Raw genomic sequence first — 249,386 nt, 5'->3', positions numbered from 1 at the left:
TACAAAACTTAGGGAAACGCATCAAATATATGAGGAGAAAAACGACACAAAACGTTGTATATGGCAAATATTTAGGAATTTGGTTCTCAATGCTTTTCAACATTGTACATTATAGTGAATTTCGAGCGTCACTGATTAGTCTTTTCTAGACGAAACGCGCGTAAATGCAAAATTTAATCTTTGTATTATGAAGGGGTTTTTGAGTCGAATAAAGGAAACAGAAGTATACCGGTGTTCAAAAGTCATAGGTCATAAATCTATTGAGAGAAAACATATCCAGAGTACAAATTAAAACATATGGAACACATTAACTACATGAGGAAAACAAAGGAATAACAGTAACACTGAAGTCCAACCACATCAAACGCCAACATAAATAAAAACTAAATATTTGATAACAACTGCCATATTTTTTACTTGGTACAGGACATTTAAAAAAAATGGTTTGTTGGACCTAACTGAATAGCTAGTTCAACCGTTTGAGTAAATATTGCATGCACTTCTATCGCAATTTGGTTTTATTTGTTTTCACGCAAAATCATAATAACGTATCCTACAATGCTGTTGTTACATGACTTTCTATTTTGTCTCTATTAAATTTATAACGATGTTATGTTAAATCAATATATTGACGTAGGGAATTCGAGTAAAAGTTCAAAAAGCGAGGCACGGCGTTTAAAACTTTTTTTTCGAAAAAGTAAGGATTTTCTTATCCAAGAATAGATTACCTTAGCCGGATTTGGCACAGTTTTTTTAGAATTTTATTTCCTCAATGCTCTTCAGCTTTGTACTTGTTTGGCTAAATAACTTTTTTGATCTGAGCGGTTTGATGAGTCTTATGTAGACGAAACGAGGCGTCTGACGTATTAAATTATAATCCTGGTACCTTTGATAACTATTGAAGTATGCGTTTTGAATTCTAGATTAAATAGGGAAACAGAAAATATAAAACAATCAAAAGGGATAAATGTTTAAGAAGCTATAGTCTGAAATGGGTCTGAACCCGCTAACATCTTTAACCCCGCCACATTATTCATGTGTGTGTCTGTCCCAAGTCAGGAGCCTGTAATTCAGTGGTTGTCGTTTGTTTATGTGTTACATATTTGTTTTTCGTTAATTTTTTACATAAATAAGGCCGTTACTTTTCTCGTATGAATTGTTTTACATGGTATTATCGGGGACCTTTATAGCTGACTATGAAGTATGGACTATGCTCATTGTTGAAGGCCGTACAGTGATCTATTATTGTTAATTTTTGTGTCGTTTTGGTCTGTTGTGGATAGTTGTATCATTGGCAATCATACCACATCTTCTTTTTTATATATTCTAAACTAAATGATCCGCAGTTTACTTTTGACAATAGATACATTGAGCTGAAGTTTATGTAAAGTATTATTTAAGCATTAAAGTATTATGTACCTTATTGTCATAATAACAGTGTTGCAGAATTTTCTTATATTCCTTAAAAAGTAACGGGAGATATCATAGGAATTTTCAAACACAAGATTAAATTATCTCTTGGTATCTTATGCCTATATTTACCTACTTAGATACCCATTTAAGTATCATGTATAATTTGATGTTTCACAAGCGGTTTCATTTGAGCCTTATCTCTGGGGACAAAACAATGTTTGTCATTCGGGTATGACAGACACTAGCAACTTTTGTGCCCTTGCAGATCGATAGATAGAGACCCATTCAGTTTTTAAAATACTATAAGCATTTGCATCAAAAACCTTTTTCAACGTGAACAGCCGCTTTATACATGTATATGAATAGGGAACTAGCACAGATTAGTATTTGAAGTCATATGTATTGAACTCTTACTACACGTCACTGTAATAAATTTTGTTGCAATTCGATTCAAATTGATATAAGATATTTTAAGTACAGACTGATCATTTTTTAAAGTAGGCAGATACTTTCGATTGAACCGATATACGATGAAGGATAGTGATGGCATTGAGACTGTTATTCTCATACGAAAGTTTTATTAAGGATAGGTTTAATTTTTATCCTTTCTAATGCCAACGGTCTGAAAGGACAATATCCGAGTTAATTACAGTTAGTTTGTATTAGTTTGAATGAGGATTTGTAACTATGGTTTCCAAACATTAGTTGTACAGACAATGAAGTGTTTACAAGAGTAGAACATAGAACTTTGCGCTGTTTTGATGAATACCATAACAGATTCTATACGAAAAGTAGAAGCTAGATCACCAATAAAGACACCGAAAATCTAACGAACTTTATGTATAATAAACATGAATGCGGCTACGTCTAGGGACAAATGAAATACCTTTATCATCAACATTACAATGTGGTGTTGTTGTTTCTTTTATTGAATATATCCTATAGCCTTCCTTTTGTTTTCGGCAAGTTGTTGTATGCTGAATGTTATAAGTTCAGTGATTTATATGTTGTTTTTCATATCATGAACTTGCATAGTACGGTTAAAGGATGTTCGCTTCTCTTTTTTTTTTTAATTTAGTAAATGCTAGATGTATGATAATTGTGGAGAGAAAAACAAAAGTTTCAATGGCTTATATCTTGAAAACAAGGACACGAACCCTTCATTTTTTCTGCTACTTTAGTTTCACTATTGAAAACCATCAGTTTAAAACAATCTTCTAAACAGCTTAATATTTTGAAAAAGAGTTGCGAACTTCCGATGGATTCTAACGTTAACGTCATTAACATTATCTATTATCCGATTTACAAAAGATGATTTTTGCATGGTGTCACAAATAATGACGGCGATTAGATTTCTGAAGGAAGTATAAACCACACACTCTATGTTTCCGCTCGATAATTTGTATTCTATAGATGTTTGCACGTACCGTGAGAACGCAGCATTATCATTAAAAGCAATACTGCAAATTATAACACTTGTAGGATCAACCAAATATCATCAATCACTATTAAAGATGATAGCATGCGTACTGATGATTAATTAGGAATTATGCGTTCAAATTTAGATGGTCAAGACCGATTTGTTTTAATGAAAATATAAACGCCTTTTCACACCTAGAAACACGATTGAAATGCTAAATGCATTTTTCGTTATGTGCTGAATTATGTGTACCTATCTATTTTGCCAGGTTTTATGAACTGCAACAGGGTTAGCTATATTTGACAAAACAACCCTTATAGCTCGTTAACTTTTTACCTTATTTGACCTTTTTTTCATAATTTATTCGGGCGTCACTGATGAATCTTGTGAAAACGAAAAGTGCGACTGGTTTACATGTTTTAAGGCTGATATCAAAAACCATAATCGACAGAAAAAGAACTCCAAATACCAAAATGACCATAAAAATAAATATCCACAAACTTGTCGGCATTGGCCAAATTTTAATCCTTCAAGAGAACCTTTGAAAACCAAGAAATGTTCAACAGGAATAGATTTATAAATTTTTGAACATTGCCAAAACTATTTGTAGGTCGACTCTTCCATTGTTAAATATCAGTCTGGCGTACTAAATTATAATCCTGGTACCTTTGATAACTATTTTCACCACTGGGTCGATTCCACTGCTGGTGGATGTTTCGTCCCCAAGGGTATCACCAGCCCAGTTGTCAACACTTCGGTGTTGACATGAATATCAATAATGTGGTTCTATTTTATAAATTTCTCGTTAACAAAAGTTCAAATTTTTCGAAAAACAGGATTTTCTTATTCCAGGCTTAGATTTCCTTACCCGTATTTGGCACAACTTTTTGGAATTTTGGATCCTCAATGCTCTTCAACTTTGTTTTTTTTTTGGCTTTATAAATATTTTGATATGAGAGTCACTGATGAGTCTTATGTAGACGAAACGCGCGTCTGGCGTACTAAATTATAATCCTGGTACCTTTGATAAGTATTATTTCCCCATAATGACGTTTTATAAACTTAATAAGTTTTATCTATTTGATTTTGGAAAAAAACCTTATGAAACTATATTAGATACTGTAATTAGTAAAAATAATCAACGATACAAGATTTGGAAATCCATTTACATGTTCAAAATTGTCAGTCGGCCCATCGTAAGAGGTGTTGTCCTTGAATTATGATTTTAAACGGTGTTTTTTTTCTCAAGAAGGCATAACACCATGCCGTGTAAACATAGAATGATCAGTTAGACCGGATAAAGAAAAAGGTAAGCAAATCCAAAAATTTGAGTCGACTCCTTACAGAAGTTATCGCCCAGAAATGGTTAATTTTCCAATTTTTTGGTTTTTGATTTTTTGACGAAAAGTATTATAGATAAAGAAAACAGTAACTTAGGTGCCTGATTATATCTTTAAACAGTGCCTGATAAGATCCCTACACAGGTCACATTGTGTTTACCAATTTTTTATGTGTTGTGCATCAAACTATTGAAGCTATACAACTTAATAAGAATATAAAGGCAAATACAATCGACAAGACAAGATATATAAATAGGCCATCAAATCCGATTTGTTCTTTAAGGGCGATTTGTAACCAATAAATAATTTCCCCAAAAGTATTTGTACATATATCAACGATAGACGTTTACACTAGCCCAAGTAAGGATATATAGTTAAAGAGGAACGAAAGATACCAAAGGGACAGTCAAACTCATAAATCTAAAACAAACTGACAACGCCATGGCTAAAAATGAAAAAGTCAAACAGAAAAACAATAGTACACATGACACAACATAGAAAACTAAAGAATAAACCACACGAACCCCACCAAAAACTAGAGGTGATCTCAGGTGGTCCGAAAGGGTAAGCAGATACTGCTCCACATGCGGCACCCGTCGTGTTGCTTATGTGATTACAAATCCGGTAAATAGTCTAATTCGGTAGGTCAAATTCATGAAAGGGAAGGGGATTGTAGTTACGACGGAAGGAACATATCCGATATCATTTGTGAAACGGTTATTCCATAACGGTCAACCACTCGCGATGGCGTCCGTAAAATTTTCGAAGGGATGATTTCAACTTCACCATTTGGAACTCTTGGTTTAATAGTTTCCTTGTGAACAGTAACCCTCTATCAAGAAAATCATGAAAGGAAATGCAAGCACGGGAATATCGTATCAATTGGGAGATATATACCCCGTATGCAGGTGTGCATAAAATTTATGAGTATATATATAAATGTGCTTGGAATTAGTCAAGCAATATGACAGTTGTTTCGGTTTCATGTCGTGAATTGATATAGTGCCGCTTTTAAATCATAATTCAAGTCAGGAATATGACAGTTCTTGTCCATTCGTTTTTGATGCGAATTGTTATAAGATTTTGCCATGTGATAATGGGCTTTCCCAATTGATTTTCCTCTGAGTTCAGTATTTTTTTTATTTTACTTTTTTTCTTTTGTCAGGTTTTATGGATTGTCCCCTTTTTTGAGATAACCATGAAGTACGTTTTTTGTGTTACTTGGCTTTTTTCTTGACAAAACTATAAAAACCGAAACAAACCAAAAGAAAAGGAATATTTTGTTCATACTCGCACTGGTGTTCACAGACACCCACGTCGTTTCAATTGTATATTGACAAATATCTTGGAATTCCATTTTTGTGCATCACTTTATGATTTTTATATTTATTGCGCCTTTTTTTAACTGATGTTTTACAGCTAAATTACAAAAATTAAAGAAGCAGAAAAGTAAAAAAATAGAAGTATTAAAAGTTTGGAACTTTTTTCCTCTCAAAACTATTTCTGGTATCTTTCCATGTAATTACTGTCGCGTTGAATTTGTTCTATCTTAGTCTTTTAGGTGTTGACGTTATATATCTCATTTTATTATCGTTGTCTGTTGAACTGTTTTTGTAATTTGTGGTTTCTTTTAATTTCGGAAGTTCGTATCAAGTTTAACCTTTCGATTACATTCATTAAAAGTGAAAGATGAAACGTTTTCTTACAGGTGTACGTGATTGTAGTCAAATGTTCAATGAAATGAGTACAAAATCATAATCCAGAAATTATATCAAAGCTGCAACTTTTCACTAGCGCATCTGTAGCTTTTGATATTTCTTTCCATTTTTACCTATCAATATATATTCTCGATTGATTGATACCATTATGCAATTAATATGGGCGTTTATGCTGTAATAAAATTTATTTACAAACAGAAAGCCAGCAAAATGGAATCTGTGCCACCTCAAACACTCTGATAAATGACAGTTAGAAACATTAATAACAAGTAAAGTTACGAGCTACAAACATTAATTACAAGTGAAGTAACTAACTAACTAACTATAATTTCATTTTGCTTCTGTGTATCAACAGGTTATTCTGTCGATTTTCCCCAATTCTTTTTTAACATAATTTAATGTACAACAAAAACTTGGAACAATAAAAATAATCTACAAGTAATGCACAATGGAATTTATATTCGTGATTAATTAATTAAAATATAAAAATATAATCCAATTTGACGGCTTAGGATGTTATCATATAGGTAACACCAGTACCAAGTCAAGAATTAGACTTTTTACCGGATTTGTAATCACATAAGCAACACGACGGGTGCCGCATGTGGAGCAGGATCTGCTTACCCTTCCGGAGCACCTGAGATCACCCCTAGTTTTTGGTGGGGTTCGAGTTGTTTATTCTTTTTTTTTCTATGTTGTGTCATGTGTACTATTGTTTTTCTGTTTGTCTTTTTCATTTTTAGCCATGGCGTTGTCAGTTTGTTTTAGATTTACGAGTTTGACTGTCCCTTTGGTATCTTTCGTCCCTCTTTCAAGACTATGACAGTCGTTTTCCCATTCGTTTGATTAGTTAGACCACTACTTTACCTTATAATACATGTTCTCCAAAACGTTTATGACAGTTGTTATTCATTCGTTTGATGTTCTTGAGCTTTTGATTTTGTCATTTCCTTAGGGACTTTCCCTTTTTGAATTTTTCCTCAGAGTTCAGTATGTTTGTGATTTAACTTTTTAAGCGTGATCCCCTCCTTTTGTTTGCCTTCTAATGTGTGCATCGGGTATATGTATAGAACGATTAAGTGAATTGGAAAGGTACATTATAAAAAACTGTCTTTTTAGTGTCTTGAAATGAAAACATAAGCACTCACGCCTACTTACTTTTAAATGATGTTCAATGATAAAGTGCATTATTTACACACAAAAAAAACATTTTGTATAAAGGACTATTAATAACGTGTGCCATTTGACATGCTGTGAAATATTTACCAATTCAATTTCATTTATCCATGTGCATATGTTTTCATCTTTTTTTAAGAATCGTTGCATATTTGAATGTACATATTGCCTCCGTAAAATTTTAAATAATTCTTCTGTGATATGGTAGCACCTTCTCTTGTATCGTTTCTAGCGCCCTATACCTCTCATACTAGTAGGCTATAACCAATATCTATCGCAACCAAATGCATTTTTTTCATGCTCTTGTTTGGAAAGCTATATACTGTTGTTTATTCATTCATCAGACAGACAGACATACAACAACACGATTACATAAGTCATTATAAGATATAGATCTGTGCGAAGTAATGAAAAAGTAGGTTGACTTTTAATTAATGACGAATAACCATTATCGCAAACAGGTGATGTAGGTTGTGAAGATTAGATAGAAATTGGACAATAAATGCTTTTTGATATTTCAATTTATTATATTAAATTTTGACAATTTGGTTTTGATAATAATCATGTAATTTTTTTCCTGCTCAAATGCATTTACTTCCCAATAATATCCAGTACCATCGGGGTTTCTTTAGTCTTAGTATTTAACAACTTGAATTACTTCCATAATTTTATTAAACATTAAAGCAAAAAAAACTCCGAGTCATCTGCTCTTCAAAAGGTTAAATGGATTTCAGTTGGAAGAAACTGTAACATAAGTTAAAAAAGTCATTTTATACAACAAATTACTGCAATAAAATGTTTAGAGATACAAACAGTACAGTACCTTTTAAAGGATCTCATGGAAACTATGGAACTTTATGGACATAGTTTTGTTGATATGGTCCTTATTATAAATTAACTGTTTACCAGACTCGTTCTGCATCATGCATAGATGTATTTGACTAAACCTTTTGAAATCGTTTATCCTGAATGCTCTGCAAATCCGTACTTAATTTTGCCATTTTAATACTTTTTTTATTCGAGCGCCACTTATGAGTCTTTTGTATACGAAGCGAGCTTCTGGCGTACACAATTTTATGCCTGGTATCTAGGATGAGTATATCTGAGGCTATTTGAATTATATTCAAATTCACATTAAATTCTAAAACACACAATGAGATGACCAACTTAAAACACATATTAAGCAATAGAAAATGAAGAATGGGAAAAAGACTTGAATTTATACGATGAAATTCAGTTTTTCATGCCCAAACCTAGAGTGTATACGTACATATTTTTGACATTCGAGTTTTAAAATGAACATGATAGTCTTTATTTAATCTTAACTTCTCATTTCGCATTTGGTATTATTCATGCAAGCTCACGAAACGCTTATTGTGGACGTTTTCCTAATACTTTTCAAAACATATATGTTCATCTGTATCATTGTTCATATTGTGAAGATACTCGATGCATTTATTCCTTTATTTTTTAAAGTATATATCATACCATCAAATCAATCAATCAATCACAGAGCCTTAAAGTTGACTTCCTTTGACTGAGTAAAGTACACAAAATGAAATACTACGCCTGGTATCTTAGATGAACCTTTTTCACTTTCTACTAACAGGGAAATCGGTTAATAAAACACTGCATGGATCTACCAAAGAGCACAACACTGAGTAGTTTTTCGTTAAAACATTAAATACGTACCACAAAAAGGAGTTTGACTGTTAGTTTTTAAGTAGAACGTTCCACGTTGTTGTGTTTTATCAGAGTCGAATCCCATCACTGGACATGGTCCATCTCCGCACGAAGAGCATTGACCTGCAGCATAGGCTGTATCTGACGTGCATGGGACTGCAGTAAATTTACATGTATCCAAGATCGATTCAGTGAAATAGTAGTAAGCTCGCTGATGGCTACATGCTAATTCATTAAAAGCCACTGAAAAGAAAATTCAAGGATTATTAGATTACCTTAGCTGCATTTGTTAAACTTTTAGGAATTTTTGGTCCTCAATGCTCCTCCATGCTCCTCCACTTCGTAGTTTATTTGGCCTTATCAATTTTGTTTTAATCGGGCGTCACTGAGGAGTCTTTGGTAGACTACTCACGTGTCTGGTGCATATCTCGGTATTTATGATGACTTTATTTTCAACCATTAGTTTTGATTTAATGAATATATTAAAAAATATCTAGAAAGAAAACAAACCAGAAAAGTGTAGTGTAAGAAGTTCCTCTGCTGTAGCCTTGTATGGTGGTGGACATCCAGGTTGGTGGTGACCACTGTTTGGGAAAAAATCGATGTGACCACATGGCTTGCTTGTACCAAACCCTGTAAAAGAAACACGAAAGTATTCTCATCCTCCAGCAACGCAAATAATAAATATATAAATATTTAAATATATTAAAACTCAGTTTCGTATATCAGAATATGTATTGAATAGAGGATTTAAAAATTATGGTACTATTAATATCTTAAAATATGTTATAAACCTAACGCTAGTTATGAAATGAATAGACCCAACTCCAAAAAGATATATATAACAGTTATTGCTATAAGTATTCCATTAAATAAATTGCTGTTTCGCAACGCCAATTCTTCATATTTGCAGAACAACTAAAATATTATAAGGGTAATTTTAACTATATGTAAAATCTGCTCTATTTCAAAATTATTATTAAAAACTGATTTCAGTGAATTACCAGTTTGTGTTAGTGGTACAGCATCAGAATGTATGACGTCTACGAATTTGGCATCAGAAGGATCCAACTTGACATCTTCACTGTAATTCTCAAACAATGGTCCAGCAGGGTCCATTCCTGATGTGATGAAAAAGTAAAATGTGATATTAGAATGATACATGCTCTCGATAGCCCCATCTTCACTAGGGAAAGTTTACGATTCTGATTTGGAGAAGAGGGACTGGCTCGTAACCCTTGGCTAGCGTGGAAAAGAGGGGTCTGAATCGTAACCCTTGGCTAGCAAAGACCAAGATTATACAACAGCTAACATACTGTTACGACATAGTCATTGCCTCATGGCAAAGATTATAGAACAAAACGAAAAACGGCAGAAGCACCAACGATGAAGCTGTTATAGAGTTAAATTGTAAAACTTTTTTATTAATATTATATGGTATTAATAATCAATTATTTTCGTTAAAATTAATCTCAGATTTCGTCATTAGATAATTTAAGAAATCTGTTTAGAAAGAGTCTTTATCTATTTGTCTATTTTTAAGATTGAAAGGTAATTACTTCTTTTCAGAGAATAACACGAATTTAACAAAAACTACGTATCTTATATGTGTCAGCTTTTCAGCGTTTCGTTAAATTACAAAAGTTATGTCTTCCATTATATATAATACAAAGCAAATATTCTTGAAAACCCAAGCATTGGATACACAAACCTGATATACGCCCTAGACCTGGTACCCTTTGACCTATATATCCTGCAGTCTGTGCGCCCAGGCTGTGACCAATGAGATGTATTGTGTTTGTATCACACCCGAAGTCATCCTTTAGAACATTAAGCATACGAGCTATCACTGCACCAACTAATCTGGTATTTGCCGTTGCTTGGTTATATATTTTGCGTGCTCCTATTCGCCAATCTACAGTCATTACATTAAAGTCACCCTAGATTAAAAAAAGGGGGGTCTTTTTAATATTCGTTTACATATAGTGTATTGTGACGTGCATTGGTACTTTTTTAAATTGTTCTGCACATTTTTAAAGAATTTTAAACAGTAACTAAATGACAATATAGTAACAAAGAAACTAATAACTATATCGTGCAAGTTATCTTCAACCATGTTTTATACCGTCTGGCGTATTAAATTATAATCCTGGTACCTTTGATAACTATTATACATTGTTTTCGTCTCATCTTCTTTTGTTGTTGCTATGGTGTTCTTTTTCGAATGATTAATGCTCATTAATATCGATCATCCATTTGTAAAGTCTTTTGTTTCTTGAGGTTTCTAACTTTGAATGAATCAATTTTTATTATTATCAAACAGAAATGTTTCAAAATAATAATAAAAAAAAAATGGTATTCTATGTACGTTTTGTAAATCTCTTAATCGTCGTACATTTATCTTCTTTGATTCGTATTACCGAGTAAAAGATACAGCTTAAGGTGGTACCTAACACTACAGGGAGATAACTTTGTAAAATCAGCTTAACGTTTTAATTACGTTGTGTTGTAAAGGGAATATTAAGCTTCTCAATGATAAAAATTGGTGTTTGTCAAACTGCTATATAACCAGTGTAATTTTTCTGACAAAACGGTTGGTTCAAAATTTTTGAAATTTTCATATTTTTGTTAAAGGATCAAAGTAAATACTTTGAGAAAATTTTATGAAAATTGAACGAGACAAATTAATTTTAGTGAAAGTGTTGGTACGGGGCGCCGAATGGGACTCTTGTGGTTTTGTACTCAAAATTCAATTTTGTACGGACAAAAGTGACTTTTGTTCAACAAAAATGAGTTCAGTTTAACAAAATTTGTATCATACTACAAATTTGAAATTTTGTCATACAAAATTATCTATCAGCGGACAAAAGTCACTTTTGTCATGACAAAATTCATTTTTGTTACACAGACTTGACTTTTGTTACCTAATTTGAAAATTGAGCGACAAAAGTCAATTTTGTATTTAAATTAGTTTAGTTTGGTTTCTGTGAACTAATTTGCATACAAAATCGACTTTTGTTACACAAAATTGACTTTTTTACACAAAAATTACTTTTGTTACACAAAATTGACTTTTGTAACACAAAAATTACTTTTGTTACACAAAATTGACTTTTGTTACACAAAATTGACTTTTGTTACACAAAATTGACTTTTGTTACACAAAATTGACTTTTGTTACACAAAATTGACTTTTGTCTCAACAAAATTGACAAAATTGACTTTTGTCTCAACAAAATTGACAAAATTGAATTTTGTCTCAACAAAATTGACAAAATTGAATTTTGTCTCAACAAAATTAACAAAATTGAATTTTGTCTCAACAAAATTGACAAAATTGAATTTTGTCTCAACAAAATTAACAAAATTGAATTTTGTCTCAACAAAATTGATTTTTGTCTCACGAAAGTTGTTACAAAATTGAATTTTGTCATCACAAAAATGAATTTTGTCGTCACAAAATTGACTTTTGTCTCAACAAAATTGACAAAATTGACTTTTGTCTCAACAAAATTGACTTTTGTCTCAACAAAATTAACAAAATTGACTTTTGTCTCAACAAATTTACAAAATTGACTTTTGTCTCAACAAAATTAACAAAATTGACTTTTGTCTCAACAAAAATGACAAAATTGAATTTTGTCTCAACAAAAATGACAAAATTGAATTTTGTCTCAACAAAAATGACAAAATTGAATTTTGTCTCACAAAAGTCAATTTTGTCTCACAAAAGTCAATTTTGTCTCACAAAATTCAATTTTGTCTCACAAAATTCAATTTTGTCTCACAAAAGTCAATTTTGTCTCACAAAAGTCAATTTTGTCTCACAAAAGTCAATTTAGTCTCACAAAAGTTAATTTTGTTTCACAAAAGTCAATTTTGTCTCACAAAATTGAATCTTACCGTACACAATTGACTTTTGTGATTTAATTTCCATATCAGGTAACAAAAGTCAATTTTGTATGCAAATATGTTTATATTTGCATACCTTTAAGACAAAATTGACTTTTGTCATGACAAAAATGAATTTTGTCTACACAAATAAATTTTGTCATCACAAAATTGAAGTTCTCACAAAACAAGTCTGTAGCACATAGTTTTGTAAGACAAAAATGATTTTGTTATGACAGAATTGAATTTTGTACAAAACCACAAGAGTCCCATTCGGCGCCCCGTAGTTGGGTACCACCTTAAATGTTTATCTGCTGGGCTTAATATTTGATATACACCTTTTGTAACAAAGCATCTTTCATATGTATAACCCAATCTGCATCTCCTTGACTCATATATCCATGTATGAGTACTTTGAGAGGTTTGGTGGAATCATATCCAGATTGCTGTACAGACTGTGGATCGTTGTACACTACAGCTCGACCATCTAGCTTGTTATTCCTTGTGAACACTAAAAGCTTGATCTGAAGTTCATCCGGTGATTCTGGTAGAGTTCCAAATGAATTGGTAAATGGTTCATCCTTGGTGAAACAGTCAAGATCCTTGTAGCATACTTTGGATTTTCCGAGGAAAAATGCTAAAATTTTATTACAAATGGTGAGTTAGTGAGTTTAGTTTCTATATGTTTGGGAATAGTGGTATATTGGGAAACTTTAATGTATAGCATACTCCATGATGTTTTGTTGCTCGACCTTACCCAATGTTTGCCTGAATAAAGTCAAGCTTCGTGGACCATGTGTAAGATAATTGTTTGGTGTTGTTTGTTTGTGTGTGTACGTATATTTTCCGAAGGAATCGGACGGTATGTCGCCAAATTTTTAATTATAACCCATTTGATATATTTCATCTTAAAAACTAAATTGGAGATTCCGTATCAAAATGGAATCATAGTCCCTTTACGTTTGTAGTTAAACTAAAGAGTTGAGGTACACCAATTTGTTGTTTTTCCTCGCCTGTACTTTTAAGTTAAAAAGAACTTGATGGAGTTGATAATGTACGTACGTGTCTTTACCCTAATACACTTTAAACCTATCCTTATGCATAATACAACAACCTACGAGTATTGCCATTTACATATATGAAGTCATGCAATACTATTGGATGCATTTCCTGTTAGTCTCAAATGATAAACATATATATAGGTTTCACTTCGGAAATAATTTGTCGCGACTCAATTGAAATAACAATGGTTACATCAAATGAAATATTACACTTAATTAAGTACTTGCATTGGACCTATTTATCGACTGAACATAAGCAGGTCCACATATCTTATATTACAAGGGATCGTGAAGTCAGAAACTAAAAGTATCTTAATGTGACCGAGAATGTTTTGAATAAAACTAGAATGCACACTCTGAAATGTTTCGCCCGTCTTACTTATCACGATTAAACTTAACATTGATCAGTGAAACATGAAAATAAGGTCAAGGATTAGATGAAACCTGTCAGGTGGACATGTATATCTTTCAATCATTTCATACTCAAATTAAAAGTTGCCTGACGGAAAAATGTTATGAATAACTGATATAAATTGTAAAATCTGGAATGAAGAGGAGGGACTTGGCAGATGGATTGTAGGGTTTTTTTTTGTTTGTTTGTTTGTTTTTTTGTTTTTTTTTTTTGGGGGGGGGGGTCAACGCAGGCTTCTGTTCTCGAGCACCTATGGTTATTTTGACTGACTTTCATCATTCAAACTGATCTAATTTGAAAACGAGTGCATGGACCACTATTTTTTAAAACGACATTTTGTTCCATTTTGCAGGGAGATTATGTGCACCAAATTTTATAAAACTGTAAAAAGTAAAATTGAGAATGGTAAAGTGCATTTTTTTTTAAATTTGGATAAATATACAGCAAGAAATGACGTTTTTTCTCAATTCATCACCATTTGATAAATATGAGTTATTTCTGAATAAAAAATGCATAAATTTTTAGGATACTGATGAAATACAGAAATTACAAATTATTTAACAAGAAACAATTTGTGTTTATCTTTTAAAACAAAAAATGTTATGTCTTTATTTCGAAAAGAAAAATACGGCCACAAATCATAATTTTCAGCAAATATACAAAATTTCGACCTCATTTAACTCAAAAAGTAGCACATAAGGGTATATTTTTTATTACATATTTGATTTAATCAGGCAAAAAATAGCCTATATGGAAATTTTCATCAAGCTGTAAATACGGAATCAAAACTGTATTGTATGCCCTTAACGTGTAGTGGCAAATTCAGTGCAAAAGCACAAATATTAGCTCAATTTAGCAGGTTCTGTAATGAGTCGACATGAATAAAGGGCAAATAAAAAGAGGAAATGTAGATAAAATGAAACAAATCTTATATGTGCAATATGTCACCTACGGTTCCTCTAAGATCTTAGTCCACATTAGGCTTTGAGGTATATAACAAAAATCCGATCAGAAGAGTGATGCAAATTCGTACAACACGCAACATAGAATGGCTTAATCACCAGCAAGACGTATTGAAGTCCAGGCAACCATTTTTGTTAGCTTTGACGACCAATGGCGTTTGAATAGGGACACATTGTTGGATTAAACCCTGGAACCACCCCCTCCCCAATTATCCAGGGTTGGGACCCTCATTTTTTTTTAATTTGCAATATCCGTCCAAGAATGGTGTGTTTTGATTTTCATCTCTAGTAAAATTTGTGATTTTATAATCAATGCTTTTCCAGGTTTGATTTTTAAATTCTAACTATCATAAGAGATGTCACTAATACTAAATTTTGCAGCGATTATCAAAAACAAACAAGCTCCTACAATGATGACTAGAGTCACCTATTTGTTGAATGTAGTATGACGTGACAAGAGAGACAATTCAAAAATACAATTTCCAATAATGTAACAACTAAGACATAAGCTTACTAAATTTTGTGGATAACTTTTGATTTTTCTGGGACAAAAATCAAACTCCTGAACTGTAAAGGTGAAAATCGTCAATAACGAAGTTAACCTCCGTTTTTTTTTATTAGTATCAACATACAAATTTGTTTAAGGCATAGGTTGAACAGTTCATAAGTCATTGCAGAGAAATTGTTTACAGCCTTCTGCCTGTGCCTGCAAATAGCCCTCCACCCGCCGTACTTTATCTTTTGGTAAATCCAGTAAAAACTGTAAATCAATTCCTTGAAGTAATTCATATTAAAAAACAAAATCGTTTTCAAATGACTAAATGATTTTTTCTTTTATTTGTCCTGTTTGATACATTCTAAAAATCTAATCTGTGGTTATGTATGGATATAATGTCGAAATTTCTCTATAAATCACACGAACCAAATATTTGTTTATAAATATGTTATTATTTACACAAACCTTCTAAAGCTACTGTTAAAAGTAGAACTGTTAAACCAGGTGCCAGTAATAGTGACGCCATGATCACAAATAATGACTTGAGAGATAAGATCAATAGATAACTATCATATGATTTGGTTCATCCAGTCAAGTACATTTAACCATGATCAGAGCATGATATTAACAAACTACACCTTACTTGAAAGAGAAACAAGTGGCCAAAGAGACAACTGGCCGTGTTGGATACAATTGATCTGTGTAAAAACAAAATTCATGGTCATAAGCTACATGTGTTTGAATAATCGTTTATTTTAGCAAATGCTGATCAGAACTAGCTATTAAATAAGACCTGTTAATTTCAATGCCCCTATGAGCATTATGTTTTTCGGTCTGTGCGTCCGTTCGTCCGTCTTTCTGTCCCGCTTCAGGTTAAAGTTTTTGGTCAAAGTAGTTTTTGATGCAGTCCAATCATCTTGAAACTCAGTACACATGTTCCCTATGATATGATCTTTCTAATATGAATGAATTAGAGTTTTGACCTCAATTTCACGGTCCTCTATACATAGAAAATGATAGTGCTAGTCTATTTTTATTCCAATTGGACGATTTAAGAAAGTTGGAAATCTAAATTAAATACTTTGTAGCAAAGCTTTGAAAACCATGCTGCTGTGCTAAATTCGTTTTTACGTAATCTATGCATGTGGTTTGAAAAACTTATTGCCCCAAATCATATCATTATTAAGGCATAGTGTGCATACTGTTAAGCAGCGGTTCAAAACTCATTGCTTAGTATAAGAAGTGTTGTGTTTCTTTGAGAAAAATATAGTTCAATTTAACTTAGTTAAACCAGAAAGGTTGTGCATCCATGTTTTAACCAAAGACGAAACAACTATCAGATAAAGATAGAATTCCATGATCTAAACAACGGAAACTTGTGAATGGACAATAGGGCATTTTATAGCTTGCTGTTCATTTTGAGCTAAGGCTTCGTGTTTAAGGCCCTACTATGACCTATTATTTTTCACTTTTTATAATTTCGAATTAGATGGAGAATTGTCTCATTGGCACCCATATACGGGGCGCCGAATGGGACTCTTGTGGTTTTGTACTCAAAATTCAATTTTGTACGGACAAAAGTGACTTTTGATCAACAAAAATGAGTTCAGTTTAACAAAATTTGTATCATACTACAAATTTGAAATTTTGTCATACACAATTATCTATCAGCGGACAAAAGTCACTTTTGTCATGACAAAATTCATTTTTGTTACACAGACTTGACTTTTGTAACCTAATTTGAAAATTGAGCGACAAAAATCAATTTTGTATTTAAATTAGTTTAGTTTGGTTTCTGTGAACTAATTTGCATACAAACACGACTTTTGTTACACAAAATTGACTTTTGTTACACAAAATTGACTTTTGTTACACAAAATTGACTTTTGTTACACAAAATTGACTTTTGTTACACAAAAATTACTTTTGTCTAAACAAAATTGACTTTTGTTACACAAAATTGACTTTTGTTACACAAAATTGACTTTTGTCTAAACAAAATTGACAAAATTGACTTTTGTCTCAACAAAATTGACAAAATTGACTTTTGTCTCAACAAAATTGACAAAATTGACTTTTGTCTCAACAAAATTGACAAAATTGACTTTTGTCTCAACAAAATTGACAAAATTGACTTTTGTCTCAACAAAATTGACAAAATTGACTTTTGTCTCAACAAAATTGACAAAATTGAATTTTGTCTCAACAAAATTAACAAAATTGAATTTTGTCTCAACAAAATTGACAAAATAGAATATTGTCTCAACAAAATTGACAAAATTGAATTTTGTCTCAACAAAATTAACAAAATTGAATTTTGTCTCAACAAAATTGACAAAATTGAATTTTGTCTCAACAAAATTGACAAAATTGAATTTTGTCTGAACAAAATTGACAAAATTGAATTTTGTCTCAACAAAATTAACAAAATTGAATTTTGTCTCAACAAAATTAACAAAATTGAATTTTGTCTCAACAAAATTGATTTTTGTCTCACGAAAGTCAATTTTGTCTCACGAAAGTCAATTTTGTCTCATAAAAGTCAATTTTGTTGTTACAAAATTGAATTTTGTCATCACAAAAATGAATTTTGTCGTCACAAAATTGACTTTTGTCTCAACAAAATTGACAAAATTGACTTTTGTCTCAACAAAATTGACAAAATTGACTTTTGTCTCAACAAAATTTACAAAATTTACTTTTGTCTCAACAAAATTAACAAAATTGACTTTTGTCTCAACAAAATTTACAAAATTGACTTTTGTCTCAACAAAATTAACAAAATTGACTTTTGTCTCAACAAAAATGACAAAATTGAATTTTGTCTCAACAAAAATGACAAAATTGAATTTTGTCTCAACAAAAATGACAAAATTGAATTTTGTCTCACAAAAGTCAATTTTGTCTCACAAAAGTCAATTTTGTCTCACAAAAGTCAATTTTATCTCACAAGAGTTAATTTTGTTTCACAAAGTCAATTTTGTCTCACAAAATTGAATCTTACCGTACATAATTGACTTTTGTGATTTAATTTCCATATCAGGTAACAAAAGTCAATTTTGTATGCAAATATGTTTATATTTGCATACCTTTAAGACAAAATTGACTTTTGTCATGACAAATATGAATTTTGTCTACAAAAAAGAATTTTGTCATGACAAAAATGAATTTTGTCTACACAAATGAATTTTGTCATCACAAAATTGAAGTTCTCACAAAACAAGTCTGTAGCACATAGTTTTGTAAGACAAATATGATTTTGTTATGACAGAATTGAATTTTGTACAAAACCACAAGAGTCCCATTCGGCGCCCCGTACCCATACCACATCTTTTTATTTATAACAATACAGAAACTACAGCTTTCAATATAATAACTATTTTAAAGTTGCTGGAAGTCATATATCAAATGTGTGCGTAATGAATTCAAATGATCCAATAGGACAATATACGATCGACGGATAGGCAGATAGAATTCAACGATCTGAAAAACGGAAACTTGTGAATGAACAATAGGAATTTTATAGCTTGCTCATTTTTTTTTAAATTGCTGGAACTCTTATATCAAATGTCTCCGAAGAGCTTCCATCATACTAACATCATGATTGGCATAGGCCTGTAATAAGAAAGGGGAATGTACACCAACAGATCAACAGATGGTCTGGGGTGGTGTTCTCGAAAGTATCCTAAGATTCGTCCTAAGACACATCTTAGACCAATTTTACGATGGACTAAGGATCAACTTAGGACACTCTTAAGTTGTGTCTCGAAGCTCTCTCAGACGAATCTTATGTTAGGACGTCCTAAACATATCCTAAGTCGAAATTTTAAATCGTTCAAGTAATTTTTTGATAAAACATTTATCAATGACGAAATTATTTAATAAAATTGTTTACGAATTTTATAGTAACAAGTACAGAATTAAATGCATAATTACCAATGTAGTTATATCAATAAGGATTGTTATTTAAACTGGTTGTTTTAAAATGAGAATTAAATTTGTAGAGTAATCGTATCGTGAATCACGAAGTTCAAAGTTTAAAATCATGCACAATTTCTTTATATACGAGTTAATAACCGATAGTGCGTTTCATTTCATGTTCATTTTCACGTAAAATAATGAGCAAAAAACGAAATCCAAACTTTATTACACTAGGATGAAGATATGATGCTCTTAAGACACCTTAATGGGTGTCCTAAAGTTAGGACGAAAAATGAGATATATCATAAGTTAAGAGGGCTTTGAGAACACGACTTAGGACAAAGACTTGTCATAAGATAGACTAAGGACACGTCCTAATCCTAAGATAGCTTCGAGAACACCACCCCTGGTTTCTATGTTTATCACTACTATAAATAGAAATTTGTAATTTGGAAATTAGATGCAAATACATTTGTCGTTAACATTTTTATTGAACCCTCATCAATCGTGAAACGATTTGCAAAGTAAAGGTACAAAGCAAAATATTTTAAGTTCTTATACTCTTTTTTATAATTTGGGGTAGATACCGGTACTAAGTTGATACCATATTAACGAACAATTATTTATATCGAATATATTGTTGTTTGATTTATACGTTCAGCAGCGAATGTTTCAGGTATATTCAGGACTATACAGTTAAGATATATATTATGTGTTTACATATATTTATAGTAAATATTTTTAACTGGTTATACCTTAAAAAAAAGCCTGATGAATGTAACCTTGCGGCGACAGAATGTTTAGGTAAATACATAGTATCTAGGTTTAATGAAAATGTAGTAAGAATTTGTCAGGAATTTCCTTGCAGATGATATATCTCGTTTCACAAATATTTCACAAATAAGGATATAAATAATAATGCAGATAATGGAGATGTGTTAAAATACATTCCATTGTAAAACACTTTTTTTCATAATAATCATGTAAACTGACACAAGATTATCATGTAGAGACGTCAAGTATGTTAAAATGTCTGTAGTTGTTATTTCGCCGAATCCGGAAGAAGCCATTGACTAAACTCTACTTAGCAAACAAAATTCCCTCGTCAATTCACAATCTCATCAACAACTGGTAGAAGACGAGGCAAATATGTTTCACCAGTTAATTCTCTTTGGATTGCTAGGACTAGTGTCAGCAAGTATGTAAATTTAAATGAAATATAAATTGAAGAAATGTAAATAATTAAATAAATGATAAAAGTTTAAGCAATTATGATTGATTAAATTAATATGATGAAAGCAAATTAATAGATTTATATATATATATATTGAAACATGATAGAAATATATGTTAATTGTATCAGTTTAGGCCCAAAAAATAATACATGTGTTTCCGCTAACGTGCTGAAAAAATGGGGAAGAAAGGAAGGTAGGCAATATCTTTTATTTTACAAATATTTGATAGCTGGTTACCACTAGGGAGTCAGTCTTGCTTTAACAGCGCTTTTCCAAAATGGCATAAAAATTGATAGGGTAGGCACTTAAAATTAGGGTAGGTGTGGTTAGCAGAAACACATGTATTATTTTTTGGCCTGGCATAGATATTCTTCAAGTTTTCTATTTGCATGTCTTTCGATAACTATCTAAATGTGTGTGGTTGTTTATTTATACTTACATTTGTGTTTACAGTTTTCAGAAGAAGTAATTTTCTTGTGAACAGATTTAAATAAACAACAGCAGTTGCGTATCAAATTCAAATCTCTGATACTTTATACCTGCTGGAAAAAAATACATCTTCGAACATATTTTTTTCGTCCTAAACTCTGTATTAAGATAAGCTTGTACTATACTACTTACTACTTTGATAGTTAAGTATTCTATTTTTTTTTACTCAACACGATTAATAAAAGAAAGAAAATAATCATATTTTTTAATGCATTCGTTGAGTAAAAAATCGGAATTTAACCATAATTTGTAACGTTGTCAGAGTAATTCTCTTTTCAATATGACCTCTATTATACTTTTCAAATTTGATAATTAAAAAACTACTTTAAACACTTTTCTCAACCGAAAAGTAAAAAGCACTCGACCTCGCTCTTTTTGGAATACTGTGACTCTTCCCGATTTTTGTTTTTTTTTTGCAGCATCGAATTTTATTTTTAATCAATTAATGAGATTTGAACATCACCAATATAGTTTTGACTATACTTGTAGAACAATGCTACTATATAAATTACAACATTATCATACATAAAAATCGAACCAATACTTCATGCAAGCAGGTCGCTATTAGCTCTTGTTTTTTTTTTTTACTTTTTTGCTTACCAAAAATGTTCAAAGAACATTCAAATCGAAACTATTCAATATTTCTCAATTTGTATCACTGTTGATAACTAACCTCAAGACTGGTTCGATCTTTTTTTAATCAAGATATTTGTACCCTTAATAAGAAAATCATTGGTATTCACTTTTTTCTCCATTGAAACATTGCAATTATTTGTATAAGCCAATTTGGCAAAACGTTTAGGAATTTTTGGTCCTCAATGCTCTTCAATTTCTTACTTTATCTGGCCATTATACTTTTTCTTTCTTCGAACTTAACTGATGAATCTTTTGCAGACGAAACGTGGTGCAAAAACAAAATTTCGATCCTAGTATCTCTGATGAATTATTTAACACGAATAAGGTTCATTCAGTGAGTTATTTCGTACATAAATAGTATCTTTCCGAACAATTTAAGGTGGTACCCAACACATTGACTAAAATTATTTGGCTCGTTTAATTTTAATAAATTTTTGACAAAATATTTACTTTGACCCTTTGAAAAAAAATATAAGAATTTCAGAAAACTTGAACCAAAAACTTTTATCGGATAAAAATGGTTGAATAGATAGCAGTTTGACAAACACTTATTTTGATCATCGAGAAGCTTAATATTTCCTTTAAAACAACACTCTGATGAGTTCAGTCTTTTTCAACTGATTTTTATAGTTTGTTCTTATGTTGTACTGTTATACTACTGTCACAGGTTAGGGGGAGGGTTGGGATCCCGCTAACATTTTCAACCCCGCCACATTATTTATGTATGTGCCTGTCCCAAGTCAGGAGCCTGTAATTCAGCGGTTGTCGTTTGTATATGTGTTACATATTTGTTTTTCTTTCATTTTTTTTATACATAAATAAGGCCGTGAGTTTTCTCGTTTGAATTGTTTTACATTGTCTTATCGGGGCCTTTTACAGCTGACTATGCGGTATGGGCTTTGCTCATTGTTGAAGGCCGTACGGTGACCTATATTTGTTAATGTTTGTGTCATTTTGGTCTTTTGTGGATAGTTGTCTCATTGGCAATCATACCACATCTTCTTTTTTATAACACAGCGTGATTAAAACTTTTAGCTGATTTTACAGAGCGATCTCCCTGTAGTGTTAGGTACTACATCGATACAGTCACAGAGTTATTAATGAAGAAATCATTCATATGAATGATGGTTGACTAAAGAGTTCGTGAAGAAGATGCTAATTATTTACAATTTGTATTAAAGTTGTTTTTACATGAAACAAGATGGAAACTAAATTGTTGTTTGCATATAGTCCAGTTGCAAATGGTGGTATATATTTATACTTTTTTAAGAAGCTATTACAGAACATAACAGGTTTTTTTTAAAAGAACAATATTTGTAGAGAACGTTTGAAATTTACATTACAGGTGGATGGTTCAACGAATACTTTTGGTGGTTAGGTGAGCGACAGGTGTGCTATGACGACTATGGGTGTTTTTCCACAGATCATCCGTTCTCAAACACAGAAGGACATTTACCCGAGTCCCCGGAATATTTAGATGTTAAGATACTGCTTTACACCAGACAAAACAGACGTCAAGCCATCGATGTTACCACTAATGTCGGGGAAACTTTCAATCCACATAAAGATACTAAGATAATCATACATGGGTATTTCAATACAATTGAAGAAAGATGGCTACCGGAAATGAAAGATGCATTCCTGGAAAAGGTAATATAATAGCAACAATCGTAACTACTCGGCCATTTTCGCTATGCAGTACAAAGTGCAACCAGAAAGGCCGAGTAGTTCCGAATGATAATAGTAAATTACTAGTAGATAAAAATCATGTTTGTTGTTACCAGAAGAGAGGATTTTAGAATGGGGTCCGGGTGAACATATTCTTATATATCTACCCCCATTAGGAAAATTTATAAACTTCATTTAACTGTATAGACACGTGTTTATGATTCGTGTCTATTGTTATAGGCTGTAGCGTGTTCTGTACATAACAAACCTTTTTTTAATGTGTCTCGTTATAGACGTTTTGCTTGAAAGACAATTAATCGAATCATTATAAATTACTGTAAACCAACTTATTTTCGCGGATACTTTATTTCGCGTTTAGCCCTATCTTGTCCATTTCGCGGCTATTTAATTTCGCGATTTTCTAATTTACTAGAGGTGTTTAAATAAGGTACGATCCAAGGTATGCAGATTCGCGACGATTTAAATTCGCGAAAGTCGCGAAAAATAAATCTCTCGCGAAATTAAGTTGGTTTACAGTATATATTTTGTCAGAAATTGAAATGTAGCTGAACAGATCCTTATTTTTTTAGTTCTGTATATGATATGATTCATGGATATTCATTGAATATCACTAGCATACTTGGCATTTGGTTTCCCGAGAAAAATGTCTTCGTGTTAATTAACTTAGACGAAAAGTAGTGCTCTTGGTACTTGGACTTTGTACCTTCCTGAAGATGTTACTTCTTTAATTGTCGATAGCAATCAAGTGTATACGTATCGAATATCACGAAGTGTTTCGGAGAAGGAAGTCAAGGATAAAGTTTTGTCCAACTCATATAAAACTAGTAAATAGCAAAAAAATGTTGTTTTTTTTAAATTCTAGTATGTATTTACAAATTTATAACGACTTTAAAGCTAACATTGTTTTTATTTTCCATATTCCGCAGACTCGGGTAAATGTTCTTCATTGTTCACCGGGAGACTCTATTCAAATCAAATTGAAAAATCTGATTAAATCCATTAAACAAATTTGGAAATTTTCCATATTCTCATTATAGGAATATTCTTCGCTACATAATGTAGTAGTATCCATTAATAGAATTACTAAAATAATTGTGTTGAATACTTAGGACTTTGAACTCCATAGTTGATACCAATTAGGACTTTGAGCTTTATTATGTATGTCTGTTATGACGTCTATAGTCCTTGAGATTTGTTCCATATAAAATATGTCAAATCAGGTAGTTTATTACGTACGAACAAACTATACATTTATACTTTCATAGTAACGAGATGCAATTTGTTAGACCGTGTTTTCATTCGTCTGATCCGATGCCTCGTGTAAAGAGAGTGCCACGCTCTTTGCACGTAAAGAACCCTTGCAACAACTCTTTGAGGGTCCGTAGGTGGCCTGTTGCAAGGCAAAATTTCTGTCCCTATCCAAATTACCCTCATTTTCCAGTGGCAGTCAAAATTTCCCCGACCATCATCCCAGATGGCCTCTATTATATCAACCTACCTATTGTATTTATTGTGAACTTGTTCTCGTCCTGAATATGCATGAAATATTTGCCACTGGACGTTAAGCAACCAACAATCAATCAATCAATCATTCGTCTGAACTCGGCATATTCCGTACCCTCGAGAGTAGCGGATTCTACCGAGGATTGCCGAATGCCCGTGTTTTATGACAAAACAACTTTATAAATAAGTCATACAGGACAATGGCGTTGATTGAAAATTGCAACTATTCCTTGGCCCTTATATTTTCTGCATAACTAATATTTAAACTAATAATTAACAAATTCAGGATCGAATCTGATACCGATTTCAATATCATATGTCACATGTAGTTTCCACGAGTACAGTAAAATTCACTCTCCTGACCTAGGCATACCCCTCTCATAACAAACTTAACAATTAAACTAATATAGCATCTTTATGTTGTTTAGAAAAAGTATATGGTGAATTGCATGCCCTTACATTATACAGATGTTCTATTTCAGGGCGACTTCAATGTTTTTATACTAAACTGGGAACGTGCAGCAGGCAGTTTAGTTTATCTTCAATCAGTAGCGAACTCAAGATTAGTTGCTGCAATAACTGCTAAGTTTATCAAAGACTTGCAGAACATTCACAATATTGATGCATCTACTATACATATTATTGGGTTTAGTCTAGGAGCCCACCTAGCTGGTTATATAGGAAATGCTGTTGACGGACTTGGCAGAATCACAGGTATTTTATACTACCAAGACGATGCTTTCAAACCATTTTTTATAGAAATTTTCTTGCAATTCTTCGAAAAGTTTTTTTTATTCATTTTATATAGTGTCCTTAGCTTTTTGCTGGACTGTAAGAAAGGTCGTCATACCCTAATGGAAACCCAGGTTACTATTTTTAAGGAAACTTGATGTACCAAACATCTTTTTTCCTTTATAAATGCTATTCGTTGACAATGGTTTTACATATGGAACAGCTTCTGGATCTCTATTTTATTTGAAACCTCTGTTCATGTATTAACATTGAAATTTAATTTCTTTGTTCACACTTTATTCAGAATACAATATATTTATTTGTTTTAGGATTAGATCCTGCCGGTCCACAGTTTGAAGGACTAAATATAGCAGTTAGACTTGATCCCTCAGATGCTTTACTTGTAGACGTCATTCATACTGACGCTGACAAATTGTTCAATGCTGGTATGTTCTAAATTCTATTCAGTATGAATGTGTTACCTTTTTCATATAAACATTAAAGCAGGGGTTTCTTGAGAAAAAAAATACGTTTCGCTGTAAAAATGTTAAACGGGATTGTCAAACCAAGAATTTTTAATTAGGAGACAAAAAAGTTATCACGGATTTGGCTATACTTTTTGGACCTTTTGGATTATAGCTCTTCATCTTTTATATAAGCTTTGGATTTCATTTGGTACCGGTAATTTGATTATCAAAGGTACCAGGATTATAATTTAGTACGCCAGACGCGCGCGTTTCGTCTACATAAGACTCATCTGCCATCAGTGACGCTCATATCAAAATATTATAAAGCCAAACAAGTACAAAGACGGAAGAGCATTGGGGTCCAAAATTCCCAAAAGTTGTGCCAAATACGGCTAAGGTAATAGCTGCCTGGGATAAGAAAATCCTTAGTGTTTTGAAAAATTCAAAGTTTTGTAAACGGGAAATTTATAAAAATGACCACTTAATTGATATTGAAATTGAAATACATTCTTTCTTTCTGACACTTCTTCAACCAGACAGAGTCTCTTGGCATGGGGGGGGGGGGGGATGATTCAAATTTCTCGCAGGGTGTAACATGGCACGTAGACAAAACGTAGCTCAATTGCGGTATGTTGAATTTCGAGTCGTCCATAAACAGTAAATAGTACCAGCGCACACACCAGGATTTCTGGATAAACTTTCTTCAGCGTTTAATCCTGCTTTTTTTTTTTTTATTGCAACCTTAATTTTAGTGTTTTATATATAGTCCTATAGTATTTAAATACATTTTTTTCTGTATAAACTTTGTGTATTTATTAGAGATGTCACCTGGATTTGGTACTAAACAGGCTATGGGACACGTAGACTTTTATGTGAACGGAGGATCTGACCAACCAGGATGTGCTAACAATATGAACCAACATCTTTTGCAAATACTTAAAGGAAATTTTAGTAAGATCATATCTTTACATTTACGTATCTACGTATTGATTATGCCGATCCCCTGTGAAGGTTTGGCTTTGTTTTGATTCTTTTTTAGTTGTATGCAGCTTTGTAACGTTTTTATTAGTTTTATATTTTCAAATATTTCGACGTCGAACTTCATTGAAGAGACAGCATAATATGCAATCAAGACAACACTTACCTATATAAACAGATACAATGCTAGAGTGTTTCTATATGCTCTTTGTATTTTTATATTCTGTTAAATCAAAATTGTTGCAAAAGTTGTTTTGTTACTCCAAAAAGCAGTGGTAAATTGCGTTGGTACCTGAACAAAGTATTAAAGATAATATAATATCTTTCTATGTTTTAAAATAAGAGATTGGGTTAAAAAAAAACAATTTGCTTTTCAAGTAAAAAAAACGGGTGCATCAAAAGTGAACTGATCTCCTGCTATGAATGCATCAATTTTCATTCGTATTCAGTCATAACGCTACAGTCGACAGAGTGACAGATCCTACGACTATACCACGTTATCTTCAAGACAGCGCACACATGACGCCAGTGATCTACGACTCCGGTACAGCGTATTAGTCAACCAATTCGTTATTGACCGTAGTCTCGATGTTAGTCGTTCGATCTCATAAATCTCTTGGAGTATATGGCCTAAGCCTATAGGCAATTTCTAACATTGCAGATGGAGTTACGTTTTTTCAATAGCACACCCACAACAGCTAAGTTCTTCGAGTAGTATACTAAACTTCATATTACCTAATTACGATCAATAAGTTATCCATGTACGCATGTGTGTTTCCTGGGTTGCCATCTTGGAAGTTTCTCGTTTGATTTAGGATATAATCCGATTGAAGTGGTCGAACAAATAAAGAATGGCGCCTAAAGACCGATGTATGCTGCCTTTTCTCTCAAAAAATCTTCTTTTAAAGCCAAGAACAGGGCTATCACTCTTCAATGTAGATACTCTTGTCTTCTGTTTTCAAAATATGTTAACTTGCATAGTTTTGTTTCAGAAAACGATAATTTTCTTTTTTTTTAAAAGAAATATGTTTATGACATGTTTTATGTATATTTCAAATAAACTTTTTATAATCACAGCTTTTACTTATAAAAATGTTTATCATATATAATTATTCTGCCTATTGTAGATTACAGACAAAACTTTGGCTGCAGTCACATGCGATCTTTGTACATATTTACAGAGTCTATAAATAGTAACTGTACGTTCCGGTCTTACCCATGTGCATTAGAGAATTTACAACCTGAGAAATGTTCAACGTGTGGAGAATCTGGTTGTAATAATATGGGATATAATGCAATACACACCGGAAACGGAACTTACCTCACGATGACAAGGGCTGCCCGTCCATTTTGCATTTCTTAAAAAGTTTAAATCAATGAAACTTCTCAACGTGAACACACAAGAATTTAGAAGCTGTATATTGTCCAATCAGGAGAACAATTTGAAGGAATTCATGTTGTAATAGATTAAAATGTGTGTTGTTTTTTTATAGATACATGTTGTACAATTTATAAGGGACGAGGTGAGAGGAATATATCAAAGTAAAAACGACAACAAGCGTCATACCTTGAACGCCAGAAACACTGATTTAAGATTAACATTTAAAAAAAATATTATCAGATATATATTATGTTCCACTCTTTGATTGGAAAAAACAGATCATACTTTCGCATAAAATCGACATAAAAATGATTTTAGTCTCGCTATACTCGGTTTACCGAAAGCCTGATATCTTTGTAATTTGGATAAGTTTGCATGCTGTCTACACGTTAAAGAATCCTTAGAACAACTTCTTCTTTTGACATTATGTTACTTATTTTGAGGCAAATGCCTGCCTATGCATCATAGTCTCTTTTTGCAGTGACAGTTCCCGTCCTGCTTGCAGGTCAACCCACTTAGCTGAGCTTACCTTCTTGATGTCATGTTAACTTTGTTTTCGTGTGAATTTGCCTGAGACCAATAATATGATATATTCTTCTGTGGTAAAAAAATGAAAATAACAAAAGTACCGAACTCAAAGAAAAATGTCAAAATGAAAAGACCCTTAACAGATGGGTATATCAAAAGCTCACACACATCAAACGAATGGTAAACAAATGTCACATTCCTGACATGGTACAGGCATTTACATATTTAGAAAAATGGGGACAGTTATGTTGGTCAAAAGGTTTACGCAGTTGATCAAATTGATATTCGCAAATCAATTCAAACGAAGATCAATTCAATCGAGACAGGAAAGAGTTCTCGGCCTTTCCTTTTGTGTGATTGAGTTTGAAGATTGAAATGTATACTTTTAAACAAAAATTGACCTCTCTTTAAAAACAAGGTGTTAATATTAACGTTTGCCATTTTTTATCAAACAAAATTGGACTTATTCTTACAGTCCTCAAAATGGTGTTCATATTTTACTTCACATCATGGATGTACACTATATCTATCACAAACCCCATCCCGACTATTTTCTTATCGCTAATATGCATATAGTTGTTATCAAAGGTACCAGGATTATAATTTAGTACGCCAGACGCGCGTTTCGTCTACACAAGACTCAACAGTGACGCTCATATCAAAATATTTATAAAGCAAAACAAGTACAAAGTTGAAGAGCATTGAGGATCCAAAGTCCCAAAAGTTGTGCCAAATACGGCTAAGGTAATCTATGGCTGGGATAAGAAAATCCTTAGTTTTTCGAAAAATTCCAAGTTTAGTAAACAGGAAATTTATAAAAATGACCACATTATTGATATTCATGTGAACACCGAAATGTTGACTACTGGACTGGTGATACCCTCGGGGACCACCTTTAATAACCTTTTTAGTAATGATAATGTTGCTGTCATTCCGCTATTTTTAGTTAATTAACTATTAATCATAATATCGGGTATCGGGGACCACCTTTAATAACCTTTTTAGTAATGATAATGTTTCTGTCATTCCGCTATTTTTAGTTAATTAACTATTAATCATAATATCGTCTTGTAAACAAATACATTGTTCAAACCAACGCACAAACTTTACATATATATAATGTTTTTATTGACAAAATGGTCCAGCTGCATTAGTTGAGAAATAATACTTTCCATGGCCTTTTTGGTGACCATTAAATCCCATGTCGGCACAACCAAGTCCACATCTATTACAATGACCGGCGTCGAAGTCCTTTTTCGTATGGCAAGGTTTTCCACTGAAGGCACATTGTGAATTGATAAGACTCTGTGAACAAGTCTAAAACTCTCATATGACTGCAGGCTATGGTTGACGTAAACTCTAAAAGCAATAATATTATTTTTTAAAACTAATTGTTCGGAAACGAATAGTCAATACAGTCAGTTCAAATATTTATATCTAGCTAGTTTTAATGAATATTTTCTATTTGACAGTCAGTATTTTTCTTCTCCATACCGGTATAGGTCCAGAAATTACTGCAATTAAAAATAAGGAGATGTGGTATGAGTGCCAATGAGACAAACCTCCATCCATGGCACAATGTGTAAAAAGTAAACTAGTATAAGTGCGGTTTTCAACAGGTAGCATTGGCTCATACCGAACAGAAAGCTATAGAGGGCCTCGAAAATGACTAGTGTACAACAATTCATACAGGAAAACCAACGGTCTAAACTATATAAAAGAAACACTTATAATCCACATCAACAAACGACAACCAGTAGTACTGAACATCAGGGTCCTAACTTAGCTCAGGTGCAAACAAATGCCGCGAGTTTAAACATTTTAACAGGCGCCAACCTTCACCTTTACCTGGAATAGTACTGTAACATTATAAAATTGAAAGGCACACCATAAAATATCAATTGAAATATTTAAATAACATTTTTGTTTAGAACTTTTCGATGCAATTTGACGAATAGGAATGAAATGTTTGTATTATCTTAAAAAAGTACACGTTTGTGTTTTCAAAAAAATATATCACACAAAAGGGTTTAAATTCCATTCTTTAAGGAGTGCATAGATGAAAATATCGTGCATCTTAAGATGACCATTTAAATTACTATACAATAATGCCAGTAGACTCATTTTGAAGAACCTACCTATTACTTTTTTTTATGAATTTGTCCTCACCGCTATACCTATTAAGAATTTGCCACTGGATGTTACTCAAACGAAAAAAAATGAGCATGTCTGCAGTCATATATTCACAAGTCAGGAATATGACAGTTGTTAACCATTCGTTTAATGTGTTCAAGCTTTTGATTTTGCAATTTGATTAGGGACTTTCCGTTTTGAAATTTTATTGGAATTCAGTTTTTTTGTGATTTTATTTTTTAGTACATGACATATTGTATAGACATCTTTTTGTTCCTGAACTATTGATGCCATTTTTTTCTTATGTCGATGGCTTGCGTATCTCTTTTCATTCATAATACAGAAACATGAGAAAAAAAGTAAAAGCGAAATTTTACTTTTCATTTGAACTATTATTTAATATTTTAGCGGTATAGTTAAAATTGCCATAAAGCGCGATGTTTGGCTAGCCACAAAAACCAGGTTCAACCCGACTATTTTCTTAAAATATACTGTACCTTGGGTGATTATGGCAGTTGTTATCTAATGGTTTGCTTTCATGTACGTTGAATTGTCGTTTGTTTTATGCACTTCAGTGTTTCAGTGTTTCTGTTGTTTTTCTCTTATAGTTTATGTGTTTCTGTCGGTTTAAGTTTGTGGCCCGGATTTGTTTTCTCTCAATCTGCTGTTTTAAAACATTTTAAGACCTTATTTACAACCACTGGGTCGATGCCACTGCTGGTGGAGTTTTAATTCCCCGATGGGTTCACATGCCCTGTAGTCAGCACTTCTGTTTTGACATGAGTTATCATTTATATTTTCATAATTATAAATTAACTGTTAACAATTCATTTGTTTGCCTTTTTAAACATTTTTTACATTCGAGCGTCATTGATAAATCTTTGTAGACGAAACGCGCGTCTGGCTTAAATATAAAATTTCAATCCTGTTATCTATGATGAGTTTATTTATGGCTTTTGAACAGCGGTAAATTACTGTTGTTTTGATCAATCGACCATAAGATGCAAGTATTAAACACTTATGGTATTATAAAGGTCTATAGATAATAAAAGCATAGATTTACAGGTCAATTCCGAAACTTGTACTTGTGGAGTACGATCTGCTTACCCTTCCGGAGCACCTGAGATCACCCATAGTTTTTGCTTGGGTTCATGTTGTTTATTCTTTAGTTTTCTATGTTGTGTCATGTGTCCTATGTGTTTGTCTGTTTTTTTTTATTTTTAGCCATGGCGTTGTCAGTTTGTTTTATATTTATGAGTTTGACTGTCCCTCTGTTGTACAGAGAGAAAATATTTCGATACGGGCTCATCTAGAAAACAAAGAAAATGGTCAAAACCATCTGCAATGAAAAAAATGCAGCATTATGATATCCTTAGGACCCTCCAATAAAAATCAATTGATTGCTCCTATGGTTTTGAAATAATTATGCCCGTGTCACATCATCTTGGTAGTGCTATGTTATGAAGGAAAAAAGTATATAGGAAAGTGTGTGTACTTACTTTCGATTTTCCCGGTAATTAAACTAAACAAATGGGTACCAACATCACGTGAACAACCAGGCTGTTTTTCACCACCATTTGGATAAAAGTCAGCATGACCAATTGCTTTTTCTAATCCAAAACCTATTATTAATTTAAAACAATAAAGTTGAGACAAACGATTCAACTTTATAACACAAAAACGCAAATAATACTAGAGCATCAATGAAGAGACATTGTCAAATAAGCACCAGGTGAGTAAAATGTGTACGTTTATTATCATAACTACCACGTGGTGAGTAAAACTGGTACATTTAATGTTATAACTGCCACGGGATCAATATACTGATGAAATATACATCTGGTGAGTAAGTGTTTGGCATAATCATGGTTTAGTCCCATACTTTACATGATAGACTGGTAGTCTCCTTAGGGTGTCACCAAACATGTAGCCAGTGTTTTCGACTTTAAAGGCATGAACATACGGATATTTTTTTATTGATATTTTTGCTTTCATTAAATTTAAAATCAGCTCAAATTATGGAATTATCTCCGTCGTGCATAGCTATAATTCCTAGTCCGACTCTTTTCATTCATTTTCGTTTTATCATCGTTTGTATTAGACATGTTTGAATAATTTTAATTTTGGATGTAACGCGTCTTCTGCTTGGCTAATGTTATTTTGTTATCAGCCCGTAGACATAATTAAGTCATGTGACCGTGACGTCATCAACTTTTTTTTAAGGTTTTCTACGGTTTAAAATGGAATTTAGAATTAAATTATAAGAAATGACTGTAATATTTTTTCTGTCTATTCGAAATAACACAAAAAATATGGTAAACACTGTTAAATAACCCGCTTCGCGAACAGAAAAAAAAAATATTACAGTCATTCCTTAAATGATTATTGTTTGCTGAAAATATTTATGCCGTAGTTTATCGGTGCAAAATTGAACGTTTAGTTATAAATCTGAAAAAATTGTATAACACATTTTAAAAAGCAAACATATCCCAAAAGAGAGCAACCAAAAACAATAGGTCAATGACAAACAATGCCATTCTAACAAAATTACACAGAAAACTAAATGTTGATGCATTCATGAGTAACATATATTTGTTCAGTACAGTTATATACCATCTTATTGTACCTACACAAAAGTGATATTTATAGGTCTTACAGGACACACATTTTAATTACCTAGCTGGAAAAGCGAATCCCCATCAGTGTGTATAGCTTCTACGTAATGAGCATCAGATGGGTCTAATCGTGTTTTCGGGTCTTTATTCTCAAACAAAGGTCCAGCTGGATCAAGTCCTGCAATCAAAAGACATATATTAGTATATTTATATGATTCACTTAGACATCGAGGTTGCCACTTCTAATAACAGAAAATGACTTATGTTTTGATTGGTTACTTTTGTGAAATGTTGTTGTTGGTTTGTCCCTGACGTACATTCCATCTCTCCTTTTATTGATCTAAGTGTAGATTTGAATATGGTTGAAAAATACCACTGGTCATTAAATTTTAGTTCAATTGTAAATCGATGAAAGGGGATTAAACAGTTTGTTTCCTTTAAAAGCACGTTCACACGTTATGATTGATAAAAAAAATTGACGTGTCTCCGTCGTCTAGTTTCTAAAAGAACAGAACAGACACTTTTAAAATGCTGAGAAGTCGAGGCCGCAAAATTGAGATTAGTTCGCATTTGAATGACGTTACTGGTGAATAAACAGGGCACATATATATACATAAAAGTCTATAGTTAATGTCTCAATTTTTAAGATACCAAAATTAATTATTAAAATAATTAATCACAAAAGTACTAATACTTCACAAAGACCATACAAATAGTTTAATAAAAAGTCAATTATTTGACTGATTTCATAGGTTTTTAGTAGTTTTAATTGGCATTATAACTAATAATATATAATTTGGTTGTAAAAATAAATTGCGAACGTATAATTTAGTTTGGATATTTCCGAATGTTACCTGTTATTTTTGCTATAGCTCCGTGTACGTAGGCACCAGCATAACCAGAAATATGTGAGCCTAAACTATGTCCAACAAGATGGAATTTGTTGTAATTAGAATGCCCGGTTGAATGTAAAGTTTTCAAAAGTTCCCCTATAGTAGCCCCAACGACTCGCGTATTTGCAGCAGCCTGTATGTAGTTAATGTTATCTGCTCCATTGGCCCAGTTGACTGCAATAACATTCATATCATCCTGAATAAGAGAAGATTTTGACCTTATATACTAGTATCTACTCAGTCAAGAATATTAACATGCAATATTAAAAACAAAATATCAATGAAAAAGTATAGATTATGGCATGCATTTTATTTAACAGGTGTAAATTATACTTCATCGTTGTGTAATAGACCTGACAATCAAACTACTTTTTATAGTTTCCTTTAATTTATCAGGTTGTATAATAGTCATCTATAGACAGCAGATCGATCAGAAGCGAAATGGTATGGATTTTCGGCTCCCAGTGACATATTATATTGTGAAGGTTTTTTTCGTGATTAGTATGAACATCTTACGGTTTCTATCTTAACATTTAAAAAAAGTGATTAAGGATATTCTAAAATGGATAGAAGTGTGTAGGTCCTGAAATAATTGAAGACATCAATAGATATTTAAGGATATTCTTAAATTGTATTGTGGTGTTCCTTAATTGTTTATTTATAGAGCCCCATCAATATTACGGATATATCCTGAAATAAAGCAATGTTGACACATTATTATAGGTGAAACTGATTTTTTTTGGAATATCCACAAAACTAATTATAGCGGTTTTGAAATATTTCAGGAAGTCTTCAATGATTAATGGATATTCTGAATTCGAATTCTGACTATATCTGCACCTCATAGTTTATCTTGTGACATATTTTGAGTGAGGCGTTGCCGTTGTATGTAACCTGTTAATTAAACACTCTAGAATTTCGGGAGGGGATTTCAAACGGCTTTATTCATTTTAGTATATAGTAGGTAATTTCTCCTTTTTCTAAAGTTTTAAATAAAATGGTATATTTTACAACAAATATTGTTTGATTGAAATAGGCCATTATATGAATTTTGGAATCATTTTCAATGAAGGAATATCTATTCCTCGTGCAGGATTTGGTTGTACGTTAGATCCTTTTTTAATCCGCTCTTCGACGTTTGTATTATGTTTTGATGCAGTAAAATTAGTAGTGTTGATGCTATTAGTTTTTTGAATAAGACAGGAAATGATATAACTTGCGTATGCCGACAATTATATTTGAAAATATAACTGACCTTTTTTAAAAGCTCTCGTGTCATTGTAACAATCCAATCACTTCTACCGTCATCTTGATAACCATGAGTGATAAACAGTGTTTGCTTACTTCCATCAAAATGGGAATGTCCGATGGTTGAAGTATCGTAAGGATTCAGTTGAAATTCATGAGTTGGGTTTCTTCGCGTATATAGTAAAAACTCTGTTTGAATATGTGCCGGAGATTCTGGGAGTTTCCCATTTGCGTTATTGTATGGAGATGCATTGCTAAAACATCCAATATGGTCATAGCAGATTTTTCGGCTGAACAAAAAACCTATAAAAGAAAAATACTAAAACCATACTCGTTAATGCATGTCAGAAATATTTGATTTGTTTTACAACTAAATTATAAGAAATATAGACAGACTATGACATTTGACCGATTTATATAAAGGTGACAGTATTTCATGGAATTTGATGCGGCTGTCATACAAGTGAGAGGTTTAGCTACAGATCTGTAGCTATAAAACCAGGTTCAATCCACCATTTTCAGCAAAAGAAAATGCCTGTACAAAGTCAGGAATATGGCAGTTGTTATCTATTCGTTTGAAGTGTTTGAGCTTTTGAATTTACCATTCGATCAGTAACTTTTCCTTCAGACTTTTCCTCAACCTTCAGAAATTTTATTATTTTACTTTTATTGATTTTCGAATCTTATAAATCAGGGAGATACAAATCAACAAAACCTAAACCGGGAACAAGACCGGATGGGTAAGAATATCCTGCTATGCATTTATCAACCACCATACCTTTAGAATTCACACTGAATCATGATGCTTGACATATGATAATAGAAAATTATGTTGCTGGGCGGTTTGACGAAGTTCTTGATTTCTAAAAAAACATTTTAACAACAGACTGAACCTTACCATTCAATTAACATTCAAAAAACATTTTAACAACAGACTGAACCTTACCATTCAATTAGGGACTTTTCTTTCAGACTTTTCCTCGGAATTCAATAATTTTATTATTTCACTTTTATTGATTTTCGAATCTCATAAATCAGGGAGGTACAAATCAACAAAAACTAAAATAGGAGCAAGACCGGATGGATAAGCATCTCCTGCTATTTATGTATCAACCACCATAACTTTAGAATTCACACGGAATCAGGATGCTTGAAATATAATAACAGAAAATTATGTTGCTGGGCGGTTTGACGAAGATCTTGATTTCTAAAAAACATTTTAACAACAGACTGAACCTAAATGTTAACGCCGCCGACGCTAAAGCCGATATTGGAATCTATCATCGCGATGTCCCGCTTTCGCGAAATAAATTATTCAGGATCGACAAATAACCGTATAAAACGCATCATAGAAACTAAAGACTATAAAAACAGTATCGTCAATTCCAAATTGAAATCTTCAATCAGAGTTTTAAAAATTTATTACCTGAAACAAATACGCTGGACTGCAAAATGAATAAAACTAACAGATATGAATCCATTCTTCCATTCATTTAGGGCTTATCAGATATCTGTGAGCATTGTAGGAGACCGATTTATGGAAGTCACGAAATAATTGTACTTGGTTCGGGTTAAAAGTTCTACATAAGATTATACTGACCTTATATTCTGACCAATTCCGGAAAAATGTCAAGAAGGTCAAAACATAACAAAATTACTGTATTCGCGCGATTATTATTATTTGTTGTTTTATTTTGACGAAGATTTATATTTTGGTCAAGCAAAGTACCAAAAAAAATATATTCTAAATCCAAATTTTCCCCATATATTATAGCGTTACATTTTGAAATAATAATTTGATTGATAGAGTAGGAAAAAAATTTAAAAAAATCGCGCTTTGCGCAAAAAAAAATGACTCGAATAAACAAGAGTGCACACGCTGAATGTCTCGCTTTCTTTATAAAACATTAATTTTATATTGATTGTGAAAGTTTTATTACAAGTATCACATTAAATTTTAACATGATCCAAGAAAATGAGGTTGAGACCAGATAAAGCAGACGAGAAATACATGTACACCTTGCAATCATTCAATTCACTAAATATAGTTGATCTATTGTTTGTAGTTTCTATTTAAAAGACGAAACCAAGAAAACTGAACATTGACCAATAACCACGAAAATGAAGTCAAGATCATATGCACCATGCAAATGAGGTCAAGGTCACATGAACCATGTCAGACAGACATGTACACCTTACAATCATTCCATTCAACAAACATAGTCGATCTATAATTGCTCATTGTTTTTAAAAGTAAACCAGACCAAAACACAAAATAATCATACTGAGCAATGAATAGTAAAAATGAGGTCAAGGTCAAATAAAATTCGTGGTATTGACATTTCATCTTAATATATTTCTATACCAAACATAGTTGATCTATTGCATAAATAATAAGAAAAAAAGGAACAAAAACTTAAAAATCCAACTTTGACCAGTGAACCATGAACATGAGGTAAAGGTCAGATGAAATGAAAAGGCGTCACCAAAAGTAATATATAAATGATACTACAGCCAAATATTTATTATTATTTTATTTCAGGTTTTTTTCCACAATAGATATAGGAAGATGTGGTGTGAGTGCCAATGTCTTCAATAGGGAATCTATTCTCATTATTGAATGCGGAGACTTATATGATTATATCCACAGCATTTCAACTATAGTGGCTAGTTGTCGCATAAGCAATCACACCAATTTCTATACTTATATATTAACTATATCGATTGAATCCTTTGATCTCAAGATCAATGAGAGATGCGTTCAACAGTCAATATTTTTTATCTCGTGAAAGAGGGACGAAAGATACTAAAGGGACAGTCAAACTCATAAATCTAAAAATAAAAAAAATAAACTGACAACGCCATACCATGGCTCAAAATGAAAAAGACAAACAGACAAACAATAACGCACATGACACAACATAGAAAACTAAAGAATAAACAACACGAACCCAACCAAAAACTAGGGGTGATCTCAGGTGCTCCGGAAGGGCAAGCAGATCCTGCTCCACATGTGAAAGTTATAATGTTTTAAGTGCAGCATAGATTTAAAGGATAATGTTATTCTTACTTAGAAGCTTCCGTTTTTCTTATGTTTCGTCAACCTATGTTAGGTAAAAAAGTGTATGAACAATCAAGGATTTGTATAGTTAGACTTACTATTCAAATCCTTGGAACATTTTTTTTATTTACAATCAGTTTAAAATTAGCGTTGAATTATAACTAATTTGTTACATGTAACAATGAAAATGTAGGAAAATGAATTGGTGCTGATCTCTCCGTTGTAGGATAATAATAATAAACAAGTGAAATTAAAAAAAAAATGTTTATTATTTTAATCCTGATTAATATGAAATATAATATCAACATAATTCTCATGAATATTATACAATACAACATAAAAATATTTGATTATAATTAAAACAGAATTTCACGGAAATACTATATACAGCACTACATACAGCTCATTGTTCCCCCTCTATTGTTTGCCTTTTAAAATTTTGCAGAGTGCATATTCAACAACTATCTCAATTATTATATCTAGTATGTCCATTTAAAAAAAAAAGAAGAAATTATTTTTCAATTAGTCAAATATTTAACATATCTTGGTCTAAATAATTGCTGTAAAATTGACTGAAAAAAATCCTAATTTACAAAAGGTTATTAAAAACGTTATTCTTCACAAAATGGTGCAGCTGAATTCGTTGCGAAGTAGTATCTCCCGTGGCCGTTTTGTTGACCATTATATCCCATTTCAGCACATCCATCATCACATCCGGTGCAAAGGCCGGCATCAAAGTCCTCTTTCGAGTCGCAAGGTATTCCAATGAAGGCGCATTGTGAATTGATAGATTCTATAAACAAGTCAAAAGACCTCATATGACTGCATGCTAGTGCTGCTGAAAACTCTGAAATAACAAAAAATAAAATATTAAATGCTATTGTTCCGAAAACGGAGCTTCTATATAGATTCAAGATACCACATGTATATTCATACTTGTAATTTTCGATTTAACCAGATCTCCGTAACGCCATAAAGGATAAATGTCAAGGAAATAACCCATAGACAAAATAGTATAATTTTGCGTTCCGTTTATGATAGTAAATATGGTTTTCCATAACAAACAAAAACCTCTCAAAAAATAGGACAATCGTGAAAAGAACGTTAAGATTGAAATAAAATACATGATCTAAACGATCTTTTCACGATACTGTAAAGTAAAACATGGATTCATTGAAGAAGGACAACTTTCACGAATTCAGACAAAAAAAAAATGGGGAATGTGTCCATGAGACACATATGATGCCCCTGTTTACATTTAAGAACTCAAGTGATCACTGAACCATGAACATGAGGTCAATGACATTGGACATGTGACTGACGGAAACTTCGTAACATGAGGCATCTATATACAAAGTATGAAGTATCCTGGTCTTTCACCTTCTAAAATATATCAAGCTTTTAAGAAGTTAGCTAACGCCGCCGTAGCCACCGACGACGAATCACTATCCCTATGTCAGGCTTTCTGCAACAAAAGTTGCAGGCTCGACAAAAAAACAAAAAATTACACAATCTACAGGAGTACTAGTATTATATATAGTGGATATACATGTGTGTACTTACTTCCCATTCTGCCAGTTATTAAAGCGAACGCAGTAGAATGTACATTATGGTCACAACCAGGCTGTCGTACACCTCCATTTGGATAAAAGTCAGCATGACCAATTGCTCTATCTAATCCAAAACCTATAAAAAAAAATTAAATTATATAGTTGTGACAAACGATTAAACATTAAAATTCAAAATCAATATTTCACATTCAGTCCTGGAACGGTTTGGAACGCTGTTGTGTTTGTAGATAACTCTTGCGATGTTTATTTTTGTGTTACTTTGGTTGCTTTGGACTTGCATGTTTTACTTCATTCTTAATTTGTTGCTTAATTTATATTGCATGCTATGTATCTGAGATTCAACTTTGTATTACAGGTTGATTTTTATGGCAATTAATACTGTTTTTAAGTATTTGTATATGTTTTTATATTCGGTTAAAAGCTCATTAGAGCTTGTTGTTGTATATTTAACTTATGCCGAATCAAAATATTTTTCTTATCTTATTTTATCTTAGCATCACTGAAGGGACATATATTTTTGAAATGTACAACTGGGTAGTAAAATTATTCAATTTCATGAATAAATTATACTACGGAACCGTTCCCTATTGTTACTGGTGGACTGTTTGTTTTAATGGTAGCACTAGCGTTTTAGCTAGGTTTTTTGTTTAAATTAATTGCTTTTATTTTTATTTAATCAGCGCTTTACTTTTGTAGATGGGTTTTATTTTTTTAAATTATTTTCCACGATTATTATTGGAAAGACATTTCATAGGGCCTTTTAGAAATAATAGATCGGCACTGATTTTTAAACATGTTCGATACATTGCCGAAATACAACATATATATATATATATATATATATATATAAGCTTCATGAAAATCTAGCAAGCTTGTACAAGTTTAGAATGACATTTTCCATATACATAACATTTCCAAGGATCATAAATCTCAAAAATAATTGATTGACATTAATTTCCTATCTTGTTCGAGACATTGCTGATATTAAATTACGATATCAGGTTTTTTTTTTATAAAACCTAAAACCTTTAATTCTTGCCTGATTTTATATAAAAAAAAAAAACAGACAAGAACTTGATATGTGAGAGCTCTTACAAGAACGGACGGACAGACGGACAGAAAACTTGTTTTTCTATGTCTCCTCTAAACCATTACACGGGGGACAAAATTGTTATGCTCGGAATCATTTTTGTGACTTCAAATAGCTATCAAAATATCAAGTCTAAAAGAAAAATAAGTTATCGGCTTGTTTTATTTTCTGGACGGAATAAACAATAAACTGATACAAGACCTCAAACATGAGAACATATATGAAAAATTAAAAAAACTTGGACTTGGGCTGTCAACTTAAACACTGCAATAAAAAAAAGCAAGGAACGGGAAAATTCAAAATGTAAAACTTGCAAACTATAAAGGTACTCAGTCTGTTGCTTTTTATGATAGTCTAGCATAAAAGAAACTTTAATTACCAAATTGCAAAAGAGAAGCTCCATCAGTGTGTATAACTTCTACGTAATGAGCATCAGATGTGTCTAATCGTGTTACCGGGTCTTGTAACTCAAAACAGGGCCCAGCTGGATCAAGTCCTGCAAACAAAAGTCATAAATAGTATTAAAAGACAAAATAACTTCGAGTAGTCTCCCTTGTTGGTTTTCAGTATAGACAGTTAAAATCATGGATTGTATCAGAGTTGACAAATTCAACCAAAAACAAGGTAAGACAGTCATAAAAGACTGTTAAGTATATGGTACAAAAATATAACATTGAATATTAAATGCAGCCATTGAAAATTAAATTTATCAGTCCTGTTCACGAGAGTCTCTTGAAAAAATACTTGATTAGCGATGAATTTTAAAATCATTACATATATTCGTTGGTGCAAATTTCATAACAGTTGGCTCTTTATAAAAAAAAATAAGAGTCTAATCTTCTTCAAAGGGCCATTAGCTACGAGATGTATAAAAAAATGTTAAACAAGACTTTTTTTTGTTCATTCATTTATTAAAGTGACAAATTAAAATGATGATTCACCTTAAGCAGCCAATTTGGTTTAATTTTGTCAAAATAAACTAAGAAACATCGCTGGTTAAATAATTCACTTACAAATGAATAATTCGACCTCATTGAATCCATATTCATGTGACTTAACGAAAATACTGAAACTGAACGTGTCAGCGTATCTATCATCCAACAACAAAAAAGAAACTATGTAAAAATCAGTCCGATTAAAACGAGCTCCTGCTATCCACTTGCATTTGGAACGCAATTAAATAGTAGGGGGTGGTTGTAATCCGACTGTTTAAAGATTTTGTACTTTCTGAAAGTTACCTGTTATTTTTGCTATTCTACCGTCTACGATGGCACCTGCAATTCCGCAAATATGGGCGCCCAAACTATGTCCAACGAGATGGATTTTGCTGTAACTTGTAAGTCCTGCGGAATGAAGATTTTTCAAAAGTTCCCCAATAATAGCCCCAACGACTCGCGTGTTTGCCGCAGACTTTGCATATATAAGGTTATCTGCTCCATATTGCCAGTTGACTGCAATAACATTCATGTCATCCTAAAACAAGACAAAAAATAGTTTTAAAGATCATCTAAAAAAAAATTGAGTCAGAATTAAAATTTTGGATGGCAAATTAAAGACTTGTGTTATATATGGTCTGGATGAGGAATCCTTCGATTCTATATTCTTAAATTTTTCAAGTATTTTTTTCACTATTCTTGAAAGTATTCACAATTCTTGTTTTTTTTCCTATATTTTACTTTTTACCTATTTTTCTTTTATTTGCATTTTGCCCATTTTTCTGTTGTAATAATTTCTGTTGTAATAACAGCATAGTTTATTTTATTCTGAGAAATCCCTCACATGACGGACAGTGAACAGTAGTTAATAAAAAAAAAAGAATGATAATTCCTTTCTCATATTTTTCGCGTTTAATTCTTATCAACATAATAATGTAGCTATTTTTTCTGAGACAAGTGCCTGTGGTAGTTTCCCTTACCTAAAATTGACTTCACGGTTCAGCTATAGCAAGCCACCTAACCAAAGATATTTAATTTACCTACACGCTCAATGCATTCTGCTGTAATGTGTGTAACATAACTAACCTTTATAAGAAGTTCGTATTTTATGTCCTGAATCAAAGTACTGGTAGCGTAGTCGTTGTAACCATGAATGATAAATACTGTTTTTTTACTGCCATCGAAATGTGAATGGCTGATGTTTGACACATCATACGCATTCAGTAGAAACTCCTCCGTTGGATTTTGTCGTGTGTACAATAAAAACTCTGTTTGAATATGGTCTGGAGATTCTGGTATTCTACCATTGGCGTTATTATACGGAGCTTTATTGCTGAAACATCCTATATGGTCATAACAAACTTCCGGATGTCTATTGAAAAAAAATCCTGTAACAGAAAAATACAAGTTTATAAATTTGAGATAGGTGCTATGTCTGTTGGGCCCTGCAATATGATATTGTTTAAAACATCTAGTATTCGTGTTTTTTAGGGAAAGAGAATTCTCCGTGTTTAGATTTTGATCATTGTTTGGTTATACGGTAGCACATAAAATGCAAATATATTTCAAGTATTTGCTTGATTAAAAAAGCTTTTCTGACTTGAGTGTGAGTCGTGGGTTACAACGTACAGCAAGTTATGGTATAGATTTAGAGCAGTAGTAAAGAAGCGGCTAAAATTGGTTTTAGATGATTTGTTTATTGCTTCGAAAACTTAGAATCAGAAATAATCTGTTACCCCGCCACAAACTAAATGCAACCGTGACTTGTCTGAATGATTGCCACTATTGTGTCAGAATATCCCACATTTTCCATACAATCGGATTTTAGACAACCATCATTCGAGTCAGTGCCAAAAACTTGTCTTACTACGTCCTTTTATGATATTATTTTAACAACATAGAACTGTTACCCAAAGTTGTGACACAATGAGGATCTGCTAATTAAACTATGTTAACTTTGACATCTTAACGTCAGACGGAATGAGACTAATACAATGCCGGAAAAAAAATAAGATCATCAGCTTTTCAAGCTTTTTAGAAAAGCTACAAGTTTTCGAAATACTAGATATAGGAAGATGTGGTGTGAGTGCCAATGAGACAACTCTCCAACTAGTATATATTTACCAATCTTACAGAAAAACAAATACTTTCATTTTTTTTTTATAGTACTTGTTCAATTAAAGTCGTTTTAAGTAAAGCTGTTACTGTTGTAATAACCTACGATTAAATTAACCCACAATGCAACACTGCCGTATTGGGCTGACATCCAGTTGGAATTAAACAAAAAAAATGAAACTCTCTATCAGGGAAGGAATAAAAGAACGAAAAAAGTGCATTGCAAAATTCAGTTAAGTTTTATTTTTTTAAAACGTACAATTTATTTGAATTTTATTTATCTAGGGCATGCTATGTCTTTAAGGGACACTAGCTGTCAAATTCATGGTCACCGATTTGACTCAAATACTCATATTTGATTTATAACAATGTAAAACATTTATTCAAACTATCAAAAGTCTAAAATAATCAGATTACAGAGCATGGGGTTCGTTTCGTGTGTATTTTAGTGCAGACGCCATCTTATTAACTATCGATTTGACCTCAGATGACAATATAAGCGGATGTAAACATAAATAAAGATATGAATAGATAAAACCAACACGTGCAATTGGATTTTTATAGGTCTGTTTGAATTTATTTTATAGATTAAAAATGGATGTTTCTCATTGTTTTTAACCGTATAAGAATGATTTTATGTGCATCGAATTAGTAATCAAATGATTTACCGTAGTTTCACTTTCATTGTTGACTTTTTTTCTTTAAATAATCAGTACACGTACAATGCATTCGTTGTCAATCTCTAGCTTAAATTGAAGTTCACATGTATACGGATTTATATACTATAAGTTATATGGTTCGCTACTGAACCAATACGGATCCATAGAGGGTTAGTAAAATCCATAGGGGTCGAGGCCGGAGTCCGAGTCCCCTATGTATTTTATTCACCCTCTATGGATCCGTAGGGGGTCAGTAGTTAACCGTATAACGAATTTTTCGGACGCTGGACTTTTTCTGCGGCGTTTTGTTGAAAAATAAACAATGAAACACAACAACATTAATAGATGACGTCGCCATTAACGCGTCATGAACCCCATATGAAACTTACTAACCCCATACGGTCTCATAGGGGGTCACCACGTGACGCCGTTTAACCAATCAAAACGTGATAATCATCTGCGGTCCGATAAAAGTGAATATCTAATTATCAATGTTTCTTAGCGTAATTTGACAAAATTGAACCTTTTTGGCTGCAAAAAGCGAATTGTTATTTCACTATTTTACTTTCATTATTGATTGAACAGGGAAAAAAATCAAACTTTAGATTTTTTTTATCTATCTCGTAGCTAGTACCCTTTAAAAAATTTCCAGATGCATGCAGGTTTATCTGTACTCGATTAAATTTTAGAATTGAAAACACAGACATTTTAGCTTAAGGATCCCTATGAAACTTTTAAATAACTATCATCTTTACTAGATGCGTTTTTTAAAAACAAAATTCTCCGAGTACGAGTACAGATAACTTTTTTTTCGAGACCGACAGAAGATGAAATAACACATTATTTTCATTTGATAGATATGGTTACCTGGGATACGGTTACCTGGTTAATTACACGTAACTCGTCTACAATTTAAATCGCCGATTGCTTGCCGGTTTCTAAAGTTCCTCTATTTTCGATTCGTTGTCAATCTCTAGCTTAAATTGAAGTTCACATGAATACGGATTTATATACTATAAGTTATATGGTTCGCTACTGAACCAATACGGATCCATAGAGGGTTAGTAAAATCCATAGGGGTCGAGGCCGGAGTCCGAGTCCCCTATGTATTTTATTCACCCTCTATGGATCCGTAGGAGGTCAGTAGTTAACCGTATAACGAATTTTTCGGACGCTGGACTTTTTCTGCGGCGTTTTGTTGAAAAATAAACAATGAAACGCAACAACATTAATAGATGACGTCGCCATTAACGCGTCATGAACCCCATATGAAACTTACTAACCCCATACGGTCTCATAGGGGGTCACCACGTGACGCCGTTTAACCAATCAAAACGTGATAATTCATCTGCGGTCCGATAAAAGTGAATATCTAACCATCAATGTTTCTTAGCGTAATTTGACAAAATTGAACCTTTTTGGCTGCAAAAAACGAATTTTTATTTCACTATTTTACTTTCATTATTGATTGAACAGGGAAAAAATCAAACTTTAGATTTATTTTATCTATCTCGTAGCTAGTACCCTTTAAAAAAATTCCAGATGCATGCAGGTTTATCTGTACCCGATTAAATTTTAGAATTGAAAACACAGACATTTTAGCTTAAGGATCCCTATGAAACTTTTAAATAACTATCATCTTTACTAGATGCGTTTTTTAAAAACAAAATTCTCCGAGTACGAGTACAGATAACTTTTTTTTCGAGACCCACAGAAGATGAAATAACACATTATTTTCATTTGATAGATATGGTTACCTGGGATACGGTTACCTGGTTAATTACACGTAACTCGTCTACAATTTAAATCGCCTATTGTCTGCCGGTTTCTAAAGTTCCTCTATTTTCTATATTTATAGATTATCGTTGATTATCTCAACGAGATTGATTTTCCCGCTTGAGCTGGTACAGCGAAAGTGAGAAAAGCAATCGAGTTGAGATGACCAATGATAATCTATTTATCGCTATTTCACCTATGACGACGTTGTCAATTTCATGTCAATTTCGTTAGCAACGCCACGTGGCCTCCTTTGTTTCTAGTGATAATTTTTCCATCTCAAGCGAGAAGCGTGATATGAAAATTATCACAAAAAAAGATCAAAAGAAAAATGCACAAAATAGCGATAATAATTGTTGATGATCAACGATAACCTATAAATACAACTCACTCCTATTATTACATAGGGGGATGTCTCAAATATTTGTCAAAACTGTATGAGCTTATTTCATCTTGGCATATTTTCTAAATTCACAGATTTATCTATTATAATAGTTTGAGTAAACTTTTTGATGTCAACACGGATTTATTTTTAAATTTCTTCTAGAACCACAAGGCAAAGAGATATCAAAATATTACTTACCTGATACAAATACGCTGGACTGTAAAACTAATAAAACTTTTAGAAATGAGTCCATTCTTCCGTTCATATAAAACTTTTCAAACATCGATGTACTCAGTAGAAGACAGATTTTGTCAACTGCGGCCAAGCTCTGTGAATCGACCTGCTACGTTAAGATTTACTAAATTTTTTTCAGATCCCATTAAAAGTGAATGGTCAGTTTTATTGGTCAATTCGAACCGTTGTTCTCAAATACTACAAGCCCCGCCCAGATAAACATTACGTATTGGAATAAAACATATATGTTTACATTATGTAACGAAGATTGATCTGCATGAACGAGTTTATTTTAATTATATAGTCGGTTGTGAACAGAATTATCCATGAACATAATTATCTTGACGCAATTTTAATGAACGTCCTCAATAATATGTAAATTTATAATTTCGTGCTAAAGGGAACAACCATTCAACTTAAAATGAGTGTATTTTTTCTAAACTCTTCTGATTTCAAAGAAAAGACAAATAAATAATTTATCGCAGCATTTGTCAAATCGATATTTTGATTTTCTAAACTTTATTTTAAACCTAACAAAAATCTCTTCGTTTTTTCATTTCATACTTTATCCTGTAATTGTTTCCTTTTTTACACTCTGTGACCTGTATAGAGATCTCATTGGCGCTCATACCACAGCTTCTTATTTCTGTCGACATTTCAGTGAATAAGCATCAAGATGGAAAAAGACAATCAAAATTAAATTTTGTTTTCTTTTACATCCACATATATTTACATGTACATACACTCAATAATGTATATGCACATTGCTGAAAGATACTTCCTTAACTTTGCATGCTGACAAAGATATAAGGGATTAAGTACCCTTGTGTTGATTGATAGTCCGAGATAACTCTGACGTCCAACGGCTGTTTTGCCAGACAAGCTGGTGCCGTGGGCTGTCTAAATATGAAAAAAATAAAGGGTGGCGGGTAGATGAAACTTACATAAATGAAGTGATACATGAAAAATGAACAAATTGATACCCGATTTATACAATTCTAAGGCCGTCCGTTGGCACCAGAAGCAACGAAGCAGCGCATCTAATTTGGATGGGCAAATATCCATTTTTTGATGTGGGACAAAATATGACGTCCCACGGCCCAAGCTTGTCTGGCAAAACAGCCGTTGGGCGTCCTAGTAATCTCGGACTCGTTGATTGAATGCTAAACATATGGAAATTTTATAGAAAATCCACAACATTTCCACTTGTACTCTCTTATTTATCCATTCGTTGAATGAAAAATAGAGAATTATTGCATGCAGTGCTAGTATTTATTTCTTTAAAACAAGTTTAGTAATTAAGTTATTGGTTAAATCAAATATAAATAAGGACCAAATCACGTATACCTTTTAGGGTGCGCTCGACTTTTGTGACTCAGCACGAAGTATTTTGGAATTTAAGGTTGTTTAGAACTTTTTGTAAACAATTATTATACGCAAGCATATCATAGAACAGCAAGTGAGTAATCTATGTTAAAAAATTTATAACATTGACGTGCTTCTTTCGCTAGAGTACACAACACCGTGATAAAATTCTCGATATATCGATACTTAGCGCAGACTCACTGAGTCAGAGATATACATAATAATGGCTGTTACAATATACTTCCCTAGTAAATACACGTGTATTGGAACCTATTTGCAAACCCATTTGTCGATATTATTGTTTTAAAAATTGCAATTAAAAAAAGACAAAATAACTTTTAAACTTATTCGGATGCATAATCAAAAGAAGTTATGAACAAGAGCTCGGAGAAATCAACAAATTAAAATTAAATAAAATTCCGCGAAAGTCTATTAATTTTTTTGCGCGTTTAAGTTATTTCAAAACATGGCGTCATTATAGGATTAAACACATTTTTTCTAGAGGTTATTGATGTGTAAACCGGGGCTCTTACTCACAAACTCAACATAAAAGTCCGAAACCGGGGCGATTAACTCACAAACTGAATAAAAGCGCACTTTTATGTTGAGTTTGTGAGTAAGAGCCCCGGTTTACACATCAATAACCTCTAGAAAAAATGTGTTTAATCCTTATAATTCTTCAGCCAAACATTTGTGTTATTTTTAAATAAAAGTTTTTTGTTGTTGATGGATACTAAATATATTTACCATCAAAAGCACAATGGCAAGCCGTAACTAAGGAGTACGCCGCCATCTTGACTTTATAAAAAACCATAAATGTCCTATAAATACAACGGAATCTTAAATGAAATAGCACCTACCTCAAAAACTTCATTTTAATTAAATGTTATCCGAAAGTGAACCATCGAAATTCGTATAATATTAGTAGTTATTTTGGTGTCATCAGGGGTGTAAAGAATTTTACACCCTGCATGAGGCGCAGCCGAATGGGTGTATGAATTTTCAACAACGGTGTAAAATTCCATACACCCCTGATTACACCAAGATAACGAATTTATTTCTTATGAACAATTCCTTTTCTCATTTTGAAACCAGGATGTCAAATTGTAAAAATGGTAATGAAAAATTTCCAGCGTAATATTTTTTCAATGTCCATGCTGCTGCACATTGTCAAATACTTTTTTACTTTACTTTGGAAAAATTCAGAAAATTTTTGTGTTCTTTTGAGTTTTAAATTTTTTTATTTTTTTTTGGCATTTTCTTATTATTATTTATTTTCTTAATTTTTATTTTTTTTTTTATTTTGGCAAAATTTTATATTTTTAATTTGTTGGGGCAAAATTTCATTTTATTTTTAAATTTGGCAAAATTTTATTTATCCCCGGGTAAACCAGTGTGGGGTGTTATTTACACCGGGGTAATCAACCAATCAGATTGCAGTATTTTTGCTGCATAAGAAATAATGTATTGATATTGATTTTCGAGGTTGTTTTTGTTTTATTTTCTATTCTACTGCATTATTCACATATTTACTGTTTCAGCAAGTCAGCATGGTGACTCATTAGATTCAAAATGTCAACTGGATTTGACAATAGATTACGAGAAAAATATGTAAATTGAAAATGGCAGATGTTGGGTTTGAGAATTGAAAGAATTAAACAGTTTTTTGTCTAGCGGTTATTCACGAAATAATCCACGCAAGCTACAGATTTATTAGAATGGTTGAGCTTTATCTAACAGGGAGTAAACAAGAACTGCCACACACACAGTATACCCACCCTCGCTTCAGTTTTTAATGACCGTAGTTGTCCTATAAGAATCCGGCGAAATAATTCATGGAAGCCATAGATTGTTGGAAGTTTACACATGGCCTGGGCCGTGATCTTTGTTAATTTTATTCCTCGCTCAGTAACGCTCAGGATAAAATCCGAATATCACGGCCCAGGCCATGTGTAAATTTCAAAAATATCTATGGCTTCCATGAATTATTTCTTAAATAATAATGCTTTTCACGAAGTTTCCCCTTTGTATATGTACAACTTGTCCTATCTCTATTATTCATCATAACTGTGGTTTTGATACTATCGCAGTTTGAAAAGTTTGTACTTAACTGGCTACAGAAGGGGTCATGCATTTCAACACACAGGCGGATCAAGGATGGGGGTAAGACATTTATTTAACTTAATTATGTAAATTTAGTGTTACAATATTTCACTTGAGATTTTGTTTATTATTTCATTGTGAAAAGTCTATGTCAATTTTAGAAGATTAAACTTATATCATGTTTCGATTTTATTATTTTTTTTCAATTTCCGACTATTACTTTAATTCATCTATTGTTTGTATATGTTTAATTCCCTAAATATGTCTGTATGTTCTTTTGTTAATCATTATCCGTAAGCTATTTTTTCCATAACCCTTTAATTAAATTTGTCACTGATTTAGAAATATTTGTCATGTCTATTCAAGTATTTTTTGGTTTTGTTATACAAACAGTTTTATTATTTTGATATAGCAGATTGGGTTTATGCTGAACAAGAGAGAAATATATTCTCTTTCGTGTCCATTCGAACGACAGTAAAATCCTCGCCAAAGTGATGATTCCGTTTGGTTGTGCGGGATGTACAAGTACACAGACACGTCCGATCAGAATAGGGACGTTAAATCCGATGCTTCGTAAGAACCCTTGCAACAATTGCTTGATAGGTCCGTAGGTTGTCTATTGAAAGGAAAAATTTGTGTCCCTATCCAACATAACCCTCATTTTCTAGTGGCAGTCAAAATTTCCCAACCTTTATATTACATGACCTGCGTGCGGTAATTGTGCTTTTTTCGCGGGTACATACTTTTCGAAATTGTGTATTTCAAACAAGGTCTCTGGTAAAAAAAAATCGTTTAACAGTTATAATTATTGTCTCTTGTATGAATATGAACTGTATTAGGGAACAATTATTTTATTCTGACGAAGGAGAGACTGGCAGGTTTTTGAAATACTTATCCTTCCCACCATTATGGTGAAAATAATTAATAATCTTGCAAAATCACACATAAAAAGAAATATTCTGACTCGTTTCGCTCGTCACAATTAAAAGTTTTCCAAAAAAAGTTATGCCCTGTCGTTAGTGACGTTTTGTATTCCAATGAGTGTAATCTATGAATTACTGGTAAATTATTAAGTCAGGGATTTCGTTACCACGAATTACTTGCATGTTTGGCTGTACTTTAAGAAAACTACCCATTTTTTTACTGTGATGTTGTTTACCGAGCCCGTAAATTTAGATACGATTCGTGAACTCGTCAATTCTTTAAATCCACTTATTCTAAAAGGTTACCAATCTTTGAATATCTATTTCATTGGAAGACATATTAATTTTGTTTTCAGTAAATTAGAACAAACCAAGATAGTTGTCTCGTTGGCAATCATTCCACATCTTCTTTTTTATACTAATTAGAATCATATGCAAAACAGTGTGGTTGTGGCCATTGATTGACGTCCTAAATTATCCCATTGACTGAGACAGATTATGTGAACGTTTGTCTGTAACGACCACTGCTCACTATGTACTTGTTAAAGACACTTAAACTGTGGGGTTACCAAAGGTTCTCAATACCTAAATAAAGTAATTCGAAAAATTAATCATGAATAACACGATGTTATGATTTATATCAATAATATAAATCAAAACATAAAGGTTATTCCTGATTAATTTTTCGGATTATTTCATTATTAAAGGCGTTAAGAACCTTTGGTGACTCTACATTTTAAATTCTATGATAAGTTAGTATAGTGAACAGTGTCGTTACTGACATAATATGTCCCAGACATTGGATGAATTAAGGACGTTAATCAATGGCCACAGCCACACTGTTTTGAATATGATTCTAATATTGTTGTTATATACATATGCACATTCACGGTTGTCGATACATGTAATCTGGCATTGTACAGGGTCATGTTTTCTCTGACTGTTAAAAAAAAATTCTTTTCACTAAATCCATTGGATGTTCAATAAGTACAGATTGATATTTCAGTCTAATATACATGATTTTTTTAATGATTAGTTGTTATTGGCTTTTAACAAGCAGTCAGTAACTTTGAGTACCCTCGGATCTGTAGTTAGTGAATTTTTTGTTTTAGGGAGTTATAAATATCATGCCATGTCCTGTCTGTGTTTGTCTTACTTGTTTTTCTGCTTTGTATTGATTTGATGAGACCCTTTTTTCAAAGGTGGCGGGGTTGAACATGCAGATGTCCAATTGCTAAACATGTTCAATGTTCAACCCGCCACCAATTTATATGTGCTGGCCCAAGACAGTAGTCTATAGTTCATTGGTTGTCGTTGGTTAATATCTCAGCCTGTAATATTTGTTTTTTTATAAATTGTTTTATGATAAATAAGCCTATATAAACAAGAGTGCACACACTGAAATATCGCGCCTTCTTTACTAATCCTTGATACCATCTTGATAGACCTAAATATAAAGCTTTATTACAACTGTAACATTAACCAAGAAAATGAAACATTGATCAATGAACCATGAAAATGAGGTCAAGGATGAACCATGCCAGGCAGACATGTACAGCTAACAATTCTTCAATACAACAAATATAGTTGACTTATTGCTTATAAATAAAGAAAAACAGACCAAAACACAAACACTTAAAACTTAGCAATAGACCGTGAAAATGAGATCAAGGTCAAATAAAACCTGCGTAACCGACATATTTCCATACACCAAATATAGTTGACCTAATGCATAAAGTATTAGAAAAATAGACCAAAACTCAAAAACTTAACTTTGACCACTGAACCATGAAAATGAGGTCAAAGTCAGATGACACCTGTCAGCTAGACACGTACACCTTACAATCATTCCAGACACCAATTATAGTAGACCTATTGCATATAGTATAAGAAAAACAGACCAAAACACAAAAACTTAACTTTAACCACTGAACTGTAAAAATGAGGTCAAGGTCAGATGACACCTGCCAGTTGGACACCTTACAGTCCTTCCATAAACCGAATATACTAGACTTATTGCTTATAGTATCTGAGATATGGACTTGACCATGAAAACTTAACATTGTTCACTGATCCATGGAATGAGGTCGAGGTCAAGTGAAAACTGTCTGACAGGCATGAGGACCTTGCAAGGTACGCACATACCAAATATAGTTATCCAATTACTTATAATAAGAGAGAATTTAACATTACAAAAAATCTTAACTTTTTTTTCAAGTAGTCACTGAACCATGAAAATGAGGTCAAGGACATTGGACATGTGACTGACGGAAAGTTCGTAACGTGAGGCATCTATATACAAAGTATGAAGCATCCAGGTCTTCTACCTTCTAAAATATAAAGCTTTTAAGAAGTGAGCTAACACCGCCGCCGCCGCCGCCGCCGGATCACTATCCCTATGTCGAGCTTTCTGCAACAAAAGTTGCAGGCTCGACAAAAACGAGAAACACCTAAGAACCAGTAAACGACAACCACTGAACAACAGGCTCCTGACTTAGGACAAATACATAAAAAAGCAGCGGGTTTATATGTTTTAACAGGCGCCAACCTTCACCCTAAACTGAAACAGTAGTGTAACATTACAACATAAACAAGATACACAATAAAATATCAATATTTAACGGATTAACAAGCTTGAAAACATGTCATGTCATTGATGTAAGTTTACATGCAAAGATGGACAGTAAGTTTACAGTTGAAAGGTTGACAAAATTTAAGGCGATTGGTACAACAAATTGTAAAACCGAACAATTTAAGAAATTATTCTTCGTTAAGACTGTGATTCATTGGAACCAACCGGAAGTCAATCGATATCTTCAAAACAACTCTCCTTCACCTTCAGTAGGTGCTTATTCTCCGATAAAGAATTGTGTTTTCGACGTAACGCTACAGATATATTGGGATGCCAACATCCGGAGATTTTGGGATGCCAGCATCCGGATATTTTGGGATGCCAGCATCCAAATAAATTGGGATGCCAGCATCCGTATATATTGGGATGACAGCATCCGGATATTCTGAGATGCCAGCATCCAGATAAATTGGGATGCCAGCATCCGGATATATTGGGATGCCAGCATTAGGATATATTGGGATGCCAGCAGCCGGGTATTTTGGGATGCCAGCATCAAGATATGTTGGGATGTCAGTTTCCGTATATGTTGGGATGCCAGAATCTATAAATTATTGGAAGCCAGCATCCAAACGTTGAGGTATTCAATGGACTTCAATATGAAATTAAAAGAATTACATCAGCATCTATCAAAGGTGGAGATGCAGATTAAATTTTGTTCTTCATTATCTGCAGACACTTTTCTTAAATATGCCATATACAGAAATAAGAAGTGCTTTTTATACAAAACAATTTCACAACTACAAAAGTTATTAATATAATCGAGAGAGCATCCATAATCTTTGAGAACCAATAAAATCTGTAATGCAGCATCTACTATTCATAGAAATAAATGAATCAGTATGATTTTTTTTAAAATGAGCATATGTTGATACTAAAACAAATGCAATATAGTAGAAATATTCCAAATATGGAACATGGCCGCAACATTTTCTCTGGACATTGAAATATTTAGTAGAATGCAACATAATTTTACCTTAAAAATTCAAAAATTGTCAAAAAATTCTCTTTTAGCATATGAGAATTACAAATTTTAGTTGAGAACTCATTATATATAGAAAGGTTGAATTTAAATTCGGGTGTATTCATTTTCTCGATAATAAACCGAACACGAAATTTGGAAACGTAAATACAATGCAAAAATAATTACAAATACAGTATAAGTATTTTTGTTGATTTGATCTCATCCTGAACATGCATGATTCACTCATAGGGTTTTTGCATTGGAAGTAAACACATTTATTCTAAAACCAGTTGTTGGCATGATACGGGTTATGTTCTTCTCATATATTTTATGATGGTAAGATACCAAACCCCTTACGAGAGGGATTGTACTTGATTTTCATATTTTCAGTCTGTAAATATACAACACTTGTTTGATTATGGTTTATTATTTAAAAAATGTAGTATATACAATTTATTGTATTTTAAAATTCCTAATTATTTTTAACTATTATAGTATTCTTCGTTTACGAATAAACCACAACAACATAGTGATTACATGCTACATTAAAAGACATTACATTGAAATATTTATATAAATAAGTGCACAATATACAACAAATGATAGTTCTTCTCCTTCACGTGATTTTAAACATTTTTCAAATCCCCACGTTTCATGGATGTTTGAAATCAATCAAAATCGTCTTCTAAGCAACTTAAATTTAAAATCACACTGAAACTTAAGTTCAGATTTTTTCATGAATTAAATTTTGTCTAAGATAAACAACGACACCAAACAAACAGACATTTAAATCTTTAGGTTTCTTTCATTTCTGTACATTTTTTAGCTTTACCAAATGATTTCAATATTTCAGCACGTTGGAACAGGACAAAATTCCCATCTTAAACCTGGGTTTGTTGTATAACACCAAGGGCGGCCAGTCGATGGCGGATCTCTACAATAGTTGGATGCAGAGACATCAAGTTGAAATTTTGGTACATGAGGTGTATTCTTGTTCCAATTTTGGCATGTAATACCAGATACCGTACATTGTACTTTCCCCTTGTATCCAGTGCTTTGTGTGAAACAGTCTTCGTCTGAAATTAACAAAATAGTACTATTTATTTACGTCCGAATTCAAAGTAACTTTTCAGACAACAAGTATAATGGCATGATTTGGATTTTTTTATACTGAGTTTCGATTGCAGTACATACATATAATAACTATCTTACAGTTCTGCATCCTTTTTCTTCTGTAATGAGGAAAGATCGTGGTGATTGGTCAGTAGCATTAGTAGCCTATGAGATAGTCTCGTTGAACCAGAGTTATCGTTCTTACAGTCAACAATATGCATATGGAGCGTCTGGATAATCGATACACCCTATGAGACAAATGTAGTTATCTGCATACATTAAATATAGCTGTATGTGTACTTTCTTTGAACTATATACTAGTATTTACATTGTATATATATTTTATTATCCATTTCCGAAAGATTTGAGATGTTACATAAAAAGTCAATTCGATTAGAATTTTATATGCCGTAATGACTCTCGTTAATTTATGTTTATATGATTTCAATATGAGTAGAACACATTTGTCATAATTTTGGATCCGCAATGCTCTTCAACTTTGTACTTGTTTGGCTTTATAAATATTTCGTAATGAGCGTCACTGATGAATCGTATGTAGACGAAACGCGCGTCTGGGGTACTAAATTATAATCCTTGTACCTTTGATAGCTGTTTTCATAGCATTGGAACTATTCTAATATGCAATGTTCCAAATAACATTCTTCAATTGACCACTTATACAGTTCAAATTTCATATCAAGGTGTGGTTTCAATAATGATACTAACTTGTACATGAAATATTATAATCCGTTGACCATTGGTCATCGCTTCTACATGTAGATACTGGACAGTGTTTCTGTGAGAATCCCTGTGTAAATGATTTACACTGAAATGTTGATACTACAACATGGGTAAATGAAACAACCAAAATTGAATTCGGAAGTCTAGTAGGTGGCGAATCCATAACACCACAAGCAAAACCTAAGATTAAAATGTATAGTACAATATTAGGTGATTCAATGTTCGTCATATTCAAATCAAAAGTATTAATTGGAGGTAAATAAACTATTGTTGAAGTTGGATGTCAATTTGACTTTATGGGCTGTATAAATACGAAGCCACGTTCTATCAACATGGGGACTTTTTATGTGCTGACGCCGTTTGTATAAAGATTGCCACTTTTTCACATTAATATTCAGTATACACAATAACTTTCCATAGGTCGCCTTCTATAAGACTTGATTTGTTAGCCTTATCATAAATTACCCTAAATTAAAATGGCAGTCTACTTTTCCAGACTTCCTCCTATGAAAAACTTCTTAGGGCCTTCTGCATTACTTTTCATTTTTTTTCCTTGTACTGTAAATGCTTGTAATATTGGCCACTGAGCTTCAATCCATCCATCAAATTATACATAATTTAAGTGAATCGTATAAATTCTTAGAACACAAGTGAAAATCTAGAAATTAAAGGACAGTGAATCAGTATAAGTTACTTGTGTACTGTTCGGTGTTTTTTGTATCCTTTTTAAACTCGTCCATTCGCTACTGTCCCCTACAAGCTGGGTATAATATTGTCTTACTGACCGAAAAACAAGGTGTTCTGTGTAAAATTTTCTATTCATACAACTTGTGATTTATATTTTTTCCTTTTAGACAGAACACTTAAAACGCTCTAATTAAAATCAATTTCACCTATTAATACAAGGATCTTGAACAAAATTCTTGCAAATGCAAATAAGCTATGATACCGTGTGATTGTGAATGTCATTCAAGCCTACATGCACGAATGTAACTACCGATGAAAACTAACTATGGTATCAATATTTAATTTTTACGCAGTTTTTGGATTACAAAATTAAAAAAATGTCATGTTTTGAACCATAACTGTTATTTATATAAAGTTTTTGTATCATTAAAACGTGTATATAAATTTAATTTGAAAAAAATATATACCAATATGGTCCAAATACTCATATGGTCCGGTCCGTTAATAACCAAACGAGTATTATACTCATATGGTCCGACCATACGCATACGGTCGGACCATACGCGTACGGTCGGACCATATGAGTATACGCATGTGGTCATGACCATACGCGTATGGTCCAAATACTCATATGGTCCGGAACATATACATATATTGGTTCGTGTTGCTCAGTATTTAGTTTTCTTTATTGTGTATTGTGCACTGTTGTTTCTTTTTGTTTTTCTCTTTAGCTATGGCGTTGTAAGTTTATTTTCAACCTATTGACCTTGAATGTCCATTCTGATATGACGTCCTTATTACGCTTCGTAAACAAAGCCGTGTTCTAATGAGCACAAAATATGTTTGACACCTGCGCACGAACTTACTGTTCATATTAAAGTTATTTCCATCGTTATCCTTTCAAATATATACATTTAAGAAGCTGGCATAAACTTATTATATATTTTTATAACAAAAACATATATTTACCCTGCTCGTAGTTTTTAAACTTATCAATTATAATTTACAGACTCCTCAGGGAGGAAACGGGAACAGCCAATTATTTAACGGTATTTTCGTACGCTTCGACCTAAACAAAATATTGATTTTGTCCTATTAGAATTGAAATAATTCCTTCATGTCATGCTCTATGCTAACGCTCAGTTTAAAATATCGACAAAATGCCTACCCATGTTAAAATGAGAATAAAGCATGACATGAAGGAATCATTTCTTAATTTGCTATGAATCGCCTCTCTTTTTCAATCTACTTACATGGAATAATTGAACAGTTTTCAAATTGATAGTCTGTGCTTGGGTCTGTAGTATAACACCATAACTTGTCTCCAATTTCAGTGGCACGGCAGTAATTTGTAGAATAGTCTATTTGATAAATTGGCTTATGGCTTACTGCATGTGTGTAATTTTTGTTCCATCCTTGACAATCTCTGTTGGAAACAGTTTTGCTGTAGGTTCCTGTGTAGTCATGACTACTTCCAATGTAACAATCTGGTGCTATATAATCATATAGTTTTTAAGTGAGTTAATTTTTAAAGAATATATTTTTTTTAATATAAAAACAGTTCATAGTTGTTTATTTTTAATTATGTTAAAACTGTTTAGAAAGGCTCAGTTTTGTTTCCATCAAAATGACCGAAAAAGCTAGTCAAACGTGTGAAGAGAAAAGACTAAGTAGAAGTCGCAAATAACATTTGTATCTCTACTTTTAAAAGTATATTCGTTAAGTCTAAATAAAGTAGTTTTCCTTAAATTAGAGTATGCGATCACATCGCAATGAAAGACAACAAATATATTCTTATTCTCAAATCAGTTATAAATGTTTGTTGTCGAATACTGATTTGCAAATCAGAGCAAATATTCATGCTTTGCTCTTGAGTCTTTGCGAAAGTATTTTTCTTCATCTTTTAATCGAATCCTCAAAATATAAACAATCAAATTTCTAAATATCAATTATTTTCATGGTACAATTTATACAACAATGTTTTGACACCTCCATTGTATTTTATATTAAACTATTTTTGATTTTCATGATTGTTGCTGGATCGTTTACAAAAGGAAAACCCTATACTTTGAAGAAAATAAGATTTCATATTTATCGGTTTATCGCAGCAAGCCTTAATAAATTTCTATTGATTGTAATATACCTCCATACTGAATCCAGCTTTTGGTTAAGTCAAAAACATTTAATCCTACAAAAAAAAAATATTATGAAGAGTAACATCGTATTACAAAGGTATTTTTTTTAAAAACCTTTAATACATAGAATTTTAAATACACGTTTTTTTCAGAATACCTCCCTTCACTATATGTTTCTACCTATCCATGTAGTTGCCAGAGGGTATTTATAAATAAGAAGATGGGGTATGCGTGACAATGAGACAAGTCAGATCATCGAGGAACCGGAATTCGTAATTACCCATAGTTCTTTGGTACCTGGAACTAAACAAGAAAAAGAGCTTTGATTCAGGCGGATCAACATTGGCGGCTTCAAGACATTTAGTCACAATTTTTCAAAGAATTTTCGTGTGACTTGAATCCTTAAATTTCCAACATTAAGGCAATATTAAAATGATTTGTGTATTTTTGTGTGACAAATAATCCCCTTGTGTGGTTTATGTCCAGGGGACCGTGTGCTTTCAAGAATAGTTCAATTTATAATAAATAAATCGAGGTAAACAAAAACAATCGAGGAAACAGTGGGAGACTGAATGTGCCTACAGGGTAAGGTCCTCCTACAAAATGTTACAAAAGGGAATAAGACACAAGTGGTACATTTATAGACCAGACTGATTAATTAGGTTACTGAAAATCTAAGACTACGAATACGCTTATGAAAACACAAAAAAGTGATTAGCCGATTTCTTTGAACAATTTGTACATTTATGGTATGCTGAATACATCAAGTTTTCATGTTATCCAAATAAATCACAAGTAGAAAACGAAAAAAGCTCGTTGCATATTTCGTCCGTTCAAAGTGATTTTTCGGATAAACCTTTATCGGGAAAACACAAAGCCGAATATTTAAAATCCAAGGATGTAAAATAATTGTTACTGATGAAGAGCTATATATAAATAAAAAAAATGGACCTGAAAAAAAAGCCATATTCATCCAAGGTAAACTTTTAGTTGTATATTCTGTTAAAACTACAAGCAAATGGTAACATATTTATAACACTTACCCTTTTTTACAATGACTGTACGGTCTTTCTCAGCTATCACTTTGATTGGTAAACGTTCGTTCCAAATTTCGTGTAATTCACAATTCGATTGTGTTGGGCTATATCTTGTTGCGACACAGGCTTAAGTGTCTAGGCATTTTCTCCAGCATCGAAAAGACGAAGAAGATTTATCCTGCGCAATTATCCTTGTATTACTGTGTAACTTGTAACCCTTCCATTGTGTATACTGAGCTTCTTTAATAGACGTGGTGGCATATAAAACCTTCATCAAAACAAATAAAGTACGTGTCGTTTCTCTTAGGTTCATTTTAAGTTTGATTTTTTTAAACGTAAATTAGACACAACTGAAATAATTCACTGCTTTTCCTATTTTGATTAGAGGCTGCAACTAAAATTTGATAAATTGAATTAAAAAAAACAACAGTTCACAAGTTTAATAATTTTCTTATGTGTTCGTTTACTTATGAAAGTATTAACTAAATATATATAACATTTATATTATAAATCAATCAATATGCCAATTGTTCGTGATGTTCTGCCATTCAAAGTTATCCATATTCAGTCAAATACGAAGCACCATTGGTCAAAATTGCAACATTCGACAACTTCTAGGATGTTACAAAGAAATTACATTTCGTCAAACTCATTTGATTATTTAGAATTGATCACCAACTATACTAGAATGTCGTAGAAGATTGGAAAATGTCTAAATAATTGTTTTAGTATCATCGCTTTACAAACATGTCCAGTAGAATGCGCTGTTAATTTAATGCTCCGCCTACATACATTCATGTAAATATAAATGTCAACAATTTTTTGTCGTTACAGCTTTTATGAACATCTTTTCAACTGTAATTCATTGTAAAGCTATTTCTCCAAACACTTAAAAAAACATACATAAAGGAATATTTTTGTAATGATATAAATTGTGTCAAAGGATAAACTATTTACATAAACACCCTGAATTTTCTCAAAAAAAGCTAAGAATTATAGTTTCAGTGTCGGTAGGTATCTGTTGAAAAAAAGTTATCTTGATAAATATGCTTTGAAAAATTATTACACCAGGGTTTTCGATATCACAAACTATGTTTTGCATGTTTGCGTCTGTCCCAACTCAGGAGCCTTTGGCCTTTGATAGTATTGCATTTATATATTTTGGAGTTTAGTATGACGTCCTTTTTCACTGAACTAGTATGCATGTTTCGGAGCCAGTATAAGTCTGCCTCCGGGTGCGGGATTTTCTCGCTGTGCTGAAGACCAATTGGTGGCCTTCGGCTGGTTTTGTACTCTTTGGTCGAGTTATTGTCTCTTTGGCACAATCCTCATATTCATTCAAAATTTTATTTTATACAAATATGTTATTGTTTGTTTTTGTTGTGTTTTCAATTTTACAATGAGAGAAAGTTCAAAATGTTGTAAAACATTTCAAGGATGTACTTAGGTGATCTAAGTTAACAGTTATCAAATGTACCAGGATTATAATTTAATACGCCAGACGTGCGTTTCGTCTGCATAAGACTCATCAGTGACGGTCAAAACAGTTTAAAAGCCAAACAAATACAAAGTTGAAGAGCATTGAGGACCCAAAGTTCCAAACAGTTGTGCCAAATACGGCTAAGGTAATCTACTCCTGTGGGTGAGACAATCCTTAGTTTTTTCGAAAAATCCAAAGTATTAGTTTAGGATCAAAATAAGCTAAACAATTATTGGTCATAGAGCTCCTTTTCGAGGTTTTTGATTTATAAAATGTGTCTGGAAAAGTACATCCGTAATAGGAAAACATATCCCATAAAACATATATAAGTAAAAAACAAAATAATACATTTTTATTTAATAATTGAGTGCTTCTTTTTTAGCTCACCTGGCCCAAGTGAGCTTTTCCCATTACTTGGCGTCCGGCGTCCGTCGTCGTTAACTTTTACAAAAATCTTCTCTTCTGAAACAACTGGGCCAAATTAAACCAAACTTGGCCACAATCATCATTAGGGTATCTAATTTTAAAAAAATGTGTCCGGTGACCCGGCCAAGCAACCAAGATGGCCGCCATGGCTAAAAATAGGACATAGGTGTAAAATGCAGTTTTTGGCTTATAACTCAAAAAACAAAGCATTTAGAGCAAATTTGACATGGGATAAAATTGTTAATCAGGTCAAGATCTATCTGCCCCGAAATTTTCATATAAATCGGACAACCCGTTGTTAGGTTGCTCTCCCTAAATTGGTAATTTTAAGGAAATTTTACTGTTTTTGGTTATTATCTTGAATATTATTAAAGATAGAGATAAACTGTAAACAGCAATAATGTTTAGCAAAGTCCGATTTACAAATAAGTCAAATGACCAAAATGGTCAATTGACCCCTTTAGGAGTAATTGCCCTTTATAGTCAATGTTTAACCATTTTTCGTAAATCTTATTAATCTTTCACAAAAATCTTCTCCTCTGAAACTACTGGGCCACATTAATCCAAACTTGGCCACAATTTTTGTTTGGGTATCTTGTTTAAAAAATGTGTCCGGTGACCCGACCATCCAACCAAGATGGCCGCCACCGCTAAAAATAGAACATAGGGGTAAAATGCAGTTTTTGGCTTATAACTCAAAAACCAATGCATTTAGAGAAAATCAGAAAATCTGACATGAATTTAATTTGTTTATCAGGTCAATTTCTATCTGCCCTGAAATTTTCATATAAATCGGACAACCCGATGTTGGGTTGCTGCACCTGAAGTGGTAATTTTAAGGACATTTTACTGTTTTTGGTTATTATCTTGAATATTATTATAGATAGAGATAAGCTGTAAACAGCAATTATGTTCAGCAAAGTAAGATTTACAAATAAGTCAACTGATCGAAATGGTCAATTGACCCCCTAAGGAGTTATTGTTCTTTACAATTTTTAACAATTTTCCACTTTAACTGCTGGGCCAAGTTTATAATAAATAGAGATAATTGTAAGCAGCAATAATGTTCAGTAAAGTAAGATTTACAAACACATCAGCATCATCAAAACACAATCTTTTTTATTAACCCATCTGCATCCGTTGTTTAATATTCACATAGGCCAAGGTGAGCGACACATGCTCTTTAGAGCCTCTAGTTTAACTTTATTGGGGTGTTAAAGCGTTGACCGAAGTACATTTTGTTTGAAGCACGGATGCGCTTCATTCTAAAAATGTATGCACGGTCAACGCTTTTACAACACTAGGAAGTTAAAAAAGAAGCATGCTTATAATTACATTTTTCAACTAGGATCATGAAAACACGAATTTGTTCAATTTTTTTTTATTTAATTTACCTGTGCTATTATAGATTATTGGACCTCGTGTATATATATGGAAGTGTTTAACGACCTTGAATGGCTTTTCAGACCTCGCACGGTCAGCTCGGTGCCCGGAGGCGTTTGGTGAGCTTTAACATATTTTGATGCCGTGGGTCAGGAACAAGTAGTAGAGGACGCCATATGTAGGCCGCTTTCTTGGTTTTGGTGAGTTAATTTTTCTTTTGTTGACTATTTTTTTGTTTTTCTTTACTTCACAACGGCTGCTTTCAGGGCCAGTTTGGTCAGCTTGGCAGCCCGCTAACCTCGATATTGGAGTACTGGTAGATGATCTCGGACGTAGTATTATAGATGACAGGAAGCGTTATCAGGACCAAAGCCGCGAGGCAGTGAATTGTAGGTCAATTACCCAACACCTAGGATACAGCCCTCGGACGTTAATCGGCATAACACTCCCCATGATACAATGGTTTTGGAGTGCATGTTAACGCGTGTACGCCAACTACTACGTCTACTGTACGGCTTGGATTGGTTTCTGTCATCTAAAGTAGTAAGTCGTTGAACATCTAACTGTAAACCCTCATCGAAGATAGCGGATAAAGGAGAGCTGGCCCAGTCCGTTCAGCTGTAATGACTGAGACGTGACTGGATATGAATGGGACCTCGTGTTATCGTGAATGATAAGTTTTATAGGGTAAATGCAAATGCGTAAGGAATAACACGTGATGTGCAGTTAGCTTATCAGAATATCGTATTATAATGAAACATACACATCTAATGTAATTATATTAGTATAATAAATGAACTGTTTACAAAACTTTGAATTTTTGTAATACTAAGGCTTTTCTACCTCAAGAACAGATTACCTTAGCTGTATTTTGCAAAACTTTTAGGAATTTTTGGTCCCAATGAATGCTCTTGAACTTCGTACTTTATTTGACCTTTTTAACATTTTTTTTATTCGAGCGTCACTGATGAGTCTTTTGAAGACGAAACGCGCGTCTGACGTAAGTGTAAAATTTTAGTCCTGGTATCTATGAAGAGTTTATTTACAACCACAGGGTAGATGCCTCTGCTGGTAGAGATTTATTTCCCCGAGGCTATCACCAACCCAGTACTCAGCACTTCTATGTTGACTTTAGTTATCACTGATATGTTCATAATAATAAATTTATTGTTTACAAAACTTTGAATTTTTGAATTACTTAGGCTTTTAATACCTTAGGAATAGATTACCTTATCTGTATTTGGCAAAATATTTAGGAATTTTTGGTCCTCAATGCTCTTCACCTTCGTACTTTATTTGGCCGTTTAAACATTTTTTGATTCGAGCGTCACTGATGCCGTCATGGGTCTTTTGAAGACGAAACGCGCGTCTGGCGTAAGTGTAAAATTTTAGTCCTGGTATCTATGATGAGTTTATTTAGCTGCAAAATACCAATTTCACTTGCATATGGGATATACATTTACCCTAACAGCTGCCACTCACACTTTACAAAACTTCACCAGTGTCGCGCTCATTTTTCTAATAAAAAAAAAACTCATTGAAATAATCCAAGACCTTGTTGATATATTGTCTTGGATTGTAAATATTCCGTATCAACTTCACAAATAATACATGATGGCATTGTCGTGTAGATTCAAGATGCTGAGTTTTCTAATCATCTAAAATAACAGTAGTATACCGCTGTTCGAAAGTCAGAAATCGATTGAGAGAAAACAAATCTGGGTTACAAACTAAAACTGAGGTAAACACATGAACGTTAAGAGGAAAACAACGAAACAACAGAAACGCTGAAGTGCAATAAAAAACCAAAACGACAATGCAACACACACATAAACTAACTATAAGATAACAACTGCCATTTCCTGACTTGGTACAGTACATTTTAATAACAAAAAATGGTGGGTGGAACATATTTTTGCAGCTAGCCGAATCTCCTGCTTTAATGGCATTGTTTAAAATAACACCCAAATGATTACATTAATGACAGAACTAAGTTTCGTGTTGTAGTGTTCTTTTTATGTCTATATATATTTTAAAACTCTACTGTTTAGTTCTCTTGGTCATAGACTTTGACGTTGCTTTGTTTTCACACATCTCGCCATAGAGTTACTTATGGACTTTTCGCATTTGTGTCTTTCATTTAAGCTGATGTTTGTTTAAGTTGTTATTTGTGTTTATAGTGATTAAGATTTTAATACAACGATGACTGCTGTGCGACAATTTTTGACATTTTTACCTATTATAATGGTTCGTTCTGCTCACACATTAATGTCAAAATAATGGAATTCTATGCAACTGTTCTACAAATAAGAGGTTTAGAAAGATATAAGACCAGGTTTAATATCACTATTTTCTGTATACTGAAGTGCTTGTACCTAATCTGACAGTTTATTCTATTCGTTTGATAAAGGACTTTCCGTTTTGAATTTCCTTGCAGTTCTTTTTATTTTTATTTTACTATTTTCGTAAATTAGAACATTTTTAATTGTATAATAAAAATTTCTACCGTTTTGTTTTAATTAAAAAATAAAAAAACTAATACTCCAAATTATTTATAACATAACAGAATGCCTAATACGCTTTTCTGTCTATTTTATAATAAATCATTGTTGTATTAAAACAAATATAGTGGCAGATGTATATTTGTAAACTTTCCCAGAAATTATTATAAGGGTAAAAAAAATGCATTAGATTTAAACATATGCCGGAACAGTTAAATATTTTGTTTGTTTTTGTCGGTTGTAAACATTAAAATCCATATTAATTATCTGTAAATATGAGAAAAAAAGTAGAGATAATTAAAATTAAAAATACTTCCTTTAAAAACAAATGCCGGTAATTTATTATTGCAAATCTGAATTCGTTGCCAACGGTATAATATTGAGTTTATTTTTGATACCCTTATTTTTCATTGTTACAAAGAATCCAACAGGTTGTACATTTGAAATATTAACAGTTAAATCAATTAGAATATTTTTGAATAAGGATATAACCAAAGAAAATTGAAAGGATCAAGTCCTTTTACATTATTAAAGGTTTACCGTTTCTATGTAAGTCGGCGTTTAATTTTGTTGCAGATCAGTGCCTCGGTTGTTCCGTTTGTTTTCTTCTTATAGTTGACATGTTTCCCTCGGTTTAATTCTGTAACCAGGGTTTATGTTTGCTTAATCATTTCACAGCTAACTACTGTTGCCTTTATTTACCCGGAAGTCCGATATTTTATTGAAAACGGAAATGGGTGAATTAATTATAAAACTGACTTTCAAATTAAATGATTAGATTTGTGGATTGTAGATTATTACAATTTCATTATACAGATTTTGCTTTCGACTGGTTTCAGGTCTGATTAAAAAGTAGGTAGAATGATATCTATGGAGTTGCAGTTTGTTGTGACCGATTGTTCAATCTCTGGGAAAGTTAATTTAAATGAATCAGATGTGGATACTTAAAAATTCCAAAGATCTTTTAAAGTACATACAATCTAAGACTCTCTTATCTTGCAATATTATCAAAACATTTGACTCTTCTACACTTTACACAAGTATTCCCCTCACAAACTAAAAGACAAATTGGAAGAGTTGGTAATTCTTTGTTTCATTAAAAATAAAAGTTCGCTGAACATGACATTATCAAGATGGTTGATTTCTTGAGTGACAACATATTTGTTACGTTTGGCGGACGTGTTTTTCAACAGACTGTCGGGATTCCATTGGCAACTACCTGTGTCCCTCTTTTTGCCGACTTGTTTCTTTGTTATTATGAGGATGACTTCATACAGGAACTTCTTAGGAAGCAAGATAAGAAGTTAGCAATATCCTTTAACTTTACGTTCCGCTATATAGATGACGTTCTCTCACTAGATAATACAAAATTTGGTGACTATGTTGAACGAATCTATCTCATCGAACTGGAGATAAAAGAGGGACAAAAGAAACCAAAGGGACAGTCAAACTCATAAATCGAAAATAAACTGACAACATCATGTCTAAAAATGAAAAAGACAAACAAACAAACAATATTACACATGACACAACATAGAACACTAAAGAAAAAACAACACAAACACCTCCAAAAACTATAAATGATACTACAAATACAGCTAAGTCTGTCTCATATTTTGACTTTCATCTAGAAATTGACTACGAGGGTTGGTTAAAAACAAAACTTTACGACAAAAGAGATGATATCAGCTTCCAAATTTAGAACTTTCCATCTCTATGTAGCAACATTCCAGCAGCGCCTACATACGGAGTATATATCTCCCAACTGATACGATATTTCCGGGCTTGTATTTCCTATCATGATTTCCTTGATAGATGATTGCTACTCACAAGGAAGCTATTAAACCAAGAGTTCCAAATGGTGAAGTTGAAACCATCCCTTCGTAAATTTTACGAACGCCATCACAAGTCGGTAGACCGTTATTGAATAACCGTTTCACATATGATATCGGATATGTTCCTTATGTCGTAACTACAACAACCTTTCCCTTTTCACGAATGTGACCTACAGAATTAAACTATTTACCAGATTTGTAATAGCAACACGACAGGTGCCACATGTGGAGCAGGATCTGCTTATCCTTTAGGAGCACCTGAAATTTCCACAATTTGTTTGTGGGGTTCGTGTTGGTTAGTCTTTATTTTCTATGTTGTGTCTTCTGAACTATTTTTTGTCTGTTTTGTCTTTTTTTATTTTTAGCCATGGCGTTGTCACTTTATTTTCATCTATGAGTTTGACTATCCTTATGGTATCTTTCGTCCCTCTTTTTTAAACCCCATTTCATGTATCACATTTTTTAGAGTTACTTTGCAAGTTCATAAAAACTATAGTATATCAATAATTATCAAAGGTACCAGGATTTTGATTTAATACGCCAGACGCACGTTTCATAAAAGAGGAACGAAAGATACCAAAGGGACAGTCAAACTCATCAATCTAAAACAAACTGACAACGCCATGGCTAAAAATGAAAAAGACAAACAGAAAAACAATAGTACAAATGACACAACATAGAAAACTAACGAATAAACAACACGAACCCTACCTAAAACTAGGGGTGATCTCGGGTGCTCCGGAAGGGTAAGCAGATCCTGCTCCACATGCGGCACCCGTCGTGTTGCTTATGTGATTACAAATCCGGTAAATAGTCTAATTCGGTAGGTCAAATTCATGAAAGGGAAGGGGATTGTAGTTATGACGTAAGGAACATATCCGATATCATTTGTGAAACGGTTATCCAATAACGGTCAACCAACTCGTGATGGCGTCCGTAAAATTTACGAAGAGATGATTTCAACTTCACCATTTGAAACTCTTGGTTTAATAGCTTCCGTGTGAGCAGTAACCCTCTATCAAGAAAATAATGATAGGAAATGCAAGCACGGGAATATCGTATCAATTGGGAGATATATACCCCGTATGCAGGTGCTGCTGGAATGTTGCTACTTAGAAATGGAAAGTTCACAATTGGAAAGCTGAAATCATCTCTTTTGTCGTGAAGTTTTGTCCTCAACCGACCCTCATTGTCAATTTCTAGATGTAAGTCAAGATATGAAGCCGACTTAACTGTATCTGTAGTATCCTTTATCTCCAATTCGATGGGATAGATGCGTTCCACATAGTCACCAAATTTTGAATTTTTAGTGAAAGAACGTCATCATAACATAAGACTCATCAGTGACGCTCTGATCAAAATCGTTAATAATCCAAACATTTGCAAAGTTGAAGTGCATTGAGGACCCTCAATTTCAAAAAGGTTGTGCCAAATATGGCTAAGGTAATCTTAAAATAAAATCCTTAGTTTTTCGAAAAATCCTTAGTTTTTCGAAAAATTTAAAGTTTTGTCAACAGGAAAATTAAAATGACCATACACTAAAATTTACGACAAAAGAGACGATTTTTCATTTCCTATTGTTAATTTTCCTTTTTTAGACGGCGATGTGCCTTTGGCTCCATCATACGGTGTTTATATATCGCAACTCGTTCGGTTTGCCCGTGTGTGTTCTGATGTCATAGATTTTAACGAACGTAATCAATGCATCACTGGTAAATTGTTGTGTCAGGGATTTCGATACCATAAATTACTTAAAACTTTTACTAAATTCTTTCATAGATACAAAGATTTGATTAGTAAATTTGGCTATACCTATAGAAAGCTTATTAAAAATGGTATTTCTCATCCTAAATTTTATGGTAATATTGTACTTAAAGCGAGGAAATCACTATGTGATCCTTGTAAACTCATCGAACCTTTAAACAAACTTATAAGTAAGGGTTATCGTACCAATATTGTAATTAGATCTCTGAATATAGTTCACATTGGCACTAATATTGATTTTGTCATTAGCAAATTAAAACATAACTAAATTTCATTATCTTTTGAGGCGAGATGTATAGGGGACACAGCCACGTTAACTTTTATTTCTATAGAATTCGCTCTTCACTATACTACTACCTGTCGATACATTTATTTTTGGCATTGCACAAGTCATGTCTTCTTTGACTATTAATGACGTTAAAATACTAAATCCCTGTGATGTGTTTTAGTCGATTTTAGTCTCTGATGCATGATTTTTTACTATTAATTGGTTTTGGCTTTTAACTAGCTGTCAGTAACTGCGAGTACTCTCAAATCGTATTTTCTTGTTAATTCGACCTGTTGATACTGTTTATAATGCTTTTTTGTCATTTTTTATTTATATGGATCTTGTCTGTATACCAGCTTTGATTATTTGTAATATCTTCAATTTTTCACTTATTCTTACAACATTTGTATAAACTTCAAGATTATAAAAAACCGGTTTTTTTCTTAAGTGAAAATTGATTGGTTAAATATTTCTCAGTGTGTTTGAATTTGTTTGTTAGCCTTTTGGTCATGAATGTTTGTCTCTAATATTTAATTAACTGTGCATTTGTATTCAGAAATCGCAGATCAAATTTATTCGTTCATTGTGTAATCATACGTTTTTTGATTGAGTTTAGTCTGCCAATTGATATTTTATCGTATGTTTTTCTATGTTGTGATGTTATGCTATTGTTTCAGAAAAGAGGAGAAGGTTTGGGCCCATTAAAACGTTTAATCCCGCTGCAAATGTTTGCACCTGTCCTAAGTCAGGAATCTGATGTACAGTAGTTGTCGTTTGTTTATGTAATATATACGTGTTTCTCGTTTCTCGTTTTGTTTATATAGATTAGACCGTTGGTTTTCCCGTTTGAATGGTTTTACACTAGTAATTTTGGGGCCCTTTATAGCTTGTTGTTCGGTGTGAGCCAAGGCTCCGTGTTGAAGGCCGTACTTTAACCTTTAATGGTTTAATTTTTAAATTGTTATTTGGATGGAGAGTTGTCTCATTGGCACTCACTCCACATCTTCCTATATCTATATAATTAATATTCATGTCAAAACCGACGTGCTGACTACTCAGTGGTGTAAATAAAAGATTGAAATGATCATTTGCAAATTTAAAGAAGACCTAACGCTGCCTATTTCTATAAGCTTATTAGGCACAGAAATATGACAGCTGCATGAAAATACAATGTCCATGTCAGATACATGAAAATATAATGTATATGTTATAAAGGGGAGACTCTAATATATGACAAATTATCACGTTGACTTCATTACATGTGTCTCAAAAGAGCGATTGATATGGTAGGCAGCTATTGTTAAAAATTAGTACCAATGATTTATTTAGTACTATACAAACGATTTCTCGCATCATATTTCGGACACTCTGTGATGAATCAGAACCGGACATACTCCATTGGCAGATTGATAGAAAATTGATACACATGATACTATTGGGATACATTTTCAAAAAGACAGAAATTTTGTTTGAAGTAACAATAGGATGTGAAATAAACTACCACTAACAAGTTTTTACTTTTGCGAAGGTTGTTTTTAGATTTATTTACTTTTGATCCGCGGTATACTACTGTTACCTTTATTTACCCTGTCGACTCATCTGTTGACCTTCTTTTGGAGTTCTTACGGTTTATGTGTGTTACCTTGAATTGTCTTAATCCATTAATCGAAATCATTAGTAAGCTGCTAAAATTGGAATAAAATTATAGCACTGAGAAATTAAAGTCATCTCCCTTCGATAAGTGAACTTTTGGATAATATGATGTTTCTATTATAAAATTAACCACCAATTCCTTGTTTTTTATAATATCGTCCCATTACAAACGCACTTCTCTAAATGTTTAGTTAAAGTTAAGAATTTCTAGAGGAATGATCAGTATAATATATGATATTTATATACTATATAAATGTCTAAGAATATAACTTAATTACGCTAATTAATACATTAAAAAGTTTATTAGATTTTAAATAGAAATACGCAATATTTCGCTAAACAAATCAGCTTCATCAGACGTGTACGTGCATCTCTTAAGGTGAAATCGGATGCATGACAAAAAATATTTTTTTTGTATCTTAATCTATACAAGATGTGAGGAACAGTGTAACATATTTATTGATGTTGCATAACATATGTTTGTAGCTAGAACTACATAAAGTTGGAATAAAAGTTTAATACATTTATAGATGTTCGATTAATTGTATGAATTTCTATAAATTGATTTGTATAGTTTCAAGATAATTATGGTTTTGATTTGCTTTTAAATCTGTTTTCGTCTCTCTCGTTGAGTCCATAAGGTTCAAGAGTTCGTAGCTGGTGCATCCAAAATTTCTCTCTTTCTCTTTTGTATTCCTTGTGTATCCCAATTTTGATATTTATCTAAGAATTTGAAATGTGACGTTTTCAAAATCAAGCCCTGCTCTTAAAAGGTGTCTTGTAATTTGCCAGTTTCTTTCTTTTGTATAAAATAAACGATGGTTATTTAGTCGGATGTTAAATTATGTTTCTGTTTTACCAACATATTGTAATTTGCAAGTTCTACACGTTAGAACATAAATGCAATTTTGCGTTTTGCAATTTGATGTTATAAACATGTTATATTTTTTCTTTGTGACTGTTCTGACGAATTGGGTTTCGATGCTGGCGACTTTGCAGCACATACAATTGCCCTTTCCGCATGGTCTATAACCTCCGATTGTTGATATCTCCTGTTTAGATACTTTGGATGTTACTAGAATATCTTTGAGGTTTTTGGGTCTGCGGTAAGCCAAAACGGGAGGTGATGGAAAAAACTCATTTAAGGAATGATCCTTTTCAATAAGACGCCAGTGTTAGTGGACAATGAATGAAAGATTTGTCACGTCAGGATGAAAGCTACCAACAAACGTGATTTTATTTGTCTGGGCCGTCTTTTCATTGTATTCAAGTAGGTTTGTTCGGTCTTTTTCTTTGGATTTACCGAAAGCTTCTGAAATATTTTTGTTCTTATAACCTCTTGCTTTAAGTTGCTGTCTGGGTTGCCCCAAACGATGATTTAATTTTGATTCCGATAAACAAATCCGTTTTAATCTGATGGCTTGGCTCTACGGAATGCTCAGATGGTAGTGTTTGGGGTGACAACTCATCGGATGTAGAAATCTGTTTTGATCAGTTTTTATGGTGTGAAGGTCGGTTGTCATGACTCCGTTTTCTAAAGTTATGGTGGTTTCGAGAAACGCAATTTTCTCATTTGAAACTTCAGATGTGAACTTTGTCGCTTAATGAAAGTTGTGACACTTTGCTTTCTTTTCTATTAAACTTTTTCTTTTCTATTTAACTTTTATGAAATGCGAGTCAACGGGATAGTGCACTGATTCATGATGTTTTCCACCTAAACTAGTACAAAATGTTACTAATCATTGTGATATTTACAATTTTGTGAAACGATATAATATTTAAAAAGTTGTATTGTCTAAAGTATGGACAGAAATTATTCATAAAAATATTCATAGGAAAAATGTTTCTCGCTCTATAAATATTAATGTCATTTTCAAAGACAAATTGTCAGAGTTTTCAATGTGTTCGACATAAGAATTGTATTTATTACTAACTAGTAAACTATGTCAGCATCCTATTTGCTATAAAAAGTGGACGGAAGTTTTTGAGATTGAAGAGAATGACCTTTGTAAAGTATAGAAAAATGATCATTTTTATTGGAAATCATCTATATTAATGGATCTAGATTTCGAAATAGCACATTATTGTATTTTCACTAATTCTAAACTTATTTATAAATTGCAATGTATGTGATGTATGTGAAAAAGAAGTTGAAAATAACACTCATTTATTGTTATTATGTTTTGAATTAGTAGAATTGCATCTATTTATGCAGCAAAATTTGTCAGTTTTATTTGATAATGTTGATTAAAAAAAAAATGATTATTTAGTGTATGAAGAGGTATTTATGATTGGTTTATTATTTATTTGGATCTATCCAAGGCGTTAATGTATATGTTTTGTCGATTTCATCTACAGAAGAAGGAATTTACCAAAAAAATTAAACAGTTATGTTGATCTTATTAGACAATTTCAATACACTGTAAAACATAATGTAACTTATCTGTATTAGTATTTGTGTGATGCAAGATGTATGAGAAATGTTTTTGAAAAACACTATTTAAAGAATAATAATCTGGTACAAGAAACTTAGGGCGTCACTACATTTAATTTCTGATTATTGTGTTACAGTTGATTACATATGTCATTATACTTAAAACATTGTCTTAAGATATTTAAGTGTAATATGTAATATATCTATTGTATATAGATGTTGATTAACTGAATAAAGATTAAAAAAAGTCCCAAACAAATCGTGTAAGAGCATTTTTGTACGAATCAATCAGTCAGACGAAATTTAAAACATTGCCGAAAAAATACCCATCCGATCTAACCATCCTATTTTGAAGTTAACCTTGTTCTGGGTTAGAAATTGTAGGTCTTTCGTTTTTGCGTGTCTGGTAATTTTTTGTTAGAATGGTAACAAATGACAGAGTAATTGGTTATACATAGTGCATTTCAACCAAATTATATTTCGAAATGCCAGAACAGGAAAAGAAAACGAATGTTATATTCGTGAAACATTACACAGTGTAATGTAAACTTGAGAGTGTTTTTTATTTTTCATGTTTTCAACACTGTCTTATATTCAGTCAGATTGGCACTTAAAAGTTTCTAAACAAATTTACACAGAATATATATAGTATTCATTTTCCTATCATTTACATATGAGTCGAGGAAATAAGATTCAATTTGAAAACTTGTTTTGGCTTTAGTTGAAACTTGATAAAACAATTATCAATTCTGATAAATGGTGTCAAATATGTTTTATTACATGTATTATGAATTTCGTGTGATACTGGAAAATCTTCTCACAAATTAAAAACACAATTGCAACATGAATATACATGCTAGTCGATTAAGTTTGCAGTCCCTATATTGTAAATAGTAATGAATATATATGCTTGCTCCTTAAAATACTTCAATAACATTTTTTAACAGGGTGAGGATGAACCCGTCAGTACTACACGGCCTCCAGAGCTAATGATCACATCGTTTCCACAAAAATTTGTTCTGAAAAAAATAGCAAGTATGTATTACCATACAATTATTATAAATAAGAAGGATATTTTACCCGATATTAGAAGAAATTGTATATGAGAAATTACATTGACAATAATAATACACTAAATACAATTTTGTCAATAACGTTTTATTTACTGAGTATAGAATTTCAGATGAATAATACAATGTTGTACAGTGAATGTTCTGGTGAAAATGATTTTAAACGAAAATATTATTTCAACACATGCGACAATGGTAAAATCGAAAAATTCTAAATCTAGAGAAGCAGAAAAAGTAAAATAACACAAAACTTATTTCCAAGGGAAATTCAAAACGGAAAGCCTTTAGAAATGGCAAATAAAAAACTCAAACACATCAAACGAATCGCAAACAGCTGTCATATATTCCAGACTGTGTACAGGCATTTTTTGTTATGAAGAAAATGGTGGTTTAAGTTTGGGTTTTTAGCTAGCTAAATCTCTTACTTGTATGAAAGTTGTATAAAATTCCATGATATCGATAACAATGTGTGACCAAAACAAATAGACATAATAGGTATACATGTCAAAATGGGGTACATCAGTAGCTGTGATCATTGTGTTTTAATATTAAATACTATAAAATCGCAACAACTATGTCAAAAACAAAAACACATTGATATATAGATCCTCTATAGACAAAGCCTAATAAAGGAATATGTTAAAGAAGGATTATTATAGGTGATTATATACCATGAAAAAAATATCAATTTTCATAAAAATAATGATGAAAAATGTTTAGAAATATCTGGTAAATGCAAAATTGTCGAATTCATACAAATTCGATCACCGTGTTTAACCACACAACAGCGACCTGACTGCATTTATCATATATATTCCCATCAACTAAAGAAGATTTGAGAGAATTTATTACTTTTTTTACTTGTTTCAAGCGACAAGTATCATACCATCTCTTTGATTAATATTCAGTTCAACCGTTTTTGAATATTCAGTTGAAATATGATTAATAAAAACACCAAGTCTCATATTGTGCATGAGATTTCTTGTTTACTTATGAAATTTGTCCTTCAATATGCAAAACATTTAAAATGTCAACACAATATAATAATGGAACAACAAAGGGCTGCTCTAAAGATAGATGCAACAGATGAAAATGAAATAATTCAAGAAGGTATAGTCTTCCGAGTAGTCATTTCTTATGTATTGAAATGAAGTATCAGTTTTAAATTAACTGTTTACAAACTTTTGATTCTTTTTCGAAATACTAAGGATTTTCTACCCCAGGTATAGGTAAATTAAGCTTCATTGGCAAATCTTTCGAAATGCTCTTCAACTTCGTACTTTGTTTGGGTTATTTCAATAATTTAGATTTGAGCGTCACTGATTAGTCTTTCGAATTGTACGTCTGGCGTTAATATTGCGAAGCCAGTTATCTATGATTAGTTTATATACAAAACCTGTCGATGTCATTCCTGGTGAAGGTTTACTCGCCGAGGGTGTCACCAGCCCAGTAGTCAGAATTTCTGGGTTGACATGCCATATCATTGATATTGTATATACAAAACTTTTATTTTTTTTGAAGAAAAAAAAAGACTTTCGATCCCATGAATTGATAACTGCAATTAGTAAAACTTTTCGGAATTTGAGGTCCTCAATGCTCATCAACTTTGTTTTTAATTTGGCCTTTTAAACTATTGTATGTGGTGTCACTGTTTTTATAGACGAATTGCGTACACAATTTGAATTCTGGTATGCATTTTGAGTTTTTTTTTTATACCAGAAAAACATATAGTTGCTCAAAAGATGTGTTCAATTTGACAGTACAATATAAGCATTTGTAGTAAATGTCGATAAAAAAAACTCGCCGTCGTCCTAATACCTTTTTATCATGTCAATAAAAGAGGGACGAAAAATACCCAAGGGACAGTCAAACTCATCAATCTAAAACAAACTGAAAACGCCGTGGATAAAAATGAAAAAGACAAACAGACAAACAATAGCACACATGACACAACATAGAAAACTAAAGAATAAACAACACGAAACCCACCAAAAACTAAGGGTGATCTCAGGTTCTCATGGAGAGTAAGCAGCTTCTGCTCCACATGTGGCACCCGTCGTGTTGCTTATGTGATAACAAATCCGGTAAATAGTCTAATTCGGTAGATCACATTCATGAAAGGGAAGGGGATTGTAGTTACAACGTAAGGAACATATCCTATATCATTTGTGAAACGATTATTCCATAACGGTCAACCAACTCGTGAATAACTATTGCCATTGAACTAACGATTGTTTTTGTCGTTTGGTCCCAAAAGTAATACTGTTAGTATACTACAGACTTACATTTCGTCTGTTAGTCCATCTGTCACTTCTATTTTGTCAATCTTAATTTTGCCCGTCCATAACCATGACCAGACTTCACTCTTTTCGAGAAACTCTATAGTAAGGGTGCTGAGTGTAGATAGATGGTTTGGTGATACCAACAACTCGCTGTACATATGTCCTGCTCTATACTCCGCTCTGAAATATTATTATGAAATGTTATTACTGCTATTTCAATTAATTTGTCTGACTTTCAACTGTTACTCTTAGTTTACAAAACTCTATTAGTTACCCATATTAACAGACCATATAAATCTATGCTGTTTCTAAAGACAACTCAGACACAATGTTATCATGTGTTTAATACGTTTACACAGAATAACATAAACATTGCGGTTTTTTACAAATAAAATTCAGAATGGAAATGGGGAATGTGTCAAAGAGACAAAAACCCTACCAAATAAAAAAAACACAACAGCAGAAGGTCACCAACAGGTCTTCAATGTAGCGAAAAATTCCCGCACCCTGAGGCGTCCTTCAGCTGACCCATAAACAAATATATACTAGTTCAGTGATAATGAACGCCATACTAATTTCCAAATTTACACAAGAAACTAAAATTAAAATAATACAAGACTAACAAAGGCCAGAGGCTCCTGACTTGGGACAGACGTAAAAATGCGGCGGGTTTAAACATGTTTGTGAGATCTCAACCCTCCCCTATACCTGCACAAATATTTGAAACTGTGACGAGAAATATATATATTTAAATTCTTCCCAGTGTGGACAACAGCAATATATTTTAGTATTCAACATTAAAATCAACACAAGGATTTGCCGGTCCTCTGTTTGTTATTCGTATTATTTGATTAAGGCGATTGAAACCTTTCGCGACCAAACACGCTAAATGTCAACAAAAAGTGCGATGTGTTTTTAAGTGGGCGTTACAGAAGAACGTCTAAGTCAATTGATAACCTTAACGCGCCAAGATATTGTCTTGTCCACACTGTTTTGAAAACGATTATATATATAAGCTTTCGTTGACCAATCAATACCTGTATACAGTGTGATTGGCAATTTGACCGCCATCTCCTGTAAACGTCAGATCTAGTATGCCTTCAGTCGGTTGCATGTCAGAACTTACGTGCACTGCTATGCCGTACATATACCCTGAAATGTAGATGTAAAATAAATGAATTCAATTACCAGTGAAAGGCACGACAAGCTATTTCAAATTAATTCAGATACAGAAATATTCGAATGTATACCGGTACCTACGAATCTTTATATGGCATATGGCAGTGATTTACTATTCTTAATGACAATAATTATAGACTTTGAATAAGTAGTTGTCGTCTTTTCGGTTTAGGCTTTATGTATTTAAACAGGTTTTCAAACTTTTCGTGTTTTCTTTTTTATCTTGTGTGTCTAATGAAGATTGAACCCTGGAACACGTCCTGTACCCATAGAATCATATCACATTGGATTTCGTATTTGTTGTTTTACATTCACGAATCTGTGATATTGTTTGGATGAAGATTGACTTTTTGAAAATGATGTTAGTTTGCAATATGGAACCAAACCATTTGTCGTGAGTCGACTCGTGTGTATACCTCTTACGAAATTTAACATAATGATGACCGACTTTCTATTTACCTAACATTGATATTTCATAATTCATATCAACCGATTGGCGATTCATAAAAATCTGTCCTTTAAAGATGTTAATGCGTTGACCCTACACATAGGGTGGATATATTATGGCAGAACATGCACCTACTTTCTAGTATCATAATGGTGAATGGGCTAGCAATTAGGTGCGGATCCAGCCATCTTGAAACTACCCCCCGAACACCATTAAAAAGGAAATAAAAAAAAGCGGTAGGTATATCCCCACATAGATCCACCAAAGCATTGTTACTGTTACACCGGATGTACAGATTTGTGGATAAAATCTGATTAACATCATGTCACTATCTGTCGCTTATGATGTTGTTTATAAGTTTTAATAAATAATACGAATTGTTAATAAATTTATAAAGTTGAGGGGATATATTTCTATTTTCTATATATTTGTGTACCATAAAATAGATTTCAAATTTTCTCTGTATAGTATATTCTATATAAATATAACTGTGGAATCAGATCAGTGTGGATAGTCTGTTTGAAGGTTTGACCTTGTTTTCTGATAAAGAGACTTCTCTGGATTTTTTTTTTGCAGGATTGCACAATGACAGCCAACTTGAGCCAAACATCTAACATTAGCAGTGTTTTTAATTTAATATCTAGTTTTACTGTCCAATACTTCATGGAGGAGAAACTAATTGCATTGAAAATAAGCATGTTGATTGGGATACATTTGTAGCTAAAAGATGAACAAATGAGGTTTCTCTCTGCATGATGGGATTTTTTTGTATTATTCTTTATACATAAGCTTACCACAGTAAGGATCAGACTTTCCTGTTGCAAGATAAAACTTTCCTCTTGGTTTCCTGTCAGTATTCTCGTATTTATCTGCATTTATTCCCATTATTGGACAAGGGGTGTCAGCCCCACACGCCATGCACTGTCCGTTTTTAAAACTGTTAAAACTATCACATGGAAAAGCCCTAAATCGACAGTCGCCATTGATAGATTCTGTAAACAGTGCTATAGATCTGCTGTGACTACAAGAAATACTGCTTTCAGTGCCTGTAACGATAAATTAAATTCCACTGAACAATTATTCATTGATTTGATATCACAAGATAGAGTACGACTTAACGTCCTGCCGCAAATATTAAATGCAAATTTAGTACGATCGAGTAAGCTCCAGTCAGAAAAATGTAAGTCAAGTTTTTGTAACACATACATGCATTTAGTCCTGCAGCAAGCATATAACATATTTTCGTTATATAGTAAAAATGCCAGAGGAGTACCGGACAAGGTTTAAAATCTTTCAACACAGCAATTTCGAAATAGACATGATCAAAAGTTCGTATGTGCTTATATTGACCTTCAATTTGAAAACGAACTGATTGTTTAACAAAGGGGAAAGCCTTGTTCACAACCCAGTTTTCTCCAATGTCTATAAATATATATGTCACAGTGTCATACTTAAACCAGCTAACGCATAGAGTGATGTCTCGAAGAAGACATCGTTTCGTATCGAAAATAAAACAAAGAATTTTTTGAGGATGACATTTTTGAGTTTTATGATTCTTCTAAATATGAAACTCGACGTATCACTATCATAGCGCAAACTCGTTTTTTTCTTAATATCTGAAAGTCTTACAAAAATTAATGAGATGTGGTATGAAAACCAAGAGAAGAAACGTCCATCATAGAACCAAAAAAAATGAATTTGACTCAGTACTTCAGGTTGCAGTCTTACTTTTTTTAAATTTCATAATTTTATTGCGATGAGCAAAATAACTACCCATATGGACAGATAAAAGGTCATAGAATGACATAAATTGAAGCAATTTATTGGAACAACTAGTGACCTTGTTTCAATAGGAGGATGACCACTAGATATAGTTAGGTGGGGTAATGAATGTTCTGGCGTAGATTAAAAAGGACATTTTTTCCCCATGACAAGATGTAAATGAATGTTCTGTCCAACAATATGCTGGACAGGACAATGTAGGACAAAGTTGTGTACAAGTATGAACAATGAAAAGACTGTGCAGGTATGAACAATGAATAAGCCGTACAAGTATGAACAATGAATAAGCCGTACAAGTATGAACAATTAATAAGCCGTACAAGTATGAACAATGAATAAGCCGTACAAGTATGAACAATTAATAAGCCGTACAAGTATGAACAATGAATAAGCCGTACAAGTATGAACAATTAATAAGCCGTACAAGTATGAACAATGAATAAGCCGTACAAGTATGAACAATGAATAAGCCGTACAAGTATGAACAATGAATAAGCCGTACAAGTATGAACAATGAATAAGCCGTACAAGTATGAACAATGAATAAGCCGTACAGCCGTACAAGTATGAACAATTAATAAGCCGTACAAGTATGAACAATGAATAAGCCATACAAGTATGAACAATGAATAAGCCGTACAAGTATGAACAATGAATAAGCCGTACAAGTATGAACAATTAATAAGCCGTACAAGTATGAACAATGAATAAGCCGTACAAGTATGAACAATGAATAAGCCGTACAAGTATGAACAATTAATAAGCCGTACAAGTATGAACAATTAATAAGCCGTACAAGTATGAACAATGAATAAACCGTACAAGTATGAACAATTAATAAGCCGTACAAGTATGAACAATGAATAAGCCGTAGAAATATGAACAATGAACAAGCCGTAAAAGTATGAACAATGAAAAAGTCGTAAAAGTATGAACAATGAAAAAACCGTACAAGTATGAACAATGAAAAAACCGTACAAGTATGAACAATGAAAAAACCGTACAAGTATGAACAATGAAAAAAACGTACAAGTATGAACAATGAAAAAAACGTACAAGTATGAACAATGAAAAAACCGTACAAGTATGAACAATGAATTAGCCGTAAAGTATGAACAATTAAAATTTAAAAGTCGTACAAGTATGAACAACGAAAAAGCCGTACAAGTATGAACAACGAAAAAGCCGTACAAGTATAAACAATAAAAAAGCCGTAAAAGTATGAACATTTAAGCTTTAAGTCGTTTAGGTATGAATCTTAAAGCCGTACAAGTATGACTGAACAAACCGTACAAGTATGACCAATGAATAAACCGTACAAGTATTAACAATGAGAAAGTCATACAAGTATGAACAATGAACAAGTCGTAAAAGTATGACCGATGAATAAGCCGTATGAGTAACAAGTGAAGAGAAACATGTTGACCACAAAACCATGTTGTACCTCCCTCTAAAATAATCAAATGGTCGTTCCGTAAATATCATTTACTAGTAAACGAAAGTTGATCATGACAGACGTCGTCAAACAAGAACATTAGGCAACTACAACTCCTGCTATGAATAGAATATTTTATTCATCAATTAGGGCCCCTGGAGGGTATATAGCATACAAACAATATTATTATAAACAATGACAAATGCAATACACAGATTTTTGATTTTTTTTTTGCATTTTTCATTTCGGGTCCTTATATATCTTGGGTTTTTAATATCTTGGGTTTTGCTCTCATTATTGAAGGCTGTTCGTTGACCTACATAGCTGATAACTTCTACATCATTTTTTTTCCGGTTGACGGTTGTCTGAATGACATACATCTTCCTATAGAATTGAGAATGGAAACGGGAAATATGTCAAAGAGACAACAACCCGACCAAAGAGCAGAACATAGCTTAAGGTCACCAAAAGGGTCTTCAATTAGGGGGAGGGCCTTCAATGCAACGAGCAAATTTAGCATACGGATGCGGTCTACAGCTTACCCGTGAAATTTTGTATACTAATTCACGTAAAGGACGCAACACTATACTCCGAATCATAAATAAACAAAAATATAAAACCACACAAGATTAGAAAAAGATAGAGGTCCCTGACTTGGAACAGGCGTATAAAATGCGGGTTTTGTGATATCTCAAACCACTCGTATACCTCTAGCCAATGTGAAAAAAAACACACACACAGAAATATGAATTCAAGAAGAACATAATTATTTTTATATTAGAAATGACCGTATACTGTAAAGATACTACTTTAAAATGAGCATTTTGCAAGAATGAAATAAAAAAGACGCATATTGTTTATGAAGAGATCAAATTATGTATAAAATAACGAACGACCGAACGAACGAACGAACGAAGGAACGAACCAACCAACAAACCACAACCAACCAACAAAACTTTTTAATCAAATCAAAGCACTGTAGACCTAAAAGAAATCAAAACAGTTATGGGACTTTATAAAATTTCGGAACCAAATACAGTAACACCACGGCACCAATAATTTTTTTTGGAAATCGGACTGTTCCTTTAGCATTCTTTGTAATGTTTTCAACTTTTATTTGTATTTATTCGGTTTTCTTTTTGTTCATGGTATTGTCTGTTATAATCGACTTATATATGGTTTGCGAGTGTTAATTTTTATTGGTGGATGAATAAGGGAGTCCGGGGGACGAATTTCTCCTTTCTTAAATGTCTGAATCCACGCCTGGTTTTCGTATCTTCTGTATATTACTGATAGGTGAATTGTCCGCAGATCAGACAAAACTTTTGCAGTTATATACACAATTTACTAACTTTACATACGTAAAACCTAATATGTGAGTTGCAATATAAAAGATTGCATGTATTGTAAAAGGTCGCGGAAGCGTAACGTCATAATAGAAGAAACGTTGTCAAAGTGACGGCACCTCCTAGTCTTCACTACACAGTTTCATCTGTCGCAGTAAGCAGTGATTATAAACGAAGCAAACATATATTGAATTATTTCAATCAGTGAATACGAAAAATTATGGAAAAAAGAACGAAGAAGGATCGGTAAGCATATTTAACATTAGTTTATTCTGATTTTAATAATATTATACGTATGTTAAAGACATATGGAACTGTACTGTAAATGTTCGAAATGTTTTGTTTAAATTACTTTATTACCATTATAATTTGTATAAATATAACCATATGCAGCCTAACAAGGATAGTTGGATTTAAGTTATCTTATTTGCTAGAACAAGAATTAAATTATTGCAACATAAGGATACCCCTCCAACATAAGAAAAAAAACCCAAAAAAACAGCGCTTTAAACGTTGACTTCCTTCATGTATATGGTCTTATTCAAGTCAAAATTAATTTCTCTTTTGTAGTGATAAAGTCGAGAATATGGCACCTACAAAGCAGGCTGTGCAAAAGAAGACGACAGAAAGAAGTAAGTTTAAGGAGCCACTTCATCGCGCATTATTCCTTCTTCGGTTTATTTGATATTGATTAAAAACTGACTTTTGGTTTTTTAAGAAAACAATTAGGGGGAGCTTGATTAGAACGGAATTTCGATGCTTTTATGTATTTTGATTTTCGAGACTTTGATAAATAGAGTTGGAAATCAGGTAATGATTGATCGACGGAGTGACTCTACCAGACGTTCCGTGTAGTTCAGATTCTACTCATTGCTTTTCAGTATTCAGTTACTAGTCAAAATATCACCTCTTTGCTTTGATCAGTGTGCTAACTTCCCTCTCCTTTTTCACCAAAAAAAAATAATGTTAGGATCATAATCACATGTTTCTACGCCGAAGTATACTGAGCAACATAATATCTCACTTTCTCACTTTGTTTTTCGATCAGGAATATTACTCAACAATAAAGGTGCAAAATAAAACGAAAGCGAAGTTCGTACATATCAATTACAAATATCGTCTTCGAATTATTAACATGTAGTTCCGTGCTGTTATAAGACTTAGTGTAAATATGATTTGAAATACTCATAACAAGAATGTGTCTCTTGTACACGGATGACCTATCCGCACTATCATTCTCTATGTTCAGTGGACCGTGAAATTCGGGTAAAATTGCTAATTTGGTATTCAAATTATTAAGATCATGTCATAAGGAACACGTGTACTGAGTTTCAAGTTGATTGGACTTCAACTTCATCAAAAACTACCTCGACCAAAAACTTTAATCTAGGCGGGACAGACGAATGGACGAACGGACAGACGAATAGATGAACGGACAGACGAACGAACAAATAGACGGACAGACGGACGCACAGACCAGAAAACATAATGCCCATAAATGGGCATAACAAATATCGTACATAAGGTTGATGTATAAAATCGATAGCGAAATACAGCGGCAAGTATTACAGATAGAACAGCATGTTGCCATCCCAATATCTATAACCTGCGGTGGCAGATCCAAAAAAGTAAGGGTCCAGGGTTGGGACCCCCTTTTATCTAACGACAAATGCCGTTCCAACCCCCGGACCCTCCCCCTCTTTTCGAACCACCACTGATAAGCATGTTCTATGTCTACAACCTAGCCATAGGTAATGATTAGCCTTAATTCATATTTTTTTTCCCTTTCGGTAAAGTGTTGATGACAGTTCTAAGTGTATCTTTCTTGTGAAAAACTTTTCTCAAATCAGAGCTTGACATATACAGATATTTTTTAACCTGTATATTGACCTCTGTATGTCTTTTTCTTTCTTCTTAGTTTTCGTTTTGGTGCTATTTCATCATTTCATTAATTAATTTTCCCAACTCGTTTTTTCAAATGGCAAAATTTAACAGAAATAAACGATGATAATGAATCAGACTGAATGCAAGATTGTCTAATGTAGATCAACATACCACACCATTAACTAATATAAAGCTTGGTGTATTTTGTAGTCGGATTAAGAAGCCAGAAATTCCAGACAGAGTATGATACAGTGGAATACGTAGACAGGACAGGGAATGAGTAAGCCTAGTTTATCTTTAAACAAATATGGAATATAATATAATATCAAATTTAATTATCTGTAAGAAAAAAGAAGTCCCAAAACCATAAAGTACAGCATTATATACCGTATTGACACATCCTTACGACAATGATATATCTTCGACAAAAAAAAACGTCCAGACAGGATATGAAATTTCAAACTAAATGAAATTTACAAAAACTTAAACAAGAGACACTGACACATACCTCCAGCACAGAACAGACGATAAAATCAGGCAAACGAACACAATGCCATCGAATACATAATAGATAAAATGACTTATAACTTAAAAGAATTGTCAGAAAATAAGGAATACATAGACAATAATAGTGCATTGACTTGACATATCAACGATATAAGGATGAGGCTTAGAAACGGAGAAAGCGAGGCTATGCCGAGCATTTTCCCCGTTTCGTGCCGAATCCTTATATCTTTGATATGTCAAGTCAATGCACTATTATTGTCTTTATACTGCAATCTGAAAAAAAAACAATTTCTAATTGTTGTTTAATGTGTTAATTTTATTATTTGATTTAAATATCGGGAAACTCCCCCTTTTATAAAAAGGCCTCATATCATGCAGGCGGAGAAATATACAACACGGGGACAATGAAATGTACATTTCCTAATGAAACCCTTAATCGATGGCGAAGGAATTGTTTGAGAATGAACTAAAATATCAACAATAAGCATAAAACATAATGATTTGAGTGAATTTTTTTTTCTTCTAAAATTTGTAAAAATAAGTTTGAGTCTTTGTATACATCGGAAACAAGAACAGGTTGAATAGGTCGTATGAATAATTAATTACAATTTTGGCAATTTCTATTTAAATATTCATGAGTAAAAGTGATATCAGGTCAGTGACTGTATATGACATAGAAATATACAGTCAACGCATTTTGGCTGCTCAAATAGAACGAGTTCAGTATAAATGATAATAATTGTATACTACATTGTAATTCGGCTGGAAGTCATTGGATTATCCTCTAAAAATTATATATGGTTTGGTATTCGTGTTCGTATTGCCACCATTTCAGAATCATAAATTAGGAATGACCATACTTCATGTTTTAATGAGGTAGTAAATGTAACCACTTCTTGCTGATATTGTGATAAGAGTCCAGTTCTATATACAACTGATTTATGTGGGGAAAAAATGACGTAATGTACTATCATGTTTAAACAAAACGCTATTATATGCAGTGAGTCGCTATTAATTGCATTAAGAACAAATATAGAACATTGTTTCAGATTGCTTGCCAACTGGAAGTGCTCAATTCAAGAAAAAGAGGAAGCAATCCAAACAACCTCCAACAAACTACAAAACATGCAACCGAGCAAACTTTCTGAGAACAGGCTCAGGCAAGAAATAGAGCAATGGATCGATTTTATAGAGGCTGACAGACATGTCATGAAGCGATGCATGCACAATCTACAAATTTCCATGAAAGATAGGCTTGATTACTTAAGGAAACAGAAACAGTTCTTTCTTGATAAACAGAAAACCCTGAAAAATGTTTACAAAACAATTGAAAGGAGCAACCGCTCAAGAATTCCAAATCCTTTTCCACTATTCATTCTTGACGTCAAACGCGAACATTACCAACTATTCAACGAGGAACTTCTGATTTCACCAAATGGTAGCTTAAAAAAGTATAAAAGAAAAATGACCGAAGCCAACGCTGTCATTATTGATGACACCACGTTATATATTGGGAGAACTGGTAGAACACGCGTGATGACACCAATTCATGAAAATATACTAGAATCAGACAAGTGCATTACCGGCGAGTGTGTTGACTCTTGCTGCGCATTGCGTCGGTCCGATTCAGAAATTAGTTTTCTGAATCATGAATTTGAAATTGAGTATAATATGTTTGAACTATCTATGGAAAGCAAGGACACTGAAAATTGTTCTAGAAATGAGCACATACAAAGGAACGAGCCCAAAAAACATGCTAAGAGATCGACAATTCCTGTTCCAGTAAAACTGCCACAATTGCTAGCTAACAAGAAAATGAAATACGGGGACAAGTCACCCTCTACTCCAGTAAAACTACCACTACTGCTACCAACCAGGAAGATGAAATACGCGGAAGATTCGTTCTCAGAGACTCTAAAACACCAGCTACCTAACAAGAAGATAATATACCAGAAAGAAATTTCTGACACTACTGTTAAACTACCACCATTATTACCCGACAAAGAGAAAACATGCATGCAAGAACACCCTTTCACTAACCGCCCTGGTACTCCAAAACTGCTACCACCATTACAGAACTTGCCACAAAACATCAAAAAGACATTAATTGTAAACAAGATCAGGGATGAAAAGAAAGATAAAAGTAAAGTTATGTCAACAGAATCAATGTCTAAACCAGCACCACAGCAACCAGCTCAGGCAACAGCTTCCAATGAAAATTTAGAAGTGAGCCCAGAATTAGGTTCTAGAAGGCCAAACAAGCTGCAAAAGACATTTCGTAAAAATTACTACGCCAGTAATAGAAAATACCGATTTTCCAGGCTGCATCGTTCATCTGGTAAAAAATGCTATATCCCTAAGAGCAACAGGGATAAAGTCAGCAAAATGGTTTACGAAAGATACTGCACCAAAAGGAAAAAAAAAAACAGGAATGTAGGAAAGCAAACAGACAGAGAAAAACCAGACAGATACCCAGAACAAGATCAAATTCATACATTGCCACGAAATATGAGAGAGACATATATTTTAAATAAGATCAGAGATGAAAAGAAAGAGAAAAGTAAAGTTATTTCAGCGCAGTCAACGTCTATATCAGCTCCACAGAAAACTGCTGAGACAATAGCAAACGGTGGAACTTTAGATATGAACTCAGAATTAGCTTTAAAAAGGGTAAAATGGGAGAATAAGTTTCCAACTTTTAGGCTACAAAAGGCATCTGGTCAAGATTGCCACATCTCTGAAAGAAAGTACAGATTTTCCAGGCTGCATAAGTCATCTGTAAAAAATTGTTTTATACCAAAAAGCAAAAGTGACAAAGTAAGCAAAATCGTTACTGAAAAATATTGTACCACAAGAACACAAAAACGAAATGTCAAAAAGCAAACTGAAATGGAAAGACCAGACAGCTACCCAGCACCAGATCAAATTATTACTTGGCCACAAAATTTAAAAAAGATATTAATTTTAAAAAACATGAGGAATGAAAAGAAAGAGAAAAGTAAAGTCGTGAAATCAATGACTTTATCAGCTCCACAGCATGCCGATGAGACAAAAACTTCCAATAAAAAGTCTATATCAGCTCCACAACAGGCCGAAGAGACAAAGGCTTCCAGTAAAATGCCCAAACCAGCACCAGAGCAGACTGATGAGACAACAGCTTCCCATGAAATGTCGAAATCAGCTCAACAGCAGGTTGATGTGACAAAAGCTTCCAATAACATGACTAAACCAGTACCAGAACAGACTGATGAGACAACAGCTTTCAATAAAATGTATAAATCAGTAACAGAGCAGGCTGATGAGACAACAGATTCCAATAAAATGTCCAAACCAGCACCAGAGCAGATTGTTGAGACAACAGCTTTCAATAAAATATCTAAATCAAAACAGCAGGCCGATAGAACAACAACTTCCAATAAAATGTCAGAACCAACACCAGAGCAGACTGATGAGACAACAGTTTCCCATGAAATGTCGAAATCAGCTGAACAGCAGGTTGATTTGACAACAGATTCCAATAAAATGTCAGAACCAGCACAACAGCAGACTGTTGAGACAACAGCTTCCAATAAAATGTATAAATCAACACAACAGCATGCTGATAGGACAACAGCTTCGAATGATACCACAAGAAATCAAAACAGGAATATCAGAGAGCAGAAAGAAAGAGAAAAATCGGTCAACAACTTAAAACAAGACCAACATTATAGTATGATGGATACTGCAGTGGATGATAAATATCCAACTGAAGACATCATTCAAAAGCTGCATGATAATGAACTGATAGGGTTTTATCAGGTGCAAGAAAAAGATCTGTTTTCTGTCCTCGAAAATATGAGTGAGAGCAAAATCATAGAAGTATTCAAGAAACTGCATGATCAGCATATTGCAGTCATTCCTTGTTTAAGCGATACCCTAGATGAAACTCAAAGCTCGAGCTCTGGAAGTACAATAAATGACTTTCAAGATGGAGGAGAAAATGGTGGTACAACGGAATCAACAATGAAAACATTTGCTAAAAAACTTATTCCAGATTGTATATCGAACGGTAGCCAATGTCAACCAACAGAAACTCTTTCTTCAAATTGGCAAATTATAAAAGTCCTCCCTGGAACGAATATAAAGACACAATTTATTCCTATGCCACCCAATTCACCAAAACCAAAAACATCAAACTGCAGACGTAAACGATATGGCCGAAAAATGGATGAAAATAACAATCCACCAGAATATTAAAAAAAGCAATAAGATTCTGACTGTTTTATACATTTACGCTTCATATTTTCAAAAGAAGATCGTTAGCGGATACCGCCAGTTGTCAGAGATATTGCAGAAAAAGCGTTGAAAAATTATAAAATAAAATCTGACTTCGCGATACATTCACAATTTATATTTTCCAAAGACTGTCTTTAGATCTCTTTAGAGCATGTATGTACAATGTTCTTATTCTGGTTTTCTTAGCAGCAATGGCAAATGATGGCTGAAACATGGGTCAATGTTCATTGAAGTGGCGAGAATACATATATAATGAAATCATAAAATATCCAGTATAAAACAGCAATTTGAATATATATATAAAATATCAATAGCAACACTATATTGCATATGTGTACATATTTTGTTTTGTAAATAAAATAGATAAAAACTATTTATTTTTGTATATGTGTCTCACTCCATTAGATAACCTAAATATCTAATATTTCATTAGAAATGTAACATGAGGAAAAATCATGAAAGCATGCATGATACAGCTTATGAGCCACAAACATTAAAACTTCCATTGTATCAGTGGCAGATACAGGTGGTCCGGAGGTTGGAATCCCCCTTTTTGGGACGATCAATGCATTTGAATGGGGACATGTGGTTGGAACCCCATTTTATGACAAATTCCGAATCCCCCTTATTGAAATGGTTGGATCCGCCCCTGTGTATGCAGGTTTACATTGATTGATTGATGTACAATGTTCCTTTCAAAGTTTTGTGCTCGTTCAGTGCAGTCAGTTTTTAGCAAATTCTGTGACATAGCCCATACGACTGTGAAGGTTGAGAGTACTTTTTTTTCAAACATGACAAAATCTGACCAAATGCATCCCCCTACATATATAACAAGAGTCCTCACCAATATATAGTATTGTAAAAATATGATAATGTCTTTATTTCGTTCTCACAACTTCCATTTAACATATATAAAAAAATTAGCAAACAAAAGCATACTTTTTTGGTAGGTCATATCAATTGCGTACATCAACAAAAGCAAATTTGTTATAGATCATATACAGCGCGTGTTGGGTTTTGACAGATAATTCTATTATGATATGACAGTCTTGTAGAATAGTATCGGATTGGGGAGCTAATTGCGATATGAGTCATGTTAGTACGATGGCGCTCATTGTTTATAAAAGCAAACAAAAATAATTATACCAGATATTCCACGGCTGTACGAATGACTGAACAAGTTAATCCAACTTCCTTTGGTACAACCTGGTTGGTTCTTGCCTCCATTTGGATAAAAATCAATATGGCCAACAGGATCTATCAGCCCATAGCCTTGAATAAAATACACAACTGATAAAAGCAAAGATGTTGAAATAGATTTCAATTATGAATTACGATATGAAAAATAACTTACAAAGTTACAGAATATAGTTATTTCGCTTATAGCACTTTTACAAGACCACTAACTCGATTTTGAATGAAACGATTTTACACTTGTATGCAAATGAGTCCGTCATTATGTCATCACACAGGTTCCCCTTAACTTTGACATCACAATTCCAAAAAATTGACGTCAGAAGATTATTCGAAGACAACTTTCGACTAAATTCCAATACTGTAAATATGTTTTATTTAATAATTCTGAACATGAACAGGAAAATTCGACTATCAAACTCTAGAAAATTATTCTATGTCCAATATTTTATTCTTCCGGACTTTTTTTTTATCAACACCCTAACTTTTTTTGGCTCAAGTATAGATGCAAAGTGCTTTATTAAGATATTGTGGATAATGCGGATTATGAGATTGAAAGCGTCCAGAATACGACACAGAATATTTAATTGTCATAGAATACGTAGGTAAAAGAGAAATAAAATCATCATGCTATACAACAGTCTGGTCGTTTTTAGAACTGTATTCAAAATTCAAGCGTTTCCGATGTCTTGCAGGATTATGGTGATGATGAGCAAGTTGTTGAAGAATTATTGTATGGTTAAAAGTAGCCCTTCCTACCTGATATTTCATCAAAAGGTGAACCGTCTGTATGCACAACGTCGACAAAGTTTGCATCTCCAGGATCAAGTCGAACTCTCACATCAGTACCCTTGTAATTAGGTTCTGCTGGGTCTAATCCAGTTATCCTTCCAAGACCTGTTACGAGCTCCCCGGCATACCCAGCCACGTGTGCGCCTAGACTATGGCCAATCAAATGAAATTTGGAGACATCACCACCTGTTTCCTCAATAAGGAACTCGATCATCTTGGCAACTTCAGCACCAACAACTCTGGTATTGGCTACTGCCTGTGTGTATGGCCATCCAGATCCATGTCCCCAGTCGACTACCACCACATTTGTTGGTTCCTATACAGAAAAGAATAAAATATACATTTTGCACTTCTTTTACGAGCAATAACCTGCTCTGGATTAAAACACAGGTAAAAATTCCGATACAAGAAGAAAAACGTTTAAAAATAAGAAGGTATCATTGCATATGAGACATCTATCCACCAGACCAAATGACATAAAAGGTTATATGTGTGTCATCCTACGACCTTCGACAATGAGCAAAACTTTAAACGCATATAACTTGTACAATGTATACGTCAATATTACCTTCAGAATAAACTGTCTGGTCATTTGTCCTGTCCAACTAACCATTCCATATTGCTCAAACCCATGGATGATAAACTTTGTAGGTAAGTTGCTGTTGTATCTACTTCTACTTAGTTGATCCGATGCTGTTCTGCTGATGATTCTCGGAAACCTATCATTTATACTGGTATAGAGTAGGAATCGTGTTCTGATAAATCGTGGGTTCAGAGGCAGTGCATCTCCTGAGTTGTTGTATGGATATGTGTTGGTGAAGCATCCAAGATCACCGTAACACTGGGCACTTCTTTTTATCCTGTTCGCGGAGGGCAGTGGTCGAAATGGTGGAGGTAGCCAATCTGGTCGGACAGTTATTGGTCTGTGAAGTAACGATAGACAACCTATGAATTCATAATGAAAATAGAATAAATATAGTGTGTAATAGTGTTATGCATAATGTCTTCCAACTTGTTTTACTTCAAGCAGTTCAAATACGATCCTTTTATCTTTTAAATAACTTATTCTAACAGGTTGTCAATACAACACCATAATTAGATCTGTGATTATTGCTCTTTTTTTGGTATTTATGTATGTTTTGTTATCGGTAAATTAAAATCGAGCTAAATATTATGTTTATATACATAATTTTACATTCATGGCTCTAAAATCTGTAGATATATATGTATCTTGGCAAAGCACAAGGTCGTGTTTTTCTCTTACTGTTTATTTCTGGTTTGTATCCATCTGATGAGTTCAGTCCTTTTTCAACTGATTTTTATAGTTTTTTCTGATGTTGTACTGTTACACCTCTGTTCAAGGTAAGATGATGATTGGCGCCTTCAAACCAACAAACCAATTCAGCACACATTCTATGTGTGCATGTTTCAAGTCATGAGCATGTAACTTAGTGGTTGTCGGTTAATACTGTTTCTCATTAAAAAAAATCGTGCATTATTTTGTACAGAAATCAGGCTGTTAGTTGCTCGTTTGAATTGTTTTACATTTGTCGTTTCGATGCCTTTTATAGTTGACTATGTGGTACGGTTTTAACTAACAGTTGAAGGCCTTACAGTAACCTATACTTGTTAATTTATTTGTTATTTTGGTCTCTAGTAGAGACCTGGTCTCATTTGGCATCTATACAACATCTTCATATGTTAACACATACCATTGTAACACAAAGTAAAATTAATTGAATCAAAACCAAACTGTATTGCCTTTTCCCATTACCACTAAAATATTATAACACTTAAAACGAAGCTAAAAAAAAATAAAGACACTAAGAGGCATTCATAAACCGTAATTAGTTATCAAAAGAACAACAAATCAATTAAGCGCTTCTCCATGAGCTCGACTATGGAAAGCTACAGCTGCGTTATGATAACTATAATCATATTATGAAGGGTAGTTTGGTGGCCGGGTAAGGCCATTTTGCGATTTCGCGTTTTCGCGTTTTCCCCCTATAGAATATAAAACGCGAAATGGCCTTAACCGGCCACGTACATAGGGTACAGATATATCATGACGCAAATGTTCTATACTACAACGACATATGACTCTGTGAATTTGCTATATTACAAAGATAAATTTATGAACTATAAAGACACTTTGATACATCATGGAGCTACCTTTTCATACTATTCTGTCATTTCACTTTGTTATGAAGATAATATGTCATACTATGAAGATAATATTTCGTACTATGAAGACACTATCTTCATACAACATGGAGCTACATTTCATACTGATTTGTCATTTGACTAAACTATATATGTGATACTGATATGTCATAAAGATACTATAAAGAAATCTTAATAAAACATTAAGAAACTTTTCCATACTTTTTTGTCACCTCAGTATATTGTAGCGATAAAACAATACAATCATCTCGATATAACATGGAACACTTTTCCCAATTTGCCGATACATGTAACGACTAAGAACTTTGTGTAAGCTAGACTCTTACCATTGTTGAAGATCGTATGCTGACCGTGCACTAGATGTATTTTCAAATTGTGTTGTGTTGTTAAATTATTCTTGACTTTTATTCATTTAAAGTTATTTATTGGTTTAAGTAAGTATGCAGATCAAATTCCTTTTAACAGAAGTTGATTGAAGATAAGTAGTCGAAATCTCCGTGAGTGTGTACTGATAACATGAAGCGTTAAGTACATGTGTACTAGTATAACGCCTAATATCAGCAGAGAACAGAAATGTTTTGTATGTTTAATAATACATATTTCATGAAGTTTAACACTACAGAATTTTAAAAAAAAATACACAGTTAGGTTTTTTTCTTCAGATAACACTGTTGTTTTAACTGTAACATTTCCTGTATTTTATATTATTGGTAGGATGTTGAAGTGTGCTTAGTTAAAATATTTGAAACAGCAAAACAATTATTAATAAGTGTCCAACTACTACAAGTAAAAATGTTAGAAGTATGTTAGAAGTGCTTCTTTTGGGATTTTTTTAATACAAACTTAAAAGATAAAGCGTGAAATTGGGCAAAAGAAGGGTGCTATATAAGGTTTCTTATTTGAAATTTATAAAATGATTCATAAATATATGAAAGTTTTGGTTTGGGAACGGAAATGTTAAACAATGGGTTAGTTCTTCACATAGGATACACCAAGAATAAGGCAGCGTACGGAAAGTTCCCCAAACAACATAGGCATTTAATACTGTTGAATTTTAAGGTGATTGTCATCATTGAGTTGCTTAGTTTTTACACTTTGAGTTTCAGAAAAAAACATCAGACTTTTCGAAATGGTATATATTTAATGTATATGTTTTAAAGGGTGTTAACATATGATGACATTACAACTGCCTAATGAATGCTCAAAGATGTCTTTTGATAGGAATTTCATAAAGGAGTAGGTCCGGGAAGGTCCGATTTTGGCCTCAAATTTCAGGTTCATCTAACGAAATATTTTGGACACTTTTTATAAACATTTAAGTGTCTATTTCAATTGATTCAATTAGTTTATGCGAACGATTTAAATTGATTAAGTCATTAAAAACGGTTCGATTCAAGCTTAAATATGAAAAATCTATCAAATATGCAAAAAAATCGTCACTTTTCAGATGTTTTTTTTGTTAAAAATGAAAGTGGTCACATCCGTGTTAATTCATCCTAAACCTTTGTATATGTTTTGTATTATCATCAAATACAACTTACATTTCAATATCACGAAAGAACAGAAACCGTCTAAATTAAACTAAAGTGCTAAAATTGTGAAGATTTCAGTAATTCAGCATATATGAATGATGTTAGGACCCAATATATATATGCATTGTATTGTCAAAAACAACTCATATTTGTGTAGCAGAAGCATTCTACTTTCCAATTAATATAGCTTAAAGATTACATTTTCACAATTTTGTAAAACTGCTATATTTTGGGGCCGAAAAGGTGTCCTACTGAAACTACTCCTTTTATGATTGAGTTTGCACAGAAAATGAACAAGAATGACGTTTAAAACTAAGATACTATCCCAAGTAAAGCTACTGCCGTTCAGATACAAATACAATATATTTGGTAATATGTTTTCTTTGTTTACGAGAGCATGCTTTTTATAAGCTTTTAACAACAATGTAGTGCCTAAGAAAGATTGGTGCGGGGTACTTATCATGTTGAAATGCAGTCATACACTTTAATATATGTGACTAGTTTAAAGTACATGCATTTGACATGTTTGCTCCATATACATGTAAGTACTTATATTGATACAGATAATTATAAACTTTAGTAATAAGCTTATTCAGTCATAAAAAGATACTTCTAGCGTCTACCAGTAAAATCCATACTTGTATAAGTACACAGTCACGTTCAGTTAAATAAAGAACATAACACTCTCAGTTCTTAAAAAAAAACCACTTGCAATAATCATTTGAGAAGTCGGTGCCCTTTATTGCAGACAAAACATCTGTCCCTTCTAATCATTCCCTCTGTTTTTAGCGGTAGTTTACATTTTTTTCCATCATACTCATAGCCCCTCTGTTGACAAAATTAATCAGACTTTTTGTTTGATTCGTGGCCGTCATTATAACATATAGTGAAATATTTTCCACTGGACTCAAACAAACAATCGATCAATCTTTAGCGTCATATATATAATGTTCGTGGTATCGTTATTTTTATAACTCGTTATTCATGATACTCCGATCACTTAACTTATATTTTAACAATCATTTACTAATATTTATTAACTTACCAGCAAAAAATCCAAACAATAAAAATCCAAATAGTTTACTGTTCATTTTCGTCTGGCAGGGCGTATGGTTCGTACAAAAATTTGTTTATTTGCCAAGTGAAGAATCTGGCATGTAAAATTTGATAAATAGTAAGCAGTAGGATTCTAATTATCAGATATTTATTTTCGAGAAGTAATCAAAGATAGCCAAGTGAGATAGCTTCCACGGTAACATACTTTAAACTACCGGACAACGCCATGACGTGTACTCTCTAATGTAAAACATGCACCATGCAGATTAATTGCTTTGCCAGATTACCCTGTTTTTTGGTTAAAAAATCTGTTAATGTACATTTTTTTATATTCTTCTTTTATTTTCATTGAGGGAGTATGTGTACAAGGTTAAGTAGGTAAGTTAAATCTATCTTTTGCGGGTAAATCAATATTTATATTTATGGTATTTACACTGTGTGCAAAATTCGGTTGGGGCTCTTTCCATACATACATATAATTCAGTTGGGACCATTACAGAAAATTTGTAGATTACCTGGGTTTAAACATATCAAAGACCCCTTACATATCATATGATACTAAACAAGTGTGTTCGAAAAAGAAGAATTACATTAGTTGACCAAAGTTTGGGCCATTGATTGTGCTTTTACTTTTTATTAGTTTACATTTTTGTCTCTTGTACAGAGTTGTTTCATCGACAATCTTACATCGTCTCCCTATTTTACACAGTCCTTCAAAATTTTAATTTCAACATTTCTTTTGAAAATATTCCCAAAAAATCAAAAATGTACCTTTTTCAAATTTTTAGAGTAAATGAATGTTTCTTCGTATACTCAAGTGCACATAATTACTTGTTCCAACATTGTATATATAAAAGGAAAATCCGTTTTGGGATATCAATTTTAGAATACATATATTGTAGATCGATATAATACTTATTATCCGGAAAAATATATTGTGTGTTCTCAATTAGTCAGTACGAAGAGTCGGTGCATATACAGAATCCATCCTTGATATAGTACTGTCTGACATATTTGTCTAGAGAGGCGGATTTAGGGGGGTAGGGGGGCCCTCCTTTTCTGGAAAAAAATTGGTTGATTATACAGGGAATCACTGAAGCATGACCGGAGCGGGCCCCGGGCCCCTCTTAGGCAGTCAGTAGCCCCTCACTTATGAAAATTTCTGGATCCGTCAGTGCTCTATCGGCTTTATATTCAATCGTAAACGATTTCATCACAAAGACATAAGAATCAAGCTTTCTTTAAAGTTGGTATTTGCCAGACAATTATTACAAACATAAGCTATGAAGAGCTCTTAAAACCGACAAAACAAACGTTCATCCATTTATAAATACATAGAAATACACATATACAAATAATATAAAAAAAACCAAAGAGTTCATATCATGCATACATAAAACACACATATTCTATAAAGTAGCTTAAACACATATATTGAAGCATGCATGGGTAAAACACAATAAAAGCAGAAGTTAAAGGGTCGGCAACATAAAAAGGCATACAGATTAGTAAACGTAGATAGAATAAGCAAACAAATATAGAAGAAGCATTAAAAGTTAAAAGGTTTGCAATAATGAAAATAAAGATTTAAAACTGTGAAAAATAAACAGAATTCCAGGCGATATTAAACATTGCAATGAGCTGTTAGACCAAAAAATTGGTTTAACGCTATATTTATAGGGTAAAGACAACATCACTATTTAGAATTATCGCTATTTTGTGCATTTTTCCTTTGATCTTTTTTTTGTGATAATTTTCATATCATGCTTCTCGCTTGAGATGGAAAAAATATCGCTAGAAACTAAGGAGACCACGTGGCGTTGCTAACGAAATTGACATTTAAATTGACAACGTCGTCATAGTTAAATAGCGATAAACAAATTATCATTAGTCACCTCAACTCGATTGCTTTTCTCACTTTCGCTGTTCCAGCTCAAGCGAGAAAATCAATTTCGTTGAGATGATCAACGATAATCTATAAATAGCGCTTGAACTATGCGTGTCAAACTATATATATAATAGTTATCGGGAAAAGATTTGGTTTCGACTAATTCAAGTTTTTTACCTTGAAAAACGATTTCATGAACCCCTCTTTTTTTAAATGCCGTTTGGTTTGATTACGCGAGAAGATTATGTGTGCCAATTTTCATGAAAACATAAATAGTGATTTTTTTTTAATTTGATAATTATACAGCAAAAATGATGGTTTTTTTCTACATTCATGAACATTTGAACATTAATTTTGAATAAAAAATGTATAAATTTTTAGAATACTTATAAAATGCAGAAATTACAAATTATGTAACAAAAGACAATTTAATTTGTGTTTATTTTAAAACAAAAAAGTAATGTCTTTCTTTCGAAAGGGAAAATACGGCCACATTGTATCGTCCCAAACATGCGTGAAATATTTGCCACTGAACGTTATAATGCAAACATAGGAAGAAATATTAAAACAAAGTTGTGTGGCGCTAATTAATACGCTTCCGTATCATGCATTTCTTTTAAATTTCATTTTGGATAATGGCTGACATTGGTGACGAATGGTCTTGCCTGACAACTGACTCTGAGTTGTTATATAACTCTTATCTAAATAATAGAGAGAAACTTTCAAGCCTTACCCGGGAAAATAATTGCTGTAAATATAAATGCTTCTGTTTACACCCAACAACTGAGTGTCTACTCAAAATTGTATTTATATTATGGGCATTTTTAGCTCGAAGAAAAAGAAAACTTACCACGAAATTAAGAAATATCTTTTTTCGCGTATATTTTTAATTTCTTAAATTCATTTCAAATATATTTAAAATCAAAAGTGTATCATTTCTGCTTTTAATTAAAGGGGCCGCCGATTGGCTCTGTATCTGTATTGGTACGTGTATACATAACACGTTATCTCTCAAATTCTTGTTAACCGGCCGATTTGCCTTTATTGAATCTTTATATTTTATTTATAACAATGTCAATGATTTATCAATGTTATAAAAGATTATAAAAATTTCATGCGTTATCCCGGGTATCTTTAGCTAAGAGATTAAATTGAGGTGCACATGAATACAGATTCAATGAGGTCGAATTATTCACTTACTGATGTGAATATTTCACAATTAATGTTTCGGGGCTCAGCTGATTTTGACAAAATTGAACCATGATACTGGTTGCTCAAAGCGAATTACTGCACTACTATTTTACTGTTTCACTTTACAAATGCCCGGATTGAAGAAAAAAAAATCATTTGAAGTTTTTTTTATAATTTGAACTGGCTGAGCCGTGCTAAGAAATATGACTTGAAAAAAAACAAGAGTGATAAGTCAAATTTATAAAAAATGTTTCTGAACTATGAGACCTTTCATTTTGTGAACTTCATGGTTTCTGTAATAAAATGAAAAAATAGTATAAAAATATTTAAGCTGGGAACATGTAAGTCTTTTCGGGTCGGAGTTCAAGTCTTAGCGTAACCTGATTAGGATAGGTAAACTTGGGTTATGTCCCCTTTATTATTGAAAACAATGGCCGGCGATGGGAAACTTTTACTTGTGATTTTATGCTTATTTTTTGTTTTATCAGGTAAAAATACTTCATTTGCTGATTGATTTGTTAATAATATAATATTAGACACCTGGCATAGTATTTACTAGGTAGCTTTTGGTGTAAGAGGTAGTTTTTACAAAAGGTAAAGTCAAGTGAGTCATTGTTTTTTTTTCCAAATAGACCACTTTCAGTTTCATAACAAATATGCACAAGATATAAAATGAATTGTATACTTATGTCCTTTGGGAAATAAAATGTTTCGGTGATATTCACACCATCAGAATCTTTCTGTTTCAAACCATCCAGGTATTGTGTAAAAAAGTATCAATTTTATACACTAAATTTTACATTATAATATTAATGACAACAAACAAGTCAACATCATTAATCTGTTAATACATGTATGTCACAGATATATGCTGCATTGTACATGTATCATGAAGCAAGCCCTCAGTGTAGGATGAAAGATCATGCATTTTGATCATATGAGGTTGCAGGCATTACCTGTGAAAGGGGACAAAGTCTGTATGTTTTTTTTTTAATTCAAACATATCTCATGTATCTTAATTTCAAAACGGAAATACTGTAAAGTTTCCGATTTTGGTTCTGTTGTAAGGGATTTTAGTTGTGATGTTATTTAAGTTATGAAGGCATATGCAATGTAAACAAATAAACGCTATCATGAGCTGTTAGGTAACGTTTTTCATATCAAGGAATTATTAAAAATGAAATTGATCTTGCTTTCCTTCCTATCTTATACTAGACTGTTAAATATATATTTTGCACAAAATTTCATGCAAACGAGACTGGAAAAGAAAGTACATTGTAGCTTTCTGCACAGATGCAGGAGTTTAAAACACGAAATAAAAAAGTTTGAACGAATTTGACTTCATTAGTACAATGAAAATTTTCCCGATTTAAATTTTTTTTTTTTTTTTATTGATTTTTCTACTGTTATTGGAGACTTTGTCCCCATATAATGACCACAGCACAAAGTCAATTGCATTTGTCATACCCATAGTCAGGGGGTTTGGACGACACCCCCCTTGAAAACAAATAATCACTGCTAAAGTCAACGTTCTGTTCAAATTGTGACTGTTAAAGTCAAGTTCATGAGTCCATATACCCCCCTCCCTTTGAATATTCTTGGCTACGGGCCTGTTTGTACCTGTAACTGTTTAAGTAGGGGAAGATCTTTTTGTTAGTGAATTAGATTCCAAATTTGAAGTTTTGAACAATTTGTGTATTTTTCAAAATATATTTTACAGAAAAAAATACACTTACTGTTTTATAAATAATTTATTTACACTTCACTTTCTTTTTAACTATACCCAAATAGTGACAGCCACATGGGAATTAACAAGGTCATATTGCTTCATTTCAATTCCAATGACCTTTATTATAGGACAGACCTATGGTTATGAAATTATTTGGTCTTAACCATGCATGAAATATTTTCCACTGGACATTAAAGTCACATGAAACCTCAAATTAAAAAAAAGGATGCATATATGTTTTTTTTTTTATTACTAAATGGATAGTTTTCATTTTAAATCTTTTGTACATTTTTTTTTTTACCTCAGGGTGACCCTACTCATAAAATTGGTGATCGCAATACGCATGGATCTGTCATTTAAATAAACTATTATTTGATTATACATATTATACACATGCTCAATACCCATGCTTCTTCGTTGATTATTTACTATTAGGTGACAGCCGGTAAACTAGTTACTACAGCTTCAAAACACGACATATGATTAGCTGCTATATTTTCTCATCATAACAGATAGAGGGGGGAAAAATGACAATTATACAATATGTTTACGTAAAAAAATGATAAAATCGTGCACAGACGACTAAGTTTATGATATGTACATGCATTGGTTCAAGAGTTGGATAACAATATTTTTCACTAGTCACTCATTTGATACATGTATGACTTCAAGCAACCAACAATTATTCAGTCAATTTAACTATTATACTATTGCTTGTCCTAAAGATGCCATCCATGCATCCAGGTGCGGGAATTTCTCGCTACATTGAAGACCTGTTGGTGACCTTTTGCTGTTGTGTTTTTTTTTGTTTTTGTTTTATTTGGTCGGGTTGTTGTCTCTTTGACACATTCCCCATTTCCATTCTCAATTTTATTGTAATATACATGTGTAATATTGAAACTTGTAAATGTACATGTACATGTACATTGTAGATAAATCTGCAGATACATGTATTTGTGTGTGGTGATGTCTCTAATGTTGTTAAATATTTAATTAATCTCGAAAAAATGAAAGACAGCTAGGAATAAAGCCCATGAAGCCTGAGGTATCCACCCACTATATTTTACCCTAAATATCAGGTATTGGTTCAACATATATATAGATTCTACCAAGAGTGATGCGATATTTATCCACTGGATACAGTTAAATTTTCAAATTTAAAGGGTGAGGCTTGCTGAGCATTTTAAATATTTAATAAAACTGTTGAGAGTGGTTAAATATTGTTTTATACGAGATTTGGTGGAGGAATCTGTTTCTCTAATGATTTTCAAATAATAAGCAGGCAAAATTTTTCCTTTTCGAGTGATCTGCAGAAAGATGTGTTCCTACAACGTGATGTCATCAGGCATGGTCGTCTTTTTTCATGCCGTCACAATAGGAAATTCAGAGGAAAGCAAGACAACTCAACGTCATAATCTGATTTTAACCAATAAAGAACTGAGATTAATTGAAACACACATTGATTATATTTGTTTATACAATGGGTGCAGATAGGGATACATTGACAAAGAATTAGAGAAAAATATATAATTTGAGTATCACATGTTGTATTATGAAGTTGATCAGAATTTTTTTTCAACATTTAACCTGTTCAACTGTTGTAAACTCTATAAACATTATACATTTGATTTTCATATTGAATACATGTTTATATGGTATAAGACTTTGTGAACTTAGTTTTGATATGTGTGTGACGAAGATGTACATTTTGTATACATAAACTTAAATGTTACGGAAACTGGGTTGTTTCACTCTGAATTCTGTTCGCATTTAGTTGTTTGTCTGCAATTTTTGTTCTACTTGAGCCTTTTTTGTCATGATTTTTCAAATTAATGACTGACTAGCAAGAGGGTGAAATGTTTTATCATTTACCCAAAAATGTATGAAATGTAGACCATCAACCTGTCATGATGGTAGAATAGCGAAATAGAATTAGTACTTATTCATCCTCTTCACTGACCTTTATGGTAATTATAGTGCTCTGTAAATTATCATTATCTTAGATAACACCTCTATTGTCAGTTCCAATTGAAATTAATTGAACCAATCTTTCATCTTCATGTAGGTCATCAAATACAAAACAGGCAAAATATATCATCATTTTATAACAAAAGTTAAAAAATAATATTTTTTTTTTTGTAATTTTCTTGCTCTATTTTGTCATTAGGACTGAAGTTATATTGTATTTTAATAAAGTTGCATCTTCTCACTGCTTTACCCGGCTTCACACCATTGCTAAAAATGACAAGTCTCAGTGGAAATAATTTAGAGATAAACTATGAATGTAATAATGTCAAAGTTTATTTGTATCTATACAACAAAATTGAGAATTGAAATGGGAAATATGTCAAAGAGACAACAACCCTACCAAAGAGCAGATAAAAGTTATGTATGTATAGCACTAATTAGTGCAGTTAAGGATGAAATATTTATTGGAAAATTAAATAGAAAAGGATTAAGATACAGCTACCATTCTGTTTTTCATCCATTTTTGATGCATGAATGACATATATATAATATAAAAAAAAGACATGTATGTATACATTTAGCACTTGGATTTGAGAAATGACTGAATGACATTTTAAGGTTATATATCCCATCATTTACTGCTGTTAAGTGATTATGTGTAATTTTGTATGAACCGACCTCAAATGTCAAACAAATTTGTGAGAATGTTAAATGATTTGTAACTGACATCTGTTGAATTTGTTATTTTCAACATTTGTTTTACACCATTACACACATTTTTTTTAAATTTCTAAATAAATGAGAAAAAGAGAATAAAATATTTATTTTTTATTGGAACAGTCTGACATTGAAAATATGAATAGCCATAAGTTTGCTTTAATTTTATGGTTTAGTGGTCACATTAAATAATGAGATACAACTAATGTATAGACATGAAAGATATATAGTTCTGTTGTCATAAGATTAAGAGTTAAAATGTATAATATATAAAATTTTATTGTCATAATGCTTTTGATAAATCTTGACAAATTCATTTATAAAAAGCATACTGTCTATACTTCATGTAGTCACTGCATTCAAACGACAATGTTTATGTTATTGATGTTTATTTTACAGTATATTTCAACTTGCTTTATAATACTACTGTACATTATAATGTAAAGAGATGATTGCTTAACATGCTTAAGAGACAACTATTCAACAATATATTATGGATTTGAGTCATTTTAAGCATTTATTTGTCACAATTCAAAACATTGACCTCATTAATAAAGATTGAAATATAGGTTTTGTATTATAGTGAAAATTGAAGTGACATATGCAACCTAATCTGTTTTTATTTCAGATGCTATCTGTCCCCAGGGGAAATTTGGCTTTAAATGTCAGTTCAAGTGTGGATGTAAAAACGATGTAACATGTAAACCTTCAGACGGAAGTTGTCCAGATGGTTGTAATCCAAAATTCTATGGTCCACATTGTCTATTATGTAAGTAAAATGGTCCACATTGCATTGAATCTACCGGCATTTGTCATTTTCATCTGTTATTTTATTAATGATTTCCTCAATGAGATTATTTGTTATCAATAATATGTTGTCACCAAGGAACAATAATAATTATATATAGATCTACCTGGCAGCATATTTGCGACAAGTTTCCCACCATAAAGTTAATCAGCAGTCACAACAGATGTTTCAGGTAATCTCAAGCTAATAATGATTTCAAAATTGTTTAATTTGTAAATAAAATCTGTTCCTAGTTCATATTTACTCTTTTCTTTCAGTTAATCCATTCATATATGATCCCCTTGGTAAATTATACACTGGAACTATGAACAATACAGAATCAGGAAAGCCATGTAAGCCATGGACTACAAGTATATTCAAGCAGTTTTTCAACTATACAGGCGGCCAGTTTGCTGACAAATCTATACCTGGAGCTGTTTGTCGTAATCCAAATATTCCTGCTAAAAACAAAACATCGCCATGGTGTTTTACGAATATTAACACATTGAAGGAGGAAAAGTGTTATTTATCAGAAGGAGGTAAGACTTGATGTAAATTCTAGATTCTTTTAAAATACTTTTTCCACATTTTCATTTGCCACTGGACTTATAAAATGTCTAGCAAGCAACAACCACTCAATGTTTGTAGTTGATTTAGTCCTGCTTCTGTCTAAATGTCTGTCTGTCTGGCATATAAGTTTTTCCACACTTCTTTACGTCATGCTTGAAGATATTGATTTAATTTGAAAATAATTTGGTAAATAGCTTTTTCATGCCAAGTTACGGATAAAACATTTCTATTTAACATCCTCACATGTCTTTTCATCATATTAAAACATGCTTTATCCTCAGACATTGAACTTGAAAATCGGGGCCAAATATGGCCCTTACCGAACTTACTCCTTTAATTTGTGATCAATATCATAATAATAAGATTCATCTTATTTTCATCCTTGTATTCCATCTTTTGAGCCTATAAAGTTGAATATATATATATTTTTTAGAATGTCCTGATGGGAGATTTGGCCCTAATTGTGTAGATGAATGCCACTGTCAGAATCTGGACCCATGTGACAAACAAACTGGCAAATGTGACCAATGCTATGATGGATGGATTGGACCAGCATGTCAGAAAAGTAATTTCGAAAAATAACTATATGGTTAAAGGGGGGTGGGGGGGGGGGGGGGGGGGGGGTGGGGGGGGGGGGGGGGGGGAAACACAACCAAAAATACACAAAATTGATTACATTACTAAAACAGAACATTGTTTTTCATTCAACTTATTTGTATTACATACACTTGATGGAACGTTTTGCATATCTTACAAAAATGTTTAGTATTATTTTAGTAAACTCATCCATGAAAGATATTCAATTTATTCTTACCTATTGTCATAATGTTATTGTAGTTAAATTATGATACATTGGTATAGTTATTTTCATTGTTAACTAACCTTAAAATGATTCAAAACTTAGGATTTTTTTAAAAACAAGGTTTAACTAATCTATGCATTGATAATTTTTAAAATTTAGTTTGAACTTTCCAGTTTCCAGACGCTACATATTCTTTTTGCAGATACAATGATATAACTGTTTTAAATGTTTTTACCCATTTGTAATTTACAGAATGTGACGATGGTAAATATGGACCTGGCTGTAAAGCGACATGTGGGGAATGTAAGGATGATTTGTGTGATCATGAGACAGGGCAGTGTCTGAATGGATGCAATGTTGGCTGGAAAGGAGACCTTTGTTATACTAGTAAGTACAGTCACATGACCATCAGGGTTGGCAAAGTATTACCCGCCTGGGAATTCCAAGGGCTGGGCAATACTCCCAGAAATGGGTGATACTGGGCATTACTGGGCAATATGATTTTTTAAGCTTATTTTAACACAAAATAGTAAAGACTTGGTGTAGTTTCATAGTATAACAGCTAAATATTATACAAATATAGCCTTTGTATGTGGTCGATACAAGGATATATTGACCTGAAAGAAGTATATTGACTGAGGACGAAGTTCGAGGTCGATATACTTCTTTGGGTCGATATATCCTGTATTGACCTCATACAAAGGCTATATTTGTTATATTATTAATTTCCGACCATTTTTGTATCAAAATCGTTATTTAGGTTTGTTGGAACTTTATAGATATAACATTGTCTCCTTGACATTAACAACATATTAGTTGTTATTTCATTTACTTTTGTTTTGGACATCTTATGTATTTGAAGATTTTTTTTCGTCAAATAATCGATCACAGATATCATTTGTTTCAAAACAATATCCTGAAATTCATTACATGACGTCACAAAGTATATCGGTTTTTAGATATTCTAAAAATAACCGTGCAATATGCTTTTTGCAGGTCAATATGCTTTTTGCTATCCGCCGTTCTCTCTCTTTCGAAAATATAGTTTAACATGTGACTATCCCTAAACGAATCAAATTTGTTAAAATATACGAATTAATAATATTTACTTTTATATAGATAACCATTGACAGTCATTTCCAGAAAAATGAAAAATTCAATTTCATTCTCTTCTATGTAGACAGAATACAAGTTTTGCACATTTAAGGATACCTAGCTAGCTTGTAAATTACCAAGCAATGTTTCAAAAATCCAAACTTTGAAGAAAAAAAATAATTATTGCATTGTTTGAGTGGATTGTTAATTATAATTGTTATACATTTATATTGCTAAATAAACAACATAAGGGGTCATGCCATTAACACTCATAGAATTGTAAGGGCTGATTATTGTTACATAAACAAACTGCATTCTAATCTGAAAAATTACTAATTAATTAGTGGCAGTACATATACATTATTTAAATGTAATTTTTCTTACATGTATTTCATTTGTTAATTCTTAAAAGGAGTTATATTTATTTGAAAAAAGTTTTTTTGTTTGTTTTATATTTACAGTTTTACCAATCTAGACAAATAAAACAGGTTATAAATATCTTAAATGTATAACATTTGTGTTTGATCACTGAATTCTGTAAAAATTCAGACCAGTATTTTGAATTACCCAGTATTACCCACTAAAACCCAGTAAAACCCGGGTTTTCCCAGTATTTCCCACTGGGCTGGGCAATACTCATAAAACCCGGGTTTTTGCCAACCCTGATGACCATTGCCTCCGGGAGAAAGTTTTCCTAAAATCATAGGCAAAAGAACTTTTTAAAATGAAGGTTATTCTAAGATCTTTGCCATACAGGAAAATGGTCTCAGATATGTTGTACAGCTATTGTGAATTCATTATTATTTGTTGGATATCAATTTTTGTGGGTTTCATGGATAAAGGAGAACCACGAATTCAAATATTTAAGGAATAACATATTTTCAATAAGCTTTGTATACAGAGATTGGCAAAACCACAATATCAAATATTCAGCAATCCACGAAAATTGATATACCTGAAAATAAATATCCCTGAAAATAAATGAATCCATAGTATTTAATGTCATAATGTGACTTTTCTATCAAAAGAGGATTTTAAATTATAAAAAAAAATGGAAATAATTTGTCTGTGTTAAGTTATATAAACTCAAGTTAATACCAGTTTAAATTGCAAAAATTTCTAAATAACAGGCTTTTGATAGTTTTAAGATTGATTGTTTATTTGTTTCATAACAATAAGCTGCTTTTCCAATTTTTCATTCCATGGTTATTGTTCTTTTTTTCTAATGCTAATTTAAGTATGCTTTTGAAAAAATTGATAATTACCACTGGATGTTAAGAAAATAACCATCTTTCAATATATGCTATAAAATGAAATGACACAATTGTTTTACAGATTGTTCTAGCAAAGAATATGGAGAAAACTGTGCCTTGAGTTGTGGGGAGTGTTATGACGATCTAGATTGTGATATATTTACTGGTCAATGTCCTGAAGGCTGTAAAGATGGTTATAATGGAACTATGTGTGTCCACAGTAAGTAATATTAACATAGAAGAAGATTAAGGTACCAGTATAAATAGACTGGTTATGGTTACCAGTGAATACATATAAGAAGATTCAGGTACCAGTATAAATAGACTAGTTGCAGTTACTAGTGTATACATTGTAATGCAAGTTTTCACTTCCACATTTATTTGCAGTTTTTCTACTTGTACAAATGTACAAAAATGGAATAAAACAGAGTTAAAGAACATGTGTTGTGCTGCAACTTAAAATCTAAGACAGTCATCAATTAATAGTCATTCGTTAATGATAGATATGGCCTTAGGTCAAACTCTTAATGCCCCACATATATAGAAATGGAAATTTAACAAAGACTACCATTGGCATCAATGTTCTCAAAGAACAAAGTTATCGCTAAACAATGAAAACCAATATTGTGGAGGATAACTTTAACAGCAGTATGATTATTAGTTGACTACTGTGAAAGTACTTTAATTCCAGGGTATCAATTTTCGTGGTTTGAGCAAAATTTACATATTCGTGGGTTTTTAAATTCGTGGATTTTTGTTTTCTAAATAAAAATGAAAAAATAAAGCCTTTGGAAAGAGAGGTTACAAATAGTCTGGATCGAAGGAAATTGCAAAGTAAACATTTACCCGTGTAAATGGTAGTGATAACACTAATTAACCCAAGATAAAGTGATCAACAGATTAAAGACCATCACAGGTGTTAATTAGGCCTCAAACATGTCACCTAAAAGAAACAGTAACATAAACAAATGCTATAAACGTATCTTGATTTGTGAGGTTATTCTTATCAAAATCAAGCCCAGCGTGAAATTATTATTTCCCATATGTACGAGAACTATAAGGATATGAAATGAACACTTTATCATACTAGCATATCAATAACGAAAATATGAATTTCATTGATCAAAAATATTTTTTATGGCAATTAAAAGATCAATAGTTGTACAGTTTGGGTTACTTATTAAATATTAAATGGGTATATCCTGCATACGGTTGTAATTCTGTGACTGCTAATAAAGTATTCTCAAATCTGGCGTAATTCAATATATCCTCTAGATCATATCAGTAGTCAAACCTACCGATGGGGATCTTTCCATGTCTTGATTTGGACAATGGTTGTTTCGTTTCGTTGGACACTTAAATTCGTGGATAAAGTCATCCACGAAAACCACGAAAATTGGTACCCCACGAATAAAAGTACTTTTTACAGTAATTGTCATTAATACTCAACTTTCAATCAACACATACAAAAAAAAAGTCAACAAGGCCATTAACATATGGTCTCCAGCAGAAGACAAGTGTCCATTCAATAATTCAGGCTCTCGACTAATAAGATTAAAAGTGTTGGGAATGAAACTTACAGTTTCTATTACAAATGTGTTATCAACACTGAATTTGGTAAAGGACTAATATACAGTATCGAAATAAAAACAAACAATGAAAAGGTCCTTGACTTGTGATAGAGGCATGAGCATGGGGTTAGTTTTTTTTAATATTCAAACATTCACTTTTAATCTGGTGTTCTTAGGTTTCCATAAAATCGATAAATCTATATTGAAGATGTTTGTTAACAATTTACGACAGAATGCTTAAAAAATATTTTTCAGAGTGCAATGCAAGCTGGTTTGGCAAAGGATGTTTAAAACAGTGTGGTAAATGTAAGGATCAAAGTCCATGTCATCATGCAGATGGTGTATGTTTAGATGGATGTGAACCTGGGTGGATGAATGCTGATTGTTCCCAAAGTATGTATATATATTATACCTTTTTATGCCAAATTAATGTATGCCTGTGTAAAATAAGCTTATCCAAAAATGCTTATGGTAAATGTGATACACTCATCAAAGACAAACACATTATAGCATATTGTTTAAATAGCCTGTAACTCAAAGGATGTGATTTGTTAATTCATTAAATGATTTTATTATAAAAACAGATTGCATGGGAATTACTAAAAATAGATTAAAAGTTTCACTTTTTAAAGGCTCATTAGGAATTTCAACCAATCAGAATAAAGCTTTTGTTTTAGTTTCGTTAGCTGCATTCAATAGTTAGAACAAACACTTTCAGAAAATGTGATCTATCTTAAAATAGTTATAAAAAAAATAATCTTTGAGCGGTTATGAAATTATGAAACTTATCTCCAAGTCTATATAAAGGGGCCTCGGTGGCCGAGTGGTCTAGGTAGTTACTACTGTAATCACTAGCCAGTCAACACTGAAGTTGTAAGTTCGAACCTGCCTAGTGAGGGTGCACTTGACTCCAATCTTAATTGCCTTGGATTGTCAGTTTTCCTATCGAAGGTTGGTGGTTTTCTCTGGGCACTCTGGCTTCCACCACCAATAAAAACTGGCCGCAACAAAATATTCTTAATTCAGTGCTTAAAAGTGGCATTAAAACACCAAAAATTAAATTTCATTCCCTGAATAATTATTGTTGATGATGAAGTTTGGGATGATAAAAAAAAAGAGCAGCAAGATTAATTCTAGATGCAGATCCTTTATCCCCCTCAGCCCCCTTATTTAAAAAACTTGGGTGGATGACAGTTGACAATAGAATAAATTACCACAAATATTTACTTCTATATAAATGTATGCGTATGGAAGCACCAATGTACCTGGTTCAAAAGTTTAAACTGAAATCAGATAATAATCCTTACTCCTTAAGAGGTGTCACTCAAGGTAATCTGATAGTTCCTAAGCCAAAAGCTGAACTATTTAAGAAATCCTTTGCTTATTCTGGATCAGTATTATGGAATGGACTACCACACAAAATGCATAAGGCTCAAAACACTTTTACTTTTAAGCAAAGTATCAAGAAGTACCTAACACAATCCTGATAAGAAATGTTTGCTACAATCATGACAATGCATTTGTAATGTATATTTTTATTTTCATTTGATTTTTTTGACTACATGTATACTTCTTAAACAGCATTATATCTTATGTTAATAACAATACATTGAACTACATGACTGTAAATTAACTATGTGTAAATATCTGTTTTGATTGTATTGTAATTTGTATGTGAGGGCCTCAGGGAAGATTAGTTTATTGTAACTAACTGAGTTTACCCTCTTTAAATAAAGAATTTATTATTATTATTATAATCAGAATGCTCCTGTATAAATTGTATAGATATAAGAATTCTTTTTGAACATTTTCTATCAATTTCAATCTTTTATTTTCATTTTATATGTATTTGGATAATAGCAAATGCCTGTCTGCTGTCTGACAGAAGTCACTTAACTTTAGGTCATAGTTAGACTTATTTTCTGTTTAAGCTGTTAACTTAAAAATATTGTTTTTATTAAATAAAAAAATAAAAATTCTTACCATCCTATTCATATTACATTAGATTAGTTGAGTGATAAGGTAGTCAAATATACTTTTATCTCAGAAAGTCCAGTATTTATATATAGAAAAAAGTTTGATCCTCATCAATGCAATAAAGAATACAATTGCTTCATAACCATTATATAATATATTACAGTTTGTATGGATGGTTGGTTTGGTCAGAATTGTTCATTAGAATGTGGAAATTGTATGGGTGATGTAAGTTGTGACAAGATTTCTGGTCAATGTCTAGGAGAATGTCAAAATGGATTTACTGGAGAACTGTGTAAATGTAAGTAGTCATGTTAATTTAACAAAAACCCTAAAAAAAACCAACAGAACAGTGGCATTCCCAATAGTATAAAATTGGTGTGAAGTACTGACCAGCTTATTATCACAATCAATTAAAGTTCACCATTTACCTGGTTTACGTAAAGAGGAAAATAACATGAATAGCATTGCTGTGTAAACTCAATTTGCAACTGTAAAATCTAGAGTTTAGGAAGACCAAAATTAAAATACAATACATTTTTCTCCTTCTTATGAATTATCTGGCTATTAGGTAAAGGCTCTGTGCAAAGAATCTCTGCACTATTTGTTTTAATGATAATGCAAGACAAGACAAATACTTTATCAAAGTCTCATGCATCATAAGCATAATAAGCATATCTATTTTTGTTTTAAAGTTTTTTTTCACATTTCACAATAAATGTTGCTTTTCATTGAATATATAGTAAAAAATGCGTGCCTGTCCATTGATTTAATTTCTGATAGTTATTATTAATGTACTTCACAATGAAAATAATCAAATTTACTTCACAATGAATTTTTAGTTGATTACTGTAGTTCAGTTACAGAAATAAGGGAAAATTTCATTTTTAATAAATTGTAACTTTTTAATTTTTTCAGCTGCAATATTTGTAGAGGAAGAAACCAGTAGTGCAGGAACCATTGGTGCTATTGTGGGAGTGGTTGTAATTTTAGTCATCGTTATAATAATTATTATTGCATTTAAAGTATGGTAAGTAAGAATTAATGATAATGTTGTTCAAATGCTTTCAAGTTACTTGCAATTTTTAATTCTAAAAATTTAATTACCAGGCTTCCTTCTGTGTGTCTGTCTGGTGTTGATAGAGCTATCACAGGTACAGTTCTTGTATATTTTTATAAAACTTATACTATTGGTTGATATCAGCAGTATCTTGAACAAGTTCTAAAATGGTGGACGATCAACTTTTTTTAAAAGAGTGATTTCCCTTTAAAATATTAAATTATGGACAATAGCATTGTTAGTGCTCTCAAGGGTAGAATTCTTGTTGTATTTTTATAAAACTTTTATTATATGTTAATATCAGCACTATTCGAAAAAGTTATAAAATGGTTGACAATTGACCTTTTTTTTAAAGAGTAATTTATTTTTCCATTTTTATGGCATTTGAATAACTTTTTGTTTAACTGATATCGTCAACACTTACCACAAATTAGAAGTAAAAAATATAGGATTCTAATATATGATTATTTATTTTACATATATAATGGTAAAATTTAGCAGTTTTAAGTAATAGTTATTAGTCCTTATGTGAATGAAATATTACAAAAATCACAATGCAATTATCAAATGGGTACTATTATTAAGTTGTTATTTCAAGGCTATAAGTGTGTTGAAGTATTTTTAAAATGATTTGAACATAGTCTAGATTTTATGAATGTTTTTAGGAGGAGAGGTAAATTCAGACACACCCTTCAGTTAAATGAAACAAAATCTTCCAATGATACAATTGCCCAAGAGAAGGAGGAAGTCCTCCGCACAAAAGAAACAGATCAACTGATACAGGATAAAGGTAAGGAATGAAACATTCTCTAATTTTTGTGCTATTTTCATATTTCCTGACCGGTGTGAGAAAAACAGTTCTCCTCACTAGTGAAAAATCTGTTCTTGGCAAATGATTAGTCGAAATTTGATTATGACGTCAAAATGTTTTGTTTTCTTCTCAATTTTCCTATTGTGACTCATGAAAAAAGACAACCTTGCCTGATGACATCGTATATAAAGAGCACAATTTCCTGAAAATCTTTGAAAAAGAGCGATAAAAAGCATTAGAGAAACAGATTCCGACACTTTTTGACTCAGTTGTATATACTCGGCAAGCCTCACGCTTAAATAATAAAATTTAAATGTCTCCAGTGGAGAAATATCGTAATACACTTGTTGCAGTGTAAAAATCTATATTTCTCCAGCTTTATAAGTTACAGTTCAGTTCAAAGTAAAAAAAGAAAATTGGAATAGTTTGGAAGGTTATCCTTTATAATGTTGGAAGTTAATCCGATTTTAGAATTTAAATTTTTTCTCTCAGGAAATAGAATACCACTTAGAGGTATAATTATCAGAAATAGTAATCAGAATTTATTCTTAAAATGTTATTTACTTAGGTAGTGTTGATATTTTGACAGAGGACCCATCTGAAAGCCTGGATAACGGTTATGACATAAGTAAAGAACCTATATATGCTAATGTCAACACAAAGAAACAGACGTGTCCTATTCAAGTTCAAGATTTATATGAGTACATCAGGAAAAATAAGATGAATGATTGTACAGAATTTAAAAAGGAGTTTGGGGTAATTTTAATTTTTTGAGATTTCATAAGTCCCATCAGTTCATAACACTACCATGATTTGAAATTTTAAGTGAAATCCAATCAATAATTTGTTTTTGTAGGTCACTTTGAAATTTTGACTCAGTTGTATATACTATTTGCAAAGATATTTTGGATTTCTCAAATTTCCTATTTTAGACTTTAGAATAACCTGAATTGTGTTCATATAATATCATTGCTATCAATAGATGTGTTACAAATATTGAAAACAATAAAACACTATCTTGGTAATTAAAGAAATGACAGTTATTTTTGGGAAGTAACTATTGGGTGAAGGGGTTATAAGATATATATGTAGCTTTAAAATCGATTGTTAAATAATCTTCTTATTCCTCATACCAATATCACCAACCAAATAAAATGTTTTTACTGTAACATATAATATCTGGAACAGCCCTAAAGATGTTTATGTTTTCTTCAGGAATTACCTTTAGGAGTGTTAGCATTGTATGAGGCTGCCAGGAAACCGGAAAACAGACCAAAGAACAGATATGGAAATATTATTGCATGTAAGATAATCTAAGATATAAACATATTGATTGTAAGATAAACAAAGATAAATTCAATATATGGGTACTAATGTTTCATGTTAGTTGAAGAAGAATATAAAATACAAAATTGAGAATTGAAATGGGGAATGTGTCAAGGAGACAACAACTTGACCAAAGAGTAAAAAAGCCAAAATAATTACAAAAAGATTTTGATTAATGCAATTTTCAGGGGTGAATCCAGCCATTTGAAAAAAGGGGGGGGGGGGGGGGGTGTCCCAACCCAGAGTAAAGGGGGGTTCCAACTATATGCTCCCATTCAAATGCATTAATCGGCCAAAAAAAAAGGGGGGGTTCCAATCCTGGACCCCCCTGGATCCGCCAATACAATTATTTATCAGATTTCCTGCATTTATCATGCTTCTCAGTTACATATGGTCAAATCTCTGAAAGATCCCCTCCTAAATTATTGGAAACTATCGTTCTGCATTGACAATAATATCTTAAGTGTAAACAAGATTCATCTACTTTGGCTCCAGCTCATGCCCTTAATGTGTATCTAATACAAAATACTCTTAATTCAAAATTGTGAATCTAAGGCAATAAAAACTTAGAAATTGTTCAATAAGATTTATTATCAATCTAAAATCTAAAAAAATCAAAAAGAAGAATTCTGATTGCTCGAAAATAGCATTTCAGTTGGAATGAACCTTGATGGATGGTTTCAAGTAATTGAAAATAAATGCAAAACATATTTAACTTACCTTCATTATATATATTATTAGAAAAAAAGGAATGTATAAGGAAAAAGATAAGATAAAAAGAAGTAATATTTTAAAGACAGTACATAACCATAAACAGACTCTTTGTTTATTCCAGATGACCATTCCAGAGTTGTGTTAACACCTATATCATCAGAACCCAATTCAGACTATATTAATGCTAATTACTTGGATGTGAGTAGATTATATCTCTTATGTACTGTATTTTTAGGACTTTATCAGTCTTTATTTTCATTATAAATATGTTCTGACAATTGGTAGCAAGTTTTGTTTGTAACCCTGAACTTACTCACAGAAAAACTATTGAGGGACAAAACAACTGACATAAACCAATAGACAAAAAGCACCTAAAATAAGAGTTCTTGCAGTTACTGAAAGCTAGTTTAAAGCCAATAGCAGCAATAAAAAAATATTTTTTTCCCAAATTAAAGTTTCTATCAGCGCACATCCAATGGACATCTTAAACAGTCTGAGAAACACATAACCTTGTGTAATGCCAAAATATAAGTCAACAGTATAGACTGGATGTAGGACCATGAATTATCATACTGTACATATATAACAAAGTATATTAAGTACCATGAAAAACAATGTTAAAAGATTATACTAATGTGTTAAATTGAAGAATGACTTTAAACAAGGAATTATTTGAATCTAGAATAATTTTGAATTCTGGAAAATTGATGAGAAATTTATGATGAAAACTAATCAAACCAAATAGGGTTAGCCATGCACGCATGGCTAAAGGGGGTTAGTTACTTCATACTGAAATGATAGTGAAACTAAAATTAACCTCAGCGATGCACGCATGGCTAACCCTATTTAGTTGGGTTAGTTTTCATCATAAATTTCTTATCAATTTTCCAGAATTCAAAATTATTCCAGATTCAAATAATTCCTTTATTAAAATGAGCCATTTTCCACTGTATTAGAACATTTCTGTATAACTCAACCAACTCATCCAATTTTCAAAAAATAAAAAAAAATAGCTTCTCTTTGTTATATGTCTGTATGTATGATAATTGTTCAATATGTATCTTGTTTCACAGGGATATAAGAGAAAGAATGCATACATAGCTTCCCAAGGTACGTCTCTTATTATAGATGTGATGAAACTTGACCGTCTTTCATTTAATAATCAGTTGGAGCTTATCTGGCATTAATTTAAAGACAATTGGCAGTTACAATTAATAGAAATGAAATATGACTTCAATATTATTTTCAGTAAAATGAAAAAGCAGTAGCTTGTAATAACATGTTATACTTGAAGCTTATGATAAATGCATATCCTGTATAAAACGTTTTAATGGAATATAATTAAAAAGTGAATATAAATGATTGATTGAGTATTAATTTATAATTAAATGTTGTCTTCAATTTTAGGTCCAATGAAAGTTATGTTCAGAGATTTCTGGAGAATGATTTGGCAAAAAAATTGCTGTAAAATTGTTATGCTGACCAATTTAATGGAAGCATGCAAGGTTTGTAGTTTAAACATATTTATTTATATTGGATTGGGAAACAAGTTTTGCAACTTATATTAATCCCTTTCCACTTTGCGGGTGCGAGTTCTGCCTTGTAACGGCATTAGCCTACTCTTTTTCGAAATCTACAAGGATGTCTTTAACGTGCAAGAGATATTGCTCTCTCTTTACACGGGTCAGCCATTTATCGTCCCCTCCTGACAGACTATCATCGTTTCCTCAAGACCATACTCGCAAATGGTGTCGAGGGAGAGCTGAAAATTGAGTTCCTGAAATTTTCATCCCAAACGGGAATCGAAACCAGGAACCTTTGTGTTAGTAGTCCGATGCACTAACCCAAAGGGCCAAGTGTGCTTTTCTCATCACTTGGCATCCGTCGTCTGTAAACTTTTACAAAAATCTTCTCCTCTGAAACTACTGGGCCAAATTTAACCAAACTTAGCCACAATCATCATTGGAGTATATATCTTGTTTAAAAATTGTGTCCAGTTACCCTGCATACCAACCAAGATGGCCCCCATGGCTAAAAATAGAACATAGGGGTAGAATGCAGTTTGGGGTTTATAACTCAAAAACCAAAGCATTTAGAGCAAATCTGACAAAGAGGTAAAATTGTTCATCAGGTCAAGATCTATCTGCCCTGAAATTTTCAGATGAATCAGACAACCTGTTGTTTGGTTGCTGCCCCTGAATTGGTAATTTTAAGAAAATTTTGATGTTTTTGGTTATTATCTTGAATATTATTATAGATAAAGATAAACTGTAAACAGCAAAAATGTTAAGCAAAGTAAGATCTACAACTAAGTCAAACATTACCAAAATGGTCAATTGACCCCCTACAAAGTTATTGCCCTTTATAGTAAATTTTTAACCATTTTTCGTAAATCTTGGTAATCTTTTAGAAAAATCTTCTCCTCTGAAACTACTGGGCCAAATTTGACCAAACTTAGCCACAATCATCATTGGGGTATTTAGTTTAAAAAATTGTGTCCGGTGACCGGGCATACCAACCAAGATGGCCCCCATGGCTAAAAATAGAACATAGGTGTAAAATGCAGTTTTTGGCTTATAACTCAAAAACTAAAGCATTTAGAGCAAATCTGTCATGGGGTAAAATTGTTCATCAGGTCAAGATCTATCTGCCCTGAAATTTTCAGATGAATCAGACAACCCGTTGTAAGGTTACTGCCCCTGAATTGGTAATTTTAAGGAAACTTTGCTGTTTTTGGTTATTATCTTGAATATTACTATAGATAGAGATAAACTGTAAACAGCAATAATGTACAGCAAAGTAAGATCTACACTAAAGTCACATGACCGAAATGGTCTATTGACCCCTAGGGAGTTATTGCCCTTTATAGTAAATTTTTAACAATTTTCATAGAATTTGTAAATTTTCACAAATATTTTCCACTGAATCTATTGGGCCAAGTTCATTTTGGATAGAGATAATTGTAAGCAGCAAAAATGTTTAGAAAAGTAAGATCTACAAACACATCCCCATCACCAAAACACAATTTTGTCATAAATCTATCTGTGTCCTTTCTTTAATATTCACATAGACCAAGGTGAGCGACACAGGCTCTTTGGAGCCTCTAGTTTATACACTATAGAATAAATAGGAGTATAAGTTTGGATTTTTTTGCTATATGTAATATATATTACAAAAAAGTGAGTTGATTATTTTTTATACGACCGCAAAAATATTTTTTTTTGGTCATATATTGGTTTCACGTTGTCGGCATCTTCTGTGTAGGCGTCATAGTCGTCCAAATACAGATGGTTACTGGGTAAAAATTTTTGAATTAGTAAAAAGAAATTAATAAAATTTTAGCACAATGTTTATAACCATAAAAGGTCTCGAAGGTTTAGAAATTAGGGGCACAAAGGGGCCAAAAACAGCATTTTTCTAGTTTCAAGACAAAAATTTGTGTATTAGTACTTTAATTGTTCTAAATTGTACCAATTGTAGAAGGTTGGGATTTATTTTAAGGGGTTATTGGGCAAACAGTCTAGGAATTAAGGGATAAAGGGGCCAAAAACAAGCATCATTTTTCTAGTTTCAAGACAATAACTTGGGCCATAATAAATAATAGGTTTGTTTGCCCAAACGCTACCTACCCAACAAAAAGCTGCCTACTCAAATTCTTTTATTGTCCTGATTTGAAGAAGTTTTTATACGACCGCAAATTTTGAAAAAATTTTCGTCGTATATTGCTATCACGTTGGCGTCGTTGGCGTCGTCGTCGTCGTCGTCGTCGTCGTCGTCGTTGTCGTCGTCGTCGTCGTCCGAATACTTTTAGTTTTCGCACTCTAACTTTAGTAAAAGTGAATAGAAATCTATGAAATTTTAACACAAGGTTTATGACCATAAAAGGAAGGCTGGTATTGATTTTGGGAGTTTTGGTCCCAACATTTTAGGAATTAGGGGCCAAAAAGGGCCCAAATAAGCATTTTCTTGGTTTTCGCACTATAACTTTAGTTTAAGTTAATAGAAATCTATGAAATTTTGACACAAGGTTTATGACCACAAAAGAAAGGTTGGGATTGATTTTGGGAGTTTTGGTTTCAACAGTTTAGGAATAAGGGGCCAAAAAAGGGCCCAAATAAGCATTATTCTTGGTTTTCGCACAATAACTTTAGTTAAAGTGAATAGAAATCTATGAAATTTTAACACAATGTTTATGACCACAAAAGGAAGGTTGGTATTGATTTTGGGAGTTAGTTTAGGAATTAGGGGCCAAAAAGGGACCCAAATAAGCATTTTACTTGGTTTTCGCACCATAGCTTTAGTATAAGTAAATAGAAATCTATGAAATTTAAACATAAGGTTTATGACTATAAAAGGAAGGTTGGTATTGATTTTGGGAGTTTTGGTCCCAACAGTTAAGGAATAAGGGGCCCAAAGGGTCCAAAATTAAACTTTGTTTGATTTCATCAAAATTGAATAATTGGGGTTCTTTAATATGCCGAATCTAACTGTGTATGTAGATTCTTAATTTTTGGTCCCGTTTTCAAATTGGTCTACATTAAGGTCCAAAGGGTCCAAAATTAAACTTAGTTTGATTTTAACAAAAATTGAAACCTTGGGGTTCTTTGATATGCTGAATCTAAAAATGTACTTAGATTTTTGATTATTGGCCCAGTTTTCAAGTTGGCCCAAATCGAGGTCCAAAATTAAACATTGTTTGATTTCATCAAAAATTGAATAATTGGGGTTCTTTGATATGCCAAATCTAACTGTGTATGTAGATTCTTAATTTTTGGCCCAGTTTTAAAATTGGTCTAAATTAAAGTGCAAAGGGTCCAAAATTAAACTAAGTTTGATTTTAACAAAAATTAAATTCTTGGGCCTCTTTGATATGCTGAATCTAAACATGTACTTAAATTTTTGATTATGGGCCCAGTTTTCAAGTTGGTCCAAATCAGGATCTAAAATTATTATATTAAGTATTGTGCAATAGCAAGTCTTTTCAATTGCACAGTATTGTGCAATGGCAAGAAATATCTAATTTCACAATATTGTGAAATAGCAAATTTTTTTTAATTAAGAGTTATCTTTCTTTGTCCAGTATAGTAAGCAAGAAATATCTGCAAGAATTTTTTTTAATTGGAGTTATCTTTCTTTGTCCAGAATCAACTTAAATCTTTGTTATATACAATATACAATGTATATTCACTTTTTACTACCAACTGGTAAATTTAAATAATCTTTACCATTCAGTGATAACAAGCAGTTTTTTTACATCTTAATATTTTATGATGTATTTAAATGAGTAGTAATTGTTGCAAACTCCATTAGAATATTTTAATTGAAATTAGTTTTGGAATAAGGGAAAGGGGGATGTGAATAAAAAATTGGGTTCAATTTTTCTCATTTGAAATTTCATAAATAAAAAGAAAATTTCTTCAAACATTTTTTTGAGAGGATTAATATTCAACAGCATAGTGAATTGCTCTAAAAGAAAACAAAAATTTTAAGTTCATTTGAATACATTCATTCTGTGTCAGAAACCTATGCTGTGTCAACTATTTAATCACAATCCAAATTTAGAGTGGAATCCAGCTTGAATGTTGTGTCCATACTTGCCCCAACCGTTCAGGGTTCAACCTCTGCGGTCGTATAAAGCTACGCCCTGCGGAGCATCTGGTTTTTAATCAAATAGGCATGAAGACTAATAAACATCTGATACTCTTTTGAAAAATAAAAAGAAAATGCCTACCTACCTACCCACTGTCTCAACCTTTGGGTAGGGTTTGGGCAAACCAAAATATTTTTAAGTGTGGCCTTGTGTGTAACTGTATTGATCTCTCTGACATTGTACCTGAAGTTTCCATACAACACAGGGAAGGCTGAGATTCAGTTTGGGGTTAATTATCCTGAATATGTAGGAATAAAGGGTCAGAAAGGGCCAAAAAGAAGCATTTTTTTAGTTTACAGACAATAACTTGTGTTTAAGTGTATGGATCTCTATAAATTTTTACAAGATGATTTAATACAACTTAGTGAAGGTTGGGATTGATTTTGGGGGTTAAGGTCCCAATAGGTAAGGAATTATGGACCAAAAAGAGGGCCCAAAATAATCATTTTTGAAGGTTTCAAACAATTACTTATGTTTAAGTGTATGAATCTCTCTGAAATTAAACCACACGTTACCATGCCATGAAAGGATGTGACTTTGGGGGGTTAGGGCTCAAAAATTTTAGGATTTAGCGGCAAAAAGGGGAAAAACTAGGTATTTCTGGTCAATGTACAATTAAGACAATTTAAAAGCAGTGAAAGGGAGGTTATTCTATAACATTTAGCAAACAATGTTGGGTATGTTCTGATTCACCTCCCTTACACTACTTGTATATTATGTATAAAGAAATGTCAGGTTTTGGGCTAATTGCTATAGATAGGGTGGTGGTAGTTGTTTTCAATTTATATTTCTTCAAATTCCAAATTTTTGAAAAATTAAAAGAAGAAATCTTTAATTGCACAATATTGTGCAATAGATTTGTAAGATCTTGACATTTGTTTTGTGTCAGAAACTCAAATTGTGTAAAAAATTTGAACGAAATCCAAATTCAGAGCTGTATCAAGCTTAATTAATTTCCCCATTGAAAAGCATTGAAAATCATAGTAAATAAATGGGGTCCTGTTCAATTAATAATTTTGATAGCCACTTCTGGTTCATGTCAGGTATTTGTTTTGAAGTGTCCAAGTACAATCTCAGTGCCTCATGACTGGCATTCCGTTTTTTATTGACAACAGGGTCAGTTTTTTTACTTCCAGGGAAGAAGAAAGGCTAGAATTTAGGCAATTTTCGCTATGTACTGATGTCAGAATACATTTAAATCAAATCAAAATTTTAAAGAAATTCAAACTAGAAAGCCTACCCTTTCAAATAAATCTACATTCAGTTACAGATCTAGTGTAATAATAACACTACACAATTTTAAACAAAAGTTGTATTTTTTTAATAAGAACTACATTCATGGGTACCACACTTGTTGCAGTAACTGGGATTGTATTCCATCTTGTTACTCATAATATCAGTTTAATTTTTTTTTAGAGAGATATTTTCATATTTACTTGTAGACAAAATGTGAACAGTACTGGCCAGATGAGGGATCAACAAGTTATGGAAATGTTTCAGTAGAAATTATACAGACAACAGTATATACTGATTTTACTATTAGGACATTCAAAATATCATGTGTAAGTACAAAAGTTTTAGATCATTGAACTGCAAGTTCTGAATGAAGCTTCTGTTAACTCAAATGGACATTAGCAATTCAATATGAAAACTGCTGCTTTATTGGTCCATTGATTTCTATGTTAAATTTTGCTATTTCAAGCACCTATAGCTTTTTATACGACCGCAAATTTTGAAAAAATTTTCGTCGTATATTGCTATCACGTTGGCGTCGTCGTCGTCGTCGTCCGAATACTTTTAGTTTTCGCACTCTAACTTAAGTAAAAGTGAATAGAAATATATGAAATTTTAACACAAGGTTTATGACCATAAAAGGAAGGCTGGTATTGATTTTGGGAGTTTTGGTCCCAACATTTTAGGAATAAGGGGCCAAAAAGGGCCCAAATAAGCATTTTCTTGGTTTTCGCACTATAACTTTAGTTTAAGTTAATAGAAATCTATGAAATTTTGACACAAGGTTTATGACCACAAAAGAAAGGTTGGGATTGATTTTGGGAGTTTTGGTTTCAACAGTTTAGGAATTAGGGGCCAAAAAAGGGCCCAAATAAGCATTATTCTTGGTTTTAGCACAATAACTTTAGTTAAAGTTAATAGAAATCTATGAAATTTAAACACAATGTTTATGACCACAAAAGGAAGGTTGCTATTGGTTTTGGGAGTTTCGGTCCCAACAGTTTAGGAATTAGGGGCCAAAAAGGGACCCAAATAAGCATTTTTCTTGGTTTTCGCACCATAGCGTTAGTATAAGTAAATAGAAATCTATGAAATTTAAACACAAGGTTTATGACTATAAAAGGAAGGTTGGTATTGATTTTGGGAGTTTTGGTCACAACAGTTAAGGAAAAAGGGGCCCAAAGGGTCCAAAATTAAACTTTGTTTGATTTCATCAAAATTGAATAATTGGGGTTCTTTAATATGCCGAATCTAACTGTGTATGTAGATTCTTAATTTTTGGTCCCGTTTTCAAATTGGTCTACATTAAGGTCCAAAGGGTCCAAAATTAAACTTAGTTTGATTTTAACAAAAATTGAAACCTTGGGGTTCTTTGATATGCTGAATCTAAAAATGTACTTAGATTTTTGATTATTGGCCCAGTTTTCAAGTTGGCCCAAATCGAGGTCCAAAATTAAACATTGTTTGATTTCATCAAAAATTGAATAATTGGGGTTCTTTGATATGCCAAATCTAACTGTGTATGTAGATTCTTAATTTTTGGTCCAGTTTTAAAATTGGTCTAAATTAAAGTGCAAAGGGTCCAAAATTAAACTAAGTTTGATTTTAACAAAAAATAAATTCTTGGGCCTCTTTGATATGCTGAATCTAAACATGTACTTAGATTTTTGATTTTGGGCCCAGTTTTCAAGTTGGTCCAAATCAGGATCTAAAATTATTATATTAAGTATTGTGCAATAGCAAGTCTTTTCAATTGCACAGTATTGTGCAATGGCAAGAACTATCTAATTTCACAATATTGTGAAATAGCAATTTTTTTTTTAATGAAGAGTTATCTTTCTTTGTCCAGTATAGTAAGCAAGAAATATCTGCAAGAATTTTTTTTAATTGGAGTTATCTTTCTTTGTCCAGAATCAACTTAAATCTTTGTTATATACAATATACAATGTATATTCACTTTTTACTACCAACTGATAAATTTAAATAATCTTTACCATTCAGTGATAACAACCAGTTTTTTTACATCTTAATATTTTATGATGTATTTAAATGAGTAGTAATTGTTGCAAACTCCATTAGAATATTTTAATTGAAATTAGTTTTGGAATAAGGGAAAGGGGGATGTGAATAAAAAATTGGGTTCAATTTTTCTCATTTGAAATTTCATAAATAAAAAGAAAATTTCTTCAAACATTTTTTTGAGAGGATTAATATTCAACAGCATAGTGAATTGCTCTAAGAGAAAACAAAAATTTTAAGTTCATTTGAATACATTCATTCTGTGTCAGAAACCTATGCTGTGTCAACTATTTAATCACAATCCAAATTTAGAGCGGAATCCAGCTTGAATGTTGTGTCCATACTTGCCCCAACCGTTCAGGGTTCAACCTCTGCGGTCGTATGAAGCTACGCCCTGCAGAGCATCTGGTTGACTTTTTTAGTGGGGGTGGGGTGGAGTTGTAGAGAGAGGAGGTGCAAAGGTAATTGAATCTTGAGGATTAATTTGTTGATGCCTAATTAACCCCAAAAAATATATTGCATTAAAACACAAATCTTGAGAAAATTTATCGATTCAATTAAAAAAGTAGAAAAAGGCATACATTGAGATTACAAAAAGACATGTAATAGATCACATTCCAGGGATCACATTCCACAAAAAATATTAATTGACTTCAATAACAACCCTTGTATTAATTAATACACATTGTTGGAGATATAGTGAATACTGAATTGGATAGATCTACATTAACAAGAATCTCATCAATGTTAAATGTAAAGAAAAACTAATATTTATTTGAATGTATATGCTTTTAACAGAATGGAACTAGTCGAGACATTAAACAATTCCATTTCACCAGCTGGTCTGATCATGGTACACTGACGTCCTCTACACCATTGTTATGTTTTAAACACAAAGTTGATGCTTACAACAAAGATAGCACAGCACCGGTTGTTGTTCACTGTAGGTAGGTATATATAGAACAATAAGTATCATCCTATATCTATGTAGCATCTATTATTCTAAAACAATCTTTCTGTAACAACTGTTTTCATTGGTTATAATTGACCTTCAAATTCACAATTGACATGCCTTAGTTTACACATATTTATTTAGAGTGGATTTGGGAAATTAGTTTTGCAACTTATATTAATCCCTTTCCATTTTGCAGGTGCAATGCTGCCTTATTATTATCTTGTAGCGGCATTAGCCTACTCTTTTTCGAAATCTTCAAGGGTGTCTTTAACGTGCAAGAAATATGGCTCTCTTTTAACACGGGTCCGCCATTTAACGTCCCCTTCCGACGGACTATCATCATTCCCAGGTGTCAAGGGAGAGGCAAAAATTGAGTTCCTGAAATTTTCATCCTGAACGAGAATCGGACCAGGAACCTTTGTGTTAGTAGTTCGATGCACTAACCACTACACCACAGCTTGACATGCCTTAGGCTGCTATTTAGAATTGCTGTAATTTACCAATGTTTGATTATTACAATCTGACTAGTATATGATTAAAAATATGCATCGCCTGTAAAATTATAAATGTCAGAAACTCTTCAACTACAGTACTATTAATCCTTAATTGTTCACTATTGTGGCAATGCTTTGAAAGAAATGAAAATATAATTTATTATCCATTATGAAAATATTCTATTATTTAAGGGTACATGTTGTGTTAATATTTGAAGCAAAATGTTTTGATCAGGGCTGTTTACCATATATCACAGGCAGACGGCAATTATAAGAAAGATTGAGTTTGATTGAATTATTTTTGTCATTTGCTTAAAGTCAAATGTCAACAATGAATTATTTTGAATGATCCTATATAAATGATTGAATAAGTTTTGTAATTATATCATAGTAATAATTATTTGTCTTTTGTTTTCTAGTGCAGGTATAGGAAGAACTGGTACCTATATAGGTTTAGATTATACACACGAGCAAGCTAAAGCAGAGGGATTTGTAGACGTACTGAAATGTGCCCAGCTCATGAGAGCAAATAGAACCAATATGATACAAACTTGGGTATGTTGTTCTTTTTATATTGAAATCATTGTTTGTCCATCCCTCCATTGGTCCTAATCAAACCTGCTTTGTACTGTTTAGTATTTAGTCATACAAAGGCAGGACAAATTGCTCTAAAGAGTTTTATGTAATTTTTATGCCCCACATAGTGGCATTATGTTTTTCAGTCTGTTCGTCTGTCTGTCTGTACTGCTTCAGGTTAAAGTTTTTGGTCAAGGTAACTTTTAATGAAGTTAAAGTTCAATCAACTTGAAACTTAGTCATCCACAAAAACTGTGAAAATTGGTTTCCCATGTATAAAAGTATTTTCACACTATTTAGAGTATTTATAACCTCATTTTAAGACTTTTTATATTTTTTGTTTTGTCTGTTTACTTCAGGAACAATATATGTTTTTATATGATGCCTTATTAGAAGCAGTTTTAGCTGGAGAAACAACAATGCCTGTTGGAGAATTTGAATCTCGATACCAAGAAATGTGTATTCCAAAGGCTGGATTTGAGATTTCAGCATTAGATAAACAGTTTGAGGTATATTAAAGATGTATAAACATATTCATAACAACAGTTCATTTGTTTTTCAAGTGATTTTTTTTTAATTAATTAATTTCTCTGTTTTTTTGTTTCTTTTTGTATCAATGAAACAGAGCAAAATTGGCAATGCCTTTGAAAAATAGTTTGGTATTTTAATCATTTAAGGTGGTACCTAACACTACAGGGAGAAAAATCAGCTAAACGTTTTAATAACATTGTGGTGTAAAAGGAATATTAAGCTTCTCAATGATCAAAATGATATAAAAATAAAGAGATATGATATGATAGCCAATGTAACATCTTTACACTAGAGTTCAAATGAAAAAGATATAAAGCAAATATAAGTATTCTATATGTTAACCTTTCGATCTTTTTTTAAAATATTGTTATATTTTCCTCTATCATTGTGAAGGTTGCTCAGAAGTTGTTACCAAATATAGAAAATACAGAGTTCAAAGCTGCTTTAGCTCCAGAAAATATTGATAAAAACAGAGTCAAGAATGTACTTCCAGGTAAGGATAAATATGTAATTAAGGCGGAGTAAATTTTGTTGCCAAGAAGGACTTTTCTGGATTTCCCATCTTCATGATTTATATAAGTCGTTTTTACATTTTTCATTTTTCATTTAGTGGTTATTGAAGTTGTTCTGTTTTTTTAAAGATGAGTTCAATATTTAAACGGATTAAACGGATTGAAGTCAAAGTTTAAAGCCCAATTTGTTATTTTTATCTTAGGTTAGGCGGGAAGAGTGAATATTTTTTTTTTTTTAAGTCTTCAGAATTTGGACCAATGTGCAGAAGTATAATTGTATTGAATGTTGCCTTGTTAACTAGCCCACTTAAAAAAGTTTGTTTTTTGCTTCTAACATGGGAAGTTGTGTGCTTGGTTGAAATTGATGCTTTATTTTTACATTTTCAGCTAACAGATACAGGCCACACCTATATACACAGGTAGAGGGATCTAATGATTACATTAATGCAGTATTCTTACCTGTAAGTTACTCTTCTGTTATAATGTATGCATCTTGTGAGCACTAAACTTTTACAACTATAATTTTACATTTAATATTTAGGATAAGGATGATTAGAAAAGTAAGATTTTTATGCCCCACCTACAATAGAAGAGGGGCATTATGTTTTCTGGTCTGTCCGTCCAATGTTCGTTCGTTTCGTCTGTCCCGCTTCAGGTTAAAATTTTTGGTCGAGGTAGTTTTTGATGAATTTGAAGTCCAATCAACCTGAAACCTAGTATACATGTATCTTATGATATGATCTTTCTTATTTTAATGCCAAATTAGAGTTCTGACCCCAATTCAAGGTCCACTAAACATAGAAAATGATAGTGCGAGTGGGGCATCCGTGTACTAGGCACACATTCTTGTTAAACCTATATTGTCAGATATGCTGCAGGTTGGTTTCATGCTGATTTAGTCAGTATTAAAATCAAAAAAGCAATTATTATACCCCCGCTTTGAAAAAGGGGGGGGGGGGGGTTATACTGTTTTACCTCTGTCTGTCCTTCCGTCAGTCAGTCCGTCCGTCCCATGAATATTTTTCGTCGCATTTTTCTCAGGAACTACAATACAAGGATTTCTAAAATTTGGTTTCAGGGTTTATTTAAGTCAGCTATACTGTGTGATGCGTTTTCAGATTGATCACTTGACAACTTCCTGTTTACCGAACACTTGTATGATTTTACACATGATAGCCAAGTTGAAAATTTTCGTCACATTTTTCTCAGGAACTACAATACAAGGATTTCTGAAATTTGGTTTCAGGATTTATATAAGTCAGCTATACCGTGTGATGCATTTTCAGATTCATCACTTGACAACTTCCTTTTTACTGAACACTTGCATATTTTTACACTATTAATATTATCCACTTGCGGCGGGGGTATCATCAGTGAGCAGTAGCTCGCAGTTTCACTTGTTATTTATATATCTATCATTTATTGTGGCATATGTGCATAAAATCGTTTCCAGTTCAATTGCTATAGATATTAAAGGAGAAAGCATAGCATATTTAGAGAAATAAAAAAAAAATTTAATAATTTATTGAGAATGTATAATCCAGAATTTAACATTTATAACAAATAGATAAATTGGCTGGATTTTTCAAAACCATTCTTTAATGAGTGAATACTTCTTTTGTAAATTAAGAAAGCATTTATATTTATTTTTCAGGGTTACACGAGTAGAGATAGATTTATTGTTACACAGATGCCATTGCCTAAGACAGTAGCAGACTTTTGGAGAATGTTATATGACTATAACTCTAACACTGTCATTATGTTGAATGAATTTGATAGAAATGACAAGGTTCGTTAAATAGCATTCTAGAGATAAAATTTAAAAAATCAGTATGCTGCATTAATACTGATGATTTTTATTCACATCAGTATAAAATTGAGAATGAAAATGGGGAATGTGTCAAAGAGACAACAATCGGACCATAGAAAAAACAACCGCAGAAGGTCACCAACAAGTCTTCAATGTAGCGAGAAATTCCTGCACCCGAGGCGTCCTTCAGCTGGTCCGCAAACAAATATATACTAGTTCAGTGATAATGTATTTTTTTTTTACTTTGAATTCAATAATATTGATATACAGGGCTTATTTAAATAGGAAGCAAGTGGTATTTGTCCTGCTTTTTAGTCCATTCTTGTTTATTTTAGAATTTTCATTTCACATTGCCCTAATGTTAGTGTAGAACAATTTAATAAAAAAAAATCCGATTTGAATTATTATTAGTTTTACCATTTTAAATTTACAACAGTTTATTAAAATGCATGATAATTCATCTTGATTCAGATGCTTCTTCTAAATTAAACATAAATTTAATTGATTTAGTTCTCAATTTAATTTAATACTGAACATGAATTCTTATTTTATTTTTGCATTAATTGTAGACATGTGCCTTATACTGGCCAGAAGAATATGGATATACAGTGTCTTATGATCCACTTAGTATAGAACTTCTGTCTTCTAGTGAATCAAACAAAACAATTACAGAGAGGATATTTAAACTGAGTAACAAAATAAAAGTAATATCATTTAACCATTTTTTTTACAGCTTACTGTAAATTCAGAAATTAATGCGAGGTTTTTATTATTGTGATAAATGCGACTGAGTTGTAACCGCAATAATTTAAACTCGCATTTTGAAATATTTTATATGAATTTAACAGGATTTTTCTCAAAATCCTAATAATAAATGCACGCAATAATTTCTGAATTTACAGTATTGAAATAAAATATTTTTTTTTACATATTGCTGTCATAAATTGAAACTGGTTTTAGACAGAAAAGGAAAAAGACTTTCAATTGCAAATTAATTTTGTATGTAAAGAACAAGTTTGTTTTCCATTGCAACTACTTTTGTATTTGATAAAGTTAGTGAATGTTTCATAAATATTGTATACGCATCATTAGTAAGCAATATTGTTTGTATGCACTATTATCTGCTTCTGTATTAAATGCCCATACATTTATTAGCTATTTGTTGTAGATAAAATTGAGAATCAAAATGAGGAACGTGTCAATGAGCAGAAAGCAGCAGAAGGCCACCGATTGGTCCTCAATACGGCAAGAAAATTCTGTACCAAGAGGTGGGCTTCAGCTAGCCCCTAAACAAAATGTGTACTAGTTCAATTAAAATGGAAGTCGCACAAGACTTCAAAACATATAAATGAACGAACAAAGGCCAGAATCTCCTAACTTGAGACAGGCGCAAAAAAACCTTTGTCTTAAAAACTTTCAATTTTAGTAGGTGAGACATTTTCAGCATATAAACTCTTGTTTTGTTTTTACATATAGAATTACATTTTGTAGAATGAAGATCGTGCTGTTAAACAGTTTGAGTTCAACTGGGGAGAGAAAAACATTCCATCAAGTGCCCAAGCATTAGCCGATTTATTACGAGAGGTAGACAATTGGACAAAACAGAGTGGAAAAGGACCAATCACAGTTCATTGCATGTAAGTAATGGTATTTTAGCATATTTAAAATATTTAAAATAGGACATCATCATTCAAAGTGAAAATATAATCTCCTCATTGGTAAATCTTATGTTGATAGAAATGCCTTTCATTTTTAGCTCACCTGGCCCAAAGGGCCAAGTGAGCTTTTCTCATCACTTGGCGTCCGGCATCCAGCGTCGTCCCGAGTCCGGCGTCGTCTAGCGTCGTCCGTCGTCGTTAGCTTTTACAAAAATCTTCTCCTCTGAAACTACTGGGCCTAATTGAACTAAACTTGGCCACAATCATCATTGGGGTTTCTAGTTCAAAAAATGAGTGGCATGACCCAGCCAACCAACCAAGATGGCTGCCACGGCTAAAAATAGAACATAGGGGTAAAATACAGTTTTTGGCTTATAACACAAAAACCAAAGCATTTAGAGGAAATCTGACATGGGGGTAAAAATGTTTATCAGGTCAAAATCTATCTGCCCTGAAATTTTCAGATGAATCAGTCAACCAGTTCTTGGGTTGCTGCCCCTGAATTGGTAATTTTGAGGAAATTTTGCTGTTTTTGGTTATTATCTTGAATATTATTATAGATAGAGATAAACTGTAAACAGCAATAATGTTCAGTAAAGTCAGATTTACAAATAAGTCAACATGACCGAAATGGTCAGTTGACCCCTTTAGGAGTTATTGCCCTTTATAGTCAATTTTTAACCATTTTTCGTAAATCTAAGTAATCTTTTACAAAAATCTTCTCCTCTGAAACTACTTGGCCAAATTAATCCAAACTTGGCCACAATCATCTTTGGGGTATCTAGTTTGAAAAATGTGACTGATGACCTGGCTATCCAACCAAGATGGCCCCCATGTTTAAAAATAGAACAGGGGTAAAATGTAGATTTTGGCTTACAACTCTGAAACCAAAGCATTTAGAGCAAATCTGACAAGGAGTTAAATTGTTAATCAACTTAATATCTATCTGCCCTGAAATGTTTAGATGAATTGGCCAACCGGGTGTTGGGTTGCTGCCCCCCCCAATTGGTTATTTTTTAATTTTGCTGTTTTTGGTTATTATCTTGAATACTATTATAGATAGAGATAAACTGTGAACAGCAATAATGTTCAGCAAAGTAAGATCTACAAATAAGTTAACATGACCTAAATTGTCAACTGACCCCTTAAGGAGTTATTGCCCTTTATAGTCAATATTTAACAGTTTTCATTTATTTGGTAAATTTATGTAAATTTTTACAAAATAATTTTCTCTGTTACTAATGGACAAAGTTCATTATAGATATAATTGTAAGAAGCAAGAGCGTTCAGTTAAGTAAGAACTTCAAACACATCAGCATCACCAAAATACAATTTTGTCATGAATCCATTTGTGTCCTTTGTTTAATATGCACATAGACACATCAAATTCACAAATTATTTTTAACTCTTATTTATCCATGAGCTAGTACAATTCCCTATTGATCATTATTCGGACTTGTGAAGTTATGAAAAGTACCACTTTGTAACAAGCAACATTTATTTGAAGCTTTTTAGGATTTATTCTTATCTACATTTTGATTTTAGGAATGGTGCAAGTCGAAGTGGATTATATTGTGCCATTAGTTTATTATTAGAGCGTAAAGAACAAGACCAAGAAATTGATGTGTTCCAAACTGTTAAAACAATTCGCAATAATAGACCCCAGTTCATTGAGGATAAGGTAAAGTGAAACATTATGTAAAAGAATGTTATCCAAATATTGGTATTTATTTAACATCAGATATATAGGTGTTCTTTATAAAAAATGGAAGAGTATTGTGTGTGTGTGTGTGGGGGGGGGGGGGGGGGGGGATGTAGGAATATTTTACAATTTCAATAGCTGCCTCTTTAAATGATTTTGCAAAGAAACCTTTGTCAAGAAGCAGGATAAACAATTTAAGGATGTAATTAAAATTCCTCTGAAGTAGTGAGGTATACTGGTTTACTGTTCATATGTTTCATCTCATGTTTCATGAGAACTACAAATCTGAGCTACAAAAATGGGTATCAAGATTCATGTTAGCATGATTTATACCATATGATCCAAATGCAACCTTAAATGATCACATATAAGGCGTGAGGAAGATCCCTTGATTTGGAAGCCAAAATCCTTAAGGTCAATGACAAAGTTTCTTAAAATAGACCACATTTGTGGAAAAGAGAGGTTTCTGAATGCTTAATCAAATACTAAACATGGGATTGCAGCCTTAATTAGATATATTGTCACAAATGATTATGCCAATGATGATCAATAATTTTTTCCTTAGTTACTAAAAATGGAAAGAAAATTATACAGGGATGTGGTTTGGGTTTAAATAATTGAATACTCACATTTTTGGTCACATTTATTTCAGTGCAAATCCTAAACTAATTATAAATAAAACATTTGTAAAATAATTTTCTATTGTAGGAGCAATATCAGTTTTGTTACAAGATGGCCGAATGTAATTTACGACCACCACCACAATAGTGCCCTAGATCTGATGTCAAACCAAAGACAGAAACTCTGTAATCAAAATCAGGTTCTGTGTTGCCAAAGAATGTTCTATTTTTGTATGGTTGTTGATTTTGTGTACATATTTTATAATCAAATTATACGTGTACAGAGAGGTTGTTATCAGCATTCAGTGATCAAGTCTTTCCCATGAATTTTGTTGTGTATTTTGAAGTGTCGATAGCACACGGCTGGAGATAAAATGTAAAGTTGCATGAGAGGAGATTATATATATTATAAAATATGTTTTATGTCATGTTTATGACTTTTTAATTTTTTTTTCTAGTGCAGTTATACTACTTAAGAATTCCATTCGACGGATCACCTAAAGATTCAAATATTTATCCAATAAGTTTTCATGGATTTTCTGTCAAAATCTGAGATTCTATAAGTTATTGATATTAACAGATTTTTTAATTTTAAATTACATTTTGAATCATGTCTTTTATCAGAATCTGTCTGTTAAAATTTAATCTGTCATTTAAGAAAGACATTTATAAATTAATAAGCACTTGAGTTCTAATTACAGTAGATCTGTATGATATACATACATACAAATTTCTTATTAGTCATTTATGAGTGGGTCTCATTGGGGTCAAAGCTTGATGCGGGATTGCCGATTTTTTGTAAGCATGACAAGTGAAAGTTAAATAATTGTCATGAAAACGGGAAATAAGGTCTAGCGGGACACGGGAAATTACAAAATACCCATTTGCTTACGTACATAGTGTAAGCGGGATACAGAAATCTGTCAAAACAGTAAGCGGGTTCCAGGATCAGAACCCCCAATGAGACCACCTTATAAAAGATGGAACCATCTCAATGTTTTTAGTCTGTACATTTATTGTTATATGTACTAAAACTTATATATTATACATCTTTGCAATTTATATGCAATTACAATTTATAAAAATCGAATTAATACAACATCACTTTTTGACATTCCTTGTTAATTAATAATTCATGTATATCTATATGTGCTTAACATGTGCTTTTTATGTGCTTTTTATGCCATTCCATTGTGTATGATGAATATTTTTTATTCATAAGTGTTCATTTAAGTAACATACTCAGTTTTACATTTTGGACATAATATTTTATATATAAGCATACCACAGGGAGCAAAGATCTGGTTTAATAAAGTTAAAAGTTATAAATAATGTATTCAAAAGTTGATTTAATCAAGTAGGTTAAATCTTAAAAAACAGGGTGCAATTTTCTCACATTATAAATAATAATTTATTCAATTTTTTTTGTGATTAGTTTGTTTAAATGTATAATTTTAGGAAACTTAAAAAAAATAGGATTTCATCAAACATGCAGAATTTTGAACAAGGTTTTAATAAAAAAAAAAACCATGTAGAAGCTACCTTGCTTATATTGCACAACTCTATCCTGTTATTTTTACTTCTAGATTCTGGTCCATTATAAAGAAATGAACGCAAAAATGTATGAAAGATATATTCAAAATATCAATCAATTTATCAATCAATCAAAATATATGACAAGATAATTTTTGTAAGAATAGTGAAAAATATAGGTAATGTGTGTCAATATATGTGTAGGTTAGGAAAAAACCAGAGGGATACAAAATGTTAGGAAGGTTGAAAATGGTGAGATGAGACATTTTTTTTAATACAGAAAAAAATGTAAATAAAGTAAATAGTTGAGTTGACTGATTTTCACATACTGCATTAATCTTGCTAAACTAACATTCCAAACTGATACTAAGTAATTTAAAGAGGGTTTTGATTATTTTTTTTAATGCCATATATAAACACACTGCTCTAAGTGATATATAGCCAGTGTTCTTTCTACTGATAAATCAGTATTACAGTTTAGTATTTCTTGACAATTGTACATATAAGTATTTGTATCATAAAGTATTTGTATCATAAAGGATAGTATTTTGTACAGTGACCTTGTACATTAACCTTGTATATCAACAGATATATTGTAATATAATAGTTATTTGGGAATTGTAATAGGCTTATTTGAAATCATACATATTTGAGGTTAAACACAATGTCCTGTCCATATAAGTCGAGGTGTATCTAAGTGTTATTCGATATACTGTAAACCAACTTATTTTCGCGGATACTTTATTTCACATTTTACCCTTTCTTGACCTCTTCGCGGCTATTTAATTTCGCGATTATCTGATTTACTTGATGAGGTTTATTAAGGAAAGATCAAATATTGACATATTCGTGAAGATTTATATTCACATTATTTTTCTACTCGCGAAAGTCACGAAAATAAATCGCTCGCGAAAGTAAGTTGGTTTACAGTAATACATTTATATACAGTGTAACCTGTTTGAAGGTTTGCTGTCTGTAGTAGAGAAATAGACCTTATGTTAAAGATGACATTAGAATTGATGTATTGAGGTTAAAATTGCATAGGTACATGTATAACAAATTAGGGGAAATTAAGAGGGTGACCTAACAAGTTATAGTTAAGCTTAATAGAGGTGTCCTTTAAAGCATGTATGACTAAAGAGTACAGATACATGTATTATGTAGATGAATTCTGTTTGGAAATATTAAAGAACACTTACATAAACTATTTTTTGGGTAGTCTGTATTTAATTTTTTACAAGGTTAAATCTTTTAACCTACCCAACACAACTGTTCTCCCTGTTTTTTTTAAATATTTAGCTTTGCATTTTTTGTTGACCCACTATCAAGAACCATATATTGTATAATTTTGTCTCATACTGAGGGAAATATTTGTCTCTCACCAATTTCCAGATAAAGGAAAATTATAATCATCCTTACTCTTATTTGATATAATCAGTATATTCAAGCAGGGCAAATGTGCTATTTTATTATATATCAACAAATGTGTTGCCTTGGAAACATGTCAGTATATATACTTGTGGTTGTGATAGAATTGTGATAATTTTGTTGTAAACATTTCAAATATTTTATCATTCCATAATTTGTTCATTTCATTAAATGTTTAATTGTTTCATGCATCAGTTATAGCTTAAAGCAGTGTTAATACTTTTAAAGGCATCATATTTCAACTTTTTTTACTACTGAAATATATTAATGTTGAGAACAACATATGAGGTTATCTGATTCTTAGATAACTTATCTACTTAGGAATTTATTACTAACATATACATATTTTTACATCTGTTTCTCTAATTTTCATGCTATTTTCACATTTCCGGAACCGGTGTGAGAAAAATATTTCTAATCTCTAGTGAAAAATTTGTTCTCAGCAAATGATTAGTTGAAATTTTATTGTGACGTTAAATTTTCTTTGTTTCTTCTGAATTTTCCTATTGTGACGTCATGAAAAAAGGCGACCATGCCTGATGACGTCACATAAAAAGTACACAACTTTCTGCAAATCTTTGAAAAAGAAGGATAAAAATCATTAGAGAAACAGATGCCACTACTATAACTCGTGTATTATGATATTTATCCACTCTCAACAGTTAAATTTTAACTATTTAAAAAGCTTGGCAAGCCTCACGCTTTAAATATTAAAATTTAACTGTCTCGAGTGGAGAAATATCGCAACACACTTGTTACAGTTGTGGAATCTTTATTTAATTGTCTACAGTATGCTTAGAGTGATAGTCATACTCATAGTTACCCTGAGTCAGTATTTTAGAGAAAATAGAATTTCTATCAAATGTGTTTTACTTGATGAATATACATTTTTTTGTGTGAAAACATTATCTATATCCATCCACCCAGAGGTTAACAAGTAAACAACATTGTTTTCTTATTCCTGCATTTTTGTATTTGTTATTTTTTTTGTAACAAAAACTCTATACAAGTAAAATAAAAAATTCAAGTATGTTTACCATTTACATTTTTTTTGCATTTTATGAAAGAAATTGGTTGTGTTGTACGCTTATAAAGCTCAGGGGGAAGTAACTCTACTTTATTTAAAAACCTCAATTTAAAAAATGTTGGAATATTCAATTACTATCAGTCTTATATCTGGGATCTAGAAGGGACAACATCAGACCCTAAATCTTAAAACTATTTTAGAATAACCATGAAATTATCTATATTTTACCACTTATAGTTTAATGAAAATCATAACTTTTTATTAATTGTTATTAATAAGAATTTTGTATTTGCAAATCTCATTTAAATGCATTTTCCTAATATGATTTATTCAAATGATGGACAGGTTCCATCAACATTCCAGAAATGATAGGGTTTAGAGTAAACACAATTATCTTATATCTTACAAACGGCATTTCTAATGGGTACTTCTTTTTTTTACAAATTTACACAAGATGCTTTTAGTTACCTCATCGACTTGACCTTAATTTTGAAGGCCATTTAGAACAATGTCAAAATATAAAAGGCATTGGATATTTGTTGTATGTAAATCCTATGGGTTGCATCATATATAATTTGTAATCCATTCCAAAATATCAAGTTTATATATGTTAACCATATTTACTGTAAAAATTAGGTTACTAGTTGTATTGTAGGTTGTCCTAAATTTTAACCTTTTGTTAGTTTATTGCTTGTTATTAATAGTGTTATGTTTGCTCATTTCATCTATGAAATTATTATAAAAATCATGTACAGTTGTGTTTAGTTGTTTGTTTATTTTTAGTTCAAAGCACCTGCCTGCCCTCTTCACACTACTATATGCCAGTTTTGGACTTTGTCAAACCTGGCCACCAATAGTACCCAAGTTTTTCACTATTTGACTAAGGCCACATGTTTTGCCTTCAACTGAAATTTATTATCAATACTTGTCCAGGACTGTTGGCAAAGCAAAAATATGTAAGAATATACATGATCTTAAATGTTGTTAATTAGCAATGCAAGTAATATTTTAAGAAGGCACCACAAGCCATATAAGATATAATACCAAGAAAAATGTCACATTCCAATTTGGACTTACAAAAGATGTGACAATCTCATTGGTCTCTTTGAAGCATGCTGGTTTTTAGTGCTGGTGGTTTGGTCCATGGTCAGGTCAAACAGGAGCCTTGATGGCAAAAGGTATTTTCTGCTTCTCTGCCAATATAGGGGCATGTCAGAGCAAACTTGGCTCTGCATATCAGAATAATATAATGTCACTGAAGAATCTAACCTTGTGAACTAACATGTTGAATAGATGGCCGTTTTGTGAGTTTATCATAAAGCAGTTTATATAAAAAAGAAGTGGTATGATTGTCAATGAGACAACTCTTCACATGAGACCAAATAACACAGAAATTAACAACTATAGGTCACCTTGCCTCGCCAAGGCGGCTCCGACTTTAAAATTGATAATTCAACTATCTCGATTGGATAAATCTGATAATCCACTGGTATCAATGTAAGAATCTATATATCTATAATTGATAAACTAAAATCATGCTTACAATATATACTTATATTAAATGTATTCAATGATATCCCTACCAAAACAAGTGAATCTGTGAGCTACTGCTTCCTATGATACCCCTCCCCTGCTAAAAGTAGAAGGTAAGCAGGAAGTGGTTGTGTGATGAATCTGAAAACATACCACATGGTAAAGCTTAATCATATAAACCCTTTTATCATATATTTAGTACAAAATACAGCTATTTTGTATATCTAATAAAGGTTCTTTTTTCCAGTCTGTATCACCTACCCTGTATCGCATACCCCGTATCGCATGGCTAAACCCGTATCGCATACCCCGTATCGCATGGTAAAACCCGTATCGCATACTTTTTTTTTTTTTTTTTTTTTTTTTTTAACTAACAGTTTTTTTGGGGTTTTTTTTGCTTAAGATTTTTTTTTCTAAAAATAGATAAATTTTTTGAATGAAGTCATTGTTTGGTATGTAACGTCACGAACATCAAGTTTTCATATTGTATGTGACGTCACGAACATCAAGTTTTTACAACATATTTTTTGGCACACTAAATGCAACTATAAAAAATACAAAACACTCAAATATATACAATAATAAACAAATATTTTCAAAACAACAGATTGTAAGGTAACCTAGGTGCTTCTTATAAATAATTGAGCAGTTATTTTAAAGCTTTGAAACAAGGCAAAAGCAGAACTGAAGGTAACCCAGTGCTATGGATCAGAAAACAGTTCATATAATATAATACTCTTCTGTTGAAATATATGATAAAGCGTATAATACATGGCAAATTCCGTATCACATGCTGCATCACCCTCGACCAATATGATCCCTCGGGCTGATATTGATGTCTCGGGATGATACGACATATGATACGGATTTTGCCATGTATTATTCTCTATATATCAAATTTCATGAATCCTTGTAATGTAGTTAGGACAACACGGGACAGACAAACAGATGGACTGACAGACAGAAGTAAAACAGTTTACCCCCACTTTTTATGCCCCAGCTACAATAGTAGAGGGGCATTATGTTTTCTGGTCTGTGCGTCCGTTCATCGGTTCTTCCAACTTCAGGTTAAAGATTTTGGTCATGGTTATTTTTGATGAAGTTGAAGTCCAATCAATTTGAAACTTAGTACAGATGTTCCCTATGATGTGATCTTTCTAAATTTAATGCCAAATTAGAGTTTTGAACTTCATTTCACGGTCCACTGAACATAGAAAATGATAGTGCAAGTTTCAGGTTAAAGTTTTTGGTTAAAGTTTTTTGGTCAAGGTAGTTTTTGATGATGTTTAAGTCCATTCAACTTGAAACTTAGTATACATGTTCCTTATGATATAATCTTTCTAATTTTAGTGTCAAATTACAATTTTAATGATAGTGCTAGTGGGGCATCAGTGTACTATGGACACATTCTTGTTTATAACAAGTTAATAAATCAACTAGAACTTGTAAAGTTTTATCATTCAATGGCATCTTTCAACAAAACAAGCAATGGCATTATAGGTTTTATTACTTATATCACAGTTTGGAAGATACACTTCAAATCATAATTCTTTACATGTTGTGCCTATCTGGCAACCAATATTAAATTTACATGATATGACATATTCAGACACATTTCATTATTTTTTTTTTCTCAATGCAATTTCTTAATGCAAACAGGAATTTTCCCCACTTCAAATTTAAAATAACATGATAACATTTTTAATCACATTTGGTATATGATATTATAAAATAATTAAAAAGCTTTAAAATATGAGTAAATCTATGAAATGCCCAATACAGTGAGTTTTGAGTATAAATATCTTGTTTTCATCTAAATACTTATATATATAAATAAAAAAAGAGATGTGGTTAGATCACCAATGAGAAGATTCTTCACAAGAGACGAAATGACAAAGACAATTAATAACTGTAGTTCACCTTATGTTTTCTCGAGCGAACGTAACGATTAACTTCGATTTTTTTCTTCAGTCTTACCATTTATATTTTTTTCACTTAATATTTTTTTGGTAAATATATCAGATTTCTGTACAATGTTAATTCTAATAAATAAAAGGATTTTTTCAGGACAATTAAAGATAAGAAAGGATACATATTTTAAATATTCAAACTGAGTCATAGACTTTCATGTTTTGATTTTCAAGTGCAAATCAGTTTGAAAAAAAGCATAGCATTGTAATAATGTTGATAATTAGCTGAAACTGAGAACATTTTCATAACATATTTTAAAGTCATAAGAAACGAGTGACCGGTGAAAAATAATGTTCCTTCAATTCTTGAACCAATGCATACAAACATCATAAACTAAGTCTTCTGTGCATGAATTTCTCATTTTTTCGTGTAAATTTCGTATAATTGTCAATTTTTTTTCAATCGGCCAGTGTTGGTGTGAAAATATGGCAGGTAATTAAAGTTCGTGTTTTGAATCCGAAGTTTAACAATTGTCACCTGTTTGTCAACAATCGACATAAAATCAACAAAAAGCATGGAAATTGAGCACGTGTTGAACATGTAAATTCAGATAATAGTTTATTTTAAGGACATTCATGCGTATTGTGATCACCGGATTTTTACGAGGTGGGTCACACTGAGGTCACTTTGCATACGGAAAATATGTCGGGGGAATTGCTTGCTGGAAGCAAGCAATTAAAATAAAGTATACTTCTTCTAAATATGAATAAATTAAAGAAATTTCTTCAGAAAAAAGTATATGTACATAAGTTTTATAATGAAAACTATCCATTGAGTTATAAAAAACATATGCATTATTTTTTTTTGATTTGAGGTTTCTTATGACTTTAATATCAATATTAAAAAAAATAAAAAATCCTTAAAACATATAGAACACGCAAAGACAGGAAAGAAACATTATTCAGAGTTTTAAATTTATAAATACAGAGTTTTAAAGAAAAAATTTTATAATTTTAATTCCAAATTATTAGATTATCTACAAAAAAATCTACAAACACTGCTAATATCAATTATTAGTTGTGGTCTACTACCATAAACAGAATCCTTGTATAAATTGACTTGAATTCATGGTGTTTGGAAATGTCTTAGTTCAATGCACAATTCTAATTTAATGCCACAAGTAACTTTCTGAATTCAAAAATACAAATGTTTTACATTACATGATCCCTGATAAGAAACTGAAATTTAATCTTAGACGGAATGTAACAATGCAAACACTTGAGCAGATGGATAAATGTATGATAACAGATGGAAAGTTATCACTTTCAAATACACATACAATGCAAGGATAAATACATCAAACTTCATCTTACTCACTATAACACATTTCATAAAAAAATTGTGATACTCAATGTTCTTATTTCTTAAAATCTTACTTTTTTAAAATGCTACAGACTAATCTTAAGTTTTCTTTAAGGTGGTACCAAACACTTTCACTAAAATTAATTTGACTCGTTTAATTTTCATAAAATTTACTTTGACCCTTTGACATAAATATAAAAATTTCAAAAAATTTGAACTTACCAATTAATGAACTAAACTAATCAGAAAAATTACTCTGGTTATAAAGCAGTTAGACAAACACTAATTTTGATCATTGAGAAGCTTAATATTCCCTTAACAACACAATGGAATTAAAACGTTTAGCTGATTTTACAGAGTTATCTCCCTGTAGTGTTAGGTACCACCTTAAATGAGTGACATTCAGTTCTAACTTAATAACATATGAGTAAGCAATTATTGGGAAAATGCACTATAGAATAAAAAGATTTAAAAAAAACTTACTAAATTTATATTAAGCTCTATATTTGATAAGTATGCATTCATTTAAATATAGCTTTCAGCTTTCAATTAAAAATATATGATAAAAGGAGTAACATGTGCTCTATTAACTTTCTCAATACTGTATCAAAGCAAAACTATAATATATATTTGCTATAAAGTTATTGCAATAAATTCAATAAGCAAACAATTGCTATTATTCTTTAAAATATAAAAACAAAAGATGAAATCTTATTCTTAATATTAAATATGCTAATTTTATATTAAAATTTAACAAAATTGCACCAAGTTTTTTAGCAACTGCTGTATCCTTGGTATAGTTTAAACATTATTTAACCTATCAATAACATCAGATCTGTCACAATGTAGAACTTGGTGAATTCCGTACTCGTTTTAATAAAGGTCTGTCATACACCCAATGTTCTCCTTCTTCATGGAAACACTGAAATAAATTTTAAATGTACTTTTAATGGCTTTAAAATTAAATGATCTTACATTTGTGCCTTAACAAGTTTTATATAGAAAGACAGTCCTTTTTACAATTGGAAAAGCACCTGTTTTATATTCAGTATTATCAATTTTCATTTTACTATCATTTTAAAAGAAATGTAACATGTATTCACTTTTTTACAAATTTAAGTATTTGTGCCAGCAAAATCCATAGAAGAATGAAGGTTCAAATAAATACATGATTCGATGTCGTCAAGTACCTCATCAGTAGTTTGTTATCTCTCTATGTTTTCACAGTATTTTGTGTCAAATCAGGACTCTGGTTTGATCTCAGGTGCCTCGGTCAAAAACTTTTCTCAGTGAAAAACTTTTGTTCATATGACCAAATTCAGTATTTTGATAGGTCGATTTCTAATTCTAGTACAGAAATCCATCTTTAAAGTTTTATGACCGCAAGGTTTTAATTATTTTTTTTTTTAATTAAATGTATACCCCACATTTCTTTAATTTTAAAGTATTGCATACGTAGTAACCATACCTTCGTTTCAACTTTCAATCCTTTCTCTTTTCTCTCTTTTGCTTCATTCCTCTGTCTTTGCTCCAGTCTTTGTTTATGATTTGTTGCTTCTTCGATAAATTTATTTTTCAGATTGTAGGTCACTTCCTTCCACAATCTAGGTTATAAATAAAATTAATATATGTATAAATAATATGTTATTTATTTTTCAGGTCACTTATTTTAACAATCATTGAAAAAGTTAATTCAACACAAGTTCCAAATCCAAGTTGTTTAAGAATTGTATTTTTCACAAAAGAAATATGTTTGAATCTTCAAATGTTTGTGAATTTATAACCTATGAAAGACTTTAATTCTGTTTACCTTCTAGACTCAAATTCTGTCTGTTGGTCGGTTGGTTTTACTAATTTTTTCATTATAGGCATTTTCTTTGTATCTACAAATACTTCATTCATCTAAAACAATAAAATAATATGGCATGGTGATAATGGTCCAAAAAGCTTGACTGCTATGCATATATATAACAGATATTCTAACTTTTTATAATATATTTTAATTCAAGCTGTCAATTTTTCTCTCTCAACTAATACCAACACATGAAATTGAAAAAATACATTAATGACCTACAGAACAAATTTAAAAGTTCAAAGTTTTCAAAATGTTTTAGTTTATTAGGGTAAATTTCTCTGTTAAAATAGAAAAAAGAAATACAGAATAAAATGCTTCGCTGAGCACCACACCCCTGATAGCCACAGACGTCAAACTCTGAACAGTTGGGGCAAATTTGGACACAATTTTCAAGCTTGATTCTGTCCGAATTTGGATTGTGATCAAATTTTAAACATAAGGCGACGTTTTTTTATTTGTTGGTTTACGGATCCGCCGACCCAATTTTGCCGATTTTCAGAATAAAATTAAATTGACTTTTCATGCTTTTTTATTCCCGCCGACCCTTATAAATGCATTATCCCTGAAAAATAATTAAAATTTTCTTTTTTTATGAAATGAAATGCATTAATCATTTACAAAGTTGATAACACTTTCTGTTGTGAAAAATAAAACTTCCAATTTATGTTTCTAAAAATAGACAAATCAATTATAACTGACCTTGAAATGTCTTTTGCGCAAATAATTTTGCAGAACGAAACTTGTGTTTAAAACCAATTACAAAATAAGTTTGTTTCCCTTATTTGTCATCAGTCCGTAAGATGCATCATCTCAGATAAATAGACTTGTCCAAATGTGAACAGGTGGAATACATCAATTAAAGTACTGAATATTAACAAATCATTTGAAATTTTCTTGTTTCATAGATTTAAAAAAATATCGATCATTGGGATAAAAACAGGATTGCATTATAACTGATTAACCCGATTTTGTCGTTTTTCCAGTGGATGAGACTATTACGTTTTTCAACACGTGTGTTAAAACTTATTTTTGTACGACGTTTTTACATTTTTTTTTCTATATCAGTTTTTGTGCTTGAAGATCATTATTCACCAAGTTTTCTGGAATTAATTGAGAGCTACGTGAATCTGTTTTTCTGGTTTGTGAAATGACGATTTAATTTCGGCTTTGTCCGTGCAACCCCCCTTTTTTACAGGAAATTATTAAACGATGTCATGTGATGTTCATGATCACTGATCAATAATATTTCATCTAACTTAATGTTAAGAAATGATGACAAAACAGCATTAAGACAAACATTTTGTTAGGAAGGTGAAATGTATATTTATTTTGCATATTTTTTCTGTTTTGAAAGATATTTTTTTTTCTTTTTTTCCGACTGACCGACCCGACTTTTTTATGGAAAAAATCCGTAAACCAAAAAATTAAAAAAACGTGGCTTAATAAAGGTTTCTGACACAAAGTAAATGTGGTCAAAGATCTTTTTAAAAAATCTATTGTGCAATTGAAGATTTGAAAATTAAAAAAAAATAAATATGAACCCCTTAAAAAAATCCCACCACCACTTTTTTACCCACCCCTAGGGAGCCTTTGACCCGAAACTCAATCCCAGCCTTCCATTTGAAGTATGAAACCTTGTAGTACAATTTAATTTCATAGAGATCCAATAACTTAAACTAAAGTTAGTGTCTGGAAACCAAATGTGTCTTTGGAAGGACAACAACACAGACCAAGACGCAGACGACTACATCAAAGCATTATGCGAACCCAAAACAATTCTAGCGGTTGTATGAAAAGTTTGTTACTTACACCAGTGCTATATTTAGCATACATAATACCATTCCATTCCCCATCTATACTGACAATGGGCTTTTTTTCATTAGGTTCAAAGATCTCAGCTGTAACTTTGTGCTTTTTTCCTCCATAAAATGGCTAAAAATATATAATTATACAATTTGAATTTTTTTTCGAACTGGAAAAATGTTGATAATATTTTGTGGAAGAATTATATCAATAAGAAGATGTGGTATGAGTTCCGATGAGACAGCTCTCCATCCAAGTCACAATTAGTAAAAGTAAACCATAATAGGTCAATGTTTGGCTTTAAACACAGAGTCTTGGCTCACAATAATCAAGCAAGCTAAATAGGGCCCCAAAAAGGTCTAGTTTAAAACATTTCAAACAGGAAAACTAACTGTCTTATCTATATAAAAATAAACAGCTGTGCCATAAGCTCATGATACACCCGTCACATTTTCAATTAATAAAGTTAAATTACTTCTCAATGTCATATTTGTAATTTATGAAAATGAAAAGGGAGCTTACATCAGTAGATATAAACAATTAACCAAAGATTCATGAGAATTGCTGAAAGGATTTTTAGTTATTGTCTGAAAACTAGAAAAAAAACCACTTATTATTAGATAAAAACAACTCACCAAAGTTTTATGCAAATTGGTTAAAGCATTTTTGAGTTAATGTCTGACATGTTGACAATGGATGGACAGATGGACAACCGTATACCATAATATGTCCTGTAAACGGGCAATTAAAAACACTTATGAACTCTATCAACAAACAACAACCACTGAACATCAGGTTCCTGACTTAGGACAAGTGCAAACTGTCAAGTAACTGCTGAATCATAGGTTCAAATTTTCATTAATGAAAAAACAAGAATGTATCCCAAGTACCTGGATGCCCCATCCGTATGATCATTTTCTTTGTTCAGTGGACCGTGAAAATGAGATAAAATCTATAAATTTAAAAAGATCATATCATAGGGAACATGTTTACTAAGTTTCAAGTTGATTGGACATCAACTTCATCAAAAACTACCTTGACCAAAAACTTTTATCTGAAGTGGGACGAACGGAAGAATGAAGAGATAAACAGACGAAAGAACGAACAGACAAACGAATGATTAGACAAACGAACAGTCAGACATACTATTGAACAAACAAATTTGATCTATGATACAATGTAAAATCAAAATCAATAAAATAAGGGATGAATAATTGAAGTTACAGTATAATACTACTGTCAAACTTGAAACAATTTCAGAAAAACAAAAAATAAGCTTTACACAAAAATCCACTATTAGCAATAATATAATACACAGCTAAATGAAAATAATTTTGTTGTTAGGTTTACATGTACAGTTCAAATGGAGAAAGGAAATATTTTTAGAAAATAAATAATTTTGATGGACAGAGTACTAAGAAGTGAAAAGGAGTAGGTCCAGTAAGGGCCGATTTTGGCCTCAAATTTCAGGTTCATATGACGAAAGATTTTGAACACTTTTTTAACACTTAATTGTCTTTTTCAGTTGATTCAATTAAATAGTTTATGTGAATGAGACTGATTAAGTCATTAAAAATGCTCTGAGATAAGCTTAAATATAAAAAAATCTATCAAATATCACCAAAAATGTCACTTTTCAGATGATTTTTGTCAAAAATGAAAGTTGCCCCATCCGTGTTCAACCTCAATTTATATATGTTATATATTATCATAAAATACAACTAACATTTCAATATTAAGAATGAACACAAATCCGGCCACTTCCATTTTAAAAGACGGAAACTGTCTACAATTACATAAAATTCTAAAATTATGAAGATTTCAGTAATTTAGCATGACTTATTGATGCTAGAACCCGATATTTGTGCATTGTATTGTCAAAAACAGCCCATATTTATGTAGCAGAAGCATTCTACTTTCCAATACATAACTAAAAGTTAACATTTTAACAATTTTGTAATACTGCTATATTTTGGGGCCAAAAAGGGGTCTTACTGGACCTACTCCTTTATAGTAATACCAAACACTCGTTAAAGCTGGTATTTAGACAAAATATAACCATGAATAAGTAAACATTAAATAACAAAAAAAAACCATTACAAATAGTATCAACTATTCAAATAAACAAGAAAGTATGATTTGAGAGTATATAGCATATTCTCACAGTGCCTTACTATTTGTACTGCTGCATCCTCATTAATCTGTAAAGTGACCTGAACATATCATCTTGCTATTCTTCATGTTCATCTCATATGCATTTAACAAACAAATTTAACAAGAAACATTTATTGATGTGGTTTCTGACAGGCATATGAGCATGCGGTTGGGTAATATTATATGTTTTTTTTTTTTTTTATATCTATGTTAATTTGAATAACTGAATGCCAATTTAACCAAATATAAGACTGTCAGTTTTCCTGTTTGAATGGTTTTACACTAGTAATTTTTGGGGCCCTTTATAGCTTGTTGTTCAGTGTGAGGCTATGTTCCGTGTTGAAGACCGTACCTTGACCAATAATGGTTTACTTTTTAAAAATTGTGACTTGGATGGAGAGTTATCTCATTGGCATTCACACCACATCTTCCTATATCTATAAAACAATATACATGTTAATCCACACCACATTATGTAGGTAAGTACTTGCCCAAAGTCAGGAGCCCGTAATTCCATTGTAAATGTTGGTTACTGTCTGATATACCTGATTTTCTTTTGTTGTTTTATCATAAATGAGGTTTTTAATGTTTAAATTGTCTCCCATTATTGTAAGCCGGGTTTGCTATTGTTAAAAGCAAGATGGTGACCTATAGTGGCTTATATCTACATTATATAGACTCAGGTTAATGGTTGTCTTATTGAGAATCACACCACAGCTCTTTTTCTATATACAGTCAAACCTATTTTAAGGTGGTACCTAACACTACAGGGAGATAACTCTGTAAAATCAGCAGAACGTTTTAATGACATTGTGTTGTTGAGGGAATATTAAGCTTCTCAATGATCAAAATAAGTGTTTGTCAAACTGCTATATAACCAGTGTAATTTTTCAGATTGAACGGTTGGTTCAAATTTTTTGAAAATTTTATATATTTGTCAAAGGGTAAATATTTTGTCAGAATGTAAAGAAAAATAAACGAGCCAAATTAATTTTAGTTGAGGTGTGGGGTACCACCTTAAGAGACTACTTAAGGAGGCAAAAAAGTGGTCTCTTAAGACAGGTGGTCTTTTATTACAGATTAAATTTATATGAAATGTACTACAGAGGGATTTAAAATTGGTGGTCTTTTAACACAGGTTTTTTGCTTAATACAGGTGGTCTCTAAAGCAGGTTTGACAGTAGTTGTTTATTAGATGTAAAGCATAATATTCTACATAGTATTTATTTTTGAATGATAAAATAATATTTACCTTTGTATGAAATTCTACTGTTGCATTGTAGCCTGTTTTAGCACAACCTAAAGTACATTTACCACCTAACTCTATCCATGGTACTGTTAATATTGACCTAAATATATTAAGCAAATTAAAATAACACAATCTACTGTTATAACAATTAGTAAAGTATACAATGATGTTCATTTAAAAAAAACTGCATATATATAAAAGTTCCTTGAATATACTTGAATAAAACATGTATCTCACAGTCCTGAAAAGTATTTTTTTTACAAAACAAGAATGTGTCCAAAGTACACGGATGCCCCACTTGCACTATCCTTTTCCATGTTCCATGGACCGTGAAATTGGGAAATAATCTAATTTGGCATTAAAATAAGAAAGATTATATTATAGGGAACAAGTGTACTAAGTTTCAAGTTGATTGGACTTCAATTTTATCAAAAACTACCTTGACCAAAAACTTTAACCTGAAATTCCTACTTTCATTTTCTATGTTCAGTGGACCGTGAAATTGGGTAATAATCTAATTTGGCATTAAAATAAGAAAGAGTATTATAGGGATCATGTGTACTAAGTTTCAAGTTGATTGGAATTCAATTTTATCAAAAACTACCTTGACCAAAAACTTTAACCTGAAATGCCCATTTGAATTTTCTATGTTCAGTGGACCGTGAAATTGGGGTCAAAAGTCTAATTTGGCTTTAAGGTAGCACTACAGTCTAACAATGATTTTTTGAAGATATTTTTTTTATCACATAATTTTGAAGTTAGCACTATTCTGCACAGTTTGTAAAAATACCAAAGTCATTATCATATCACAACAGGGAGTAAATTGATAATTAACTTAGACTGTCTGGAAAGAGGCGGAGCTTTGTCTATATTTAATTACTACATTATAGATGTTGGTCAAATCTGTGACGTCAAACTCCTGCCAAATGCCGAGTTAGTGTTGGACAGTTCACATATAATGCAAAATTTACAGCATTAGAGCATCAAAGACACAAAGTGTGTGGTTCTATTGACGTAGTAATAGTATCAGAACACTCCTGGGGTGTTCCAAGTGGAATTTTTGTATTTATATTGACTTTATAGAGGTTCTATGGGGGAAATTCAATTTTAAGGTCATTTCTCAGAACAATTTTTCATGAGAATTGTAATGAAAAAATGAAAATAGAAACTTTATGGGTACCCCCTGTGGCTTGACTTTGATATATATGATTAAAGGGTGTATTTTCTACAATACCGTGTCCCAGATTTTGGATAATATGCTTCTAAATGAATTTATAGGTCTTCAGAGATGAAAGGTGAAATGAGGTTTGGAACCCAGCAGTTAAATCAATTTATCTTCTTACTGGAGGCATATATCTAAAATCTAAGACACGGTTTTGTTGATTTTATATGGTTGATTAAAGGGATGAAAACAAATTTTTACTACCATTTGACATGAATGTGCCATTTTGATCCAAGTTGAAAGACCACTTTTTTGGCAATTAATGAGCTATATTTTGAGATTAATCAAATCAAAAATATTTTTTTAATAGATTAAGAAAGAGTTATATTTTTTTTTTTTTTAACAACATAATAATATTTATTCATCTAATCTTGCTTGTTACAAGTTTCACCAAGAGTCCAAGCTTCTCTTGATTTACCCTGTTACACTCCACTGATTATCCAGGGAAATAAACAGCTGATCCAACTTATTAAGTAATAAAAAATAATATAAAGTTGTATAGTTGTCTCATGCAGAGATTTATCAATGCTAAAAATTCTTTTTAATTGACAATAATATTGGACATCTTGATTTATATGCATCTATTCTTTTATTAAATTCATTTTCAAAAATGCTAAAGACATCAACAGTTTTTGTTCTCTGCTCGGATACATAGTATGACTTATATATAGAAAAACTTAATACTGTTAGTATATAATTCAGAAAATAATAATTACTATCTGTGATTTTATATCCAAATACCAGATGTTGCAATTTAATATCAAAATCTATTTTACTTCTTCTAAAGAGTTCATAGATTTTTTGCCAAAATTTATTCAAATATCTACACTTCAAAAAATAGTGAGCATAATCTTCTTCTTGCTTACAAAAATTACATTTATCTGTCTTAGTTACTTTCCACTGCAATAACAGTTTTTTAGTTGGAACAATATAATGTAATAATTTCCATCTAAATATTTTTAATTTATTTTCAGTCATATATTCAAAAATAAATTTGTACAATGAATTCATATTAAGAGTTTCTTGTATTGGTAGGATTTTAAGCCATCTGTTTATCCCTATTGACGACTCTAGTTTTGTATTTACCAAAGAGGTGTATAACATTTTATTTGTTAATAATGTAGTCTCAATAAAATTATTTTTCCATACGATTTTATTTCTCTGAATATTAATTGTAGTTTTGACAGAATTCTCTTTTTGAACAATTTGAATCCATTCTGCTGGTATAGATTTTTTCAATTTTTGAAATTCGGTGATCCAGTTTATTTTGAACTTTAATTTGTTTAGAATGTAGATTTCTGATAATGACATTTTATCATTTAAGATATCATTTATGTAAATTAGATCACTCCTAATCCAGTTCTCAAATATAATAGGTTTATTATCAAATTTTATAGATTTATTTCCCCATATTACTTGCTTTCTAATATCAAAAAATGTGTCTGGTTGTTTTGTTTGCCCCCCGCCAGTCAAATTCCAAGACTTTATTACTTCTTTATAAAACACAGGAATATCTTTAAGATATCTTAAAGATTTGATATCACTAAAATTCATATTAAATATTGACAAAATATTGTTTGAGACATTTAAGTATTTAAATGGTATAAGCTTCCAAGTCTCAAGTTTACCATTTACCAATCTATTTACCCATGATGCTTTTAAAGCCACAAAATAACTTTTAAAGTCTACCATTTTAAGACCCCCCTTCTCATATGGACCAATCATCATGTTTCTTTTAATCTTGTCTGGTTTTCCATCCCAAATATATTTATAGCTACTGTTTTCTATTTCTTTTATATAATTTTCTGGGGTTAGACATACGCTTCCCAAGAAAGTAAACAAAGGCAATATTAAAGTCTTTATAATTAGGATTTTTCCTAAAATAGAAAGATTTCGTTTTTTCCATATCATAAATAATTTATTCATCTTTTCTATTTTACTATTCCAGTTTAAATTTTTGCATTCTTCTTTGTCATGTCCGAAAAACACCCCTAAAGCTTTAATAGGTTTATCTCCCCACTTAATCCCAACAATTTTATCTTTACAAGATTTCAATTTTCCAATCCATAATCCCTCTGTTTTATTTCTATTTAGTAGTAAACCTGAAAAGGAACCAAAAATTTCTATTTCGTTCATTGCAGCTACCACATCGTTTTTATCCTTGCAAAATAGTGTTGTGTCGTCTGCTAATTGTGAAATCTTGATACTATGACTTTTCCCATCTAATTTTATATTAATTCCTTTTACATTTTTATTATTTCTTAATCTCTGGGCCATAATTTCAACAGCCAAAACAAATAAAAGAGCCGATAAAGGACAGCCTTGTCTTATTCCACGTGAATTTTTGAAAGTTTCTGATACCCACCCATTGTTCATAACACATGTTTGTATATCTGTGTACATTGCTTTAACCCAGTTAATAAATGAATCGTTAAAACCAAAATGTTTCAATGTTCCAAACATAAAATCCCATTCCAATGAATCGAACGCTTTTGTAAAATCTACAAAAACTAATGCCCCCTTAATATTGTATGTGTCTGCGTAGTCTATTACATCTTGAATTTGTCTCAAATTAAAACCAATAAATCTATTTTTAACATAACCAGTTTGGTCTTCATTTATAATTTTTGGCAGTACCTTTTTTAATCTTTGAGCTAGAACATATGACAAAAGTTTAAAATCTACATTTAGAAGTGAAATTGGACGGTAGTTTTCCAAAAGTAAAGGATCTCCTTTTTTAAATATTAAAGTTAATATACTGGTACGTTGTGAGTATGATAAACTTTGTTTATCGTAGCCTGTATTTAGAACATCCACAACTAAAAATTTAAGTTTATCCCAAAATTGTCTATAAAATTCAACCGTTAGACCATCAAGCCCTGGTGATTTATTTAGTTTCATTTTATAAATGCCTTGCGTGCATTCCTCTACTGTAACTTTTCCATCGCATATCAGTTTATCCTTTTCGTCTACTTGATTTTCTAGTTTTGTGTCATTGATATATTTTTCAGTTAAATTTTTATTTGCAGATTTTACATTATACAAGTTTTCATAGAAATTTTTTATTTCATGGAGTAAATTTTCTTGATTAGTAATTAATTCCCCATCCTCTCCTTTTAGTTTGCTTATTGATTTTTTCACTTGCCTCTTCTTTTCTAGACCGAGGAAGTAGGAATTGTTCTTTTCCCCAAACTCAACCCATTTTTCTCTAGATCTAATTTGTGCCCCTCTTGCCTTTTCGTCATAAATGTTACTTAATTCTTTTTCTATATCTTTAATTTCTTTTTCCAAATTTTGATTTTCATCATTATTTCTCTCATCTATAAGTTCCATCTTTTGTTCCAGATCTTTTTCTAAACTACGCCTTCGCTCTCTTGTTAACTTCGCTTTATTTCTACAGTAAGTTGTAGTTACTTCCCTTACCTCGATTTTAAATCCATCCCATAAAAGCCTACAATCTATTGAGTCTTTTTTAAATGTATATTTATCAATTAAACATTTTATACATTCTTGATAATCTTTATTTTGTAATACTGAGTTATTTATTTTCCAATACCCATTTCCCCTTTCTGATAACCCTGGCTTAAAATTTAAAAATACACTTTGGTGATCAGTTGACTGTATAACAGCCGGTTTAATTTTACACCATTCTATAAGAGGTAAAAATTCTGACCCAATAAAAATCATGTCTATTCTACTAGCTTGTGATTTATCCTTTCTTCTCCATGTAAATTGCTGTTTATTTGTGTTTAAATTTCTCCAAACATCCGTTAATTTGTTAGTTTTTATTAATTGCTTTAATCCGTTAACAGGTTGAATAAATTTACCAGGACATAAAGACTTTCTATCGATTGGTTTAAGTGCATCATTAAAATCTCCCCCTAGTATATGTATACCAAGACTGTATTCTTTCAAATTATCGCTTACTTTTTAAAAAAAAGAATTTCTTGAAGTTTTACAGTTCGGTGCATATATGCTGGAAAATGTGCTGGAAAAGAGTTATATTTTAGCTTTAAAATGAGTTAAAGATTTTAAAAATCCATTGAGCAGTTTTAGAGAAATTAATCTTTAAAGACTGTTGATTGGAGTCAGAAAATTCTGACTGTAGTGCTACCTTAAAATTAGAAAGATCATATCATAAGCAACAAGTGTATTAAGTTTCAAGTTGATTGGACTTCAGCTTCATCAAAAACTACCTTGACCAAAAACTTTAACCTGAAATTCCCACTTTCATTTTCTATGTTCAGTGGACCGTGAAATTGGGGTCAAAAGTCTAATTTGGCTATAAAATTAGAAAGATCATATCATAAGCAACAAGTGTATTAAGTTTCAAGTTGATTGGACTTCAGCTTCATCAAAAACTACCTTGACCAAAAACTTTAACCTGAAATGGGACGAACGGACGCACAGACGGACGCACAGACGGAAGAACGGAGCCACAGACCAGAAAACATAATGCCCCTCTACTATCGTAGGTGGGGCATAAAAAGTTATACTAATAAAAATCTTGAGCAATGATTTGTATGGTGCTTTTAATCTCTCTAAGTCATTGATTTGTTTATTTCATAAGCAGAAAACTACTAGTCAGTTGCGGATCCAGAAATTTTCATAAGTGGGGGCCCACTGACTGCCCTATTATAAGAGGGGGCCAGCTTCAGTGATTCCCTATATTAGCAACCAAATTTTTTCCCAAAAAGGTGGGGGCCTGGACCACCCGGCTAAATCCGCCTCTGCTAGTTATTTTTAAGCATGCCTTTGTTTTTAATATGTAAAATTTTAATAGTTTGGATGGGAAAAAAATACACTTCTATGTATCTTTTAAGCTGTATATCTTTTTTTTTAATTTAAAATTAAGCTTGATAATTCATATACTTTTGAGATAATTGAAATCCATGGTATGTGAAGTGACTAATATATAACTACCAAGTCTGAGGCAATGTGAACTGTATCATTAAGGTTATGAAGTTTTATCACATATCACAAAATAGATACTAGACATACATTATTTAAAAGACAAAAACCTCGTTTAAGTATTCTTCACAAGTGGGTTCAACCCTGTTGGATAGATGGAAATAACACTTTAAATGGACACCTGCATGGCAATCAGATTTTTTTTCTTAAAAATACAGTTATGTAGTAACAAAAATGACATAATATAATTAGGTTGCACTTGCCTTCCATAACCATTAGGGAATGTAATCGTATATTCTTCATCATGATCAATAACAGATATCACCCCTTGTCCTATCATATGTACACCAATAGATAATCCTAAGAACTTGGATTTGGTCCATATATAACCATCTAATGATATCTTTTTATTAAAATGTTCTGCATAAAAAGCTGAAACTAAACGAAAAGATAGACTGTAATAAACATTAACTTTCATATGTCACAAATAAGGAAAAGGTTTAAAAAAAATAACTGTGAATATTTGCCTACATTAAATCTGTATTCTAATAATTCAGAGCTACCAAAAAAAGTACTTTAAGTGTGACAGCATAAACATTATTAAAGGCCATTGTTCTCATTTACAGGGCACATATATTCTAAAATTTTAGTGTTTTCCGAAAAACCATGAAATATTATTGTATTGCTTTTCTGCATATTTTTTTTATCTCTGCGAGTCTTTGTTGATTTTATTTTCCTGTTTTGGTATAGTGTGATTGACTTCATTTAAAAAGAGTATAATGCTGCTTTGATTACGCAATCTGATTACATTTAACATAATAATTGTAACACAAAGAAAAGATTAAAATTGACCCTTCATTGAATAAAGCTAAAACTCATGATTGTTAAATTTAGTTGTGAATTTTCAGATAATTTTTAATATTGATTAATTATTTATGGTTGATTTTGAAAATAAGAGGGAGTTTTTAAGCTACAATCTCATAGAAAGGTTAATTAGAGGGAAATGAGATGTAGCTGAACATCTTTTTCAGTTTAAGAGACTATAGACTATCTCTTTCTAGCAACTCACCTCTGCACATAGTATAATATCATTAAATACTGTAAATTGAGATAATATTGCCATTTTGACATGATCAACGATGATTTACGATTACTTTTTGAGATTTCAGGAAAACTTTCAACAGGAATATGTATTACATATCACAATGCCAATTCTCTGTATTGGGATACTCATGCAGTTGCATTTTTCACTTAAATAAAAAAAAAAATGGCAATAATTTCTGAATTTACAGTATCATAATGAATCATCATTGTCTTTATTGTAAACTTACTTGGCGGATGATGGGAAACTTGTTCTGCAATGAATGATAAATTATCTTTACTAGCCCATGGTACAGGTCCATCTGTTTGTTCCTGAAATAAAATATCGAGATATCTAAATCATTTTTATCAAACATAGTCTATAAACTCAAATTTGTAGGTGAAAATATAACAGAATCATGTCTACATATCCATTTATTTCATATTCAACAAAGTTGAAAAGCTGCATTAGAAAAAAACAATCATATTTGGTTTTCATCAACAAAAAAATCTTCATTCATGATATTTGAACAAATCACTCTATTTATTTCAGTATTTTAGTTAATTATTTGTGCCTTCTTAACTTAACTCGTACACAATAAATTTGGGAAAGTAGTAACAGAAAATTGTCTGGCAGTTTTATACCACAAAAGCACATATGAACAGACTATTCTGTTGAAATAATTCATCTTTTAACAAAGTTTTACTCTAATAAGAAATCAGAATTATGTATAAGATTGAAAGATAAGTGTTAAACACCACATTCAACTATTTTGTGGCGGCAAGTTTTTATTTTTTTGAGGAAGTCACAGTCCAGGGAGAGAACCACAATTTGTCAATTGGAATATTGACAATCCAAGTCAATTACAATTGGTGTCCAGCTCACCTGCCTTAATTGGGTTCAAACTCACAGACTCAGGATTGACAATATTTAGACTACTTTGACCACTCTGTCACTGAGGCCCCTTATATAGTATAAGATAAATGAAATGATAACCATTACATTCCCATACTTACATTATTATTTTCAGCACCGGGCATTTTCCAAAAACATGAAAAAGTCTCTCCTAATATAGGGTTATAAGGCTTTTTGGCAATTTCACTATTTCTGCCAGCATGGAAAGCTGACAAATACCACCGGACTAACTGTATCATTCTCTCTCGTGGAGTCGGTAATTCTGGAATTCTATATAAAACAAAAGACAAGTGGTAAGTAAAAGATAATCATCTGATTGTTGTCAATTTGTCAAAATTGAAGACTAAAGAGTAACAAAACTACATGGCTCTTATTATGCTAATATGTTATATCAATCATTTAAATCTTTAAATATTTTTAATCTTTATTTAGATTCTGTTTCTATTGGGATTCAGTGGGTATTTCATTAATGTGGATCAATCAAATGAAAATCTTGGAGATATTGTCAAGTTTTATATTTATAAATTATAAGCAAGTTGCATCTTTTTTGCAATTTTCAAATTACTTCCTACTTTTGACTTTTTTAGTATTATCTTATGTTGATGAAATAAAATAGGGTTGACAATTAAAATGTGTCGATTAAATATGCAAGAATAAAAAAAAAATCATCCCAAAACTGAACTGTATACTCCTGGAATTCTTTTAAATGGAAACATAAAAAGAACAAACAAACCTACTGATGTTGTTTAATTTTACAATATTGAGTTCTTTTATATTGTCACTTCTTAATAAAATCAATGTTTAATCTTTTATATTGTCACTTCTTAATAAAATCAATGTTTAATCTTTTATATTGTCACTTCTTAATAAAATCAATGTTTAATCTTTTATATTGTCACTTCTTAATAAAATCAATGTTTAATCTTTTATATTGTCACTTCTTAATAAAATCAATGTTTAATCTTTTATATTGTCACTTCTTAATAAAATCAATGTTTAATATCACATATAATTCTTAGAAAAACTTACTGTAAATTCAAAAATTATTGTGTGCATTCATTATTGCGATTTTGTCATTTTAGACTTAAATGCGATTTTAATTTTTACGATTTAGAGAAAAATCCTGTTAAATTCATATAAAATATTTCGAAATGCGAGTTTAAATTATTGCGTATACAACTCATTCGCATTTTTCTCAATAATAAAAACCTCGAATTAATTTCTGAATTTACAGTATTCTATTAAAATTAAACTTACTTTAAAAATAAATCAGGATGTGCAAAAAAATCTGCATACATTTCTAACAGTGATCGCCGCTCCAATATAAATGTTGGTAAAACCACTTTGGTTAAATCCATGCCTATCCTTACTTGTGATAATAAATGAGCTATTACACTGCCATGACTTTCTAAAGATCCCACTGGAAAATAATAAATGAGCTATTACACTCCCATGACTTTCTAAAGATCCCACTGGAAAATAATAAATGAGCTATAACACTCCCATGACTTTCTAAAGATCCCACTGGAAAATAATAAATGAGCTATTACACTCCCATGACTTTCTAAAGATCCCACTGGAAAATAATAAATGAGCTATTACTCTCCCATGACTTTCTAAAGATCCCACTGGAAAATAATAAATGAGCTATTACACTCCCATGACTTTCTAAAGATCCCACTGGAAAATAATAAATGAGCTATTACACTCCCATGACTTTCTAAAGATCCCACTGGAAAATAATAAATGAGCTATTACACTCCCATGACTTTCTAAAGATCCCACTGGAAAATAATAAATGAGCTATAACACTCCCATGACTTTCTAAAGATCCCACTGGAAAATAATAAATGAGCTATTACACTCCCATGACTTTCTAAAGATCCCACTGGAAAATAATAAATGAGCTATTACACTCCCATGACTTTCTAAAGATCCCACTGGAAAATAATAAATGAGCTATTACACTCCCATGACTTTCTAAAGATCCCACTGGAAAATAATAAATGAGCTATAACACTCCCATGACTTTCTAAAGATCCCACTGGAAAATAATAAATGAGCTATAACACTCCCATGACTTTCTAAAGATCCCACTGGAAAATAATAAATGAGCTATTACACTACCATGACTTTCTAAAGATCCCACTGGAAAATAATAAATGAGCTATTACACTCCCATGACTTTCTAAAGATCCCACTGGAAAATAATAAATGAGCTATTACACTCCCATGACTTTGTAAAGATCCCACTGGAAAATAATAAATGAGCTATTACACTACCATGACTTTCCAAAATATTTTTCTCACACCAATCAAGAAATGTGAACGCAGCACGAAATTTAGAGAAGTATTACTCTAAAATGACTATATGATAACTCAAAATGTTTAAATATTTTTAATAAATGAACATTTAAGTAGTCCAAATGGTCCAAGAATTCATCTACAGCAATAACTAGCCTGTCAACACTGCAAGTTGAGAGTTTTAACCACGCTTGTGGCATACGCATTAAACTCTGATCTTAACAGTTTTCTTGCAGATCATGGTTCTCTCTGGGCACTCCTGCTTCATTCACCAAGGTAAATGGTTGCAATGATATAGTTAAGAGTGTTGAAAATGACATTAAGCACAAACAAACAATCAATCAGTATAGCTTATAATTTTAATCGTAAATAGTCAATAATAGTGCATTGACTTGACATTGAACGATATAAGGATGAGGCTTAGAAATGAGGAAATGCGAGGCTCTGCCACAAGTTACAGTGTTGGAAAAAACATTTTCAATTGTTGTTTTATGTATTAATTTTATCATTTGATTTAATTATTGGGAAACTTCCCCTTTTTATAAAAAGGCCTCAAATCATGCAAGCGGAGAAATAAGTAACACGATGAAATTAACATTACCTGTTGAAATTCGCAATCGATGGTGAACAAATTTGTTTGAAAATGCACTGAATTATCAACCATAAGCATAAAACAGCAATGATTTATAGTTTGCAGACCAAAAATATTAACAAGTGAAATATGTTTTTTTTTATATAAATTGCAAAAGAAATGAGTTTAAGTCATTGTATACATTGAATACAAGAACAGGTTGAATAGGTTGTATGCAAGGCTTCCAAAACGGTCATATATGCCGGTCATTTGTATAATGTCCGGTAAAAGACCGGCTGGGCAAAGCATGAAACGGTCATCTACTTTTTAGTTTCAAGGGCTTTTTCGGTCATTTTAACATATAAATCCACGATCTTTTTGACCCAACATTCTGCTTTTAACAGACATGCATTTCCGGTCATAAAAGTGACATGATGATTAATTACTATCAAAACAAACCCTACTTCAATACTTTCTAATTTTAATCAAGGCTAATTAGTTGTTGGACAGCTGATAACTACCTGTTCAGGTGACAGGTAAACTATTTTCAGTACTGGACATGATATAAATTAATCGGTCCATTCCCAATTATTTTCGTACATTTCAGCAGCTTGTATCTAATTGATTTAAAATATATAATAAATACATTTATAAACATGATTTGATAAATCATTTAAAAAGGTTTTAAATGAAAAATCGTCAGCACTACGTTGTATGAATAAGAACATGGGTGCGCATGTGCACAGGTGGGAAATTCAATTATGCATCCTACATTTCTTCAAAAATGCTAAAAGTATCATTGATACCTGTATCTAACGTTCATTTCAAGTATTTTGTTGAAGAAATAACGTGGAAAGAGCTTCTTCGGTCAGTAGTTCTATGTTAACGTACAAAGATTTTACGTATCCGTTTATGGTCCATGTTTTACCATTGTCAAGTCAACATCCGGTTTTGAAAAATGTGACTTAAAAAAAGAAAATAAAGTTCTAGACAACTTCATTTTGCACAAATGAAGAGTCTAATGCAGATATGAGCACGCTGATGTGCACACTTCGAATGATGCAATGCCAATTTTAACAGTTTATGTCAGAACATCAAATTCATATCAAAGTAAAGTTTAATATCGATTTTAATTTAATGTCAATCATTGGGATTACCATAATTGCCTTTTGTGACTCTGTCTTAGGAATTAAAATTCGGATCAGTTATAAAATGTCCGGCTGGCTCAGAAAAATTTTGGAAGCCCTGGTTGTATGAATAATTAATTATAATTTCAGTAATTTCAATTTAAATATTCATGAGGAAAAGTGATATCATGTCAGTGACTGTATATGACATAGTAATATACGGTCAACACATTTTGACTGCTCAAATAGAAAGATTGCAGTATAAAACAGTATAAGCCATTAATGTAAAACATATCAGTACAGCATATAACATATACATTATAGTGATGACAAACAAAGTATTTACAATATATCTAGTTTATGTAAGATTATGATTATATGATTTCTTTACGGATATCAAATCTCATAATCAATCAAATAAGAAAATTTCATGTACCAATAATTCTAATTTATAAATATAGCTGAACCTTGAGGTTAAATGTGTGTTATACTTACAATTTTCTTTGTCTAACTCATCATACAATTCTGCAAAAGTAAAAGAAAATACAATTAATTAAATAAAACTCAACTTTGTAAATGTACCTTAATTTAAGAAAAGTTTCCATTCACTGTCACCGTTTGAAATCAATTCAGATAAAATCATAAAAATACCACATTGAGTAAATCTGATCTTGAAGGAAGATAAAAGATACTAAGGGACAAGAAAAAGCATATACATCAAGCCTGGTAAAAAAAGTTTAACCTTAAATCATGTTTAATGAACACCATTTAAACCCAGTTTATAGCACAAGGCGAAATAGGAAAAGAAACATTTTGGTTATGATTATTAAGACCTTACCATCATAATAATCATCATCAGAAGCTATGACTTGTGGCTGGACTATTGCTTCTTCTGTACTGGGTGACGAGTCTGGTGTGCTTCCCTTTCTATAGATTATCATAATATGATGTTTCATTAACGATAAGATACAATTAAACTATGTTTTTATGCATTTGTTCTCTGAGCACTCAAATATTTTGTATGCATTTGTTCTCTGAGCACTCAAATATTTTGTATGCATTTGTTCTCTGAGCACTCAAATATTTTGTATGCATTTGTTCTCTGAGCACTCAAATATTTTGTATGCATAATCTGTTTGCTATCTGTAATTAATATGTATTCTCAAGCTGGTGATTAAATTATCTCAAACCTGATTTGTTCACCTTAATGTAAATACTTATATAAGCTGAAAAGGATCTTTACCATTTTATTAGTAAATCATTTTCAAAATGTGCACATAATCAGCTTAATATTGTTATGTTTTTTTAACGGCCACCTACTGGTATATAAAATTACTATCAAGGATTAAATGTAATAAAAAGAAAACAAATGTACCGGTACAGGGAAAAATGAAGAGGCAAGCTGGTCCATAATGTGAACTTAAAAGGAGGACATCCTTTGAGTTTTTTTTTTTAAATAATCCACTGCATATCTTTGTATTTCATACTAAATATCATTAAAGTTGCTCTTAGGTAAAGACTAAATTTGAAGAACTTTGAAAGATGATATCCCTAAACCCAAGTCTTTTTGAAGATCATTTCCTAACATTCCATAATTTTGTTCGCATCATATAAATCCTTATTTCCCGGAAATTTCAAAACTTTAACTTACTGAGGTGTAGAAGATGCTGACTTAAAGTCTTCAGCATCATAAAAATCTTCATCCTCACTACTGGAGTATGATCTCTCAGGGACGACTGTGTCGGTTTGAGGTAAACTTTCCTCATCTGTAAAAAAACCATACATTTATAAATGAAATATGATGTAAACAAAATTATTTCAAAACACACAAATAGTTGTACAAAAATAAATATTTTCTTAGGATATGAAAATTAAGATTAAAAATGTTACAATCTAAATAATGTGTTTCATTAAATTTCAAGCAAGCACCCTCTAGAAATATCTTTGAAAAAAATATTATCTGAGTTTTCTAATTAAAAAAAGAAGTTTATTGAACAATACAAAAAAAAAACCAACATTGAACGACCATGCAACTATTACCAACTAGCAATGAACATGAGCATGAATAACATCACTATACAATAGCTGTTATATGTTTTATTTATATTTATGATATTAATTTTCATGTGTTTAGAAAATTTTAAACAAATCAGATACTAAAAGCATTCTTAAGACTGATATCAAAAGTACCAAGAAAATCAAATGACAATGAATATTTTCTATGCTAAAGTATTTACTGAAGTTCATTTTGAAGTACATCAAGTTGAACTAATTGATAGGTGTCATATAGCAAGCTGTTAATGTAGCATATTTAGCTGTTAATAATTTGGCTATACTATTTCCTGTATACCATCATGCAACAATAAATTCCCCACAGACAACACACTACATGTTCATGATGTTATCAAAGATGCAATATCACCTAATTTCATTTTCTTTAATTTTCAATTTTTGATAAGCCTTTAAATGCAACCTCTAATGGAACATACGTTTTAGTATGAGAAAACATAAAGCCATTTGAAGCTAAATGTTCTGAACCTTTCTCCAATATGATACTCCAAATTTGTTACACTTAAAAAAATTGTCACAGAGACCTTACTACTGTGTACCTGCATAACCATAAATTTATCATTTAACTTCACGATTTATATTCATTTTTTATTAACTGGCTTATTCCTGATTCCGATCAAATCAATTTCATGCTACATTCATGATTTAGCAATCAGTACACAAAAGTGTCAAAGACAAAGAAAATATGACTGAATAATAGCTTTATAATTATTGGTTATATGAATTATAATATGTAAGTTCAGAGATTATGCTTTTTAGTATATCTTGGAATACAATCAAACATGCAATTCTAACTTGCTATCAAATATATTCAAGCATGAAACATCTGAACCAGACTTAGATTAACATATTATTTGCTATGATAGAATAACAATGACAAATGTATGCATTCATGCTTCTGCACGACGCAAAAATCATGTAAATTTCTGCTAAGGGATTTCTGTTTACTTGTTTTTAAAGAACAATTAATTTTACCAACATTAAGATTGATTAAGACTTAAAAAAATTTCCAGCATGATCTTGTTGTAATTATACAAAGAGAAAGGCCTGTTGTCATTATCAAAATTTTCTTTGACCAACTTAGTTGTTTTGAAGGATTTTTTATAGTAACAACTGTCAAAAGAAAACTTTGCTCAAAAACTTTGATTGAATAGAATATAATCAATACTTGCTGGTTGGATGGACTTTGACAGGAATTTGCCAATCATAGTGCAGTTGAGGAATGATACATTTTTGATAACAAAACAAAACCACATGGCAAAGTTGGCGAAAAAGTAGGATGAGCCACAGTCTTTTAAAATATTGCTGTGGAAAATTTTAACAAGTAGCAGATTGAATGTAACTTGTTCATTCGAAATTGGTTCCTGATTTTGACTGGTTCTAAACTGGGAAGTTCTTTAAATGTTTTCTAATTCAATTCTTTTTTGGAAAACTTTAATAGTGACAACAGTAGATATCAACCAGTTGTTTGAAATTATTGAGACATTTCTGTTGTGAAACCCTGCAAAAATCTCCACAGTAAAAGCAAAAATATCCTAAGCTTGACGACACCAACTCTGACCTACCAGGAGACAAAGTCTGCACTGAAGGCTTAATACCAATAACTCTATTGCGTCGGAAGTTTGAAGAACCTGAAGAAATAATGTGCCCTATAAAAACTGATTATTTTTAGCCATTTCAAATTTTTCAATTTCTCACTCTTTTTTTACCCTTGAATAAATTAAAACCAAATTTAATCTACACAGCTTTTGCATAAAACCACAAATAAATCTACCTGCAATGCATTACCCAAAGCAAGAAAGAAAAAAAAATGTTTTAACTTTTTTATCATACCTAGAAATATCTTGATCTGATGTTTTACTAAATTATTAATGAAATATTCAAGTTATAAAATATTAATATATTAAATACATTTAGTTTATATCAATAAATATACAATATAAGGTCAATGTCAGGAAAATGCAAACTTTTTTGTATGAGGCTGAGAATCTGGGAAAGGGCAAGCTAATGTTCTACCAAGCCCTTCCCAAATTAAGGCAGAGGACAAAAAAGTTTATATTTTTATGACATTGACCTAATATTGTTTTTATACTGCAACTTGAATTTATAGAATGATAGTTTTTTCAATCGTAACACAAATGTCAAACTTTTTTTCATCCCTTAATGGACCCCTGCTTGTGGAGAAAGTGTTACATGATGAAATTGACATTGTTCAAAATATAGCTATGTTACTATATTTAGGAAATAAACACAGGTAGTTGCAGTATTAAATGCAGTATATGTATATATTAAAAATTTCAAATGGCTTGTGATCTGAATTTAGAAAAAACTGCGACCATGCTATATAAAACTTAATAATAATTACAGAATAACTAATCAATGAATAGAAAAATCAAAAAATAATAAACAAGTGACCTAACAAACATAAATTCACTACAAAATAAAAAAAGATGTAATATACATGTGAATATTATAATGAGCTTATGGAGGAAAAAGTTTAGAAAGTGATCATTTTGAAATTTTGAAAATGCAAAACCCATTTTTCTTAAAATACTAATTAAGTAATTTAAAGGCTTACTTCAGTTGGATAATGGTTGTTGTTGCAATATTTCATACTATTAAAAAAATTTGGAACTTCTGTGTTTTCCTTTTTATGAATTATTTGAAAAAGGTGAATGAAATTACTTCTAAACCTTTTAACCCAATTTTTCATCATGATAATTAAATTTTGATTAAACAATATGTAGTAATGTGAGAAAAGAAATGATAATAAAAAATATGTGTACTACAAAAATACTTGTAAACGTTTTAAATTCATTTCCTAATGGTAATAATTAAAGTTGATTAAATAATATGTAGTCATGTGAGAAAAGAAATGGTAATATTTCACTACACACCTGCTATTTTACCTGTCCCAAAATAATCATAGTCAGCGTCGTTTGTGAGGATACTTTCATGCATGGATCCATTCATAACAGGTCCTTTCAAACTTTCCTGTAATAATACATATATATTGTATATATAGTTGTATATAGTATATATCAAATATTAAAAACAATGTACATGTCAATATCATTGTGAATTTTCAAAACAAGAGTCAAGTTATATATTTCGAATATTAGAATGCAAGTCCTTACTATTGTGGCACGTACTCTGTCCCATTATTCATTATCATAAATACCTCATAATAATTTCTGAATTTACAGTAAAATATGAATTTTCTTGAATCTAGACATTGTTTTTAAAACACCTAATGATAATTCATATAAATATTATAGATGAGAAATGAATTCATAATTTTTGAATATTGGCCTGTCAAGAATATTTTTAGAATTTTTAAATTGAACAAAAACCATAATCTTTAATATTACTATATATTCTATTTCATAGTACATCTTAGATATCTGTTACATTTCTGTGGCACATGTTATTACCTTTGATATTTGTAACATTACAATGGCATGCTTTATAGCTTCTATCATGTTCTAAAATAGAAAAAAAAACATAACAGTTTAGTACTAATAAAAAAAAAAAATTGCAACTATAAAATAAATAAATATCATGATCAAAACTGTAAACTAAAAATGATCCTACCTCGTAACAAGAAAAAAGTATTTTATCAAAGCATACTAGACTATTACTGAATACCATGTTTCCCATAGGATTCTTTCTTAAGCTTTTAGTATCGTCTTGATGGTCGTGTTACCATGTGGACTAGCACATTAAAATCCAGCTCAGCTCAGGTCAATATTCATATAACATTAACATGATCTTGTTCTGCTTATCAATTTGCCACTGGACATTTAGCAACCATTCATTATCATCATCATATGAAGCTTCTATATTTATGAGTCACTGGCTCATTGATTTTTAAAAATCTATTTACATTCTTTAGTGACATCTTCTGACATCAGACTCAGACTTCTCTTGAACTGAATTTTAATGTACGTATTCTTATGCGTTTACTTTTCTACATTGGCTAGAGGTATAGGGGAGGGTTGAGATCGCATAAACATGTTTAACCCTGCGGCATTTTTGTGCATGTCCCAAGTCAGGAGCCTCTGGCCTTTGTTAGTCTTGTATTATTTTAATTTTAGTTTCTTGTGTACAATTTGGAAATTAGTATGGCGTTCATTTTCACTGAACTAGTATATATTTGTTTAGGGGCAAGCTGAAGGACGCCTCCTGTTGTGGGAATTTCTCGCTACATTGAAGACCTGTTGGTGACCTTCTGCTGTTGTTTTTTTATTTGGTCGGGTTGTTGTTTCTTTGACACATTCCCCATTTCCATTCTTAATGTTACATACAGGTTCTCCCTAGAGTTTTATTAGTTACTGACCTCTGCTGTGACTTTGATTACATTATATCTCTCTCTTGTTGATTCATCTTCACATGCATCTATTCTTATTTCCAAAGACTATAAAAAGTGAAGACCAAACTATATTACACATCAAAAAAGCAACATGTCATTTTAATATTATCATAAAGATTTTTGTCATTTTATTTACACAATATGGTTGTAAGAATAAAATTGTGTATGCTGATTTTTAAGCCTACAGAATTCTATTACCGGTAAGGCTGTTACACATATGTTATCATTGTATTGTCTTGTGTAATATGTCATGCAACTGGTGACCATAGGATATTGAGTGATGATAGCTAGAAAAACCAATCAAGCTACACCCTAACTGAAACATTCATAAAATCCTTCAAGATGAAAAGCAGCAGTAAAATGGACATCGAATACATTTGCACTTAAAATTGTCTAGCAAATAGAGTCGATTGATGTCCTTTCACCATATCACTTTGACACATTATTCTGTTATTTACCTTAACTTGTTCTATCATTAACTGTAGATAAGCATCTGTTTCTGCAAGCTTGTACTCAAATTCTGCTTCTGTTGCAACTGGCACAAGTCCTTTTACCTGAAAAATTAAACCATTTACCATGTTTACAAAAAAATTATAAATATTTAAGGAGAAAAGAATATGGTTGATATCTAATGATAAAAGCAATAGAAAAAATGTTTGAAGTTGTACCAAATTATTGGTCCTACAAAATTCTAGCAAAGTGAGTGATGAAATTGAGTCAGAAAAAAAATGAACCAATCAAATAGAAACAAATAAATTTAGGTGAGGAAAAGCCATAACTACATTTAATGTTGATCTGATCATATGTGATGTCATTGAACATTGATACAAATCATGTGTTTTATTGTAGACAGTGTTTTTGTTTTTCTGAACTTGTTAAAATACTGTTTTTCCTAATTTGGCAACTTTTTTCTTTCAGGAGTGTAAAAGGTTGTTTTGATGAATCTTTTTTATGCAAATATTCAACCATAATAAAGTATAAGTATTAAAATTTATGTCACTCAATTAACACACTTAATACAGAATTTCTTTTAGTCAAGCTTTGAAACAAAAAATACAATGTGTGGATGTCTTTTCAATGTAATGAGGAGTAGCATCTTATATAACACTGGGTTTTACAGACCTTATCTCTATAAAGGAATCTGTGACACTTGACCTGAGAATTAGTGACCTTTGAACTATTAACATCATGAAACAATCATTTTTCCTTTCTGGTGTTAGTCATTTTCCTTTTAGATGCCAAATTTCACAGAAATGTTTGGATGTTCAGAAATAGGGGGAAATAGAAATAAGGTTTATAAGAAAGATATTATATTTGTAAGGTAATGTGTTTTAAAGATAACCTGATGATCAGCTGAGTGTCTCAGTATTGAATTTTCTAATCCATGTATCCATTTTTCTCTTTCATCACCATCTCTTGCTGCAAATAATTATAGTAAACTATTAATTATAGTACACTAGTAATTTTGGGGCCCTTTATAGCTTGTTGTTCGGTGTGAGCCAAGGCTCTGTGTTGAAGGCCATACATTGACCTATAATGGTTTACTTTTTTTTAAATTGTTATTTGGATGGAGAGTTGTCTCATTGGCACTCACATCACATCTTCCTATATCTATTAACAGTGAAATTTCAACTGAAAATTATGTAACCCATAAAGTGTTTTGATTTTTAGATTTTGAATGTAATATTGAATAAATGGTAAATACAAATTTCTTTGGACATAGAAAATCCTATAGTTTTCAAGAACCATGGATAATAGCTACATGTTTACATAGTATGCCACAAAGTAGAGAACATGCACAGTGAAAACATTTAAAAAAGAAATCATGAGAAGAACAATTAGGCCTTCCAGTAGTATTTTACTAAAGATTGAGTTTTACCATAATGGTTCCAGCCGGCATGAATCCAATGAAAACTTTATGAACTGTAGATTCATTATTATTCCTTGGATACCAATTTCCTTGGATTTTGTGGGTACAGGTAAACCACAAAATTAAATGTTCAACAAATAACATATTTTAAATATAGGTTTATGAAGACTTTTGCAAAACCCTCAAATCAAATATCCACAAAAATGCAAGTTTTCTGCAATCCACATAAATTGGAACCCACAAAAATAAGTGAATCCACACTACAGTATATGACTCACCACATATAATGACAAACTTATTATTCTTATATGAAGTTATACATGTACATATTATCTGTCAGAGACAGTGACAGTATAAATAGATGTCACTTACCTTGAAAGTGAAATGTTTTTTGATCTACCGACAGAGTGAATGTACTGTCATCTTCATCGTCTATACCTATGATTGCACCCTAAAATGAGATTAATCAATTAGGGTAATTGTGAAAAAACAATACATGACTCAAGTTAAAATTAAAGAGTTTGGACACAAATAGATGCCATATAGATCTTCTATTATTATTCTAATAATTGGGATTCATTTATTTTTATGAGAACTCATTTTTGTTAACTTTAAAAAAAAAAAACACAAACATGAATATAAAGCCTTTTTTCTTGTCAAGATGTTAACAAATTGATCATTCAAACCTAAAGGAAATGTATGTATTAAATGGAAGTGGTACTTTTCTACCATCATGTGCCAATAGCCAATCCCCATCATTTCCTTGTACATGTACTCACATTACATGTTCATCCTGTGTTTATTTAAAACACAAAATATGCCACTTTCATTTCTATTCCCTTTTATAGTCTGTAGCTAGATGTACAAGTAAAAACGTTCAAAAACTTAACAATCTTTGTGCCTGCCCTCCCTTTTTTGGTAAATATTAAGTTATATGTAGTCTACCTAATAGTCCAAGGGGGGTTACATATGAAGGGAAAATTATTGCTACTCCTTTAAAAGGATCTACAAACTTTGATGGTTGAAATACAGCAACTTTAAACATAATTGTCATATTTTCCATATACACAAACCCTTCTACAAGAACAAGTCTCCTTGTGAAATCAATTCATTCAGGTCAAATTGAAGTTTTACTGCTTCCAATCTTTAAATCAAAATGGTCATAAAATCAGAACTTTAAAATAATAAAAAAAAGAAGCCAACCTCCTGATTTCAGCATAAATTATTGATAGTTATCAAAGGTACCAGGATTATAATTTAGTACGCCAGACGCGCTTTTCGTCTTCATAAGACTCATCAGTGACACTCGTATCAAAATATTTATAAAGCCAAACTAGTACAAAGTTGAAGAGCATTGAAGATCCAAAATTCCAAAAAGTTGAAACTGACCATCAAATGTATGATTTTTTCTAATAAATCAGTCAGTTAACTTACTAATATACAAGCACCTGTTACTAGTTTTATACTTTACCTTAAGTCTTACACATCCCCTTCTTGAGCCTCTCATCATTTTCTCTTTTGACTATAAATAGATGTAAATTACAAAATAAATTAAGCATAAAATAATAAAATAAAATGTTATCATGTTTATATACAAAATTGAAAAAAATGTTCAAGTCATATTTTGTTCACTTATTTATACTCAAGAATTTGACAGGTTGTGATAAAATATTACTCACATAAGGCAAACCTTTGTGGAAGCATAAAGGGGTTATTCAAACCTTTTGAATTAAATTTAAAGTCCTATGAAATAACTTTCTATTTATTATGACCTTTGAACAATATAGACCACTTTCGAGATTGTCCGTCATCAGAAAAAACTTGTCAATTATGCACGTCTTTATGACGTCATTTAGCAGATGGAGGGGATTCCCTGTATCCCTGCACTATTAACATTCATCACCTGTCTTAGTAATCGTCATTGTGCAGGATAAACTAGAATTAATATCTGTTCTGTAGGTACTTAATCACAATTCCCTTAAGATAGCAGTGCTGAATATCAATTATAAAAATTCAATTTGCCAAATAATTCGTGCAATACATGTAGCATCATCCTTTTTTCCACCAATAGCCCAATAAAGGAGCAGAATTGACGATGCTCCTTAAAGTACGAATGATGTTCACTAAAAAAAAGCTTTTGACAGATTTGCATTGAACTCGAAAGTATATTCATACATATATACAAGTACATACTTAAACTTTTTTTACATTTATTAAAATATAATAGACACACATATTTCATTCTGTGATTGTTGATTGAAAACTCGAAGACTAAAAAAGCCAATTCAAGGTTTTTGTAGCAAAATCAATAAGGGCAAATTTTGGGGAGGAAATAGTAAAAAAAAAAGTATGGATCTAAGTGACTGTTCTGTTACAAAGATGTTTTCCTATGTTCATCATATCATTTTCACCTGTGACCCCCAATATGAAAATTTGTCCCCTTTTCAATACAGCTGCAATGAAATAACTTTTACTGTAAGATTTCTTGAGCTAAATTCTACTTTATGTTGCTACTTGATGGTAAATTAATCTTACTGTTGCATCTTGTCTCTTATTTGTGAGACTGTTTGGAGAAATGTAAATGTGTAATTTCCACGAACAATCATCTTATGGCACCAGCTACAAATGTACCATCATCTATGATAGCCGTCCCTGAATTGGACGGATTTAGTGTGGTAATAAAAAATTAAGTAGTATAATAAACTTCCACATAATTCTACTGTGTAAATTTGTTTATTCTTTAGAAAATTAGAGGCTCTGCTATTATGGCTATGCATGTCTGTATATAGTCCTTTAGAAGATGTCTGTTTACGGAAAATACTAAATACTCAAATTGAAGTTGAAGCACTGACAAAAAAAAACTGAGTTGATAGTATATTATGTTCTTGAAGAAAGAGCAAACAGGAGGATGGAAGAAGTATTAGAATTTGTAGTATTAAAGGTACAATGCACATCCACTTGAACATACACCTTATTAGTCCAAATAATTATGACGTCATGAAAGGCTATCATATACTTTTCCTTATCACTATTTGTCCGCCAATACTGGACATCACAAAGGTTCCCTTAACATTTTGACGTCATAATACAAAATATCTGATGCGATTGTTGTATGAGGTCAATACACCTTAACGCTATTTGTCCACCATTAGTGGATATTAGTAAATAATTATCACACAGGTTCCCGTAAAATGTTGATGTCATTAAACAAAATATCTGACGCCACAATGAAAAAGTGATTGTTGTTTGTGTCAAAAGTTCAAGCGGCCGAGTCAGCCGGGATAAGCGATAAGGTGTACACTGAGTGACAATAGTTCAAGCAGCTCAAATTCTTAGGTCAACCGGACAGATTTTTTAAATAGTGATAAGTTGTATACACCTTATCGCTATTTGTCTGCCATTCTCACACAGGTTCCGTAAAATTTTGATGTCACAAAACAAAATATCTGACGCAACAATGGAAAAGTGATTGTTGTATATTAAAGCGTCAAAAGTTTACTTGGCCGGGTCAGTCGGGATTAGTGATGGTATCAGGTCCGTTCGCGCCCAATATACTTTCGCACCCTACACGTTCGCACCTCGCACGTTCGCACCCAAGGTTCGTTCGCACTCTACACGTTCGCGCCCAATTTTAATTCAAATTCCAGTTGAATAATATGAAAATCATGATTGTTGTTTTTAATTGCTTTGATGTAAATACTGAATGTATTTATAGCTTGGTATGGGTAAAAAGATTGAATATTTTAAATACAGAACACAAAAGATAATTGTTTTTAACAGCTTGGTTCCTTTGATCTGAAACAATGAAATATGGCAATACACTATTATAAAAACCAAAACATGATAAAATTTATTCAACACACAAAAAAACGTAGTCAGAATCTCCCTTTATTTTGAAACAAGTCAATGAAACAAAGTTATAGGCAATGCACTAAATAAAACGTTGACAGAATCCCACCTTTATTAGAAAGGAATGTTATTTTTTAACAATACACTCTCAAAAACTTGATAAAAAATGTATTTAACACATTAAAAATGCTGTCTCTTTTTATTTTGAGACAATTAAATCAATTATACTTTTAAGAATACTACTTGCCAAAACTTGATTACAAAGTTATTAGACACAAAACCAATTAAAATTGGGCGCGAACATGTAGGGTGCGAACGGACTTTGGGTGCGAACATGTGGGGTGCGAAAGTGAAAGGGGGCGAACATGAGTGGGTGCGAACGTGAATGGGCGCGAACGGACCCGGATTCATTAGTGATAAGGTGTATTGCAGGACCTAACCAGATTTTATTACAAAAAAAACATTCTCTCCAGAATGTTATTACACAGAAAACTAAAGATTAGGTAGTCCAAATAATTATGACGTCTTGAAAGGCTATTATATTTTTTTTCTTTGACGCTTTGAACTAAAGATTAGGCAAAAAGCAACAAAACCCTATCAAAACTTGTCAAAAACAAAACTATTTTAGTTGCTATGGAAGAGTTACGCACTAATTTCTGTTGATTTCAAATTAAGCTTACAGTGTAATATGACAGTAGACCTGAAGCTTCGTCCAAAACAAACCATCGATACTGCCATCCTTTCATTACATTTGTCCATTTGCTTAGAGGACCCTCGATTACTCCACTTCCAGCCATTTTTCTAGACCGGAAGTGGGAAGTGTTTTTTTTCGAACCTCTTTGACTTTTCCCCATAATGAATGCAAAACTGTTTGAGTCCGGAATTTAACCAATCAGATTTGTGTGGCAATTTTAAAATGAATGTTGTTGTTGACAGGTGCTTGTTCTTTTATTTAACGATGATACTATAATACGATCACACAGTAACATGGATTCAAGAAGTAGTCCAACAGATAGATCAGTTCCATACACTGGACCTTACAGAGCGACGAAATTAGTAAGTTTTTGACAATAATGTAAAATCACATTAAAAAAGGGGGGATTGATGTCCGATATATTTTTCGTTGAATATATAAATGTCATTTAAAAAAAAAAATACAAAATACAAAAATACACCATACAAAATAATCCTGGATTTTGTGAAGGTCAGGATTATACAGTGCAAACACAATAAAAGGTAGGACAGTAGTATGTATTTGGATTAGACCGAATAATCTGTCTCTAGTGTGGGTTCATTTGTCATTCCATATTTTCTTTTCATCATTTGGCTATTTTATATTTTTTTTTTTTTTTTGTGTCCACACGGACGTGTGGACACAAAAAAAACACGGACGTGTGGACACAAAAAAAATTAAAAAAAAATATAACGGACGTGTGGACACAAAAAAAAAATAAAAAAAATATAAAATAGCCAAATGATGAAAAGAAAATATGGAATGACAAATGAACCCACACTAGAGACAGATTATTCGGTCTATATTTGGATTGGATTTTTATTCCGCTAATTGAAAAACATGATCTCGAGTAAACGCGGTCGATATTTAAGAAAATTTTGACAAATCATGGTGCCAATTTTACGTGACGGCGACTATAGATACATGCATGTTATCACCTTACATACCTTAAATGATAAAGATGAAGCTCTTAGTCTTATTATAATTAGCGTTATGCTTTTCTTCTATGCTGTTTAATTATTTGTATTTGGAACACTGTCATCATGGTCATGTACTGATGAAGTTGGTTTTATCAAGGAATTGTATATTGAAATTTAAATATACAATAATCCTTAGTTTTATATTTATTAAAATAACATGTCATAGACATAAAGATGTTAAATGAGCATGATCACTGGAGATAATCTTAGCAATAAACTGTTAAAGGTGTATAAAATATACAAAACTCAACTATCCTGTTACCTGTCTGGTAGGTTCATCCTTTCTAAGGGTCACTCCCAATGGGATTTATTTAGGTTAGTAATTAAATATGTACATTATTTACAGTTGTACATTTAAACTTTTAAAGTAATAATACCTGTACAGTATCACAGTAGGGCTTCTCCATTTATTGCTAAGATTTCAAACTTCTCTGCCCAGTTAAACTGTTAAATAGAATTATAGTTATCCCGTACCATTGTAAACTCGTACCAACGTCAACTCGTACCACTTTACAAAAACTCGTACCAATGTAAACTCGTACCACTGCGTACTCGTACCAACTTATTTAAATGGTGTTTAATGATGTATGTAATTTACTTTAACTCAATACCTCTCAAGTCTGTAAAATGTATATAATTTGAAAGTACAATGACCAATTTGCAGCTAATGTTCCCTGTCTATTGGATAGAAAATACTGTGGCAGATTTGCTTTGTTGTCTCCTTTGACTTTTTAAAACTTTTACTGATTATTATTGAATTTAATTTTTAATGATCTTTTAATCATTCCAAATTAATTTTTCATGAATACATGTAAATAATTTAATTAAAATTCTAGCACTTAATCAAAATGATTAAGAAATTGAAATTTTTACTTTTTATAAATAACAAGTTACAATGAAATGTAACCGTTTCCTGTTCCCGAATTTTCCCGCCAAAAAGCACATGGCTTTCAACAAGCATTCAATTTGTGATCATGGATTACAGCATCTTAAGGTACAGTTAAAGCAATGTTTTTTTCTTTCTTCTGGATTATAACTACTTTGAAATATCAGCTTAAAAAATAAAGCTTTTTAGAAAAACATTCGTATTTTTGTCTATAAAATCCAGTATAAAATTCAAGTAATTCAACATTAATTTTATTAAGTTTACAAAAAAAATAACATAAAATATTCGTAATTTTTAATATATTTTTGATGGTACGAGTTTGCAGTGGTACGACATTCCAGTGGTACGAGTTAACTTTTTTGGTACGAGTTAACATGGTACGAGTTTCCGTTGGTACGAGTTAACTTGCTTCCGTTAAATACAGATATTCTTAAAATTTCATGTTGCTTATTTTATAAACATCATGAACATCATGAACATGATAAACTTATAGGTTCACGTCACACTTTTATCCATAACATTTATAACAATGGAACTATAAGTCCAATGCAGGTTTTTGTGTATATTGCTTTTTATATGCCATATATATTCCTTTTTTTATGCATTTGATGTGCATGATAAAAAATCAAGATATCTTAAGTCATTTGCCATGATTTGGGGAAAATTTTCCCTGAAGGTAATTGTATGAATCATATTTGTTGTAGAACAGGATTTTTAATATTTAAAATTAAATGTCCATTATGTTCAAATTAATTGTAATATTCTCTTGTAAAGTTTAATACTTAATGTTTTTCTTTAGTGGAATGAAGTAATTGTGACCTTTAGAAATGGCATGCCTCTGGGTAGACACAGGAGATATATGAAGACCTATGATAATTGCTTTTCATCATCTGAGGCAGTTGATTGGCTACATGATTATCTAAAATCTAATAAAAATTTTGGTGCAGATGTAACCAGGTGAGTTTTGACACCTGAACTGAGAAATTGGTTGGTAATTGTATTTCAATAAGTGTGTCAGGTAATTTGTTTTGTACCTAATAGTGTAATAGGTCAATCAATTAACAGATTGTTATCATTTAATCTAGTTAATTGCTTTATAAATGGCACACTTTAGATCAAAGAGCTGTCAAAACATCATGGTGTTATGTATTGTGTCACAGTTGTTCTACTGACAGTTCATAGTATTACTCTTTAACACATTTATCTATGAGGGCCTGTATAGGTGGTCCCTCCATTCTGCATTCTTTATAATTTTTAACCATTTTTTCTCTTTTCTTTGTGTCTATTTTCCAGTCTCATATTTTAACATTTATATTAAACATTTTTTTTTGGGTTGGGGGAGATGTTTTAAAATATACGTTTTCATAGAATTCAAATCATAACAATTAACATTTAGAAAAAGATCGGGTGTATCCCTGTTTTACCTCTGGGGGGAAAATCATTCCAGATTCCATTCTAGCTGTTGTCCTTAAGGCATGTAAGGGTAGCAATCAGCAAAAAAATACATATATCTGAATTTTTTTTGAATAGTAAAAATCAGCATAACATTAATCCTATTATTGAGTATATACATCTATATACAATTCATCTAAACATTAACCCAACAATGTTAGATCTGTAAATTTGCTTTTGTCCTAGCCAAGATCAGATGTGCATTTTGTGTTTCACGTGAAGTCAAAAATGAGTATCACCTCAGGACAAAACTCTTTTGGTATTTTGGTTCAAAAAGGGTTTAAATTATGAAAAATTGCCATCGTTAGGCTAACACTGGAAGCATTTATATAATACATGCAGTTTTTGTTAGAAATATTTTATATTTTTATGAAATAAATAGTGTTTAAAAACTGTATAATTCTCTTTAATGGTTGCCTTCAAGACATGGTCACCAGTGTCAGATTTTTGGTCAATGTCAAAGACAACAAAATATGCTTAAAATTATTGAATATCAAACATTTTAATTGAAAAAAAAATGACAAGAACCTGTTAAACTCACAGTTATTTCAAGCAACAGTAGCTTTCTTTGATTATTTATCTTATCTGATAAAACTGTATCTAAACTTATCTATAAATAACAAAACTTCCAAAAAAAACCTTTCTTTTGGTGTATTGAACCTTAAAATAACTTGATGCATATTCTTACAATAAACAATCAAACATAGCAATACAATTTATATATTTTGTCTACAGACAAGACATTGTATTTATATTTAATGAAATGCATTATTAAAACCTAATTCTGATATAGCTGAAAGTGTTCTCTTGAATGAGCCAAAATGAAGACACATTTTTTTAACTGAAATCCATATATCTGAATGTTTACAACAATCAAACTTTTATTATAACTCAATTTTGACATAGTTGAATGTGTTCTCTTGAAAAAATAACATACATGTTACCTATCAAATTAGGCTGAACTCGAGGAAATTGGCTAAAATATATTGTGGTAATGTCTACGGACAAGACAATTTCAGTTAAAAAAAAAATCTGTTAGACTGAATTGTGACTATATTCATGTTGAAAATACTGAGTCTTAATTTGAATAGATAACTTTCTTCACCTAAAAATAAGATTTAAGTTCCATAGCAGACAAATAATTGAATTTAATATTTGTATAAATGTACAAGTGTCTTGTCTGTAGACACTTCCTCATCTGCTGTTAATACTGCAATACAAAAGATAAAGTAAGAGAGAGAGAAATACTTTTTAAGGTATGCAGCAACTGGAATAAACAATATTGAAGTAAAATAAGGTATGCTTTTTATGACTGATGATCTGCCACTTTTTAAAATCCACTCCTGTAAAGTAATTTTACAAAAATTGAGAACACTTAAATTACCATTTATTTATTAAAAGTAAGATATGTTTAAGTTTAAACAACACATAGGACTAATTTAGACCCATACAGCCAAGCAATATTGATGAAAAGACATGTCTACGGACGTGTCTACAGACATGTGTCTACAGACAAGACATTCTGACATATTTTTGAAATTTTTCCTCTATTAATAGATGGTAGAAAAAAATGTTAGTAGTGTTTTCATATCTACAAAAGAACAGGAACTTAGCAATGCATCATTGATGTTATTATACTTCCAGTTTACTAGGGAATGCATGTCTATGGACAAGACAATTTTTCACTTTATTTGTATATCCAACTTTGATGGCATATATCTCCAGCTAGGGTACTGCAATTTTGATAAATGAGGTAGTTTTTTTATTAAGTGTATACTAAAAGAGAAAACAAAACACATTATAGCATAAATTTGATTCATTTTTCTCTTATATCACTACACTGAGCAAGCTAAAAACAAAAGTACAAAATTTCATAACAAACCCATAGTATTCAACTTTTGATCATAACTTTGTAACCACTGGAGATTTTTTGTTGCAACAACCAGTAAAAAAAGATGAATAAATTGTCTATAACAGTGAACCAATAATGTAGTTCAAACTAATTTCACTTATTAACTATCAATTGTTAAAAACAGCAAAATTTTAAATGAAACAACATAACGTGTAATTTTGCCCATTTTCAGCGTGTATTTTAGTGTTTAATTTAAAAACGGTAACACCTATACATGATATTTGATATTCATTGTGAAGCCCAACATTCTCTCCTTCAGTTCAAACATGTATTACTTATGTAAACATTATCTTCTTGTCTTTACAAGCCTATAACATAGACCCACTATGAAATGCACATCTGATCTTGGCTAGGCCGTTAATGGCAAATTTCATGTTCTTCCCTCGTATATATGTATATATATCAATTTGCTGGTTGGTCCTTTTTATAGACTTCCATATACAATCATAAATGTCTATGTGCTGTATGTTTGTAGAGCACAGACTATACAGTTGTTGCAGAAACTACACCGAGCCAGAGTTGTTGAGGATATAAGAGGAGGAAAACACAACAGAGCAGATGTTTGTGACAATAACAGACTCTTTAGGTTTAACACTTTTGTTGTTTATCTGATTTTTATTTTTCTAAGTCCTGTTTTTGGACGTTTTTTTTCATCATGAAATCATTCTGAAAGGATTAGTATTAGCACGATCAGATAATCTATAAATTTTCATACCATCTTATCAAAATTTTGCATTACAAAATTGTACATTTTATTGTTCCCCTAGGCCTTTTTCCACGTATGTACCCCAAAAAAGTATGTTTAAGAGAGTAATCTCTTAGATTTGTTGATCAAAATATACTTCATTCGTTAAAGTTGTAGATTTTATTGCCCTTCAGTCCACCAGTTTGAAAGATAATTTCCTGCTAAGCAAATTAGATTGAAACATATTAAGTGGAAAAGTGAATAGTATGGTTTACATTCTTGAGAATGTTATAATTATCTAGATGTTTGTAATACATGTTATATTTGACTGAGCATGTTTTTATGTTAGAATCTGGTTTTGTAGATTTGTGCATGCATCACCACATCGACAAGTTCACGCTCGCACACCACTTACAAACAGGCATGACTTAATCAATAAGGACCAGGGTCCAATAACCCTGGACCTTGATCATGAAAAACCAGCACAGATGTCACCCATTAAAGTTTTACCAGATTGTCACCTTGTAGCAAAACAACTGAATGCTGCTGATGTTGAGGATGCATGGAAGAACATGACTCTTGACAGGTAGTCTTAAATTCACAGATTAAAAAACTAAAATAAAAAAAAATCATGGTAAAAAATTTTTTTTTGTGCAATGACAATGAACATTAAGATTTGTCTCCCTTGATTTTCATAATTGTTTACTTCACACACAATTTCTGGTTTCTGTAAGTTTTTCCTGAAATTTCATCCAATCTTCAATGTATAAAATGGTGTTATTGTTTTAAAAAAAACATGTTTACTCATATATTTAAATACATGTACATGTATATCTCTTTATAAGTTATATGTTAATACCCTGTTAAATTTTAGTGAAAACTGTTATAGGGGAAAAGGGGGAGGTAGAAAACGCTTTGTTGACTCCATCATTTATATTTTTTTTATCATTTGTAACAGAATTGTATCTCCTTCCATCCATATTACATGTATTAATCACAGAAAAAAAACCCATGTGCTTTCAAATCCTACCATACATTTTCTCTTGCAGTAGACTTTACTTCTTAACTTTGTTTGTTGCTTTATAGGTTGCAGGAAGTTCTGGGGATAGAAGACATGTCTGAAATTTTAGACAGCAACTTTGTCAATGGCAAACATGTGATGCACAACTGTTTATATATCAACAAAAGTGGAATTGTTACTAACATTGAACCAAAAGGCAAGTATTTTTACAGTTACATATTACAAATTTACAAGTATATTGTATATAAAAAAAGATGTGGTATGATTGACCATGAGACAACTTTTCACAAGAGACCAAAATGACGCAGAAATAAACTACTACAGGAGATTTACATTTATATATAAAAGAAGATTTGATATGATTGCTGATGAGTCAACTCCTTACAAGAGACCAAAATGACAGAAATAAACAACTATAGGTCACCATACTGCCTTCAACAATGAAAGTATATACTGCATATTCAGCTATAATTGGCCCCGAAATGACAAATGTAAAACTATTCTAAAGAGAAAACTAACAGCGTAATTTATTTATATTTAAGTTTTGTATGATCCAGTTTACTAAGGATATATATGCTGTTATTTGAAGAAGAAAATCTTTTAATTTATGACTTCAATATGATGACATTTCATATTAAAGAATTAACCAGATATTTTTTTCTCTCAGCTCAATGGATTAATAGCCACACAAGTTTATATTTAATTTAATTTACATTGTATGTCAGTTTGAAGGCTCACCCTAAAAGTAGTTTTTTTTTTAAGGATTTGTTCTAAAACCTCACTGGTATCCCTTTTCATGCAACTGGTAATCTAACTTACGAAAAATGACTTACAACAAATGTATCAATGATTCAAAATATGTAACAGAAAATTTTTGTTTAAAATATGTAACAGAATTGTTCAAAACAATTTTATCATGTTAAAACATTGCCTTATTACAAAATGCTCACTTTAACTCAAGCAATAGCCATAATAGCTAGGAAGAAATTCTGTTATTTATTTGATCATGTCTTTGAACATCCTTTAATTTATTATTTTTTTCATATTGTAGATCAGCTTCCACATTGGGCTTTGTCTGCAATGAAATGTTTAGCTCACTGTGAGTATATAAAAATACACAATAATTACAATGTACATGAAATTATAGCCTATATACAGATATAATAATGTGAAAATTAAACTGATCCTTTTTATCTAGATCTGTAAAACAGGTTGTCTGTATAGTAATCAATAATGACACTGTTGATTTTACATGTTAAATCAAGCTTTCGTTTGCCTCAGAGAAATGTCCATGCTCGATGTAAAAAAAACTTTCAAATTTAAAAAAAAAATATATTAAACTTATGAGTGAACAACACTGATAAACATTGATAAAAAAACTCATTGTCTGTTGTGAACAGTTGTGACTTTATGTTTTAATCATATAATATTATCTTTATTTGAATTCATGATTTGGTTATACTGTTACCAATAGATCATGTTTGTGAAAAAAATCAATGACCAACTAAACATCAACATTTTATCAAATAAAGTTATAATAATCAAAACTCTACATATAATGTCATGTATTTAGATACTCTTACATACATATTTCAGGGCCTGAGAAAGTTGACGATAATTTACCAAGTTACCCAGGATTTGAGAAGGATGTGTTTCGTGTAGTTAGAGATTATTTCTGTGGACTTTCAGAACCATTGTTGACTTATGAGATGTATGAAGTAATACTCAATGTATTTGGTAAGAGAGAAATTATCTCTAGGCTTTGATACTACTAATTATAAACATAATGAGATTCAGTCAAGAAACTCATTTCTTTTTAGAGCAATATCCACCTTCATCCATCATTTTGTCCATGGTACATTCAGTCAGGGGTACTACTTGTACAAGTTAATTTTATTTACTTGAAGCAGTAAAAAAAATATACACATATAAGTAAATCAATAATGTTTGAATTACCTCCCCTTAATTTTCTCAAAATTTACTAGTATAAGTAAACTTTTCTTACAATCCCACAAAAATCCTCAAGTTTTGAGATGTAAAATCATGCCTTCAATGTGTTTTCCCAGGTTTGCTCAATTTTTTTCATTGAAGTTCAATGTTTCATCTCATAAATTCATCAAAGAAACTTTTAAATTGAGGAAAGATCTTATATATTTGCGCAAGTGCTCCTTTGTGGCTTGTATATGAGCAGTGTTATGAAGATAACAGACAAATGGGATTTTTATTGTCCATGAAATTACACATAAATGATTACACAGCCAATTTTGCAAAGGTACTATTTCTGTACTAAAAATCTGTAGTACTGGTAATTTACTTTTAATATTCAGTACTGTTTTGTTACTTTAAAATTATTGTAATATTCAGTACTGTTTTGTTACTTTACAATTATTGTAATATTTAGGTACCTGTATTTTACAGTACTTAATTTGTACTTGAAATTTAGGTACTACAGATTTTTGGTTACTACCGTTACATTTTCAGCATTTTGAAAGTTTTTCTATTTCAAATCTCTTAAAATTATGATTTTCAAACACGGAATATTGTATTATTTCTGTACCAAAATATTTAGTACAAATCACGTACTGTAAAATACAAGTACCTAAATATTACAATAATTTTAAAGTAAAGAAATAGTACTAAATATTAAAAGTAAATTTCCAGTACTACATATTTTTAGTACAGAAATAGTACCTATGCAAAATTGGCTGTGTAGTAAAGACATCTGCAAAGGGTACACAATTTAAAATTCTATTAGAGCAAAGAAATCATAAGAATTCAAGAAAAGAAGAAAGGATGACTTTTTTACTTATACAAGTAAAAAATTCTGAATGTCTAAGGGACATAACTGAGCCATATTTTTTTTTACCGATACAAATAAATAAAATTCACTTGTTAAAGTATCCTACAAATTTACTTATATGTGTATATTTTTTTTACTTCTTCAAGTGAATAAAAATTACTTGAATAAGTAGTACCCCTGACTGACATTATATATATAAGAAGATGTGGTATGAGTGCCAATGAGACAACTCTCCATCCAAGTCACAATCTGTAAAAGTAAACCATTAAAGGCAAAGTTTGAGCACATTTATTTTGTCATACAGCATGCTTCACAAAGAATGTATGATATGTCATTACTTATTTTTGTTTAATAATGAGTAAAATAAATAATTGAAGAGACAAAAGTACAGAAGGTCTATTTTCAAATTATATAAATATCTCTACATATACATGAAGGTACTTTTTTTTAGAAAATGACTTAAAAACATTTGGAGCAAACACCATTTAAAACCAATTTCAGTTTAAATAAACTTACAATTCATTTTAAAATTTGAGATATTTCATTATTTGATGGTAAAGTGTGGATATTTTTTTTAATTTAAGTGACTGCAGAAGGATTAATACAAGGAGACTGTGATAATGAATCAGACATTCCAGATGAGATGTATTCACCCAATCAAAGAAGTATATCTTCTTTTGAATCGGTAGAAAATCTGTTAATGAATTTAACCAGTGTTGGAAGTACTCCTGATGTTAAGTCCGGTAAAGGTTTACCACGAGTATCAAGTACATCTGTACTAGAACTATCACCAATTTACCCTGATCATGTTTTTGAACAAAAACGCAGAAAAAGTACATCTAGCCTCACTACACCAGTAGCTGCCAAATATGAAACTGCATTTGGACCAGAAAATAGAACAGTAACGAGAGTTTACTTAAATAAAGGTGGAGTTCAGACTGAATATGGGTATACCAATGGACCAGAAGAATTGTCAAAAACACCAATAGAAACCCATTTTAAATCAGCACAGGATGTTCCACCTTATGTTTCTAATTCAGAACATTGTTATGATTCTTATGATATAAATTTTGCTCATGTGAGATCAATGCGCAAGAAAAAATCTGAACCTTGTAAAAATGCAATAGATAAATATAGACGACAAAGTAGTTCAGAAAACAATCCACCACACTGTAATAATAAACCTGAAAGTATTAAATCAAACCAATATACAAAAAATAAGCATTACCTTCCTGCAAGAAGGAGTTACAGTGACTCGTCTAGTCAGTCCGAGATAAATCGTCCAGCTCCTGAATATGTCAGTCCACCAGCCTACCATTCACTGTTTCCTGACGGTTACAAACCTGTCATTGATGGTAGAGCATCACGTAAATTATTGAACCGATCTATATCAAGTCAGGCTTTACATATGCTGAGAGCATTGTCTTTTGAGGATGAGGAATGCCAGCATGGTTTAAATCACCAGGCATATACCGGTACTCAAACGTTGGGGAGAATGAAAGGCAGGAGGTCTCTAGATAACATGTGTAGTCATGGTAGTCAGACATTAAATAGAAGACCTAGTCAAGGAGCTCTAAATAAGTGTCAAAATAGTCAGTCAGATATACGAAGTCAAGGTCATAGTCAGTCAGATTTACAAAGTCAAGGATCCTTGAACAGTTGTACAGACAAGTTACATAGGATGGCAAGCAAAGAATCTTTAACTGGACGCAGTTTGAGTTTGTCAGATTTGATGCATGCTGAATCTAAAACAAATCTTAGAAGAGCTTGTAGTGATGCAGGTTTGTATTAATCAGTCATGTTTATTAAAAAAGAAAGAAAAATTATATCAGATATATATCTGCAGTTGATATGATTCATAAACATGATAAAGTAGTAAGAAAATGAAAATAATGATTTTTTTCACATGGCTTTAATTTCAACTTGACAATTTTTATCAATTTAAATTACTAAATGTTTACAAATAAAAAAACTTACAGAAATATAATTTAAACAAATTCATTTATTGTAAGGCAGAAATAGACTTTATGAAGTTAATGAACTTAGAACTTTTTATACATTGATGTTTTTATGTTGGTAAGTTTATATTGATATTGTTGTTGACCTTTATTATGGAATTTTTTTTAATTTTTAGGACAAGTTGAGAACATCATAGAAAGAATAAAAAAATCGTTACAGTTGGTTTTCTTGTTGGTACCGCCACCAAACAGAAGAAAGTTACATCTATTGCTGAAGCTCATGAACAAGATGTTTAATAATACAAAACTACAGTTAGATAGTGCACAGAATACAAGAACCTTGGTAAAATTTCTGTTAATGATTAATATCAGGAAAGACTGGTCACAAATATTTCAAAATCTCATTTTGAAAAGATGCAAGGGGAGAAAATTTCAATATTTGAAAAAAATAAATAAATCTCACACTTGTAATTGTTTGACAAAATAAAAGGTGATGTAATTTTACAATTTATATGTGCAAATTGTGTGCATGGTAAAATGTGAAACAATTTTTCTTACTCTATTGTAGTATTCAACAACAAGAATTTTAATTGTTTACATTTTTGTGATGATTTATACTTTGTAATTTATCCCTTGAAAATCAATTCATTGCATATTTATTTTATTATAGTTACTGGAGACATTTTACCGATCTATTTTGAGTTGTCAAGATGAGGCTGACATGGAAGACTTATTGGTAATGAGAATTGTCTCATTCTTAATAGACCATGGTGTAGACATTATGTTAGTGCCAAAAGATTTAAAATCAACAGTGGAAGATAAATTAGCTAATATGACAAAAACACAGGTATGGCCTTCATTTGTAATCAAAATATCTAGCTCCTATAATCTGCAAATTATATATGACATGATCAGCATGATCAGTATACCAATATACATATATTGCTTTCTATACACTTAGTATTAAATAAAAATAAAGTCTTGTTCATGTTAAATATGGTTCATAGGCTCTCTCAAATTTATTGCATGAAGCATGTCTACTGAATTTCCGAATTTTTAAAAATATTGTGTCACTATTACTAATCTTGACTTTTAAAATGAAATAAATATTTCCTATTATTAAACATCTTTTAGATTCACTCTGAAATGTAACGATTAAGCAAGTATCATAATTTGTACCCATAAATCATGTAAATGGCAAACGGTTAAATATTAGATATGATGTTATGATTTTAAAACAATATTGTATTAATGATGAAAATATGCTTCTGTCTAATAGACTACTTTACAATAATAAATATTGTTTATATTGTGAAATGCTTGTATATTAATATACTCTGTTAGTCTTAGTGTTGAAATTTATTTATGCTGGCATGATTTGCATACATGTTATCCTTACCTGTTTCCTGCATGTTAGTTATTCTTTAAATTTTATTTGCTTTTTGCTAGAGGCATGTTTAAGGGTTACAATTTCGCTTCCTCTTTTCTAAGCATGCTCAGATGATTTTAGTTTTGGCAATGTTTGGGTTTTTTTCTGCTTAAGCTTTTTTATTCACTGCAAGTAGCTGAGTAGACAATGAAATGTTCACTTTGTATCGAAAAATGAATATTTTTATTTATTTATTTTCAGTTATTTCTTAGAAATTTCAGAACATTGTTATGAATTTATCATTTGAGCATGTCACGAAAAACCCGGAATGAGATAAATACAATGTAAATAGAACTACAAATGTTCTAGATAACAGAAGAAAATATTTTGTGTGATTAAAGAGAAATTTCTGCATTTGGCACTGCATTTGGCACTGCTTTTGGCGCTTTTATTAATTGGCAATCGTAAATTAACAAAATTATCTCTGAATTATGTTTGCAATAGTTTAAAAGTCATTTGTAAAGTATAAAAAAAACATATTATTTATCTGATTCTGGGCAAAATTTAAAGCAAGTCTCTTATATTGGTGTCAAAATCAAATTCTCTATTCTTGTCAATAACCAATTTATAGAAAATTCTGTAGAACTTCTTATGGAGATTGGAATGATTTTTAAAGGCAATTAACTGGACTTGCTAGTTGAAAGTTCATTCAAATTTTGTTTGCTTAGCTTATTAGTTTGCTGCAACAAAGTTTTGGTGGTCATTGCAATACCCTTGATTACTATGTCCATAGTTTTGCCAATAACCATTTCTTGACTTCTGATAATCATACAAAAGTATTTTTGGTGTGCAGTCACATCTTGTAGAGTGCCATAAAGGGAAAATCACATGACCCATATTCCTAGTTAGGTGGTTTAAGTATTGCAACTTTTATTTTTTATATCAGAGCTCAGTTTTTAAATACAAATCATCCTTCGATCAAATAAAATAAATCTTAGGGAGGAAAGCAGCTTCCTATAAAAAGTAGGTCACATTGACATATTTTTATGCTTATTGACTTTGGTTAAGTTGAAATCTTATCATTGCTATACAAAGTGACCTTAAATTATTAAACTTTATGTAACTTTGCACAATGGTCAGTTTGACAGTTGTCTTATTAGTTGAATAGCAACAGATAAAACTTAAAAGTAGATCAGACTGACCCATATTTATTTCATTTCAATATTTTCAAATTAAGTTGAACTATGGTTTATCTCTTTAAATGACCTTCTATTACATAACTAGATGCTTAATTGGGATTAAATCAACCTCCTGCAAAAAGTAATCACTATATTTTAAACTTCTTTGATTTGAAATTTAAAGTCTGTAATAATTTCTAATGTGAGGTCACTAAAATAGAAGAAAAAATAAACTGGTTTTCAGATGTAACCAAAGTTTCCTTTCCTTGATTAGAATGAAACATATACCGCTGAAATATGTAGGGAAGGGGAAGATGCCTATTGATTTTTGAGTCAACAGTTCTAAGCTATGAATAAATGTAGGGTTCAATAAGAAAACTTAACTTATCTGAAAAAAGAATATGATATCAAAACATACCATTTATGAGTTATGCTCCTTTATTATTATGAAAATTACTGAATTAAGTTTCTCTCAACCAAATGTTATAAACTTAAAACAATGCTTATTACCACAAAACACAGATCAAGTTCAAAATTGTCATCACTTTAACTGTTCATGAGCCATATGTATTTATAAACATAAAAATTGCTGAAATTTTTCGTTTCCTTCATCTGACTTTAGCTTGCCTCTGTTAAATTGTATTAAGCTTATACTCAACGATAATTACCACAAAGCACATATCTAGTTTGAAATTGTGTGTAGTCACTTTTACCGCTCTTGAGTGATGCAAGTTTTTAAACATGCTTAATCGAAAAAATTGCTAAATCTGTCATTGTGTTCTCTAATTTTAGTTTGCCTCAACCAAATGTAATTAAACTTAAACACAATTTTTCTAATCATAAAACAGTGTTAACTTTTGTGAAATTTCTATCTTAAGGTTGAAGTATAGTGAAGCATATTTGCAGGCAGAGGTATCTGTGAACCATAGACACATTCTCAATTTATTTTGATAAAATTCAATATTTCTCAAATTTTTGCATACCCCACCCCCTTTTCTTTCTGAAATAGTACAAAGTATTATTTGTCCTTGTTGATCATTTATTTCCACTATAGATTCCTAATTAACTTGCTCAGATCTCTTGTAATTGTATTCCTACAAGGAACATTTGGGTGGTAAATTTGATCAAAATCAAACAATTTTAAATAGTTGTAAAATATTATGGTTAAAAGCTGAGCTTTTGTTGAAATGAAAATTTCTAGGCTATGAATGAAATAAAAATTCGCCTCAAAGCATAGGAATAAATATAATTGCATGGAGAATCAACTTAATAGCATCAAATTCTCAGTAAAATATGAATAAAAGGGAAATAAGAATACATGTCAATTAGGCAGCAGCCCAACAAGTTTTCACTTGTCACCGTTAACTTTCCTGATCTTTTTTTTATTTATTTGATACAGAACTGTTTGTACTGAAATCTTTTGGCTGAATAAAAACATATTTTGATTAGGGCAATTTTAAACTGATATGATTGATGCATATAAGATTGGTTATCGTGTATTATTTTCCGATAGAAATTTCTTAGATATATAATGTTCAGTATTTTAGTATGATTGGCTGGTCTTTGAATTGGATGTTTGGATGGTATAATGTTTATTAATTTATTTTTGTGGGTATCAATTTTTGTGGATTGCTGAAAACTTGCATATTCGTGGATATTTAATTTCATGGTTTTGACAATCTTTGTATACAAAGCCTATTAAAAATATGTATTTTGTTGAACATTTGATTTCGTGGTTCTTCTGTACCCAATAAACCCACGAAATTTGGTATTCAACGAATAAAAATGTTTCCACAGTATATTAGAGTTGAGTGTTTCTCTGATGCTTTGAAAAGAGTAAGTAAAAGTAAGAGTAAGAGACTTGCTTTAAGTGGCATGCATGTTTTCACAGCTTCTTTGCTTCCTTCAAGTGTAGTAACTTAATTTTCAGATTGTGTACTCACGTGACGTATTTTCGTCATTCAATTATTGCAAACAGGTGAGCAAAGAGGATTACGAGGTACAGAGAATGAGCAGTTCCCAGAAGGCTTTAGAAGAATTACTCGAGGAAATTATCAATGATAGGACAATGTCAGCTGCCAGGAGGAAACAAAGACTGAAAAAGGTAGAAACCTTTAATAAAAAGGTGGAATTTATTAGTGAAATACAGTTACAAACTTACTAAGTCAGTCAAGTTAACATTTCATTTGGTATTTTTAAAACACTAAAATTTAGAATGGTGAGTGTATAATTTGACAGGCTTAGGTAGCAATACACAGATAGGAATGTATTTTCAAATTTTGGCCATGGTGGATTTTTGTCGAGCCTTCGACTTTAGTCGAAAAAGCGAGACTAAGCGATCCTACATTCCGTCGGCGTCTGCGTCGTCGGCGGCGTCAACAAATATTCACTCTGTGGTTAAAGTTTTTGAAATTTTAATAACTTTCTTAAACTATACTGGATTTCTACCAAACTTTGACAGAAGCTTGTTTATGATCATAAGATAGTATCCAGAAGTAAATTTTGTAAAAATAAAATTCAATTTTTTCCATATTTTACTATAAATGGACTTAGTTTTTTCTGCAGGGAAACATTACATTCACTCTGTGGTTAAAGTTTTTAGAATTTTAATAACTTTCTTAAACTATCCTGGGTTTGTACCAAACTTGGACAGAAGCTTGTTTATGATCATTAGATAGTATCCAGAAGTAAATTTTGTAAATAAATAAATCCATTTTTTCCATATTTTACTTTTAAATGGACTTAGTTTTTCTGCTGGGAACCATTACATTCACTCTGTGGTTAAAGTTTTTAAAATTTTAATAACTTCCTTAAACTATCCTGGGTTTGTACAAAACTTGGACAGAAGCTTATTTATGATCATAAGATTGTATCCAGAAGTAAAGTTTGTAAATTTGTAAAAAGATTACTCCGTTTTTTCTGTAATTTACTTTTAAATGGACTTACATTTTCTTACAATCATAAAATAGTAACAAGAGGAATATTTTTATTGATTTTTTTCCTCATTGTTGTTGAACCTGCGATTTACAGCAAAAATAGGCGAGACACTGGGTTCCGCGGAACCCTTACAAATTTTTCAAATATCAAAGTTATTTGCCAAAAAATAAATAATTTTTAGACAGCTGATGATTGATTTAGCCTTCAAAGAGAGGTTAAAAGAACATCAAGATTATATTTTACATGTTTTATGGGCTATTTTTTGTTTGACTGTCCATATTTTCATAGCCAGACTGGCCATAGAATTAGATCCAGAATTTTTGGAATGAAATTTTTGAAAATGACTAGCCTAGACAGATATACATGAGTCTAGAACACATGGACTTGTCCTAATGAAAATCCTGGATTGGGATCTTTTAATGGATTTGTCCTTAAAGTCAAGCAAACTTAATATGTCAAATATCAAGAACCATTCTAACTTGATAAGTCAACTATCAAAGCCAGTGAAACTTCTTAAGTCAATTATCAAAATTTAGTAATCAAAAGGGAATTCACTGCATCTCTTGATATAATTTCAGTTTGAGAAGACATACCCTGATATTTTTGCCAAGAAGTTTGCTACATTCGAACAGAAGAAAGATGTCAAAGAAGATAAACCAAAGATCAAACAACCACTGCTGATCAGACCATTGATGACAAAACTTAGAGGACTTAGAATTTAGTCTATGTAAATGATCAGGAACTGCATATATGGTGCTAGTTTTAAATGTGCAGTCCTTAATCAGGGTTGCAAATATTTTTAAATTTACATAACTGTTATGAATCAGGTTCTATCAAAACAGAATTTGTCGTTTCGGAATCAAATGGGTGTAATTTTCCAAAGTGTACACCAAAACCTTGTGATTGGTCAAAAACATTCTGAACAATGGAAATTCAACCAATGAAGTAACATTATTTTCATTTTGGTGTACACATCTTACCCATAGTCCTTAAGATTCATAAAAAGTGAATTGAATCTGCGTTTATTACTGTATATCCTGACCAGCTAACAATATTATGAGATTAATAGGGATAGATGGGTAAATCAATGATGTGTTTGTTATAGGCAGTTTCATCAGTGCTTTTTAAGCATTCAAGTGAAACAGAAATAAAAATAAAATGTATTATTTACTCTGGTGCAGTAAAATTTATTTAATGTTATAAGAAGAGAAATGCCCTTTATCTATGTTAACCACCGACATCAATTAATGTGATTCCTCTGTATGTTATAGTTAAATTTTACAAACAATAATCAAAATCTGAACTAATAAGTTAACTTTATATTTATCATATTATATTTTTTTGTATTAATTGATAATTCTTTTAATAGTTAGTCTTTATTTTTGATAATCATGTTATGATCAGCTATTTTCAATTTAGAAAATTACTAACATATTCTGATTATATAATATATCATTCTCAATTGAACCATAATGCTTTAAAATTAGAAAATTTAATACCAAAATAAATCAGGTATGGTAAGTTTTTTTTCTCATTTGAATTGCTTTATATTTTTTTTGTTTTAAACCCTTTAAACATGCAGTATTGGTTTTGCTCATTGTTGAAGGCTGTTTGAAGACAGCTGCTTACCTTCTATACCATTTAGTCTCTAGTGGAGAGTTGTCTCATTGATAATCATTCCATTTCTTTTTATTTCTTTAAGAAAAGGGAAAGTGTTGTTTTTGTTACAAATTGTTAAAGACATCTTATCCAATAAATAAGTTCTAAAATTTTGTCTTTAGAATGGTTAAGGTATAATTTTCTGTAAAAATATTCAAACCTTGAAAATGAATACACTCTGTCCTTTATTTTGATATACAGATAATTGTTTTTCACCCTTGGTAGTTAACTTTTGATATTATCTTAAGGGCATACGATACAGTTACAGGGAAGGTAATGACGTTGCTAACGTAATTTGTTATTTTCGCGACGTCAAACTGTGACATATCGGGAAAAGATGCATTTTTCGACTGAAATTTATCATTCAAACTGATTTAATTTGAAAACGAGTTCATGGACCCCTATTTTTCAAAACGGTATTTTGTTTCATTTTGCAGGGAGATGATGTGACCCAAATTTTATAAAACTGTAAATAGAGGATTTTTTTTAATTTTGATAAACATGCAGTAAAAAATGACGTTTTTTCCTCAATTCATGAACATTTGATAAATATGAGTTATTTCTGAATAAAAAAAATTTATCAAAAACAGAAATTACCGATTATTTAACAAAAAACAATTTATGTTTATCTCTTATAACAAAAAAGTTATGTCTATCTTTCGAAAAAGAATTTACGGCCACAAATCTGAATTTTGAGCAAATATACAAAATTTCGACCTCATTTTACTCAAAAAGTAGCACATGGAGGTATATTTTTTATTGCATATTTGATTTAATCAGGTAAAAATTAGCCTTTATGCAAATTTTCACGAACTTGTAAATACAGGTTCAAAACTGTATCGTATGCCCTTAAAATTAAAGTTAACATTTAAGGATAAAGATTATTTTTGTGACAGGAGTAACTTATAGTTAAATCATTTAAGGTTGTTCTTAGTTCAGGTTTGACAAATCTTCAAACTCCTTATTTTTTCCCTGCAATATAGGGTAAAATAAATTTCCCCATAACACCCACATTTCTTTATATATAAGACTCCAATAGCTCATTAATTAAAGGTCATTTACCAAAATTTAACTAGATACATTTACTAGATTTCTTTTCTTTTGATGTCAGACTCAAATAATTCCAATGGTTAATATAAGCTTGAAGTCTGAGTCAGACTTTTCCTGCCATTTATTAAAAATCAAAGATATTAAATAGGAGTTCAATAACCTATCAATATTTTTAGCTGATTTTAATTTACTAATGATCTTGGGACTTCATATTAATTTCACCTATAAAAGTACATCCTGAAGGTAGTTTTTGAACATGTTGAATATAAAATATATATAGGATGCTTAAGGTGGTACCCAACACTAAAATTAATTTGGCTCGTTTAGTTTTCATAAATTTTTTACAAAGTAATTACTTTGACCCTTTCACAAAAATATAAAAATTTCAAAACAATTTAACCAACTGTTTGATCAGAAAAATTACACTGGTTATATAGAACTTTGACAAACACTAATTTTGATCATTGAGAAGATTAATATTCCATTAAAACACAACATAATTAAAACCTTTAGCTGACTTTACAGAGTTATCTCCCTGTAGTGTTAGGTACCACCTTAAAGTACATCCTGAATTTGATTTTTGAACATGTTGAACATAAAATATGTATGGGATGATTAACAGCATTCACAGGATTGTAGTTAATGTAAATTTGTATTATTGTTTTATTTATTGTAACATATCTCCTTCAAACAAATTATATATATTTTTTTGTAGGTAACGTTTATATCAATATATATATTTATGCATTATATCTTATACATATATATTTCTTTCTTTGTCAGGTCTTTAATTTTAATATTTGGATTTAGATATATCCTACTTTTGAAAATTAAGTGAACAATTATTTTAAAGTTTCCTTTTTATTTCTGAATGAAAATTCTACTCCATTCAGAAAGTTGTTGATAAATTTTACTGAACAACTATTATGCTCTACCTATGATAGTCTTATGTTTCTGGTCTGTGGTTTCATGGAAGTAGGGGTCAAACCCACACAAAATTCATTTTCATTATAAACTTTTAGAAATGTATGCCAAACTAAGGTAATGACCCCCATTTTATGTTTCATTGAACATTGAAATGTTACTGTGTGAGCAGTGCATGGTATCCTATAACCAAGTATTCCTTGTTTTGTGTTTTCCTTGAATTGGTAAACTATTATTCTTTAAAGATACATAAAAAAGACTAAATTTCAATCTCATTAAAATCCGATGTTCTGATACGCTACCCTCCTTTAGTGGAGGGTAGTGATTCAGAACATGGGATTTTAATGAGATTGACTAAATTTCCAATTATACATTTGTGTGCATGCCACTGACTAACATGTTATTGCAAGTTGGATTTATTTACCAATTTATATTTTATGTTTTTGAACTTTAAAACTGTTATTAACACTTCATGGAATGAATGGCAATACAATATGCATCAATAAATAACTTATCATCTGTTTGTGAATTTATAATTTCTGATGCTTCACCCTACAGATATATTTGTCTTTATAATTAAATTCCATAAAACTCTTTCCATGTTAAAGATCAAACCATGTTGTTATTTAAGAATTGAATGCTTCTTTTTGTAAATTTATTGGGGTGTAAAAGCATTGACCGAAATACATTTTGTATGAAGCGCTTCATTCTAAAAATGTACACACGGTCAACGCTTTTACAACCCTATAAAGTTACAAAAAAGAAGCATTCAATACTTATAATTACATTTTTAGCTAGGATCATTAAAACACGATTTCTATCAAGTTTTTGTTTAATTCACCTGTGCACTTTATTGTGGGACCTCGTGTCATCATAAATGATAAGTTTATTGCTTACAGAATAACATGTGATGTGAAGTTAGCCAATCATAATAACGTGTTATAATGAAACATGCATCTAATATAATTATTAGATCAAACCATGTTGATATTTTTTTGTGGGGAATGTTTCTTTCATATATATTTATGTGTTATATCTTATATGTCCCACAAAAAATTGGTACCAACAAAAAATATTAATCCACAGTATCATGCTTTGCATATGCAGCAGTTTACTTGTGTTTTAAAATATGTAATTGTAATAATTGAATACAAATTGAAATCGACAAATAAACTCTTAAAACACTGCATTGATTCATAACCATACAAGAGCTTTGACTTTGATTGTTAATATAATCTGCTCAAATACTACATTGTAGACAAAAAAGAGCAAACGACAGTTAACCATTATGCTGTTATTAATTAAAGACTTTAACACATATTTAGTCGATTTTTTTTTTAACAATTAAAGAAATCAATACAAATTCTGATCATATTAGAAAATTCCTCCAAAAAAGATGATCCTATTTTTGGTTACAACCAGTTCTTGACAAAAGGACTTTCATAATGAATCCTTTAAAAAAACATTTAAGGTCAAGTGACAGTAAATGGGCTATGTCACAGATTTCAATAAAATTTTGCATACAACTCTGGCTCGATGAACTTCAACTAAAAATCGAAATAATAATGCATTTATCTCATTTATCATTTAAAATATTACTGATTGAATTCTTACATAATTGGTGAGCATTTGTATAGAAAGCACATAAAATCGGCATAAAACCTTCTAAAATTTGTCTTAAAATGTAAAATCTCTAATTCTACTCCATAGATTTTTCTTAAAAAACTATATGTTGTTGATACATAAATTACCGTTATAATGATATAGAATAAAGATAGGGTCACCGACTTCGTTTTTACGGTAAACATCATTCAATGTTGTGTTATTTGTGAAAAAATCCTATAAAACGTCAAAATAATCGTAACGTCGCGGTGTTGCCGGTCGTAAAACGTTGATTTTTGACGTTTTTCGCTACCAACAAGGTGAAAAAAATATTTTTAGACAACAAACAAAGTCGGTGATCCTATCTTTATTTTGCATCATTATAACGGAATTTTATGTGTCAACAACATACAGTTTTTAAAGAAAAATCTATGGTGTAGAATAAAAGATTTGGCGATTTTAAGACAAATTTTGTATGTTTTTTCGCTGATTTTAAGTGCTTTCTATACAAATATTCACCCATATTAAAAGAAATCAATCTGCAATATTTCAGATAATAAAAGAGATAAATGCATTATTTTTTTGATTTTCAGTTGTAGTTCACCGAACCAAGATTGTATGCAAAATTTGAGCAAAATCTGCGACATAGCCCATTTACTGTTCCTTGACCTTAATATGTATCTATCTATACTATTAAACGAGAAGACCTCATTTTGGGTGTCGCTTCTCTTCTTTCCACAATGAATTAATCAACACGCCTCTGTGTCCTATAGTTACAGTGCATAGTGCCATTTGTCATCCATTCATATGATTATTCAGATTGAGTTATTTTTGGAGAAAAACGGGAAAAAAGACATCCGGATATTGTCCCGTCATTGGGCGAAATTTTAAGTCAGATAAGACTTCCGGTTTGCGTTTTTCTGTAAACTTTGAACATACATATACAAAGAATAAAGTGTATTTTCAGAATTCTATCAGCTATTATTTTCAAGTTTACTATCCACGGCAGTCACAGAGTTTTTTTTAAATAGAGAGGGTCTGTATACTATATCAATGACCACTATGGATCGATTAGTAAATTTAGAATTGAAAGTAAATACACTATATTTATATAGTAATGAATGTTCATAATACAGATAAGCGCTAAAAATATTCATGTGAACTTTTGATACCTTTTCTGAAATTCTCCAGTCATTAAATCTTTTACAAAATTTATTGATTTAAAAAAAAAAGATGTGATATGATTGCCATGTTGAGACAACTCTCCACAAGAGACCAATATGACACAGATATTAACAACTATAGGTTGCCGTACAACCTTCAACAATGAGCAAAGCCCATACCGCATACTCAGCTCTAAAAGGCCCCGAACTGACAATGTAAAACAATTCTAGAAAACTAGAAAACTAGCGGCCTTATTTATGTACAAAAAAATGAACGAAAAACAAGTATGTTACACATAAACAAACAACAACCACTGAATTACAGGCTCCTTACTTGAATGTTCATCACATACTTAATGCATGTTCATATTGAAATTGATAGAAGCCCAAAAAATGGGAAATAAAGGAGGAGGGATAAAAAAAAAAGCATTTTCCTGTCCCCAATAACCTATGACTTATGATACTTTTTTGCTGAAATTTTCCAGTCATTCAATATTTTACAAAATTCTTCAAACAACACTTTACATACTCTAAGTACGCTCTGAATGCCCGCGATTTCGCGGGTGTGTTTTAGTAATTCTTTAAAATTGGAGATTAGGAATTTAATTTCAGTACTCAATGCCTCTGTCACATGTTATGTTTTCAATTTGTGTTTTTGAATTGGCCTGGCGCATGAATATGTTTTTTGGTTAATGCAAAAAAATAAAAAAATTGATTTAATATCTGTTAAATTATAGACTGCAAAAAATATCTTATACTTTCTAAAAATAAATGTAGGGTGTTAATAATCATGTAATTTATGTTAAAAGTGAAAATAGATATTTTTAATGTCACTTCAATATTGTTTACATTGGTTACAAAAACTAAATAAAGTGAAGAGCAATCCATTACACATTTTTCCTAATATGCAAATCATATAAAACTTATAAGATGGACGACATATGACATTCAAGGTTGATACCATCAGACTTGGCATATGACATGATTTATAACATACTTCTCTTGAATAATCAATTGATAAATGTAAAAATTATAAAGGAGGACCCTAAATGAATTTGACTTTTTGATAAAGGTTTATTCATACGTGATTTGGCCTTTTGAACTTTTGAGGATTTGATCGTGGCTGATGAGTCTTTTGTAGGCGAAACGCGAGTGGCGTAGACAGGATTTAGTCCTGGTATCTATGATGAGTTTATTTACAACAACTGGGTCGATGCCACTGCTGGTGGAGATTGATTTCCCCGAGGGTATCACAAGCCAGTTGTCAGTTTTTGTGCTGACATGAATTATCATTGATATGGTTATATTTATAAATTAACTGTGTTCAAAATTTTAAAATAATTTGAAATACTAAGGCTTTTCTACCCTAGTCATAGATTACCTTAGCTGTATATGGCAAAACCTTTAGGAATTCTGGTCCTCAATGCTCTTCAACTTTGTACTTTATTTTGCCTTTTGAACTTTTAAGGGTTCAAGTGTTGCTGATGAGTCTTTTGTAGACAAAACACGCGTCTGGCTTATAGACAGGATTTAGTCCTGGTATCTATGTTGAGTTTATTGGTCATTTTGCTCCTCACATGATTAAGAACTTGTACATTCTTGTCTTTCAAATCAGGGATTTGAGCATTCCTGATGAAGTTTAATTTAGATTAGAACTGGACAAATCAAAAATCTTATTTTGATATTTTTGTTTAGTCACTTGAATACTTATTTTAGTAAAATTCTGTATGACATACAATTATATAACTTGTTTGACAAACACGAGTCAACAGTACACTAAATAAAAAACTAAAGATCAAGCTTCTTCTTCCGTTAAGGAGTTGACCTCATATTTGAGTGACTACTAACTCAGCTCGGTAAAACAGGAGGCTTCTCTATTGATTAAAAGTAAATATTAACAAAATAATTAAAACTATATACTCTGTACAATTTGGCAAGCTGATGTCTAGTTAGGCTGCATCTGGGCCCAGGGCACACTACTAATCTGGCCCTGAACTCCTCGAGGGTTGGTGCAGCTGCTACTGTGTCTGACAGAAGGTTCCAGTCTCTTATAGATCGTGGAAGAAGGAGTTGTTGTATACTTACTCAGAAGCTCTTATTTGGCTAAGTCTGTGTCTAGCTGCATCAGCGATTGTACCACCAAAAAATCCTTGCTGAACTCAAGTCCTCTGGAAAGGTAAGCTGTTTCTGTTATTCTAGAAACACTCTTTATGCTAATGGCTGGCAAACACGTGATATCGCAATTTGAAATGTTACAATTGAGAAAAATATCAGAATGGTTGGCACAACAAATTGGACATTTTTTTTGTGCGAGTTTATAATCCGTCAAAATATCATAGTTAGTAAAATTACAGATCAAATGAGATTAAAGGTAACAGTAGAATATCGGTGTTCAAAAGTTATAAATCTATTCAGAGAGAAAAAAAGGTTACAAACCGAAAACAAAGGGAAACATGTCAACTATAAGAGGAAAACAAAGAAAGAACTGGAACCCCGAAGTGCAACTCAAACAAAACGCCAACACACATCAGAGTTGGGGTAATTGTAATTGTAATCGTTAATCAGCTGTAATTGATTACAATTCTTCAAGTAATCATTGTAATCATTAATCAGCCAAAAATCTGATTACATGTAATTTGATTTAATCAATTACTTTTCAAAATACCCTGTAATCCTGATTACATTATGATTACATTCTGATTACAATGAAAAAAATCTTAAACTGTGTGTGGTCAATAAAGGAAACTTTTTGTTATTCTTATTCAATTTATATTGAGCATGTTAAGATAGTTTGGTTTACTTTATTTTTTATAAAACATGACAATTGGTTTGTATACTTCAGTAAAAAATAAACTGTTACAGTATTGAAAAGTCATCAATAGCCTAAGAGAGACATATAATACCATTATATGTTTCTGGCCTTAGTAAAATATATTGTACATATTCACAATTTAAAGATGTACATACATATATTTGATAATAACTGTTATATTCAAGTAATACTTTTCTTTAACCCTTAATTATTATCTTTTATTAATGTTGTGATTTTTGTCATCTTTAAATTGACAGGTAGGAAACCAATTAAGGTTTGTTTTTATTGCAATTACCAACTGAGTATAGCTGTAGGACAATTTATATGGTAAAAGATAAATTAGACAAGTGATAATTTATCCAATTAGCACAAAATTAATTAAAAGTTGGGCAAATATCTTGTTTAAAATGAACAAATTTTTGTATGTATTTGGACTGGACATGTAAAATGCAATGATTTTTTAGGACTTGTATTTTGTTTACAATATGATTAAAGTGGTACAATTTCATCCATATTTTAACTCCCATAAACTGTACCTTGAAACAAATATAAATTAAAGTCTAGAATATGTCAGAAGACAAACAGCAAATGCTTTTTATAAGCTATATTCAATTGAAGTCAAAATAATTCAGAGATTAATGATGATAAAGTGCAATGGGTCGTAACCCGTAAACCAGTGACACAATGTTCATGTATGTATGATGTGAACTTTTGAGGTTTATTAAATAGATAAGTTTGAAGTTATCATTTTATAATATAGCAAACACAATACTTTCTAAAAAAATGCTATAGTTATATAATAAACATTTATTCATTCACATCATGCAAAATGTTTAATTTAATCGTACAAATGACAACGTAATTGTAATTTAATCAATTACATTGAAAGTAATCGGACCCATCTCTGACACACATAGAAACGAACTATCGATAACCACTGTAACATTTCCGCTATAATTTGGAAATAGATGTAGTTCATATGTCCCACATTCTGTTAGTTTTGTAGTTCTAGTGGATGGCTCATGGTATATATATACCCTGTATTTTGATCTTTTGCTATCACATATAGTTGACTGTTCTCCCAGGCATTGATAGCATCAGTGTTAATTGACACTATTTTGGGGATTTATTCTGAATTTCAATGCTTTTCAACTTGATTTTGATTTTGGAAATTATACTGTTTTAATCGGACTTCACTGAAGAGTCTTAACATATGTAGGCGAAACGTGCTTCGGGAGTTTTTACTTAGAAATATGTTATCATAGATGCTGAACTTGATCTGTTGTAGGTGGCTATAATATTTTTCATATATATGTTTTTATTCAGTGTAGTCACTGTTTATAAAATGTAAAAACGAAGGGGAAAATCGAAGGTTTTGCTTCCTTCAAAATATACCTTGCTATAATTGAATTTGGCACTTTTCAGAACTTTTTTTTTCAAAGCCTATTATCTTTGCATTTGAATTGAACTCAACCCCTTTTACCACCTACTTACTTACTGCCCGTCTCATCTTAAATACCAGGATTGAAATTTTGTATTAACGCCAGACGCGCGTTTCATATACAAAAGACTAATCAGTGACGCTCGAATACACTTTATCACTATTTGTCCAATCCGGGAAAACAGTCATTTATACAACTTCCTGTTTGGGTCAAGCTGCCGAAAATACAGGCCAATAGTAGTGAGCTGAGAGAGGAAAAACTTTACAAAGCGACCCATAAGAAACTTTGATACGAGTATGTCCACTTTTTCGAAATTAAAATTTCAATTCTCCTTTTATAGTACGTCTCCATATGGTTTTTTTTTTGTCTAACACAATTACGTCTTCCTTCTAGAGTCAAATGTGATATTAGTCTAGTGATGGAATTTTCTAATCACATGCTTAATCCATTTCCAAAGCCTTCTCATTAATACTGTACCCATGATATCTTGATGACACTGTCTTAAAATATAAGGTCTTAAGGTTCCACTAAAGTCAAAATATAGGACACTTCATAAACATCTAAACTTTGCCTGTATTTTTCAACCTATAATGAATAAAGTCATAAACTATGAAAACATATGTTCATTTAAACATACTTTACATATACACACAGTGTGAATTGTAAATAAGCATGATATTGTTATGTGGTGGCCAAACCGGTTCTTGGGGGTAAACACTAAATTTTCAAAAAAATCTGCAGGCCTGCAAGACGACTTAATTTGCTTAAAATTGGTATGGATGAATACTGTAACATGTAATGCAGGGCAAGCTAATGCTGATTTGTCACATACATATGTTTTAATGGCATATTTGTCCAATTTCTGTATTGTACCTTCCATATTCGTTCACTTAGATACATGAAATTAACTGAAACTCGAAAATCAATACATTTTATAAAAAATCAACAATGGCTTGCCCTGCATTACATGTAATAGTATTCGTCCATACCAATTTTAAGCAAATTAAGTCGTCTTGCAGGCCTGCAGATTTTTTGGAAAATTTAGTGTTCACCCCAAGAACCGGTTTGGCCACAACATAACAATTTCAAGTTTATTTACAATTTACACAGTGTGTATATGTAAAGTATGTATTAATGAACATATGTTTTCATAGTTTATGACTTTATTCATTATAGGTTGAAAAATACAGGCAAAGTTTAGATGTTTATGAAGTGTCCTATATTTTGACTTTAGTGGAACCTTAAATGGATATTTTATTTGGCCAGCAAATCTTAAGGATTCTTCTTAAGCTGTTGGCACATGCACTTGTTTCTATCCATACGAAGGTCGACTATCCATATAAATATGGATAGTCGACCTTCGTATGGATAAAAACAAGTGCCTGTGGCTGTTGGTATGAAAAACCGAAAACTGATGGGTCTCATATAATCAAAAACACAGCATCGTTAATCGTTCAAGTCTAGAGGTGTTATAGAGATGACTTGATTTCTGACGACGTATATACCATCAATTGATATATGATCATACTGTATAAATACATTGGCTGATCCAAAAAAGGGGGGGGGGGTGGCCGATCAATGCATTTGAATGGGGACATATAGTTGGAACCCTCCCTTTGTCTTGGGTTGGGAACCCCCTTTTCAAAATGGCTGGATCCGCCCCTGCAATATCATCTGTAATTGCAAAGGAAGTTATGAAAATATCTTTTTTGTTTTGTTTCATCGTTACTATTATACCCTGCAGTCTGAAACCAGTGTAATTTACAATATCCGAGATAAGTAGCTTGCTTTGGCGATATGACAATAACCGGTACGTGCAGGAACTAATGTTTGTTGTTTAAATAAATGTGTTATGTCTTGTTTATTGAACTTAAGATAAATTTTTATTGTTTCGCCTTGACGGACTCAAAAATCGAGACATAAATATGCTGTTTCCGGCGGCGGCGACGGCGTCAACAATTTATTAATTTGTGATTAGGTCTTCATGTTGAACTACTAGTGGTAGGTCAATGATATATGGTATGCAGTTGTATAAGCATTGGTACATCTCATTATCATGGAGTTTATTTGTCACCACCCCCTTAGTCAAGGTCTATTGACTTTGAAACTTTTCATAGTTTACATGTTTTAAATTGTGATTAGGTCAATTTATGGGGAACCACTAGTGGTAGGTCAATGACATTTGGTATGCAGTTGTATAATCATTTGCATATCTCATTTTCATGGAGATTTTTGACTCTGCCCCCCTCAGTCATGGTCTATAGACTAAAAAATTGCTAAGTTAACATGTATTAGTTTGTGATAAGGTCAGTTCAAGGGGAACCATCAGTGGTAGGCCATTGTTAATTGGTGTTCAGTTGTATAAACATTAGCATATCTCATTTCCATGAAGAATATTTGGCCCCGCCCCTCAGTCCTGGTCTATTGACTTTGAAACTTTTGCTTAGTTAACATGTATTAGTTTGTGATTAGATCAGTTTAAGATGAACTGCTAATGTTAAGTCAATGATATTTGGTATGCTAATGTATTGACATTTGAAAGTATCGTTTCCATGGAGATTATATAGCCCTACCCTGATCATGGTTCAATGAATTTGAAACTTTTACATAGTGTACAAGTTAATGTTTGTGTTTAGGTTTGTTTAAAGGGAACGACTTATAATGAGTCAATGGTAATTGGTATGCAGTTATATTATTGTTGGCACATCTCATTCCATGGAGATTGTTTAGTCATGTACCTTCAGTCATTGTTCATCGACTTTGAATATTTGCATAACTTACATGTTAAGATATTGCTATTTTAATTTCAACATTTGCATTATCAAAATTACAAAAAGGCGAGACATATTTCTGTGATAATAGTTTATTGACTTACTTACGTGATTTAGATAAAAAAAAAATTAACCTTGTGGAAATAATTATATTTTGATGAAAAATGAATATTTTATTTGAGATTTAAAGTGCCTGAGCAGAAAGTTAATGAGCCATGGTTATTTTAAAGAACGTCACGCCCTTTCTCTGAAAAAAAAATCATCGGAAGAGATCAAGACCTTGTTGATCAATATTCCATATCAACTTCACAAATAATACATTATGGTCTGGAAAAATAGATTTTAGGTACTGACGTTATTTATCATCTTAACCACGTGCTTTAGGGTTCTTTTATTTGTCTTTGTAAATGATTAAGCTTTTCGCGGCTTGGCTCTTTTAAAATATGCACCCCACCAATGGGTGGGTTTGCTGTGGTCAGTTAGTTTAAGTTTGTAACCCGGATTTGGATTCTATCAATCGATATTATCTGACGTTTGAACAGGGATATTCTTATGGTGCCTTTATTTGTATTCTTGTCTTTGTTTTTGCTTATGCGCTTTGCCTATATGAAACAATGATAACCTTTGAAGGTCTTGCACGCTTTTTACCGACCGTGCAAGAATCTCATGGTAGTCATGGTAGTCAAAAACCACTCTAATATATACTAGCATGCTATTTTGTTTTTCTTTACTGTCATACAATTTTTTGTTTTTGTAATGATTAAGATTATAACTCAATGTTGATACCATACAAGCACAAAATTGAAAACTAAGGACTTCGCATCACCAACCCCGCCAATATGAATACTAAGAAGAATTAAATGTCAATTTTTAATTTTCATAATTGAATAGTGTTTTTTAGACAATCTTGCTGTTTTTGTCGAGCCTTCGACTTTAGGCGAACAAGCGAGACATTCCGTCGGCGTCATCGGCGTCGTCGCCGTCTGCAGCGTCTACAAATATTCACTCTGTGGTTAAACTTTTTGAAATTTGAATAACTTTCGTAAACTATCCTGGATTTCTACCAAACTTGGACAGGAGTTTGTTCATGATCATAATATTGTAATTAGAAGTGAATTTTGTAAAAAAATTAATTCATTTTCCCCCTATTTTATAAATGGACTGTCAGAAACATTTCATTCACTCTGAGGTAAAAGTTTAAAAATTTCTATAAATTTCTTGTACTATCCTGGATTTCTACCAAACTTGGAGAAGCTTGTTTATGATCAAAAGCTATTATCTGGAAGGAAATTATGTTAAAATTTTGTACCTGTTGATCTGTATTTTACTTATAAAGGGACTTGTTTTTTCAGTTTACATTACATACAGTCTGCAGTTAAATTTGAAAACGTTTATTTGATTCATAAACTATGTTTTAGTCGTTTTAATTTCAGACCATTGTAATGTCTGTTTTATATATTTTTTTTCTCGATTGCATCTTGGTATCGCGCTATTTATCTTTTCTCTCTCTCTCTCTCTCTCTCTCTCTCTCTCTCTCTCTCTCTCTCTCTCTCTCTCTCTCTCTCTCTCTCTCTACAATACATCATGAATACTCTAACAATCTTACCAAAATAGTTATCCCTCAACTTCAACATGATGAACATAACTGTGTATAATGATCGAACCTAGTCAGATGGTTATACTGTCTTTGTCTTTATTATAGGGTTATATATGTGATGTTATCTTCCAACTTATCTCGCGTTCGGCACTTCTGCGGAACACGCATTTTCATGGTATTTATCAATGCCTACAAAAAGAAATGCATAAAAACTGAACGCATTTAAATGTAAAATTTGCTTCTTCGTGAGTATATACTAACAAAATAGCAATCAAACATTTCATGATTTAACTACCTTTTCATACCAACATGACACAATATAAGAATTAATGTTGCATTACTACAGAAGTAAATCTCTATAGCCCATCTAATGTACATTATTTATCAACTTCATAGTTAATGCCTTGCGTTTGGGATTTGAAATTCATTTATTTTGTTTTATTTTGCCTTTTTCAACTAATATTTTGAATTTACATTTTGCCGTTAAATGAACTTTATCAATAATTCATATTTTACAAAAACAATATCATTTTGCCAATAAAGAGATGTTCTATTTGATGAGTTTAAAGAACGACATATCGCAATGCAACCTGTATGAATCAAAATCGTCATTTTTTTTTATCTGAATGACGACGAAACAATTAAAAGATAAACATGAAAATTGAATCGAAAGATCAAATTTTTTATCAAATATATTATTATAATGTATATTTAAAAAACCTTAATGATCTTTCTCATCAAAAATTGTGTTTCACGATTCGTTTAATTGTTGAATGTAAACAGTATCCACAATAACATTGAGAATGGAAGTGGAATGTGTCAGAGTGACAACAACCCGATCATAGAAAAAATAACAACAGAAGGTCACCAACAGGTCTTCAATGTAGCGAGAATTTCTGCACACGGAGGCGTCCTTCAGCTGGCCCCTTAACACATATATATTAGTTCAGTGATAAAGAACGGCATACTAATTTCCAAACTGTACACCAGAAACTAAAATTAATATAATACAAGACTAACAAAGGCCAGAAGCGTCTGACATGAATATCAATTATGTGGTCATTTTTATAAATTTCCTGTTTACAAAACTTTGAATTTTTCGAAAAACTAAGGATTTCTTATCCCAGGCATAGATTACCTTAGCCGTATTTGGCACAACTTTTTGGAATTTTGGATCCTCAATGCTCTTCTACTGTGTATTTGTTTGGTTTATAACTATTTCGATATGAGCGTCACTGATGAGTCTTATGTAGACGAAACGCGCGTCTGGCGTACTAAATTATAATCCTGGTACCTTTGATAACTATTTACACCACTGGGTCGATGCCTCTGCTGGTGGACGTTTCGTCCCCGAGGGTATCACCAGCCCAGTAGTCAGCACTTCGGTGTTGACATGAATATCAATTATGTGGTCATTTTTATAAATTTCCTGTTTACAAAACTTTGAATTTTTCGAAAAACTAAGGATTTCTTATCCCAGGCATATATTACCTTAGCCGTATTTGGCACAACTTTTTGGAATTTTGGATCCTCAATGCTCTTCAACTTTTTATTTGTTTGGTTTATAACTATTTCGATATGAGCGTCACTGATGAGTCTTATGTAGACGAAACGCGCGTCTGGCGTACTAAATTATAATCCTGGTACCTTTGATAACTATTGGAACAGGCGCAAAAATGCGGCGGGGTTAAACATGTTTATAAGATCTCAACCCTCCCCTATATTTCTAACCAAAGTCGAAAATAAACTCATAACAATACGCACATTACAATTCCGTTCAAGAGAAGTCCGAGTCTGATGTCAGAAGATGTAACCAAAGAAAATAAACAAAATGACAATAATGCATTAATAACAACAGACTACTAGCAGTTAACTGACATGTAAGCTCCAAACTTCAATTAAACTGATTGAAACATTAATATTTCATCATATGAAAACTAGGCACAATCCTGACCGTTAGTGGTTTAGTATCATACTATCATAACATATATGAGAAGAACAGACCCCGTGTCATGCCAACAAATGGTTTTTGAAAAAAAATGTGTTTAGTTTCGATGTAAAGACACTACAAATGAATCAGTATTAACCCCAAAATATGCAAACTTAAATGACCTAACAACAGTATCGTAACTATATCCTTTCTTAATAAGTCTATTTAAAGGTTTCGTTAGTTTCTGAGGTGAATACTGACATTTTGTGCTATAAAAAGAATATTTCCATAAAAAAAATGATGTAAAATACCTGACCGTATAAGAAGTTTGCATGTTAAGCTATATTTACGAATGATGTCCTTATACCGATAATAAATTAGTTAATGTTTTGACTAGTTTGTGATATCGAAAACCCTGGTGTTATAATTTTTCAGTAATACATAAATTTCTCTCGTTAAAATCAAAAACATTGTAACATACACGAGCGAACCGTAAGATGGTGACAAGGGAACATCACCATCTAAAAATGGATAATAAACGATAGAAAATGAGAAATCATCTCTTTTATCATAATTTTAGTATTAAGCTTTCTGTTAGTGATAAAGATATCAAGATCGAGGAAAGGGCAGTGGTCATTGTTAGTTTTAGCTTTACTTAAAGTAAGTTTTAAATTTCTTTAGTGTACATACTGAAGTCGTCATTATTGAGAGCCAAAATATCATCCAAATATCTAAAAGTATTATTTAATTTGTTTATTAGATGTTGTTTCGATGGGTCTTTGCTGATTTTTGTCATAAATTGTCCATGTATTTTAATTACTATTATCAATGTCATTTTTCCAGAGCTGTATCTGGCACAACCTTTCGGAAATTTAAAACTCTTCAACTTAATATTTGATTTAACCTTCAACTGTTTCTATTCTTTCAATTCATAATTAATGCGAATTTTGTGGATCGTATTACATTTATTGTTATGATGTATATTTGTTCTTATTATGACTAGCGAGAACGTAGACACATTATCGATGTCGCATTCTTTCATGTTCGGAAGAAGATCATAAATTCAAACATTTACTTCATCATGTAATATTTTCCCTTATGATCTCATGGACATAATTGCGCTTATTTCGCAAACAACACTAAGCGAGTCATACAGAAAGGTGATTATATAAACAATTCAATAACAGCTTCTAAATGGCTATTACTAAAGATATCTTTCAACTCAAATTAACAAAAGCGACCGATTAAATACAATAACCATTTTTGTCAAGCCTGCAACTTTTGTTGCAGAAAGCTCGACATAGGGATAGTGATTCGGCGGCGGCGGCGGTGTTAGCTCACTTCTTTAAAGCTTTATATTTAAGAAGGTAGAAGACCTGGATGCTTCATACTTTGTATATATATGCCTCATGTTACGAACTTTCCGTCAGTCACATGTCCAATGTCCTTGACCTCATTTTAATGGTTCAGTGACTACTTGAAAAAAAAGTTAAGATTTTTTGTAATGTTAAATTCTCTCTTATTATAAGTAATTGGATAACTATATTTGGTATGTGCGTACCTGGTAAGGTCCTCATGCCTGTCAGACAGTTTTCACTTGACCTTGACCTCATTTCATAAATCAGTGAACAAGGTTAAGCTTTCGTGGTCAGTCCATATCTTAGATACTATAAGCAATAGGTCTAGTATATTTGTTGTATGAAAGGACTGTAAAGTGTACATGTCTAACTGGTAGGTGTCATCTGACCTTGACCTCATTTTCATGGTTTAGTGGTTATAGTTAAGTTTTTGTGTTTTGGTCTGTTTTTCTTATACTATATGCAATAGGTCTACTATAATTGGTGTATGGAATGATTGTAAGGTGTAAATGTCTAGCTGACAGGTGTCATCTGACCTTGACCTCATTTTCATGGTTCAGTGGTTATAGTTAAGTTTTTGTGTTTTGGTCTGTTTTTCTTATACTATATGCAATGGGTCTACTATAATTGGTGTATTGAATGATTGTAAGGTGTACATGTCTAGCTGACAGGTGTCATCTGACCTTGACCTCATTTTTTATGGTTCAGTGGTCAAAGTTAAGATTTTTAGTTTTAGTCTATTATTCTAATACTTTATGCATTAGGTCAACTATATTTGGTGTATGGACATATTTTATGATCTTTATGTCGGTTACGCTGGTTTTATTTGACTTTGACCTCATTTTCACGGTCCATTGCTAAGTTTTAAGTGTTTGTGTGTTTTGGTCTGTTTTTCTTTATTTATAAACAATAAGTCAACTATATTTGTTGTATTGAAGAATTGTTACCTGTACATGTCTGCCTGGCATGGTTCATCTGACCTTGACCTCATTTTCATGGTTGATTGATCAATGTTTCCTTTTCTTGGTTAATGTTGAGTTTATGTGACAGTTGTAATAAAGCTTTATATTTAGGTTTATCAAGATAGTATCAAGGATTAGTAAAGAAGGCGAGACATTTCAGTGTGTGCACTCTTGTTATAAGTTAAACGGAATTTGATGAGACTGTCATTAAAGTGAGAGGGTTAGCGCTATAGAACCAGGTTAAATCCACCATTTTCTACATTTGAAAATGCCTGTACCAAGTCAAGAATATGACAGTTCTTGTCCATTCGTTTTTGATGCATTTTGTTATTTGATTTTGCCATGTGATTATGGACTTTCCGAATTGATTTTCCTCTGAGTTCAGTATTTTTGTGATTTTACACTTTTCGTTACATTGGTTGTCTTGTCAGACGACCTTATCTCCGTGTATGGTGTTTAATCTCAGATACGACTATTATACTTAGTATTATAGTCCCAAATCTTTGTGCTGTTTTAAAGTCAATGTGCAACTTCATTCCCAGTGTGCAATTCTATAATATCAATGCGTTATTTTTAATACTCATTCTAATATGACGTGCTTCTTTAGCTTTGTAAAGAAACCATACTTTATTATCCAATAAAATTAGTTTGCACATGCGTATATTGACTACGGCAGAAAAATGAATTTATCAAAATTGGTATGCATTTAATGTATTCCATTAACTTAAAACACTTTCAAACTCTAAAATGATACACATTGTGTTACTAATACTTTCACAATGACAACAATGTGTTACAATTCGAAATTGAACTATTTGACCTAGATACCGCAACGTCCATGTTGGCTGTTCCAACTTCAAAACCCCTCCCTCTGAAAAACACGTTTCATCGTCTGCTTGTTTACAAAACAAAATGGAGTATGCGAGGACAATCCCGTTAAAAATTGGACTAAAAGTAGATCACAAAGGACAAGACTACATAATAATTAACCATTTCAATCAGAAACAATCTGTTGTACAATACATAATAAGGAATATTTCATCAGGTCAAACAAAACGTGTATTCAGACATGAGATATGTGATGCATCAGTTACGTCAATATTTGCCAGACTAACTGATGCATCAATATACCAGTTCGAGCAAGAGAGCTCGCAATCAGATGATGAGCTTTCAAATTTTGCTGAATTAGTTTCTGAACCTGTAGAAGAACCACAACCAAGGTTAGAACCAGAACAAGCTTCAGAACAACCAGAACAAGCTTTAGAACCAGAACTAGCTTTAGACCCGGAACCACCCCTAAAGAAACCAAGGTTCAAAGAAATGCCAAGCAGAGAGCACATAGATATGTTGGCTCAGGCCAGAGTAGAAGAGACAACTAAGCAACAAACTGATTGGGGAGTGCGCCTTTTCAGAGGTAAATAAACTGACTCACATCACAACAATTAACTATCATTGCATATACATGTAATTATTATTATGATTTTTCCTGCTATTCAATATGACTACATTGTGTCCTCACTTTTCCTGTTGCAAAGGCATATAAATATATAATAATTTCATTGAAACATATAATCTAACGATAAAATATAAAATAAATTATAGCCTAAATAGGTTATGATTATTACTGTCGTACTGAAATGACAAAATTGTTTCATATTTATGATAAAATGGATTGACCCTAGCAGGGAATCGAACCCCATTCTCCTATAAAAAAATAGGCGTAATTACCAATATACCACCAAGGTTTCCAATCCATTTACAAATGCAACAAGATTGTCACTCAGTTTGAATTTTAATCATCATTAGAAAAACAAAATTTATCTGCAAAAAATGTATGCATTTCGTGTGACGTACATGTACATGTATGATGAACTGTGAGTCGCAACAAGACTATTTACAAAATTTAAATCATTCAACCAATGAAATAAAAAAAAGCCTTACAACATCTTATTTGGACATATATACTTCTAAATTTGCATTTATTATAAAGGTGAATATTATTTAAACTTGATAAAATATAATTTGAATTTCAGGATGGTTGACAGAAAACCAATACAGTGACAAGTTTGAGGAACTTGAAAGCTCCATATTAAATGAGAGATTATGCTTTTTCTATCCAAGCCTGCAAACAAAAAAAGGAACAGATTACTCTAAATCAGCATTAGTTGGAATACGTGCAGCAATATCCCGTCATCTCACATCTCCACCATACAACCGTAATGTTAATTTAATGAAAGATAATGCCTTCATGACATCAAATCATGTAATAACGGGAATGATAAAAACCCTAAAGAGAGCCGGCAAAGATGTTACGGTACACAAAAAACCTGTAGCTGAAGGAGACATACAGCGTTTATATTCAAGTGGGGTTTTCAACACAGATTCACCAGCAACACTACAAAACAAAGTATTCTGGGACTTAATGTTGAATTTTGGAAGACGAGGCCAGGAAGGGTTAAATAGTTTGACAAAGTCATCTTTTGGTAAGTTCAAGGATGACAGGGACCATACATATTATAAAATGACATACAATGGGGCAAATAAAACTCACCATGGCGTTGATTCCCATGAAAACCGTCAAGAGGTGCGTATGTATGAAAAATCAGGAGATGAAAACTGTCCAGTGGCAAGTTTTGATTTTTATGTATCTAAATTGAGTCCTAAATGTAATGCGCTGTTTCAACAGCCATTGCTTTATCCAAAACCAAATTGCTGGTATGCTAATCAAGCCATGGGAAAAAACAAATTGAGTCAAATGATGCCAAGGATTTCAAATGAAGCAGGCCTTTCCTACAGATACACCAACCATTGTATAAAAGCTACCGTTGGTACTGGGCTGAAACGCGCCGGGGTCGATGATTTAACTATCATGTCAGTTACGGGTCATAGAAACATTAAATCGTTAGAAAGTTATGTTGCTGGACCGTCAGATGCACAAAGGCGTGCCCTCTCATCAACTCTACAGGGTGTAGCTACCGCAAGTAACAGTAATGAATCTGTGTCAAAGGGCCCCTCCTGCCAAGTCTCAAATCATGTCAGTACAATATATAGGAATCCTCTGTCCGACATGAGTATTTTCACAAACGCTACAATAACCGGGGGAACATTTACTATAAATTTAGTTAGTAAAGACTTACCCGATTCTCCAGTACGTCCACCGCCATTGACAAGTTAAACTGACTGAAAAACGCGGCCTGAAATGTGCGTGTCAGCTGAACTGTTGACCTCAAAGGAAAAGACGTTGATTTATAACGTTTCTGTTATTTTGTGACTCAAACATTGTTTTAGTTAATAAATTTGTTAATTTCTGTTTTAATTTAGAATTTTAAAATTATTACAACTTTGCAAAATTAAACTGGTTTGAACTAGTTGAATAAAAATCAACAGGGAGGTTGATGGAAGAGCCTACACACATACTGTAACCTTATACACAGCAAACATAGAAATTACCGTAAATGTCCTAATCAGAATCGAAATAATTGATGGCAGCTATACTTTATTGTATTTTTAACATGGGTAGGCATTATATTCGTGTTATTTTAGCCCTCGCTATCGCTCTGGCAAAAATAATCACGAATATAATGCCTACCCATGTTAAAAATATAATAAAGTATAGCTGCCATCAATTATTTCTTAAGTATGTAATCTTTATTCATCTAGTTTTTTAAAATTCCTATGCGCAATTTTCCATTCTCAGTGTATGTTTCAAATTGTTTATTTCATTGTTTCAAGGTGTTTAATCTCGGTGTGTATTAAAAAGTTTTTTTCATAAAGGCAACAGTAGTATACATCTGTTGAAAAGTCATAAAACGAGTGAGAGAAAATTAATGAGGGTTACAAACTAAAACCAAGGGAACACAAAAACTATAAGAGGAAACAACGAAATAACAGAAACACTGAACCTTAGTGTATTTTACTTAAGTTGTTTTATCTCAGGATGTGTAATTAGTTCATTAATCTCCATATGCATTTTTTTTTTAAAGATAACAGCAAAAATATTTTTTTGGAGAGTTTTAAGGAGAACGTTTGTGCAGGATGAAAAAAAATCATACAATTCTAAGTATCTCGTATTACGGGAAGTCATTACAAATGTCAACAATTAATTTAATTCTTGTCTTCAATTTTGTTTTGTATTATATAACATTAGTACCGTTAATGCTGATAATTATCATTAAAGCTATGACGTCGACAGACCACTTTCGCGATTTGGATTTATGATCAAAGAAGGACATATTAATTTACAGTTTTGTTGGACAAGATTTGAAGTGCAATGATGCTTGAACAATAGTTTGTTACATTAGGGAAACACTGTCTCACTGTTAGTAGTTCAGCTTCATTAATCTTGTAATGGATTATTCTGTATAGTAATTAAATTCTATGGATTTAAACCCAACACTAAGGACATAACCTTAAGACAAAATTAATAGTATTGCTTGATATATTTATTCAGGTGCTTTTAACGCAGATTTGCAGCATCATTTTTAATTTAATTTGTTTGTTTCTAGTGAAAAAAAAAGAAGTTCTGATACATCAACAGAAAATGAACCAAGTTGAGACAATAATCATAGTTTATGTCTGTATCCTAGTTTTATCTGCCTATTCTCTGAGAGAAGGCCATTACATACAGTGGAAGGCATATACGTTTCACAGTAACACAAGGACTATAGGACACGATAACTCACGTTCGGTAGTGCATTGCATGATCAAATGCTTTGTTACAACTGCTTGTCTTGCAGCAAAATTTGACAAAACAAATGGAGATTGTGAATTTCACCAAGTATATAACGTACATACACCTATTATGGTGGTGAATGAAAACAGCAGTATTGTCGTTGTAAAGAGTGGTAAGTCGGTAAAATTTATTAATATTTTAACTTTTTGACTTAATTTAAAATATAAAACGTCTACAATAAGTCGTACATGCACTATGACATAGGTAGGTTATTAGTACAATGCATGAAATTCCTTTATTACCAAAAAATATACCGAACTCCAAGGTACATTAAAAAAGGCGAAAATTTAAAAAAACTGACAAAATAAAAAATTATCAACCAACGGAAGAAAACAGCGATAACTGTTTTAGAGTTTTTTCTTTTGTATGCTTAGTTTTTTCATACAAAACCTTGCTTTATTCGAATAAAGCTTAAACAAGGAATATTCCTCATCCATCTAAAACCTTAAATATGTATGTCGTATCTGTTTTCATATTCACATTACAAAATCAAATCCAACATTGGAAAAATCAGAAGTAGAACTGTAAGCTTTCTACGAATTTTAATTACAAATATATACTGACCGGCTTTAGAAACGCAACACTAGATTATTTTTGTGTTATTTTTGAATGAATGTGCCCCAGTCAAAAGCGATGACTGCATGTTACAAACACCAAAATAATTGTCAGAAAGGTCAACAAATTCTGTCTGACATGTTTTGGGTTCTGTTTTACACCTTCTGGTTTTGCATTTGTTCAACCCATCAATTGGTTTTGGCAATTATGCGGTTGGAACTTGAGGGCTTTTAAGGTTTTCCTTCAGTCGATTCTTTGGCAATTCAGTTGATGGGAAACATTTATGGCATGACTTTGTACTCAATGGCACTCGGCATTTTGATTAGCAGTTGACGTTGCGGCCGTAAACATGTCTGGCAAATGACGTTGCGTAATCAAATTCTGATGACGTTTCATCGTCACTAAACGTTTATCTGTTCATTGATGGTCAGCAACAAATCTTGTCTACTTGTATCGTTGTCGGAAGGACACTAAGACGAGGCTCTGAAGTCATACAGTATGGTTACAGCACGTTTATGTTTTAATGTTTGCAGTATTTTAAGGGGTAGTTCAGTTTTTTGTTTCTCAGTCTTGGTATAATAGAGATGCAACATTTTTAAACTGGTTTATGTGAGGCAAAAAGTAAAATCACAAAAATACTGAATTCAGAGGAAAATCAATTGTGAAACAATCTTTCATTGGTCCAAAATTTCGCTTTAAGAAACTCGTGCGACTTCAAAAATTCGGTATGTTCAATAACCACAGGTAAGTCAGATTTTGATTTTTTGTACGGAGAAAGAAGTATGATAAGCATGTAAAGTAGTTGTAAGAAAATCAAACAAGATTTGGTTAAAATCTTTCAACAAAATGAGTGTTGCGTTTCTAAAGTCGTTCAGTATAATATAACCACTTACACTGACAGAAAAGCCCCAAAAAACTGATATATCTCAATCCAATGAATTAATGAGGGATGCACATCTGGTGCAGGAAACTCGGATTAGAATTTGAAACTGTTTGTATTGCTGCCACCGAGTCGTTACTTCTTTATGTACACTGTAACTCCTTGTGGCTACCATGCCCAGAAGCTTTAAAGATTACTTTGGTACTGGCACAAAAACACGGATATTTTAGAATTGAAATACATTTTGCTGTTTTACAGTTTTGTAAATTATTCGGGTATGAAGAATATAAATGTATCTGCCTCATGGAAAAGCTCTGATTGCCTTTTGTTTTTTTGTTAGATTTTATCAAGTTTTCAACGCTTGTTTGATATCCCCCCTTATATTCTCAAGAGACATTTATTATAAAAATGCGCAGTAAAATGTTGCTAAGCAATAAATTTAAATAAAACACTTAATTGCCCGAAATAAAAATATATTACAAAATAATATGGTATTAAGAAATAAAGATTTGCTGAGAAAACAAGTTTCAAAGTTCATGCATTCGTAAAGTCTATTGAAATTTATTCAATAATCAGAGGTTACTATATTGACTGTCTGCTTTCAAAACTGTTGTTTTGCCATTTTAATTTTGCATCGTCTTATTAAAAAGAGTATCACATTGTTATCAAATTTACCGAATGTCCATCATGTTCATGCCACACTTATTCGTCAGTCTGACGTTGATCGAAAACCCTTTCTTATGCGTAGGCTACATACAAAACATTAAAATAGTGAAAGAGAAAAAGTATACTTGATTAGTTACCAGATCATAGATATTTAAAAAATATCCACATATGATTCTTCTGTTGCCCTTTCCAATGAAACTTAAACAGTTCAAAATAATGTTATTTCTGTCTTTCACTGGAAAGAAGCTGAATATATCAAGGTGAAAATGAATATTCTAACATGACGTTGTTCAAAAAATTTGATACCACACTCGTGGTAAAAGATGAATAAATTGTTTTGGCTGTTCCGATTGAACTCCCACATGCTATATGTTTTTTTTATGAATGATTTACACGACTTCATAGAACGATGACGTAAGAATATATGCATTTTACCGGGGAAAAAACATGCGTGTAAATAAAAAATTATCACACTAAGGAAACGTAAACAACCAATGATAAAATATGTTATTAACAATTTATTTTTTATACATATAAGACAAATTAGTAAAATTATCATCTAAATTCACCCAAACAAATCCGAAAACGTTATTGTAAAGAATTTAAGAATGTCACTAATTCAATTTGCTCATGTCTGTTACGACAAATTAATAGTGCATTCATTTAAGGGAACGGCAAATAGTTGTCTTCATCTAGAGCGCTTCGATCCACAAGAATTGCCGTATTTGTCGATCGTGGTAAAATATTAGGCATAAATGGCCAACCCGTGGTCAAATAAGTATAAATTCAAGCCCCAATGAATTATTTCGTAAAAAAAAAATGAGTTCAAAAAGGAGATGTCATAGCCAGAAAAAAGGATGATTCAAAGATAGAAATAAATAAAAGCACTTCACAGGAAACTAACTTATTCACACTGATGACATTGTAAAACTGTTCTTTCTGATTTTTTTGTGAAGTTGAATTGTTGTCAATTTAAGTGGAGAACAAAATAAAACATAATAACACTATACAATCCATCCATATTGGAGATATATTTGAGCTGGGAGAAAACAAAATATAAAAAGAATTAAAGCTTTTCATTTGTTAAAATTGAGAATGGAAATGGGGAATGTGTCAAAGAGACAAAAACCCAAACATATAAAAACAACAGCAGTCATGTTAGTTTGCCATGACTAAAAAATAATAATATCATTTTCCTTTCTTTATAACATTTACGTTACAGTATATCTAATAATTGAAAAACATAACGACTATATTTCATTCTGCCTTATTGCACAAACTATTTGATAAAGTCTGTTATTTTTTTTTATATATTAAAAAAAAGCCAATCGGGGTCGTCATTTTTTTTAATTATATTTCTAAACAAAATAAAACGAGTACATCTTTTTTATCAAAGCTATTTTTCTTCTTCTAATCGACTGATAATATGATTTGAGCTATGGTTATTGATATTATTATTATTTTCAGAATTAAATGTTGATGTTTTAATTGGGAGCTGGATGAATTATGGAGGTATGATAACATGAAAAGAAAAAATAGGTTGTTTTTTTTATAAATGTGAAAATAAACTCTTCATTAATAATATTCTTTTGTTGTGATTAAACTCGTCACAAATTCAAGGATTGTGTAGGCTGGACACGCTTTTCGTTTACATAAGACTCATCTGTGACGCTCGATTTGGCAATAGGCCAAAAAAAGAACGAAGTTGGAGAGCAATTGTAAAAGTATGCACAACGATATACTAGTACCTCACGAAATATTTGCTTTCAATAAGATACCAATTCATATGAATTATCTGTATCAGTACCGTTGCTTATTAAATTAGTTGTCTTATTTAACACTACGATAAATTAAAAAAAAAAAAAATATTATGCTTTTTTTTAAATTTAAATGAGATGTTTATTCTGAAAAAAAAAACCTATTTTTGCTTCGTTTAGCACTAGATTGCTATACAGGGAGTAGTCATGACTACAAAGGAACACACAACAAAACAATTTCTAACAGGACATGTCAAGGATGGAACACAAATTACCCACATACCGTCAACGAAAAGCCAGTGAATCAAGATGACCACTCCACAAATTACTGTCGTGCCTCGTCATCTGATGGCCTGTTATGGTGTTACACAACAGACACAGACAACTATTATCGATGGGAATACTGTCCGATTATTCCATGTGAGTAGTTTGAATATGCATGTTTTGATATGCTATACGATTATAAATTACTTCTTTTTCGAAAATAAACAGTTTCTTATATCTCACACAAATGATGATATTGTATGATTGCCAAAAAAAACCCTAACAAATTGATATAATATGCTATTTGAAATCTTTCACATTTCTGAGGGACTATTTGACATTTACGGAAACTAATATTGACAAATAAGTCAACATGACCAAAATGGTAAGTTTACCCTTCTAGGAGTTATTGCCCTTTATAGTCAAATTTTAACCATTTTTCGTAAATCTTAGTAATCTTTTAGAAAAATTTTCTCCTCTAAAACTACTGGGCCAAATTAAACCTGACTTGGCCATAATAATTATTGGGTAATAATTATTGGGGTATCTAGTTTAAAAAAATATGTCCGGTGACTCGGCCAACCAACCAAGATGGCCGCCATGTCTAAAATAGATCATAGGGGTAAAATGCAGTTTTTGTTTTATAACTCAAAATCCGAAGAATAAGATAAAAGAAAGAAAATATGTCTTAGCATAAACATGCTTAAAAAGAGGGACGAACGATACCAGAGGGATAGTCAATGATCCATGTTTTATATAGATTAGACCATGGGTTTTCCGTTTGAATTGTTTTACACTAGTATTTTTTTGGTGACCCTTTATAGGTTGCTGTTTGGTGTGAGCCAAGGCCCTGCCTTGACCTATTATAGTTTACTTTTATAAATTGTTGCTTGGATGGAGAGTTGTCTCATTGGCACTCATACCACATCTTCCTATATATATCCATAGTTGATTGCAGCTTTCCTAATAGAAAGTATTGCTGACTTTTTCAGGCAATGTCCCAATCTAGCTACTGCAACGACAATTGTAATATTGTGTGTGTCTCATGTTAAATTTATTTTTTAAAATAATGTTAGTTCCTTCTATGATACTTCGTACAATTACAGCATTTCAAACTGGATAACCCCGTATACACTAAATAATGTCAACACATTGCTGCAAATATTTTATAAAAAAAATTCGTTGTTCTACTACAGAAAAACCGTCACTATCGTTATAGTGTTTTATGCACAGACATAATTTCTTTCTTTTATCTTATTTTAAAGAGAATGAGGAAATATTTAAAAATGGAACAGTGCTGCAAGTTGTCGCTGATGATTCGACTTTGCAGTTCGTATCTATATCTAGATTCCCGTTACATTTGTAAAGATTTATTTGAAATTATGTTTTATTTGAATACGTACACTTACATTAAAAATATTAAATATACTCATTTCAATAGGTTTTGCATGTGGTGTTTTTGAGTCACCGCCATCTGAACTTCCTAATACAACTTCGGCTGTTTCTATTACCAATGTTGTAGTGGTAACATTTCAGTGTTTGTCATTTACATTTGGAAAGTCTGTTGAACACTGTCCAGTGTCCTCATGTGGAAGCGATGACCAGTGGTCTTCAATGTATAATATCTCATGTACAAGTTAGTATCAGTATTTTAAAGAACACATATATATCAAGTTTGAAATCTATAAAGTAATTAAATTGCTAACGCATCGATAAAAGAGGGACGAAAGATACCAAAGGGACAGTCAAACCCACAAATCAAAAACAAACTGACAACGCCAAGGCCAAAAATAAAAAAAGACAAACAGAAAAACAGAAAAACAATAGTACACATGACACAACATAGAAAACCAAAGAACAAATATATGATTGAGAAATGATATGTCAATGTTTATCATATACACACTACCGAAAATAAGAGCGGCATACATTTAAATTATGTTCAATCGAAGTGGCTTTGGTCACTTCATACGGTTATATACTAGTTGGTTAAAACATATACTTATATGAAATACGTCAGATTATTAACTTTAACATAATTAAAAGGGAACAAATGAAATAAATTCATCTAAAATATTCTTGTAATTTTAAATCTACCAATAATTTCTACCAAACAAAATACATTTTCAAGACATATAATCAATTCATTTTAATATGAACCCAAAATAAATATCATCTTGATTATATTAGGTGAAGACTGTTACACAAAAAGCACTGAATACATTGGGAAAGTTCACTGCACTGTGTCTGGTATAACGTGTCAACATTGGAACACGGATTTACCTCAAACGGTTAACTACCGTCCCACAGACCCGAATGATTTGGCATCTAACTATTGCAGAGATCCATCATCGGATGGCCGTCCATGGTGCTATACAACAGACGAAGATGTGAGATGGGAATTCTGTCCCGTTTCACGATGCACAGAATGAAGAATGGTTTTATGAAGTTGGAGAAAATACTAAAATTGAATTGATTTTACAGGTCTAGATTGATTTTGTTAGTTTTGAGTCAGGATCGATTGACTTACTCATGTCTCAATTTTGTCGTTTTTTAAAGTAAAGGTAACAGGACACTTTGGAAATGTCTGGCGTAATATTTTTTAGTCCGGTTTCTTTTGATGAATATTGATATGTAGTAAGTCAATCATAACGGCTCTTTAAATGGGGATTAATAACACCAATGCAACGTCTTTTTTTGGAAAAAAAACATAACCCAAAATAAGATAGAAACCGTTTGAACTTGTAATGCAAAACAATAGTAAAATCTATGTACATTCTTTTAAACATACAATGAATTCATTCCTAAGGGAAAAAAGCAAGAAATATTTCTGAAACTAATGTTTACACGAGATAGACTGATATGAGCTTCTTATTGTACTTATTTAGATTTTTTTTAAATATGAATATTCGTAATGCTATACGGATTAAGGTTTATATCATTAGATCATTATATTTTTTATAAATCATACTTCATTGATAATTGTGACATTTGTTAATAGGATAAATCAAAATACCAGTAATAATCCCGTCCTCGTTGAACATTAGAAGTATACAATAATTTGATTTGGCTAGCACTTAGTAGTTATCTTAATTCTGAAATGCACACATTTCTTAATTTTCTATGTTGTATCTTGTGTACTATTAATTGTCTGTTTGTCTTTTTCTTTGTTATAAGCCATGGCGTTGTCAGTTTATTTTCGTGTGGGTGTCCCTCTTTTATCGTTAAGCCCTCTATTGTGGTTCAAAAATACCTTCCACTTGTTTCCAACAATTTTTTTTTATCATTAATTTTCACAGTTAGTATAGAGCCATTTTTGTCGAGTCTTTAACTTTTGTCGTAAAAGCGAGACATATCGATCCTGCATTCCGTCGTCGGCGTCGTCTTCGTCGTCGTTGTCGTCGTCGGCGGTGTCAATTAATATTCATTCTATGGTTAATGTTTTTGAAATTTAAATATCTTTATTAAATTAACCAGACCACAAGATACTATTTAGAAGTTAATCTTGTAAAAAAAGTATTCCGGTTTTTCTGTATTTTACTTATAAATGGACCTAGTTTTCCTGCCAAGATACATTGCATTCACTCTGTGGTTAAGTTTTTGAAATTTTGATAACTTTCTTAAACTATCCTGGATTTCCACTAAACTTGTACAGAAGCTTGTTTATGATCATTAAATAGTATCCGGAGTACATTTTGAAAACAAACCCCAGTTTTTCGGTATTTTCTAATTAATTGGCTTTGTTTTTTTATACCAGAAAGCATTACATTAACTTTATGGTTAAAGATTTTGAAATCTTAAGAACTTATTTAAACTATCCTGGATTTCTACCAAACTTGAACAAAAGCTTGTTTATGATCAAAAGGTAATAACTAAAAGGAAATTTTGTTAAAATTTCGTACCTGTTTCTTCCTATTTAACTTATAAATGGACTCAGTTTTCCTTCCAGTTAATATTATATACAGTCGGCAGTTTATTAGATTCATAAACTTTGACAGAAATTTCTGACAATGAAAACATAGTATCGAGAGGAATATCTTTTTTCCTTAATTTTTGTTGAGCCTGAGTTTAATAGCTAAAGTAGGCGAGACACCGGGTTCCGAGGAACCCTTACGATTTTTTTTCTAATAAAAAATTGTGCATATCTTTTTAGCGTGTGTTTGACCAAAAAAATGTTCTTATATTTTTTTTAAATTGGTCCATGAATTTTAAAAAGATTATCTCTCGGATATTATTTTTGAGAGATTTTGTACATGATTGTATTGCTAATATTACCCTATAGTAATCGAGAAAGTTATTATAACATTTTCACATTATCCAAAAGACATTAATTTAACTTGTTTTATCTAGCAAGCTATTTATCAACAAGGGATTTTGAAAACATATATGGTCCTTAAGATTGGTCAAAATCTCTGACAAATAATATCAGTGGGATAATCTTTGTAATTCACCAATTGGACCAATTTTACCACAAATCTTCATCAACCCAGACTTTAAAGGACATAAATGTCTTATACGATTTTTGAAGTTTATTATTTAGAAGTGAGTCTGTTTCAAATTTGTTTTTTTTTGTTTTTGGTATAAGTTTATTTTGTAAATATATTCTTTAGAAAAAAATGTGTTTCCGACAATAGTTTTTACCTTTTTTAAAGGCCTTCAAACTTGGCTTTAAATATGTTTCCGATAAGCTTTTTATGATTGTATTATTAATTAACAATCGTCGAATTCATGTCAGTTTTATCCCGTTAATACATTTTGCAATATCTACATGTAGCATTTATCTCCCTCACCCCCACCCCCCCTCCCCCACACACACACACACAATATTTAAATAATCCATTTTAATCGTGTTAGGCTTGTTTTCCTAAGCAGATTAATAAATTGTTCTAAAAGGTAGTTATTGTCTTGACTGTTGTTATCTTTTCAACTGGAGTAAGTATTTGAGTAGACAAGATTTTAATTTTACTTTCAATTATTTCATTTTTTCATAATAGTTTTGCTAAATAGTTTATACATTTGTACCTAGTAGTGTTAACGTATGCGAACCCCATTCCAATTCCCACGTTAAACAAATTGTGCCTTGACTATGTTTTTAAATCCTAACTTCCTTCTTCCTGTCCAAGTTCATATGAAGATCAGACATTGCAGCATATTTATAGATGCAACAAGATATTCTGGTGTATAGTAAAGTATTATCGGAGTTTCATCTCCATATTGAAACGTCAAATGTTCTGCATTTTAATTTTGCCATGTGCTTTGTCTATACCTTTTTATGTTCATTTCATTACATATATGACGTAGCTCTGTACTTATACATCATGTCATTGTGTTTTTGTACTAAAGTAGATGTAGATATAGGAAGATTTGGTGTGAGTGCCAATGAGACAACTCTCCATCAAAATAACAATTTAAAAAAAGTAAACCATTATGGGTCAATGTACGGCCTTCAACACGGTGCCTTGACTCGCACCGAACAACAAGCTATAAAGGGCCCCAAAATCACGAGTGTAAAACCATTCAAACTGGAAAACCAACGGTCTTATCTATATAAAAAAACGAGAAACGAGAAACACGTATATATTACATAAACAAACTACAACTACTGTACATCAGAGTATTCTTGTCTAAATTGTTTGTTAATATATTCTACTGTTTTGTTTATGTACCATTTTGTGCTTTTTTGTTACATATTTGTATGTTTTTAGGATTAAAATTATAACACAATGTTGACCACTGTATTTTGAACATTTTTACCTATTACGTCTGTTTGTTTTGTTTACGCATCGTTGCCATGTTGTCAATATAATGGAATTTGATGCGACTGTCATACAAAAGGGGCGAAAAATACCAAAAAGGACATTCAAACTCATAGATTGAAAATAAACTGACAATAATATGGCTAAAATGAAAATAACAAACAGACAAATAATAGTTTACTGACACAAAATAAAAAATTAAAGAAAAAGCAACACAAACCCCATCAAAAACTGGGGTTGATCTCAGGTACCTCGGAAGGGTAGGCAGATTCTGCTTCACATGTTGCACCCGTCGTGTTGGTCATATTATTAGAAACCCTGTAATAGTTTTATTTGGTAGGTCACATTCATAAGAAGGGAAGTGGTGGATTGTTGTAAAGATGTAAGGAACATATCCGATATCATCTGTGAAACTGATGAGTCTTATGTAGACGAAACGCGCGTCTGGTGTACTAAATTATAATCCTGGTACCTTTAATAGCTATTTACACCACTGGGTCGATGCCACTGCTGATGAAAGTTTCGTCCCCGAGGGTATCACCAGCCCGGTAAGCAACACTCGGTGTTGACATGAATATCAATAATGTGGACATTTTTGTAAATTTACTGTTTACAAAAGTTTAAAATTTTTCGAAAAACTAAGGATTTTCTTATCATAGGCATAGATTACCTAAGCCGTATTTGGTACAATTTTTGGGGATTTTGGATCCTCTATACTCTTCAACTTTGTACTTGTTTGGCTTTATAAATATTTTGATATGAGCGTCACTGATGAGTCTTATTTAAACGAAACGCGCGTCTGGCGTATTAAATTATAATCCTGGTACCTTTGATAACTATTTACACCACTGGGTCGATGCCACTGCTGGTGGACGTTTTGTTCCCGAGGGTATCACCAGCCCAGTAGTCAACACTTTGGTGTTGACATGAATATTAATAATGTGGTCATTTTTATAAATTTCCTGTTTACAAAAGTTTGAATTTTTCGAAAAACTAAGGATCCCAGGTAAAGATTACCTTAGCCGTATTTTGCACATCTTTTTTGGAATTTTGGATCTTCAATGCTCCTCCACTTTGTACTTGTTTGGCTTTATAAATATTTTGACATGAGCGTCACTGATGAGTCGTATGTAGACGAAACGCGCGTCTGGCGTACTAAATTATAAACCTGGTACCTTTGATAACTTATTATTCATTAACGGTCAACCTTCTTGTTACGGCGTCCGTAAAATATACGGGAGGATGATTTCAACTTCACCATTTGGTTAAAGGATATTGCTTACTTTTTATCTTTCTTCCTAAGACGTTCCATGACTTAACATTTCTCCTAATATCCTTTGTGTTTAAACATTAACACTTGTATATGTTAATTGTGTATACCATGAATACTCATTGATAAACAACCAAAAATATAGGAGTAATGAAATTTAAATCAGCAAAACATGCTATAGGTTAAAAACAGATATTCCATACATTAGGATAATTTGTTGCAATATCGGGAATATATCCTATATTTTCTTGAAACCCGCCAGCAACCTCACTTTACTTTGTCTAGTGATGATTTAAACAATAGGTATGGTATTATTTACAAAACGCAAAAAAAATATATCCAAAAGATATGAAATATCTATAACTAAGTATTAAAATCACCATGCAATGTTTGACCTCAATTCCTTGTCTACCTTAATTTCAACTTGTTTCTATATGCATCTACATTGCTGAACAATATTTGAGATCATAAGTTTAATAAGCAAGAAAAAAATCAATTATTGATAAAAACAAATTATTATTGTGATGAAGATTAACATATCTGCTCTAGTTCACATTGTTTATACAGATATATTGTGGCCTATGGGAGATCAGTCTAACTAATATAAATTATTGTCTCAATGATATAATGTCCAGAAAATACCTGAAATCAATGTCGAAAGAGGGACCAAAGATACCAAAGGGACAGTCAAACTCGTAAATCTAAAACAAACTGACAACGCCATGGCTAAAAATGAAAAAGACAAACAGAAAAACAATAGTACACATGACACAACATAGAAAACTAAAGAATTAACAACACGAACCACACCAAAAACTAGGGGTGATCTCAGGTGCTCCGGAAGGGTAAGCAGATCCTGCTCCACATGCGGCACCCGTCGTGTTGCTTATGTGATTACAAATCCGGTAAATAGTCTAATTCGGTAGGTCAAATTCATGAGAGGGAAGGGGATTGTAGTTACGGCGTAAGGAACATATCCGATATCATTTGTGAAACGGTTATTCCATAACGGTCAACCAACTCGTGATGGCGTCCGTAAAATTTACGAAGGGATGATTTCAACTTCACCATTTGGAACTCTTGGTTTAATAGCTTCCTTGTGAGCAGTAAACCTCTATCAAGAAAATCATGATAGGAAATACAAGCACGGGAATATCGTTTCAATTGGGAGATATATACCCCGTATGCAGGTGCTGCTGGAATGTTGCTACTTAGAAATGGAAAGTTCACAATTGGAAAGCTGAAATCATCTCTTTTGTCGAAAAGTTTTGTCTTCAACCGACCCTCATTGTCAATTTCTAGATGTAAGTCAAGATATGAAGCCGACTTAACTGTATCTGCAGTATCCTTTATCTCCAATTCGATGGGATAGATGCGATCCACATAGTCACCAAATTTTGAATTGTTTAGTGAAAGAACGTCATCTATATAGCGGAAAGTAGATTAAAGGATATTGCTAACTTCTTATCTTTCTTCCTAAGAAGTTCCTGCATGAAGTCAGCCTCATAATAATAAAGAAACAAGTCAGCAAGTAGAGGGGCACAGTTTGTTCCCATTGGGATGCCGACAGTCTGTTGAAAAACACGTCCTCCGAACGTAACAAATATGTTGTCATTCAAGAAATCAAGCATCTTGATAATATCGGTTTCAGAGAATTTTTTATTTGAATCAGAATGATTCTTTACAAAATAGGATTTATCCCTCCCTAAAACCTTTGATCTGTATTCAGTCAATCAAATGCTAGATGGTTAATTGATTAAAGTGTTTATTCAATTCCAATACAACAGGATCAAACACAAAGACATGATAGATATAAGAAGATGTGGAGTGAGTGCCAATAAGACAACTCTCCATCCAAAAAACAATTTATTAAAGTATACCACCGAACAATAAGCTACAAAGGGCCCAATAATTTCTAGTGCAAAACCACTCAAACGGGAAACAAACGGTCCAATCCATATAAATATAATGTATAGTTTCATTTCGTGAAAATGATAATTAATTGTGAATACCGGTATCTAGCTTTTACTTACAACAGCGTCAGATGTTTGTGTTTCAGTCAAATCAATTGATTCATTCTATCATACTAACAACGTAGTTTTTATCTATTTTTTATGCTATGGAATATTTCAGATATTTTTCATGTGTTGTTTTTAAAAAGGATTGACTTCAACTAAGAATACAAGCAGCAAATTTAAAAAGTTCTTGCTATGCACATATTCAGCTACATTCATAACAAAAAAACACACATCTATACTATTAAATGTAAAAACCGGGTGTTTTTTTTTCACCTAACAAACGTATAACCGAAGAAAGCTACAAGTCAAACTTATAAAAGGGATATATACTTGATAGGGTATATTGAAAATTTTACCATTTTACATCGACTTTTGTTTCAAACAATAAGCAATCAGACAAACTAATAAGTTTCGGAACTATCCGATGCGATTTCCTTTCAGTCATGTCATGTCAAATGATACCTATTACCTTATCTGTACGTTTACATCTGTGAGGTGCACCACTAAACGGTGTATTTGGAATTTGATATATACACGGTTTATAATCATAGGATTGACACTACTAAATTTTATCATTGTCACATTGTTTCCTATTGTAGTATTTTAATCAGCATGACTTCATAAAAGTACAATACGAATACTACTGAAAAATCTAGACTTTGAACATTCAACAAAAAAGTATTGATATTGAGCACGTGTATAACATGTACGATCAGATAATAGCTTATTCCAATGAGAGATCTATGCGTATTGAGATCACCGGATTTTTACGACACGGGTCACGCTAAGGTCACTTTGCATGCAGAAAATATGTCGGCGAATTACTTCCTAGAAGCAAACAATTAAAAAAAAAAAAAAAAATTATCTAAATGTGGACAAAAAGGAGAAGGTTTGGGCCCATTAAAACGTTTAATCCCGCTGCAAATGTTTGCACCTGTCCTAAGTCAGGAATCTGATGTACAGTAGTTGTCGTTTGTTTATGTAATATATACGTGTTTCTCGTTTCTCGTTTTGTTTATATAGATTAGACCGTTGGTTTTCCCGTTTGAATGTTTTGCACTCACACCACATCTTCCTATATATATAAATCAATGAATTTTTCAGAAAAAAGTATATGTACATAGGTTTTTATAAAGAAAACTATCCATTTAGTTATAAAAAACATTTGCATATTTTTTTTTCAAATTTGAGGTTACTTAAAAGAAAAGGTGTAGATACAGTTTCCAATAATTTTTGTTACTCGACATGACGTAAACACAGCTAATCGAGCTCAGAATTCAACTTTATTAGTTCTTTTCACTTTTCTGTGGAAAGACCTATTGTTTTTCTTCTGATTATTTTTTTCCGCCGAATTTTGTTCTTGCGATAAATATTTGTTTCCCAATATGTCAATTAGATATTTGGTATATGATATCGAACAGTTTATGCGCTTTTGAAATTTACCCTGCGTAACCAAATACTTTTCTTTGTAGGAGTTATCTCCCCAAACACTGTTTTCCTTGTGTCCACGACTCCTTCGCAACCGTAAAAGATTACGACAACTTTATTTTACAAAATTGCTCGTTATATCCTTCGCATGATCTGTCCTATTTTGACCGAAGCGATATGAACGCTCCATATGAGAATTATTTCCCCTTATGCAGTTGACATAAGTGATATGCATTTCTATCTTGTGAACCATATGTGATAGAGACCTAGGATCTTTTGATTTGAGGTCCTGGGTCCATAAAAATGAAAAATAGGTCAAGGTCAAAGGTCAAGGTCATATTCTAATTTTTGAATTTGGCTTATTTCCACTCATTTCCAGAAACCGTATAAAATATCGACAAATTATTTTTTCTAAATTGTTAGTTGCTACATGTCAGAACACTTAAATTTTGATTGCAAGGGTACGTTGAACGTAAATGTGAGTTGTCTCCCCTCTTGTATCTAAAAATACGCGTATTGGGATATAACACATTAACCAAATATAATTAAGACCAATGGTCTTCGACCCTGGGTTCAAAGGTGTTAATAAACCGATTCACAAATAGAGATCTCCTTGCGCTCAAATGTAATCCTTAGTGAAGTATACAGGCAACTTCATTAACAGAAACATTTACACCATTCATCAGTAATATATTATCATGCTTCGGCAAATTCACATATTTTTTTTTATGCTGAACTTAAATCATAAAATTTAATTCTATACAAATTTTATTATGTAAAGCAGAAGGAGTAAGACTATTTTTAGTGCCAATTTAACAAGCTTCATCGCCATCATCAAACTTGTTTATCATTATCATTGTGAAATTTCACTTGCATAGGGTTTATTAATATAGAGTAATTTTGGTAAGTATGGCTTATTAATTATAAGGTTCTCGAGATGTGCTTCTTTAGACATTGTTGACGATCAGTTTAATCCCATTAATCTCAATATTAAATTTATTATCCTCGATGACAGAAATGTCAACCCGACCTATTCGTGTCAAAATCTATTTGATGAACTATTTTTTTTTAAAACTGTACATGCATTAATTCTGTATTATTTGATAATCAATCACATTCACGTTGCATTTTTGCATGATAATGGGTTCTGTATGAGTGAACTTTTTTGTAGTGACTAGTGTATTGCAAGATCAATGCAATTGTGACGTCAATGTGCCTTCACGTGACATTATTTGTAAACAAACCGGCTCCTCATGTAACATATGTCTAAATTATACATTTAAAGTGAAACCAATCTTTCAATCACTATTTTATGCTATTTATGTGTCTGTTTTTAGCTTTGCATATCAGTCTAAATAAGTCATTATTTAAAGGTGGGAACGGAGTGGTCTTGAGCCCGAAATCCTGAAATTATAAATATGAAATCCCGAGGTCCTGAATTTACAAAATATCATCCCGACATCCCTAAATTGAAAAAAGACATCACGGATCCTGAAAGGGTCAATAGAACAAGGGTTTTTAGGTCAGGTTTGTACGCATGAAATCTCTATTCTAAAATGCCAGTGATAGAAAGATAAACAGATGAGCAACTGCCTAGGGCCAAGTAAAAGAGGGGGAAAAGCCAGTTTTAGTACTATTTAGCAGAACGATCAACAGATGCTAAGACAGACCCAGGGGTGGCAAAAATGTAGTTGATTATATAGGAAATCATCAATTGATGAGTGGGCAACCCTCTGGGCAGTCAGAGCCCCAACCCTTTATGGAAAGTTCTGGATCAGCCACTGAGATTTGCTGGTTTTCTTTGAATACTGTGGATTCATTAATATTCGTTGGATACCAATTTTCGTGGATTTCGTGGGTACAGCAGAACCACGAAATTAAATGTTCAACCAATACAAAATTTTATATAAGTTTATATATACAGACCCAGCAAAACAACGAAATTAAATATCCACGAACATGCAAGACTTTCTTAATCCACAAAAATTGGTACCAACGAAAATAAATGAATCCACAGTATATACCTTAAAATATCACCAACTCTGACTGAGCACACAGTTTGATTCATTTTAGCCCATTAGCTGGGCTCACTCACTAAAAATTTTCATTACGGTTCACTGGCAAATATTTAATGATATTCATGTGAAGATAAGCTGATAATCTATACATGTGTGTGAGGAGAAGTTATCAAGCTTGCTTTCGTCTGTAAAAAATGTCATAGGCCAAGTTATGGAGATGAAAAAGCCAGTAACAGAACAATGGACATGATCAGGTTTTCTTCGTATAGATCCCTTACAATTTTACCCACTGAGGACACAATTTGATTCACATTAGCTCATTAGTTGCACTCACACGCCATGAACTTCATTGCAGCTCACTGGCTATATATATATGTAGAAAAGCTGATAACAGGTACATACATGAGGGTGTTAATGCTCTTTACTGTCAGGCGTCAAATAGTCATTCTCAGCTACTTTTAGCTTCAAATTGGTTAAAATTTAACTGGATTAGTCAAAATATCCTTAAGGTGATTTGACAGATGCCTCAAATAATTATCATTACTGTTATTTTTGGAAAACAAATAGCGTGATTTGTCAAATTTAGCTGATTTTTTTTCGTCTAAAAAAAAAGGGTACATTTTATCGACATGTCTAAAAATTACCGTTTAATTTTAATTTGGCAAAAATACTTCAATAAGGTACCCCCATTACTACCCTCATACATGAACTTCTATATGGTCAGATCATATATTATGTATGTCATTTGAATTTGTACTTTGCATGCCTTTGCAAATGGAATTGTGACGCCAGAATGAATTCTTAATAGCACAATAACCAATGAGAAGAGAACACATATATATGTCAACCAAACTTTTTGCAGCCACGTCAATATTTGTGAGGACACACTTTCAAGCTTGCGCTCATGTTGTGTTTAAACTGTTTTAGGAAGCTGAAAAATACCAGGCATTAATAGAACAATAAATATATAATCGATATTATAAGATATCAATGCTTCGTTAAGCCAATGGTCTACATACATGTATATGTCGTTTATACATAAATATGTCAACCATAAAACACAACTGATTTATTTTACACCACCATTGTTGGAAAAAAACGTTATGTCTATATAACTTATCTCATTCTAGTCCATTCAACTGACATAATCGGTGTTAGTTTCTTTAATAACATGTATAATCATGGACTATTCCTTATAGCAATATCTGTAAGCCATTTAGGGGGGCTTTTGCATTTAAAGTTCATTTTTAGTGGGTTTATTTTGTGAAAATAATTCAATTTCCAGACCATAGTTTACATTTTCTTTATATTTTGCTGTGTCAAAATGACATAAATATAAAGGACAATATATAGACACAAAAATTGTATATCACATTCTACACATGCGATTTTAGCAGAAAAGATTGCCATTGGAGTATTTAACCATTGCATCTTTTTAATTTTATCTCCTCCATTAATTGAAGTAGAATATTTTATGTAGGTTTGTCCACATGAATGTTTTTTGAATGTAGTGCCCATACTTTTTTGCCCCAACTGTTCAGGGTCCATCCTCTGCGGTTCTATAAAGCTGTGTCCTGCCGAGCATCTGGTTGTAACATGTACAACAATCAAACATCAACCCACACCATACTGAATGTAATTGAAAGACATCTAAAGGACAATATACAGTCTCGAACAGAAGAGGGGAAAATATAGTGAATTTTGGAGAATTTATATTATTTAATGTACATGCATTTGAAATATTTAAGATACATTGTTTCAAATGTTTTAGTTCTAGGTTCCATCTAGCTACCATCTTAGAATACTGGGATTTAAATGCTAGTCTATTAGAGGGCTATTTGATTTTTATTGGTTGTAGATATGGAATCTTATTTTATCATGAAGTCAGATTTGAAAATGACTTGAGGAATAAAGATGTAGTAAAGACGGAATGTCAGTTTTAGTCATATATATGTACTTTATAATTTTATTCTTGCCTGTATATAATTATGTGTACATATATCACTGATTCAGTGGCAAGGGTAAACACTGACAAGTCTTCGATAACATTTCATAGTTTTTAATGTTTTGTCAGTTGACTAAAATAAGGTGGAGGTGTGTTCTTATAAATTTCCAACAGAGGGACACTCAACCTATATCAATATGTGCATGAAGCAAATTGATAGTTGCTAGATACTGATTGATTATACCACAAAAAAGTTTTAACCTGTGCATATATACTTAAAATACAATAAAATAAATCATGTCTTTTTCAGGATTTCTGAATCGAATCCTGCAGTATGGAATGTTCTTGAGATATGGTTTTGGTCGATGGATGTTCATGAAGGACCTGTAGTACAAATATATCACTGGATTTAGCTCTATGTCTACGAGTATTATTAAAGTACTTTGCTTTGAGCTCAGTTCATTGTTATGTAATTCATTCTTTTTGAAATAAAGATTTGACTCTCATACATGTACAAGGATTTGTCAAAGTAGTATACCCTCTATGTACAATGTTAGTATTAGGGAGATAAAAGCGTTCTATTTTGATTTAAACCAAACATATTATATAAAAAAAGAACAAATTTACCCAAGAATGCTAATCCCGCTACTAGCAATATGATGCTAGGTTGTTTTGATACATCTGTTCTGCCTACTGCTGACTAGGTCATGAGTGTAAATGGTCGATCAATTATTTAAAAAAAAAATTATCAGGCCTTTCTTGCATAATCTATTTCTAAAACAATATTTCATTGTACATTTGTACATGTTTGAAATTTTTATACAACCGCAGAACTTTTGTGGTCGTAAGTTGGTATCCTGTTGTCGTCAGCATCGTCGAAAGACGGATGGTTTCCGGATAATAACTTTAGTATGAATAAAAAGAAATCATAAAAAAATATAACACAATGTTTATAACCAAAAAAGGAAGTTTGGATTGATTTGGGGGGTTATGGTCCCTAAGGTTTAGAAATAAGGGTTCCAAAGGTGCCCAAAACAAGCATTAATCTAGTGTCAGTACAAAAAGTTGTGAATAAATTTCAATTGTTCTAAAATTGTACCACAATGTTTAATACCGTAAGTAGAAGGTTGGGGTATATTTTGTGGGTTATGGGGCAAACAGTCTACGAATTAAGGGCCAAAACAAGCATTTTTGTAGATTCAAGACAATAGACCACTTTCGAGTTCATCCGTCACAGGAAAAAACTCGTCAATTATACGCGCCTTTATCACCGTCATTTGTGCGTTTAGGGCATCTTCACTTCCGTTCCAATGCTGAGCGAGTGGTTGGAAAACTATAGTTCTGTATTGTACGAATTATTCGGCAAATTGAATTCTCAAAAATAATAATCAACACTGCTGTCATTAGCGAATTGTCAGTAAGTACCTACAAAGCAACCATTAATTCTAGTTTATCCTGCATAATGACGATCACTAAGACTCTTGATGGACGTATATAGTGCAGGGATACAGGCGACCCCCTCTATCTGGTAAATGACGTCATAAAGGCGTGTATAATTGACGAGTTTTTGGCGGTGACGGATGAACTCGAAAGTGGTCTATTGATTGGAGTTACCTTTCTTTGTCTAGAATGGTTGTTGAATTATCTAAAACCAATTAATGCTTTATGAAATCTTCTTTGAAAATTGAAGTTATCTTTCTTTGTCCAGAATAGAAGTTGAATCAACCTAAATTAATGCTATATAAAATATACAATGCAAAATTCACTTTACTACCAACTGATAAATTAAAGCAGTCTTTAATAACAATTTAGTGATTACAAGCACTATGATTATCATTCTAGGGTTATGCCCTTTTACAAATGGAAAAGTTGAAGAATTATTTATTTTCTGTTTTCTATAAGTTTGTTTCAATTAAATTTAGTGAAATGTGTATATAACGCTTATTGCCTCTAAACTCAGTTTAAGTTCAATTTTTGGGAGCTTCACTTTTTAACAATTTTTGATTTATGTCCCTTTATAACGTTAAATGCTAGCCGGGGCATCATCACGATGACTGTATGACATTTTATATTTCAATATTTTATGATGTATTTAAATGAGTTGTTATTGTTGCAAACTCTAGAAATTTGAATAGAGATCATTTTTGGAATAAGGGAAAGGGGGAGGTGAACAACAATGTCAGATTTCAGAAATTAAAAAGAAAATTTCTTCAAGTTTTTTTTTTTGAAAGTATTAATATTCAAAAAGCTTGGTGAATTGCTCAAAAGCAAAAAGATATCTTAAGTTCATAACATCACATTCACTCTGTGTCAGAAACCTAAGCTGTGTCAACTATTTAATCACAATCCAAAGTCAGAGCTCTATCCAGCTTGAATGTTGTGTCCATACTAGCCCCAATCATTCCGGGTTCGACCTCTGCGGTTGTATAAAGCTGCGCCCTGCGGAGCATCTGTTCCATTCATTTGTTTATTTCTTAATTTGTGTGAATTAACATTGTTACAGTAAATGTTAACTACCACACTTTCATACCACAACAAATATTGTATTGGTACTTAATCACTTATATTTGTATCCATATAACAAAACAAAAAATGAAAAGGAATAACTTTGCAATACCTTTTGAATACGATAACTTTTTAGATATTAAGACATATTAAGACTAATTAAGTTGATGTTGATAATATCTGCTTAACATGCTTGAAATTCTATCAGATTACTTACAGAGCCGTCATGAGTCTTTGAAGCATGCTCACAAAGGTTCTTTTGGTAAAATCATTTCCTATTTACTTATATGTAATTTAAGTATTGTTTATACAAACAGGAAAGTCATTTCAGTTCACAAGTAATTAATTTTATGATAAAGATGCTGACATCATGGATGCAATTAATTAACATACACAGACCACTTGTTATATCTTGAGGTTAATTTGTCTTACATTCGACACTTTGAAGTTACAACTGGAATCTCACTAGGAGGCACACTAATCTTTTCTTAATCAGATACATGTCACAACAATCACTGTGGGAGAGGAAGCAGAATATGATACCAGATCTCTTTAATACTGATTACAAAATAAATAGTATATTATTTGAGGGTCAGTAGGTCAGTCTCCTCCCCTGGATGTTAGATGTACCCAATCTGTGTGTAAAGCCAATTGCATGGTCTATGTATAGTCAGTTTCTTGGTTCATAGCAGCCTGACTAGTTGATGGAGTTTTACAGTGCTATTATTCAATTACTGACTTTATTGAGATTTGCAATATCAGGTTCCTCAACAGTAACACAAACAAAGATTACACAAACAAAACATTACACAACCTCCTACTGAAACTACAGAAATAATATTTCCATATAAGACCACAAGAAATATATAATAAGAGTTTACAAGGAAATACAATAGAACACTACAAAGAAATACAATATGAGACAACAAGAAATACATATGAGATAGCAGGATACAAACACCTTTGAAGTTTGTATAAAATATTGGTTAAAATTTTTCTTTGCTTCGACCAGCTTTAGAGGAGATATAATCAAAGAATTGGTATTATTCAGCACAGAAGTTTACTTCCTAGCTCGTTTAGCCCCAATCATCATGTCAGGCATTGTTATTACTAAAAACCAATAAATGTATTCAAATCTGAGGAACAATTCGACATTTTAACCAAAAAAAATACTAATGATACTGACGATCCACTACAAAGTAAAATAAATAAAACCATACCAATAGTAAGCAAATATACATATACATAAAAAAAAGATGTGGTATGATTGCCAATGAGACAATTCTCCACAAGAGACCAAATGGACTCATAAAATAACAACTACAGGTCACCGTACGACCATAAACAATGAGCAAAGCCAATACCGCAAAATCAGCTATAAAAGGCACCGAAATGACAATGTAAAACAATTCAAACGAGAAAACTAATGGCCTTATTTATGTTAAAAAAGTAAACAAAAAACTAATATGTTACACATTAACAAACGACAACCACTGAGTTACAGGCTCCGTATATCATGTTTTCAAATCAAGTGAAAAAATGAACCTAGTATGTGTTGCTACAAAATGTATCCAAAATCAAAGATGTAGAACATATTAACATATTCTATCATAAGCATTTGGTAACTTATGTAATTACTGTCTCCTCCATGCCCGTCTTGATCATAATTTTTTTTATTAAATATATAACACTCTTAATGCTCAATTATGTTGTCACAGTGCAAGACATACCACCATATAGGAAAAACCTAGAACTCCTTTTGTCATAAGACACTGTCAAACATCCAAGCCTACTATCCACACTCATCTGTGTCCACACTTGTTAATATTACCAATAAGTTCCGGGTAACAAAAGATTTAGAAAGCAGGGAAAACTGTTCATCCTATAATCAGCAAGACTTTATCAGATGACATTACCAATACTAAAATATTCATACTTAAAAAAGGCTAACACATAGTTAGATACTTTGATTAAGTCACGGAGTAATAGTTATCCCATGAGGACGCGGTGTGTCAGTGTCAGATGTACTATAATTTGTTTGTTTGTCTTTTTATTTTTAGTCATGTGATTTTCAGCTTATTATCGATTTATGAGTTTGACTGTCCCTCTGGTATCTGTCGCCCTTCCTTTAGAAATGTTTATATTTCAGAATTAAGATAAGTACTAAGTTCTAACCAAATCAAATTATAATATACTTCTAATGTTCATCCTGGCCAGAGGGTGATCTGACATTGACGCACCAAGTCCGAATGGGATAACTGTTTTACATCCCAGCTGTTTTAGATTAGACAAAAACATTTACAATTCATAAAATCCAACTTAGAACGCCACAGAACCATCATAATATATTTTATATATTATTATATAACATATACCCTTTATGACCCCCCCCCCCCCCCCCCAAATTTTATTTTTAAATATAAAACCATGTCAACTCGCCCCACTGGCAAATCGGCCCACACTAAATGGTGTTTTATTCTTGAATTCTTGGGTTCGTAAATATGCTGAATCTAACGGTGTATCAAGTTTTTGGAATTCAATCCCCTTTTTTTAAATCGGTCAACATGAGGTCAAAAATTGAATTTGTTTGATTTCATCAAAAATTGAATTATTGAGGATCTTTGATATGCTAAACCTAAGTGTGTATTTAGATTTTTGATTTTGGTTCCCCGTTTTCAAATTGGTCTACATTATGGTCCAAGGGTCCAAAATAAAACTTTTAACAAATATTGAATTCTTGAAGTTCATTGATATTGTAACAAACCGCCGCCACAGGCCGAGTAATTGTGGAAGGGTCTGTTGACAAGTTTTGGGGCTCTCGTCAGGAATATTCTGCATCTTGGGGTTTTTCCTTTTTCTACCTCTAAAGACGAATGGATGCCAGGCAATGCACTCATATTACTCAGTCCATAAACGATAAGTTCGAACGTATATTAAATTTATTATTACATGTTCATATATCATATATATATACACGGACAAATGCAGACATGCAGACGCTTAATCAGTAATCAGTTTTCGGGTCATTTAGGTCACTCAGTGTGGTGGGGGATAACTGCCGCTATATTTACATTTCCTTAAAAATACTTCATCTTATATTATTAAAGCATATTAACCTGCTTGGCTTTTCTGTTGGGCTAGGTCTGGTAAAGATAAACTTTCAGGTTGTTACTTAAGCTACTAGTTAGGCTTGAGCTAACAAGTTATCCGCCATTTCACTGAGTGGAACCTTATTTATATACTTTTGAGATCCCTGAAAGCCAATCGAAAATAAGGGATCTAGCCAGGGATCCCTGAGGGCCAATGAGAACCCTGTCAGGACTGACAGGAAAATGTCCGATAAAATAGGGGCTTGACAGGAAAACCAGCACATTTGAAAATCACACGTAAAATGGACAGTAAATTGCCTGTTCTTTAATTATAATACAAATGAGCCAAAGTCCTAACTTTTCCTTTATTTAAATTTAGCAAAAGAAGCCTAAAACTTCGTTACTAGACTTGTTTCCAATTTCAAGCCGTGCGTAGGACTAGCAGACGCCGGGAGTACTGATACTAAATTCCAGCAGTAAACTGGTTACAATATAATCCCTAAGAAACTAATCTTTAACAGATATAAATATTGGAACCTTAATAAAACTATTAATGTGATGACTTATTTGTTACTCTTATAGAATACTTAAGAGATTTTAGATATATAATGACAACGACGAAAATATTTCCTACTGCGGTCACATGACCTGTAAAATGGCTCTTCACGGAGAAACAACAAAAATGGTTTGGACCGATAGTAAAACTTAAACATTTCCTTACTGAGACACTTTCAGGACTTATAATGGGTTGAAATATAATTTCAGGTATATGCATATTTGTGCCAGACACCTTACAATCTATGAAAAATATGTTATACAGTAAAACGAGTTTGGTAAACAAGTGGAAGGGGCACTTGCCAAACAAAATGCATAAAGTTAAAAAGTTGCAAATATAACAGTATGTCCAATTCAAATAAATGTTCATAAAGTCAATAATATTTCTGTTGCAGGCCATCATCCAATAAAGTTTTCATTCATCTGTAGTTGACTTATTTCTTCTGTTGGCATAGTAAATTCCAGGTTGTAAATAAATATTAAATGTTATATTTGTCCAGTTGTTACAATATGTTGAATCTATATATGTATTTTGATTTTTGATTATGGGCTCAGTTTTCAAGTTGATCTAAGTTAGGGTCCAAAATTTAACTTTTTTTGTTTGATTTCAACAAAAAATTAATGTATGGAATTCTTTGGTATACTAAATATAAGCATGTATTTAGATTTTTTTTTATGTTTTGGCCCTGTTATCGAATTGCTCCACATTAAGGACAAAAGGGTCCAAAATTAAAGTTTGTTTGATTTGATCAAGAAATGAATTCTTGATATTCTTTGATATGCTTTAATATGCTGAATCAGTCCATGGCCATGTATTTAGATTTTGGATATTGGACCATAATAGGTAAATATTATTTTTTTGAGTTCATTACACCACATTAATTCTGTGTCAGAGACCTATGTTATATCAACTATTTAATCACAATCCAAATTCAAAGATGTATCAAGCTTGAATGTTGTGTTCATGCTTGCCCTAACTGTTCAGGGTTAGACATCTGCGGTCGTAGAAAGCTGTGCCCTGCGGAGCATCTGGTTTATCATAATTTTCTGAATTTAACAAAATATTCTGAAATTGAAAAAGTCTGAAACATAATTGGCTGTTCATTTATTTATATAACGAATAAAAAAATATTTTAAACCGTTTATATTGTATTATTACATTTTATTTCCTTTAAATGGCCTAAGGACGTAAGTAATTTAAATAGGTATTAAACTTACGTTGTCTTCAAGAGACCATGTGTTTATAGTTTTGAATTATCTTATCCGATATTAATATAGATAAATGGATTTAGCCATGAGACACGATGCAGATATCTTTGACTTTCTAAGAACAACCTTAATACATGACTTCCAATGAAAGACTTATATAATGTATTGATCAGTATATCCAAATGTCTGCAACTTATACTTCAAAAGTTCTGTATAAAATGTGTATATTGCCATCTGCCATGACTTTGTTGCACTTGACCTAAATTTTTTAGTTTAAATTTCTTTAATGAATTGCTTTTTTAGATGATACATGTAGTAAAACCTTCATTTAGATTTTTTTAAAAGTGCAATGGCACTTTAATCATGCAGTCAGATAATTTTAAAATATTACAATAGTTCCGGTATGTTTCTAATAGTTATTAAATAAATAATTTGCCACTATGTTTTAATAGTTTCTCCCTACAATAAATTACTCAAACTAGACAATAACAATTAATATAGAGAGAACTTTAAATTATTTGATAATCAATTGATCAGCGAACTATCCCCAGACAATACACACGAAGTTCAACCAATATCACATTCTTCTTCAATATGATATGCGATGTCCCTTTTAATTGGCTGACATCTGCTATCAGTATTCTGGCAATAGTTTCAACGTTTACGCTTTACCTATTTTGAATGAAATGACCATAAAAAAAAAAAAATATTGATTGATATGCTTATTCAGTTTCTGTAAAGCGGTTTTGCAGCATATTATTCACTCACCAAGACCATCATTTGGAATTTAGGATGTTTTATTTTTTTTGTTAAAAAACAGTTCTGATACATCAACATAAAATGAACAAAGTTGAGACAATAATCATAGTTTATGTCTGTATCAGAGTTTTATTTGCCTTTTCTCTGAAGGAAAACCATTACAAACAATGGAAGAAATATACGTTTCACAATAACACAAGGGCAATAGGGCACGCTAACTCTCGTTCGGTAACGCATTGCATGATGAAATGCTTTTTCACACCTGCATGTGTTGCAGCGAAATTTGACACAACAAATGGAGATTGTGAATTTCACGAAGTATATAACGTAGATAAACCAATTATGGTGGTGACTGAAAAGAGCAGTGTTGTCGTAGTAAAAAAGGGTAAGACAGTAAAATATATTAATATTTTTAGTTTAGTACTCAATTTGAAATATCAAACATCTACAATAGCTTGTAGAGGCACAATATCATAGAAAGATCAGCAATACCATGCGTTAAATTGTTTAATTTTTTATTTATAAAAAAATACCAAATTTAAAGGTGAATTAGAAAAAGAGGGAGTCAATAAAACCTGACAATATCGAACATTCTCAGCCAATGGAAACAGAAGAAAATAGCTGTAACTGTTTTGGGATCCTTTTCTTTTGCATGCCTAGCCTTTTAATACACAAGTTTGAACTCCAATTTATTATGAAATATAATAAACAGGAAAAACAGTAAAATTAATCAATGAAAAACATTCATTTACAAAGTAAATGCACATGATAACAAGAATGTTTTCATAGTACACGGATGACCCATCTGTACTACCATTTTTTATGTTCAGTATGCATTGAAGTTAGAAAGTCATATCATAAGGAACATGTTTACTAAATTTCAACTTATTTATGAAAAGGGTTAAATCACAATGATGAAATGTTTGCATACTCACCCTACTTATAAACAAATCTTGCTTTCTTCAAACATGTTAAATTACCCATAGTTGGTACCCAGTCGTCCTGGTGTCAGGGTATTTGTCGTGGGTTGATATGCTTAAGGTTTTGGGTTCGAATCCCAGTATGGTCTATATGGTTTTTTACTACATAATTTAAAAAAAAAAGACTTATATGTCTTTTGTTAATAAAATTTTCAAATTTTCATTTTTTTTTTATGGAGTAGGCATTCTTGCTAAAATGTTAAAAATCAAAAGAAAGCATGTTAACTTAAGAAACACTAGTTGGTGTGATCTTGTAGGGATGATCCGGCTCAGATCACCCCTGTTAGAACAAAGATGCTGGAATTTAACACGTGATATCGCGTGTGTGTTCTAGTAACATATAGATCTAAGCTAAGCTTAATATATTTGCTTCGACGGAGTGATGTTTTCGGTGTCGGCTATCATATTGGTATCGTCTCAGACGTCTAATTTTAAGTTTCTTTTGGATATCTAAGATATGTAATTTGAATTCATTTGAATTCCTATTTTTGTATATGACAGTGTATGTTGATTTGATTAAATGGATCTAATTTTAATTCTAATATGACGTGCTTCTTTCGCTTTGTAAACAACACTGTGATAAAATTCTCGATATATCTATACTTAGCGCAGACTCCGTGGTGTACATAATAATGGCTGTTACAATATACTTCCCACGTAAATCCACATGTATTGAAACCTATTTGCAAACCCTTTGTCGATTTAATTGTTTTAAAAATTGCAATTCAGAAAAGACAAAATCACTTTTATTCTTATTCGGATGCATAATAAAAAGAAGTCATGCATAAGAGCTCGGAGAAACCAACAAAATAAAAATAAAATAAAATTCCGCGAAAGTCTATTAATGTTTTTGGCGCATTTAAGTCATTTCAAAACATGACGTCATACAAATGAAAACTCTAGAGTTGAACGTTTTCTGTTACGTTAACTATTGACATGTCGTTTACTATTGTATTAAAATTGATTATCAAGGTATGTTATGTTTGATTTTCTATTCTATTGCATTATTCGCATATGTACTGATTTCAGCAAGTCAACATGGCGGCTCATTGGTAACGAAATGTCAACTTTGGATTTGACGGTAGCTCACGGGAAAAACATATAAATCAACATGACAATTGTTGGTTTTGAGAATGAAACATATTTTTTTTCAGCGGTTGTTCACGAAATAATCCGTGCAAGCTACGGATCTATTAAAATGATGAGCTTTATCTAACAGGGAGTAAAAAAGAACAGCCATACACACAGATTTACCCGCACCCTCGCTTCAGTTTTTTAATGATCGTATTTGTCCTATTAGAATCGAAATAATTCATGGAAGCCATAGATTATTGGAAATTTACACATGGCCTGGGCCGTGATATTCGTTGATTTTATCCCTCGCTAACGCTCAGGATAAAATTCGAATATCACGGCCCAGGCCATGTGTAAATTTCTAATAATCTATGGCTTCCATGAATTATTTCTTAATTATTTTTTTATTTATTTTGACAAAAGAATACCTTTCGAGACAGTCATCCGAACATTTGGTTTTGTATACAGATCTGCAACCATTTTCCGATACATATTCAGTTTTGATATATTCAACCGACTTAATTTGTAAAAGTTGGTTGTTTGTTGCTTTCTGCGAAGCCTATGAAAGTATTTCCACCTCATTATTTGGTACTTAAAATAAAATAAGTAAACGTGTATTTTATCAATATTTATCATAATAATTTTCTTTTTATTTCTCCTGAAAACGTTTACATCTTATCGGTGAAATAATGAGGTACCAACATGACATATGGTCTCTGCTATGAAACAAAACTTAAATATGCTAACTGTTATCCAGAAGAGAAGCAAATGATACCAAAGGGACACTCATGTCGACAATAAACTGTTTAAGCCAAGGCAAACAAAGAAGAAAAAGATCAAAAGAAAAACAACATACAAAACTCAACAAGGAAAACTAAAAACTGAACAACAAGAACCCCATTAAAAATGTATTGTGTTTGTCATATCAGTACAAACCTGTAAACACTTCGAATTTCTTTATATGCGATGAAAAACGGGCGACATAGTGGTTGCATTAAATATGCTAAATAGGTAAGGAATTGTTTGATAAATGGACCGTTAAATTCACACTTGTTCTGTTTAATAAGAGATTCTCGATCTTTAATGAAGGAAAATAAACGATCAAAATAAAAAGACATTATACAACTTTTGAAATATTCTTTTTTTTAAACGTTTTAATTGAATTACAAAAGGGCATAGATACCCACATTCAATGTAATACAATCATATACTAGTATATATTAAGTACATGGTGTCTGATTTCCAATGAGTAATACTATCCACATGAGCCCAAAATGACGTAGGTGTTAGCAATAAGTCGCTGTACGGCCTTCAACAATAAACAAATCGATACGAAGCTATAAAAGGCTCCGACAAAATTATATATATGCAAAAAAAGATTAAAAGAAATAACCCGAAATACAATATTAAAAAGAAATATAATTATTTTCCGTTCGTAATAATATTTGATAAAAGTGGACATTAAATCGGCGTCATTCTAATTCGAAATTGTTATTTAATATATATATGCTGAAAGCAAATTTACAGATCTAACATTGTTGGGTTGATGTTTAGACGAGTTGTATATACATTATGTTCACAGCCAGGTATCACCATCATTGATGGCGATCCGATGGATACATCTGTTGTAGGGTTGTCACTGACTCAGACGTACTTATGAATATAATTATTTTCTGTGACTGTATCTTACATTAATTTGTAGGATCCTTTACTATAGATAATTTAGCTGATCTGTAACAATAACATCTTCATGCCTTATATATCATGTACTGTAGTACGCCGCTAGATTAAAACTGACGTGGAAAGGTAACATATGGCCACCGAAAGCTCTTTTTTGAGAGCCCAGGTGGTCGTGTGGTCTAGCGGGACGGCTGCAGTGCAGGCGATTTGGTGTCACGATATCACAGTAGCATGGGTTCGAATCCCGGCAAGGGAAGAACCAAAAATTTGCGAAAGCAAATTTACAGATCTAACATTGTTGGGTTGATGTTTAGACGAGTTGTATATACATTATGTACACAGCCAGGTATCACCATCATTGATGGCGATCCGATGGATACATCTGTTGTAGGGTTGTCACTGACTCAGACGTACTTATGAATATAATTATTTTCTGTGACTGTATCTTACATTAATTTGTACGATCCTTTACTATAGATAATTTAGCTGATCTGTACCAATAACATCTTCATGCCTTATATATCATGTACTGTAGTACGCCGCTAGATTAAAACTGACGTGGAAAGGTAACATATGGCCACCGAAAGCTCTTTTTTTTGAGAGCCCAGGTGGTCGTGTGGTCTAGCGGGACGGCTGCAGTGCAGGCGATTTGGTGTCACGATATCACAGTAGCATGGGTTCGAATCCCGGCGAGGGAAGAACCAAAAATTTGCGAAAGCAAATTTACAGATCTAACATTATTGGGTTGATGTTTAGACGAGTTGTATATATATATATATATATATATATGTAAATTCTAAGACTATATTTTGTTTATTTATATTTTTCTTTTTCTAATAGTTTTAAAAAAAAAACAACGTTTTAACTGTTGTCCATGTCACACGTTATCATTTTGTTTTGTGGATGGTTAAAGACTTATTGTGTACCCTTGATATCGTTTGCTTGTTTTGTAGTTGGAATACTATGTCATGGGCGTATAGCCCCACCTCTCCTTTTATTCATCATGGACTGGTTCAAAATAAAACAACAGATAAATAGTTAACTAAAAAAAATATAAAACAAAAATTACGTTTTGATCAGCTGATCATATATATGATTATTATACGACTGCAATAATTAAAAACAATTTTGGATATATATTGGTATCACCTTGTCGTCGTCGTCAGCGTCGTCCGAAGACGAATGGTTTCCCGATAATAATTTAATATAAGTAAATAGAAATTAATAAAATTCAAACACAAGGTTTATAAACACTAAAGAAAGATGGGGATTGATTTTAGGGGTTCTGGTCCCAACAGTTTAGGAACGAGGGCCCAAAAGTGGTCAAAATAAGTTTCTTTTCTAGTTTCAAAACAATAACTCGTGTGTTAGTGTATGGATCTTTCTGAAATTTTACCACAAGGTTCCATTTACGAAAGGAAGAATTGGATTTATTTTGGGGGTTAT

General features: G+C 31.8%; 8 protein-coding genes, 1 long non-coding RNA gene and 1 pseudogene across 12 annotated transcripts; 4 read left to right on the top strand and 6 right to left on the bottom strand.

The window, feature by feature from the left end:
- Positions 1-7,570: 7,570 nt before the first annotated feature.
- LOC134722204 (inactive pancreatic lipase-related protein 1-like) lies at positions 7,571-16,127 on the bottom strand. Its single transcript, XM_063585805.1, has 7 exons — positions 16,038-16,127; positions 12,980-13,278; positions 10,462-10,690; positions 9,755-9,871; positions 9,261-9,383; positions 8,760-8,993; positions 7,571-7,811 (listed from the first exon to the last, which is right to left on the bottom strand). Exons 1-7 carry the CDS (start codon positions 16,096-16,098, stop codon positions 7,798-7,800), a joined length of 1,077 nt encoding a protein of 358 aa, XP_063441875.1. The 5' UTR covers positions 16,099-16,127; the 3' UTR covers positions 7,571-7,797.
- A 4,331-nt stretch (positions 16,128-20,458) lies between these two features.
- On the top strand, positions 20,459-28,915 carry LOC134722216 (inactive pancreatic lipase-related protein 1-like). The gene is made up of 6 exons (XM_063585830.1): positions 20,459-20,691; positions 23,199-23,503; positions 25,528-25,759; positions 26,107-26,223; positions 27,064-27,195; positions 28,350-28,915. The coding sequence occupies exons 1-6, from the start codon at positions 20,643-20,645 to the stop codon at positions 28,583-28,585; spliced, it is 1,071 nt and encodes a 356-aa protein (XP_063441900.1). The 5' UTR covers positions 20,459-20,642; the 3' UTR covers positions 28,586-28,915.
- A 1,326-nt stretch (positions 28,916-30,241) lies between these two features.
- LOC134722210 (pancreatic triacylglycerol lipase-like) lies at positions 30,242-37,578 on the bottom strand (annotated as a pseudogene).
- Positions 37,579-39,331: 1,753 nt separating this feature from the next.
- LOC134722199 (pancreatic lipase-related protein 2-like) lies at positions 39,332-48,061 on the bottom strand. The gene is made up of 6 exons (XM_063585790.1): positions 47,811-48,061; positions 43,764-44,065; positions 42,981-43,215; positions 42,122-42,238; positions 40,645-40,767; positions 39,332-39,928 (listed from the first exon to the last, which is right to left on the bottom strand). Exons 1-6 carry the CDS (start codon positions 47,893-47,895, stop codon positions 39,693-39,695), a joined length of 1,098 nt encoding a protein of 365 aa, XP_063441860.1. The 5' UTR covers positions 47,896-48,061; the 3' UTR covers positions 39,332-39,692.
- An 8,313-nt stretch (positions 48,062-56,374) lies between these two features.
- On the bottom strand, positions 56,375-59,883 carry LOC134722225 (hepatocyte growth factor-like). The gene is made up of 3 exons (XM_063585840.1): positions 59,628-59,883; positions 57,673-57,867; positions 56,375-56,909 (listed from the first exon to the last, which is right to left on the bottom strand). Exons 2-3 carry the CDS (start codon positions 57,848-57,850, stop codon positions 56,683-56,685), a joined length of 405 nt encoding a protein of 134 aa, XP_063441910.1. The 5' UTR covers positions 57,851-57,867; positions 59,628-59,883; the 3' UTR covers positions 56,375-56,682.
- A 16,162-nt stretch (positions 59,884-76,045) lies between these two features.
- Positions 76,046-98,410, bottom strand: LOC134722192 (pancreatic lipase-related protein 2-like). Its single transcript, XM_063585777.1, has 8 exons — positions 98,246-98,410; positions 94,053-94,429; positions 93,452-93,800; positions 92,645-92,770; positions 81,064-81,315; positions 79,680-79,794; positions 78,646-78,822; positions 76,046-76,309 (listed from the first exon to the last, which is right to left on the bottom strand). The coding sequence occupies exons 1-8, from the start codon at positions 98,289-98,291 to the stop codon at positions 76,231-76,233; spliced, it is 1,521 nt and encodes a 506-aa protein (XP_063441847.1). The 5' UTR covers positions 98,292-98,410; the 3' UTR covers positions 76,046-76,230.
- A 3,323-nt stretch (positions 98,411-101,733) lies between these two features.
- LOC134722120 (receptor-type tyrosine-protein phosphatase epsilon-like) lies at positions 101,734-136,922 on the top strand. 2 transcript variants are annotated; one of them, XM_063585674.1, is made up of 26 exons: positions 101,734-101,823; positions 106,378-106,518; positions 106,815-107,075; positions 107,540-107,671; positions 108,161-108,295; positions 110,339-110,476; positions 112,083-112,220; positions 113,968-114,102; positions 114,720-114,831; positions 115,527-115,651; positions 116,262-116,428; positions 116,888-116,975; positions 117,834-117,910; positions 118,786-118,822; positions 119,120-119,217; positions 124,805-124,924; positions 127,413-127,561; positions 128,483-128,618; positions 128,999-129,148; positions 129,564-129,663; positions 130,070-130,143; positions 131,337-131,471; positions 132,062-132,196; positions 132,984-133,129; positions 134,696-134,831; positions 135,561-136,922. In XM_063585674.1, the coding sequence occupies exons 1-26, from the start codon at positions 101,742-101,744 to the stop codon at positions 135,618-135,620; spliced, it is 3,207 nt and encodes a 1,068-aa protein (XP_063441744.1). In that variant the 5' UTR covers positions 101,734-101,741; the 3' UTR covers positions 135,621-136,922. The 2 variants fall into 2 exon arrangements, with proteins under 2 accessions (XP_063441744.1, XP_063441734.1); XM_063585664.1 differs by having other exon boundaries at positions 116,241-116,428.
- A 5,560-nt stretch (positions 136,923-142,482) lies between these two features.
- LOC134722177 (oxysterol-binding protein-related protein 9-like) lies at positions 142,483-176,451 on the bottom strand. Of its 2 annotated transcripts, XM_063585760.1 has the most exons (21): positions 176,300-176,451; positions 173,242-173,292; positions 172,143-172,221; positions 171,243-171,319; positions 170,359-170,454; positions 169,868-169,945; positions 168,963-169,013; positions 168,426-168,522; positions 167,094-167,159; positions 165,110-165,224; positions 164,297-164,385; positions 163,954-163,983; positions 160,714-160,876; positions 159,558-159,726; positions 158,792-158,873; positions 157,724-157,898; positions 151,331-151,427; positions 147,931-148,053; positions 146,077-146,168; positions 145,735-145,870; positions 142,483-145,188 (listed from the first exon to the last, which is right to left on the bottom strand). In XM_063585760.1, exons 1-21 carry the CDS (start codon positions 176,414-176,416, stop codon positions 145,105-145,107), a joined length of 2,067 nt encoding a protein of 688 aa, XP_063441830.1. In that variant the 5' UTR covers positions 176,417-176,451; the 3' UTR covers positions 142,483-145,104. The 2 variants fall into 2 exon arrangements, with proteins under 2 accessions (XP_063441830.1, XP_063441837.1); XM_063585767.1 differs by lacking the exon at positions 167,094-167,159.
- A 43-nt stretch (positions 176,452-176,494) lies between these two features.
- On the top strand, positions 176,495-195,430 carry LOC134722129 (DEP domain-containing protein 1B-like). 2 transcript variants are annotated; one of them, XM_063585695.1, is made up of 12 exons: positions 176,495-176,675; positions 179,018-179,175; positions 182,058-182,168; positions 182,632-182,853; positions 183,354-183,484; positions 184,340-184,387; positions 184,885-185,025; positions 186,673-187,869; positions 188,223-188,389; positions 188,717-188,893; positions 192,572-192,697; positions 194,109-195,430. In XM_063585695.1, the coding sequence occupies exons 1-12, from the start codon at positions 176,607-176,609 to the stop codon at positions 194,250-194,252; spliced, it is 2,691 nt and encodes an 896-aa protein (XP_063441765.1). In that variant the 5' UTR covers positions 176,495-176,606; the 3' UTR covers positions 194,253-195,430. The 2 variants fall into 2 exon arrangements, with proteins under 2 accessions (XP_063441765.1, XP_063441756.1); XM_063585686.1 differs by having other exon boundaries at positions 192,524-192,697.
- A 22,084-nt stretch (positions 195,431-217,514) lies between these two features.
- Positions 217,515-221,671, top strand: LOC134722236 (uncharacterized). Its single transcript, XR_010107977.1, has 3 exons — positions 217,515-217,644; positions 221,101-221,145; positions 221,571-221,671. It is a non-coding gene; the product is annotated as an uncharacterized LOC134722236 (long non-coding RNA).
- The last annotated feature ends 27,715 nt before the right edge of the window (positions 221,672-249,386 follow it).

Source organism: Mytilus trossulus, chromosome 1 (assembly GCF_036588685.1).
Source record: "Mytilus trossulus isolate FHL-02 chromosome 1, PNRI_Mtr1.1.1.hap1, whole genome shotgun sequence".
NCBI classification, from domain to species: domain Eukaryota; kingdom Metazoa; phylum Mollusca; class Bivalvia; order Mytilida; family Mytilidae; genus Mytilus; species Mytilus trossulus.
This window is presented reverse-complemented; position numbering and strand designations above follow the sequence as displayed.

Bases quoted from the DNA above. Each gene is read 5' to 3' on its own strand.
- LOC134722199 (XM_063585790.1), bottom strand. From the start codon at position 47,895: ATGTTTGAAAAGTTTTATATGAACGGAAGAATGGACTCATTTCTAAAA. The intron at 43,216-43,763 runs GTTAGTTATGTT...GTCTTGTTTTAG, and splicing joins AATACGAACTTCTTATAAAG to GATGACATGAATGTTATTGC. The intron at 40,768-42,121 runs GTAATTAAAGTT...TTTTTTTTATAG, and splicing joins AGCTTCTCTTTTGCAATTTG to GTTTTGGATTAGATAGAGCA.
- LOC134722192 (XM_063585777.1), bottom strand. From the start codon at position 98,291: ATGAACAGTAAACTATTTGGATTTTTATTGTTTGGATTTTTTGCTG. The intron at 93,801-94,052 runs GTAATATTGACG...TTTTCTGTATAG, and splicing joins CCAGACAGTTTATTCTGAAG to GAACCAACAAATGTGGTGGT. The intron at 76,310-78,645 runs GTAAGTCTGTAG...TATTTTTTTCAG, and splicing joins GATGGACTAACAGACGAAAT to AACAAATTTTTGTGGAAACG.
- LOC134722129 (XM_063585686.1), top strand. From the start codon at position 176,607: ATGGATTCAAGAAGTAGTCCAACAGATAGATCAGTTCCATACACTGGA. The intron at 182,169-182,631 runs GTTTAACACTTT...CTGGTTTTGTAG, and splicing joins GACAATAACAGACTCTTTAG to ATTTGTGCATGCATCACCAC. The intron at 182,854-183,353 runs GTAGTCTTAAAT...GTTGCTTTATAG, and splicing joins AAGAACATGACTCTTGACAG to GTTGCAGGAAGTTCTGGGGA.
- LOC134722216 (XM_063585830.1), top strand. From the start codon at position 20,643: ATGTTTCACCAGTTAATTCTCTTTGGATTGCTAGGACTAGTGTCAGCA. The intron at 26,224-27,063 runs GTATGTTCTAAA...TGTATTTATTAG, and splicing joins TGACAAATTGTTCAATGCTG to AGATGTCACCTGGATTTGGT. The intron at 27,196-28,349 runs GTAAGATCATAT...TGCCTATTGTAG, and splicing joins AATACTTAAAGGAAATTTTA to ATTACAGACAAAACTTTGGC.
- LOC134722225 (XM_063585840.1), bottom strand. From the start codon at position 57,850: ATGGATTCGCCACCTACTAGACTTCCGAATTCAATTTTGGTTGTTTCA. The intron at 56,910-57,672 runs GTTAGTATCATT...TGTTAATTTCAG, and splicing joins TTATAATATTTCATGTACAA to ACGAAGACTGTTTCACACAA.
- LOC134722120 (XM_063585664.1), top strand. From the start codon at position 101,742: ATGTCCCCTTTATTATTGAAAACAATGGCCGGCGATGGGAAACTTTTA. The intron at 107,076-107,539 runs GTAAGACTTGAT...TATATTTTTTAG, and splicing joins GTGTTATTTATCAGAAGGAG to AATGTCCTGATGGGAGATTT. The intron at 134,832-135,560 runs GTAAAGTGAAAC...TTTCTATTGTAG, and splicing joins CCCAGTTCATTGAGGATAAG to GAGCAATATCAGTTTTGTTA.
- LOC134722177 (XM_063585760.1), bottom strand. From the start codon at position 176,416: ATGGCTGGAAGTGGAGTAATCGAGGGTCCTCTAAGCAAATGGACAAAT. The intron at 168,523-168,962 runs GTAATAACATGT...GTATTATTACAG, and splicing joins TAATGTTACAAATATCAAAG to GAAAGTTTGAAAGGACCTGT. The intron at 157,899-158,791 runs GTAAGTTTACAA...CTTTTCGTTTAG, and splicing joins AGTTTCCCATCATCCGCCAA to TTTCAGCTTTTTATGCAGAA.
- LOC134722204 (XM_063585805.1), bottom strand. From the start codon at position 16,098: ATGGCGTCACTATTACTGGCACCTGGTTTAACAGTTCTACTTTTAACA. The intron at 13,279-16,037 runs GTTTGTGTAAAT...ATAAAATTTTAG, and splicing joins TTTAACAGTAGCTTTAGAAG to CATTTTTCCTCGGAAAATCC. The intron at 8,994-9,260 runs GTTTGTTTTCTT...TTTTCTTTTCAG, and splicing joins TCTTACACTACACTTTTCTG to TGGCTTTTAATGAATTAGCA.